This window comes from Mauremys mutica, chromosome 13 (genome assembly GCF_020497125.1).
Source record: "Mauremys mutica isolate MM-2020 ecotype Southern chromosome 13, ASM2049712v1, whole genome shotgun sequence".
Taxonomy (NCBI): domain Eukaryota; kingdom Metazoa; phylum Chordata; order Testudines; family Geoemydidae; genus Mauremys; species Mauremys mutica.
Window position 1 is genome coordinate 29,263,437 of NC_059084.1, and position 240,257 is coordinate 29,503,693.

Below are 240,257 nucleotides of genomic sequence, written 5' to 3' on the forward strand. Positions count from 1 at the left end.
AACAGCTCTTGGGACTTTTCATCGACGTGCATCTGTAAATATGCTTGACTCAGATCAATCTTACTGAACTTTTGTCCCCCAGCCAGGCCTGCGAAGAGGTCATCGATGCGGGGAAGCGGGTATTGCTCTGCACACAACACTGGGTTGACAGTGACTTTAAATCACCGCAAATCCGGAGAGAGCCATCTTTCTTCACTATTGGAACGATAGGAGTGGCCCATGAGCTATGGGTAACTGGTATTAGGACTCCATTGGTGACCAGGCGCTCCAGGTCTGCTTCAACTTTTGGCCTGATGGCATATGGCACAGTTCGGGCTTTCAGATATTTTGGTGGACTGCCAGGTTTAATGTTCAATGTCACAGTGATTCCCTTCATACTTCCCAAATCATCTCCAAAAACAGCAGCATGTTTCCTTAGTATAGGGGTTAGACTGGTTTCTTCTTTAGTCATCCGGTGCACTTCTGCCCAGTTCAGCTGAATCTTCCCAAGCCAAGACCTACCCATTAAGGCTGGGTAGTCACCTCTCACCACAAACAGTGGCAATTTAGCCGCCTGTCCATTGAGCTCCACCTTAACATCAATAGTGCCCAACATGGGCACAGCTTCACCTGTATACGTCTTCAGAACAGTTTTTGTTGCCTTAAGCGGAAGATGCTGTAGCTTTTCCTTATACACAGTCTCAGGAACCAGCGAGACAGCTGCACCGGTGTCTAGTTCCATGCGTATAGGTTTGCCCTCCAATAAGGGGGTTACCCAGTATTCATGTGAGCCCGCTGCCAAAGACAAAACATGCAGAGGCACTTCCTCTTGTGAGGAGGTGTCACCTTGATCATCCTGGGTCTGCTCTAGGGTATGCAAGGTTCCTCTTTTTGTCGGCCAGACCACAGGCCTCTTTTTCTTTTGTTTACAGGCATACTCAATGTGTCCCTTTTTGCCACAGTGTCGACACACCAGGTCCTTACACCAGCATTCTGATGCCTGGTGACCCAGCTTACCACAGCGGTAACATTCTTGACTCTGCACCGTTTTGTGGGTCAGTTCTTGTGACACTTTTTGCACCCTAGGGGATGCACCGATGTATTGTGCCTCCCTTGTAGCCAGTTCCATGGAGACAGCAATATCAACTGCCTTCTGTAATGTAAGCTGAGCCTCTGTCAGTAGGCGCTTCCGTATAGCTTCACTGCAGAGGCCACACACTAACCTGTCACGCAGGGCATCATTTAACATCTCTTTAAATTCACAGTGTTCTGCTAGCTTTTTTAAAATGGCTACAAATTGTACAACTGTTTCATCTTCCTTTTGGTCTCTTTTGTGGAACCTGTATCTTTCAACAATTACCAGTGGTTTTGGGGAGAAATGAGACCCCAGGATTTCCACAATGTCACTGTAAGATTTAGTCTCAGGTTTAACAGGGTGTAGTAAGCTGCGTAGCAGAGAGTAGGTTTTAGCCCCTACAACAGTTAAGAATATTGGCACCTTCTTCGCTTCTGTAATGTCATTTGCAATACCAAAAAGCTCAAAACGCTCAGTATACACATGCCACTGCTCTGTATTCTCATCAAAAGGCTCCAGGGGCCTGGTCAGAGTAGCCATGATTTTTAGTTTCACTTTCACAGTCAGTGCAAACAAGCAGCTTTTTTTCTTTGTTTGGTCTTTACCTTGACTTCTACTTCCTTCTGTTACCGGAGCAGCACCAGGATCCCATCCTCGTCGCCAGTGTTATGTCCTAGGGGCAGCCGGTGTAGGAAGCAATCACTTGAGGCCAGAGAGCAGACAGCTAACCAAAACCTCCATTTTATTTACAGAAACAGAGAGCTCACTCAGCCGGTTGAAACCGGCTGAGCTATCCCTTAATAGTCTAACTCAGTTGCCATAGTAACAAAACCCATGACAACCAAATACACAACACGCAGGGATCAGCTCTTCCTTCCCACAACACTGCACTGTGGGATACATACCCATGGTGCATTGCTTACCCTGTCGATGATGGTGTCCCCAGTGTGGACATGGTCTGTCGACAGAGGGAGCAAGTGCGAACACCCTTTGGCGATTTTTGTTTTGTCGACTTTTGGGTGTCAACATAAATTTTGTCAACAAAACTTGGTAGCGTAGACAAGCCCTCTGATATAGCTGTGCAGTGCATCTGCAGCTGCTCCTCTTTCACCAACCATAGGCTTCTTTGCCAGTGCACTTCCATCCTCACTTGCTACATCCTGGGCTAAATTCTGTCCCTGGGGGATGTGCATGCTAAGGTCCCCCCGAAGTCAAGAATGGCTGCACGCATATATGTATCTGAGGGCAAAATCTCTCTCTCACTCACTCACACGTCCCCAACACAAGTGCTGGCTTCCAATTGTCCATGGGGGTGCTCAACGCCCTGCTCAGCCCCAGGCCCCACCCCCACTCCACCCCTTTCCCCAAGCTCCCGCCCCGCCTCTTCCCACTCCCACTCTGCCCCACCCTCACTCCACCCCTCTCCCCAATGCCCCACCCCTGCCAGACCTTTTCCCAACCCCTCCTCCAAGTGCACTCTGTCTCTGCTCCTCCCCCTCTCTCCCAGCACCTCTTGCATGCTGCAGAACAGCTGATCTCGGCAGGCGGGAGGCACTGGGAGAGGGAGGAGTTGATCGACAGAGCCACTGGTGAGCAGGAAGTGCTGAGGAGAGGTGGGGAGCTTGGCTGCTAAACACAAAATTTTTTTCTGTGGGTGCTCGGGCCCTGGTGCACCGCTGGGCCACCCGGGGCGGGGGGCAAGTGGGGCAATTTGCCCCAGGCCCCGGGCCCCGCAGGGGCCCTGCGAGTCCTGGCCCAGCGGCGGTCCAGGTCTTCGGTGGCATTTCAGCGGCGGGAGGCCCTTCAGTGCTGCCGAAGACACGGAGCGACTGAAGGGCCCCCGCCACCGAAATGCCACTGAAGACACGGACCGCTGTTGGGTGAGTACAAGCACTGCAGCTCCCCCACTCTGCTTCAGGCCCCCTGAATCCTCTGGGCAGCCCTGGCACACCGATGGAGTCAGCGCCTTTGGTTCCCAAGCTCTTCCAGTCCTGGGCTGGGCCCCCACACTTTTCCTCAGTCCTGGCTTGCAGTCCTCCTGCTACCTCAAAGAGCTGTTCTGACAGAAGTTCTGTAAGTTTCTTTGCTTGATCAGGGCAGATGTCATTTGCTGCCGTCACACGGTTCACTCTGCTGGTGTGTTCTACCCCTTTCCCCACCCGGTGTCTGTCTTGACTGTTTACATTGTAATGGCTTCGGGGCAGGGACTCTGCATTTGGACATTGCCTGGCACAATGAGCCCCACTTTTGGTTGACCTTTAGGCACCGCTCTAATAAACAGGATTCAAAATAATGGTGGCAGAATGGGCTGAGAGCAGCTGTGTGCATTGTGTTGTGTTGTTATTTTGTAGTACTTGGGTGCTGTGGGGCGGCATGTCATAGAGTCTTAAGGGTTTAAGGCCAGAAGGGACCACTAGATAATCTAGTCTGGCCTGCTGTATGTCACTGACCATCAGCACCATCCAGCGCCCACCCACTAACCCCAACGGCTGAAATGAGACCAAAGTAAATGGCACCCACAAGAGACTAGACTGTGATGTGTGCCTCAAGCTGAGAACAGAAGGGGACGAAGTTCACCAGTGCCCGAGACCCCTACAGTGGGACACAGATGATTAAATGAGATCTACCCAGATAATCCTGGCAAGTGACCCACACTCACATGCTGCAAAGGAAGGCAACCCCCCCCAAGGTCACTGCCAATCTGCCCTGGGGAAAATTCATTCCTAACCCCACATATGGCGATCGGATAGACCCTGAGTGTGTGAACAAGAACCAGCCAAACACCTAAGAGAGAGAGACTGCTCGGTGCCACCTCAGAGCCCTGGCCCACCCCGCCCAGGATCGTGATGTGGGTTGCTGTGTTGTGTGGTGGTTTTGTGGTGTGCAAGAATGTGCTATGACACGTGCCCTGTGTTGCAGTTTTGTGCTGTACTGTAGTTTTATGTGCTGTGTTGCAGTGTGGTTATGCATGTCTGGCTGTGTTGTGTTGCAATGTATTTTACTGTTTTATAGTGTTTATGTTTTGCAATTATGCAGTGTTCTGTGCAGCAGTCTGAGTTGTGTGTTTTTGTGGCATTCCGTTGTATTGTGCACTATATTGCAGTATGGTTTGTGGGGTATTGTATTGCAGTGCTCTATAGCGAGTTGCAGTGTTGTGTGCTGTATTGCAGTGTGGTTTGGGTTGTGTTGCAGTGAGGGATGTGTTGTGCTGTTGGGTGTTGCAGTGAGGGTGGTGTTGTGGTGTTACAGTGAGGGCGGGGTTGCAGGAAGGGTTAAGTTGCAGTGTTGGGTGTTGCAGTGAGGGCAGGGTTGCAGTGAGGGTTGTGTTGCAGCGTTGGGTGTTGCAGTAAGGGTGGTGTTGTGGTGTTACAGTGAGGGCGGAGTTGCAGTGAGGGATGTGCTGTGCTGTTGGGTGTTGCAGTGAGGGTGCTGTTGCAGGGTTGAAGAGAGGGAGTGGTGTGTGTTCCAGTGAGGGTTGTGTTGCAGTGAGAGTGGTGTGTGTTCCAGTGAGGGTTGTGTTGCAGTGTTGGGTGTTGCAGTGAGAGTGGTGTGTGTTCCAGTGAGGGCGGTATTCAGTGTTGGGTGTTACTGTTGCAGTGAGGGTGGCATTCTGAGTTGCCCTGCACCGTACCCTCTACAGCCCTAGGCTGGAATCTGGAGAGAGACCCCGGCGCGTCCGAGCACACGTGAGTCCTAGACGGTGCTAGTGCGCATGCGCTCCATGTCCCAGGCTGGGTCGGGACTAGGTTTCCCAGCGGCCCCCGGGCGGGCCGGCGCTGCCCCTCGCTCCTCCCGGCCCTGCAGTGCGGCCGGGGCCCGGCGGGTGGCGCTGTGGGGAGGCCTCTGCGCCGCTCCGTACAAAGCGCTGGAGGAGGGGGGCGCTTCTTCCTGTTTGTCTCCGTCCGATCCGAGGCCGAGCGGCAGGAGCGGCCATGGCGGCGGCGGCGGGTCCGGGGCCCGGCGGGGGCGGCCGGCGCGGAGCCCGCAGGGGGGCGGCCAACATCCTGGCCCAGCTCCGGCACGGGCAGCTGAGCGGCCGGGGCCTGACCCGGGGGGCGCAGGTACCGCGGGCCGGGCCGGGCCGGGCGGGGCGGGGGCCTCGCTGGCGGGCAGAGGAGGCCGCGGGTCCCCGCACGGGCGGGCCCTGTCGGGCTGGGTGGCGCTGGAGGCCTGTCAGAGGGGCCTTGGGCTCCCCCAGCTCGTGGGGTCCAGGGCGGGGCCCAGCCGAGCCCTCCTGCCTCGAGCTTGCCCAGTTGCCTGCCCCTGGCCTGGCGCAAGGGCCAGCCTTGGAGGCCTGTTCCGGAGCAGCCGCTCGGCTCGGCTCGGCACGGCACCGACGCTTCCTTCTCCCGCTCCCAGCCCGGGGTCGTGGCTCTGGCCTTGGCTCTCTCCTCTGCTTGGCCTCGAGCCTTCGCACCGTCTGTGAAGGTGGAGATCGCAGAATCTAGCCCGGGCTGGGAGGGGGCTTGGCTTTGCCGCCCGGTTTTCTGTGCAGGTGAAGTGAAGGTCTCTGATTCCCCTGCTGGATGCAGGATTCAAATTCACCATTGCCAGGACTGGTTCTTAAATTCTCTCTTGGGTACTTTACATCTGCCCACTTGGAAGACTCTTGCCTGGTTGGGAGGCCTCTGGTTCCCTCCTTGCTGGACTCTTCAGCGTATAGGGAGACAAAGTGGGTAAAGAAGAGCTCTGTGGCAGCTTGAAAGCTTGTGTCTCACCAACAGAAGTTATCCAATAAAAGATATTACCTGCCCCACCTTCTCTCTCTAATATGCTGGGACCAGCATGGCTGCCACAACAGTGTATATCTTCAGCATGTAGGTTATCTTGAGGGCCTTACCACAGCTGTTCTAATGGTGGAAACTAGAGGAAAAGTCAAAAGTGCTGAGCAGCAAAACTGTAACTAGTATCAGAGGGGTAGCTGTGTTAGTCGTTATCAACAAAAACAACGACGAGTCCAGTGGCACCTTAAAGACTAACAGTTTTATTTGGGCATAAGCCTTTGTGGGTAAAAAAAACACATTTCTTTAGAGGCGTGGAGGGGGGAGAGGGATAGTTCAGTGGTTTGAGCATTGGCCTACTAAACCCAGGGTTGTAAATTCAATCCTTGAGGGGGCCATTTAGAGATTTGAGGATTGGTCCTGCTTTGAGCAGGGGGTTGGACTAGATGATCTCTTGAGGTCCTTTCCAATCCTTATGATCTATGATTCTATGAAATCTGTTAGTCTTTAAGGTGCCACCGGACTCCTCATTGTTTTCGTGAAAACTGTAGCTGAGTTCTTATTTGGTGGCAGCAACTGAAGAAGCAACCCTCAGTGTCCCCAAACTCTCAACCACTTTTCTGACTAGTTCTTTGGCCTTCCAGGGACTAGGTTTTCTCCCATGTCTGCTTTCTGGGTCCATCTAGCACTGCAAGTCAGCAGCACTACAAACCTCAGCATCACCTGTAAGTGAGGAGAATGAACTTATTTTTTGTGACTTGCTTTCCCTTTCCCTGCCACTAGGCTATTTGTGTAAAAGAACTGGAGGAGAAGGGCAAATTTTCCCACAACATAGAAATGCTGTTCTGCAGTAGCATTTTGGTTGGAAGTGGGTATGGGTAGCTCTCTGTTCTGAAGAGAAATGAAGCCCTGCATAGAATTATGATTTAATATGTTAAGCACATTATTGATTCAGTTGGCACACATGACCTGTTGACTTTAGTTCTGAGTAGAACTCTGGTTATGCACCTATTGAGTAGGAGGCCTGTTTGTGTGTTCTGTTAAAATAACACTGATCTTGACACTTTGAAATCACTTCACTGTTGGTCTCATGGACTATTGAGAGTGAAGTCTGTTTCTTGACTGGGACTTTGCTTACTCTGTGTGTTCTGTTTTGGAAAGCAGTGCATGGGTGCTGGGCTGTGAGCTGCTATTAATATAAAGAAAGTAGCATTTATTTTGGAGGAAAATATGAAGAATTGTATGGACTTTGCAGACTGAGAACTTATTTTTGCTATTCTGGCAAGCCCTTCCTCCTCCTCCTTTTCTCCCTGCCCCCTGAAGTAGAAATAACAGCAAAAAAGGTTCACTGTTTTGACTGAGCCCTGGTTAATGAGACATGGCCTCTACACTTAACTTTTTTGCTGTTGGGAGGGGATTGGGACAAGAGATAACTTCAGAGGAAACAAGTATTTGTGTTTAAGCACTTTTGGCCTGTCCAGGATATTGTCCAAACTGAGTAAAATGACTTTTCACCAGCTTTTGCTTTTCTTTAAATTAATATGCTAACAAAATATAACTTTGACATGGCTTCTTTAAAGTGAGTTTTTATTTCCACAGATCGTTTCATATCTGTAATACATTCACGGTCTGAGTCATGCCTTGTGCTGTGTTCACCACAACTAATCTCATGTTATACAGATCTAAATAAATGATCAGGTGTGCATGTAATAAAAGAATGCACAGCAAGGTGTTTTGTCACTTTAGATATCTGTACACCTTCACTTTAGCCCCTCTCTCTGCACATAGCTGAGAAGTGCAGATGACAACATTAGTGCATTTTTTGTTGTTAATGCTTGTATAAAATGTTTGATTAAATGTCTGTGTGTGTATGTGACTAGACCTGTGCAATTACCCGCAATATTTGGTCAGAACCTTTCTGCAAGCTACATCACTCCTTTTATAAAACTCACTTTCTAAAATGCTTTCAGCATGACTTGGCTGCATTGAGAGGCTTAAAGCTGAAGGCTGAGAGCTCCCACTGCTTAAGTGCCACAAGAACACTTCATTAAATTACTTGGATTGAGGGAGCAGTTTAATTGCTTGACAGGTTATGAACTGTATAACTGGCACAGGATTAGAACTTAACTATGACATTAAAAATAATTTTAGTGGTGCAATGTTAAATGCCTGTGTACACTTGCTTGGAGCTGAGAGATATTCAAGCAAGTGTCATAATCTCATAACCTGGCATGTATTTCTTTTGTGTCATGGCAAATGTTGTTGAGGCTCTTTTATACTCATGGGTTTTCACTCTATTATGTGAAAGACTTCACCAAAACAGTTGAGTTCACCAAACAGGGGCGGAGAGAGGCGGGAATCACTGTTCTAATATACTGTCTGAGTTTCTCCTCAGTCTCTGTGGGAAGTCCATGTGTAAAGCACTTGGGTGTCAGGGCCAACTCCAGACCCCAGCGCGCCAAGCGCGCGCTTGGGGCGGCATTTTGCCGGGAGGGCGGCAGGCGGCTCTGGTGGACCTTCCGCAGGCACGTCTGCAGGAGGTCCACCGGAGCCGCGGGACCAGCGGACCCTCTGCAGGCATGACTGTGGAAGGTCCGCTGGTCCCGCGGCTCTGGTGGACCTCCCGCAGGCACGTCTGCAGGAGGTCCCCCGGAGCCGCGGGACCGGCGACTGCCAGCGCGCCCCCCCGCGGTGTGCCGTGCTTGGAGCGGCCAAATTCCTAGAGCCGCCCCTGTTGGGTGTGACTCCTGTTCTGTTTGTTTGGACACTTATTTACTGCTTATAAAAACAATCTTTAGGTGCCTTTTAATCAGTTAAAATTCCACTTTATCAAAGTATTACAAATATTTCCCAATAGACTAATTCATTTAGTTCTTAAACCCTCATCTGAGCAGGCTTCTCAATTATCCTTCCCTCCCCTCCCCAGAGCCTCAACTCATCCACTCCTAGATGCCTGAGAGAGATAGTTGGCTTTGCAGGTATATGGAAGGCTAACTGAGCTGGGCTCTGGCAACTTGAGGGCGGAGATGAATTTTAAAGTAAAGGATAATGGCTCAGGGGACATTCTTTCCTGTTCATAGCAGAGAAGCTCCATGTCAGCTGCCTCCACTGACTGTGGGTAAGGCAGTACAGCAAGGGGACAGGACCTGGTTACCTAAACCATTTAGAGCTATATAGGCCAAAACCAACACCTCTGATTCCATCTAGACACTGAGAGGCAGTCAGTAACCTTCCTTGAGCATCTCGTATTTGCTCTCAACATGAAGCTCTAATTAGTAAATGGAGTCCTGTATTCAGCACTAGCTTCAGTTTCTGGGCAAGATCCAGCCCTGCATAAGAAACAATATAGAGGCCTAGTCTAAAAGTAACAAAGGCACAGATAAATGTCGCAAGATCTGAATGCGGAAGGTACAGTCGTTCTAGTCTTACCGGGAACAGATGGAAAAGCTTGTCCGGCTGCAGCTGGCACCTGAATATCTAGCAGCAGTTGGGGGTCTGGCAAGACCCCTGAACTATGGACATCCTATAACAAATGGTTGTCACATTTTCTCAGCAAGAGTGCTGATCTAATTGCTGCCAGTTCTTCCTGGCTACTTCTCAAATCTACTGACATTATCTCTATCTTATCTGGATTGAGGTTCAGCCAGTTAGCCCTCATGCGGGCAGGCACCAATCACCAGTAAGAGTCTAGGTCAGTCCGCTGTGCTGCATTAGTAAGGTCCTAGAATAGAGACATAGAGCAAAGTAGTGCCAGAAACTCAAACAGAATAGACCCTGTGTTTGTTTTCTCAAGTCTTGCCTCAGTTTGAAACAGATTTTCTTGCTGTGAGGAATTTTTTACTTGACGAAAAAGTGAGTGCTAATAAAGTAAAGGAACCCGGATAAATTATCAACCCATCAGAACAGTTCCACTGTATGCATCTTTTCCTCCACCCTAGCATCTGCCAATAGACCTTTATTTGCCTTCTGTACAGTCATGGCATAACACTGGGAACATTTTGTTGTAATTCATCAAACTTAAAACATGACTCCCCTATCAGTGTTCTAAAAGGCTCTCCTCTTCCTTCATCTGGTGCAAATAATCTGTAAACAGTGGTGTAATGTGTGGGTGAAACCAGGAGAGAGGTTGCCTAGGGGCCTCTCTCAATAATGATGGAAACAATGTCACGTAAAGTCCAGCCAGGTCATTCACAGTGGTCTGTTGGCAATACATTTATGTTCCCTCAGCAGTCTCTGAGAGCAGGCTATCAAATTGGTCTCAAACCCTACAGGACTGCCAAGATCTAGCTGAAACAGTTGGAATGAGGTTCAAAAGGAGTCTATCCTCTATCCATGCCATATGATCAGCTGCTACTGGGAATAAAGTCTCCAAACTGACAGTGCCATTCTTATCCACTTATCAAATCCCTCACTCCGAAAGAAAATGTTTAATTCCTTAAAAATATACATATGGATCTTGCCACTACATATTATCAACACTCTGTACAAATCTCTTCTCCCCTCTGCCCCAGCATCACCTAAGATTTTTTTCTTCTGAACAGTCTTTTCAATCCCATTCAAGTATTGGCCCTTTAAAAAAGGGAAGTTTCTTCACATCCACATCACTCACTCAAAAAGCACAATTACTGTTGCAAATCAACAGCCTCGCGCAAGTTCATGCAAAAGGGAGGGATCAGGCTACAGACAGAGGAGCAGCAGCGACTCCCTTGTAGTCTGTCTTGGCTGTAGCCTGAGGCCTCTGACAGCTTCTTCTTCAGGCTGCTCTTCCTGGTGGTTAAGGGACCTGGCTGGGCCCCAGTGCAGTTGCTGTTGGTAGATTGCTGCCTCTTCAGGATTGTGGGCATAGGAAGCCTGGGGATGTGCTTATGTATGGCAGAAGGGAGAGCATGCCTGATGGCTATACCATGCTCTAGAAGTGCTATGAAATAAGTGCTGGATGTTAGTACTCTTATACTACTACTTTATTTAGTATGCATAAAAGTGAGTAAAAAGGGAAAACTTTAGTCAGTTTCAAGGTGCTGGTAACAACCTCCTCCAAAAGTTGGTCACCTCAAAGTGAGGCACAAGTCCAGTTACTTTGTGAACCATTGCTGTTGCCTTATGCTAATCCATAGCAGAGTATGCATGTCCAGTGTGGGAATGATCCATCTATGCTAAGGAATTAGACCCTGTTCTGAATGACAGTTATGGAATAACAGGATGTCAAAAGCCAACACCAAAGGATAACTGGTACAGGCTGGCATTGCACTACCTGATATCAGGAGGAGGATAGCAAGCCAAAGGAAAAGATCATGGCAAATGGAAGATCCAAGGCATCCATTATATAATCACCCAGGAGCAATCAAATGCTTTAAATCACAAAAGAGTTTTATAGCCAGTGTAGTGCCTTTGGATATGCCAGCTGGCAAGGCATGACTGTGGTTATGGAATGAAAGCCTACGCGCAGTTGGATGCGCTGAAATAGATCTGGGAACCCTAGGAGGACATTCCCGGAGGGGCCGATACAGGCTTGTCAACGTGGCGATGCCTGAACTGCCTGTGCATGCAAGCAGGCAGATCAAAGACTAATATGATCAAATGGGGCTACTCTAATGACACGAATATATATGAGTGCAGTGAGATGCAGACTATGGAGTACCTGCTTGTTTGTTGACTCTTTGGGGAGCTCGTATGAAGGAGGACCTCGCTGCAGCGACGGAAAGAGCCATCGCTTGTGCACAGTTCTGGTCAAACATCTAGTTTGTGACAAAGGCACAAGAAGAAGTTTCAAGGCAGTAAACTTTCCAATTTCACTGTCTGTGAAAACAGTCAGGGACTGAAAGGTAAATTAACCAATGGGTGGGGTTGTTTTCTTTAGAGAAAACATACTAGCCTTGGTCTGAGCATTAGAATGTCTAAACATCAATGGCCTTTTCTGCAAACTATCGCAGTTGGCTCAACACTGAAAGCTACTGTAATTAAGGGCAATATTCTGTAGCTGCTGTGCACACAAAAACCCCATTGTCTTTAGTGGGTTTTCCACGTGAGGAGCAGCTGGAATATTGGATCCATTATTCATCTTGAAAGGCAGACTCAGACTTTTCAGTGATAGTCGGTTAGCATCAGCTCAGGGACAGCTGGGATTGGCAATCCAGCAGAAGAGAAATCTCCTAAAAGGTTCAGGCACTGAGCTGCTTGTAATAATGAAAACTGCTGCACAATATGACACTTTTGGTATAGGTAAATGTAAAAAGTACATTGCTAACATTTTAAAAGAATCTTTTGTATAATTAAAAGTAAGAAGCCACCATCTTGAATCTGACATGCAATAGTATAAGGCACGTAGGCAATTCTGCATACAAGAGCATGAGAGGCAGGTGTTTTTCAGTCTTTTCTAAAGTAAAGTAACTTTTGAAAGAAAAAATAGCATTGTGTTATGATAGTGCCTGTACAAACACATAGTAAAAGGCAGTCCCTTCCTTGAAGAGATTAGTTTAAATCGACATGGCAGACAAAGGGTGGATGGGGAAACAGGCCCAGAGAGGTGAAGTCACTTGCCAACAATCATTCAGTAGGTTAGTATCAGAGCTGGGAATAGAGCCCTGGTCTCCTGAATCCTAGTCCAGTGCCCTAGCCACTAGATTATGCTTGCTCTCAAGTAATAGTAAAAATTAAGACTGCTATAAACATGTAACTCTTTAAAAGACCGATGAGTCCGGTGGCAGCTTAAAGACTAAGGTGCCACCAGACTCCTCGCTGTTTTTGTGGATACAGACTAACACGGCTACCCCTCTGATATTTAAAAGACCGAAAGATGTATTACATGTAATCTTAACAGAATTTGGAAAGTCTCTTGCAGGTTTAATGCTCTCATACGTTGAGCTGCCCTACTGGAGTCCCAGTTATATTATTGTCAATAAAACAATCTCCGCTGTAATTGAGACATTTCACCATTATTTATGGACCAGCAGTTCATCCCTGTTCACTTAAAACTCCTCTGAAAATCACTGCGTAATCCTGATTTAGTATTTACCATCTCTGGTGGTAAATTGAAGTGGGCGGTCTTGTTCACCCTTTCAGTCGAATTATAGTTCTTTCCGCAGAGAACATTGTATTGAGAAAAAACAGCCAAGTTGACTTTGTCGTTGTTAGTGATTGGAAAAGTACAAGTAAATTAGTCATCTCAGTTGACTGGGCACTCCCTAAAATAATGAATAGCACTCCTCTGGCAGTTTTCCAGTGAGTGCTTGCTAAGGAACACTAGTCTACCCAGTGAGGGGATAGCTGTGTTAGTCTGTATCCGCAAAAACAACAAGGAGTCTGGTGGCACCTTAAAGACTAACAGATTTATTTGGGCATAAGCTTTTGTGGGGAAGAAGTGAGGTTTTTTTACCCATGAAAGCTTATGCCCAAATAAATCTGTAGGTCTCAGTAAAAGATTTAAACGGTTAGTTGCACAGACATCAACATTCCCTTTTTCCCCCAAATAAAATGCTTAGAACGTATCAAGTTTAAAAAAAAAAAAACCTTCAAAAAGTTTTTTTCCTTATTTTTAAATGTGGAATTTTTAAAGAATGGAAAAGCATATCTGAGATAATCAAACAACCTTAATTTTGTTGATTAGTATCATCAGCTCTACATTCTTCTACAAATTTAAGAGAAGACGCTGTTTGAAAAGCTGATAGGTGAAATACTGAAAAAGTGGGAGACTTGGCATTTCTAAAGGGCTTCGACTGTTTGATGCGTCATCACCACACTAACTTTTTTGTTTTGTTTATATATATATATATATATATACACACACACACACACACACACACACGCTATAGTTTCAGGATCGTGGCCTAAGGATTCTCTCTCCAATGCAAGTTGCAGTGGTTAAAGGATGCTTAGGTGCAGTGATGAGCTGCCAAAATATTAACAGGTTCCCTCCTCCTCACCTCATGAGGGGGTCATGCCCCCCCAGGGGGTCATGCCCCATCCAACCCCCCATGTTTCTTGACACCCCCCCCAGAACCCCTGCCCCATCCAACCACCCCTTCTCTCTGTCCCTGACTGCCCCCCACCACCTCATCCAACCCCTGCTCCTTCCTGACTGCCCCTCCAGGACCCTTGCCTCCATTCAATCCCCCTGTTCCCTGCCCTCTGACCGCCCCGACCCCTAGACACTCCCCCACAACCCACTGAACTCCCCTGCCCTCTTCCAACACCCCCTCCCTTCTCCCTGCCCCCTTACCACACTGCCTGGGGCCGGGCCTGACGCTCCCCCGCCCGGCACCGGGCCGGCGCCGCGGGGCCTGAGCTGGGCCAGGTCGGAATCGCTCGGCTGGGACCAGCCCGAGCCGGGGGTGCTCGGCCGGGGCCAGGTGGAGCCGGACTGGGCCCCGGGTGCCGTGCCTCTCTGGAGCCCTCCTCACGTCTGTCCACTCCGCCCAGCTTACCTGCCTGCTCCTTGTTTCAGGCTTCCTGCGAACATTTGATTCGCGGGAAGCAGGGGAGCGGGAGGAGAAGGAGGGCAGAACGTTCGGGGAGGAGGGGGCGTGAGCTGGGGCCGGGTGAACAGCTGCCCGAGCCTTTGTTAAATTTAAAAGCTTTTTTAGAACCGTTTGTCCTGGAACAACCGGTTCTAAAGAGGCTTCTAAATTTAACAACCGGTTCCTGCGAACCGGTGCGAACCAGCCCCAGCTCACCACTAGTTAGGTGCCCGTCTTTTGGGAACTAGAGATGATAAAGCAGGGATAGGAAATAATGAGATTCCGTATAGAGGGAATGCAAGTTAATGCACATGGGACGCTGGGGGATAATCTGAAAAGATTCGCTGAAAGGGAAGAACATGAGAAGCAGGAATGGCTGAAAGAGACTTCAGCGTGATATCAGACAGCCAATCAGATAAATGTATTAGCAAAGAAAGTACAATTTTGAGTGCAAACACAGTGGCCCCTGTCACAGAGCAGAGGACAGGATAATCCCTTCATATGACAGATTGCACCTGGAATACAGCATCCATTTCTGGGCACTTTAACAATGCATTAGCAAATTAGAGTGAGTGCTGAGAAGAGGAACAGAGCTGATCAAGGACTTGATTTTAAGTAAATATTTTAAGGTTGGCCTGTTTCAGATCATCTGAAAGCTGCAAGTACTAATGATAGTCTTTAGGGTATTATAAATAGGAAGAATGGGATGAAATTAAAAGGAAATATATAATTTTGTTCTTAAAATGCCAGTTTTCAAAGCACACAGGGTGCTGAACATAATTTAGAAATTAAAACATAGGAATAGATTTATTTAGACGGAGTAGTGGGGAAAAGCTTCGTGACTGAGTTATCAGATTTTGGAATGATCTAAAGGGAAATGACGATGAACAATCCTGGGTGGGATGGATGACTGAGCTATTTTATAGCTCTGTGTTTTAACTACAATCTTCTCTAAAAATATTCTGCTTGTTAGCTTTCAAATGAAGCTGTAATTCATGCTTTCAGTTTTACACCGTCTGGAAACACAGAGCTAATATTTGATTAGGCATGGTATATAGAACAATATACAGCTAGCTGGCAATAAAAGCTGACCATTTTGAATTTTTCAGCCTAGTATGTGCCAACCTGAGCCGCCTCATACACCCCACACCCCTCCTCTGCCCCAGTCCCTTGCCCTGAGCCCCTTCCTGCACACCGCACCCCCTCCCGCACTCCCTCCCGCACCCCAACCCACTGCCCTGGCCCTGCATACAATTTCCCCACCCAAATGTGGTCCTCGGCCCAAAAAGTTTGCCCACCCCTGCCTTAAAAACTAACAGATTTATTTGGGCATAAGCTTTTGTGGCATAAGCTTTTTGGGGTTCACAGGTCCAACCCCGTATAGGTTAACAACCAAAACAAAAACCCAGTCCTTAACAGAGATCAGTGGTGGATTGGACCTTCTGACAGTAACTGTGAAGGGAGATAAGAGTTTGGAGAAGGTAGTGTTCTCGCTTGTGTTCCTAACACCTGCTAGTTGTTGACTACTGTAGACTGTTGTCATAGAGAGGGCTTTACAATATCTTCCACACTTTACAATAACACCAAATATTCTCAGACATAAGTAGTTTGGGGCCTAACATCATTAGCCATACTGAGAAGTATACTCTGTCATACCGTATGTAAACTGAATTGTAATTACAAATATTTAATTATAATTGGCACTAACAGAGTTTATTGCCAGTGTCTATCACCATTTTATTAAAGCAAATAGCTTGTTTCATTGATGTCATGGAGTATCCAACCACTGTCACAAACTCTTAATTCCTGGCATAGCTGCCCTAGCAGTTAGCTCAGACATGCCAGTTACACTTGGAAGTGTTCTTCATTCATGGTGAAAATATTCCTCTTTCACGCTGCTGTGCTGAGCTTGACCGAGTATGTGATTCTCGGATGTAAACTGAACTGTCTGCTTCAGTTCCTCCTTCAGCAACAAATTCACAATCAGATTATAACTTTTAAAAATAGTATCAGAGGGGTGGCCTTGTTAGTTTGGATCTGTAAAAGCAGCAAAGAATCCTGTGGCACCTTATAGACTAACATTAGGCCTGTGGCACCTTATAGACTAACATTAGGCCTGTACACTGTGATTGCTAGGCAGAAGTCCAATGGACCTCATGGCACCTTATAGACGAATGCATGCATCTGACGAACTGGGTATTCACCCACGAATGCTCATGCTCTAATATGTCTGTTAGTCTATAAGGTGCCACAGGACTCTTTGCTGCTTTTAAAAATAGGTTACCATGAGGTCCATTGGACTTCTGCCAAGCAATCACAGTGTACAGGCCTAATGTATTTTTTAAGATAAAGTTTGTCCCTTCAAAGGAAAGTGAGCTCTTGTCATTGTTCAATGTGTAATGTTCCCTTTTAGGTTACTGTTTTCAAATTTCTCCCTCAGACATATTGAAACTCTTTTCTTCTTAGCTTACTTCTATGCTAGTATCCACTCATGTAAGGCTTCTTGGAAGTTGCTCTTACAAAGCTCTGAAATGCTAGTTAACTAAAGCTTGAAAGCCATGAAATGTAAGCCTCTTGAACAGGCTTCTTACCTTGGGTTAAGAACTTCAATGAGAAAGGAGCCCTACTCTGTGTATGTTGGGGGAGGGGAGGACACTACAGGAGCGAATGCCTATTGGATTTCTAATTAGAGATGGAATTTTTTTCTATCTCAGGGCTTGGCTACACTTACAAGTTGCAGCGCTGGGAGTTACAGCGCTGGTCATGCAGCTGTGTAGGGCCAGCGCTGCAGTGTGCCCACACTGACAGCTACCAGCGCTGCAGTGTGGCCACACTTGCAGCACTTTCCAGCGCTGTATTGAGAGGTGCATTGTGGGCAGCTATCCCACAGAGCACCTCGTCCCATTTTGGCGCTGAGTATTGTGGGAAGGGGAAGGAAGTGTGCGGGTCATTCCGCTTCCTGTTTGCCAGCGCCCCGTGGTGCATCGCTTCACATCCCAGCATTCACTCTTTCCAGCAGCGTTTGGCGCCATTGTGAGTGTCTTTCTGTTTTACTCTCTGTGTGAATCGCGATTTCTGTGGCAAATGGAGCCCGAGCTGCTGAGGACTGTGCTGATGAGTGTCGCCAGCACAACACGTTTGGCAGTCGAGCTATTCCTTCAGCTCCAAAGTGACAGTGAGGAGTCTGACGATGATATCGATATCGATTCTCCTGCCGCGTGTGACACCAAAGTGCTTGTGGCATTCACAGAAATGCTCAGCACCGTTGAACGCCGCTTTTGGGCTCGGGAAACAAGCACTGAGTGGTGGGATCACATCGTCATGGAAGTCTGGGATGACAAGCAGTGGCTGCAGAACTTTCGTATGAGAAAAGCCACTTTCATGGGACTGTGTGCTGAGCTCGCCCCCACTCTGCGGCACAAGGACACAAGATTGAGAGCTGCCCTGACGGTGGAAAAGCGGGTGGCTATTGCAATCTGGAAGCTGGCAACTCCAGACAGCTACCGGTCGGTCGGGAACCAGTTTGGTGTGGGAAAGTCGACCGTGGGAATCGTTTTGATGCAAGTTTGCAAGGCAATTAATCGCATCCTGCTAAGAAAGACCGTGACTCTGGGGAGCGTGCAGGACATTGTGGATGGCTTTGCACAAATGGGTTTCCCTAACTGTGGAGGGGCGATAGATGGGACGCATATTCCTATTCTGGCCCCCCCCCACCTGGCATCAGAGTACGTTAATCGTAAGGGGTATTTCTCTATGGTTCTCCAGGCGCTTGTGGATCACCGCGGGCGTTTCATTGACATTTACACAGGCTGGCCTGGAAAGGTGCATGATGCACGCATCTTTCGGAACAGTGGCCTGTTCAGGAAGATGCAGGCAGGGACTTTTTTCCCAGACAGGAAGATCACAGTAGGGGATGTCGAAATGCCCACTGTGATCCTTGGAGACCCCGCGTACCCGTTACTGCCTTGGCTCATGAAACCCTATACAGGGAAGCTTGACAGGAGCAAGGACCGGTTCAACTACAGGCTGAGCCGGTGCAGAATGACTGTGGAGTGTGCTTTTGGGCGTTTAAAAGCCCGCTGGAGATGTCTGTATGGGAAGCTAGACTTGGGGGAAAGCAGCATCCCCGCGGTTATATGCGCTTGCTGTACCCTCCATCATAATTGTGAAGGGAAGGGTGAAACATTCAGTGAGGCATGGACCACCGAGGTTCAAGTCCTGGAGGCTGAATATGCACAGCCAGAGAGCAGGGCTAATAGAGAGGCCCAGCACAGGGCTACAAGGATTAGGGATGCCTTGAGGGAAGAATTTGAGGCTGAAAGCCAACAGTAATGTTTGCTGCCTTGCATGGGAGTGAATTGCACTGCTTACACTGTTATTCTATTATCCATAATAATAATATGATTTGCAGTGCCTCTTTCTTTACTGGGCTAAGGTATCTTTCACTATCTGCTATAATAAAGACTGTTTTCAAAGCCAAGAATTGTTTTATTGAAAAGAAAAAAACTTCCTTGACAGACAGACAGACACACAACATTTCATGAACACAAGAGGGCAGGGGTGTGGGTTGGTGAACTGTACAGTCACAAGTTTGCATATGTCCTGTCTGGATTGCTGTTTAATGAATCCTGCACTTCAGGGTGCATATACTGCATGGTGATGGGGGTTGAATGCAGAGGGTAAGGGTGGTAGGTATCAGGGCTGGTTGGTGAACGTACAGGTGTTGGAGGCAGCTGGTGGTGCTAAGAACATGGATGCTGGGGAAAGGTGGTTTGAGCTGACATTGGGGCACAAGGCAAAAAGCTTTGGGACGGGGGGGGCTGTGGGGCAGCACGGGACTGCTCTGCCTGCATGGCTACGATAGCCTGGAGAGAGTCCGCTTGGCGCGACAGGATCTCTAGCAGCTGGTTTGTGCTTTTCCTCTTTGCCACAGCGTTTCTACGCCAATGTCTCTGGCGGATCATGCTTTCCTTCTCTCTCCACTCCTTCAATTCTTTTCTCTCTGTAGCAGAGTGATGAAGAACAGTTTTCAGCATGTCCTCTTTGCTCTTTCGGGGATTTTTTCTCAAATTTTGAAGCCTCTGTGATGTTGAACATCTGGGCAGTCCAGTAGTCAAGGTCACTGTAGAAACACAGAAATGACAACATTTAACACGGGCAGCATTGTATCCACTATCTCCAGACATGAATTGTTACACTGAGGGAGTTCTCACTTTAGCATTCTTTTACCACACGCATAACACAACAGAAGCCACGAAATGGTGAGTAAGGGGTGCTTATATAGGGAGAAGTGGGGCTTGATTGATAGAGGGGAGCTGGTTGCTTCGGGTAATCTGGAGTGCTAGAGGGGTTGAGTGAAGATGCAGCTGCAGGGGTGATCTTATCTCCCTATCTCTTCACTAAAGAGTCTCCCAACATTTTTCACAGGAGTTAATCCTGGAAGATGTCTCCCTACTGCGAGTCACTTGGGAACAGCGGGAGGCTCTTCTAGAGCAATGTGGATTCCGCCCGGGACCCTATGCGGCGTGTCTGTGTTCAGAAATGGTCCCCCCACCACTGGCAGCAGAGTGGCGCGGACGCATCACCGTCACTGGGACAAGGGACACAGTGGCTCTGCCTATAAACCTGCGCAGGCATATTGCCCACGCTCTGGATGAAACTTTTGCTGAGATAACTGAAGCAGATTACCGCGACGTGATAGACCACATCAACGGGCTATTCCACATCTAGAGGCTGGCATGCATGCAGCCATAACCCCCCTTCCTCTCCAGAAACATTTCCACCCAGAAAATAAAAGCCGCTTACCGATAACCCACTCCTCTGCTTGTCCTTCTGCAACTACTGGCTGCTGCGATTGGGTACTTTCCTCCTGGCTTGAGAAGAGCTCCTGGCTGCATGCCTCCAGGGACTCTGGGGTGTCTTCCCCCATCCCAGGAGCTTCACTCGCGGTTTCCTCTCCCCCCCCCCCCGCCGCCTCCTCCTCCTGTCCCCCAGCCTGCTCAGAAGTGTCCATCGTTATCCTGGGATTGGCAGTGTGGTCACCCACAAGTATCTCGTCCATCTCCCTGTAAAAACGGCAGGTCGTGGGGGCAGCTCCGGATCGTCGATTCCCCTCTCGGGCTTTGTAATAGGCACTCCGCAGCTCTTTAACTTTCACCCTGCATTGTAGTGCGTCCCGATCATGACCCCTATCCAGCATGGCCCTTGATATCTGCTCAAAGATATCGTAATTCCTACGGCCGGAGCGCAGCTGTGCCTGCACAGATTCCTCACCCCAAACACTGATGAGGTCCATCAGCTCGCCATTGCTCCATGCTGGGGCTCGTTTGCCACGTGGAGGCATGGTCACCTGGAAAGATTAACTGATTGCACTCCACACCTGGCTGCAGCAAACAGGAAGGAGATTTTTAAAATTCCCGGGGCATTTAAAGGGCGGGTCACCTGAGGCAAGAGCAGTAGAGTGCAAACTGATGAGCAGAGTGGCTGAACAGGAATTCTGGGATACCTCCTTATTCCCTGGAGGACAATTAAAGCGCTGGTGAGTGTCCACACCTGCTGAGCAGCGCTGGATCACCAGCACTGCACTCCTATACCCCTGTCGGGATGGGTTTTCAGCCAGCGCTGCAACCAGGGAGTTGCAGCGCTGGTTGTGCCCTGCAAGTGTGGACGGGGTGTAATTGCAGCGCTGGAAAGCCTCCACCAGCGCTGCAACTTGTAAGTGTAGCCAAGCCCTCAGGAGCTTCAGTTCAGCTTGATAAGATTTAGTTTTGTCTGAAGAGCATGCTGTGGAAGTGCTGTCAGTGTGCTTGGCACTGTACTGTGCATACAGATGGAGACAAGGTCTCTGCTCAAAGGAGCTCAAGCCTAAATCAGATGCTGACAACAGAGCAAGGTGGAAAGCAAAAGTTCTGATTTGTGAAACAAAGTGAAATGCTGGAACCTCGGTATTGTGCATCAGAATGAAACCAACACCTCTTGGAATTTTTGTGGAAAAACAAGGGACTCCCGCCCTTGAATAGCCATAGGCCAGTGGCCATAGGCCATAAGTCCCTAACCTGGGATGTGGGAGACCCAGGTTCAGGTCCCTGTTTTGCCTGATTCAGAGACTGGTCTTGTATCTGGGTCTCCCACATCTTAGGTGAATGCCTTAACCACAGGACTAGTGGCTATTCTGGGGTGGGTGTCTCAGATGGTGACCAAAATTCCATCTTGGAGCAAAGAAACAGGTATTTCACTTCTGGCAAATCAGCATTTTCTGATGGAAAAGGAGGTCCTCAAGGAATCAATTCTGAAGCACTTAGAGGAGAGGAAAGTGATCAGGAACAGTCAGCATGGATTCACCAAGGGCAAGTCATGCCTGACTAACCTAATTGCCTTCTATGAGAAGATAACTGGGTTTGTGGATGTGGATGAGGGGAAAGCAGTGGATGTGTTATTCCTTGACTTAGCAAAGCTTTTGATATGGTCTCCCACAGTATTCTTGACGGCAAGTTAAAGAAGTCTGGGCTGGATGAATGGACTGTAAGGTGGATAGAAAGCTGGCTAGATCGTTGGGCTCAGTGGGTAGTGATCAATGGCTCCATGTCTAGTTGGCAGCTGATATCAAGCGGAGTGCCTCAAGGGTCTGTCCTGGGGCCTGTTTTGTTCAGTATTCTCATTAATGATCTGGAGGATGGTGTGGACTGCACTCTCAGCAAGTTTGCAGATTACACTAAACTTGGAGGAGTGGTAGATACACTTGGAGGGTAGGGATAGGATACAGAGGGACCTAGACATATTAGAGGATTGGGCCAAAAGAAACCTGATGAGGTTCAATAAGGACAAGTGCAGAGTCCTGCACTTAGGACGGAAGAATCCCATGCACTGCTACAGACTAGGAACCGAATGGCCGCAGTTCTGCAGAAAAGGACCTAGGGGTTACAGTGGACGAGAAGCTGGATATGAGTCAACAGTGTGCCCTTGTTGCCAAGAAGGCTAACGGCATTTTGGGCTGTATAAGTAGGGGCATTGCCAGCAGATCGAGGGATGTGATCATTCCCCTCTATTCAACATTGGTGAGGCCTCATCTGGAGTACTGTGTCCAGTTTTGGGCCCCAAACTACAAGAAGGATATGGAAAAATTGGAAAGAGTCCAGCGGAGGGCAACAAAAATGATTAGGGTGCTGGAGCACATGACTTATGAGGAGAGGCTGAGGGAACTGGGATTGTTTAGTCTGCAGAAGAGAAGAATGAGGGGGAATTTGATAGCTGCTTTCAACTACCTGAAAGGCGGTTCCAAAGAGGATGGATCTAGACTTTTCTCAGTGGTACTAGATGAGAGTAATGGTTTCACGTTGCAGTGGGGGAGGTTTAGGTTAGATATGAGGAAAAACTTTTTCCCTTGAAAGGTGATGAAGCACTGGAATGGGTTACCTAGGGAGGTGGTGGAATCAGGGAGAAGGGATGGTTGGATGGGGCAGGGGTCCCCAGGGGGGGCAGTCAGGAAGGAGAAGGGGGTTGGATGGGGAGGCAGGGGGCAGTTAGGGGCAGGGGGTCCGGGGGTGGTCAGGGAGAAGGGAGGGTTGGATGGGGCAGGTGTCCTGGGGGGGCCATCAGGAGGTGAGAAGGGGGGGGATCGGATAGGGGTCCGGAGCCAGGCCATGCATGGCTGTTTGGGGAGGCACAGCCTCCCCTAACTGGCCCTCCATACAACTTCAGAAACCTGATGCGGCCCTCAGGCCAAAAAGTTTGCCCACTCCCATCTAGGGCAATGGTTCCCAAACTTTTTTGGTCATGCCCCCCCATTACCTGGTCCGCCCCCCCCCCTGCCGGGGGCCAGGAGCTGGCGGCCTTGGCTGGGAGCCGTGGGCTGCTGTCGGGGCTGGAGCTGGGGCTGCAGCCAGGAGCAGAACTAGGGCTGGGCACATGGAGCTGAGGGCAGAGTGGATCTGGGTGGCGCTCCCTCCCCTCCCCCTGTGGGGGCTGGCCCAGGCACCCTGCGTCCAGTCAGCTGCCGTACTCCCAACAGGGAACTGACTGGAGTCTTGATGCAGTCCGGGGAGGAAAGTAGGGTTCCAAGCCAGGAACCTGGAGGGGAGGGCAGGGCAGCAGGGCTCCAAGCCGGGACCCAGGTGGGAGGGAGGTGCAGCCCAAGCTGGGAGCCTGGGTGGCATCGGAGCGAAGACTTGGCAGCAGCCAAGCTGGGCAGCAGGGCTTTTTTGTCAATTTTGGCTTTCTTGCCAACAGCCAATGTAAGTAATGCAGTGTTTACGTTGACACTGTTTCACCCTAACTACACCAACATAAGCCCTATGCCTGCCAGTGTACTAGGGCACTTACATCGGTGGGAGCAAGGTTGTAGCGTGTACATTGACATAGGCCAACATAAGCTTCCTTATGTCAACTGTGTAGTGTAGATCAGGCCTTATACCCATATGCGGTGGCACAGCAGCAGTGTTGCACTGTAGACATGCATTACAACGATGGGAGAGGTTCTCCTGTCACCATAGCTAATCCGCCTCCCTGAGAGATGGTAGCTAGGTTGATGGAAAAGTTCTTCTGTCAACACAGCACTGTCTGTGCCAGGAGTTAGGTTGGTGTAATTACATTGCTCAGGGATGTGGCTGGGTTGACGTAATTCCTTAGCATAGACTTGGCCTTAGATTGTAGAGAGCCAGGAAGGGAGGTTCAGGAAGTATTTGAGTGACAATTACCTGGTTGTAATTACCTTACACAGGCTAAGCCTCTGCCCCACACCAGTGTTGTGAGATCAGCATACCTTTTGAGCTGAAACCTTTTTACTAACAAACTTGCTGGCGTGTAGCTTCCAACCCTCAAAGTTTCAGGAAGTCTCAGGAATTAGCTGCTTAGTTTTGTACTGTTCTTCCTATCTAATGTATTATGGGTCATGCTGGTAGCGACACCTCTAGTTAAGGTTGCCCAGCATTTTCCATTGTAAGACCATGTTTTCAGTTGCTTAAACTTAGCCAAACTTAATGTTTGGGCTGAAATTTTCTATGCCAGATATCTGCTTCAGGCTGAATTTTGTTGGAAAACTTCAGCAAAAACAGTTAAGCTTTTTTCTCATAATGAGGTTAGGGAAAAAATCTTACAACCATTTTGTTGAGAAGCTCTAGCTTTGTAACAGAGACTTGAAATTTGGCAAGGGTGTCAGTAGGAATATTCCTGTAGTGTCAAGGATGGGGCTGTTTAGGGCAGTGCTTCTCAAAGCTGGTCCACTGCTTGTTCAGGGAAAGCCCCTGGTGGTCTGGGCCGGTTTATTTACCTGCCGCATCTGCAGGTTTGGCCGATCATGGCTCCCACTGGCTGCGGTTTGCCGCTCCAGGCCAATGGGGGCTGCGGAAAGGGCGGCCAGCACATCCCTCGGCCCGTGCTGCTTCTTGCAGCCCCCATTGCGGTGGATGATACTGAGTCCTCCACTTCCAGGTTCTAGGAAGCTTTGCTTCCTACTGTCTTGTGACTAGTTCTTTTTTGGTAATGGCAAGAGGGCTCAGGAAACTCTCTTAAAAACAAACAGCTGGTGAGTATCGAGTTGAATAAAGATTCTTTCCATCCCAGACTCTCCAGCAAGTGCTCTCTGTTGTGGCGTATACTCCTCCTGGAACTGAGAGACTTAGAAATGAGAATCTGTAGAAGGTTTCGCACAGTGAGTGTAAATCTGTACCTTTGCTGCAGGAGTATTTGGTGCAGTTTATAGAGGCTTTTCAGCATCCATTTTTCCCCCACTCTTCAGGTCCTAGTTTGTGAGATACCTAAACACTTGAAATTCCTCCATCTCTGTAATTTAAATCGGGAGATCTTTGGTTTTTTCCCTGGTATGTCTAATTTTGGGGCACTGCCCCTGTTAAAAAACCCTCTCAGCCTGCCAAGAACTTCCCCTCCCCACTCCATCCACTCAGGAAGTTGTCCACCCTGGGGAAGACTTGTATTTTCTCTGCTGCTATGCATCCCTACTGGAATCTGCATCAAACTGCATTCAGAATCTTCATAACCATTTCTTTTAATATCTCCTTAATCTCAAAAGTCTATCTTCAATTCTCCCCCCAATCCCTTCCATTTCTGGTTCGCTGGGATTAAGATCTTTAAATAAACCTCAATTTTTGACAGCACTTTTCTATTTTGGACTAACTGTTAGACAATAGTGTAAATTGACTCAAGTGCAGCAGGTTACAACGCTCTTTAGGCTTTCCTACAATGGATAGTTGACAAGGTTGGTACCAATCAACACTATCCAGCCTTTTGTTATTGAGTGTGGTCCCTCCTGCCATAACCAGCAGAAAGGAACTACTAAGAAAAGACGCTTATATCCCTGAATGAATTTGATTTCATAAACAGGCCCTTTTTCTACTCCTTGATGTGCAGTTAATGCTCAGTCTTGCAGAATGTGGACAGGAGCATGTTGGTTCACTAAACAAAGCTGCATGTGGGTCGGGGTATAGGATATTATGTTCATTAAAACAGCAGCTTAGAATCTGGGACTCCACCACAGTGTTCAAATGGGTCCTGAAAAGCACTGTAACTTACTAGAGGATTGAATACATAATTGCTTATATAGGCCAAGTTTCAGAGTAGCAGCCGTGTTAGTCTGTATCCGCAAAAAGAACAGGAGTACTTGTGGCACCTTAAAGACTAACAAATTTATTGTAGCATGAGCTTTCGTGAGCTACAGATGCATCCGAAGAAGTGAGCTGTAGCTCACGAAAGCTCATGCTACAATAAATTTGTTAGTCTTTAAGGTGCCACAAGTACTCCTGTTCTTTATATAGGCCAAGTTGTACAGCCAGCTGGCCTCTCTCCCCCACTATAGCCAGGCCCCTCCCTCTCTGGTCAGAACCCTATTGTTATTGGTGTTAGTGAAAACCAGAACCCCTCGTTTTCATGGCAATAGGCTTTTCTGGTTTTGCCTTTTTTATCAAAATCAACAGTTCTGCCCTTTCATGCCTGAAACTTTTGAAAAGTACATCTGATTAATCCCAAAGTTATTGTATTGCATACAAACAGAAATGCCATTGAGTTGAACGTAGGGCATTGCTTTGATTGGCCTACCACTTTATGATGTGTGGACTGGTGACTTTGAAGGACTGCTGCCAGAGGGGCCTCTGGCTTTGAAATTCATTTTCCAATGGCCTTTCTGTCAGTAAACCAGTCCATAACAGCCAAACTGTATTAACCTGGGCTCGCTGCAAAGTCAATCTTTCTTCCTCACTTTTGGAGAGGCAGGGGTGTGCTGAGGGCCGTCTTTTGGCCATAGGGTGGTTGTGGGTATCTTGGCTCACTGGTTTTGGAAAGAATGCTGGGTTTACTGTTTTGGGTATTAGTTGGAGCATGTATGTTAAACATAGGCCAAAGGTGCCTAGAGCTTTTGATGTCTTTAAATGTATCAGTCTAAATACACCTCTACCCTGATATAACGCAACCCGATATAACGTGAATTCGGATATAATGTAAAGCGGTGCTCCGGGGGGGCGGGGCTGCGCACTCAGGTGGATCAAAGCAAGTTCGATATAATGCGGTTTCACCTATAACGTGGTAAGTTTTTTTTTTTTGGCTCCCGAGGACAGTGTTATATCGAGGTAGAAGTGGAGTCATAAACTAATGCCAGGAACTTACTGTAACAATGGTTTTAAGGCATTTTGAGCATCACCTGGGATAGAGGCCATGAGAGAAATTTAAACTAGATAGAAAACAATGACAGTTCTATCTCAGCGGACCATTTTTGCGGATAGTGGATCGAATGCGGATACAACCACGCAGGGCTCTACTTTCTGGCAGCGCCAGCATCCCCACCATGGCCTGGCCCAGCAGCACTGGCCATGCTCCCAGGCCCAGGCCCGGCCCACCAGCTCCTGAGCAGCAGGGCCCGCCCCCAGCCACAGATCTTGGAGAGGGCGGGGCCCCAATGTCCCACCCCTCTGCCCCACTGTGATGCAACACTGCGCTGCTGCTGCCGCTGCCGAGTGCCGTAACTCCCAAGCTCCCAGGAACAGCATGTGATGCGATGCCCTTTCCCTCCAGCGCCCCTCCGCGCGGTCCGTCTCCTCGAGACCCCGCCTCTGCGCAGCCACTTATTCCCAGTCCCCACCCTCGTGATGCCTCTTCTCTTCAAACCCCGCTCCCCCACCCCCCTCTGTCACTAACCCTTGAGACAGCATGCTGCTGTGGGCGCAGATGTGGATACAGGTAAAAGACTGTTGCGGATCCACATTTCTGTATCCGCGCAGGACTCTGTTTACCTGAATCCTCCCTCTCCCCCTCTTTGAATTTTAGCATAAATTTAGCTGCCTCTTCTTTATTTTGTGAAAGCAGCTTGAAATTTCAGCTCTAAGTGTTAATAGCTCTAAGTGTTAATGACTCTAGCATTGAGTAGCTCATGTTCTCTTGAAGTCTTCTGGGGAGAGGGTGAACCAAAGGCTGTATGGTAACTGACAATCTTTTAAGCATAGATGGCATTTAATTTAATTTTTGCATTGGGTTGTTTTTGTCACTTTTGTTACCTGATTACTAGAAAACGGCTCGTAGTTCCACAAAACTTCAGTAGTTTTTACATCTTCACTATGAATCTTAGCTTTGCAGATATCTGCAAAGCTATCTGTCCTGTGTTGCTTCTGACATTAGAAACAGTAGTTTGTATCCACAATCAAGGAGAGCCGTATGATACCAGATTTCACACAAGACCAAAGAAAACTTAGACAAACAGAAAGGACCTTCCAGCAGCAAGAATTTAGGCTTTGGCTACACTTACACTTCAAAGCGCTGCCGCGGCAGCGCTTTGAAGCGCTAAGTGTAGTCAATGCGCCAGCACTGGGAGAGAGCTCTCCCAGCGCTGTCCGTACTCCACCTCCCTGTGAGGAATAATGGACAGCGCTGGGAGCCGCGCTCCCAGCGCTGGGGCTTTGACCACACTGGCGCTTTGCAGCGCCGCAATTTGCAGCGCTGGAGAGGGTGTGTTTTCACACCCTGCTGCAGCGCTGCAAATTTGTAAGTGTAGCCAAGCCCTTAGCTTCACTGTTTCAGGCAGCCTCCCAAGTCACTAACCTTCTTTCTATTGATCTCCCTGGCTGTCAATCCTCCCACCTATTGAGCCAAGTCTATCAAGTACAATACTCAAAGCAGTGTTGGTACATCATTTTGGAGGGAACTTCCAAAGTTTGAGGGAGTGTGGATCACTTCAGCCAAAGAAGTGGTGAGGACTTTTGGGGAGTGTAGGTATACTTGCTGTTGGTAGAGCCTTTCTGTCTAATTTTATTTTAACTCCAACCTTCTCTCCACTGCACTGGGCCAGTGTAATTCCTGAAAGAGAAAACAGGAGCTGCTCATGATGCTGGCAGCAACAACATATGACTCAAAGCTTTACTAATGTCACAGGGAGAAATATGAACTTACTGAATTTAATGGAACTACTGAGATATTTTATAGACAATATCATAAGTGTGGAAAGAAATATTTAATATACTAAGGGACACCCATGCTCAAAGATCTCTCATCCTGTAATGCCTACAACACCTTGGCAAACCAGTACTAACCCTTTCAGGACCAGTAAGATTATTCAGATGCTGGTCCTGGACCAGTGGTTTGAGGTGAAATGCTATTCTCTGCTATTGGGTATTCTGATACAGATGTTCTCTCACTTTGTTTGTTCTGGACTAATCTTATTTGGTACCCAAATACAGATTCTTTTTTTCTCCTTTTTATGGTTCACGTATGTTAAAATTGGAGAACCCCTTCAATTATTCCTTTGTGTTGTATGGAAACGTTCAGTGGTTTAACATGGAGTAAAATAAACGAGAGCTCACCAAATTTGGGAGCATAGCAATGGTGAATCATAAGGTCACCTGATGGTGGCATGTAGTATGGGGAAAGGGTAAGCAAATGTTAGTCCGAAAGGCAATGGTGTTCTCCCTTGTCGTAGATCACAGAGGCCTTGTTAAAGGAAAGGGATAAACAAGCAAAATGGAATGGAATTCCCCTGCTGTTGCAGAAACTGTATGAGAACAGCCATCCGAACAGCGACTTCTCTCAGTGCCAAAGCATCCTCAAGGTAAATATATACTCACTGATGCTATTGAAATACCACCCTGTTTCTTGGAAGCCAATCTCTTTGACTGTTGCATGTTAAGAAACTTGACTTCATGCAGTCATAGCTTCAGTCCTTGAAATTGAGCATATGGAGTAATGCCCATCTGTGAAGTGGAGTAAGTAAAAATACATGTCATCACGATTAGGGATCAGTTGATCATCCAGTTATTTCTAGGGCAGTTACAGAAATTGTACATTGCTAACGTGTTGACTGAATGTGGTGATGTATTTTTGTTTTGTTTTGTTTTTTCTTTCCTCTCTTTTCAGGAAATTTCTCCACTTCTCTCAATGGAGGCCATGGCATTTGTCACAGAAGATAGAAAAGCTGCTCAAGAATCCACTTTCCCAAACACGTACACGTTTGATTTGTTTGGAGGAGTAGATGTAAGTGTTTAGGATTTTTGTTAAACATGGCTATAGTCAAGAAACCTCTGAGGCTTTTAGCGAGAGTAAACGGGAGAAGTGTCTTTAAATCAAACAGTTTAGAGGGACTATAAATGCAAATCACGTATGGTTAGATGCTTTGGTTGTACTGTCATAAGAGATTTCGTAAGAGAATCACCACAAGAGTACATCTGCTTTCAGTTTGGTTTGCAAGTACTTTCCAAGATACTACATGTTCAAAAGCAAGGGACTTTCTTTTCCATGTGGTATAAAAAGACTTGGTTAGTTTCTGTTCAGTCTCTTGGGCACATAACAAAGATGCTATTCTTTTACATTGCTGCCTGATATTTCCGTGGGGTTTAAGAAAATAACTAAATTCTTGGAAATGATAAACAGATATCAGACTAAGTTAAAGAAAGCAGCAAAGAATCCTGTGGCACCTTATAGATTAACAGACGTTTTGCAGCATGAGCTTTCGTGGGTGAATACCCACTTCTTCGGATGCAAGTAGTGGAAATTTCCAGGGACAGGTGTATATATAAGCAGGCAAGAAGCAAGCTAGAGATAACGAGGTTAGATCAATCAGGGAGGATGAGGCCCTGTTCTAGCAGCTGAGGTGTGAAAACCAAGGGAGGAGAAACTGGTTCTGTAGTTGGCAAGCCATTCACAGTCTTTATTTAATCCTGAGCTGATGGTGTCAAATTTTGCAGATGAACTGGAGCTCAGCAGTTTCTCTTTGAAGTCTGGTCCTAAAGTTTTTTTGCTGCAGGATGGCCACCTTAAGATCTGCTATTGTTAAAGAAATCAATTTTTGATTACATACATAACTTATGTAACATGAAAAGAAGCATTTAAAAAAGAAAATGCTAACAATACTCTGTATGCTTAAAGGTCTGCAAAACTTTTTTTCCCAAACTAATCAAATGATATTGGGCACTCCTTGAGTGTTTTCTGTCCAAGGATCTCAGTGCTATGTGATAGGGAAGTGGGTGCAGAATTGGGGATTGAGGCCAGAAGTTCTTTGAACAGTGTCTCTATGGATGCTCCACTGTAGATGTGCTTGTGTCCTGTGCAACTGATCGGACACTATTACTAAATTTCTCCCTTAGACCTGCATGTGCACTGTCCTCCTTGCGCCCCTCCACAAGGCTAACCAGCACATGGGAGCCAACCCCTTCAGTTCCTTCTCAGTTGCCCCTGGCTAGAGACAGAGCCATTAGCAGTTTGCTCATGATCGTTAACTTTAGCATTTTTAATCTCCTTCAGTCTTTGTTGTTTTTTCTCTTAATTTTCTCTTTAAAAACCAGAAAAACCCTTTATCCCCCCCCTGTTTTTTGGGGGACCCCTTTTTCTAACAGGGTTTGCCCAGCTCACCAGGCTTCAAGAAGTGCCTTTCTTGCAAGGAGGCCATCCCTGTGAGGGGAGGGGTAGCTCAGTGGTTTGAGCATTGGCCTGCTAAACCCAGGGTTGTGAGTTCAATCCTTGAGGGGGCCACTTAGGGATCTGGGGCAAAATCAGTACTTGGTCCTGCTAGTGAAGGCAGGGGGCTGGACTCAATGACCCTTCAGGGTCCCTTCCAGTTCTATGAGATAGGTATCTCTCTCTCGCTCTCATATATCTATATCTAACACTCTCGCTGCATATGCTGCCTCGTGGGAAGACCACATTCTGCACAAGTGTGGTCTCTGTCAACAGCTTAATAAACCCAGGTCTCAAAAGGATAAGGAGTTGAGACAGAAGATCATCATGGTGGAGGCAGCCCTCCAACCTTCCCTGGGTCCATGCCAGGAGTCACCCAGAAGGCATGAGTCTTCCCTGTAGGCCTCAACATCCAGGGACTATGGATCGAAGAAATCCCCTCTTGTAAGACATCTAAAAAAGAGAGCAGTGAGTCTCCAGAGTGAGCTAGCTGCAAAAGATCTCCAGCAAGCTTGGTACTGTTGGCACCAAGATAATCCAAGCCTGGTACCCATAGGTCATGAGGGTCTGGAGTGGGAGGTGCCACAGACGCACTCGGAGACCTGATGGACACAGGCACCAGGCCAACAGTACCAGTTGACAAAGACAGGAGCAGGGGGCACACCAGTAAGAAGAGACTGCCGGTATGCACTGTACCTTCAGCACCGTCATCAGTGAGCAAGCAAGCACTGGAGCGTTTGGTGCAGGCAAGATGCCCGACTCCCTCCATACCACCAACAGCACCGGATCAGTCCACGCTCAATTCCATTGGAATTCCAGCACTCAGGAGACGTCAGGGTATCTGATATACCAGAGTCTCCTCTTGTCAGCACTGGGACTTTGGTACCGAGTCTTCTCCAAGTGCAGGAATCCTGTCCGGCACCCTGCCATGCACCTGCCACTGTATAGTGGCAAATCAGACAGCCAGAGGAGGTCATCTCCCACCACTCCTCCCATGCTCTCTATGATGCCCATTATCAAGGGGCTTCTCAGGCATACCCTCAGCCTGCTGCATCTAAACAACCTTACAACACAAGGCAAATGGTCGTCTATGGAGATGTCCTGCTACATCAACTTCCTCGAGCTCAGGGCGGTCAGGAATTCCTCCCACTGATCAAGGGAACACACGAGTCTTAACAGACAACATAGTATGTATGTATTACACATATTGACAAGGAGGAGCCAGGTCACTCTCCCTTTGCGCAAAAGCACTAAGGTTATGAAACTGGTGCATTTCCCACATCACACTATCAGCAGCCTGCCTTCCAGGAATGGAGAACTCTATAGCGGACAGTCTCAATCGCAAGTTCCCACACGACCATGAACGGGAGATAAAGCCATGACCTATCCAGGAGGTGGGAGAGAGACAGACCACAAACCTGTTCACCACTTACCTGTAGAAGAAATGTCCATGACATTTCTCAAAGCAGGGATGGGACCACACTCCCTGCACAACACTTCTTCTGTGGGACAGGGATCTTCTGTATGCCTTTCCTCACTTCAGTCCACTCCATACCTCCTCTCGCCAAACAAAGAATGCACTCTACGTTCCAACCTGAGGATTCTCTGCCTCAAGGCTTGACTCTTCCAATGCATAGAAAGCTCCTGCTCAGATGAGGTACAAGAGGTATTACTATGCAGTAAAAAATCCACAACACTCCGTATTCTACCTGCAAAAGTGGTCCAGGTTTCAGACGTGGTGTAATTCCCAACAAATTTCTTTGACATCTGCTACTCTTCCGAAGTTCCTAGGCTATGTACTGACTTTAAAAAAAAAAAAAAAAAAAAAATTAGGACTCTCTCTGTTTACTCAGGGTCCACCTAGCGGCTATAGTAGCCTTTTACCAACAAGTAGAGAGATACTCATTGCCATCACACCCAACCACAAAGCAATTCCTCAGGGGTATAATAAATCTTTTCTCCCAACTCTGACATCCCACCCCAACATGGGACCTAAACCTAATATTGAAAAGCCTGACTAGACCTCCCTTCGAACCCATGGCTACTGTTTGCTTACGTACCCGTCAGTGAAAACGGCCTTGCTGGTGGTGGTCACCTCAGCTAGGAGTATAAGGGAAATAGTGGCTCTGATGGCACATTTCTCTTCCCCCGCCCCCCCTGTCCTCCCAAACAGTATTCTTTCAGGACCTGGAGTACTGATGTTTTGTGAAGCTGGTTGACTAGGGAACTACTCGGCTTTTCTGATTCTCAGTAACATCTCTACTTCCCACTCCAATCCAACAATTTTCTCCTCCAGCACAGCCACCATCTTGAACAGGATCATGCACAGAAAATCCCTCTTCAGGCAGGATAGAGAACATGGCACATGTGTAGCAGGTCACCACCACTGTTGCATCACTAAGCAGTTTGAAATCTCAAGTGCTGAATCTGGAAGGAAAGCCTTTCATGCTCCTTCTCTAAACTCCCTCCAAATCTCTCCTGTTAGTTACCTTTGTTCACTGTTGAGGAGGAGAATCAGCTTGCTCTAACTATCATAATCAGTCAGGGAAAACTTTTGTTTTTAATCTAAAATTCTTTTTGCTTCCAGTTGTAAGGGCAATGGCTGTGGGTGATTGCCTGTAGAATTGAAATGATGCTAAAATCTGGTGGGCTAGGCATTACTGCAATCTGTTACCTTGAATAGCTGTTAAAGGGATCTTGTTTGGGGGTGGAAAAGGGCACTTGGTTCAAAAAACACTTTGGTAAGTTTGAAATACTTCATTTAATATGTTTATAACTTCAGTTCCGAAGGGCCAACCAGTAGTGGGATCCCATAGTGCCATGTGATATCTCTGTTATTTTATTCTTGGGGAAAATTCAATGTGTATGAATGTGTGCAGCGCTACAAGTGCATTTGCAGTGCCTGACTTTCTCCAAAACAAGATCAATAGCTTAACAGCAGGCCACGTGATATTTCATGCAACCAGAAAGGAGGTACGGTACATTGAGGCGGCCATGTTTGTAGTGGTTCACTCTCGCTGTTATTTATAGCTCTTTAGGAAATCGGACTGATTTGGGGCTTGCTATTTAGAGATGATAAAAACCATCTTTTTGATTGAGTCTGTTAAAATGACTCTACACTTCAGTTCATTCTCTTATTTTCACAGCTTCTAGTGGAAATTCTTATGAGACCAACTCTTATTACACAGAAAAAGAAACAGAAAAGTAAGTAGACAAGGTTTAAGATTAAATAGCCATTTTTCAGTATCTTTCCTGGTTTCCTCCTCCATTTATTTATATCTTTCACCCTTTCTTTACTAAACAAATGATTCACTTTTCCTGAAATAGGAAAACTGTCAGTCATTCTCTGTGGTGCTAATTTGAGGGGGTGAATTATAGTCAGTATGTGTTTAAGGCATAGTTTGTTGGTGTCTATATTTTTTCCAATGCATAAATTTGGTTTCCAGGCATTGGCAGATCAACAAATGTTAGAAACTTCCACTGAAGTTACTGGTGGCTATATAGCTCCTATTCAATCACTCCAGAATGTTGTTCCTAGAGTACAGAGCTGTTGAGTGAGTCAGTGAAGAGAATCATATTTTTCCAGACATGTAATGAATAGTAATTTCCTAACTATATAATAAAGGGAGTGTGCCAAAGTGAACTAACTAGTTGCTTCAGAATAGCATTTTGTCTGCTGAAGCAGCTCAGTAGGCTCAATATTTGTATTTTTCATCTTCCATGTCTACCAGACACTATGTGGCCCTTGCAATATCTCTGAGAAGGAGTATTATTGTGATATCCTCCTCACTTCTCAAGTGAAGAAACTTATGGCTAGTCTACACTTACCGTCCGGGTCGACGCGGTGAGTTCGACTTCTCGGAGTTCGAACTATCACGTCTGATCTAGATGCGATAGTTCGAACTCCGGAAGCGCCACGGTCGACTCCGGTACTCCACCACTGCAAACGGCGGTGGTGGAGTCGACGGGGGAGCTGCGGAGTTCGACCCCGCCGCGTCTGGACGGGTGAGTAGTTCGAATTAGGGTACTTCGAATTCAGCTACGCTATTCACGTAGCTGAATTTGCGTACCCTAATTCGAACCCCCTTTTTAGTGTAGACCAGGCCTGAGATTCACAGGTGAAATATCAAGATAAAATCTGTCAAAGGTTTTGTTTACACTGGGAAAATGCGTTCTCTTTGAAACCATGTTAGTTGGTGGTGGTTTATTCAAGGAGGGAAAGACTAGAAGATTGATGTTTGTTGGACGTAGCTTAGAATTAGCATGTCCTCAGGCCATTAAATCTCTTGGACTATACTGGTCGGGTATCTCATTAATCATTTCTAACTGCTTGCTAATTGCAGCTTAATTTTTTTGCATATCCGTTTCAGGCTGTTTAATTGAATATATAAAATGTCATACACAATGTTCAGTGATAATAGCATAGAAATTAAGTGTTCTTGAAACTGTGTAATGAATTGGTGTCTTATTTTTGTTTTGTAGTAAGTGATGACCTGATCAAGGACTGCTTAAGCATATTGTACAACACTTGCATATGTGTAAGTATTACCTTTTTTAAAATATGTATGTTCCTCTTCTTGGCAAACAAACATGTTCCATGCTTCGGCATTGGCTGCACATACCCCAGGAATGAAAGCATATTTGCTTTAAAACATAATTTAAAGACATAATGCAACTCTAACATTTTCCAAAGTCTGGTTACGTATCTGGACCTACTATATTCAGCCACTCTCTGTGTTTGAGCGTTTGTCTAAGTAGTGTTTTATTTATAGGGCTTTCTATAATGCACCACTGCAGTAGCTGAGTGCCCAGTAATTCTGACACACTATTGTGGGCATTTGTCTACATATTCATGTTCCCATCTGAGAGCTATTTTCAGCTCTTGTACTTAGAAACAGAAACAGCAAAATTAGAAAAATGTATGCCCACCTCTTAATTTGAGCATCTCTGCCTGTGCGCCATTCAATGGCCTAGTCAACCAAGGGTGTTAGGGGCCTGATCCTGCAGACAATTCATATGCAGAACATCCTTTGTCAATCACTGGAGCCTGAGTGCCGAGGAAGGGCTGCAGGTTAGAAATCTATAGAGAACTTGGCTCAAAAATTGAGGCCTAAAGTGCATATCTAATGACTAAAACGCTGTCAATAAGTAACGTATTTTCAATATTGTATAGTTAGTCATAACCCTTTAGTGGATAAATGAGCACGTTTAAAATAGTCATTTTAATGAAATGCTGCATGTAATCACTGGGTTGGAACCATTTTAGGGAAACTGACTTTCTCTTAACATTACAAAAGTATTAGTACACAGTGTTCTTTAAACAATACAGAGACCCTGTAGAAGTGGCAAGGGCTGGTGTTTGAGTATTCATTATTTGATCTACTAAGGGGGGGAAATAGAGGTAGTTTGTGATCGTTTTTAGATCAAATGCAGCTATCACATTTGCAATCCATAGAATAGCTGCTGGCTGACAACTCATTTCAATTGTAGTGCCCTCTCTGGATTTTTGGGATGGATTTGAATGGAGGGGTGCTTCAGGATTGTAAGACTGTCTAATGTCTTGGTGCAGTTCTGGATTAATTCTCTTTATATCTAGGTATGATATCTATGCTGATATCTAATCCATTTGATCAATACCATATTAATAGAGGTTTTTTAAGAATAGTTTGTACAAATACCTGACAGCGATGGTCAAGGTTTACTTGGTCTTGCCTCAGCATAAGGGCCTGGACTTGATGACCTCTTGAGGTCTTGTTTCTATGCTATGGCCACTAGTACATGGTCAGTTTTGCTGAACTCTGAACAGACGACTTTTCGAGCATTTGGGGTAAGGTTTTCTGGAATAAAAAATACTGAATTAAACCAAAGAGCAACCTTACTCCAACCAGTGATCAGGGTGAAATCCTGGCCCCATTGAAGTCAGTGGAAACTTTGAGCAAACTCTGTTCAACTGAGAAGTATGTTAGCAGTTAGGCAAGAGACTGAGGGCCCCATCTAATTTCCCTAAAATAGAGATTAATGCAACTGTTATCAGGTCCCACAGGCAACACAGGGTCCAGCTGTGCAACATTTAATCTTGTTCCAAGCAGGCAAACAATTCAAGTCAAAATGGAGTTTTTCATGCTGGGACCTGTAGTTTCAGCAGGCCTCATGAGGATTAGCTGAATTGTTCATCTCCCTGGACAGCATGTCACCAACTTCTAGGACTTGCTGAATAGGTACCCAAGAGAGTGTTTGTGAAACTGGCTTGCTATGTATGATTATCACATCTGATTTGCCAGTGCAGCCACCTGCCATTGTTGGGTGTATTTTACCATTCCTCGCTTTCTTCTAGACTGAAGGAGTCACTAAACGATTGGCAGAAAGAAATGATTTTGTGTTGTTCCTGTTTACGTTGATGACAAACAAAAAAACATTTCTGCAAACAGCAACACTTATTGAAGATATCCTAGGAGTTAAAAAGGTCTGTGGATGTTTCCTATAATTGTGGTTGCATAACTGTTCAGGTAACTGTTCAGGGTTGTGTGCTAGAGGGGAAAAGTCAGTTATGTTAATAGTGTGTTGGGTTTTTTTGTGAACATGCAGTGAAGAAAATTTGCCATTTGTTACCATGTTATTTAGTATTACAAATAAAATGTTGTTGGAGACATATAACCATTGTAAAACCTTGGGCAGGAGTGCTATAATCAGGTCAGGGACCAATGTAAATTGATCTCTTGACACTGTTGCATTTGTAAAGTAGATGTACTTCTGTCTTAACCTTGGGAATTTCATTCTCATCACTAAGTACTGAAGAATGCATATGTCAGACTAAACTGTTTTCCAAATTGACCTAAAAGGCATCTTTTTGTTAGAAGTTGTCAGTCATGGTGGCTTTTAGTCTGTTCTAATTTAATGTTCTGGACTTTGTGCATGGTCACTGGGTATTAGGATAACAGTTCTGCCTTAAAGGGATGTAATATTTAAAATATTGGTAGCCAAGCTTCCTTGTGTTAAGAAAAAGTTGTATTAAAGTTGAAACAGCAAGATGACATGTTGAACAATGAAAATACAGTTTTGTCAATTTTACTCCCTGGTTCTCATGCAGTGAGTCCTGCTAATTCCAAAACCGCTCAGTTTTTAAAAATGTCTGTAGTACTTTTTAAATAAATTCTAAATGGTAGCCCTGAATAATATGGCAGTATCCCTTCTTAGAGGGTGTCACTGCTGCATACTAATTATTCCCTTTCCTCTGCTAATTTTTCTGCAGTGGTGAAATACAGTAATTGGACTTCAGTGTCCAGCTAATTTCTGCCTTCTAGATAGGGTTTTGGGGTTATAGGGTTAGTTTTTTCCTGACTAATTATTAAGATGTATATTTTGATGTTTACCTTTTCTGAAGGATGCTTAGACACTTGTCTGATCCTTCCTTCTGGTTACTTTTCAGAATCTTCCCTTATCACAGATTAAACTATAATTTAAAAATATCTGACAGTGCAGTCCATCTATAGATCCATTTAACTTCAATAAATTTGGGGATACAAACCAACAAAATATCGAAACTTCAGAATAGCTAAAATTGGCTTAATACTTATTTTTTCACAATTCTGTTTTTACTTTAAAAAAAAAAGATTTGAGAATGATGTTCTCTCATAAATTAGTAAACATGTGGGATCTTAGCGTTAGGTTGGGATTCATAGCCCCTTTCAAACTCTGAGGAACTTCTGCTACCCATCTACCCTTGTCTCTGACTAAATTTAAAACAATTTAATGCTGATGGGGAAGGCTCTTTAATTTTTATATGTTCCCTCTGTTAACGTTGATTTTGGTGAAAAGACTGTTGATTTATTACATCAAACAATCAATGCATTGTTTTGTCTTCTATAGGAAATGATACAATTAGAAGATATTCCCAATCTTGCAAGTCTAGTATCCAGTTTTGATCAACAGCAACTTGCCAATTTCTGTAGGATCCTTGCAGTCACAATTTCAGAGCTTGACACAGGGAGTGATGACAAACATACGCTTCTTGCTAAAAATGCACAGCAGAAAAAAAATTTGGGTCCTTCTCGAGCTGAAGTTAATCAAGGTAAAGTGTCCCAGTTACTAGAGTGTTGCATTCTAAACACAAGTCCAGAGGAATCAGAAAGGAAGTAATAAACCTTGTCTTCGTCTTGTCAAGAGTCTGAGGCTTCTGTATTGTGATGTTGTAAACCTTCTGCATTTATGGTGCTTATTCCTTTAATTCTGCATTCCATGGAGGTTCTTACCAAAACGATCATCAACAAAAAAGAACAGTTTAGTTTGATTATAATCTTCATAGATTCACATGCACCCAAGAAGTTAGTTGAGTAGATATTGATGGTTGCGGTGGAAGGAAGATGTTTTGATGCTGTGACAGGCTATAATGTCTCAGTACCATAAGTGTAGCCAGTGCTTGTCTATTATCCAGGGAAGCATTTACAGTGGTATCAGGTGGCTTTATCCAGTATCTTACTGTAGATCAATATGTCAGTCTTTTTCTCTCTCACTAAGGAAAAAAATGTTTAATACCAGTCTGGCCACAGTCACCTACCATTTGCTATGCCAGTGTGTGTGGGGGAAAATACAACTTCCCTGGGGAGGGAGACTCTCGATCTATTTCATACGTACTGATGAGGAGGTAGCATGGTGCATTAGAGCATTAGGCTCGGAAGCTGACTGAAGTTCTGTGTCTGTCCCTGAACTAACTTGGTTTGTGACTGTGAGCCAACTCATTGACCTCTGTCACAGTTTCCAAGTGAGCTGTGCTTATGAAGGGCTATGTAAGAGCTACATGTGGATTTATCACTATTTGTGGACTTAGGATTTCTAGCCTGCATGTAGTCATGTTTATGAAGACACTGGTGTGATCTAAATAGAATGCCTCTTTTTCCTTAGTTTCAGGGGTTAATTTTCCATGTTATGTGAAATACCCTTTTACATTAGATATCAGAAGGTGAGAACCATTGTAAGAGAACAGTCCAGACCAAAGTCTGAACTAGAAATTGTATTGGGCAAAACTTCAAAATCTGTCTAATCTTAAATTCTTGCTGGAAATCCTGAAGCAACACGTGTGCTGCTTTTCAGGTTGAGTTGGCATTTTTGGAATAAAACTGAATGTTGAGGATTAAATATTTTAAGGAGTTTCAAATCATAATAGGCTAAATCTTGGGTCACGTTTTGACCGCAGTTTTTTGGTATAATGACTCGTTTATTAAGTATACTCAATTAAACAAATAGCTGAGATTTGTATATAGAACTTGCTTACATTTAAAGTCCCTGATGGTTTGTAATTTTTTTTTCCAGAGGTGCTTGAACACCTGATCATGCCCTGTTGGGAGGCATTGGTAGCTGCAGGTGCTCAGCATTTTTGAACTTCAGGCCACTATGTGAGCTTTCTTATTGCCTTGAGTACTTCTGACTTGTATCTTGAATGTTATCTTAAGCTGCTACTTTGTTGTAAGCCTTCTAGGCTTTATCATGCAATGTAATCAGTTAAAATGCCAGCAAAGGGAAGTGAACTGGTTTCACTTTTTGCTGTGCTGAAACACTTTGAAATATGAGCAACCTGGGGCTTTGGTATATAGAGACTCCTGGAAGCTCTTGTAATTAGGATCCAGTCCATTTAGGGGTTTCAGTGTCAATATCTAAATGTTCAACTTAGCCCACATCTACAAGTAGCAAATTCAGAGTATGAAGCAATGGGCTGGCCAAAAAGATTCTCCTCACACCTCTCAACAATCATGCTGCTGCATTCTGCACTGGCTGTGGGCAACAGAGTGACCTTTTCAGAAGCTCTTTGTAAATGTATGTATGCATGAGAGTGGTGGCCACTGGATGGTGACAAATGGCTATTCTACGGCAAATAAGCCCTTATGGCTGAAGATCCAAGGACCTCTAATACATTAAAGCGAATGTGCAAATCTTCAGGCTGTTTAAGCAAACTAACTGAATATGTTCCTGATCCTGCAAATGCTTAAATCTGAGTATTTCAGTTGTCTCTCCACACATGCTTGAAGTGAGCCATTTGCATGTTTGCAGGGTCAGGATCTAAATGTATAAACCTAAAATATTGTTTTTCAAATAAAATTTTAACTTAGGTTTTCTTTTTCTAAGTTCAGAATTCCATGGCTGACATGAGCTGATGATGGAATTGCAGCCACTCAAAATGGTGGTACTTGAACTAAGGGCCTTGGCTTTTGAGTGTACAAGGATGAAGATTTAGTGTAGGATTATATCTAACAGCTCTATTTTATTTGATAATGAAGACCTGATATTATGTATCCTACACTGAGGGCAAAGTGCAGCTTTTATTCAAAGTTGACATATGAATCAACAAAAACAAATCCAATGTGTAATTCAGCAACATCAATCCACCCTGGATGGGAAAGGATGTAAATTACCAATTTTAATCATGATTTAAACCAGCAAGCAGGAAACCTTGATTTAAATAATTGATTTTGATCTTTCTTTTTTTTTCTGCTTTTTAGTTACTTTCCTTTAGTTGATTCTCCACTGGTTGGTAATCATTAAAACACATTGATTTTCAACTAAATATAGTCTCTATGCTAAATTTGGTACTTTTTTGCCAACCAGAAGGATACATTATATCTGTAGATTTATTTAGGCAGTTATATAGATTCTTAATTTTTACATTTCCTTGTTATGTTAGAAAATGTTGAATGATGCATTTCTTATTATGGTTTTTTTACTTGTTTCAAGCTCTATTTGGATGGAAATTGGAATTCAATTAAAAATATGCAACATTGTTTTATTGATTAAATAAAGCTACTTAAATGGCCTATACATATAGGGGGGAAAAAGTTGTTAAAACGTGCATTTAAAACTAATTGATTTATTAAACAAAGGAAGTATTATCTGTAGTTGTGAATTGTACTGATTGTTTGATCACCATGTCCTTCATGATTTTTGAAGTAGTAGATACCATGCTCTCTCATTCAGTTTCTTTTAATATATTGGAGAAAGAAAACAAGCTTTCCTGCTTTTTCAACTCCCAATCAGTTTCTTAATTTTGAATGAGCTGGTCATTGAACTGAATTGGTTGAATAAAGTGAAATGAAAATAAAATTAACTTTGCATCTGCAGAAGAGGCAACTACTGTTAAAGCCAATTTAACACTTTAACAAACTCTGGTTCCAGATCCTTATCCAATTACTTCCACCAGTTCAGTGGTCTACCTCTCTTTAAAACTTCAGTAGCGAATGTATTGATGTGGATGTTTTTGTTTTGTTTAAATTATTTTAATAGGTTATAGTAAGTTTAGGCCATAACATAGGCTGTCGTAATTTGAGTTTAATTTTAAACTAGTAGAAGAAAACCTGTGCTGTTGCACAGATGTAATTTGTAAAGGGGTGTGTGGGTGTGTTTTTGTTGTTTTAAAAAAAGGTGGAGAACTTAAAAATTGGACAGTAACACTGCAAATCCCAGTGATGATGGAATCTGGTGATATTTTAAACAGAGTTCTCAAGCATACAGGTAGCTGTTTCCATCACATCACACTGACTTAGCGGATGTTCAGAGTTATGGTTGGGTTATTCTACATGCTGATTGTGGTGGTGTGTGGGTGGTTGTATTTGTGTTGTCCTGGAAGAGTTGTGTAGATTTTGTGCAGGTGTCAAATGAGGACTGGGTGCTCCAGTGAGGCAAAGGGTGTTTGAGGCTATTGTATGTACTTGTTGTAGTCCTGTGGATGGTTTTGAAGAACTGTAGCAGTGGGCCAGGTAATTCATCATCTATGCAGTCTTCCTCATACAACCGGTGAAATTGTTGCCTGCTAATTAGCTGTTGAGTAAGGGTGGTGTTTGGTTGAGTTACTTCTGAGATCGGAGTGGACTAGGACTCTTGACATGGCAGACTTTATTTACTTATTAAAATCATTTAAGCAAGTAGTTTATAGTAAGTTTAGGCCTTAAACTCAAATTATAAGAGCCTCTGGTAATTTTGAAATTAGTAGCTGAAAGCCCTTGCTGTCGCATGGGTGTAATTCATAGTCAAAATGGCTGAGAACTTAAATGGGACAGTAACAGGCTGAACCTCAGTGATGAAGCAACTTGATGATATTCTGAACAAGAAGAGCTCTCAACCATGCTCGTAGCTGTTTCCATCGCTTCATGCTGATTTAGCAGACATTCTAGGCTTAAAAAAATCAATTTTTAAAAAATGATTTTTTTTTACCAACCTGTCGTGTCTAATTAGGATCCCTCTTGCTGCTGTTGAGTGCTGATAAAAAAATCCAATATTTGGATCCTTTCAGCTATATAGAATACCTTTTGAGTACACTGTTGTATACTTTGATAGGAGCATTTTGAAAAGTGAATTTGCCATCTGGCATGGAGTCTTTTGTTGGTTGTTGACTTGTTTTGTTTTCCTGTTGTAGCTACACTCCTGAATATTCCAGGCTTTGTTGAGCGATTATGCAAACTGGCAACGAGGAAAGTATCAGAAACAACGGGTACTTCAAATTTCCTCCAGGAGTTAGAGGAGTGGTACACATGGCTGGACAATGCACTTGTTCTTGATGCCCTGATGCGGGTAGCAAATGAGGAGGCAGAGCAGAGCAGCACAGGTATCTGTTGTTGTTTACTAATCTATAGTTTTGCTTTATGGCTTGTAGAATAGGTGGGTTTCGCTTCTCTCTCCTCCCCATTCCCCCTTCCAAAAAAACCCAAAAACCATGATGAGCACAGTATGCTTAGATCTGTCTCCTATTTTACTGCAAGGTGGTGAGTGGATTTTTGTACTAATCAATATATCCTGTTGCAGAGTTTACATTTCAGCTGTCCAAAGAGCTCCTTATATAGTGTTATGCTTACAGCCCTCATAATCCCTCTCACAAGAGGTAGGAGAGTTTTATTTCCATTTTATAGAGGGGGAGGGGGGAAACTGAGGCACAAGTTAAGCCATTTGCTCAAATCCACAGCAAATTGGCTGTAGCATTGGGATTAGAATCCAAGCATTCTTGCATCCATCTCCATGCTCAGGCAACTCAGTGATTCCTCTTCACACAATGGTAAGTAATTTTGTTAAACTGTTAATTGTTCCAACAAATTACTTAGCTGCTATCTCCAGCTGAATTAAGATGACTTAGAACCATACAAATGTCGGGCTGGAAGGGACCTGGAGAGGTCATCAAGTTCAGCCCCCTGTGCTGAGACAGGGCCAAGTAAACCTCAACCATCCCTGACAAGTTTGTCCAACCAGATCTCCAATGATGGAGATTCCGTCATTCTTTCCTTGGAAGCCTGTTCCAGAGCTTAACTACCCTTGTAGTTAGAAAGCTTTTCCTAATATCTCGCCTCAATCACCCTTGCTGCAGATTAAGGCCATTAATACTTGGCCTACATTCAGTGGACACAGAAAATAATTGGTCCCCATTCTCTTTGTAACAGCCCTTAACATATTTGAAGACTGTCATCTAGTGTCTTTTCTGAAGACTAAACATGCCCGGGTTTTGTAACCTTTTTTTACAGGTCAGGTTTTCTAGACCTTTTATTAGTTTTATTGCTTTCTTCTGGACTCGCTCTCCAATTTGTCTGCATCTTTCCTACAGTGTGGCACCCAGAATTTGGCACAGTACTCCAGCGGAGGCCTTACCAGTGCCATGTAGACAGGACAGTTACCTCCCATGTCTGTCTTACAATGCTCCTGTTAATACATCTCAGTATGATATTCTCATTTTGCAACTGCATCACTTTGTTGACTCTCATTCAATTTGTGATCCAGCAGTGCTACCACCCAGCTTGTTACTCCCTATTCTGTACATGTGCATTTGATCCCCCCCCCCCACTTCCTAAATGTAGTACTTTGCATTTACTATAGAATTTCATCTTGTTGATTTCAGACCAATCCTCCAATTTATCAAGGTTGTTTTGAATTGTAATCCTGTGCTCCAAAGTGCTTGTAACCTCTCCCAGTTTGGTGTAATCTGAAAATTTTCTAAGCATACTCTCCACTCCCTTATGCAAGTCATTAGTGAAAATACTGACTGTACCAGACCAAGGACTAACCCCCATGGAACTCCACTAGATACACCATCCCAGTTTTACAGCAAACCATTTATAATTATTCTGAGTACAGTCTTTCAACCATTTGTGCACCCAATGTACAGTCAGGGCCGGCTCCAGGCACCAGCTTATCAAGCAGGTGCTTGGGGCGGCCACTCCGGAGCGGGGCGGCACTTTCAGGTATTCGGCGGCAGGTCCCTCACTCCCGCTCGGAGCAAAGGACCTCCCGCTGAATTGCCGCAGATCGCGATCACGGCTTTTTTTTTGACTGCTTGGGGCGGCAAAACCCCTGGAGCCAGCCCTGTGTACAGTAATTTCATCTAGACCAACGTTTCACTAGTTTGCTTATGAGTGTCATGGGGTACTGTATCAAAAGCCTTTCTAAACTCAAGATATATCATGTCTCCTGCTTCCCACCATTTATTAGGCCAGTAACTCTGTCAAAGAGGAAATTAGAGTGGTCCGGCATGGTTTGTTTTTGACAAATCCATGATGGCTTTTCCTTGTAAGCACAGGATAATAGTTATAAATTGATTGTTCAATAAGCTGTTCCATTGTCTTTCCAGGTATCAGACTTAGGCTGAGTGGTCTGTAGTTCCCTAGGCCCTCCATTTCCCCCTTTTTAAAGATAGGTACTATGTTTGTCCTTCTGCAGCCCTCTGGAACCTCACCTGTCCTCCATGTGTTCTCTCAAAGATAATGGCTAATGGTTTCATGATTGCTTCAGCCAGTTCCTTAAGTATCCTAGGGTGAGTTTCATCAGGCCCTGCTGACTTGAATACATCTAATTTATTGAAATATTCTTTAACCCATTCTTTCTCTATTTTTGCTTGCATTCCTTCCCCCTTTTTATGTTTGTTTAACGATGTTATGTAAGCCCTGAAGTATTGCCATCAAAATGGCATACACTCCCTTCACTGTGGGAATACGTAGATTATAAGGTCAGAAGAAACCATTCTGATCTTCTTAGTTTGACCACTTGTATAACACAAGAGGTGAAATACTCTTCCCAAAACGTACTCTCCTTAGTGTAGTAGACCTTTATAAGTTTGTTTTCTAGATCCCCAAATTTTACGTAGCTTCTGAAGATACATAGTTGCAACTGTCTTCTTGATCCTACTTGATCAGAATTGTGGCAAAAACTCTTATTAAAAATCCTGCAAATATACTAAAACAAAATTAAGTAGCTGTCTCTGAGCAGTGTGCTATCTCGGTATGTGTGCACAATTTTGGTTTAGTGTAAAGTGGAGAAAGCTTGCTACTATAAAAGAGAACTCGCTCAGAAAAAGAGTACACACAGTTCGCAGAGCTCTCGATCTTGGATCCTCTGTGATCATCAGAATAAGGGCTGCAACTTCCTCTTCTGGGCAATGTGAGCGTCTCTCTGACTCTGGCTGCATGCCTCCCAGCATTCATGCATGTTTAACCGGTTCACAAAAATGAAGTATGGGGACAGCATGACTTGCACCTCCTTAAGTCACCATGATGGGTCTAACTTTAAATCCTAGCCTGTTTTATTTAAAGTTTGTCAGTTTTGTGATCTAAATAATTCCAAATCGTGGCTTCCATTGCATCCCAAACATGTTGCGTTCTTAGCGCTGTCCTTCAACATTATACGTACAGAATAGGTTTTCAGAAGCATTCAATATTTTCAGAAGCATTCAGCACTGACCTACCTGTAACCCTCACTGGAGATAGTTAGAGGAGAATTAGGCCAAAGCTGAGCATTTTTGAAAATCACACCCCTAATTCATGATTTCCTGTGTACAAAGAAGAGAGCAAGGGAGAAAAGTGACATTGTCATTAGGAGTTTCACATTTGTAATCCATTAGTTTCATGTATGAAATGCTGTTTGGCTCGTTATCAGAAGGTGAGCTATTTTAAAAAAAAATATTTGAGGTAAGGATCCTAACAGTGTCATAATATAAACCTCAATGGTGCATCTCCCATAGTGAGAAAAACATCTCTCAAATAACTTGGAATTGCTTATTTCAGTCTTATGACACATTTTCAGTTTTGCTAGGAAGATCTTCAAGCAAATGTGCTGGTCATACGTTTGCAGTACTGCAGTATTTGCTGTTACATAAAGCAGTAACCAATCCTTTCCACCTCAGGCTCATGTCTCTGATCTCTCATTTAGAATCTTCAGATGAAAGTGGATTAGCCAACACCTCAACAAGAACTCAGCTTCCACAGTCCATGAAGATCATGCATGAGATCATGTACAAGCTGGAGGTGTTGTATGTTCTCTGTGTATTGTTGATGGGGAGACAGAGGAATCAGGTGAGTGTCTACCTAAATGGTCATGTGTGCATGGAATAGCCATTGTCTCTTTAAATCCAAGCATTCAGTTTAGCCTACCTGAACCCACCACCGTGTGCTTCAAGTTTTTGTTGAGTGAAGCTCTATTGGAGTCAGTGGTTAGAAACTACTCGGTACTTTCCCATATAGAGTTCCTTTACTTCTAGTCCTCATGGTGAGGTTTGTAAACACTTCTTTTATTTAGAGAAAGTTCTACAAACAAATACACATTTTTAAGCACAATCCTATAATCACAAATAACCAGTACTTTATAAACCTACATATGGATACAAAAGAACATGAAAATGAACAGAAGAATTGTTCATGGTAATACCCGTTGTACGCTTAGCTGCTTTCTGGGCAAAGCACAGTCCCTATTGCATGGAGTTCATAGTTCAAGGATATACAGAGAGGGTGAAACTTTATCTATCCATCCATCATCCAGGCTGGGGCTATGGCATCAAGAAAATCATGGACTCTGTGAAAGACTCTTCAATTTTTGAAGGGGTATTGTGTAGTTCAAAGACGTCATTTCTGCCTTTTTCCATTGCAAGGATAATAGTATACATGAATGTGCTGCAAAAAGCTGCCTCCAATTTCTATCCCACCCCAACCCCTTTCGCTATCATAAGGTGCAAACTTTGCTGCATGCAGGTGTCCATTTGAATACTATTTTTGTTGAGCATGGCTGTCTGAGAAGCAAGCGTTCCCCTGAAATCAAGACACATTGTAAGGAAATACTACTTTATAATTCCTCTATGCTAAGAAATACCAGCAGGAAAACAATGTGTTCTCCCTCTGCTGTTTCTGCCATGGTAACCACCATGTAGATCAGCAGTTGCCAGGCTGCAGGGGTTAAAGGTCATAGGTTTGTGACCTCAGTCTTCCAATTTGGGCAACCAAAGATCTAGCTTCAGAAATTCCGTGCAGAATTACGCTGTTGTCAGGAGGTTACAAAACTCTTTTTGGATCGCTTATGAGAAAATGTAAACAGGCATTTAATTTTTCAGTAAGGGAACGTTCTAATAAACTAAATTCTCTGGTACTGAAGCTTCTCTCTAAATTCTCTTCCTGGTTATGTTGTACACTGTTCAATTCTTCTCTGTAGTGCTAGCAGTGACAGTCACCACACTTCACTGCTACCTTGGGATGATCACACCCTAGTAGAGAAGTGGCTCTTTACTGCATTTCTTGGCTTTAAATGCCCTGTAATTATAACCACACCCTCATGTAGTCACTTTGCATATTTCTTTAGGTTGTATTACAAGGTTCTACTTAAGTGGTGAAAGATACTCTGCTTTTCTACCTGCTCCTTTCTTGGGGAACCAAGCTGTACATGTTAAGAGGAAGTGTGATGGCATTTAGCATAATGAGCTCGAGAACTGGAAATGGGCATTAAACTGTCTTCACAATCTGAGCAGCAGTGGGAAGATGCCAAAGAGGATTTGAAGCATGTAGTGTAAAATAGGATTTGTTCTGGCATTAAACTGAACTATAAAGCTATGTGGGGCCTCTAGAAGGGACAGTGAAATTAGAAGTCTACTCTTATGGTTTATGGGTGTTTATAGCATGCAAAGGTTAGCTCCGCTAGGTCTTACAGTTCAGCAGGCTAACATTAAGAAGGCAGGAAAGTGTCTAGGGGTGTGTTGGTTGGCACAGGACACAAAGGCACTGAGTATGACAGAATCTGATTCCTGTTTAAACAATGAACACTGGTGGAGACAAAAGGGAGCTGCTCCTTTCACATGCATGGTCTGCATTTTATAGTTCACCCTGCTGCAGTGGTGCCATACTGGCCACTGTGAGGGGCTAGTGCATCCAAAGTACTTTCTGCTGGCAGGTATTGTCAACTTACATGAGTGTCTCTGGAAATGATTGGGAGAGTCCCTTGCTCTGTGCAGGAGGCTCTTGGTGTATGGGAGCATCTCAAAGCGGAGGTGGGAGTAGGTAAAAGACTGACTGAAATGTTGGACAGAGTGCAAATAAAATGTTGGGAGGATTCCACTTTCTGGGACTGCTGAGGTAGACTTCATGTGTGGTGCTAGAAAACTGATGCAAAAACAGGATCCCTCATTCCCTGTTAGGGAAATGTCCCAATTTACTGAGATCATGTCAAAATGTGACTGCAGCAGTCCGTGGATTTCAGTACTATGACTCATAAACAGAATGCCAGCTATGAAAATGATTGATCCAAATAAAATTAAGAAACATGGAATGGCCTGCTGCTTGGGTTAATCTAAACAGCTGAACTATTTGAGAAAAGATGGAGCAAATGAGATGGACTGACTTTAAGAAACAAAAATAAAATATTTCTACTTCCTGTAACTCATAACCTATGCTGTCTCAACTCTGCTGTATTTATAATACAGCCCTTGCCCTGTATACCTGTCAACCTCTTTTAATACTTTTGTAAGGTTATAATTTGCATCATCCACAATCTTTAATAAAACTGGTAACTAAAATACTGAACAGTCTACTAGAGTTGGTGATGAGAGTCCAGAGGGAGCCTGGCATTGGTAGGGGAGGGCACACAGGAACAAGACTGTCCTAGTCAGGCTTGTGAGTAGAACTCTGACTTTCATCTCATCTCCAGGGGCATTGCTCATTTTAGTCCCAAAGCTCCCAACATTCCATGCACACTTGGCCTTCTCTCTTCCTCCCCCCAAACCCCCCCCCCCAAAATCACTTACATCAGAAATGGAGAATCCTGAATCTGAGCTGCTAATTGAAGTCCTTTACTCAGAAGGAAGAAATCCCACAGCATAAGTTTCCTGCATGACTGACTGACTCCCTCATTCTGGGTTTGTCACATGGTGTCTCACATCTGGGCCTTGGCAGGCAGAGAGGTGTGCTTGAGAGATGGTGATCTGCATTTTTTTTTCTTTAAAAAGGAGGGTGGAGTGTGGAAAGCATTAGGAAAAACATGCTGGTTTGCTGACTAAAGCGTGTGCTGCTTGTGCATTACTGGTCAGTTCCCTGCTAGTGCTGCAGGACAGCATTCTCCACGGCACCTAGTATCACACGCTAGGACACTTGAAAATAGTGCCTGTGGCATTTTCCATTCCTGCCTGCAAAGAGCCACTCTAGAATCAGTGGCCTGACCTAGGATCAGCAGAAAAAGACACTAGGGAACTGGCACTAACATGTTACAGGAAGAACTTTTTAGAATAGAGATATAGTTGGGTGTCCCTTTACCTTCAGTGTGCTAAATTTCCTCTTCCAGAGTGTGCTGTTTCCCCTAGTTCATTCTTCTTCAGAGGAACCTCCATAAATTCAAGCATCAGTTTAGGCTGTCTCCAAAGAAACTGGATCAAATGTTTCTGTTCAGTGGAAGTGGACAACTAATTCTTGGAGGAGACTGAAGTCTTCCCCTTGGGATTCACCACTTCTTTTGTGTGGAGTAAAACCCGCGTTGTTCAGTAAAGCATTTCAGTGTCTCTGCTAACACGAGATGATGTAGCTATACCCATCTGTGTTCTAAATTGCCCTTTTCCCCTTTATGAAGGCACCAGAAACAACCAGACAAGTTTAATATTTTCCTTTTCTTTTCTTGTCCAGGTTCACAAAATGATAGCAGAATTCAAATTGATTCCTGGCCTTAATAACCTGTTTGACAAACTGATCTGGAGAAAACATTCGGCATCAGCCCTTGTTCTGCATGGGCATAACCAAAATTGTGACTGTAGTCCAGTGAGTACCCTAATTTCACATTTTGGCATGGTAATTTAGATACTACAGTTGTAGTAAACTTTTTTTCCCTTGGAGTTGCTGTAGAGCATTGATTTTGAGAGCCTTGATACCAGGTACGAAGCATTGCTTTATACTTGGAAACTTGAAGGTAAACTTAGCATGTATGTATGTATTTATTTATTTTAAATGTAGCTTTATTAAATTGCACACATCCCATCACCCTTTCCAGTCTCTTCTGTTTTGGGAAACTAATGATGAAGTTCGTTCCTTCCTTATTCCAACTGCCTGTCACACTCAGGATGTTCTAAATACTTTTTCAGTCTTGGAAAGATTTCCAACTCCAGCCTAGTCTGAGATACCTATTTCTTCTCTGCTTATCGTTAGTGATGATGCTGTAATATGTACAATACATATTTTAAAGTTTTTTTTCATCCTTTTTTTTTGTAGGACATTACTTTAAAGATACAGTTTTTGAGGCTTCTTCAGAGTTTTAGTGATCATCACGAGTAAGTATGGGAAAAATAAGCTTACGGTAAATTGTATTTAGTGGCGTCTGTTCCCTTTTAACTAAATTATTGAGCACCCTCAAATGTATTTAGATGCCTTGCCCTGATCTATTATATTTAAATGTCCCACTACTGATATAAAAAGACTTTTTTTGGTAAATGAGAAACTGTGTGAAAGTAGGTTTCATGAGTCAGTAGGTGGTTCTCCTCCCTCAGAGTGAGTACTGAGCCAGTGTAGTACTGTAGTACAGGGGTTTTGCTGCAGATCTTTTTAAATAGCAAAATCAAGGTCTAGGCAACTTGTGATCATTAAGGATTCCATGGAACCTTTCACAAGTGACAGTTCTGATAAAACTCAGGCTTGAGGAATTGTATTTAATCATACTAAATTTCTTTCAGTAGCTTAAATTGATAAAACTATTCATTATGTACCATCCTGTAAACGCTATCTCAGGTACTGTGTATGCAGTTTTTCCTTCCAAAAGGTAGGAAGGTGGTCTCAATATTCTAGTACACCTCTACCTCAATATAACACTGTCCTTGGGAGCCAAAAAATCGTACCGTGTTATAGGTGAAACCATGTTATATTGAACTTGCTTTGATCCACTGGAATGTGCCGCCCCCCCCCCCCCCCGAGCGCTGCTTTACTGCATTATATCCAAATTCATGTTGTATTGGGTGGTGTTATATCAAGGTAGTGATGTACTTGCTGATTGGATGTCAAAAATTGGGTATCTTTCTAAGAGTATGTCTACACTGCAGTTAGACACACACGGTTGGCCCGTGTCAGCTGACTCAGGCTCGTGGGCCTTGGGCTAAGTGGCTGTTTAATTGCTGTGTGGACATTCAGGCTCGGGTTGGACCCCGAGCTCCTGGACCCTCCCCCCTCAAAGGGTACTATAGCCCAGGCTGCAGCCAGAACCTGAACATCTACACTGCAATTAAACCAGCCCATGAACCCAAGTCAGCTGGCACAGGCCAGCCGTGGGTTATTAATTGCAGTGTAGATATATGCTAAAAGATCTGCTATAGCGTAACCAGGAGTTGTGGGCTCAATGCAGAAATTCACTGGGTGAGATTGTGTAGTCTCTGTTATGAAGAAGGTCATACTAGATTAAATTATCATAATGGTCCCTTTGGCCTTGAAATGTATGAATTTAGGACTATTAAAGCCTTTCCACACAAAGTACTAATAGAAATGTAAGGTGGTAACTCGCCTGTGAACACATACATTTCATGGCTTTGCTTTTTGCGAGAGATGATGCAAATATTTGCTAGTGGTACAGCTTGAGGAAACTGCACAGGTTTTGCTAGTGTGTATTTTGCTCTGGGTTATAACGTGCAGAATCCAGGCGTTCCGTTCTTTGAAGATTTTTTTGTATTCTTGTTTGATGGGGCCAGATCACTTTTCCCTATGTTATATCTTTTCACTTTTGGTGTCGTGACATTTATTTGTATCTAACTGTAGGCATTATCTTTGATGCCAGCACGTCAGTTCCAGCCATGAGGAATTAACGTAACCATCCTATCTGACTAGCTAAGTAGGATTAGCTGCACTTTATAAAATGCATAAGATTTTAGATTGGATGCTTAAGGGCTCCAACCCATGTAATTATGGGACAAATGGCATAGCTACATGAAATTACCAAACCCAACAAATATAGATTATTAGAATGTACAGGAAAGGCCAAACTACACCTACATGGAGAAAACTAATTTAAGTAGTGTTCTGTCACACATGCCTTTATCTGATAATTCCCTAATTACATTCTGACACCTTTTTCAACAAACATCCCACTGCATGAAAAATGTCAATCTGTAATTTGTAATGTAATTTTCTGTGGGCAACTTCATAATCTCCTGACAATAGGGACTGGGAAAGGAAGTGCTGCCTGGTGTAGAGCTCTAATAAGAACTAATGCGGAAGTGCTTTCTGACAATGATAAATAAAATGGTCACTTCTAGACACAGTGCAGGTAATTTCTATTTCAAAGAGCAATCTAAATTACACCTATAGCACTAGGTTCGGACTTGTTTGTAATGTTTCAGGGAAAAAAATGCAAGGATTAAAAAAATACCAAAACTATCCAAAGAGCATGCACACGTTGCTCAGAATGAGGAGGAACACTTCTCATCTCAAAAAGTAAAAATGGGGTAGGTGGAGGGAACCCGGATTCTGTTCTCTTGTACTCTGAGTCTTCTGGTCTAGACAGTAAATAATGCTCTTAGACTCATAGACTTTAAGGTCAGAAGGGACCATTATGATCATCTATTCAGACCTCCTGCACAGTGCAGGCCACACAATCTCACCCATCCACTTCTATAACAAACCCCTAACCTACGTCTGAGATATTGAAGTCCTCAAATTGTGGTTTGAAGACCTCAAGCTGCAGAGAATCCTCCAGCAAGTGATCCGTGCCCCATGCTGCAGAAGAAGGCGAAAAACCTCCAGGGCCTCTGCCAATCTGCCCTGGAGGAAAATTCTTTCCCAACCCCAAATATGGCAATCAGCTAAACTCTGAGCATGTGAGCAAGACTCACCAGCCAGCACCCAGGAAAGAATTCTCCGTAGTAACTCAGATCCCATCTAACATCCCATCACAGACCACTGGGCATACTTACCTGCTGATAATCAAAGGTCAGTTGCCAAAATTAGGCTATCCCATCATACCATCCCTTCCATAAACTTATCAAGCTTAGTCTTAAAGCCAGATAGGTCTTTTGCCCCCACTACTCTCTTGGAAGGCTGTTCCAGAACTTCACTCCTCTAATGGTTAGAAACCTTCGTCTAATTTCAAGTCTAAACTTCCTAGTGTCCAGTTTATATCCATTTGTTCTTGTGTCCACATTGGTACTAAGCTTAAATAATTCCTCTCCCTCCTTAATATTAATCCCTCTGATATATTTATAAAGAGCCATCATATCCCCCCTCAACCTTCTTTTGTTTAGGCTAAACAAGCCAAGCTCTTTGAGTCTCCTTTCATAAGACAGGTTTTCCATTCCTCGAATCATCCTAATAGCCCGTCTCTGAACCTTATACCTTTTATACCAGTTCTTATTCTATAAGTGTCACATTTACCTTGTTCTGCTATGGCCAGGTCAAAACTGAGAGATCTCATGCCATGAAAACTGGGACCTAGATCTGTATCTCAATCCATCAAAAACTTTCCCTCTGCAGCCACTATTAGCCCAGCAACAACTCCCACATGGTCTCCTCAGATGCTGTCCGTATTAAAGCAATCACTATAAAAACCTCAAGTGTGGTTGAAACAAAAATAATAAAGTTAAACATCTAGAAGTTGAACATCTTTATATCATGAAAATTGGAATCCACTGAAACTGAATGGAAAGTGTGGAATCTAAAACAGAAATGCTTAAGAAAATGGATTATTAAAATTAAGTAATAGTAAAGTAAAATCTGTGTTAAGGCATGTAAAATGGCTGGTAAACTTGAGTTACCTGAAAACGCAATGAAAGCAAGAGACTAAAGAGTGCTTGAACTCAGCTGGTACAGGGAGAGAGGATTCAGCTAAACCCCTGAGTTGCTGGCGAAGGATTCAGAGAATTCCCCTTTTAATAGCGAGAGGTGTTAGAATTCATAGAATCATAGAATCTCAGGGTTGGAAGGGACCTCAGGAGGTCATCTAGTCCAACCCCCTGCTCAAAGCAGGACCAAACCCAACTAAATCATCCCAGCCAGGGCTTTGTCAAGCCTGACCTTAAAAACCTCTAATGAAGGAGATTCCACTACCTCCCTAGGTAACCCATTCCAGTTCTTCACCACCCTACTAGTGAAAAAGTTTTTCCTAATATCCAACCTAAACCTCCCCCTCTGCAACTTGAGACCATTACTCCTTGTTCTGTCATCTTCTACCACTGAGAACAGTCTAGATCCATCCTCTTTGGAACCCCCTTTCAGGTAGTTGAAAGCAGCTATCAAATCCCCCCTCATTCTTCTCTTCTGCAGACTAAACAATCCCAGTTCCCTCAGCCTCTCCTCATAAGTCATGTGCTCCAGCCCCCTAATCATTTTTGTTGCCCTCCGCTGGACTCTCTCCAATTTATCCACATCCTTCTTGTAGTGTGGGGCCCAAAACTGGACACAGTACTCCAAATGAGGCTTCACCAGTGCTGAGTAGAGGGGGATGATCACATCCCTTGATCTGCTGGAAATGCCCCTACTTATACAACCCAAAATGCCATTAGCCTTCTTGGCAACAAGGGCACACTGTTGACTCATATTCAGCTTTTCGTCCACCGTAACCCCTAGGTCCTTTTCTGCAGAACTGCTACCCAGCCATTCGGTCCCTAGTCTGTAGCAGTGCATGGGATTCTTCCGTCCTAAGTGCAGGACTCTGCACTTGTCCTTGTTGAACCTCATCATATTTCTTTTGGCCCAATCCTCTAATTTGTCTAGGTCCCTCTGTATCCTATCCCTACCCTCCAGCGTATCAACAACTCCTCCCAGTTTAGTGTCATCTGCAAACTTGCTAAGGGTGCAGTCCACACCATCCTCCAGATCGTTAATGAAGATATTGAACAAAACCGGCCCCAGCACCGACCCTTGGGGCACTCCACTTGATACCGGCTGCCATCTAGACATGGAACCATTGATCACTACCCGTTGAGCCCGACCATCTAGCTAGTTTTCTATCCACCTTACCGTCCATTCATCCAGCCCAGACTTCCTTAACTTGCTGGCAAGAATACTGTGGGAGACTGTATCAAAAGCTTTGCTAAAATCCAGAAATAGTACATCCACTGCTTTCCCCTCATCCACAGAGCCGGTTATCTCGTCATAGAAGGCAATTAGGTTAGTCAGGCATGACTTGCCCTTGGTGAATCCATGCTGACTGTTCCTGATCACTTTCCCCTCCTTTAAGTGGTTCAGGATTGATTCCTTGAGGACCTGTTCCATGATTTTTCCAGGGACTGAGGTGAGACTGACTGGCCTGTAGTTCCCTGGATCTTCCTTCTTCCCTTTTTTAAAGATGGGCACTACATTAGCTTTTTTTCAGTCATCCGGGACCTCCCCCGATCACCATGATTTTTCAAAGATAATGGCCAATGGCTCTGCAATCTCATCGGCCAATTCCATTGCAGAAATCTATTGACCTGGAAGGAAACAGATACCATGTGGCAACTCCAGCTGATGCTAATCAGCAGAGTACGGTGTTAAAAGTAATAAGGCATCTGAGGAATAATTTGTATTTTGTCTTGCTCCAGCATCTTAAAGTAGGGGAGAAGTGCTGGCAGATGCTAAACAATACTTTTAGAGAGATCATCAACGACTTAGATATTGGTATAGAAAGCATGCTTATTAAGTTTGCAGATGATACCAAACTGGGAGGGATTGCAACTGCTTTGGAAGATAGGGTCAAAATTCAAAATGATCTGGACAAATTGGAGATATGGTCTGAGGTAAACAGAATGAAGTTTAATAAAGACAAATGCAAAGTGCTCCACTTAGGAAGGAACAATCAGTTTCACATATACAGAATGGGAAGAGACTGTCTAGGAAGGATACGGCAGAAAGGGATCTAGGGGTTATAGTGGACCACTAGCTAAATATGAGTCAACAGTGTGATGCTGTTGCAAAAAAAGCAAACATGATTCTGGGATGCATTAACAGGTGTGTTGTGAGCAAGACATGAGAAGTCGTTCTTCCGCTCTACTCTGCGCTGGTCACGCCTCAGCTGGAGTATTGTGTCCAGTTCTGGGCACCGCATTTCAAGAAAGATGTGGAGAAATTGGAGAGGGTCCAGAGAAGAGCAACAAGAATGATTAAAGGTCTAGAGAACATGACCTATGAAGGAAGGCTGAAAGAATTGGGTTTTAGTTTGGAAAAGAGAAGACTGAGAGGGGGCATGATAGCAGTTTTCAGGTATCTAAAAGGGTGTCATAAGGAGGAGGGAGAAAACTTGTTCATCTTAGCCTCTAAGGATAGAACAAGAAGCAATGGGCTTAAACTGCAGCAAGGGAGGTTTAGGTTGGACATTAGGAAAAAGTTCCTAACTGTCAGGGTGGTTAAACACTGGAATAAATTGCCTAGGGAGGTTGTGGAATCTCCATCTCTGGAGATATTTAAGAGTAGGTTATATAAATGTCTATCAGGGATGGTCTAGACAGTATTTGGTCCTGCCATGAGGGCAGGGGACTGGACTCAATGACCTCTCGAGGTCCCTTCCAGACCTAGAGTCTATGAATCTGAGTCTATTACTATAGCCAGTGAAAGGGAAAGCCTTTTGTAGTCTTGGAAGTCACCTTGACTGACTGGTGACTGGAATTGGTGTGGCCTAGAAAATAGCTAGACATTTCTGATAATGAAGGTCAGGAGGCTGTTTGTAGTTTAAAAAAAATAAAAATCAATAAACCATTTTGTTGGCCACTTGCAACCAAACCAGACCAAAGTTATGATTTACAGAAAAAATGAGTGTGTTGAAAGAATAGTTCTTGTAGTGCATTTCTGTTAGACCAAAAACAAAATTTTCTTTCATAATGAATATTGTAGAGTAAAGTATATATGATTTTTGCTGTCTTGAAAATGGTTAATGGGCAATTCAGGTTTATTTGAATGACACTGGAAAACACTTTCTCTTTTATGTAGTTACTTGGCTAAATATTTTATTATGTGAGTTCTTTACTTTGCTATACCCATCCCTGTTTCCTAGTTTGTTTGCTGATGTCTTTTGGCACTTTCCAGGAATAGAATAATAGCATAGTCAAGTAAATTGTAACCAAGTACTGGAAAATTTGAGTGCCTTATATGATTTAATGTTACTAGTTAATCTTCATATTATTGGGCAACTATTGATAGGTAGCATAGAGACTCTTTTTGAGGGATTCTTGGAAGGCTGTGCTATCTGAATTTGCTGAAATCTGTTCAGCTGCCATTTTGTATTTTTGAAAGTTAATGTCATAGCTTCCAACCGATTAAACAGCAATTATTGTAGGTGAAATACCTATATTTTGTAAGTGCTGAAAGGCTATCCTTGTTGTGTTGTATCTTTCTCTAATCTGCTTTTGGATGGTTATGGTATAATAAAAAAGACAAGCGTAAGAAGCCTGGCACTGCTTTTTTAATGATTAGTGACAGGGATTGAATTTCGGGAGGACTGGCAATGTGGTAGCATGCACTCTTAGGCAGGGCAACATCCTGTTAGTGGGCTGCATCAATAAATGTCTGTTCCCATCTTTTCGGTTTCACAAATAACTTAGCCACACTGTCTTGTTTGGCTTGGAGTCGTGGATTGCAGATGCAGTACGTATAACTGGCAACATTATATAAATCATGAATGAAGGAAACAAATGGATGTGCTCAGCCTCATTTTTCCTTTTTTCTCTCAATGATTTTTTTTTCAGGAACAAATATCTTCTGTTAAACAGCCAAGAACTTAATGAACTGAGTGCAATCTCCCTCAAAGCCAACATCCCTGAAGTAGACGCAGTTGTCAACACAGACAGGTAGGGAGGAAGCTATAGGTTTTGTAGCCTGTTATTTCAAGCTCTCTTAAACTCTGAACATTCAGTAAGTACTTACGCTAGAGGTTTTATTTTATCCGCTCTGTTTGAAATCCTCCATGAAATCTCGTTCCCGTAACTTCAGCAATAAGTTGCACTAGCAGAACCACTAGGAAATTATGGAAATGTAAAGAAATGCATTTTCCATATATCACATGTGAAAGAAGCTAGGTGAAATTGCCACATCAGTATCAAATAGTGTTGCTCTATAAGGCCATTGCATTGCCAGGTGGAGAACCAGATCCTTCAAAGGAAGAAATAGCTACCCCTATTTTCATAGTAATGACTAGCTGACATCTTATAGAGTACAAAGCGCATTTTAAAGAGGCTGTGACAATGGCATTATGGAGTTTGACGTTTGTGTCCATGATCTCCATGTTATATGCTTAGCCTCACAAACTGGGTGTTGTGAAGCAAGCTGGAATCTTTCTAGCTCATGAATAGCCACCGGTGGTAATTTGCAATTGGGATTTAGGCCTGGCCTACGCACACATTACGCCAATTTCACTAAACTGATTTAGAAGATATGAGTACCTGCCAAAGAGGTTTGATTTAGAAGTGGCTAATAACCAAATTAAGCTAAATTGACATAACATATGTAAACCCATTTGAGTGGCCCCACTAAGGTGTTCTGTGGTACTGATCTAGTTAAATCAGTATGACTTCTGAAGACAAGCTCTTGATAAACAGTTCTCTTTGTGTGCTAGACAAAAGAATCCAGCTCACTCCCTCTGCAGGGCTCGGAAGACAAAGCCAACAAACGTACTTGGGTCATACCAGGTTGCCAGTGTGAGTGGAAAGGTGCCATTGGCTTTGAAAAGGAATCTCTGGCACACAATGGGATTTCCCAGTTCTTAAGTGTTGCCAACTTCCTCGTTATCTGCCTTGTTGGTGAGAAACCACCACCGGTGTTGACCAAACCCTCTCTTCCTGAGCACTGCTGCTGTTCTGGCCCTGCTTCAACCATTCAGAGGGAAATGCTGCCCTGTGTTGTACGTGTGCTAGAAGGAGGAGGGGCAAGGCCACAGATAACCTCTTCCATCCTGTGTAATTTGCAGAGCAACCTTCCCTATTTTCTGATAGCATTAGTAAGGGGAGCCAGCTATCCCGCAGCCAGTGCCCTCCTTTGTGAAAAGCTCTGTTCTGCAGGCTTCAGGCTGCATCCAGCACCTCAGCTGGCCGGTACACAGGCAGTGACCAGCATGGATCAACTGAGCAGCCATGCTGCCTATCTTTCTGAACAGTAGAAAAGTGAATCCCCACCCTAAACTATCTTGCCCTACACCTGCAGGTTGGCTCATGGTCTAAGCATGTGGACAGAACCATTCCATTTCCTGCCCTTATTGTTTTCAGGTGCCACGCCTTTTCTGAATAAACACCATTTTTCTGGCAGCATGTCTGCATATACCTCCTGCGTAAATACATCTCCCAGTTGTGTCAAGGTGCTGTTAATGTTTGTGGGCTTCAGTTTGATGGGTTTTTCCTGTGGAGACTATTAACTTATTTAGGCCACTGCCTCGGTCTGAATTCTGATACAAAAATGTTGTGCTTGCTGAACCAAACTCTCCTTTCTGTAAATGTGTAGTGAGACCCAGCCCCCTCTGTTCTCACTCAAAACTATCAGGCCTGCTGCTCCTTCTGATCACAGTGCTCATATTTCTTTTGCATTTGGTAAGGTTTCAACAAAAATGCTTTGTTTGAAACTTCCTTGAAAGCCAGTTATGCTGCAGCTCTTGCAGATTGCAGCATCAGAGCTATGTGGGAGCTGTTGTCATCAGTTCTTGTGGGCAATGTGAAATGCCCATGGATGACAATGCTGTGTAATACTGGACTCTTCATATTAAGCTTTGTGAGTAGAATCTAGCTTAATCTCCAGAAGTACATTCTATAGTGACCTGCTTTTGCCATCCTTCCACTCATATTTGTAATATTCCCCCCACATTCTTTAGAAGTCTAGTCTGTGATGGAAAAAGAGGTTTGTTAACCAGGCTACTACAGGTCATGAAGAAGGAACCAGCTGAGTCCTCTTTCAGGTGGGTTCCATTTACATTGATGTATGTGGTTTTTTGGTGGGGTGGGAAGACTTGCTAGTCTTCAGAGTTCATGACAGCTGAAGTATTTTATTATCCATTGTGAGAAGACTTAAAATGTTCTGATTTGGTTTCTCTGGTAGTGTGAGTGGAATAGTGACTATTCTATGGAATTGCTTTACACAGCTTCGCTTTCATGTTGAAACTAAATGGACAGGGAAACTTAGTTTAGCCTGAGACATGTAAGTGATAAAGTAACTTTCCCCAATGAGTTACAGCCTTGTTGAATTAGTAAAACTTCATATATTTATCTCAGGTTCTGGCAAGCAAGGGCAGTTGAGAGTTTTCTACGAGGTGCCACTTCCTATGCAGACCAGATGTTCCTGCTAAAGAGAGGACTCTTAGAGGTAACAACCTAGATATCTGCTCTGGCACACATACACTGTAACAAACTTAGCATGTATCTCCATGGGAATTGGTGGCTTTAATTTTTAAGAAAATCCAGGAAGCTTAAAAAATGAGTGCTAGAATTCACTGCAGCAATAGGCAGATCTTATACCTAATGCAACACCTTTGAGAAGTTTAGCTCTGGTTTCAACAAAAACTTTTAAGGGAGTGATCACATTTGGTAAATCTATGATTTATAGGAACCTGAAATGTTGTACGTGATCATAGTTGTTAGGTTTGGTTTAAATCTAACTCTGGGAACTGGTACAGGTACTTACAGTATCCAGATTCTAAGTGATTTATATCTACCTTAGATTCAGATCTTAGATACTCCATTTTTGAGTGCTATGGAAAAAAATCACCTGATTTACCGATCCACATTTCATTCTTTTTAAACTTTTTTAAGCAGTAATTGGATCACAAGCATTTGAATCTGAGTTTACTGGTGATTTAGGCTAAAATGTGGTGGTAACACACTTTCCTTTCTTGCCAGCATATTCTCTACTGCATTGTTGACAGTGAGTGCAAATCACGGGATGTGCTTCAGAGTTACTTTGATCTGCTGGGAGAACTGATGAAATTCAACATTGATGCTTTCAAGAGGTTCAACAAATATATCAACACAGATGAGAAGGTAAATCTCTTTTGGAGAAAGGGAAAAAAAAAAAAAACAACAAAAAACACCCTTCTCTGTGCCAAATACTAGGTGCAGTCCTGTGATGTACATGGGTTAATTTGCCCATTCCTTTTTCTGGGCAGAAGCAACTTATGATTTGGGGATTGGGGGCTCATGGTTATCTCTGAAATGAACGGGGCATTTGTACTTCTGAGGTACTGTTTGAGGTAGTGTACAGACTTGGATGCACATTTGTTCAGAACGTGACATGGCATCACTGCAAGCAATGTGGGTAGAGATTTAGTCCTTTAAAACAAACAAAAAGCTCAAATTCATGAGCACAGTTATGCAGTAACTTTTCCAAAGACCATTTGTGTGGTCACATAATTGTACTCACCACAGGGCCTTGTCTGCAGACCTACCTGCAATGGGCAGCTAATTCTAATTACTGTTCACGCCATGGGTAATATCCAGCTTATTAGCCACATACAATGCTCTCAGTGTATGAAACTCTGCTCCACAAGTGCCTACCACTATAGAGTATATCGCTTTTGCAAACATAGCACTAAAATGTCTGTCTTTAGTTTCAGATCTTTTTGAATCAGATCAACAGTTCACTGGTTGACTCAAACATGTTGGTTCGCTGCATTACATTGTCTCTGGACCGATTTGAGAACCAGTCTGATATTAAAGGTAAAGGAAGATTGGCAGCTCTTTGAGAGATTGCAATGTGTGTCTCAGATGCATGACTTAGCACATGTGTTTACTGGGTGTGAGCACCAGTTCTTATTGCTGTGCTGCCCACGTTGTCAGCTGGGATTGCCTTCAACTGCAGATCAGCCAGCAGTAAAAGAACTCTGTGACTGAAGACAATCTGTCCTCGGGACAACCCCATCTTTTTCAACCAGAAGTCTCTCTTGTCTCTGTTCAGAGAGAAGCACAACTTGTCGGCAGCTCTGGATACAATGCCTAGTCTTGCATTAGGTTCAGGAATTACTGTCTTCCCCTTACATCCAGATTTTAAGAATGACGGTTTCATTCTTTGTCTGTCTAAACTCTGCAAATCTAATAATCTGGTTGTCTTCCCTATAGTTGCAGAAGTCTTGTCCGAGTGCCGCCTGTTATCATACATGTCTCAGATGTCCATGAGAATGTCCTTCCTTTTCCGCCTCATTAATATTATTCATGTACAGACACTCACACAGGTAAAGAGCTGACATTAAAATATGATCACTGTAATCATTCATGATGTGTATTAATGGGTTTGGGGGGTCTGACTTCTTTTCAAGACGTGCTTGTCTTCACTGTGCACTAGGAGTTAGAAGCATTTATCTTGTATAGATTTGGACCCTAAACGAATTCTGTGTGGAATTTCATGGAATACTTGATCTCTGCATTTTTCTGTAACTTGATTTCCCATGTCTCCTTTATTTTAGGAAAATGTCAGTTGTTTGAACACAAGCTTAGTTATCTTAATGCTGGCCCGAAGGAAAGACAAGCTACCCTTCTACCTGCACACGCTGCAAGAGATGGAATATATGGAAAAATACCCAGGGTTCATCCTGAACAATTTTCATAGTCTCCTGCGATTCTGGCAACAGCATTACCTCAACAAGGACAAAGACAGCACCTGCTTAGAAAATGTATGTGTTTGATCTCCTGCTGCCCTAGGGGAGAACCATGGTAGTCTTAGTGGGCCAGCTTGCACAAATGGAGAAATGAGAAGTTTTGAGGGAAGTAAGGAAATGAAACTTCCTAAAGTGCTTTTATAGTGTCTTAGCAATTCAGTGCCAGGGTGCACATGATCAGAAGAGTACTGTAGGGCTTGGATCTGTTCTAGCCTCTGATCAGATCAGAGATGGCAAAGACCTCTTAGGCACTCTGGCCAGGTTCCTGAGGAGTCAGTGCAGAATCAGTCTCTAGAAAGTGTACTGTTCTAGAGCTCTGCCATAAATGTCGGAAGCAATGGGCTTCTGCCACTTTCCCTGGGGTGGGGAGGGTAGGAAGGGGTGTGTGTATGTGAGGAGCCATTATGCAGTTTTCATAGATTTCAGTATCAGGAAGCTTTTCATACTATTCAGCCCAGCTTTTCCCTAACTTATGCTAATGCACCTCTCTGTCCCACATGGTCATGCTTGCCCCACGGATAGCCAAGTGATTCAGATACAGCTCTCTTAAGCTTTCACTCTAACACAGCCCTTCCTGCTCATTAATCTGTTGGTGGTGCTCTTCTCTTAACTCCCTCTAACTTGTCAATATCTCAGTGTTAGAATGTTAACCCATATAATCCTAACACTAAAAGTAATTGATGCTCCTTTTTGGTGGCTTGTAAGTCCTGATCTGTTAATAGTCTAAATGGAACTCTTCCTTGCCCCTTTGTATCTGTACCAGCTAATGTGCCCTGGCTGGAGAAACAGCTGAATTGTCCTGTGCACCTTGGTGGCAGTAGTCATTGGTAGCTTGGACAGTCCTGAAAGGACTAGCCCCATCTCAGTAGCTTTACTTACAGAATATCCTGTCTTAATTGGATCAAATGCCGGGCAGGTTCAACCACTTTAGGTGTCCAAAGTCTTCCTGATATTTAGTCCAATATTAAATTAAGCCTTAGTTTTCCTTGTGCTCAATTCCTTTTCGTAGTCTGTTAGCTTCCCTGCCCCTTTGTATGACAGCTCACTTCTCAACCTCCATGCCATCGATGTCATTTATATTCTTCCTAAGCACTATGTGTAAATGATTCTTTTAAAGCATGTACACAAGCTAAACTCCTCTATAATAGAGAGGTTGGAGGAGTGTTCAAAACAAATCTAAAATTCAGCATTTGTCTATCAACTTTGACCCAACCCAAGACCCACAGATATCTCCGTTAGGGCTCTCAAACTATTAAAAAAAATAATTGCACTGTTAATAACAGAATACCATTTATTTTAATATTTTTGGATGTTTTCTACATTTTCCAGTATATTGATTTCAATTACAACACAGAATACAAAGTGTACAGTGCTCACTTTATATTTATTTTTGATTACAAGTATTTGCTCTGTAAAAAAAGAGATAGAATTTTTCAATTCACCTAATATAAGTAATGTATTGCCATCTCTTTATCATGAAAGTTGAACTTACAAATGTAGAACTATGTACAAAAAAAGGCATTCGAAAATAAAACAGTCTAAAATTTTTAGAGCCTAACAAGTCCACTCAGACCTACTTCTTGTTCAGCCAATCACTCAGAAAAACAAGTTTGTTTACATTTGCAGGAGATAATGCTGTCCGCTTCTTGTTCACAATATCACCTGAAAGTGAGAACAGGCGTTCTCGTGGTACTGTTGTAGCCGGCCTCACAAGATATTCATGTGACAGATGTGCTAAAGATTCATATGTCTTTTCATGCTTCAACCACCATTCCACGGGATATGCGTCCATGCTGATGATGGGTTCCGCTCGATAACAGTCCAAAGCAATGCTGACTGATGTATGTTCTTTTTCATTATCTGAGTCAGATGCCACCAGCAGAAGGTTGATTTTTCATTTTTTGGTGGTTCAGGTTCTGTAGTTTCCGCATTGGAGTGTTGCTTTTTTAAGATTTCTGAAAGCATGCTCCACACCCCGTCCCTCTTAGATTTTGGAAGGCATTCAGCTATCTTTAGAAATCTCACATTTGTATCTTCTTTGTGTTTTGTCAAATCTGCTGTGAAAGTGTTCTTAAAATGAACAACATGTGCTGGGTCATCATCCGAGACTGCTATTAACATGAAATATATGGCAGGTAAAACAGAGCAGGGGACAATACAGTTCTCCCTCAAGTAATTCAGTCACAAATTTAATTAACACATTTATTTTTTTTAACGAGCATCATCAGCATGGAAGAACCACCTCTGGAATGGTGGTCGAAGCATGAAGGGGCATATGAATGTTTAGCATATCTGGCATGTAAATACCTTGCAATGCCAGCTACAAAAGTGCCATGCAAACGCCTGTTCTCACTTTCTGGTGACATTGTAAATAAGAAGCGGGAGCATTATCTCCTGTAAATATAAACAAACTTGTTTGTCTTGGTGATTGGCTGAACAAGAAGTAGGACTGAGTGGACTTGTAGGCTCTGAAGTTTTGTTTTGTTTTTCAGTGCAGTTATGTAACAAAAAAATCCACATTTGTAAGTTGCACTTTCATGACAGAGATTGCACTACAGTACTTGTATGAAGTAAACTGAAAAATACTATTTTGTTTATCATTTTTACAGTGCAAATATTTGTAATAAAAATACACATTTTGATTTAAATTACAACACAGAATACATTATATATGAAAATGTAGACAAACATCCAAAATATTTAATAAATTTCAATTGGTATTGTTTAACAGTGCAATTAAAACTGATTAATAGCGATTAATTTTTTAAATCATGTTTTTGGTTTTTTTGTTAATCACATGAGTTAACTGCAATTAATCAACAGCACTAATCTCCATGAAAAGGAAGTAAAATATCCAATGGGAAACTTAACAAGCAAACATTTTCTGTAGTATCTAACCCAGCGTCCACGCTTCCTTCAGGTTAATGAGAGAGAGATTAGGAATGGCAGGCTATAAATAGATCAAGCCCTGACCATCTGGGTTACTTGCTCGGATGAGATACAAATGTAAACAGCATATATCATGGAGGTAAATTAGTGTTATTGGCAGCATGGTGGCAAGTTGCTCAACACTTCCTATTATAAGACCCTTATTTCTGGTGACTCGTAACTTTTTTGCCAGACTTTTAACTGTTTGGGCTGTAATTTTCCATGCCAGGTGTCTGTCTCAGGCTGATTTCTTTGGAAGAACTTTAGCCATTTCTGAGAATAAGCCTAGTGGAATTTTTTTTCCTCGTGTTAAAGTCCCAGTGACCCTTTTCCTCTCAAAAGCTTAGGGCACCCATGCTTTAGAGCAGGGACTTGAAGTTTGGCAGTAGGCTGGTCTTTGTGTCAGGGATGTGCCTTTTGCCATTTCTGTGAAAATGCACCAAAATCTGGCTATATATTTTTGGAAGAAAAAAATCAGTTCACACTTGCTCAATAGAGACTGTAGATTATAGCAGCAAGACTTCCCCTGCATTTGCAGTTCCTGGCTGCTGTGCCAGGCATCTGAACTGAAAGCAGGGAGGAAACCTTTCCTCTCTGGTTCTCTAAGTGACCCCACTCCTGTGCCCAGGCAATTAGAGGGAGGAGGCTGCCTGATGAGAATGCAGAGGACCTAGCTGGACAGGGTGGGAGTGGGTGGAAATAGATGATGGCAAGGAGTCTAGTGGTGAGGGGGAATCTTAGAATATCTGGGTTGGAAGGGACCTCAGGAGGTCATTTAGTCCAACCTCCTACTCAAAGCAGGACCAACCCCAACTGGGAAATTGCGATTGGCAGCTGGTTGGGATGGGGGGAGCTGGGAGCGGAGCTCGGAGGGAGTCTGGGTCACTGAGCCTGGGGGCGGAGACTGATCAGATGCGAAGCCACGTGTATGAGTGGGGGAAAGAGACCCAGACGAGATGGGCAGAGACTGGAACAAGGAAGGTGTGTGAGAGAAGAATGAAATTGGATGAGGGAAGTGGGGATGGGGAAACGTGGGTGGGGGCACAACTGGAAGCCAGGGTGTGTGGGGGGAGGGAGACAGATTGGATGGGGAGTCAGGGGACAGAGGAAACTGGGACTGGCTGGGGACAAGGGGGTGGGGACACTGGGATGGAGGAGAACAGAGGGTTGAAGCTAGGACTGGCTCAGCAAGGAGACTGGGAACAGGTCTGAGAAGCCTCAGGAGTTGAGACTGGAACTGGCTTGGGACAAGGAGCCGGGGTGGAGGAAGAGACGGGACTAGGACAGCTTGAAGAGGCCTGGGCAAGAAGGGATATTCTAGAACGGGTTCTCAAACTGGGGGTCAGGACCCCTCGGGGGTTGCAAGGTTATTACATGGGATGGTTGTGAGCTGTCAGCCTCTACCCCAAACTCCACTTTGCCTCCAACATTTATAATGGTGTTAAATATATAAAAAGGTGTGTTTAATCTATGGGGTGAGGGGGGTGGTGTCACGCTCAGAGGCTTGGTATGTGAAAGGGGTCTCCAGTACAAAAGTCTGAGAACCTCTGTTCTAGAGCACACTCCCTTCCACTGCCTAGATTGGAACCCAAGGTTCCCAAGTCTCTCCATCCCTCTGCTGTCAGCAAATGTCTATGAACCCACTGGCCAAGTGTCCCATCCACCAAGTGCTGGTCCACAAACCACTGCTCCCAGTTACTCTGTCCTCCAGCAGCAGAGCTCTGGGCGGGATCTAAAGGCTCCAGCCCTGCTGATGAACTCTGGGGATGTCAGTATGATGACACATGAAGAAATTTGGTGTTTGGTTTTCTTTTTAAAAAAAAATATAGGAAATTATCCAATAAAAGCCTAAAAATGAAGTTGCGAAGTCAAGCACTCAAAAGATAGGAGAAGCCAGGGTGAAGGTTGTTGGTCCAACCTTTACATGGCCCTCTTGTGCATATGCATTGATACTCTTTCAGTACATGATCACATACTATTTTTTTCCCCACTGGACCCCTGCCTCATTCAGCACAGAGGCAGGACCTCCTCTGGGGATGAGTCAGGGTTGTGTAGTGAAAGAGGCTGTTGTCTGTGGGATCCTGCTTCATTTGTGGGAAGGTGTGATGCATCCTGGGGGTGCCCAGGGCTGCAAGGCACCTTGCTGCCACTTGCCTTTAGCCTGAGGAAGTGTTATCTGTGCCTGCCAACAGTCAGCCCCCGTCTCCACCAGCAACAGGCAACACAAGCACTCCCCTTTCAGCCTAAGCAGGCTCTGCTGTCCTTGTGCAGGTAAGCAACAGGCGCACTCCCCCTCCTGAGTATTCCAAGCATCCCCACGCGATGTCCAGCCCCTGCTCCACTGGACGCTCACAGAATTACCAGACCCGCTGTTCCCAAAGGAACAGTACAGCCCGGCTTACTAGTTGCACCTTAGGACACCACACCACTATACATGCAGCACTGACACTTGCTTTCTTTATAAACAAATCTGTTTGTTTAATAAACAGTGAGTCAAAGTACAACAAACAGAAACGCTGGGATCAGAGTTACATATACAGTAAAATAACAACACACCTTCTAGAGCCTAAAACTGACCGAAAAGATGCCCTCTTGTCTAACAAGGTCCTGCTTAGCTAAAGTCCTTCTCACAGCTTTTTCAACCTGGAAGGCTGAGACCCTCCTTTCATAAATCCAACCTGCTGGCAGCTTGCCTCCCCTGAGAAAGGGTGCCAGGGCATCTTCCTGCACCTCTAGGTACACTGGGCCACCTGTAAACAGCATCGTCATTCCCAACCCTGTTAATTTCTTCTCCTCACATGCAAATAGACTCCCATTGGAAGACGTGCAATGGTCAGCCAGGGAGATAAGTGTCTCCCACCTCCTGTGTGGTGGAACCTGTCTTAAGGCGTGTTACCTCTGGATGAGCTGCCATTAACTGCCCAGTTTTAAGAGCATAATTTTCTATATAATACATACACACACACTTTGCAATGATTTAAGATGATCGCTGTGACAGGCTTTCAGCACAAACCATACATGGCCCTTTTTGTTAAACTTGTATGTAAATACCAGACCCCAGAGGATCCCTGTAAGCCTTGTGCACTGCTGTGCCCCATGCCACTTGGCACCGAGAGGCCCTTGAGTCACAGAAGGTGTGTAGTGAATGAGGCTGGGCATTGCAGAAAGAGCAAGGCCAATCTCATGGTAAAAGTGGTGGGAATTGTATTCTCTCTGCCTCTGCCATTGAGTTCCTGTGTGGTGCTGGGCAAGTCACTTAAATCAAACCTGTCACAGGGGTGTCACTAACTGTGATCCTCATTTTCTGGGTGCCCAACTTGAAACGCTGGTGCCTGATTTGCAGAAGTGCTGGGCACTTGCAGCTGCAGTCGCTGGGAGCTGTTTGACTATGTTAAGTGCTATACAGTGCTGAGCACTCTGAAAAATCAGGTCCTCCATGTCTCAAATTGGGCATCCACAATTAGTGGAGAATTTTGACCTTAATCTGTCTCTCTCTTCCCCATCTGTAAAATGGGATATTTATCATCTGTATTACAATAGCACCCTCTCAGATGACTGTTTTATGAAAATAAATTGAGACACTCAGTTCTATAGTGATGAGTGCCATAAGAAAGCCCACGAGGAAATTAATAATTCTGTCTTCAGAGCTGGGCTTGAATAGTGTCCAGTAAGGCCTGGGCCCCACCTTGAACAATGAGAAATCAAAAGATAGAATCACTTCATTCAGCGTGCACCGTCCCTCCTGTGCACTGAATGGGATCCTGTGAGTCAAACTGCAATTAATCTGTATCACCTTGAATGGTCCCTTAGAATATATGCTAAATGACTTCTTCTAAACGTATCAGAGGGGTAGCCGTGTTAGTCTGGTTCTGTAAAAGCAGCAAAGAATCCTGTGGCACCTTATAGACTAACAGACGTTTTGCAGCATGAGCTTTCGTGGGTGAATACCCACTTCTTCGGATGCAAGTGGTGGAAATTTCCTGGGGCAGGTAAAGATAAGCAAGCAAGCTAGAGATAACGAGGTTAGATCAATCAGGGAGGATGAGGCCCTGTTCTAGCAGTTGAAGTGTGAAAACCAAGGGAGGAGAAACTGGTTCTGTAATTGGCAAGCCATTCACAGTCTTTGTTTAGTCCTGAGCTGATGGTGTCAAATTTGCAGATGAACTGGAGCTCAGCAGTTTCTCTTTGAAGTCTGGTCCTAAAGTTTTTTTGCTGTAGGATGGCCACCTTAAGATCTGCTATTGTGTGGCCAGGGAGGTTGAAGTGTTCTCCTACAGGTTTTTGTATATTGCCATTCCTAATGTCTGATTTGTGTCCATTTATTCTTTTCCTTAGAGACTGTCCAGTTTGGCCGATGTACATAGCAGAGGGGCATTGCTGGCATATGATGGCATATATTACATTGGTGGAAGTGCAGGTGAATGAACCGGTGATGTTGTGGCTGATCTGGTTTGGTCCTGTGATGGTGTTGCTGGTGTAGATATGTGGGCAGAGTTGGCATCGAGGTTTGTTGCATGGATTGGTTCCTGAGCTAGAGTTACTATGGTGCGGTGTGCAGTTGCTGGTGAGAATATGCTTCAGGTTGGCAGGTTGTCTGCCAAACATTCTCAAGAATGTCACCAAACATTCTCAAGACTACAGTACCCACACGAGGAAATAAGGAAACAGATCAACAGAGCCAGACGTGTACCCAGAAGCCTCCTACTGGAAGACAAACCCAAGAAAGAAACCAACAGGACTCCACTGGCCATCACATACAGTCCCCAGCTAAAACCCCTACAACGCATCATCAGGGATCTACAACCCATCCTGGACAATGATCCCACACTTTCACAGGCCTTGGGTGGCAGACCAGTCCTCGCCCACAGACAACCTGCCAACCTGAAGCATATTCTCACCAGCAACTGCACACCGCACCATAGTAACTCTAGCTCAGGAACCAATCCATGCAACAAACCTCGATGCCAACTCTGCCCACATATCTACACCAGCAACACCATCACAGGACCAAACCAGATCAGCCACAACATCACCGGTTCATTCACCTGCACTTCCACCAATGTAATATATGCCATCATATGCCAGCAATGCCCCTCTGCTATGTACATCGGCCAAACTGGACAGTCTCTAAGGAAAAGGATAAATGGACACAAATCAGACATTAGGAATGGCAATATACAAAAACCTGTAGGAGAACACTTCAACCTCCCTGGCCACACAATAGCAGATCTTAAGGTGGCCATCCTACAGCAAAAAAACTTTAGGACCAGACTTCAAAGAGAAACTGCTGAGCTCCAGTTCATCTGCAAATTTGACACCATCAGCTCAGGACTAAACAAAGACTGTGAATGGCTTGCCAATTACAGAACCAGTTTCTCCTCCCTTGGTTTTCACACTTCAACTGCTAGAACAGGGCCTCATCCTCCCTGATTGATCTAACCTCGTTATCTCTAGCTTGCTTCTTGCTTGCTTATATTTACCTGCCCCAGGAAATTTCCACCACTTGCATCCGAAGAAGTGGGTATTCACCCACGAAAGCTCATGCTGCAAAACGTCTGTTAGTCTATAAGGTGCCACAGGATTCTTTGCTGCTGCTTCTAAACGATCCATTTAATCTTGTATTTAGCTGTGACCTTGTCTACCCTAGAACTTCCTTCAGTATGAGTTGCATCACACAGGGGTGTGAATAATCCACACCCTGAGCAACATAAGTTACACTGACCTAAGTGCCAGTGTAGGCGCTGTGTGGGCAGGAGAGCTTCTCTCGCCAACATGGCTACCGCCACTCGCCGGAGGTGGAGTCGTGAAGCTGACGACTTAGTGTCTGCACCAGAAGTGCAGCGCTTCTAGTGTAGATGTACCCTGAGTGCTTTCCCCAGCCCTGAGGAAGAGCTCTGCATAGCTTGAAGGTTTGTCTCTCTCATCACCAGAACCTGGTCCAATAAGTTACCCCCTCCCCCACCCATCTGTATCCTAACACACATGCAGGAGAGGGCTGAATTCGGGTTATCCAGGGAACCTTTCCTAACCTGAGTTTGACCTAGCAGCCTTTATGTTCTTTTCCCCTGGTTTGTGTAAAATATATAATACTAATTCACTTCCAGTATTGATGGTATAGTATTTACATATAATCCTTCTTAATGGATGTTTAAGAAATAAGTGTCCTTACCTATGCAATTATTTATATAGTAGTATGTTGGCTGTTGCATCTAGCCACTGAAGTGCCTGGTATGGGTGTGAGGCGCCAGAAAGAATCTGAGTCAGCAGCCTGCAACATGCTACTGAGTTGGTTTCCCTACAGAATCCATGAGTGTAGGTTTCTGTACATTAACCCGGGTAAGCAGAGCCCCACTCCCGAGTCCCCTCTCAAACAGCTGTTATCCTAGGAGCAGGCTAGCAAGCTTGCATAATAGCCCGTGTTCCTTAGGTGAGACAACTAAAGCCATGTGCCTGGGCTGGGAGGGGACATAGCTAGAAGGGCCTGGGACAGTATGGTGAGGCACTTGGACTCCACAAAGTGGAAGAGGGAGAGACAGTGGAAGGATGCAGTTATGGGCAGGAGCTGAGTTTCTCCTGCATGCAAGGTGCAGACTTGTGATTTCTTTGAGAAGTTTCTGATCTTTACTTCTGCTTGGCATTCCTCATTGGAGTTAATTACAGGCTAAAACCAGTCTTCTAGCCTATAGATCACTCAGTGCACAATGGAGCTTGTAGCCTGATTCAGGGTATGTTAATGTTGATTTAATTTATCCACTTAATTTAATGTTTGTTTAATTTTAATTAATTTATTAATATGGGTATTAATAGTCAATTTGATCAGAAGATAGTTTATCCTGAATCAGGCTTCAGAGTTTATAAAAGGACCTTCGAGGGTATGACAGGAAGCTTACACTGAGACAGATATAGTCATAAAGACCTTTTATTAAAATCTATGAAATAGTAAACAAATGGTCAAACAGTTAGAATTACAGAGTTATATATGAGATATATATGATAATACAATATTATGTGCTCCAAACTTTGGTTAATACTCACACTTTGTTTTAATAACCCTGTGTTGGAAGATAAGGGACCACGCCTCTGGCGGTTCCGTTTTCACACCTCTTAGCAGAGGAAGCTAATGCAGAGCTGTTAAAGCTGTTTACTCTTTAACTTAACTCAATGAACCTTAAACTGAAATAAAGCTTGGGGAAACCAAGCTTAGCCTAGTTCCCTTAAAACTTTTAAAAGAAACAAAGTACGGCCTGTTAATAGCTGTCGTAGATGGGTAGCATCGATACGTTGTTGAAGGAGGAGACAATGAAGAGTAGATGGGTGGGTAGATTCATCTCGCCATTTGGGAGGCAATCGCCTTTTTATAGGGCATTGGTCGGAAATCCTTCCTCTTGTGCCCAAATTTCATCCTCTCCTCCCCCCCCTCCGAAATGTTAGGGTACACTTACCTCATAGGCTAATATGTATGTGCATATGGATGACAAGCATGTACGCACTGTGTACTTGTTAGGTCTGTGGGTACCACTTTGAAAAATCCCCTTTGCCATCTTTCATTGTCTATTGGTTTAGGCAAAAGGTCTCTAGACACCTGTGTGGGTGTTTTTATCTATTTTTACTTTTCTGGGTAAGGGTCCCAAAATGTACTAACTTTGCCTTAGCTTAACATACAGGGTTTGGGCCTGTAGGTCTCTTGCATTACAGCCAAACTTATTTTTAATATAAATCTATAAGCGTATTACATCAAATACTCAAATTTATAAGAAAAGATACTTTATACAAACAAGCAGATTAATCCTTAGGGCTACAGGCGTTGCATTGTCTTATCTGCTTGTGCAGTTAATACACGATGACTGCTTCTCATTGTGTGCTTTAGTGTCTTGCTAGAGATGCTGGCACATCTCTGAAACTGCCACAGCATATCACTCTGCCATTGTTGTGTTCCACTTCAGCTTGGCACATGGCTGTCCGCCCATCCTGTCTCTTGACACTGACATACTGCCATGCCTGGTCCTTCTCATGTAGGCACCAGCTGAGAGAGGTCTATGTGAGAGTACAGTATTGTCTGCCATAACCATTGCGTTGCTCTCTCGGTGCCTTGTCTGCCATATGAAGGAACTGATAGTTCCATTAAGTTAATGAAAATGTGCACTTAATCCAGTGCCTGTGCTGTGCATACGCAGCTGTTCAGGTAGAGGAAGACGGTGTCTCAGCTCCAGTTGGGCCTGGGGTTGAACCATATAACTGATTATCACCAGTGCAGACCGCCTCAAGCTGCCTGACTCGGATACCACAGGAGAGCGTGCTCATTGCGGTAGACCAGGCAAAAATCTGGCATGTGAACTGAAACCAAGTTCTCCAGATTGGTCCCGTTCACTGTGTAAGGGAAGCCATGTGCTCCACTGTGTGCATGGCAGCATAACTTGCCTTTCCTCACAGCTGTCATGTCCTTGGCTGAAGCCCCACCCTGTGCCCTCCCCCGCCCCCTGGCTTGCTCTCTGCATAAGGGGACTGTGCCATCACCTCAGTCCTACGTGGCTTTCCTGAGTGGCTGTTGAGTACCCTCTAACACCTCTGCCTCATGCCCACCTACCCTGCTGCAGACCTGCCAGGGAGTGGAGCTGTGCCCCAGCAGGGGTAGGTGCCTGCTACCTCGTGAGCAAACAGGCCCTAGGAGACGAGACCGTGCTTCGGACCTGAGAGTACTGGGGCCGCATGTTGGCTGCTCCTGCAGCCTGGGAGAGTCCTGTTGCCTTGTTCTGTGCATTGCATGCAGCTCTACGGCCTGTCGCATGGAGACCTCTTCCTTATGGGGTAACCCCTCTGTCCTGTCAAATTAATCTTCGCCCCGTGAAGCTCACTGCCAGTCATGCATCACACCCTGAGCTAGCTGCCATGCTCGGGCTTGTTCATCTCACTCTGGCCTTGTGGTTTTCCCCTTCCCGCCTACACCTGGACTAGAAGGTGCACTGCTGGCCTGCTAAAGCCTAGGAGGGTAGGTTCATCTTAATGGGTGTCTCCATTGACAGCACGCTCTGCAGGGATCCCTACTCCGTACCTTAGCGCCTCCTCCTGCAGTAGGTCTGTGGCAGTGGAGTTGGCTCCCCTTGCCATCCATCTCACAAGGCAGATGTAGAGGGACTGTTGCACCTTCTCCGCTTTTCTTGGCTGGATCCCCTCTACCATTGTCTGGTTGGAGGAGGAGGAGTTAGTTCTGTTTATAAATATTGTCACCGCTATGGAACAGGAAAGGAAGAGCCTTGTGGTTTGGGGTTCTACTGTTTCCAATATTAATCTTTTATCCAGATATTTATTGGTGCAGGCTGTCTTCTGTACAGACAAGAACAGGAGTACTTGTGGCACTTTAGAGACTCAAATAAACAAATGTATTTGAGTCTCTAAGGTGCCACAAGTACTCCTGTTCTTTTTGCGGATACAGAATAACACGGCTGCTACTCTGAAACCTGTACAGACAAGCATCATCTGGTTTGTGCTGGATACGTTTCCATTGTGTGGGATAGCTTTCCTAAAGCCGAGTAGGAGTAATGGTAAACTGATGGTTATGATGTTGGCCTGATGAGAAAATCAGACCTGAATGTAAGATGACTTTTTCAGGTTTCCCTCTGCTTGGTGCACAGGAGGAGGGAGATCTGATTCATGTTCCTAGCTCATATTTTGGGGGCAACTCAGGTTCACGCTAATGAACTTCATGGTTATTTGCAGCCTGTCACCTAATTAAACTTTCTCTCTCTCTCTCTCTCTCTCTCTCCACACAGAGTTCATGTATTAGTTTTACCTACTGGAAAGAGACTGTATCTATACTGCTTAGTCCCGACCGGACATCACCCTGTGCCATAGTTAGCTATATTGATGAGGCGTATATGGACATTGACAGAGATTTTACTGAGGAGTGATTCTTCAGACTGGCTTCAAATGGACAGCGCTTGGAGGGTATCTGGCAGATGGTGGATTTTCAGGGATACGCTGCGTAGTGTGTGCGTGTGTGCGTGTGCAGGCTTGGAACCATGGATGTTACTGCTTTGTTAAAGACTCTTCCCCCCCCACCTCTGATCTCTGATGGATGGGACTTCGTAAGCTATCTGAGCGACACATTCAGGGATGGAGCTTCCAGTTGTTTTGGGATAAAAATAGTCACCTGCAAAAACTAACCTTTTTTCTGGCACCCGCAGTGTAGCGTGGCTAGACAAGGATACTCCACATTAGTTGTAGCTTCTCCTTGTGGCCACCCGAATTAGCAGGTTAAAAAGCACAGGAAAGGCCCCAGGCCGTCCAAACCAAGGCCTGACAGGCCAAACGCATGCAGATACCCCCCCCCGCCCCCCACATCTACTAGGAGCAGTCTTTTCAGGGTTGGGTGTGTCGGGGTGTGGGGATCAGGGTGGGTTAGATTGTGTGTGGTTTTGAATTCCTGGATGCTGTTGCTCCGTTCACCTTTTTACCATCCACTTTTGGATTGTTTGGTGATAAATCTGTTTAGCCCACATCTGTCTCTGTGCTGTTCCATTAGGAGGTAACCTCTGCTCCTGCTCTCCTCCAGCAGCTCCTTCCTGTCGGAAGGGGTTATACAGTGCTGCAGAAAGCAGCAACGTTTCAGTGATGGGAAATTGCAGTCTGGGGACTAGCTTTGACCAGGCATTAACAGATTAAAATTTACTGATTTTTAAACTTGTGGCTTGTCCCTTCTTGGGTTACTAATCTGGTTTTAAAATTGCCTTCAGGAGCACTGCTTTTGCTGCAAGGTTCTCTATTCTTGAACACGGCTAGTGCTAACCAGCTGTGCCTGGAAACCTAACACCGGAGTCTAAGCTTGCAGTCTTCAGTACCTTGAATCCACCTACCAACATTAATTTTGAAGTGCAATATTTACTTGGAGATGTCAGGTTTTTCCTAGAGTTGTTGTTTTAATCACAGTAACACTGCTAGATGTTGGGAATAAAAGACCTTTGGTCAAAATAACTTTGTAAAGTACGTTTTAAAAAAACAGGTTTGGCAAAAATCTGACTGCTTTGCCTGAGCTTGCGATTCCTAATCAACAGCATCAGACCAGGTTGTTCAAAGGCCAGGTGCGGGATGTGGCCCAAGATTTCTTGGAATGAAATAAGTCAGTGCAGTGCCGAAGTGGTGCTGAGCCACTGCATTTAAAGCAGATCTCATGCCTCTGTGGCTTACGTTGAGACTCATTTTCCTATCCTTCCCCCAAACTGTACATGTGAATTTTAATTATTTAGATGTTAAGTTTACACTAATATTTGGTAGCTCAGACAGCTACTGGGAAACATCCTTCAAACATATTGCAGTGAGTGCGAGGGAGGGTATCTCTGACTTGCAGTGTCCTCCCTTTCTGTGACCAGTACCTCCTTCCCCAAGCCTTGATCTGCAGCCAGAAGGAAAGGAGAGCAACTACAGCGTAGCCAGTCTGGGGACAGACACACAGTGGTTGTTTTAATGTGTAGGACCTTTGCCAGCAAAGGGAATACAAATCTTTGGATCCCTGAAGCAGGGTTTGAACGTGCAGGGCAGATGGTCAGCCTCTGACATTGGATTGACCCGTCTGAAAAACTTGATTCTGAAGAATGACCTGTTTGTAATTGGAGTCGTCTTTGAAATGGCTACACTGTTAGACCTGAGTGAATGCTGCAGTGCCCAGGCTAGTCTTAATCCACACTTTGGTGTCCGCCCCGTGCGGGTCACATTCAGACTGACCGATAAAACAGAGTCAGGAGCAAGGGGCCAACAAGTTCCAGAACTGCTGAGCCAGTGCATCCAACTGGAGCTTTAACTGAGTTTATAAGGAGCAATTAATGTCTTACCTCTGAGGGATTTCCTTCCCCTAGGGAGATTGTACTTAAACACACCGCTCCAGCAGATGCCATTCCTCCAAAACGAGTAGACACAGTGGGAGAACCTTTTGCCATGGCAGCTGCAACTCCCTTCACGAGCTTTCCGTCGGGAGCAAATGTCTTTTCCATCTGTCCTTTTGTTTGTTTGGTTTTTTTTGGGATATTTGTGGGTTTGGTGAATCTTTGCTTATTCTTAACTGTAACAGATGTACATTTAAAAATAAATGCTTCAGATGAAAAGGCTTTTTAAGTTACAAGAATGCCTTTTCCCTAATCCAGCTAATTGTTGCATCCAAAGATTGATGCTATAAATCTGCAGAGAATATATTTTGCTCTTAACTTAATCTGTGTATTTCTGGAACTTGCAGGTAGGGGCCAAGCTGTTTGCCTTTGTTTTAGACATCCCCGTCTTCATGTATTTTAGCAGCTCCAGGGACTGATCTTGGAGCCAGGGCTCTTTCATCACCTGGTTCTGATTGAACTGGCTTGGTTCGGACAGGTGCGCAGGAAGCAGTCTCTCCTCCCATGAAGGAGCTGAGCTGAGCTGGTCTGGTCTCCCTGGAGGGAAGTCTCTGTCTGATTTATGTGAAAGGACAGAGGATCCTTCGTAAACTGAGCATTACTAACAATTTTTTAGCTTTGTTTTAAGGCACTAAATAGGCTGGGGTTAAAACTCGCACTCACGCTCTCTTGGCTTCCATGGAACTCTACATTCACATTCGCCACTCGTATAAATCTACCCTGCAAGTGGCCAGAGGTGGCTCGGTCCTTCATTCCTACTGTGGTAGCAACCTGTTACTCAATGAAAATGTCTCGGGGGAATGGTGCGAGGGCAGGAGTGTTAACGTGATGGACCAGAGAGCTCGCTGATGTTGCTGCTGTCATTAGTGTGGTTTTCAGCGGGACCGTTGGCGGTGGAGGTGGGATCCCAGCTGGTTAATGTTCCTGGAATTCTGCACTATCCCAAATGCATTGCTGAGGTTTTTGCTGCCTGGATTATTGCCAATTTACTAACTGCAAACAAGCGTATTAAATGGAAACTATTAAAGAACTCTATTTTAAAAGAAATGGGTGGAGAGATGTCTTCCTTGCCCACTGTGCTGACAGGATCAGTGCCCCATCCCTGCTTGAGTGCCGCACTCCCTTGTAGGTTGGGGTCCTCTCCAAATGCCTATGGGCTCGCTGGCATTCTACTCGCTCTGGTGTTCGTCCCTGCCTTGGGTGCTCTCTCGGCTGAAATCTAAACTCCCTGCTGGATGGTGGGTGAGTGCTTGAGATTTGAACACTTGTTTTGACCGGATCCTAACCTTACTTTGGCTTGTCCCCTGCACAGTTTGGCTGTGCACAAGTTACCCAGACCAGGTCCAGGCAGTCTGCAGGCAGTTCAATGTACCCCATTTCTGAACCACTGGGGGGTAGGGCCTTATGCAGTGACCTCACTTGTATACAGCACCATAAGCCTGCCCACTGCAAGGCCCAGGCTGGTGCCCCCAAAAAGCTCACTGTTTAAACAACTGCCAACGGCTGTGGACAGGAGAAAGCGTTTCTGAGCCATGGCTGTCTTGGAAAGTTGTCCCCACAGCCACCTGTCCGCTGCAGCAGAGAGGCTGAGCAAAGATTTGGGGGGGGGAGTGAGACCAGCTGCTAGGTGAGCCCTGAGGGGAAGGCTGTTCCAGGCACAGGGGAATATGAAAACTGGCTGAGCCTAGCAGCACTCTTCTGTCGCCCTCTGTTTCGCCAGGGTTTTAAATGCCCTTGAGTGCTGCCTCCTTGGGAACTGCCCTGCAGAGCAGAGAAAGGGAGACCAAAGCCATGCCCTCTTAGGGCCTGTCTACACTGCAACATCGCGCCCATGGCTGGCCTGTATCAGATCTTCTGGCTCAGGCTAGAGCCCAGGCTCTGAGTCCGAGCGGCAGCAGGATCCCTGAGCCCGAATGTCTCCACTGCAGTTTAATAGCAATGTGAGCCTGCATCAGCTGCCGCAGGCCAGTTATGGGTATTTTATTGCAGCGTAGCCGCACCCTTACTCTGTGGATTTGTCCATGCAGCCCTAGAAAAAGGACCTGTTCAGTAGTGTCTCCCCAAGTCCTTGCAGCTGGAGAACGGGAGCACGGTCTGCAGTAGGTTCCCCTTCAATATCTGATCTGACTCTGGAATTGCACCCTGGGGACCTCAGCAGCCCTGTGTTCCCCTCTCGCTCCAGTGCCACTCGGGATTGTTCCCTCGCCCTGAGGACAGTGAGTCAGGCTATGCTTGCTGCAAAAAGCAGTCTTGGGATGTGAACCTGGGTCACACATTTAAGATATTAGAATGTTGCCCCAGTCGCTGCCTTGCTGTGTCCTGATGAAGGCAGCCTTGGGGCGGGGGTAACAGGAGCTCTTCCAACAATGGACCTGGCTCTGCACTGAAATAGCCGCTTCTTTGGCTCCTCCTGGGCCCTGCTCCAATAACTGATCTCCCCTCCCTGGCTCGTGTCCCCCTCGAGCAGGAGCAGGGCTGAAGCACCGTGCTGGGGAGCCAGCGTAGTTTGCTGAGCTGCTGCCAAAGCTGGGCCTGTTCTGCTGAGGGTTGGGACTTCCCAGCCAGTGCTGCTCATAGGGGCTAAATGACAGCTGGGGCTTGTTCGCCACCTGGGTACTGGAGCTGGCCTGGCCTGTAGGATTCTAAACCAGAGTTAATGGTAAATACCAAACTCTGTGGTCCTGTCCCTTTGCTCCCACATCCTCCATCGGGCTGCTCCCTTCACAGCCATGTGTGCTCTCAGGTAGCCTCCCACTGCCTCCTCTGGGGCTGATCCCAAGGGTAACTAGGTCCTAGCTGGCAGCAAACTCCCTGCCTCAGTTTACCTTGCTGCTTGGCTCTTGGCACATTCCTCTTGCAGGCCTGGTGCCAACTGTTCTTGGGCTGATGCAAGCCCCTGTGCATGGAGCTGCACTGGGGCTGCCCTCCCACCCCACAGACGGCAAGGAGCCTGTGTTCTTTGGAAGCTGTTTATTCACTCAGCACAGAGATGCAATGACTGTTGCAGCCAGTTGCACCTAACACACAACAGCTGGGTGTGATGGCAGCAGGGCGGGTGCTGCGGCTCCTACTCCTCGTGCTGGCAACAGAAAAGAAACACGGACTCAGGGATATTTTACTGGGGTGGCGCAGGGCACAACTGTCCTGCCAGCGGCAGCGCCCTTTGCAGGGGCCTGTGCCAGGCACCTGGCTGAGTCGCAGTCCATGGCTCACTCCCTGGAGTGGCTGCTGTTCCCATGCATGGACCTGGTCTGATGCAGCCGCTCCTCCTGGCTGGTCTCGGCCTGGCCCCAGGGGCCCTGGCAATTGAGGGGAGCGGGGGTCTGTGGGCCCATTTGATAAGCCTGCAGCCATGGGACTCGCTGCCCATGGGGCTGGTGCAAACATGGAGCTGGCTGTAGCCCCGGGCAGCTCCTCTGTGCTCTCTCCCTGGCCCCCTCAGGACCCATGTCCAGGTTAGTTCAGGCCTTGCTGAGCCCCCCATTCCCCAGCAGAGCCAGGCCCTGCAGCTGGCACCTTACCTTGGAGGTGATGACGTCCCTGGTGCGGGAGCGCAGCTTGTTTGCCTGCGTCTCGGCGATGTCAGCCCGCTCCTCGGCGTCGTCCAGCTCGTGCTGCACCTTGCGGTACTTCACCAGATTGGAGTTGGCCTGCTGCTCCTGCGCACAGCAGTGCAAAGGGGGTCAGGGCTCTCCAAGGATGAGCCACGGCCTGGACTGAGGTGCCAGCAGCGCCCTCTGCTTTGAGGGGGGGTCCTGGCCTGAATTCCCAGCCCCTCAATTCCTGGGCAGCTTTGTACATCTCGTCCCCCAGCAAGGGGCGGTGCTGAGATCCCAGCCCTGGAGCCCAGGCCCCAGCCACAGGCTGGGCAGGGCTGGTACAATTGTCCCCTCCTGCCCTGCCAGCATGTTCACATCTCTGCTGCAAGGAGGGCTCCCCGGCAGAGTGGCAAGGACCCCGGCTGGCTTGGGCCTGGGCTTGCTCTAGTGGTCCCAGTGCTGGGCTATGGGGAAGCCCAGGCTATTCAGGAGCAGGCTGAGCCCTGGCAGGAGGGGGCCCAGGTGTATAGGAGGGCAGGGGTGTGGGATCTCAGCCTGGCACTTACCGCCTCCTCGAACTGGCGCTTGTAGCTCTTGACCTTGCTCTGGAGTTTGTCAATCAGGTCCTGCATCCGTGCCAGGTTCTTCCTGTCCTCCTCAGTCTGAAAGAGCCCAGCCAGGCTCACTAGTGAGTCGTCAGCCCCTGCCACCCGGCCTCCTGGCCCTTCCCCTGGCCAGGCCACAGCTTCCCCTCCCCCACTTTCCCTTGGTGGTTGATCTCCCCTTCCCATGGACCCACAGTGAAGATCCACTGCTACAGCCCCACCCCCTCCCCACATAGCCCAGGCTCAGTCATGGCTGCTCAGCCACTGCTTCCTACCCTGGGGCAGTGAGGAGGCCACCTCAGGGCAGCAGAAGTCAGGAGGGATTGGGGGGAGGGGACTGGGCCACGAGCCCCGTGTTGCCCAGGGAGGGCTGGGAGAGGCTAGGGGTTTTCCTGCAGGTGATGTGTGCTGTGCCCAGGGGACTGAGGGGCTGAGGCTTGGCACCTGGTGGGGGTGGGCAGGTGGGGCTGGGAGCCTGGACCAGGGGCGGGGGGACATCAGGAGCCTGGTGTGGGAGTAGGGGTAGGCAGGGAACTGGCTTTGGGGGTTGCGGGGAGCCCTGCAGGGCTGTACCTGGTATGTCAGCTCTTTGACCCTCCTCTCGTACTTGCGAATGCCTTTCTGGGTCTCGGCGGTCTTCTTCTGCTCGATGTCCAGCTCCCCCTCCAGCTCGCGCACCTGTGGGCAGAAGCAGGGCGGTCGGCTCTGGGCTCCTAGCTGCCCAGAGCAGGCTGAGCTGGGAGGGCCAGGCCCTGGCCTGGCAGCTGGGGGAGGAGACCCCACCTGAGCCCAGTCTGCACTTGGGGCCCCTGCCAGCACTTACCCTGGCCTCCAGCTTCTGGATCTGCTTCTTGCCCCCTTTCAGGGCGATCTGCTCAGCCTCATCCAGGCGCATCTGCAGGTCCTTGATGGTCTGCTCCATGTTCTTCTTCATCCGCTCCAGGTGCGCGCTGGTGTCCTGCTCTTTCTTCAGCTCCTCCGCCATCATGGCTGCCTGAGGGGACCAAAGGGAGGGGGGTCTGTCAGTGCCTGGGCCAGGCCTCGTGCAATCAGTCAGTGCTGCTGGCAGGAGCATGGGAGAGGGATGCAGGTTCGTTGTCCATCCCACACCGGCTGCTGATCCATGACACCCCTTCCACCAGGTTCTACACAGAGGGCAGCAGTGAGCCCCCAACACCGTGAGCTGTTGTCTTATTGTGACAGCCTCGTGGGGCTCAATCAACTTAGCTTAACAAAGAGACGGTTCAGGGGTGACTTGATCACAGTCTGCACGTACCTGAATAGGGAACTAGTATTTAATACTGGGCTCTTCAGTCTAGCAGAGGAAGGTCTAACAGGCTCCAGTGGCTGGGAGTTGAAGCGAGACCCATTCAGACTGGAAATATGGTGTAAGTGTTTACCAGGGAGGGGAATTACCCACTGGAACAACTTACCAAGGGCCCTGGGGGAGGCTCCAGCACAGGCAGCTTTTGAATCAGTACTGGGTGTTTTTCTACATGTTCTGCTCTAGGGATTGTTGTGGGGCCGGTTCCTGGCCTGTTCTACAGGAGCTCAGACCAGGGGATCACAGTGGTCCCTTCTGGCCATGGACTCTATGAATACTGGCCTGCTTCCCCTGGAGTGGCAGCACCAGCGTGCATGACCATGCAGGCCCAGGCCCAGTCCCTGAGGGCCCCGCCTGCTTGCTGAGCCTGTGGCTAGCACCCCCCTGCTCCCTTACGTCGGTGATGGCTTTCTTGGCCTTCTCCTCAGCGTTGCGACACTCCTGCACGGCCTCCTCCACCTCCGAGCTCAGCTGGGCGAGATCCGCCTCCATCTTCTTCTTGTGGTTAATCAGGCCTGTGTTCTGGAGCAGCAACAGGGCCGGGTTATTCACGTGGGATGGAACCAGGCCGGGGCCAGGGCTGTTTGCACAGAGGCAGGGTGGGCTGTTCATGTGGGGGTGGGTGGCACAGGGCTATTACCACAGGGCAGGCCCAGACGGGGCCAGGCAGTGGCAGGGCCCTGGCTGGTTCCAGTCATCTCTGAAGTCTCTGTCCTCGCAATGTGAAGGGCCTGGAGCTTGGCGCTCGCAGCTCAGTGGCCCAGAGTGCCGTGCTGTGTGGGGTGAAGGGGCCCAGCAAACCGCCCCGTGTGTGGCCCGCTGCCCCATGGGCTGGGCCTGTGCAGGCTCCCGCTCACCTGGGAGTGCAGCAGGTTGACTCTCTCGGTGGCCTCCAGCAGTTCCTGCTCAGCCAGCTTCCTGCCCCGCTCAGCCTGCTCCAGCGCTGCCCGCAGCTCCTCCACCTCGGCCAGCAGCAGGTTGTTGCGCCTTTCCAGGGCTGCCGCTTGCTCCTTCAGGTCATCGTTGTGGCGCAGGGTGTCGTCCAGCTCGATCTGCAAGTCCTGCCCGCGGCAGCCACACACAGTCAAGGGGGGAGGGAGATGGACGGGGCCTAATCCACCCAGAGGGTGGCTGGATGCAGGTCCGGGGCCATCAGCTTCTGGCTGGCAGTGGGCAGGGCAGGGCCAGCTGGTGCACCAGCTGGCCCTGCCCCTGCCTTCAGCTGGGGGCTAGGACAGCTCCAGAGTGCTGTAATCACCCCCACCCAGCACAGCAGCTGGAGCTCTGCCCCCCGTGTGGGGCCGCACTCACCTTGATTTGGGCCTGGAGCTGCCGGACGAGTTTCTGGGACTCGGCAGCCTGCCGGTTGGCATGGCTCAGCTGGATCTCCATCTCGTTCAGGTCGCCCTCCATCTTCTTCCTCAGCCGGATGGCCTCGTTCCTGGCCTTGGCCTCTGCGTCCAGTGTGGCCTGCATGGAGTCCATGGCTCGCTGGTGGTTACGCCTGCGCGAGGAGAGGGGTTAATCCACCACCAGTGCTGAGAGCTTACTGTTGGGGGTCACCCCCAGAGGTGGCCTGGGCCCTTTGCCTTTTCCCTGGGGTTATGCCAGCTCTGCAGAGAGCTCTGCCAAGCCACGCCCATGGGTGAGATAGCAATGGGAGGTGAGCACAGGCAGCCGCTGCCAGGGCTCCTGCCCCCAGCCCCAGGGCCCCCCCTACCTGAGGTTCTCAAATTCCTCGTCCTTCTCGGCCAGTTTCCTCTCCACATCAGCCTTGATCTGGGACAGCTCGAGCTGGATGCGCAGGGTCTTGCTCTCCTCATGCTCCAGTGCCCCCTACAGGCAGCAGCAGATGGGCATTAGTGTCATGCACGGTGGGGTCCCTCTCCTGACTGGCGTTGGCCCTGCCTCCCCTTTGAAAACGTGGCTGTACCGAGAGGCCGGGCACTAGAGCCGGCCTGTGCTGGGCACAGCGGGGTGAAGAGACCGAGGGGCAGAGTTGCTGGGTCAGAGGGGGTAACCCTCGCCCAGCCCTGACACTGGCCAGCTGAGCTGGCCGGCCGCACACTCGGCCACAGAGAACAGCGGCTGTCGGCTGCGCTGCGAGTGACGGGCTCACTGGGACCCTCACAACCCACCACTGGCAAATGGGGAACCCAAGGGACAAATGCGGTGACTTGCCCAAGGTCACAGAACACGTTAGTGCCGGAACAGGGACAGAGCCCAAGAGTCCTGCCCCATAGCCCCTGCGAGCCTAGAGACCTCTGGGCAGGTGGCAGCCATCGCCCTGGACAGGGGTGGTGGTTTGGGGAGTGTCTGATGACTACCCAAAAGCAACGTGGGTGAAGGGGTGCCAGGCCAGCAGTGGCTCGGAGAGCGTTTCTGACAGGCTGACGGCACCCAGAAGAGAGCAATGTGTTCAGAGCCCCGGCCCTGGGGCACCAGAGGGAGGGGGCTGCACAGGGCATTGCAATGTGCAAGGCCATGGAATGGGGCATTCGTTAGCGTGAGCCTCACCCCTGCCCTCAGGGCGGCCCAGACCCACCTCAGCCTCCTCCAGCGCTGCCTGGATGTCGCTCTTCTCGCTCTCCAGGGCCTTCTTCACCTTCTCCAGCTCGTGGATGGTCTTGCCGCTCAGGCTGATCTGGTCCGTCAGGTCGGCGATCTCCTCTGGGCAGGAGGACAGAGCGTGAGCGTGCAGGGCCCACATTCCCCTAACCTCCGGCTTTGTCAAGCAAAGCCCCTGGCTTCAACCCCACTCCCTCCATCCTGGGCCTGCCTGGCAAACGGCAACCGCCCAGACTCGCAGCTGTGGGATGTGGATTTGGACCCCTCCCAGCCCTACCTGCAGCTCCAGGCCCTCAAGTGGGCTTTTTGGACACTTGCAGCTGGGCAGGGGCTCTGCCAGCCCCCCAGCCCCCCCAAGCCCCACACTGGCTAGGCCCAGAGACAGGGCTGTGCTCCGCAGACAGGGGCACAGTGCTGGCCTGGGGGCGCCCCCATGCTGCCTTGGACACAATGCAGCTTCGCGGAACAACTGCCAACTTCAGACTAGCAGCCGGCGGGACAGGGTCCAAGTCCCCCCAAGTCCAGCAGCCCAGCCTGGGGTGGTGCAAACTGCCACACAGGGCCAAACTCGCACCCCGGCCGAGGTCCAGGCGGGGCCAAACTCGCACCCCTGCTGAGGGCCACGCGGGGTCAAATCCCTGCCCGGAAGGCAAATCTAGCCCGCAACACAAGTGACTATCCCAGGGGTTCATAGCACAAGCTTCCTGTCTTGCAGTGCTGCTAGTGCAGTGCTCTACGCTGAGCCACAAACATTGCCCAGCCCCAGGGACAGGCAGAGTGGTAGAGCTGAGGGCTGGAGCCCAGCTGCGCCCAGCCCCAGGGACGCGGAGCTGAGGGCCAGAGCCTGGCTGTGCCCAGCCCCAGGGACAGGCAGAGTGGTAGAGCTGAGGGCCGGAGCCCGGTTGCAGCCAGCCCCAGGGACGCGGAGCTGGGGGACGGAGCCCGGCTGCACCCGGCCCCAGGGACGCGGAGCTGGGGGACGGAGCCCGGCTGCACCCGGCCCCAGGGACGCGGAGCTGGGGGACGGAGCCCGGCTGCGCCTGGCCCCAGGGACGCGGAGCTGAGGGCCGGAGCCCGGCTGCACCCGGCCCCAGGGACGCGGAGCTGGGGGCCAGAGCCCGGCTGCACCCGGCCCCAGGGACGCGGAGCTGGGGGACGGAGCCCGGCTGCACCCGGCCCCAGGGACGCGGAGCTGGGGGACGGAGCCCGGCTGCACCCGGCCCCAGGGACGCGGAGCTGGGGGACGGAGCCCGGCTGCGCCTGGCCCCAGGGACGCGGAGCTGAGGGCCGGAGCCCGGCTGCACCCGGCCCCAGGGATGCGGAGCTGGGGGACGCAGCCTGGCTGTGCCCGGCCCCAGGGACGCGGAGCTGGGGGACGGAGCCCGGCTGCGCCCGGCCCCAGGGACGCGGAGCTGGGGGACGGAGCCCGGCTGTACCTTGGAGGTTCTTGTTCTCGCGTTTGAGGGTTTCCAGGTTGTCCAGGGACTCCTCGTAGGCATTCTTGAGTTTGAAGAGCTCCGTGCTCAGGCTGCGCGACTCTTTCTGCGAGGCCTCCAGCTCTGCCTGGGTCTCCTCATACTTCTGCTTCCATTCGGCCAGGATCCGGTCGAAGTTGCGCTGCTTCTTGTCCAGCGCGGCGGCCGCAGAGTTGGCTCTCTCCAGGTCAATGGACAGGTCCTCGATCTCTGTCTGCAGCCGGTGCTTGGTCTTCTCCAGGGAGGAGCATTTGGCATGCGCTGCCTCCATGGCCTCTTCCGCCTCCTGCAGCCGGATGGCCAGCTTCTTCCTGCCAACCAGCGTTAGAGGGTGAGCTAGAGGCTGGGCACAGCAGCTCCCACGCGTGGACACAGAGCCCAGCAGGCGTGCGCCTCAAGCCAATTCAATCAACAGGGGCCTGATTCCAAGTCCAGGGAATCTTGCCGTTGACCTCAATGAACTTGGGCTCAAGCCCATCCTGTGGATTCTCCTGTCCTGACCCAGAGAGGAAGGAAGGAAGGAGTTCTGGGCCCAGATGTAAGGGGGCTGCTGGCCTCTCATTAAACTCAGTAGGGGTTGGGTTGGCCCTCTCCCAGTACCAAAAGAAGGGAGAAGGGCGGATGAGAAATCAGGTCCCTGAGACTGTCAGTCCCCAGGGCCAATGGGGAGAGGCCAATGCTCCAGGTCAGCCTGATTGACAGGGCAGGCAGGCCAATGAGGGAGTCAGGAGGCTGGGGCGGGGGGCTGTCCTCCATGTGAGCTGGAGTTGCCTGGGGCAGAGCTAAGGAGAGAGCAGGAGCCCAAGCTAAGCTGGGGAGCAGGGACACACCAGCCGGGGCCGGAGGAGCAGCCCAGGCAGCTGGAGGCAGAGCAGCAGCAGCAGCGCCGAGGCAGAGTGGAGCTGGAGCTGTCCAGAGCCAAGTGCAGTGAGTGGCTGGAGAGAGAGGGGGGGAGCCTGGGCAGCGGGCCCAGCGCAGGGAGACACCCCCCCCAGCCAGGAGGCCTTGCAGGATGCACTGGGAGGGGGATCATAACCCCAACACGGGGAGGAGGGAGGGTGCGACACTGGGAAGAAGGGTCCTGCCACCTACAGGGCATGTGGCCACCACCAGAGCAAGTGTCTGACCTGCGGCATCCCTGCAGCACAGCCAGGGCCTGGGACATGCGAGGGAGAGACTGTGAACTTCCCTTCCTTTCCAGAGATGGCTGTTTGTGATGTCCCTATGCTCCAGAGCGAGGACTCTGCCACACAGGAGAGGGGAAGTGGAGTCCTCCCTCTCTGGGTAAAGGGAGTGGGAGCAAGGACTCAGATCCTTTCACTAGCCAATTCCACCAGGGTAGCGTATAAGCCAGAAAAGTTCCCCACACTAGTGGGACCATTCCCCCACTTACACACAAGAACTAGGGGTCACCCAATGAATTTAATAGATAGGAGGTTTAAAACAAACAAAAGGAAGTATTTCTTCACATAACGCGCAGTCGACCTGTGGAACTCCTTGCCAGAGGATGTTGTGAAGGCCAAAACTATAACAGGGTTCAAAAAAGAACTAGATAAATTCATGGAGGATAGGTCCATCAATGGCTATTAGCAGAATGGACAGGGATGCTGTCCCTAGCCTCTGTTTGCCAGAGCTGTGAATGGGCACCAGGGGGTGAATCACTTGATGATTACCTGTTCTGTTCATTCCCTCTGGGGCACTTGGCATTGTCAGAAGACAAGATACTGCGCTAGATGGACCTTTGGTCTGACCCCATATGGCCACTCTTATGTTCTTCCATAAACGTCACTCCATCCCTTGGACAGCTGCCGGCCCCCATGCAAATCCATTTGGCACATGGCTTTGTGTGCACCCATAGACATGTTGGCTGAAGCATAGATCCCCATGCAAGCCCCCACTGAGCAACATGCTGGATGTTCAGGGCAGTCCCTGAACATGTCCCTGGCAGCTTGGGGCAGAGAGAACCCTGCTCTCACGCTCAGTGCAAACAGGCAACGTATCCCTTGGCCGCGTCTAGCATGCGGGCGTTCGCTGAGCCAGGCTGCGTCTCTGTGTGAATGCAGAGATGTCTCTGCAGCTTTGTTGGGTGTGTCAGCTCAGGAGGTGCCCTATCCCTTTGCAGAGACCTGCTGCCACCCTGGAGATGTGCCACCAAGCGGCCCCAGCAAGAGGATGGAGCAGCCAGTGCCCAGTGCATGAACCTTGCTCGAACTTACTTGGCTTCCTCCAGCTCCTCTGTCCTCTGAATGGCATCTGTCTCGTACTTGGTTCTCCACTGGGCCACCTCAGCATTGGCCTTCGACAGGGTCCTCTGGAGCTCCCCCTTGGCCTCCACCTCCTCCTCGTACTGCTCCCGCAGCAAGTCGCAGTCATGGCGTGAGGCTTGCAGAGCATGAGCCAAGGCGTTTTTGGACTGCAAAGGGGAAGGCAGGAGAGCCGAGATGGGCAGTGGGCTCCCCCAGGCCTGGGGTGGGAGTCAACCTTCACACTTAGCCAGTGCTGCCCAAGGCCAGGACCCGGCTGGGGCAGTGCCTCCTTTAGCAGGGGGAGTCTAGCTCCGGTGAAGGATGCTGGATTGCTGGCCTGGGAACTGGTGCTTCCTGTGCAGGGCACGTCCCGCACCGGCAGCAGCAGTGCTGGTCTCCCTCCTGTGTGCCACAAACTGGCCCTCAGCGGCAGCCTAGCAGAAGGGAATTCAGCCTCCCTGGCCACTTTGCTGAGACTGACCTCAAGTTGTGCAGTGGCAGGGGTGCATGTGGGGGTGTGCTAGATCATTGGGCTCAATGAGTAGTGATCAACAGCTCGATGTCTAGTTGGTGGCTGGTATCAAGCGGAGTGCCCTAGGGGTCGGTCCTGGGGACGGCTTTGTTCAACATGTTCATTAATGATCTGGATGATGGGATGGATTGCACTCTCAGCAAGTTCATGGATGACACTAAGATGCAGGGAGAGGTAGATATGTTGGAGGGTAGGGATAGGGTCCAGAGTGACCTAGACAAATTAGAGGATTGGGCCAAAAGAAATCTGATGAGGTTCAACAAGGACAAGTGCAGAGTCCTGCACTTAGGACGGAAGAATCCCAGGCACTGCTACAGGCTGGAGACTGACTGGCTAAGGGGCAGTTCTGCAGAAAAGGACGTGGGGATTACAGTGGACGAGAAGCTGGATATGAGTCAACAGTGTGCCCTTGTTGCCAAGAAGGTTAATGGCATATTGGGCTGCATTAGTAGGAGCATTGCCAGCAGATCGAGATAAGTGATTATTCCCCTCTATTCAGCACTGGTGAGGCCACCTCTGGAGTATTGCATCCAGTTTGGGTAATCACCCCCGCCCACACACACACACACACACTACAGAAAGGATGTGGACAAATTGGAGAGAGTCCAGTGAAGAGCAATGAAAATGATTAGGGGGCTGGGGCACATGACTTATGAGGAGAGGCTGAGGAAACTGGGCTTATTTAGTCTGCAGAAGAGAAGAGTGAGGGGGGATTTGATAGCATCCTTCAACTACCAGAAGGGGGTTCCAAAGAGGATGGAGCTCGGCTGTTCTCAGTGGTGGCAGATGACAGAACAAGGAGCCATGGTCTCAAGTTGCAGTGCGGGAGGTCTAGGTTGGCTATTATGAAAAACTTTTTCACTAGGAGGGTGGTGAAGCACTGGAATGGGTTACCTCAGGAGGTGGTGGAATCTCCATCCTTAGAGGTTTTTAAGGTCAGGCTTGACAAAGCCCTGGCTGGGATGATTTAATTGGGGTTGGTCCTGCTTTGAGCAGGGGGCTAGACTAGATGACCTCCTGAGGTCTCTTCCAACCCTAATCTGCTACGATTCTGTGATTTTCCATCCCTTTCTAGGGACTCAGGTGCAAATCCACATTGCTGGGCTCCCCAGCTCCCTTCCTGGCTGGCCAGCAAACCTCCCTCCCGCAGGAGAGAGGCCCCAGAGAGCCAGTCGTTTCCCTCACACAGCCTTACCTTGGTCTCTTCTTCCAGCTGCCTCTTGAGTTCCTCAATAGTCTGGGTAAATGAAGTCTTGCCACGGCTCAGCTGGTTTATAAAAGACTCCTTTTCCTCCAGCAGCCGGCTTAGCTCCCCTAGTGCAGACAAAGCCAAACAACCGGAATGGAGCTGGGCAAATGGAAGCCGTGCAAAGCCATGTGCTCGTGTCTTTCAGCTCCCTGGGGCCCCTGACCGATGTGGCACAGAACTGACCCCCAACTGCCTACGGTTCCAGGGGGCCCAAGGTGATGCGCTCGCTCACAACAATAGGCCTGGGCCCATCTCCGAGCTCCCACAGAGCTAGAGGAGTCTGGAGCCGGCCTTGCAGTTATGGCCCAGCACTAGTTATGGCCCAGTCAAAATAGCACTTCCCATCCAGGGGCAGCTTTAGGTATTTTGCCGCCCCAAGCACAGCAGGCAGGCTGCCTTCGGCGGCTTGCCTGTGGGAGGTCCCCGGTCCCGCGGATTCGGCGGCAGCCTGCAGGAGGTCCTCTGAAGCCACGGGACCAGCGGACCCTCCGCAGGCATGCCGCAGAAAGCAACCTGCCTGCCACCCTCACAGCGACCAGCAGAGCGCCCCCCGTGGCTTGCCGCCCCAGGCACGGGCTTGGAGTGCTGGTGCCTGGAGCTGCCCCTGTTCCCATCCCCCGAGCAATGAGTTGGATCTCAGCCAGGCTGAGAGGAGCCAGCAGCTAGTCTGGGCCCTGCATGGTCCCCACAGGGTCTAAGGTAGCAGAACCTGGCTTGCTGGTGTGGCGGGTGTTGGCCTGGGCAATGGGCCTATTATCCCTTGTGCCAGGGGCTCTTTACCTCTCACCTGGGCAGCAGGGACCTCAGCTTAATGTAATAGCTCCCTGATGCACTCAGCCCTTTCACCACAGATCCCAGGAGAATCTGGGCAGAACCCAGCCTTGCTGGGTCTCCTGCCTGGACCCAAAGGCAGCAGCTGCACTGCTGGGGCAGAGGGGGAACTCTGCCAGCAGGTAGCTTCCTGCTGTTAACACTTGAGGGCATAGCACATTCCATAGCCACACTGATGCTGACGCTACTCCTCTCCTGTCACTGCCTCCGCGGTTCTGCCATGCTTCCCGCCCTGAGTGGGGCCGGCGGGTACATTCTGCAGCTGCTCATCTCCTCAGGGGCACTGCTTTGCCAAAAGAGCACATTGACTTCTCCGAGAGGCAGGACAAACTGCAAGTGGCTGATCCCAGTCCCCCGGTTTAGCAAGCCCAGCCTCGGGGCCCCTCTCAGCTAGTCCCGAACCTACCGTTCTCAGTCTGCAGCCGGCCGCGCTGGGTGCTCACTTCGGCCAGCTGGCGCTGCAGCTCATCCACTTTGGACTTGGCCTCACTCAGCTGGTCCTCATACGTTCGGCACAGCTTCTCTGCATTTGCCTGCAGCAAGCAGCCAGGGCAGCGTCAGATCGGCAGCCCTGACCTAGACAACTTTGTTCTTCCAAACAGGCTCAGCTGCTGAACACACCACCCCGGGAACTGTCCTGCCTCCTAGGCTATGGTTTGAGACTGGGGAATCCCCCCTTCTCTGACCCAGCTGAGTGATGCTAACAGGATTCCCATTAGCCTCTCACACAGAGACCTGCCAGTAGGGGACCCTCGCATGTCCCCCTCGGTAGGAACAGGACCTGCAGCTGCCTTCAATACAGACAGCTCAGCTGTTGTTCTGCAGACATGCAGCATCTTGGGCTTTCAACGCCAACGGCTCCAGCCTTTGCTCTGATCTTAGCAGGTTCAGAGCCCCCCCGCCACCCCAGCAAGGAGCAGGTATGCGTCGTTATCCCCACTTGTAGCTGGAGGCAGGGAAGTTAGTGACTTGGCCAAGCGAACATCAGAGCTGAGCAAACCACCTGCACTTGCTGTGTTAGAACTTAGAGCCTGCCTCAGGCTCCAGCCGCTCTCGGGCACCCTAATCCCCCACCCCTAAGCAGGTCTGGTTCCACCTAGCGGGGGGCAGCCCTGCTCACAGCTCCCCAACCCCTCACCTTGTTCTTGGTGAGATACTCAATGTTGGACGACAGGTCGTCCACCTCCATCTTCATCTCGCTCTTCTCCTTCTCCAGCTTCTGCTTGACCCTCTGCAGGTTGTCGATCTGCTCGCCCAGCTCGGCCACGGTGTCGGCGTGCTTCTTGCGCAGGGCCGCAGCCGTCGATTCGTGTTGCAGCGTCGCCTCCTCCAGGTCCCTGCGCAGCTTCAGGAACTCTGCCTCCCGTTTCTTGTTCATCTCCAGCTGGACAGCCGTCACGCCGCCCGCCTCCTCCAGCCGCTCGCTCAGCTCCTCCAGCTCTCGCGCCACTTCCGCGCGCTGCTTCTCCACCTTGGCCCTCGCCGCTCGCTCTGCCTCCAGCTCCTCCTCCAGCTCCTCAATGCGGGCCTGGCGGGGGGGCAAAGCATGGCAGGTGCTATGGGGCCAGGCAAAACGCAGGCAGCACCAGCGTCTTCGCCATCCCAGCTGGAGCGAGAGCCTCACTGCAGCACCAAGCCTCCCCACTGGGACAGGCGGCCAGCGCCCCAGGCTTCCAGGCTGGGCTAACGTCCCCGCTGCAATCTCAACACTGACTCAGCTAACACAATCACCCCTAAAGCCTTTGGAGAGTTGGGTCTGGGCCACCCAATCTGTGTCCAGCTGTGAACCAGGATTCCAAGCCCAGCCCCACCCCCATAGTAGGGCGATCCGGCCCTAGGGTTCTGGTTTGGCCCTTCATGAGAGGGGCCCAAACTGTGATATCAGGGCTTGGAGGGCTGGATTTGAGGTTCTGGTGTGCAGGCAAAGGGCTAGCTCCCTCCCGGCGGAAAGGCCAGGAGCTTGTCTTTGAGTTTTTAATTAAAAACCCCGTAAATCCAACACCATTTAACCTGCCTCCCCTACAGATCCTGCCTGGGATTGGTTCAGAGTGCACCAGCCCCACTGCGCTGGCTTGGCTTTCCCAGGCAGCTCAGTGAGGTCAGTGCTCAGAGCACTGCTAACAAGAATACCTCTCTCATGTCGGGGGTAACAAGGCCCCCCACAGGGTCGGCATGTAAGGAGCTTCTGGGGAAGCCAGCTGGCTCCATTCGATCTGAAACGTGCCCAGCTGAACTGGGATCGAGCCCCCAGGGCTGGAGAGAGGGGTGGGGGAGACACACTAGCATGGACGGCCCGGCAGGAAGGGATGGTGGAAAGCAGAGCCCTCTCTTCACAGCTCCCCAGAGGAGGTGGCAGGCCCAGGGAGGCAGGCAGTGCTCTGCCCACTCAGGGACAAGATTCTCTGTCAGCCCTGGGGCACTCTCCTCCCCAGCCCCGGGGCTGTTCGCTGTAGTCCTGTGCGGTCTGCACAACACTCCTTTACCTGCAGCTCTTTGATCTTCTTCTGCAGCTGGGCCCCAAGCACTTGCTCATCTTCAATCCTTGAATTCAGCTGGCTTGTCTCAAACTCTTTCCTGCACAGAACCAGGACACAGGCCTGAGCTTAGGCAGAGAACAGCTGCCGGGCCCCTCCTAGCCTATCCCCCAGGGGCCAGTGCAGGAGACTTCCCTGCAAGCTAATGACTCGTGCTTTGTCCTGTACCAAAGGAGGAATGTCCTGTACTTGCAACCTATACTGTTCGGAAACTCCAGCAGAGCACCTAAGCCAACCCCTCTACGTCGGGTTCCCCTGGGGGCACACAGCCCATCCCTGGGGTCAGGGCAGTTCCGCTGAGGGCACACGGCCCATCCCTGCCTCAGGGCGGTTCCCCTGGGGGCACACGTCCCATCTTTGCCTCGGGGCGGTTCCCCTGGGGGCACATGGCCCATCCCTGCCTCGGGGCGGTTCCCCTGGGAGCACACGTCCCATCCCTGCCTCGGGGCAGTTCCCCCGGGGGCACACGGCCCATCCCTGCCTCGGGGCAGTTCCCCTGGGAGCACACGTCCCATCCCTGCCTCGGGGTGGTTCCCCCGGGGGCACACGGCCCATCCCTGCCTCGGGGCGGTTCCCCTGGGGGCACACGGCCCATCCATGAATTGGGATGCGGCAGGTGATATCAACCCTGCCGACTTGCCGGTTACATTTGCAGCCCCTGGGGGCTGCAGGTGACAGCTCAGCACAGCAGCTTCTCTTAAAGCTTTGGGTGCTTTTCTCCCCAAAGCCTGGCGTGCAGGGAGGCAGTTTGATCAGGCGGGTAGAGTTCTGGACCACAAGACGGGAGATCTGCCTCTGTTCCTGCCTCTGCCACAGGCTCCTCTGGGTAAGTTACTGCATCCTCTGAGCCTCAGGCCCCACGGCAACATGGGGATGAGAATCCCTCCTGCGCTGGGCTGGTTAGACCCTCTCCTTGGGTCTCTGGGCAGTGCCCAGCGCAGTGGGTTCTGAGCTTGGCTAGGGACACTAGATGCTACATAGGATAACAGCAATTTCCAGTCTGGAAAGAGCCCCAAGAAGTGAGAACTCCAGCCCAATGCACCCACAGGCCTGCTCAGTGCAGGAGGAAGCAGGTGGAGGGAGCGGCGCCTGCTGGGGTTGGCTGCAGGGTATCTCCCTGGGCGCTGTTGGCACTCACTTTTTGAGTTTCTCCTCCAGTTGCTGCTTGTCGTTCTCCAGATCCATCACAGACTCCTGGGTCAGCTTCAGATCCCCTTCCAGCTTGCGCTTCGCTCGCTCCAGGTCCATTCGGATCTTCTTCTCCTGCTCCAGGGAACTTTCCAGCTGGAGAGAAGGAAGAAATGTAAATTCAGAAGGGAAATACTCCCTCCAGTGTCCCTGACATCTCCTGCTTCTCCACTTCCTCCTGCCTCTGATGAAAGGTCCCTTCTCCATTGCTGGCAGAAACTTAGCATGGCATCTAACATATCTCCTCTGTATCGGGGTGGTTCCACTGGGGGCACACGGTCCATCCCTGGGTCGGGACAGATCCCCTGGGGGCATACGGACCATCTCTGTGTCAGGGCAGTTCCCCTGGGGGCACATGGCCCATCCCAGTGTCGGGGCGCTGGGGGCACACAGCCCATCCCTGGGTCAGGGCGGTTCCCCTGGGGGCACACAGCCCATCCATACAATGGGATTGCTGTCACTGGTCTTTGCATTCATGTTTTACTCACATCATCCACTTGCTGTTCCAGTTTGACTTTGGCCTTGGTGAGTGTGTTGACTTTGTCCTCTTCAGCCTGCAGGTCATCTAGGGCCTGCTGATGCGCCTCCTGCAGCGCTTTCTTCTCCTTAGTCAGCTTGGCGATGATCTCATCCAGAGCTGCCATTTCTTCAATCAGGTTTTTAACCTAGGCCGGCAGAGTAAGAAGAAAGCTTAACTCCTCAGGAGTTAGGGGGTGGAGGCAGAGAGGAGAGCTAAACCACCACGTCACCACCACTGCCTTCATCTCTATCACCATCACTGCCATCTTCACCATCCTCACCATCATCACCATCACTGCCCTCATCACCACCAGCCCCACCACCACTACCTTGTGTGATGCCGTATGGAATATGGGAGGCACTTAATGATATTATGGATACCAGTATCGTAAAATTGCAATGAATCATGCTAGATATGCCATGTAAGGTAACTACAAAAATGTTACAATTTGCCAAACACGATCATCTTGTTTATATGTTTGAAGCACCTTTGTATTGTGAGTTATAGATATGTAGGGTATATCTGTATTTCCAATCTTGTGCTGTGTTTCTGGCAGACACCCCCAGACAGATTGGCATCAGCACTAAGCCAGCTTGATGGCCCATCAAGGGACATCAGCTGTACAATAAACCAATTGAAAATGCCAGGGAATAACCTGATAAGTCAGCAAGCCATGTAAGGGCAGGCTTATGGACAAGAACTCTAAGGCTTTTCCATGTGCTGTGAAGCTTGTGTATGGGCCACAGAAAATACAAGCCTCATGTCAAAAGAATATAAAAGGCAACTGCAACATCTCCATTTTGTCTTCAGGCCTGCTTCCTACTGGGGTAACTTTTCTACAAACTGAAGCCAGAATAACCTATCCAAGCTGTGGATGTTCCAGGGGGACTTTTAAGTCAGCAAACTTACCAATACTGCTAAGAACCTGATATATGGACTCTGAAGTCTCTGTATGTATGTCACTGCTTTACATTTAATAAATCTCTTCTTTTTCTTTCTTTTTTCCTTATAATAAACCCTTAGTTTTAGATACTAAAGGATTGGCAGGCAACATGGTATTTTGGGTAAGAGCTAAACTAATATTGACTTGGCAATGTGGCTGGCCCTTTGGGGTTCAGAAGAACGTTTTGTATAGCGAGCAGAGTTTTTAAATAACTTCTCACTGTACTGGACCTAGGTGCCGATTGGGAGCCAGAGAACTGGAATGCAATACAGGAGGCTGGGTGATTTCCCTTTTTTTAGCTTCTTGATAACCAGTGTGGGGAATCAGAAGCACAGTTTGTGACTGGTGAATGTACTTCAGTGTTACCCACCAGTCTTTGGTAGTATCTGCTCTCCCTTTTGCAGCCTGCCCTGACCTTGGCATTTCCAGTGAGGGCTGCCCTAGGCACCACCAACATCTCCACCACCATCACAACCACTGCCATCCCCACCATCCCCACCACTGCCCTCATCACCTCTATCACCATCAGCATCCTCACCGTCACTGTCACCATTACTGCCTTTAGCCCCATTGCTCTTGCAGGTCTGTCATGGGCTTGCTTCTTATTCCAAGGCTTTCACCAGCTACACCAGGCAAAACTGAAGGCAGTTTTTGCAGGTGGAAAATCGTGGCATTACCTCCAGCTTTGCTTATTGCTGCACAGACTATGCAATGCTCTGGAGCCAGAGAGGTTTTTGTTCTTTCAGATACTACCTTCTACAGAGCCCGGCTGCATTTTGCCCAGTCCTATCAGAGACTCAGCCCTTCCTCTCACATCCTAACAGCAACCTCCTCTCCCTGAGCAGATCCCTGGGCTCCTACAGCAGTCATGACGCTCAAGGAAGCTATTGGGAGTGTGGCCACAGAGCTCTGTGGAGCCCCCAGTAACTGTGCACAGTGATCCCTCTCACATGCAGTGCTGGTTACCTTGTTCTCTGTGGCATGCTTCTCCTTCTCCACCTTGGCCAGTGTGATCTCTAAGTCATCAATGTCCTTCTTCAGCTCAGCACATTCGTCCTCCAGCTTGCGTTTCTTGGAGGTCAAGTCCGCGTTCATCTCCTCCTCGTCCTCCAGACGCTCCGTCAGCTCTTTCACTTTGGCCTCCAGCTGGATCTTGGCCTTGATCAGCAGGTCACAGCGCTCTTCTGCATCAGCTAGGTTGTCTTGTTCCTGGGAGAGTGCACAAGGAAACACATGCTCATCCACTTCCCCCAGGAAATATTACCAGCCAGGCAGGGGTCCTAGCCCCTGGAAGAGACCACTACACCCTCATTCTCCTGGACATTAGCTGCTGATGCTCTTCACTTAATGTAGAGAGCAAGCACAAGCCATTCAGGCAGATGGAAGGAAGCTTTTGTTTCTTTCTGGCACATTCCCATCCTTTCTGTTCCCATCCCTTAGAGCCAAAGGGGAATGGGAGAGCTGCTGAAGCTGATACTGGTCCTTCTGCTTCAGGTGTTTCAGATGGTGGGAGGTGCTGGACTGACAGTGCCTGGAGACCGCACTCCAGGGAGCAGGTTCAGCTTGGCCAGCAGACACTCACGCTTCCCACCCATGTGCTGCAGCCTGTTCTGGTGGGATCACCTTCGCAGAGCGGCCCATTCATTCCTGTCTCTGCCCTGACTCAAGGGTTCCCCTTATGAAGGGACTTCTTGTGAGACAGGCATTTGCTCAGCACTGGACTAAGGCCTTCCATCTCATTTCATGCTGGCCACTGAATGGTCAGCAGATGACACTGGACCATCACTGCCTAGACCAGACTGAGCAGTGACCTAGAAATTCTCCATTCCTGAGCTTCACTCCTTTGAATCATCCTGTCCACAATGTCAGGCCCTTTTCTGAGCCCTCTGGGATGCAAGGGGCCAGAAGGCTAGTGGTCCCCATCTAAAGGACAGTTCTGGCTTGTGGTATTACATTTGACCTGTATGGCAGGGTATGCCCATGCCTACCCCACTCTCACCACCCGCACCCACATCTCCCCTGCCAAGGAGCTGTACACGGGGCTTACAGCTTGAAGGTGGAGAGACAGGTCATTCTTCTCCTGGATCATGGTAATTTGTTTCTCTTCTAACTCCTTCCTCTTAGCCTCTGACTTCTCCAGAGCTTCCTTCAGCTTCTGGAACTCCTCCTTCAAGGTGGCCATCTCCTTCTCAGTCTGCGCCGACCGGAGCAGAGGCTTGATCTTGAAGAAAAGCTTCATCCAGGACCAGTTCTTGACAGCATTGAAAGCGCGGATGTTCCACTGGATGGTGTAGAGCGCTTCCCTGAGGCACGAGAAGGGCAGATTCAGTCAAACTATGCTGCTCAGGGACTCCCTGCTGGCTCTCACCCCACAAACCCCTTCTCCTTAGCTGGCACGTGTGGGGATAGGTTTTCACAACAGCTCAGCATGTCAGGTGCATGTCAGGGGTTGAGCTCCTTGGGGAATCTGGCCCTGGCAGCAGCAATTGCCGTGACTGCCCAGCCATTCCATGGTGCTTATGTACAGCACCAGAAGGGTCCACAATGGCCTCAGGTCTGGTCCATGGCCTGGAATGCATTGACCCTCCCAGGGGTTTCTATCCCAGTGCATCCCTTGTGAGCCCTCCACACTGACTGTAGGAGACTTCCCAAATATGGGGACATGGCTTTTTGTCTCCTGCTGCTAGGCCCCTCTCAGCCCCACTTTGCAAGCCATGGAAAAACACTCCTTTGGCAATACAGCTGACATGAATGTGCTTCTCCTGAGTTGCTGGGATGCTTTCCTTGCCTGCCACCTGGAGAATCCACCCCCGCTCAGCCTGAGCGGCCCGGAAAGGAAACTGATCTGCCTTGTACAGTCTCCATTCCCTCACCAGGAGTAATAACGCTCATGGATGGCACTGCTGCCTGTACAGCAATGGGAGAAGCAATCCCCTGGGTGGAGCAGGGCAGAGGGAAAAGGGCATTCCGTCCCATGGAAGAATGTGATATTTCAGAATTTGGTTTCATTCTGATTTGGAATGAAATTCTCCTTAAAAGGGAACGGAGCTGCAGGCAGGCTGATGGGCGGAGCTGCCCCAGAGCCATGAGCTTGGGAGCCAGGACTTCTAGGCTCTTGGCTCCCCATCCGCCCTCCAGGCAGGCTGCCCAGAAGCTGGGCGGGCAAGCTGCACCGAAACCAAGCAGGGCTCTGCTGGAACTTCAGCAACATCAAACCATCACCACAAAACGGTTCCATTTTGATTGATTGGCAAAGGTTTCATTGGCATTCCGTCTAGCTCCGCCCCTGGGCTTGTCTGACCAACCGGGCGTGGTGGGAGGTACATCCCTGCCTGCTCTGATTGGACGGCAAAGGGTGAGCGGTGCTAGCAGGGCGGGCCGGCCCTTCAGCTGCTCTACCTCCGGCTGATGATCTTCTGATACTCAATGCGCATCAGCCGCCCACGGATTCTGGCCTGCAGCATCGTCAGGATCTTGGCCAGGCGCTCGTCTCGCATCTCCTCCAAATGGCCCAGCAAACCAGCTTTGAAAAACACCTGCAAGCAGGGGAATAGGAGTGGAGCTTATGGGACTAACGGGCACCCGAACTCTCTGAGCAGCCATCAGCTGCATGTGATTCAGTGCCACCACAGAGGGGCTCAGGGCAGCTGTTGCCTGCTCAGGAGAGATACCTGAAGCAGCCACTGCATTCTCTTTGCCCTGCGGAGGGCACCATGTTTCTCTGTGGCCACGGTACATGCTCAGGTGCTGCAGCGATTTGGAGGGCAGACCCCTAGATGCCATTTCTTCAGCGCCTGAGTGTGTGTCATTAGCGCTGTCTGGTGTGGACTCACAGCGCTAGTGCACCACAGCCCGCTCGTGACTTGTGCCCCGATTGCTAGGACAGGGTCTAGGGGAGCTCTGAGCCAGCGACTCAAATACACAACATGCGCTGGAGTGATGGGAGCCTGGGGAAAGGGAGTCCTTGCTGGACCCTCCTCCCCACCTGCCTCTCTGCCCTTCCCTAGCTACCCATCTCCAGCTGCCACACTGAGCCACCCCACCCCTGCCTCTGCCTCCTCCCTGGGGTGGAAGAGCAGGCAGGCAGGGCAGGGGCCTGCAGCAGGAGGGCCTAGTCCAGACAGCGCTGGGGGTGGTTTGGCGCAAGAGCTCTGGAGGCAATGAGCCCTGGGGAGAGCAGAGTGAGCTGGAGCTGGAGGCGAGCACTGGGAGCTCTCACCCCTCCCCTCCCTGCAAGTCCCTAAGGAGGAGTCCCAGCCTCAGGGAAGACCACCCAGCCCCAGCTCCCTCCCTGCCTGCCCAAGCCCAGCTGCCCTCCCCTCTCACCTTGGTGTGACCAAACTTGTACTGAGAGTGGTCAAGCTCCAGGGAATTCAGCAGCTTCTCCGTGGCCTTTCTGCTGTCCACAAACTTGTCGTCAGGAATGGCAGCAGGATTCAGGATCCGATAGCTGTAGAGACACAGCAGAGAGGCCATAGCACTGAGCCGGTAGCTCCCTCTTACTCCACGCATGGAGGGACCCAGCCAGGAACACGTCTGTGCGACACGTGCTTTGGCCACGCTGGACACCAGCAGCACCATGGCACAGGTTGTGTGCTAGCTTGTGCACCAGTACCCAGCATGCCTGGCCAGCTCAGAGCTGCCTCCTCTGTGCTGGTATCTGCATGATACAAGCACCATGGGGCTGAACTGCCAGGATCAGAGCTAGGCCAGCAGGCGGACGATTGTGCCTGGGCCAACACTTCCACCCAGCTCCGAGCTGGGCTCACAGAGGCAGGGAAGGAATTGACTGGGCTCTGTGCATCTGATGGGGCGAGCCTCATTCACCCCTGACTGACACTGAGCGTCTGCCTTGGGCTCTGGCCTCTCAGTCCAATCACCATCATTTGGGGGACGGCTGCACAAGACCCTGCTGTATCCACATTAGCCCAGGTGCATCAAGGAATCTCGGACGGCTTTGCCCTGGGAAGCAGGATGAAGGCACCATGCGCAGCAGAGCCTAGTGGCAGCGGGCGAGCGATGTATGGGCTGGGTTCAGATGAACCCCCCACACCTGGGGAGTGGAGCGGAGCCTGGGGCAATCTGCCCCTGTCTGAGCTAGTCCCCAGCAGCCAGGGGGGAGAGAGGGGAGGCATTACCGCTGCTTGAAATCAGCATAGAGGATCCTGTTGGGGAAGCCTTTGCGGCAGATGCGAATGCCCTCCAGCACGCCATTGCAGCGCAGCTGGTGCAGCACCAGGAAGGCGTCCATGGCTCCTGCAGAGGAGAGAAAGCAGCCGGGGTTGTGTCAGCAGGGCCCACGTCGGCCAGGCTGGGGCCTGAACCAAACCCCATGGCCAGCGGGGCCCACATCGGCCAGGCTGGGGCCTGAACCAAACCCCATGGCCAGCGGGGCCCACGTCGGCCAGGCTGGGGTCTGAACCAAATCTCATGGCCAGCGGGGCCTATGTCAGCCAGGCTGGGGCCTGAACCAAACCCCATGGCCAGCGGGGCCCACGTCGGCCAGGCTGGGGTCTGAACCAAATCACATGGCCAGCGGGGCTGGGGAGCTGAAAGTGGAGCCTCCAGCTGGACCTGGATTTTGCACATGGCCCCTGTTTTAATAACAGGTTTACCCTACTCGCTGGCCTGGACTGAAACCCAGTGCTGTGGCCTGGGCCCCCTCTGCTCTCTGAGGGTGGCCCGTGCTATGTGTGTCTCCTGTGTGATGGCAGAACACAGGCTCGCAGCGTAGCTGGGGAAGGATTTGCCTTCCATCTCTGCTGCTCCTGCCAGGAGACTCTAGGAGGTGTCGGAGCAGCATCCACAATGCGTAGGTGTTTTACCCACAGCTGCTGAGGAGCAACCCGCTTGCTTCTGGGTTTAGACCCTTGTAAAGGTCCTTGTCACTTTTGCATCCAAGGGGCCCATGTGGACAGGGAGCTCTCCTGTGGCCCCTCTGGGCAGCCCTAGGGCACATGGTGCAGCTGGAGGGGAGTGCTTCCCCTGACCCTTCCTGACAGGAACTGGAATTCGTAGGCCCAGGAGAGACCTGTCAGGCCTCCTTAGCTGGGAATCAGTGACTAGAGGTGGGGGATGGGATCCTCAGAGATCTGGTGGGAACAGGGGGGATCCCTGCACACGCAGCCCAGAGGACATAATGATGGGCTGCCATTAATCCGAGTGCTGTCCTATCAGCCCTGTTCCCCAGCCAGCCCAGCCCCAGCCCTGCAGCTGCATACCTGGCGTCTTGGTCTCATTGGGGATGATGCAGCGGACGAAGTGAGGCTGGGTGGCACGCAGGTTGGTCATCAGCTTGTTGAGGTTCTCCTGTAGGGCAGATACGATGGTGAGGCAGGACACGCTGCCTCTGCCCTGCCGGGTGTCGCCACTCACCTCGCGTCCCCCTGCCCCCTCATCAGTTCCCAGCAGAAAAGTCCCCACCCTGCTGTCCCACTGCTTGGGCCAAGCCCCCGGCTAGATGCCAGCACCAGGGCAGGGCCTGCCCCCCGCTCAGACAGGGGCCGGGGCTGGCAGTGGTGCTGGGTGTCAAGTGCCAGCTCTGTAGAGTGGGGCAAGGAACCAGATGCTCTTGTTCTTAGGAGTGAATTTAGGGTTGGTGACAGTGAGGAGCTGAGCCAGGCCCAGTGTGCGCAGAGGCTGGGCAAGCTCCCGCTCATGCCCCTCAATGCCACCAACAGTGCCCTGCTAGCCCAGCCCTGGGCTCCTGTAGCCCTCTTCTGCCAATGCCCCTTCGCCCTGGCCTGCCTCATTTCCTGAGAACGTCTCCTCAGGGGTCTTTGTACCTTCCCAAGGCTGTGGGAACAACACCCTAAGCCCAGCCTCTATAGAGAGGTCTCTGGGCACTGGGGGCCTGCAGCCTGCAGGGGGGCTCAGCACTGGGTGGTCCCATTCTCCACAGGGGTTTGCCATGCATGGTAGGGGCTCCCAAGCACGTCTTCATTTGCAGCTTGGGGATGGATTTGACCCCGGGAGTCTGGAGACGAGAGCCAGCCACACCGGCATCCCCCACCCCAGCCACGCTCCTTGTAAAAAGTGCTAGGACAGGGCACAGCCTTGTGGGGAAGGCATTCCCCCAGCCCCTGTCTCGCTCAGGGCATGGGTGATGCATGATGTTTGTTTCTGGGACTTCCTTTCCCTTTGAGCAATGGCTCAAGCCACCCTGAAGCCCTGTCCGTCCTTGTGCCATGCCAAGCTACCCCCTCTCCTAGGCCACGGGCTCAGGCAGCCCCCTGCTCTCGGTAGCAGACCCCCTGCAGCAGCTAGACTGACCCACTCACAGCAGCATGACTCTAAGGCAGAGAGGCCTTCCCAGTGCACAAGGAAAGAGGCCAGTGGGTTGAACCCGGACCCTCAGCTTTGAAACCCCCCCCCCCCCCCGGCCCCATCTGATGCTGGAGCCAGTGGACACTGGCACAGCTGGTGCTCCCCTGTCATTGTAGGACAAGACTCTTCCTGCAGGATCTAGCTTTTGGCTTATGAACCCCAGTCTGGTCTGGTTCTCAGCTATCCCCCTGGCTGCCTCAGCCCCCGCCTGGACAGAGACACCCTGGGAGTGAGTGCTGTGAACGGGGTTCAGAGCCCTGTGGTGCACTGAGCTAGCAATCGGCTCTAGCCAGCTCCCAAGGCAGGAGAGCTGTAGGGCGGCTCCATAATCCGCCCCTGTTCAGAGCCCCGTAAGATCCACCTTCATTGTCTTCTGCCAAGGGCTGTCCTTCCCGCAGTCCAGAGTGAGGAGAGAGGTAGCACAGACTTAAAGTGATGTTCATGTAATACATTATCTAAACATCACTGCAAGTCTTAACTGCCGCTCTCCCAAAGGCGGAGATGCTGCCGGGCGCCGGGCAGCACAGCCATCGTGGGCTCAGCAGTGGCACAAGCCCCACCTCAAAGGGGGGTATTTTCTCTCCGTCTGGGACCACGGGTCCTTAGCTGAGCGAGTGCAGCGCAGAGAGGACCTAGCAGCCGGGGGCTGAGACTATTCCTCACCGGGCATAGCTAGCACTTGACTAGGGCTGAGGACCTGTCGCGCCCATGCAGCAAGGAACACCAACCCTGTAGGGTCGTTGTGTCTCTTACAGCATCAGAGGCTTGTGAGGGAGATGCCCCTGGGCTGTGTGAGGGTCTGGGATGGATTCTTGGAGGGGAGTCTTCACCCTCCAGTCCTGGGTGTGAGTCTCGCTCTTACCTTATGCACCTGGGACACCGTTTGGAAGGAAGCCGCCTTCTTACGCTTCTCCTTGACCCCTGCCTTCGGTGGCTCATCTGTTGGAGGGAAACAGGGTAAATTCATGACGCCAGCGAAGTATTGCTTTGTGGTCTGTTGTGTCGGCTGCACTTGGAAGACTCTGGGTCCCATGTTGGTGCTGCTAGATGAGCCACAGGCCAGCTTTGGGCTTGGGAGTGTGTAAGGCGGGTGTGTGTGTGTGAGGAAGGGGTGTGCAAGGGGTAAGAATGGGTGTATGAGGAGGGCAGAATGGGTGTGTGAGGTGGGTGTCCAAGGGGGGAAGAATGGGTGTGCCAGGAGGAAGGACTCGATGTGTGAGGACGGCAGAATGGGTGTGTGAGGCAGGAGGTGGCTGTGTGAGGCGGGAGCAAGGGGTGTGCAAGGGCGGAAGAATGGGTGTGCAAGGAGGAAGGACTTGGTGGGTGAGAGGAAGGGGTATGCAAGGAGGAAGAATGAGTGTGTGAGGCAGGAGGAATGGGTGTGTGAGGTGGGAGGTGGGTGTGAGGCGGGAGGAAGAGGTGTGCAAGGGGGGAAGAAGGGGTGTGCAAGGAGGAAGGACTTGATATGTGGGAGGAAGGGGTTTGCAAGGCGGAAGAATGGGTGTGTGAGGCGGAAGGCGAAGGGGGTCTGTGTTGGCTGAGACACGATGGCAGAAGGCCTACGAGCATGTGAGCAGGGACGTTGGAGGGAGAGTGGAAGTGTGTGTAGGCTCGGTGAGTACATTAACAGAGCAGCAGGGCTGTGTGTGAGTCCCCCCGTCTCTCTCCTCATTGGGGAGTGGAAGGTGAGTGAGTCCTGGCATGGGCAGAATTCCCCGTCATGCCGATCTTAGCAACCCCACGAGCACAGAGCACCAGGTCTCTGTAAAGGGGGAAATGGCAACACCTACCCTGGACCACACCTGCAGACCAGGGTAAACTGCTGCTCTCCTCTGGCTTTGCCCAGCTTTCCCTGTTGGGATTCCCCTTCACTCCCATGACACCATCCCCCGCTGGGCTCCCCAGGACTAAGCTGCAGCACCCCATTGCCCAGGGAGCGAGAGACTGTGCATGGGAGTTGAATCCAGGCCTCCCAGAAATCCATGCAGCGCGGCACCCCAGGTCTCTTGGTGAGCAGGGGGTGGCCAGTGGCAGATTAGTCACTGGGCCAACAAGGCCTGTGCCCAGGGGCTCTGACCAATTGGAGGCCCCAGAAAAATGGGTGCCCCTGTGCCCCAATCCTATTTCCCTGGCAGGAGCACGGGGTGGGGAGACTGCAGGTAGAAGGGGAGGGGAGGGGCCCCCACTTGCTCTGGCCCAGGGCCCCACAAAACCATACTCCACCCTTGGTGATGGCCTTCTGTCAGAGCCGCCGCACGCTGCAGGCCTGCTGGTGCCAGCAGAGAGCAGTTCTGGGCAGCTCGGGAGGGGTGTTCCCAGGTGAGGTCACGGTGTGTGTGAGGGGGGAAGTGGGGCAGGACCACGGCTCACCTGAGGAGGAGCTCACGTAATTCTCATATAAGCTGCCCAAGAGCTTGTTCTGCGATTTCTGGAAGACGCCCACCACTGTCTCATTCAGGGGGTCTTTATTCTTATCCAGCCAGCCAACGATGTTGTAGGGCACCTGTCGCCACAGGACAAAGAGAAGCAGGTCAGGTCAGCAGCCCAGCACGGAGACCCCAAGAGGCCTGGGAATGAGAAGGACTTGGCGGGAGACGTACCACTCCTGCGTAGTGCACCAGCTCAAAGTGGGCCTCATATTTGCGCTTCTTGTCTGGCCGTGGCTTCTGGAAGTTAGGTGACTTCCCGATGTGGTTGTCGTACAGCTTGGCCTTGAAGGACATGTCGGAGGCTTTCGGGAACATGCACTCCTCCTCCAGGATGGAGAGGATTCCCAACGGCTGCAGAAAAGGATACCCATGAGCCGCTCAGAGTTCGGCACAGCGGGGAAAGGACAGGGCAGGCCCCCACCCTATTCCAGCCCCCGACCAATCCCTGGCACAAATGCAGCCATCCTAGCACCTGAATTGCACGGGGGACTTGCTCTGCGCTACTGGCTGGAGACGTGCTGAGGGAGAGTCGTCATTCAGGCCTCTGCAGAGAGATGCTGGGAGAATGTGCCACGGGGCAAACTATCACCACCTTGTGATGGCATTTCCCCATCATTCCCGTCCTACGTCTCAGCTGGCAGGGTAAACTCTATTGTGGAAAGCCCCCCCAGCGTTACCTCCAGCCCACTGCCTTCTGCAGTTCCCCTAATCGGTAAAAGTTGAGGGGGATTTTCCAAGGCACAAGCTGGATTTTCCCCTGCTCCCAGGGGCGGCTCTAGGTTTTTGGCCGCCCCAAGCAGTCATGCCCGGGAGGCGCCCCCGAGCCGCGGGAGCAGCGGACCTCCCGCGGGCATGACTGCAGAGGGTCCACTGGTCGCGCGGCTCGGCTGGACCTCCCGCAGCTGCGGGCGGTTCGCAGGTCCGGCGGCTCCGGTTGAGCTGCCGCAGTCATGCCTGCGGGAGGTCCAGCCGAGCCGCGGGACCAGCGAACCGTCCGCAGTCATGCCTGCGGGAGGTCCACTGGAGCCGCCGGCCGAGCGTCCCCTCCGCAGTCATGCCTGCGGCAGGTCCGCTGCTCCCGGGGCTCCGGTGGACCTCCCGCAGGCATGACTGCGGCAGGTCCGCCGGCCCAGCCTGCCGCCCCCCCGGGAAAGGGCCGCCCCAGGCAGGGGCTTGCCCCGCTGGGCTCTGGAGCCGGCCCTGCCTGCTCCCATAGGCCGTCCCGCTCCCCTGGACTTGTTTTTCATTTCCCTCTCAAGCAGTCAGGGCCAGGGTGAAATCCAGAACTCGCTGAGGGCTCAGCAAGCTGTTTAGAACGCTCACCCTACAGCTCAGCCTGGTGGCAGCCATCTATCCTACCCCTGTAATAAAAGCAGCCACCAAATGGGATTGCTCAGCTGGATGCTTGGTTACAAACAGGGATTATCAGAGCCCTGTGCAGCCACACCGTATGCTCAGCACACTCCAGTCTCACACAGCCACCCAAGCGGGCTGGCAGAGTCACTGACCCCCATCTTCATGCTTCATGCTTTACCTTCTCAATCAGGTCAATGCAGGCCTGCAGGTCCAGGCCAAAGTCGATGAAGACCCATTCGATGCCTTCTTTCTTGTATTCTTCTTGCTCCAGGACAAACATGTGGTGGTTGAAAAACTGTTGCAGTTTCTCATTGGTGAAGTTGATGCACAGCTGCTCAAAGCTGTTAAACTGCAGGCACAAACCAAACCTCTGTGTCAGCAAAGGGGAGTATCCACTGGTCCCAGTCCGCCACTGATTCCGCCCAGCCCATGTGGACAGGCCCAGCTGGGATCCCATTCCAGAACAGGTGGAAAGGAACTCAGCTGGGACTGAACTGGCACTCTGGTCCTCAGCAACAGCAGAGCCATTCCCAGGGGCTGTGGTGGGTGTATTCTGGGTTAATGAATTGACGCATGAGCTCCATTCTCCATAGACACCCATATCTTCATGGCAGAACTGCCAGAAGCCATGGGAAAGCTGCGTGTGTTTCTATGGCACTGAGTCTGTTTAATACACACCACCCCTGCAACCCACCTCAAAGATCTCAAAGCCTGCGATGTCCAGTACTCCGATGAAGAACTGCCTGGCCAGCCTGGTGTCCAGGGTTTTGTTGATACGAGTCACCAACCACTTGAACATGCGATCGTAGGTGGCTTTGGCCAAGGCCCCGACTGCATACACCACCTGCCAATGCAATCCGGAGAGAGATCGTCACATCGAGACTTGCTCCCTGTTGGTTTCGTTCTGTCTACACCCAGCCTGAGGCGGTGAAGACCCGTTACTCTCAGAGCAGGAAGGGGAATAGCCAGCCAGAGCCAAGGGAATTGCTGCTCCCACCAAGGGGTGTTCACATTTCAGCCACTGAATTAGTCTGTGTGTTTGTGTTCATGCAGCCATTTACCTTGTGCCCTCCTCTCCTGACTAAGTGTGCCTGCAGCTCCAGGCTGGGGCAGCCTGTCAGAGATGTGCTGGAGTCACATTTTCAAAAGTGCCCCAGTGACTTAGGAGCCTTTGTCCCATGGACTTTCTGACCCCAGCCTCCCAAGTGCCTAAGTCAGTTCTGAAGATGGAACATAGGCTCACGACTCAGCTAGGAATGATCAGAAATGTGACTCCCAGGCTGGTGTGCAAGGTGGGTGCGCAATCCAGGCCGAGTTTTGGGTGTGCGGCAGAGGGTGCTGAAACCCCATGAGCTGCGCTTGCAATCTTCCCGCCCTCAACAGTTGGAATCTCACAAGAGCTGCTGTCCTGGGGAGGTTTCCACCATCTAGAGCCAACATCTCATGAGATTGGGGCTACAGCTGAAGCAAGAACCACAGAAATTAGGCCCCTCTTGAGTTTGGATCCAACCCAGGCCAAACCACAGTGTCCAGGGATTTGAACCCAAACCCTCCACAAATCAAAGGAGTTTGAATTGAAATTCCAGCCTTGGCCCATCACTGTAAAATGCAACGGCCAAAAATATCCAGCCATCAACTCAGCGCACTCCCTGCTTCCACGTCACACTGGCAATGAATAACCGAGACAGCTGCTAAAAGACAGCAACAGCAGGCTCAGCTTACACCATGCCCTTGGGGCACCCAAACTCAGACTTTGTGGGGCCACCAGAGGGGTGAACTCCAGAGCTAAAGGCCCTGCACTGGGAATGCCACCCAAAGCCATCGCTTTCCTGTAGGGCACAAAGCCAAGGGATTCCAGGTAAGAATGCAGGCAGGAGACTACAGTCCCAGCACACTCACCTGTTCCACGTTCTGACCTTTTGTCACATACTCATTTCCTACTTTCACTCTGGGGTGGAGCAGCCCTTTGATAAGGTCAGCTGAGCTGATTCCCATGAGGTAAGAGGCCTTGTCAGCACCTGCAACACATCATCAAACCATGAGGAAGCAGCCAGGTGATGGGCATACTCAAGACAAAAATATAGGCTTCTCGGGCTGAGATGATGCTGTCCTAATTCTGCTGGCTTTCACTAACCCGAAAATGCTCTGTAGTCTGCCCACCTCCCCGGTGGGCAGTGTCTGTATTGTGTTCTTCAGAGTGTGGTGTGTAAGGTGGAGTTGTAGGGGGCTTTTGGCATCTGGAGATTTTTGCACCTGTGCTTCTCTGAGGTTTTACCAACCCAGAGAACCTCTGTCTAGGAAGATTTGCTCCATCTTAATGACGCAGGGGAATCATTTCCTGTTAGATCAACATTCTCTTTGCCAGTGCAGCAGCACCAGCATGTATCCTGAACTGTGTAGCACTCACTGAGTGCTGTGCTCAAATATTGGGAACTGCCTGAGCTAAGGCACAGCCTTTTCTCTTCCCTCTTGTGCAGAGAGAGGACAATGCAATAAAGGAGAACAATAAACCTTTGCACAGTGCAGCTGATTTGACAGAAGCAGACCCAGTGTCCTGCACCAAACGGATGCTCAGAGAGGCAGGGCTACTGCGGGGAGTTCTGAGCACTGTGGAGGCATGGCCCCTAGTCAATAGGCATCACCACATGAGAGGAATGTGGGAAAGGGAAGGGATGGCAGGTGGATGAATGGGAAACTTGACGGGGATTGTTTCAATGCTCCAGCCCTGTGATTTTCTGTCCAGCAGTGGAAGGAGTTCATGCACCGTGCTGGGCTCAGCAAAGCTTTTCCCAGCCCTATTCGGCTGTGTGGCAAACTCACTTTCAGTGTTTTCTGCCTCCGCCTGCTCCTCCCGCTGCTTCTGCTTGAACTTCATGTTGCCGAAGTGCATGATGGCGCCCACTATTTTATAGCAGCCATACTTTTCTTCGTTGCTGAAGCCCAGGATGTCCATGGCATGCTGAGGGGTGACAGGCAGCAAGGGTAAGCCTAGCCATTGTCACAGCACTATGCACATGCCATTGCTTTGAACTTCTAGGGTACAATGGCACAAATTGCCTTTTACCAGTTATCTCATTGTCCATCTATGTTATTTAGCAAACCTGAGCCACAGCAATTTAATTTAGAACATCAGACCAGTGGTCCATCTAGCCAAGGGCGGCTCTACAAATTTGGCCGCCCCAAGCAGTCATGCCCGGGAGGCGTCCCCGAGCCGCGGGAGCAGCGGACCTCCCGCGGGCATGACTGCGGAGGGTCCGCTGGTCGCGTGGCTCGGCTGGACCTCCCGCAGCTGCAGGCGGTTCACTGGTCCGGCGGCTCTGGTTGAGCTGCCGCAGGCGTGCCTACGGGAGGTCCAGCCGAGCCGCGGGACCAGCGAACTGTCCGCAGTCATGCCTGCGGGAGGTCCACTGGAGCCGCCGGCCGAGCGTCCCCTCCGCAGTCATGCCTGCGGCAGGTCCGCTGCTCCCGGGGCTCCGGTGGACCTCCCGCAGGCATGACTGCGGCAGGTCCGCCGGCCCAGCCTGCCGCCCCCCCGGGAAAGGGCCGCCCCATGCGGGTGCTTGCCCCGCTGGGCTCTGGAGCCGGCCCTGCATCTAGCTCAGTATCTTGTCTCCAATAGTGGCCAGTACCAGAGATTCAGGTGAGTGTACAGAACAGGGCAATTGGAGTGATCTGCCCCTGTCTCCCCTTCCTGGCTTCAGGCAGTCAGAAGTTGAGGGTTGCCCCGAGCATAGGGCTGCATCCCTGAGCATCTTGGCTAATAGCCATTGATGGACCTACCTCCCTGAACTTTTTTAGTTCTTTTTTGAACCCACTTATACTTTTGCCATCACAATATTCTGTGGCAATGAGTTCCACCAGTATTTCCTCGTTTGTATTAAACCTGCTTCCTGTTAATTTCATTGGGTGACCCCTGGTTTTTGTATTGTGTAAAAGGGTAAATAATACTTCTCTATTCACTTTTTCCACACCATTCACAATTTTGTAGACCTCTATCACATCCCCCCTTAGTCATCTCTTTCTTAAGCTAAACAGCCATAATCCTTTTAGTCTGTCCTTGTACGAAAGCCGTTCCATAGTTGGCCTTCTCTGAACCTTTTCCAGTTCCACTGTATCCTTTTTGCGATGGGACGACAAGAACTGGACACAGCATTCAAGGTGTGAGCATACCATGGGTTTATATAATGCCATCATGATATTCTCTGTCTTATTTTCTATACCTTTCCTAATAGTTCCTAACATTCTGTTAAGTTTCAGAGTGGTAGCCATGTTAGTCTGTATCAGCAAAAAGAACAGGAGTTCTTGTGGCACCTTAGAGACTAACACATTTATTTGGGCATAAGCTTTCGTGGGCTACAGCCCACTTCATCGGATGCATGCAGTGGAAAAGACAGTCGGAAGATATATATACACAGAGAACATGAAAAAATGGGTGTTGCCATACCAACTCTAATGAGACTAATCAATTAAGGTGGGCTGTTATCAGCAGGAGGGAAAAAAAATTGTAGTGATAATCAGGATGGCCTATTTCAAACAGTTGACAAGGTGTGAGTAACAGAAGGGGGGAAGTTAGCATGGGGAAATAGTATTTACTTTGTGTAATGACCCATCCAGTCCCAGTCTTCATTCAAGCCTAATTTAATGGTGTCCAGTTTGCAAATTAATTCCAGTTCTGCAGACTGGACACCATTAAATTAAGCTTGAATAAAGACTGGGAGTGGATGGCTCTGTCATTCCTATATACAGTAACTCCTCACTTAACGTCCTCCCACTTAATGTTGTTTCGAAGTTACATCACTGCTCCATTAGGGAACATGCTCGTTTGAAGTTGTGCAATGCTCCCTTATAACGTCGTTTGGCTGACTTTACAAGGGAGCATTGCACAAGTTCCTCTTCTCTGCCTCCTCCCCCTCAGGGCCGCCCGGGGGAGGGGGGCAAGTGGGGTAATTTGTCCCAGGCCCCGGGCCCCACAGGGGCCCCCACGAGTGTTTTTTGGGCCCCTGGAGCGGGGTCCTTCACTCACTCCGGGGGCCCCGGAAAACTCTCGCGGGGCCCGGGCCCCCGGAGCTTCTTCCGCTCCGGGTCTTCGGCAACAGGGGGGTCCTTCCGCCCCAGGGCAGAAGGACCCCGCGCCGCCGAATTACCGCCGAAGCAGGACCCGCCGCTGAAGTGCCGGGTCTTCAGCAGTAATTCGGCGGCGGGTCCCAGAGCGGAAGGACCCCCCCGCTGCCGAATTACCGCCGAAGCGGGGGCCCCCCACCGCCGAAGACCCCAGGCCCCCTGAATCCTCTTGGCGGCCCTGCTCCCCCTCCCTCTCTCCCTCCCTCCCAGAAAGTCCTAAGTGCCGCCAAACAAACAGCCGGAGAGAAGCGGCGCTTTGAAGGGGAAAGGGCTGTTTCTTTCCCGCCGCTGGCTGTGCGGCTGCCCCTGCTCCTCCTGAGTCCTCCGGCCCGTGCTCGCGGGGCCGCATTCCGAAAGGGGCTTTAGAGCTGCAGGCCAGGGCCCCGGGGCCCCCTTAGCCCAGGGCCCTGCAGCCCCTAAATCCCCTGCGTTCCGGGTGGCCCTGCCTGTGGGGTGGGAGGGGAGCTCCCAGAATCGTGGCTCCCAGAATCGCAGCCATGGGGGTGGTGCCACGCTGCACAGATCCACCTGCACACCCCCTGCACCTAACAGGAGCTGCCCCAGGTAAGTGCTCTGCACCTCCTGCCTGCCCCAGCTCTAAGCCTCCTCCCGTACCCCCACCCCGAGCACCCTCCCGCATCCTAACTCCCTCCCAGACCCTGCACCCCCACCCTGAGCCCCAGGGGTAAGCTGGGGCACCTCCCCTCCACAGTAAAGTACAGTACTGTACAGTATATAATGCCTTTTGTCTGCCCCCAAAAAATTTCCTTGGAACCTAACCCCCCGCATTTACATTAAATCTTTTGGGAAACTTGGATTAGTTTAACATCGTTTCACTTAAAGATGCATTTTTCAGGAACAGAACTATAACGTTAAGTGGCATTACTGTATTTTAAACCATGGTATTACTGTGTCCCATTGATTATCCTCCTACCACCAAATCTCCGTGAGGTCTGTTATATCAATATGCTCACTCCATACCAGGCGCTCTGTTCACCCAGCTTAGAATTTAGACTCCTAGCAGCTGTAGATAAGCACTAGGGCATTTTGTCAATATTCAGTTGCTTGCCTTCGGGAGCTAAATATAAATGTGACTCTTTTACACTTGACTGTTCCTCACTGGCTCCTACCTGTACTTTACCAACTTCTTTCCTATCCGCTTTACTAGGACGTAGAGTTCCCCATTTCATTCCTAAGAGACGTCCCCACCCAAACCGTGTGCTCTCCACACCTGCCAGCTTTCCCCCAGCCCTTAGTTCAAAACATCCTCTACAACCTTTTTAATTTTACATGCTAAGAGTCTGGTTCAGTTTTGGTTTGGGTGGAGCCCCGTCCCTCCTGTATAAACTAGTCCTTCCCCAAAAGGTTCCCCGGTTCCTAATTAACTTAAATCCCTCCTCCCCACGCCACTGTCTCATCCACGCATTGAGACCCTGTGTGCCTTACGGGCCTTGTGCGTAGAATGGAAACATTTTAGAGAATGCTACCATGAAGTCCTTGTCTTTAATCTCTTACTTAGCAGCCTACATTTGGCCTTCAGGATCTCTCTCCTATATTTCCCTAAGTCACTGGTACCTACATGTACCATGACCACTGGCTCCTCCCCAGCACTACCTATAAGTCTGTCTAGCTGTCTCGGGAGATTCATTACCTTCGCACCAGGCAGGCAATTCACTAGGCATTTTTCCTGGTCAAACCCAACTATCTATATTTCTAATAACTGAATCCACCATTACTAGTACCTGTCTCATCCTAAAACTGGGGTTCCTTCCGGTATCCTCAGCCATAGGTTCCGACTCCGTGGGTGCTCCGGGGCTAGAGCACCTACAGGGGGAAAATCGTGGGTGCTGAGCACCCACCGGCAGCCCCCCTATCAGGAGCCAGGACTCCGGGTTCTATTCCTGGTTTTGTCACTGAGTCGCTCTGTGGTTTTCAGAATGAGACGCTCACACCTACGTGTCTAGGGCTGCGTGCATCAGTGGTGGCCATGCATTTCACTGGCCATTTGCATGGGACTGACCCCCTCTGGGTGCACAGCGATAGGAACGACACACACTGCTGTGCATGGCCCTTACCCATGCTGTGCCTTGCTTTCCAGTCTATACGTGGGGCTGAGAATGAGCCCTCCCTCACTGCAGGGGAGTGCCGGGGAGTGAATGTCTGCAAACCTCAGGGGCCCTTGCGGGACAGGGGCTGGAGATGTGCACAGGGTGATTATTAATAAAACATCAGCAGAGCTCAGCGATATCTGAGCAAAGTTGGGCCATAGCCCCATTTCTCTCCAGGAGCATGTAAAGCCATTCTCCCCTCTGCCCAGGCCTCCCCCGTGCTCTGTCTCGCAGGTCCCGTACGTACGTCTGTAGCCATGAGCTCCTCGCCATCGTCCAGGTTGTCCACCGTTGTTACGCCTTGCGAGCAGAAGTGGTAGTCGTAGGGGTTGAGAGAGAGTAGCAGCATATCTGGGAGCAGGAGGGAGAGCAAAGACATGAGGTACACTCGGCTGCCCCCGCATGCTGACCTACATTCCAGAGCAGACTCCCCTGGAAAGGCTGGCGCAGGACCGGAGGGGCCTAATGCTCTGCACAGCTCCAGGACTGAGCCCTAGGGCCCAGTGTAGCCAGGGCTCTGCCGTGGGACATGCCCTCCCTTGGCTGAGCTCTGGCCTGCAAACCTGGCAGAGGGCTGGGCTCCCAGGTGGACACCCCAGGCATCAGAAGGTAGCTGGAGGTGGGCTGGAGCCCTGCCCCTTGGAGCGTGCCGTGAAAATCAGCAGGGAAGGCAGAGGGCAGTGCTCTGGGCACAGGCTAAGTGCAGTGGGATGTTTGGTATCTCCCAGGCTCCCTTGATCCTCGCCCACAGTGCGACATGCGCCATGAAGCTGGCCCTGGCGCATGCCACAAAACCCACTGCTCCTGGGGAGGCTCAGCTGGGCCGTGCGCTGCCATCTCAGGCAGCTTGCTGAGCAGCAGCTGCCAAAGAGCAATGGAAAGCTACCCTGCTCTGCCTTTGCTCCATGTGTCCTGGTAATGCCCCAGTGCTCTGCCACTCCCCCTACCCTGGTCTCATTGCGCAGGCCCTCGTTACCACCACAGTGTGCCCATCGCATGGCTGTGGATACAGCCCCCTCGCTGCAGCAATGGCCCCTGGTGCTGTGGCATGTACTGCTGGACTGCCCAGTTCCCACTGCTAAGCAGTGCGCTCGCTGTGTCTCTGTGGGCAGGGCAGGGGGAGGCTGAGGTGAAAGGCTCTGATGGGAACTGCCCAGGGTAGAAGAGGGAAGCATGGCTGGGTGTGACTCCCAGCCCATTCTAGTCTGTTGCCTCAGCTCTAGCTCCTTTGATGGGACTGGCTTGTGGGTCTGACTCCGGAAGGCCTGGTAACTTCTCACAAGGCCCATCTCTTCTGCAGCTCCAGCTCCCTTCTGCTATCTTCGCAACACTGCTGGGCTGGAGACTGATTTAGAAGCACCAGTGCCTGCCCTCATGACCCCCAGATAAGATTACTGCTCCATGGCTCTCCAGACCTGCCTAATAAGGTGCTGCTCACGATCCAGCAGCAGGCTCAACAGGCGGCAGCCAAGAAGCTTATCATGCCGAGCCTCTGCCAAGCATCTCTCCAGTGCGGAAAGGTCTCCTGTCACCCGGCACCTGGATCCCAACCCCGCTCAGTGCCTGAGAGGTGGCTAAACGGCAGAGCCTGGCAGGTCAGTTTGGATCATTTCTGGGCCCTCCACGAGATCCCAGAGGGCAGTGCTGAGTAATGACTCCTCTGCCCCCAGCACCCTCCCTCCAAGGGATCTAGTTGGGCTCCCTCCCCCTGGGGGGCAGTGACTTCACCGGGGACTATGGTTGCCCAGGCCAGAGGTGCTTACACTGTCGTTTCCTTTGGTCCGATTGCTTTGAAGCTGCTTACCTTGGAGCTCGGGTTTCTTCCCAGACAGGATCTGGTAGTAGATGTGGTAGCTTCTCTCACCAGGTTGCTGGAAAATCACTCTGGATTTTTCCAGCAAGTCTAGAAACAAACAGGAAAAAAACCAGATTGGGTTTTTTCTGGAGCTGATCCAGTGTCAGGGCAGAAAAAGAGCATGTTGAATTGGCAGGTGTGCAAGGCTGTTTACTCACAGATATCAATGTCAGCAGAGGCCAGTTTCCCTGAGGGGCCAAAATGGATTCGGATGAACTTGCCCTAAGGGAAGGAGGTAAATACTTAGGCTGGACAGAGGAACTGAGGCAGGTACAGCTGCTGTCCCGGGTGGGCAGCTATTACAAATCAGATGGCTGGGGAGGGCTAAGGGTCTGTCTCTTCTCTGCCCTATGTTAATGTCACACAACTTTGGGGCTCAATACAAGGTGTCTGGGTGAAATTCTCGGGCCTGTGCTGGTCCCTTTTGGCTCAGCGGAGGGATCATCCCCCTGCGCTTTGCTTCCTGTGGCTGTGCTCTCATGCAGCACTCAGAGGATGGTTGCAGATGGCCCCTGACAGCCCCTGCCCCCTGGGCAGAGCTGCGTGATGCTGGGTCTGCAGCACAACTACCTGCAGAGTCATGGCCTGCTACTGCTGATCAAGCTCAGGAGACCCCATGACACTCCCAGGCCCCTGGTGCACTGGGGAATCCAGAGAGGACCAAGAATGCCACTGTGGCCTCCACTACCTCCAGCGCATTGTTATGGAGATAAATGGGAACCAGGAGTTTGGTTGAGCCAAACACAGGGCCAGGGTTTGATGAACGGGAAACTGCACCACCGGTGCACTGAGGCACCTCCCAGCATTGGCACTTCCAGCTCTCCCTGCTCTCCCTTTGTGCTAGGCTCCTTCCTGGCACTGCCAGTCATCACCCACAGCCTGATCCAAGCCGAGATGGACCTTGGGCGGCCCCTAACTCCAGCCTCACCTTTTAGGGCCAGATCCTCAGCTGGTGTAAATTAAATGGCACAAGTCAGTGAGCTAGCCTGGTCAGGTAACATCAGGGAGTGGCATTGCTTTACAGCAGCAAAGGGTTTGGCCCTACAGCCAACCCACCTAAAGAGAGAGTTGCTAGTTCTGACAAGGATTTGCTCCCTATGTAAAAGCTAGCTCTGGCTATCTGTGGCCACCTCACTCAGGCATGGGTATGGATAACTTGAGTGTTGTGAGCTCTGTAAATATAAATCCTGCTAGCATACTTACAAAGCGCGAGGAGTTATCGTTTCGCAAGGTTTTGGCATTGCCAAAGGCTTCCATAGCAGGGTTGGCCTCAATGATTTGATCCTCGAGGGTACCCTAGAAAATGCAGCCAAAGGATGAGTCAGCTTGTGCCTGTGGCATTAGTAACAGTGGCTCTGTTGCTACAGCTGCAGCTAAGGGGCAGCAGGACACAGGGCAGGGGAAAGTGCTGTGCACCTCGACCCTCTGCTACTCTCACTAGCTTCCCTTAAGGCCTTAGTCTCTAGGGTGGTGCCTTCCTATCTGGCACGTCTTATTTTTTTAATTAACGTTGGGGAGCAGAGCTGGGCTTTGAGGCCATGAATTCTGTGACCATCTAGTCTGCTGTGAGTGGTGCCTATAAAGGTCCGGGCTAATAGCTCAACTGTACATGGGAGTCCTCTGTGACGGGGCCATAGCCATCAAGGCCTGGAAAGGAGGGCTCATGGCACTGAGAAAACCTGCCTTTGGAAGCAAAGGGGTCCAGGAAATAGCCCAGGAAGAGACAGTAACAACCCTCTGTAATATTCCTAGGTGAGTTTTCCTTTAAACATGTGTCAGAGCCATTCTCCCCAGAGCTGTGGTGCAGTGTGCAGTGTTATAGACACTGGCTGGGGGGAGCTTCAGAACTCCCGGATGGCCTCTTCACAGCAATGCCTTAGCCCCAGACTTATGTTCTTGTTATTACATTTGTATGACAGTAGCATCTAGGAGCCCAGTGTGCCGAACACTATACAAACACACAGAAGAGACTGTGCCTGCCCCAAGAGCTTAAAGCCAAACTAGGCAAGACCGACAGAGGGGTGTGAGGGGAAACTGAGGCACAGAGCAGTGATGTCATTGAAAAAGCAGAGCTGGGACTAGCACTCATGTTTCCTGACTCAGAGCCCAGTGCCCTAGCAATTAGACCATGGCATTATAACTTTGTACCACACCACACCATCGTGCCTTAGTCACTGTCTCTATAGGGTACGGTGTGCTTTCCAAATGGTTCCATAAAGCTACAGTCCATTTACACTAGTCATCATCTGACTGCTGCCAACTGCTCCAGATACAGCCAAGCAGAACACTGACTATCGCAGGTGTACCTAGGCAGAACCCCCCAAACGCTCAGGCTGTCCCAATACCCTAGTCATGCCAAAGGGATGCAGGGCCTTGCCTACACCAGGAAACCAAGACGTGTAATTCTCCACGGGTGCCGCTCCACCAGAGCCACTGGCAATGGAAGCCACAGTGGAGACAGAGTGCTGGCGTTTTTCATCACTGTGTCTTTAAACGTCTGAGTCCTAACTACATTAAGCTACTACTGCAGCTTCCCCAGGTGGCGGCGTGGGTCGAGAACTACAGTGCTGAGTTTTGTCCATAAGAGCATGTCACAGAGGCAGCCGGTTCTCCAGAGTCAAAGCTGTCCCTAGCTTTCAGTTCATTCTCTAATATCCTCCAGCCTCAGCAGATCCACCTGACAGAGGTCATGGCAGCACCTGCTCCGACCTTTCAAACAAGTGCATCTCAGTGTTTGAATGTTCGTCTGATCCTATCGCCTGGAAACTCCAAAGCTCGGCGCTGGGTTTTGTATTTGGGGTTGCACCAAAGACTCTTTTTTCAAAGGCTCTCATTAGAGTAAGTCTCTCTGGCTTGTCTGACCCTGAAATCAACTTGCACTAAGCCATAAACACTGGGGGCAGAGCCCAAGCATGTGGCCTGCTCTAGTGGACTGATGAGAGGGCTGGGAGCTAGGCACTTGGGTATCCTGTTCCCAGCTCTCCCACACTATGTGGCCTTATATTGTACGTGAGGCTGTGTATCCCTTGTTAATTCTTATTAATTAGCACCTCTGCTCTCAAAGAACATCAGTTGTAGGGATATTAAAGAAGGTTTATATTAGACATGGTTTATATGAAAAATGACTTATTGTTAATTGATGCCTCATAACTAAAGGTTTATGTTAAAAGTAAATTTGTGATTCTAACCTGCAAGCCACCAGCTGTGTCTGTGTGAAGCCTGCTCAAAGAAATACTTTGTATAAAACTTGTTAAACATTAATTAACTCTAAGTAAGCCAAAACAGTAGCTGTTATAGTGTATAAATAGAGACCCCCACCCTCTGTAAGTTTTCATCTCACTTTATCTTTGATTGTTAAAAGACAGGGAGTCTCACATAAATTGGTAACACCCCAAAAAGTAAAGAAACAGTGAAATAGATGTGATTAAGATAGAGAATGTATGTGACTGAATGGTTAGGGAGTTACCAGTCTGAAGAATTCAGTGTTGGCTGAAGAAGGTGTCAAGTGGGATCAACCAGATGACCCACCACACCTCAAAGGAAGGAAAAACAAGCATCTGACAGAATGGAGCCAGCCATCTGCTGATTGATTTAGCAACAGCAGAATGAGGCAACTCCTATGAACTAACATAGGGAAAAATCCCTATAAAACTGGACTCTAAAGACTGAGGACTTTGAGTCTATGGTTCTGATACCAACCTCCAGGAGCATCAGATGCATCTGACACAGACTCGGCTCCATCCTCATGACCAAGATACCTGGCCAGTAACTTGGCATGAGCAACATCTAGGCTGGTAACTATAACATCTATACAGAACCTGAATGAATGATTGTGTGGATGAATATGTGTGTGTGTGTGTATAAGGAATAAGTAGTAATGGAAACAAGTAGGAAAACATTGTCTTTTGTTTTGTTATGGTATTTACAATAAATGTGGCATCTTTGCCTTATCCCTCTTAATAAGATCCTGCTGGTTTTTATTATATTGGTACAACACAGTGAATTGGGTCTCCCAATCCTCACGTGTGGTAGCTAAGTACTGCAACACTCACTTATAGAACACGGGGGACTTATTAGGACACTGCACTAGTCAGGACCCACTGGTCCAGGATAACAGACTGGCTCATGGCTTAGTTCCTGCTTTGCCAGGAGCTCAGGAAATGGTCGGTGGCGACCCCTGCAGGAGGAGAGAGCAGCACTGCTCAGGGGGTGCTAACCTCTCCCCCTGCATCCTCGCTGTGCCACCTGCCCCTGAGCAGAGAGGCTGCAGCGCACACGCCCTGGATGGCTTTGTTTGATGGGGGGCTTAGGGGAAGGGAGGCTAGCAGTGAGCTGATATCGCGTGTCATCCCAGGACCAGCCAGCCTGTCGCTTCCAAGCCAATAATAATGTACATCATGGGTTAAAAACGGCCCCCATAGGAAACACCCAGAGAAACGCTTTGCTAACTAGAAGGTGAAATTCAAGTTTTAAATCTCTATCGATAATTTAAAGTCAGCAAACTGGGAAATTTGCTTAAACTCCACCCCACTCTTGTAAAATACCCCAAATACCCTAAACTCTGCACATGTCCCCCTGGCTATCCTTTGCCCCCACTCCTGAGACAATGGTACGCCAGTGCTGCATGCTTCCAATGCACTGCAATTCTAGGCACACAGCTGTGGCTCCCATTGACCCACTACACATGGGACACCTCCCTGCCTGGCACCCTCTGCAATATCCCTCCCCTTTCCCTTTATACACATGCCCAAGACTGACCAGCTCCTGCTTGGCCAGCCCAGCACACTCCCCTCACACCACACACTGGACTTTGGACAGACATTTGCACCTTTTACTAGCCACAGGGCTCAGCTCCCTGAGCAAGCAGAAGTGCTGAAGCCTTATCTCACTGCAACTGGGCTACGTATCCTCCGATGTCTCAGCCGCACTGGCCATGGTTTCAGGTGTTTGCATCCACAGATGAAACACCAAGGTACAGGGTTTAAAGTATCTCAGCTATTAGGGTCCCTAGGCAAATCATTGTGATTTCCAGGGTTGAGTGTCAACTAGCAGCGATCCTGGCCATAGACACGCCTCTGCCTAACATACAGGATGCACGGCATGTGCTCTCACGGTTGTTTGGGGTTGGAATGGAACCTTAACTCTGAAGGTTCTCGTCACTGCAGTGTGCTCTGAAGGTTATTTTCCTGAGGTCACTGATCCAGATTAGCTTGCTTAACTCCAGCTAGCACAGTTTCTTACCTGGGAATATGATCTAACCCCCTCCCATCCTCTTTCTGTTGCTCTGAGATCACATTGAATCCAAGATAGCTGGCTGATAATATTGGAGCAGATGCAACAAAGATTGTCTTTGAAGGGATAGGTTAGAGAAAACAGCTGTCTAGTTCACATATAACCTTGAGAGGGGAGGGGCAGATGTGGGCACGGGCTCCAGGCAGCTCCTACTGGACAGATTCATCCAGCCTTACTGACTGTACGGCCTGCAGCCCACCATGGGCTTGCAGCCCTTTGATTACATGGCTCTTTACATAATGCTGTTATTCAGAAGCACTTTACCCTCCGATGCAGAGCTGGACTGGGGGACCCTGGAGCTCAGCACACAGGTCCGTTGGGCAGGTGTAACATGGGAGCAGGAGTTAGACATTGCATAACGGAGCCACTGGGCTTTGGACGATGATATTTTCTATGTACTGCTACCATTGTAAATGTAACCCTTGTGCAGCACCCTAGGTCCTCACTCTCCTCCCCAACACCACCAACAAACTGTTACCCCCTGGGTTTAGGGACATGTTGCTGCTAAAACTCAGAGTCAAACTATCCAGATGTAAAGCAGGGTGAATAACAGAATGCATAACAGAGTGAAACTAGGTTCCCGGGGTTGGGGTGAATCCGCTCAGTGCTCTGGCCCCAACGTTTAACAGTCACTCTCATTTAAATGAGGTACCCCCCCAAAGCAAGCAGCCACTGCCATCTGGCCCCCAAGGGCTGGTACTGAAGGCCATACTCAGGTCAATGCCTGAGGAAGTCAGCGAGAGCTCGGCCTGACCAGACACTGAGTAACTGCTTCAGGACTGGCCCTTTTTAGACATTTCTGGTTTGCAATGCAGCCTCTCACAGAGCCACAGCCTGGCAATAACTTCCAGCCCCCCTTCCGCTGAGGCAGTGGGACAGGCTTGCAGTGAACTGGGTGCTAAAGAAACTCCATCCCCAGGGCAGTGGATAGAAAATCCCAGCCTGATTCAATGCCCTGCAATGTGCAGATCCCAATCCTAGTGTAGCAGGGTGGACCCCCCCCGCTCCTGCCTGGGAGGGCTTGAAAGCTGCAGCTCTAAAAGCTGGGCTGACTGGGGAAGTGGCTGCAGCTGGGCCACACCCTAATCAGGCCACAGCTGGCCTGTATAAAAAGGCCAGGGAAGCCAGGTACACTCTCCTTGCCTGTAGAGAGAGAAGGGCCTGGCTGCAGGGAGCTAGAGACAGGGTACCTGAGTGAAGCAGGGCTGGGGAAAGGCAGAGGAGCTGGGGAGCTCCAGCCTGGAAAGCCCCAGGCTGTGGCCTAGCACAAAGCAACAGGTACTGGGGCTTGCAGAGGGCAGCCCAGGGGTAGGCCAAGGCAGCAGGTCCAAACCCAACCTTGCCAGTGACGAGTAGGCTAATACTGCAGTCTGCCCCAGGGCATGGGGCTAGATGATGACTGGTGGTAGCCTGATACTGAGGTGAGGTGGGGATAGTGGGTGGGGGTTTCCTGGGGAGGGGAGACCCTGAGAGAAAGGGGTTACTGCTCAGGGGCAGCACCCCAGTTAACAGAGCACTGGGGTCCTGGGAGGGACATGGGGCCAGAGGACAGGTGGATCACCTGCCTGCAGAGGGTGCTCTGGGCTGGAAAATGAGCTAATTGCCTGAGAGACCAGCAGGAGGTGCCACAGGGGTGAGTCTGCATGTCCACATCTGGTAATAGTGATCCCTCCACTGAGAGAGAAGCTGTTCTATGAAGAGACATGCAGTCTCCCTGGATCCTCTCAGCAACCACAAGAGCATTTCCCAACTGCATTACTGCCTTGTCACCTCAGCAAAATGCAGTGCTGTACACAGGGGCCTGATTCTGATCTCGTGTCAGTTTCACAATGATACCATTCCATTGACATCATCGCAGTTACTCCTAACTTGCACTGGCACAAGGGTGCTCAGAAAGGGGCCCACCACCAGTGGGCGTTAACAAGGTGCTGCTTAGTAAGCCTGGCCTCTCACTTGAGGAGTGACCCCTATTCCCTGTAGCACTTACCCCAGTTTTAGTGGCAGGAGCTTGCTAGAAAAAAGGAAAGAAAACTGTCTTTAGAATTCCAGAAGGGAAAGATCAGAATCACAGAAAGCATCAATCAAAATAGCAGGGCGTTAAAATTTAGTTACTAAAACGGTTCAAAAAAATCGAAGGATTAAATTTCAAAAAATACACCAAAAATGTGTTAAATAGATTAGCTCAAGAAAAAGAAGAAAAGCACCAAAAAGCAGGAACAGTTAAATCCAAACCCAGGGAAGAGGGAAGGAAAACAATGCTGGAGAATTGCTTACTCACTACCTGAAACAACCAGTCTGCTTCTGCAAGGGAAAGCAGGCTGGAGCATCAAGTACCCAGAAGAAATAAGCAATTGCAAGGGAATCTCAAAAATAACCAACACCAAAGAAATGCGAGAAAGAATCAAAACAAGAGCAAGAAAAAGCAGAAGATGGAAAAGGACCAAAATGAACAAAAGAACAAAAAAGAGAAAAGGGGGAAAAAGGCAAAAAGCAAGGCTTAAAAGAGACAGGGGTGGAAATGGGGAGTGGGGGGGTCTGTCCCCTTTACAGTGTCTGAAAAAGAAAATATGTTGGGGTGAAGGAAGAGGTGGGCCCAAAAGACCCCGGTGTGGCTGATCAGTTTGGTGAGCCACTAAAAAACTCCATTTCCCCAAGATCAGTTGTTTCAAGCCTTGCTTGTTCAAAAGTCAAAGGAAAAGCAAAGCCCGTGAGGGGCCAGATCCAAACACGCTTCCAAATGCAAAAAGTTACCAAAAAAAAAAAATAAGGAAAAAAAAAAGAAAAGAAAAAGAAAACAGCCAAAGTGTGTTTCAAATGAGGGTCTTACTCCTTTCTTGCCCGGCGTGTCGCCCAGGGCTGCGACAATGGCAAAGTACTGAATGACTCGCTTGGTGTTTACAGTCTTACCAGCACCAGATTCTCCGCTTAGGGTAACAGAAATACACAGATCAAGAAAACAAGGCAGAGTCAGGCAAAACCTTTACACAGAGACTCAGAAAACCAAGGCCACAGCCCAGCCCCCCACAACGGTGTCATGTAAAAGAAGTAAAACACCAAGGGAGGAGTTCAGCCCTGTCTGGCCCTGGGCAGCCTGTGATCCCTTCCCATTGGCTAATGCTCTGCACGGGGGCAATGTGGGGGTTTCAGTCACCAGGCTCAGCCCCTGTGGTGCTGCACTGGCACAATCCCCTAGAACAGATGGGCAAAGCTGCTGGACTTTGCAGCGGAGTGAGTGACCTCCCCTGGTGTGAGCCCGTCTGGGCTTTGCTCGGCTGCATCATGGGGCTGTAATAGGGCAGCTCCACCAGGGGCAGCCCCCCGGAGGCTGACACTGGGGCAAATCACCACTGCAGACATGGCCAGTGACTCCACACAGTGCCAGGTGGGGAAGTCACCTCCTCCCCAGGCTCCTCCTGGTCTGTTGCACGCTTGGTATGAACTTCAGTGCTCCGGGGGCTCAGCAAGGAGCCAGCCCCCTCCTGCTCCAGCTCAGGCTAGACACTTTCACTCGCAGTTCCCTGGGGAGTGAGGGGTTCCTACAGTCTGTGGAACATAGTGGGCTCCTCCCCCACCCCCCCAGAGGGAGCCCACTCCGGTTTACAGAGAAGGGCCAGGAGTCCAGGTGAGACCTGGAGGCTGGGCAATTCCTGCTGCCCTGGTCTGAGCTGCCCGCTGGCATTGGCTCACAAGGCCTTGCAGTGATTTCATGCCTAGAGTTAGCTGCTCTTCTATTGTAATCCCAGATCACAAAGAGCAGGGATGGGTGTAGGGGGGGAGCTGCCACAGGACATGAGCCAAGCATCTCCCGCCTCAGCCCTGTGTTACCTAATTAGGCCATGGCTGAGGCTAAAAATGTCAGTGGCTCCTGGCAGCAGGGTAGGGCCCTTCAGAGAACTTTATATAGCCCTCATCTATATGTCACTTGAACTTAACCTTGCCTGCCCCCTCCCCCATCACCCTCCTGGGCCTGGCTGCCTCCTCTGCCCACCAGTCCTGCTCAGGAGCATCAAGCATGTTCCTCCCGGACACAAGACCTCAGCTCCCCCAGCTGTGGGCTAGCACCACGGTGCATGTGGCCAGCCACGGGGCTGGGAAACACATTGCTCCAGGGGACCTGCTTGGGAGAGTTATACCCCGTGATGCCAGCACCAACAAGTGCAGGGTGAACTCGGGGGGAGGGATAGCTCAGTGGTTTGAGCATTAGCCTCCTAAACCCAGGGTTGTGAGCTCAATCCTTGAGGGGGCCATTTAGGGATCTGGGGCAAAAATCTGTCTGGGGATTGGTCCTGCTTTGAGCAGGGGGTTGGACTAGATGACCTCCTAAGGTCCCTTCCAACTCTTATATTCTGTGAACAGCAGCCCTTGCCACTGTCACCAGACAGGCTGCCCTGGAGGGGCTCTGGCAGCCGATGGGTGGGGGTGTGAAGGAAACTTGTTTGGGGAGGGGGTGGCAGCCAGCGAGGCCTGACTGGGGGCCTCATGAGGGGCAGGTGGTCTGATGGCAGGTGAGGAGGTGCAGCTGGGGCATCAGATCTCACAGGAGGAAGGCTGCCAGTCAGCAAGTCAGTCCAAATGACAGGGGAGAGTAAACCACTGCTGGGACCCTAAAGACAACTTGTATCCTGCAGGCGGGGCAGGAGAATGGGGCCCAGGAGCCTAACCCAGAGACACGTACAAGGCAGGCAGGGAACAATGGCCCATGAAGGGAAGCAGGGGTCACTTACGTGATGAGCATGGACTGGTTCTCACGATCTGGAAAAGAAAGAGCCAGCGTTAAGACTGAAATGTACTGAGATTGCATGGAGCTCTGAGAACGCTCCAGGGCTGCCGTGGGTCTGGGTTTTCCCTGTTCATCCACAGCCCCACCTGGCTGGGCCAGTGACTATGTTCACCTGACTTATTAACACTGACCTTTCCCAGTCCGAAAGATCCAAAATGAGGCTGTGGGTGTGGGCGTTCCCTCAGGCTCCAGGGGACTGGCACCCCTGGGAAGAAGTATCCTGGTGTCTTGACATTTCTAGAGTGTTTCTTTTTATCCTTCTGCATCTTCCTCTCCTTCTCTACACCTGGCCCCACAGTACAAGCCTGAGCCAGCCCACCGTGCTGCCAAGGCCCTGGCCGCGGCACTGCTAGAGCAGCCCAGGGTCCATGCAGGTAGGTGCCCTTTCTCCTCATCACCTTGACCGTCCAGCCAAGGTAATTTATGGGTCATATCCCCTTTTAGGGGATTGTTACATGGCACTATGGGGGCTGGGTAGCCTGGTTCAGGCCAGCTAAATGCCAGGGCTGCGTGTGGTGATCCCTCAAGATACAGGCTCTGATGCCCACCCAGAGTCTGTTTTGCTGAAGGAAAGGTGCTATTGGTTACTGGTCAGTATTGCTTGTAATCAGTGTTTTTAACAGTGGTCCAGAACTCCCGCTCTGAGCCCAGACCAGACACAGATAGTCGGGTTTCTCCAGGCCCATCTCTGCTATTGTGCATCAGTTTCTTCTTGTGAGGTGATGCCACAATGCCCTCCCTGCGTTCCCCCTCCCACTGAACAAGGTCTGGCCTCCGCTGCGGGGTGAGCACAGGGAGGAGAGAGAGGAAAGATAGAAGCTTACTGCGCAACATGTCGTTGTAGGCGTTGTCTGCAATGGAGTAGATGTGGGGCGGGACCTCTGACCTCCGCTTGCCCTTATAGACTGCCACCACGGGGGAGGTGTAGACTGGCAGCCACTTGTAGGGGTTTATGGTGACACAGAACAAACCTGAATAGGTCTGAGAGCAGAGAGGAGGCAAGTGAGTGCAGAGGGACACAGCTGCCTCAACGTAGCAGAACAAAGACTCTTCAAAGCCACTGGGCTCAGAGCTAGAGATGCCGCAATGGATCTGGCCTGTCTGCACCATGCTGCTTCCTTAGCCTATTACAGAACAGGGATGCAACTGGCCTTAACAGGGACATCCCCTTGTGCTGCCAACCTACCTCATCTTAATGGTGATATTCTTCCCCCACCCCTTGCTACTCCCTCCACCCAGGCAGCTGGCCTTTCTCCATATCCCTCCTGGAAAGCCACCATTAGCGTCTCCTCTGGACGTCCTCAGGGCAGCCAGCTTTAGCCTTACCTAGAAATCCTTCCAGGGCTGGGAATTTCGGGAAGCATCTTGAATTGTGTTTTGTTTTGCAGACTCCCTGGTGAGTGAGTCTCTTCACCTGGCAGCCCAAGATCAGCTTATTTCTCTTTATATGTTTTCCAAGTGAGTCTAATCAGTACACATAAATCTACCCCTCTATCTATCTAAGTCTGCCTGGGGATTTCTAATGCATCCATATGATTCCCATGTCACGAGGAATACTGAATGGGAGGGGTTCCTGAGGCATGAGAAATCCAGGGCGTAGCTGTCCTGATTCAACATGACCCTGGCTGGGATAGCCAGTAATCTGGGACAATCAAGGGGAGAAATCTGTGGTAGTTTTGAGTTGGTGCCATTTGAATCAGCATTGACCTCTGACTGTGCTGGTCAGGGCTCTGTGTCACCCTCACGCCCTGTACCAGCGTCACTTACATAGATCATCCAGTGAGCGTAGCGGCGCTTCAGGTTGTGCAGCACCGAGGCCTCGTTGAGATGCGTTAGCATGGCCATGTCCTCAATCATATCGAACTTGGGAGGGTTCATCTGCTGGATGTCGTCCTCCTTGACAACCCGGGTCTGCAGGGAGGAAGCAAATCAGGGGAGCCTGAGTTTGTCCTTGGTTCCTTCCAGCCGGGACCAGGCCCCGCAGTCGCCATTAGCACTGACAGGGCACCGCGCTGTTTGCTCCCATCTGTCGTGCAAAGGGCTTGATTCTGATCTCATTTACACTAGGGTAAATCCTGCTGGTGGAAGCACTCCAGATTCACTCCAGTGTAAAGGGACGCAGCATCTGGCCCAGTTTCATGTCTGCGCCTCATACCTTCCTGTGACTCTCCAAGACCAGATTCTAGCTGCCCCGGCAGTGTCTAAGGAGAATGCAGATCTCTGATGCCATCCCCTCACCCCCAGGCCGGTCTCCATCCCTGCTTTTCTCCCGAGGGCAGGCAGTGAGATACCTTTGCTCAGCTGGGCACAGGTGCCCCCAAGCTGGAGAGGAGGCGCAGTGCCTGAATACATAGGTGGTGACTGTTTGGAAAAGCAGGGCTTGGCCTTTGCCAAGGGGAGAATGACACAAATGACCTAATCTGGATATGGAACGCAAGAAGGCGAGGAGTATTTGCTGGGCACCTGAGCTCATGCTACAAGAGGGCACCAGCAGGAGACAATTGTGCTGGAGACCGAGGGCAGGTCTGCGCTAGAAGTGCTACATTGGCGTGGCTGGGTCACTGCAGCGCATCTGGTGAAAACGCTCTATACTGACAGGAGAGCGCTCTCCCGTCGATGTAATTACTGCACCTCCGCGAGACGCAGATGCTTTGTTGGAGGGAGAGCATCTCCCATTGATGTAGTGCCGGGGTGAACAGCACTTAGGTCACTGGAACATGCGTCCCTCGTGGGGTGTGTGTGTGTCTTTTCCACACCCCTCAGCGACGTAAGTGGTAGTGGAGACCTGCTCTGAGGGGCGAGCTCGTTCCACTCCAGAGGAGTCCCCAGCACTGCACTGAGAATGCGCCATGTGACTGTGGCCCCATCTGGCTCTGCAGACCTTCTCCCCCTGCATCAGAGCCAAAGCACAGGGGAGCCTACATGACAAAACAGGGTTGTCGCTGCTGTCTGCTCCCTTCGTCCTGCACAGCCAGCCCTGCTCAGCTGCAGGCTGTTCCTACTGGGCAGCAGCCACAGAGCTGCTTGCACCATGTGGGTCAGGGACGGCCGTGCAAAGCCAGCAAAGCTAACAGTGTCACTGGGGTGGAATTGGCCTCCGTCTTTGGGGATGATGGGTGGGAAAGAAAGGGTGATTTTACAGGGCTGGCACATCGAAAAAACGGGGGAGGGATTTTCAGCAGCACCTAGCGCCTCAGGAGACCAAGCCCCAATCCCACCTGGAGCCGTGTAACTAGCTCCCATGACACACACTCCCCCAGAGCACAGACAGGGGCTGCCCTGTACTGTCCTTTCACAGGGCTATGTTTCAGAGCAGGACTCCCTTCCCAGTCCCCCTAGCTGCCAGGGCCCATTCCCTCACCTCGTCTCCAGCAGCCCAGCTGTAAGAAAGTGGCCATGATAGTGTCAGTGGGTACCTATGGGTACTCAGTGGGTTAGCTATACCCCACCCTTGCCGTACCTCCTATTTAGCCAATGGGAGTTTCCCCCGCTCTGCAGTTAAATAAAGCATCAGGTTCCCAGCCTGCAGTGCTGAGACAAGGCTTGTTTGTTGTTACACTGAGCAGTAAAACATGCCGCCCCACCTTTTCGCGTTGTCCCCCCCAAGGGTTCTTCTAGAGGAGCACGCAGCTAATGGAGGACAAGCCAGGGCACTATGTGCAGCTCCTGCTGGGGCAGAGCAATGTGAGGGTGGAGGAGGGACACTGGGCACAGGACAGAGGAGGGCCATGGAGTGATCAGCATTTCATCCTCCCCCACCAGCCGTTGCCAGCTCTCATGCCACTCCACTTCCCCCATGAAAAGCAGCCTTGCAGTCCACACCCTAGCTGCCAACCCCTTCCCCTGTGCCATCTGCCTCTGGCCAGACCTCCCAGCTGCCAACCATGCCACTCTGGTGATGAGCATCTGGCCAGACCCCCCTACTACCTGCCAAAATTGCCATATTCCTCCCCTCAGGTACAGACACCTTCTTGCCTCTCAAGGAAGCTTATCGCACTGTCTGAGCAACCCACTGTGAGAGATCAGAAATAGGAGAAGAGAAGGCGTGCTCTAGGGCATGGGCCTGCTGCTTCATCCAGTGCTACAGGTCAGTGCTCAGTGCTCACTCCTAGGGTGACCAGACAGCAAGTGTGAAAAATCGGGACGGTGGTGGGGGATAAGAGGTGCCTATATAAGAAAAGACCACAAAAATCGAGACTGTCCCTATAAAATCTGGACATCTGGTCACCCTCCATACTCCTTTCATGGGCAGTAGGGCCATGGCATGGGGCAGTCCAGTTATGTGTCGTCTCAAAGAATATGGTGCAGGGAGCCTTAAACAGCCGACATGTACAGACCATCCGTTGTCACTGTCTTGATTTAAGCCTATACATCTAAGTACTGGAATTACAGTACTCTCACATTCCACCTCTGTGCCTGATTGGGAGAAGGTGAATTTAACACAGGCCACTGTTATTCAGGCTTGAAGAAAAGAGAGTTTCATTGCCACTCTTAGGTGAATTGGGGCGGGTCTAGTAGTTAAAGCAGAGAACCGGGTCTCAAGACTCCTGTGTTCTAATCCAGGCTCTGCCCCAGATTCTGTGGCCCTTTGTCAGTAATTTTTACCCTCCCTGTGCCTCAGTCTTTGTCTGCACCAGCACTTTTGTTGGCAAAATGTTTGTCGCTCAGGGGTGTAGATGGTGCTATGCCTTTGGGAGACGCTCTTCCGCCGACATAGCTACCGTCACTCATTGGGGTGGGGGTTAATTATGCTGATGGGAGAGCGGCTACACAGGAGAGCTTACAGCTGTGCCTCTAACGTAGCCACAGCCTAAGTCTCACTAGCTATAAAATGGAGATAATAATATCTCCTGATTTCACAGCCTGGTAGTGTGACACAGTTTAGTTTGTAAGAAGACCATGGGGCTAATTCGCCTCTGATTTATTCTGGTGTAAATCAGGATTAACTCCATCAGAGTCAGTGTAATGACCCTAATGTAAACCCAGTGTACTCAAGATCAGAATTGGACCCTTCATAGTCCTACTCTTGCATATACTGGTGCAACCCCACTGTATTCAATGGTCTAACCCTGTTTTAACCGGAAGCAGAATTTAGGCAGGCTTAGACTAGATATGATTTAGCTAGACCTGCTTGGAGAAATTTTGTCACAACAGTTTTCTGTTGGAAAATGCCATTGCAATTAAATGGATTTTTGTTTGTTTGTTTGTTTAAATTGTATCAATTTTGATTAAGTTTCTGTTAGAAAAAAATGGAAACAAAAGTTTTGAAAACACCAAAACATCCCATTTCGATTTTTCATTTTGAAATGACTTTTTGTTCCGAAATTTACTTTATTTTATACATTTTTTTAAATTAAAAAGAGTTGAAATTGAATGAAACTTATTGAAACAAAATGTTTCAGTTGACCTGAGGTTTTTGAGGGCATTTCATTTTGTGAAATACTTCGGAGTTTTGACTTTTTGTTCCAATTCAGAATTAAAGTTGTTTTGAAATCTCGAAATTTTTCCTGGGACTGAAAATCTGTTTTCCAACCAGTTCAAGATTTTGACAGATGTAAGCTATTGCTCATTACATTGACTAGCACCATAGCAACGCAAACAAAGAAATACATAGTTCACTGTGTACATAGGACGTGACTCTCTATTCAGTTACTCCAGTTGTACACTGGTGTTACTCTGTTGAGAAGTGGTGTTACACTGGCCTGAAACTGTTCTAATGGAGTGGAGAATCCAGCCCAGAAATTATTTTTACCATATATTATTTTGGTAAATAGAAATTGACTGAAGCAGATTGTGATCTTACACCAGTGTAGAACTGAAGTATCTCCATTGAGTTCCATGGGTCTCATTCTGATCTCCCAGCTACCCTATATGGGTGTAATGGAATTGATTTCTGAGGACTCAGTCCTGGTGTAAATGAGATCAGGCCCAATGGATTGATGTGGGTGGAGCAAAGTTCAGAATCTGGCTCTATGTGTATAACAATTTAACAACCTCTTAGTCATATGTATCTAAACTCTATAATGAAACTGAGGTACCCAGATACTGTGACACTGAGTGCTATGGTGATCCCTCTAAGCCAGTGGTTCCCAAAGTGGGGTTCGTGAACCCCTGGGGGTTCACAGAACATGACAGGGGGTTTGCCAGAAAAATTTCACTAATGGCGGCCAGAGGACCCCGGGCACTGGAGGCAGCAGGTGGGACCCGGTTGCAGGGCAGACACCCCGAGCCCCAGGAAGAGCGGGGCCAGGCAGTTGGGGCAAGCAGCCTGAGCCCTTCCCCCATCAGCGGGGGAGCCGGCAGCCTGAACCCCAGCGCTCCATGTGGGGCTGGCAGCCCGAGCCCCAGGAAAAGCGGGGTTGGGTGGTTGGGGCTGGCAGTCCAAGGCCTGACCCCATCAGCGGGGGAGCCAGCAGCCCGAACCCCAGTGCCCCACGCGGGGCTGGCAGCCCGAGCCCCAGGAAGATCGGGGCCGGGCAGTTGGGGTGAGCAGCCCGAGCCCTGCCCCCATCAGCGGAGGAGCCGGCAGTGGTTCCGGACTTCCAAGACCTATGCAGAGCAAAGCAAGCGCATCCATCACACTGAGGAAATTTAAACTTCAGTCCCTGGAAATACTGATTTTTAGGAGGGGATTCACGAGATTTCACAATTTAGTGAAAGGCATTTGCAGGCTGTTAAAGTTTAGGAACCACTGCTCTAAGCAATGTAGTTAGTTCATTAAAATGTTGATCTTTGGACAAAGTCTGCTCTCTATAGTACTGGTGTAAATTCAGAATAACTCCAGATTTACACCAGTTTCCCTTATTTCCTGCTTTGAATGGTTTTCTCTCAAGATTAGCTGAATAATTTCGTCCAAGGGAGCAACTGGCTGTTTGCAAACTGAGCAGACTTCTCCTGCTGGCTATTGTTACAGCTGTTAAGATGCCAGCTGATTACTCGGGCTGGGAAAGCCCTACTGTCATTCTTGCAGTCTGTTGTTTAGAAAGGACTTTTTTGAAACTGACCATTTGATGTTGGTTTATTGAAGCCCTGGCATGTTTGGCAAGTGAGATAGCACATTGTACATTACGGGGTAACAAAAGCCATTTACACTACTGAGCTGACTGATCGCAGGTTGAGCACTTAAGTGCTATAAGTGAGAACTTGTCTAGTTTCAGAGATAAGCTGTCCCCCATGCATTCCTTTCCTCTGTGCTTCTTTCCCCCATTCCTATGGCCATCCTTCAAAAAGCAAACTTTAAAAATCAGGATTGTTTTGCTTACTTCTTTATTTTTGGTTTCCACGATGACTTTGCCACCAGAGATTTCTTTGATTTCAACCTCAACATAGGCTTCCTTGTCATCTGGGATCCAAGTTCGTTTTTTTCCTTCAGGTCCAAAAGAAAAGAGAAGAAAACTCAGTCTGAAGCGAAGGGAACTGTTTGTTCTTGTCAATAGCTTCAGAGAGCAGTAAGAACATAATCTAGCAATATTAAGGGACATTTGTTTTTTCCTTCCAGTGTTTGTGGTCATTTGACAGGGATTTCCTGGGAGTTTTCATGCTGGATGCTTGTTTAATTTTCCCCAATTAATGCTAAGATTGATTTTGGTCTGTTGTTTGCTGCATTTTTGGGGAGACGTGGAAAACACAGTTTAGGGAATACAAAATTTGCCCCTCCCCCCGATTTATTTATTAGCCCTCCAAAATGTATCCTGGCACAAACCCAGGGCTTTTTTATCCCAGGCACACTCTAGCTGTGCAGCAATGGCGATGGAATATGATAATGGAACGAGTGGAAGGATAATGTGAAGAATCTGTCACCCAAATCTACGATGATCCCTGTTCATCACCAAAGTGAAACGGGAGGAGGGTTTTGGTGAGATCTGTTTCTGTGGAACAAGCACTGCTGGCTCCCTCAGTCCTTCTGGGCACTTTACCTAGGCGCACATAAACAGCCACCTTGTTACCCTCCACACTGAGAGCCACAGTGACTGCCAAAAGCAGCTGCCGCCTTTCACTAACGCTGAGTTATTCTGGTCCTCTGACTTCTTACCAGTGAGCACAAGAGCAGGGCTTCAGGTGGGGGGATTCCACTGCTGCAGGAGTGTATGAGACACATGGGAAAAAATGATGCTACAAAACCCTACCAGGGTCCACAACACTGGGAAGGGAGCTGGGAATACTCTGCAAACCAGGCCATGGACATGAGAGCCCGTGTGACCAGCATGTGCCAGGCTCAAAGGTGCTGCTGATCTTACCATCAAAGGGGATTGTTTGAAGCTTGAGTTGCTCTGTGTAGCTCTTCCGGAGGAAGTCAGCAGCCTCCCCGAACTCGCTCATGTCCAGCATAGCCATCTTGCCTGCCGGGAGGGAGAAGACTGGGCAGCCGCAAAGAAAGAAGAAGCCAAAGACTTGTGAGCCCTTAAAAGGAGGGAAAGTAGAGAAAAGGAGTCAGTCCAGAGAGACGATGCCAGTCCACAGGCTGCTTACAAAGGGCAGATACAATTTTCAAACACGCCATGAACTTAAGAGGGCCCAGGAGAATAAGAGCAGTAATAAACAGCCCCAGATCTGCCAGTGTAATTACTAACCACACTGTACGCCTGCCATCTATATTGCAATGCACATCTCGGCTGTCTCTCTTAGTGGGTGGAAACTGAGCTTTGATCCTGAGTCTGCTGAAATCTACCCACTGCACATTTGGATTTCCATCAGCAGCCAAGGCAGCAGAGAGAAGCCCACTTTTCACGATCACCTCTGGCAGTGCAGTTCCTGTTCTGTAGCCCCACTGAGGCAGGTGCCACTTTTGCAAACCCCATAAGAATACAAGGGTCCCTGCTCCAAAGTAAATATTGAAGTGGAGAACTGGAAAAAGAAGGGTGAGAGCGTTAACCCCTGAAAGCTCTCGAGTGCCTTCTCGATGGCTGCCATAGCAGCTGCGCTGACAAGCGATATTGTGGCATTATTTCCTGTCCTCTATACAATACAATACCATGCAACAGAACTGAGAAACGCCGCATCGATACAAACGTTGTAACAAGCGCTGGTACCAGGAACTTCCCAGATTTCCCAGACTTCATTAAATACACTCTTTCCTACTCCCCATCTGTCTCAGAGTCAGGCTGCTCCAACCCACCCTCCCTGCACCCCCCAGTTAGTACCCGGTCCTGTCCCTCTGGAGCGCCTGTCCTGCTGGCGGGGAAGCGGGTTAGCAGCACAGAGAAGCATGCACACAGACATGCTCTTTATTACCAACCTTGGATATAGGACTGAATGGCTGTGGGTGTGCAGTGAAGCCCCTTTTTATTGTGTCTGTCAAGGTCAGAGTGGGAAGAGATATGTCAGAAATTCCCATGTGTCACATCCACGCAGCTCCATTGGTGCTGCTGTCCTCCTGCCCAGAGAGACACAAAAGGCAAACCTCGCTTTTATCTCACTGCGAATGTGGGCTGGTTATTTTTACTCCTGTATTGTCAGGCGAGTACAAAGGCAGAGGGAGGCTCCAGGCTTGGGAGTCAGCACCGCTCTCCAAGCCAGCCTGTGCCTTGCTGATCTGCAGGGGAGCAGCATGGAGCAGAGGTACAAGGGCTCTATCTCTCTCCACTGCCTTCACCTGACATTGTCTGTGTCTCGCCACACCCCTCAGTGCCAGGAGAAGCACTGCCTGGATGGGCACAACCGCTCCCACACTGATCTCGAAGCCACACTCGCCCCGAGCTTTTGCCTTGGCTTTTCCTCTGCCTTTCCCTGGGCCCAGCTCCCACTGATTTCAATGGGCATAGAACTGAGGAAGGAGTACACTTTTGGAGCAGTAGGTTTAGCTCCTTCCTTCTTCTCACAGGGCTCAGGTTGGTTCCTGGGAAGGTAATTGACTCTGGAACATTTGACACCCAGTGTTAGACACCCGAGAGCCTTTTCTCCTACTGGAGCAGAATGGCCTTCAGTGATATTTTAAAGAAAAAGGGACCAAATCTCCCATCGCACCATGGCGACCCCACTGAATTCAGTGAGGCCAGTTGAATGAAAGCACCATGCGCCCAGATACTATCTGCAGTACAGATGGGCTGTAGCCTTGAAATCTGCACCCAGATATGAACCGTCGATAGTGATGGGCTCCAGTGAGTTGGCTCAGCCCTTTGGAGATACGCCGGCCAGCTGTGAAATCCAACTGGACTTCTGGAGCCAAACTGCCCCAGATTTCAGAGGGATCTTGGGATCTGGATTGTCCTGTGTGGCCAGGTCTAGCTGATAACACTGAAGCTCTCCCAACCCTGACGCTGCCTGGGTGGTCGTATAACAAACAAAGATTTGACATTTAACATGCAACAGGGTAGCTGCATAAATGAGTGCAGCTCAGTCACTGTACTTCCTGAAAAACATATCAAACGGAGCTAAAAGGGCTGGTCCTGACCAGTAGCTGAGGTCTGGGATCCCCCTGGGCTATGGGGCATTGGGATCCACTACCCCAGTTTGGGGATCCCCTTTTACGAGGAAGAGCTGGGTAATAGTAATGGGGAATTTGGTTATTAGAAATAAAGAGAATTGGGAGTTGTGATGACTGGGAGAACAGCCTGCCTGGTGAGAAGTTTGCAGATCTCACAAGACATCTAGACAGACTTATGTGGAGTGCTCGGGTGGAGCCAGCGGTTGTGGTATGTGTAGGTACCAGTGACACAGGGAAATGAAGGAGAGAGATCCTGGAGGTGAAATTTAGGCTGCTAGGTTCTTACCTTTCCTGGACTGAAGTCCAGGATCTCCCTGGTAGCAGTCTCTGAAATGTTTCCAGTTCCACACTCAGGGCCAGTTAGACAGGCAGAACTGCAGGGTGTCACTCCGTGGATGAGACAACGGTATAGGGAGGAGGAGTTTAGATTTATTAAGAACTGGGAAACCTTTTGGGAAAGGGGCAGCCTATACAGGAACGATGGTCTCCATCTAAACCAAAATGGAACCAGATTGCTGGCATGTAAAATTAAAAAGTTTGTAGACATGGGCAGCAAGTATCAAAGGCCAGGGTGCAGGAGGGCTGTGCCTCCCCAAACAGCCCTATATGGTCCCGCCCATGCTCTGCTCCCAGGCCTCCTCCTGCTTGCCAGCACTCTGCGCCTCTTCCCCCATGGTCAGAGTCCTGGACTGGGGCCGGGGCCGGCCTGTGGCCAGGGACTCCAGGCAGCTGGACTCAGTGCTCGCGCTGCCCACCCGCCCAGCGCTCTGCAGCCAGAGGCCACACTGCCTGCCCAGCACTCTGGGGCTGGGGAGGGGGGACCATGCCACCCACCTGCCCGGCACTCTGGGCCTGGGGCCGTGCCACCAACCCAGCGCTCCACAGCTGGAGCGGGGGGCCACACCACCTGCCTGCCCAGCACTCCAGGACTTGTGAGGGGGCAGCGCCACCCGCCTGCCTGGAGCTCCAGGGCTTGGGAGCGGGTGCTCCGGGGCCGGGGGCGCTAGAGCAGCCAGGGATGGCGGGGGCTTTGGGCTCCAGCGGCGGAAGGGAAGTGGGGCCTCGGGCAGAAGGGGTGGGCCGTGCCGGGGGCTAGCCTCCCCGAGCCCAGGGTTCACCTTCCGCTCATGGTTGTAGAGGATTTTTTAAACTAAGGGCTGGGGGAAAGCCAACAGGTATGGAGAGCACATGGTCTGCGTGCAGATGTCCCTTAGGGATTAATTTATTAAAAGAAGAAGTCTATATCCTAGTAAAGAGGATAGGAAAGAAACTGGTAAAGTACAGGTAGGAGCCAGTGAGGAACAGTCAAACATAAAAGCGTCCCATTTAAATATAACACATGAAGGAAGCAACTGAATATTGACAAAATGTACAAGTGCTTATATACAAATGCTAGAAATCGAAATACTAAGATGGGTGAACTAGAGTGCCTAGTATGAAATGAGGATATTGATATAACAGGCATCACGGAAACTTGGTGGAATGAGGATAATCATTCAGACACACTTAAAACCAGGGTACAAAATATACAGGAAGGACAGAGTAGTTTGTACTAGTGGAGGAGTGGCACCATGTGCTAAAATGGTACAGAGTCAAATAAGGCAAAAATCTTAGATAGAACAAACCATACCGTAGAATCTCTAGGGATAGAAATTCCGTGCTTGAATAATAAGAGGACAGCAGTAGGAATATCACCAACCACTCCTACGCTGGTAACAGTGACATACTAAAGGAGATTAGAGCAGCTATAGTGAGGCCCCTACAGGTCTAGAGCCCCAGACTTGTAAAGCTACTAGGCAGCTAATAGCCATATGCTGTCACTGTAACCAACTTGTATTTTACAGCCCACAACCCACAGTGGACACAGACCATGGGAAGCCCCGCCTCAAGGGGTCTGACAGGCAGCAGCCTCGTGGCCCCTGATTGGCCCCCTGCCCTATATAAACCCAAGGGGCATTCCAGGAAGTGTCCAGTGTGGCTCTCGTGTAGCTGCTATAACCATTCCTGCCCCTGGCTTTGACCTTGTCTTGAGTTGGACTTTGCCTCCAGACCCTGACTCAGACCCTTGGTATGGACCCTGGCCTGGAACCTGACTACAAACTTCACTGCTACTTCTAGCCTCAGGTCTGATCCTGCTCTGACGCTTGGTCCCAAGAACTGTCCTTGTTAGGATCCTGACAGCTACAAAAGCAGAACCTCAGTAATAATGGGTGACTTTAACTATCCTCATATTGACTGGGTACATGTCAGCTCAGGGTGTGATGCAGAGGTAAAATTTCTAGACACCGTAAACAACTGCTTCTTGGAGCAGCTAGTCCTGGAACCCACCAGGGGAGAGGAAATTCTGGATTTGGTTCTAAGTGGCGCACAGGAGGTCCAAGAGGATACTAGAGCTGAACTGCTTGGCAATAGTAACCATAATGTAATTAAATTTAACATCCTTTTAGGGGGAAAAATACTAAAGAAACCCACCATGGTAGTGTTTAACTTCAAAAAGGGGAACTACACAAAAATGAGGAAGCTAGTTAAATGGAAATTAAAAGGAACAGTCACAAGAGTGAAATGCCTGCAAGCTGCATGGGGACTATTTAAAAACACCATAACAGAGGCTCAAACTAAATGTATACCCTAAATAAAAAGAAAGACAGTAAGAGGATCAAAAAAATGCCACCTTGGCTAAACAGCAGAGGCAAAAAGGAATCCTTTAACAATTAGAAGTCAAATCCTAGTAAGGAAAATAGAAAGGAGCATGAACGCTGGTAAATCAAGTGTAAAAGTATAATCAAGCAGGCTGAGAAAGAATTTGAAGAGCAGCTCGCTAAGGGCACACAAATTAACAGAAAAAAAAGTAAGTACATCAGAAGCAGGAAGCCGCCCAAACAATTCAGTGGGATCACTGAATGAGCAAGGTGCTAAAAATAGGAAGCCGAGGCCATTGCAGAGAAGATGCATGAATTCTTTGCATCAGTCTTCACTGCAGATGTGGAGGGAAATCCCCACACCTGGGCCATTCTTGTTAGATAACAAATCTGAGGAACTGTCCCAGACTGAGGTATCAGTTAGAAGAGGTTTTGGAATAAACAGATCAAATTAGACCATAATAAGGCACCAGGACCAGATGGCATCACCCAAGAGTTCTTGAAGGAGCTCAAATATGAAATTGCAGAACTACTAACTTTAGTATGTAACCTATATCTTAAATCAGCCTCTGTACCAGCTCCAGAGGTGATCCTGGCAATTACAGGCCGGTAAGCATAATCCGAACTATAGCAAAAGAACAAAATCATCAGACACATAGGTAAACATGATATGTTGGAGAAGAGTCGACATGCCTTTTGTAAAGGGAAATCATGCCTCACCAATCTATTAGGATTCTTTCAGGGAGTTAAGCATCTGAACAAGGGTGATCCTGTGGATATAGTGTACTTGGATTTTCAGAAGGCTTTTGACTAGGTCCCTCACTAAGCACTCATGGAATAAGAGGGAAGGTCCTCTCATGGATCAGTAACTGGTTAAAAAACAGGAAACAAAGGGTAGAAATACATGGTCCATTTTTCAGAGTGGAGAGAGGTACATAGTGGGATACATAATAGTGTACAGAGACCTGTGATGATCAACATATTCATAAATGATCTAGAAAAGGGGGTGAACCGTAGGGTGGCACAATTTGCAGACCACACAAAATTACTCAAAATAGTTGAGTCCAAAGCTGATTGAAAAGTTACAAAGTGATGTCACAAAACTGGGTGACAAAATGGCAGGTGAAATTCAATGTTGTTAAGTTCAAAGTAATGCATATTGGAAAAAATAATCCTAACAATACATACAAAATGATGGGGTCTAAATTAGCTGTTACCACTCAAGAAAGAGATTTTGGAGTCATTTTGGATAGTTCTTTGAAAGCATCCATTCAATGTGCATTGGCAGCCAAAAAAGCAAACAGAATGTTAGGAAAGGGATAGATAAGACAGAAAATATCATAATACCTCTGTATAAATTCATGCAGTTCTAGTCACCCCATCTCAAAAAAGATATATTAGAATTGGAAAAGGTGCAAAGAAGGGCAATAAAAATGATTAGGGGTATAGAACAACTTCCATACTAGGAGAGATCAAAAAGACTGGGGCTGTTCAGCTTAGAAAAGAGAGGACTAAAGAGGGATATGATAGAGGGCTATAAAATCATGAATGGTGTGGAGAAGGTGAACAAGGAAGTGTTATTTAGCCCTTCACACAACACAAGAACCAGGGGTCACCCGATGTAATTAATAGGCAGCAGGTTTAAATCAAACATAAGGAAGTATTTCTTCACACAACACACAGTCAACCTGTGGAACTCATTGCCAGGGGATGCTGTGAAAGCCAAAGGTATAATGGGTTAAAAAAAGAATTAGATAAATTCATGGAGGACAGGTCCATCAGTGGCTATAAGCCAAGAGGGTCATGGATGCAATCCCATGCTCCGAACATCTCTAAACCTCCAACAGCATCTGGCACTGACCACTGTCAGAGACAAGATACTGGACTAGACGGACCATAGGTCTGACCCATATGGCCTTTCTTATGATCCAGCTCCCCAGGTCTGGCATCCCCTGAGCCATGGGGCATAGGGATACAGTCCGTCAGGTCTGCTTCTCCCTGCACCATGGGGATTCTTGACCCACAGTGCTGGAGCTACATCTGTCTGCTAGATTTGATCCCAATCTCAGAACAGGCCAGAGTCTGTTTCTGGACCTTGGCAGTGAAACATGGCCCCTGCTGGGCTGCCCACACATTTGGATGTCTGCTGGCAGGCTGGCCCACAGCCTTCCCCGACACTGCACTGCCGGGGGTGGGGGGCACACAGACACTGATGGGCTGGCATCAGGGCAGCCTTTAGCATTTCAGGGGGCTGGGCTGGTTAAGAAGGAAGCCAAAACAGGCGTGTTTCCACCAGTGTATACTAGCACATGAGAAACGTACCTGCTCCTCGAAAGCCAGGCCCTTCTGCAATAGCCATGGTGGCCCATGGACACTGTCATGTGTCAAAGAGCAGCAGGGCTGGCTTTAGGCTGATTCTCCCGATTCCCCGGAATCGGGCCCCATGCCTTAGGCGCCTTTTTAATTTTTTAATTTTTTTTTACTCACCCGGCGGCGGTCTGGATCTTTGTGGCATTTCGGCGGCAAGGAGTCCTTCAGTGCTGCGGAGCAAGTGAAGGACCCCCCACCGCTGAAGCAGGGCCGCCCAGAGGGGGGGGCAAGAGGGGCAATTTGCCCCAGGCCCCGAGCCCCACAGGGGCCCCCACCAGAATTTTTCGGGGCCCCTGGAGCGGGGTCCTTCACTCGCTCTGGGGGTCCCGGAAAACTCTTGTGGGGCCGGGCGCAGGAGCTTCTTCCGCTCCCGGTCTTCGCAGGCGGAGGGTCCTTCCGCTCCGGGGCGGAAGGACCCCCCACTGGCGAATTACCGCCGAAGACGGAGCGGGACCCGCCGCCGAATTTCAGCTCGGTCTTCGGCGGTAATTCAGCGGCAGGGGGCCCTTCTGTTCCGGGACCCGCCGCCAAAGTGCCCCAAAGACCCACGGCTGGGGGCCCCCCGCCGCCGAATTACCGCCGAAGACCGGGCTGCGCTTCGGCGGCAGGTCCCGCTTCGGCGGTAATTCGGCGGCGGGGGGGGCCCCGCCCCGGGTCTTCGGGGCACTTCGGCGGCAGGTCCCGGAACGGAAGGGCCCCCCGCCGCCGAAGACCCCGGGCCCCCGGAATCCTCTGGGCGGCCCTGCGCTGAAGTGCCGCCGAAGACCCAGACCGCTGCCGGGTATTCAAATTAGGCCCTGCACTTCCTAAAGCCAGCCCTGAAGAGCAGCACCCTTTGTAATCCAGCTCCAGTCACAAAAACTCAGGGGTGCGAATCCAGCTGCTGCAGTGGCTGCTGTTCACCATCTGTCACTCAGACACATCTCCTGGCAAATCAGAGGATGGGCATTGTTTGCAAAGCAGCTTCACTTCATGCCTGATACCAAGATATTTTTACCCACGTGTGTCCATGAGCACATGGGTCCTGACCCAGATACATGCACAACAAACAGCAGCAGCCTCCAAAGCAGCAAACGCCAGCACAGCTGCCCACTCAGACCTCTTTTAACCCAGAGTTTATGGCTACGAGTGTGCGTGGCAGAGGCCGTGCCCAGACTTTGCCCAACCCAAGGCCAGGACTCACTGGAGTAAGGCTGAATTGCCACAGAATGCACTGCAGAACTCACTGCGGCCACCCAGTGGACCCCCTGAGGGCAGGTCTACACTATGGGGGAAAATCGATATAAGATACGCAACTTCAGCTACGTGAATAACGTAGCTGAAGTCGAAGTATCTGATATCGAATTACTGACCGTCCTCACGGTGCGGGATCGATGTCCGTGGCTCCCCATGTCGACTCCGCTACCACCGTTCGCATTGGTGGAGTTACGGAGTCGACATGAGCGCGTTCGGGGATCGATATATCGCGTCTAGATGAGACGCGATATATCGATCCCCGAGAAATCGATTGCTACCCGCCGATACGGCAGGTAGTGAAGATGTACCCTCAGAGAGCTACTCAGGGGAGTACATCTGGTGGCAGCAGGCCCATAACTTGCCTGGATATGATGGGGTGTTTGATCCCAGAGGTGACCTGTTCCTCTTGGTTTCCCTCCATTGTAGTCTTTGCTAAGGGGCACACTGAAACTGACTTTTTTTTTAAATTAATCTATAGACCACACATTTATCAGCTCTCTCCCCCGTCTCCGAACACTCCTGTCTAAGACTCCAGAAGGCACTCTAATAATCGGACACAAAGAAAATGCAACTCAGACCCTTCAGTGTGAGATTCTTTTCTTATCACTTTTTCTTATGCTGTCGCTCTCATTCCCCACATAGTGCCTCCAGCCCCTGTCTTTCTGTCTCTCTCTCACACACACATCCTGCAGCTCTTCCATGCTATTTTCCTCCTGTGCCGGCTTTGGTTGTACTCCCAATGTCCCCGTGGCACAGGCAGCATTACCACTGAACCTTTGGGAAATACTTGCTTCCTCGTTTACACCTTCTGTTATGACTGGGGCTTTGAGTCGAGTATTGCCAAGCCTTCAGGTTCTGCACCCTGGGATCTCAGCCCCGCTGGAAAGCAGGACAGACTGGGGGCATGGGCAGGTCTAGTAATGATAACCATTTCCACTTGCTGGACTTTACCACTAGTGGCTTTTCTAATACATATATGGCCTCTGCTGGTACCAGAATATACCCAGTAGGGGTGGAAAAAAAGTCATGGCCTTAGTTTCCTGGGTATTTTTACCTTCCAGGTGTCTGCGATGGAACTTAAAATAATCTGTTCACTTGAGAGTTTGCTCACACCAAGAAGAATCTACCTTCCCTAGCCAAGAGTGGCTTCAGCGTTCTGGGTTTGGCTGGGAGAGCCCTCTTTCTAGGTAGGCAGTGTGGCCAACTGGCTAGTGTTTGGCGCTAGGCGTCAGGAGTCCTGAGGTCTGTTCCTGACTCTGCCACTAGTGTGTTGAGTGACCTTGGCAAGTTACTTTGTTTTTCCGTGCCTCATTTCCCCTGCTTGAAGTCTATGAAAAGAGCGAGAGATTAATTATTAGTCACTTTGCATGGTCTGAAGCACAGAAGCTTTGCTTTAGCCAATCATCAGTTAATGTTCTTCCCTCTCCAGGGTGAAACTCAATTTGTTAAAAAATCAAGGGCCTGACCCGCAGCTCACGGAAGGTGAGGGCTTGTAGGGGTCTGCCACCAAGGCTGTGTGTGGGGAGGGCTGAAGCAGGAGTCAGAAGGGAAAGAAGCAGCTGACGTTGCAGCATTCTCATTTCATGCTGGTGCGATGTCACTGAAAGCAGCGGAGTGACACTGGGGCAATGCAGAGGGGAATCTGGCCCATCGCTTCCAGGTCTGGAGGGAGAGGAACTTGTGATTTTGTGGCTTGTCCCTGGGATGAGCAGCCTGTCCAGAGACAGTAGTTGCTTCTCACTCATCTCTCCTGGCTCTCCTCAAAGGGTCTGGTGTCCCTACATCTTGGCTGACAGGCCCTCCCTCCCCCAGGAGCTGCTTGGCACCTGGCTTAAGCCTGTGGTTCATGATGATGGAAGTAGAGTGACTGGGATGGTACAGGGCTATTTCTCCCCGTCCCCCTCCCCGAGGAGCAAACAGGCCTCTCCTTCCAGAACATGACCAGGCCCACAATCCTCTCCTCCCACAAGAGGCCAGCCTCAGTTAGCGCTTCACTGGGCAGTGGCCAGGAGACCAGACAGGCCCCTGCTCAACAAGATGTTTTCCCATCAGCTCAGTTGCCACATGCCCCGAAATAGGTTTCGATCCCTCTGGGAGAGTTAGTGTCTGAGGGACTTTGACATTTGATGGGAATAAGAATGACCTCTCCTGTGAAATCCCCAGGGCATCCTTGAGCCAGTGCTAGCTCCCCGAATCCCTGCTGGAGAAATAGTTCCTATTAGACATCTCTGATTAGCGGCAGGAAGGAGAATGACTGTAAGCGTCCGGCAGTTCTCTGAAGAGCGCCACACTTAACATGTCGCTGCTATCAGCTGCCATGAAATGTGCTGCGAGCAAGTGCTAAGGCTGCTGATTAGATAGACCCAATCTGCAGCGGGGCTATTTCAGGCATATTTCCATTTAGTAAGAGTGCCTACTTCAAGGGAGACAAGGCTGGGGTGACATATTCCTGCACTACCTCCCCAACACTGCGACAGGCTGACAACAAGCCGGCTGAATCATGACCCAGCTAATGTGCAGCTGTGATGGTGGAGGTGGGATTCTTGCAAAAAACAAAACAAAACCCAAATGCCCCCCAAAACCTTGGCCAGTGGTTTCTAGGAAACCCATGTGCACCTAAACACAATCCCACCTTCCAGGAACGCAGCATGACAAGTGCCAGTGTCTGGAATGCAGCCAGTTCCAGGGGCTGCTCCGTTCATAGTCCCTGCCCCTTCTGACCATGGGAACTGGGGCAGAGGGAAAGTAAGAGATAAGGGGCTTGGATCTTCTCAGCTGGTGTCACTCCATGGACATCAACAGAGTTACGCCTGATTTACGACAGAGTGAGAGAAGAATCGGCCCCAAGCTCTTGATTATAAGAGAATGAAAAGTGGATTTTTGTGCAGGACGGTCAGGCCCACCAGCATGGACTCTGAGACCATCAGTGCTCCCAAACCAAGCAAGATTAGGTAGGGACAGTCCTTTAATGCCAACCAGCTGGTGCTGTAGGAAACAGTGCTGAGAACTTGGAAAGTGGTCCTGGCCCTCTGAGATTTGGGGTTCAATACCCCAGCATGGGGCCAAAGAGACATGTCCTGTCAGAGGTGAAATGTAAAATTGAAGACCACCTGTGGTCATTACAAATCTTATGGCACTTCCCAGAGAAGTGTTGTGGGGGTGCTACCCTTGGAGTCCTGCCCAGGTCAAACTCTGGCAGAATGCAATTGCCTTTCTTTCTTATCCTAGCTGGTGTGAGGTGGTGGTGGTGTGTGCTGTTAATCAGCTGCCACTTCTCACCCCAGAGGTGGCTGCATTTCGGTCACAAGAGAAGAGATCCATATATTGTATGTATATTCATGGGTTAACTTTCTAAAGCTTCATGATGGCTGGGCGGGGTGCAGGGATGGGAGAAGTGCTACATCAATTAAAGTGTAAGCTCTTGAGGACAGGAACTGTCTTGCTGTATAGCTTGGGTATCATGCTTGAATAAGAGCCAGGACAATGGGGCCCAGAGCCTAAGTGGGGCCCCTAGGCGCTACGAACGGAATAAACCCAAGTTGTTCTTGCCCTTGGTGTTCCCATGACAACAGCACTGAGTGCATGAGCAGCACCCTCACCTCCAGACCCTGGCTAAATAGAATGAGGGGTTGTTTCATTAAATAGTTAATTTTACTGTCAGGCACGAAGCAGTTCAAGCATGAAGTCCAGAAACATGTCCGGCGCTAATCCCTATAGGCCCAGAGGGCCTCGCAGTAGGGGCTGGGTTTTTAAAAGAAGAGAAGCCCAAGGTCCGTGTGCATTTTTTGTATACTCACGTGCATGCCTTCATTTACACATGCAGTCCTTGTGATTGCACATGCACAAAGTTTGCACACATCAACATGCTAATTGCACATATAAATGTAGGTGCACAAATGAGCCTCCACTGTAAAACCGAGGCCCTTGAAAATGTCCTAGTTTTAACAGGCAGAAAAAACACATGGAAGAGAAATTTTGTGAGACATTAAACACAGCTAAGCTACACATCCCAGAAAGTGACTATTAGGCAGGGGAAGCCAGGCATGTTTGGGGTTTGTGAAATCTTTGGGGGGAGGGGGAGTCTGCCAAATGTTGGTTTCATGAGACATTTTCCCAAGGTAATGACATTGTGAAGTTAAACTGAATTTAAAAATCACATTTGTCTGAAATGTTTGTTACAAGATGACTGAAATGGAGCTGCTTTGAATCACACCTGCGGAGGATCTGGTGCTATATCTCGGAGAGATGAGGGAAGACACTATATTACTCTGTTTTTTCCAGCTACTCTGTGCTTTGGTCAGCACTGGGTGTATGGTCAGTGTCACTGCTTCCCCTACAGCCAGGCAGATTCTCCTGGGGTGAGTTTTGGGCGTGGCAGTCACACAGCACAGGGGGCAGGAAACATTTTAAAAATACAGGACTGTGCTTGTGAAACCCCAAAGCTCAGCAGGGGGATCCGAAGGCAGGTGCGAGTCAGTTTCTAAATAACTGATGATATTCCAAGCTGATGGTGTCTATTTACTAAAGAGATTCTGGGCCATGCAAACAAGTCTCTTGTTTGAAGAGACTCTTGTCCTGCTTCTAGGACAGCTACCGCACAGTGCAGCAGGTCTAATCTCAGTCTTTAGCCAGAACCAGTGATGCTCAGGTTCTGGTCCAGCTCTAGCCCGTGTGATTTTCTCAGTGGACTCTAAACTGAGCTAAAGGAATTCTCCTTTCCACACAGTGTTTAATTCAAGTAGACTAGATGGGGAGAAAAGCCTTGCATCTGGGCTAGACACCAGGGATCAGGGGGAGATTGGGAAGTTCAGGCTAGGGGTCAATCAACTTTATTTTAGGAACCTGATACAGAATGAAAGCGAGCTGCTAACGCGCCTCGCTCGCTCATTGGGGAACAGCAGCTAAGCACCTTAAACTCCTGTCTGGACAGTATAATTAAGGCCTGTGCTGCAGACACTTGCGGCTGGGGCTACTGTTGTTCTGAAGACCCGCAGTTATTCTAAGGTCTCCATTCTCCAGAGTTATTTTGAATAGCAGCCCGTGTCAGATTCCAGGAGTGCAGCCGGGTGTCATCCATGTAAAACATACAGTTGTTGTAGATTATCATGCATGCAATGCCAACGCGGGGCTGCCGAGCAGGGCACAGAGGTAGTCTTTGTTCAGCCACAGCCCCTGCTCTAGTTAAACAGCCCCCTGGTTGAGCCAGTTGTGACATCACCCCCAAAAAGCTACTTCAATGGGGCTCTTGGGATCGGCTGACCCTACCCCCACGGTTGATCCTGCTTATTGGCCCTTGGTTTCCTGACTCAGTATCCTGCCTTTGTGTTTGCCTGCAGCACCAGTGCCCCAGGAAGTGCCCAGACCCGGGTGGGAGTGGGCAGGTAAGAATACAAAGAGATGGGGGCTTGTGCTGAATGAGGAGGCAGGAGGTGGGGTGCATCCAAGGGCCATGCCTAGAGCTGCAGCCACCTGGCCTAGGCCATGTCACGTGTGTTATTTGATGAGTGTCCGGGCAAGACACGGGCTCCAGAGCAGGGAGTCCTCCCAGCTGCATCTGGCCATTCCAGAGTGTCAGCAGCCTCAAGCCAGCTCTGGAATAAGGGCTCAGAGATGCTCCCATGCAGCATATGCGATCAGGCTGAGCCCAAGCCCTTGGATCCAGTTTGCCTGTCTGTGGGAGACACAGTCGGTTCCCCCAGGAGTGGGCCTGGGGGCTGCTACGTGGACTTGATAATATGACCTGGTGTTGGTGCTTCAGGATCTTGGGGCAAATTAATCTCACCTAGTAATAGCTTCTTAAACAGTGCTATCCCCATAATACAGATGGAGACGCTGAGGCATGTCACACACAGAGGCAGTGGCAGAGCTCAGATTAGCACCCAGGTCTCCACAGATGCCCGAGGCCTAGACCACGGCTGCCTCCAGTCCGTAGTTAGGACTTCATCACAGTTGTGGCTTGCTGCCTTTTTCTGCTCTTGCATCAGTTGTGTTCCAAAGAGATTGCATTGTCTCCTCTGCACCGTGGGGACCTGTGAGGGAACTGGCGCTCCCCTCCTCACGGCCAGGCCTTCCCCCTCTGACTGCACACAGCCATGTGGGCAGCATTCCTTTTCTGTTCTTTCTTGTATCTCATCTTCTTCTCTGCTCGGGCCACTCAAACACACCAGCCCCAGTGACCCAGCACCCTGCAGCTCCCCAAAATACAGATGGCGCTCACTGGTTCTCACACACTTCCCCACTGGATACCGTTCCTTCAGGGACATCCACCCTGGTGCCCTCCCAACTTGAACTCCCCTGCGGCGGTTCTTGGACTTAGCTCCATGGAGAAGTCAGAAAGAGACACAATCCAGGTCAAGGCTGGGCTGGGCTGGGCTGGGCACAGCTGCTTGGCTTTGTGCTTTATTTCCTCTGCCTGGCGCAGGGCTTTACATTTCTTGGCCCTGAGTCTCCACTCCCAACCTGCATGCCCCAGCGCTCTGGTAGGACCTGTGAGAAAGAGAACTGTGCTCCTGTGTTCACTGACAGCAGGACAGGAAGTAACGGGCGTAATCTGCAGCAAGGGAGATTGAGGTGAGATATTAGGAAAAACTTTCTAACTCTCGGGGTAGTTAAACTCTGGAACAGGCTCCCAAGGGGGGCTGTGGAATGCCCACACCTGAGGTCTTTAAGAACATTGACAAATACCTGCCAGGGATGGTCTGGGTCTATTTGGTCCTGCCTCAGTGCAGGGGCTGGCCTTGATGACTTGTCAAGGTCCCTTCCAGCCCTGCTTCTCTGCCATTCTGTGACACTCAGAAAATGGCAATAGCTCACACCAGGCAAGGGAGCAGAACCTGCTGCATTGAAGGGGGTGCTGGCTAGTTCCTAGGGATCCCTAACTCACATCAGCACAGCCAGCCAGAGACAGGGAGCAAAGGTCTAGGGTTAGCTCTCCCCGCACTGGGGCCATGCTAGGCACAAGCCCAGTCCTGGCTGAGAGGGAGGAAAGCCGGTCCTGACACAGGCGCTGCAGTCAATATGTCGTGGTGCCCAGGCACATCTGTCTGGTATCTCATGGCTCCATTTGGTGTCTGGGGCACCTTTGCGAACCCTGAGTTATTTCATTGTTCCTGTTCTCACTCTGGGGAATGTCTCCAGCAGTGAAGGCTGAGAAGAATCCTTGGCATTTCCCACACTGCAGATAGCCTGCAGGTAATGCCTGACTCCCGCCTTCTCGAGCATAGTGGTCCTGCCCCTTGTGGGAGATCACCCATTCTAGGACATGCCCCCGCACTGGACACGTTTGCATAGTGTGGCCTCTCTGGGCCGCTTTGCATGTGTAGTCTCATATGGGCACAAATGACACAGCTGCTGCCCTCCCCGCCCGCTCATGCCAGGCTTGGCTGAGCGCTTGGGATCGGTGTACATGAAATAGTGACGCACGCGGGATTGCATTTAGGCAATGGTGGCCTGGCCTTTTGCTTGCCCTTTCCCTTCTGCTCAGATGGGATCAGGTCCTGGCATGGCACTGGGTTTCACCAGTCCACTGGCTTGTGGGACGGGGGGCCGTGGTCCCCGCTATCCAGATGCCGTTGTTAATGAGAACACCTGAAGCCACTGTTCTGTGGGTCAAGACTGCAGTCACTGTGACTCAGAGATAACGCCCCCGGCCCTCAGCTGCTGGGTGAAACCTGCAGGTCGGAATCACGGAGGTGAACAGCTGGGATGAGGGTTTCATTGCTCTTCCTTGACTACATCATTGCAGCCAGGAGAGCTGGTGTCAGTCAGGAGTAACTCTCTGAAGTTTCACTGGTGTAAATGCCAGGAGAATCGGTGCCCAGGACTGTGGGCAGCCACGCTCCATTGACAGCACAGCACACTCTGCATTGTCACTCCTTAGGGACCACACTTCTTTGAGAGTCTGGCAGTTTATTTGTTCTCTTTCTGACCTTTGATTAGAACCTCACTTGACCACTGTGTGACCGCACCCCCGTGCTCATGATCATGCTGCATGGGAGAGACTAGGGGAGACTCCTGAGATCCCACATTTCCGATGGCCAGCTACATCCTGCAGTGGGAATACAGGTAGCCAGGAGCTTCCTTGGACTGTATCGAGAAGTGACAAGGCAGTGAACAAGAGTGTGGTTTGCAAAGACGCTTTCTGTGTTTGGTCAGAATCCCATTTTCTCTCTCTCCCTCTCCATTCTATTTATACTTTGCCACAGTGCTCACTGCCTCTTAATGTCACAGAAGAGGCCTGATGGAAAAGGCTAAGGAAATAAAATTACTTTGGGGAAGAAATGACCTGACCCGTTTATAAATAACTCAGGTTTCATTGATCTTTTAGCTGCTCCATTGGCAGAGTTTCCAATGTCATTGCTCCAGTAATGCAGACAATACTTGGGCATTGTTTTATTCTCAGTTACTGGGAAATGGACAGCACCAGCTGCCATTCTATCTTTAGCTCATTAGAGCACCCTCCAATTGTTGTCCTGCACTTCAAACAATAGGCACATGCATTGGGGGTTTAAGATTGCTGGCCTTACAAGAACATTTCACATTGAAATGCAGCTTAGAGACAATAGGTTTCTTTTCATGCCCTCGATCAAGCTGGTATTTACACAAAGGAGAGTTCAGAATGGCAGGAGCTTTTGTTTGTCTTTTGCATTACTGGCCACTCAAAGATCCGGCTCCCTGTGGATTGATATGAAACCTCTCCTGCAAAAATAGCACAATTGTTTTGGCTTTATTTAGCTGGAGTCAAACATGATGTCATCAGTTATGTGATCAGTCTAATGAATTTATTACCAAATCCATAGAGGCCCAAATATCTTCTGCTTTAATATACAATAATATAACAGTGTTAGCTGAATCCTCAGAGAAATGGCTGTTGCCAGGATCTATCCCCTGCAGCAGGGTGAATAAGCAGGGGTTGTTTCTTTTTGCCCCTATACGCATTTTCCTTTATTGGGTGTTTTGGCTGGGGAATGCATCCTCTGCCATGTGCATGTCACTGTTTGAAAGAAGGAATCAGGAGCGTAGCCCAGCAAGAGACACCTGTCAGCTCCCGCGTCAGATGCCTTTGCAGAGCTTGGCAGTGTCTTTGGGGAACTATTTGCTCATATTGTTGTGCTGTGTGTGTGTGATCATTTCTGGGGGGGGGTGGTGTTGTCAGTGGGGTTATCTATATGTGCTGCGGGGTAGACGTTTGTGTGCGGCAGGTGAACGCGGCAAAGCTCACACGAACACATCAGGCTGTGGTGTTTAAGACAAGCAGGGTCGTGTGACAGCTACTCATTCCTTCCCCATTGTTGCCGACACTGTATTGAACTTCCATTGTTTGAGCACTTGGCGGCCCTTGAAAGGGGACGCTGCATCCTAGTGCCACGCAGCCTGGCTTTGAAGGCTCTTTAACAGACAGGGGAGAGGTTAACCAGCACAATGTGCTTTTTTTAACACTTTGCCGGACGCTATTTTTAGTGAATAAAGATAATGTCACAGTTGCTGTTGTTCATCTTTTGTTGCAGATACATGCCAAATACTTACCATGTCTGCCATATTTGTTTATCATTTAACCTTCCCTGAGCTATTCTGCAGCCCGCTGCGGGTGTAATGGAGATTAGGGGCTGGGTTCATTAGCAGATCCCTCCCAGCAGTCCAGGATTACAGTGCAAATAGTTTCAGTCCCAGGGGTAGGGGGACAAAAAGGGAAAGCAGGAGTTTTCGGTACAAAAGCTGCCTTTCCATTTCGATAAAACATGGGCCGGAGGCAGTTCAGATGGGCTTTGCATGTGTTAAAGGTGCTAACTGCAGGGGAGAATGGATGGGGCCCTCTCTTACTACATTGGGTGGAGAGAGAAGGCTGGAAGGGAGGGGTTTTAAGATACAAAGTTGGGTGGAGGGCTCTGCCTTGTCCTTACAATACATTCAGGGCTGAGCACCCCTGTTTTTCTGGCAGAGTCTCGGGGGAATGGAAATCTGATGGAACTGTGACATCACAAGCAGCAAGGAGGTGAAAGTGATGAATTGGGAGGAGACATAAGTGATGGCCTGGGTTACACAGTTTAAAACTTGCTACTTGTTCCTTAATTCTAATTCCTGACAAACGCCGGGGAGAAAAGCGCTTTGTGAAAGACTCAGTCATGCCCCCCTCCCCCTTCAATGGAGGGCGAGGAACGCTCCTTCCAAAGACTCCTTCAGCAAAGCCATGGGAGGGTGTCAGGAGAGTCCTGATAGTTCTAACATAAAAAATAACAGGAACAGATCCCTTAACCCCCGCCTCTCTTCTCTGCCAAGCCACAGCAAACCAGGGCCCTGCGCCAGTGCTTTGTACCCTTTGCAGGTCACCATTACATTGGAGGCCTGATTCTCACTGACGCTGAGGGCCCTTTACATCATTCTGGGAGTGGAAAGGGGATGTCGAGAGGGCACTTGCCCTGCCAAAGGGGTGCAAAGAGGCCCGATTCTGGGATCTTTAGCAGCCCTGCGAGCAGAGGACGTTAGTGGTGAAAGTGGAGGCGGGGGCTCTCCACGAGCAGCTTTACGCTCCTGCTAGCAAACCTAAGCGTAATAAGTGTCCTAGCGAGGAGCCTGATGTGCGAGGCCAGCACGCTGGAGGGGCTGCAGCCACAAAAAGGCATCACATCTCAGAGCCCCTCAGTAGGAACCAGGGTGGGATATTGCTGGCAGTTCTGGCCTCCTCAGCCCAGCAAGTTGTCAGCAAGCCCCTGGAGTTTAATGAAAAGCTGCACTCGTTCAGGGGGTGGGGAGAGAGGGAGAGTGCTCAGTGCGTCTCTGCTGGGCGAGTGCCTGGGGCGGGTTACCGGTTCCATAGGTGAACCCAAGGAGGAGCATGGGGCACAGAACTAAGGAAATAAGGAGGGAGACATGGAAGGGCCCAGCTGAGAACCCAAAGGGGGAGCAAATAACTCCTTGATCCTGGGACTTCTGCCAACCCCCAAGAGGCCGTTACCCCATCCGGAGGTTGCCGGCGTAGGCAGCGCTCCAGCCAACAAAGCCTCTCTGGCTCCAGAGTCCTAGCTGGCAGGTCAAGCCAGAAAGCCAGTTTTGCAAAGAATTATTTTTCTGTCTGACAATCTCTCCAGAGAGACGAGGTGGGGGAGGTGGTGTCTTTTACTGGACCAACTTCTGTTGAGGAGAGAGACCAGCTCTCGAGCCACATACAGCTTTTCTGCAGGTCTGAAGAAGCTGGTCCAATAAAAGATATGATCTCCCCATCTTCTCTCTCCAATATTCTGGGACCAGAATGGCTACACCGCCACTGCAACTGTCCCTGTGGCTCAGACAGGGGCATATCTGTCTGGGCGAGGGCGTGATGGGACTGGGAGCAGCTCATCGCAGACAATCTAACAGGCAAACCCAGGAGGTTCACTTCCCATGAGCCCCACAACCTCCATTACTGCCTCTCTGCATCATTGAACCAGGGGTCAGGCTGGAGGCCCAGCAAGAGCTGGCTCCCCCCATGAGCAATGCTGCACCAGCTCCCCTCATGCAGCAGCTGCTGCCCGCTCTCACTTTCCTTCAGGGAAGTTGCAGCAGCTCACAGATTCAAGAAGACCTCATTGCCAGCAGGGGCGGCTCTAGCCATTTCGCCGCCCCAAGCACAGCGGCATGCCGCAGGGAGCGCTCTGCCGGTCGCCGGTCCCGCAGCTTCGGTGGACCTCCCGCAGGCGTGCCTGCGGAGGGTCCGCTGGTCCCGTGGCTTCACCGAAGCAGCGCAGGACCAGCAGACCATCCGCAGGCACGCCTGCGGGAGGTCCACCGGAGCCGCCTGCCGCCCTCCCGGCGACCGGCAAAGCGCCCCCCACGGCATGCCACCCCAAGCACCCGCTTGGCGTGCTGGGGTCTGGAGCTGCCCCTGATTGCCAGGGAGCATCGCACCTCCCTGTTAGGTGAATTGCCCCAATGGTGGCTACTGTCATCAGGAAACAATGGGTCGCCCCTGGGGACAGAGTGTAAATCACTCATTCTTCCTTGAGGAGGCTGCCGAGCTGTGACTGTACAATTACTTGGCTCCCATGGGACCTTCAGAGACTCCCGCAGCCCCCAGCTCACGCCCTGCCCATCCGGGAGCCAATAGAGATGTTGCACCCATGGGTGAATCTTTACACACACCTCCATGCAGGGTGCTGCCCTATATTTATATATCTGTCCCCATCGATACACTCTAGCTCTGGCACTCAGCCCAAGCCTTAGCGACGTTCATTAAGACAAGGCGTGATGTGGGGACCACTGGTTCTTTTTCATTCACACACTCAGCAGCTCTGGGACTGGGTAAAAATTCAGGCCCAGAGACCAAGAACTGACAAACTGCACACACGCAAGGCAAACTGCAGGTGGGTAGCAGGGGCATTGGGCACTGCACGGACAGAGAAGCTGGAGGGAGCTGGAGCCTGGCCCTAGGAAGGAGACTGTGCTAAGTGTGCAGGCTGGATGCTGTTTTTCGGGGGGGCAAGGAGGGGCAGCTACAGGTCCTGTGGCTACAACACCAGACTAGGGATGAGGCCAGCTGGGTTCAATGCCAGAGGTTCTCAAACTGTGGTCCACGAGCTTCATTCAGGTGGTCCACGGATAGTTCCCTCTAAGGTACACGACAGGGTGGCCGCACACGAGAGAATGAAGGGCCACCCACCTAATTAGGTGCCTGGACCCTGGAGGAGACGCTCATGTAAGATGAGGTGGTGGCTTTGGGGGGAGTAGGGGGTAGGTGGGAGAGAGCAGTGGGGTGAGAAGAGGGCGTGGAGGGAATTTGAGACGTGCAGGGCTGCGGTGGCCAGAGAAAGAGGCGACTTTCCCCAGCTCCAGGGCTGCAGCTGCTGGGGAGAGACGGCCTTGCTCCCCAGCCCTAGCTCAGGGCCTGCCATGGCAGGAGACAGAGGGAGAGACGTCCCTCCTTCCCAGCCCCAGCTCAGGGGCTGCTGCGTCGTGGGAGAGAGGGCACATCCATCGCATTAGAAAGGTAAGACTCCTGATATTAAAATATGAATTGTGCTTTTATTTGTAGAACAAAAAAAGTTAATTATTATTATTAAGGTTATTTTTATATTGTGCTTTTATCCAAAGCACTTTTCAATAGTTAGCTAATGGTACAAACATCATTTGGAAAGATTATTAAGTGGATTGTCTCTTCCTACTCGTCTGTATGGAGCTTAGCTCAATGGGGCCCTGATCTCACTACGGGTCGCTAGGCGTCACTGGCATGCAGATCACTAATAACAATAATGCACCGATGTGGTGTGAGTGCTAAACGTGGAAGATCATAAGCTGCTACACATTGGGACCAATCGGGCTGTGCCACAGCCTGTGGGGGGCAGAGGGGTGTGAAATCTAGGCAATGTCCAACTATGAGCTGAGTTGTTTCAGGTGCTCCACCCTCCCCAGAGCCTCCTGACAATTTGTGCTTTCCCGGCCGCGTGTTCCTGTCTGTTAAAGCTCATTGGGTGGCCTCTGTTGCTGTGTGCACATTGACTGTTCACAGCAGAAGGGACTGACTGAGCCCAGCCCCCTCACGTGTATGCACATGAGGAGCCTCAGGCCCTGGCTGATTCTACAGGGGGACAGGGAGACTGACTGTGCACCTAGGGTTACCAGGTGTCCGGTTTTCAACCAGAACGTCCAGTCAAAAAGGGAGCCTGGTAGCGTCCAGTCAGCACAACTGACCGGAGACTAAAGTAACCGGCTTCCACCACTGAGCAGCTGCGGCTGGAGTCGCAGGATGGAGCTTCTCTCTGCTGAGCGGCTGATGCTTGACAGAGAGCAGTGCCTGGCTTCCGGACCAGTTCCAAGAGTAGGTGCCCATGCTGTGCCCCGATTGCCCCAGCCCCTCACTACAAGGACCGACCCCCACCGTGCCCCAATTGCCTCGGCCCTGGCCCATCACTATGCGGATCGACTCACCTTGCTGGGCCCTGATTGGGCAGGCTCCATGTCAGCTCCTCCCAGCCCGGCTCTGCAGGTAGCAGGTGAGTCACGGGAGAGGGGGTAGTGAGTGACGGAGGGCGGGGAAGAGGAGTGAGCAGGGGTAGGGCCTTGGAGGGAACAGGATGGTTGCCCTGGATGCAAACTCCCAGGGGTGCCATACTGCTGACTGGCCAGCTGGCTTTTTGGTTGTTGGTTTGGGATTTTTCTTTTTCTTTTTGCTCGGCCACCAGGGGAGGGAGAAGGCTGGGGGGATTTTTTCCACCCTGGCCAGAAAGGCCTAGCACCACAGTGGCCACCCCCCACCCCCTGTCAGAACGCCCCTGCCTTACCCAGCAATGCCGCCGTGCAAGGGCTCATGCAGGGAGTCAGTGGGTGCAGAGCCGGCTAGAAGCGCAGGGCGCTGCTGGCACAAGGGGAACCATGAACTGATCCCAGAGGGCAGAGGAAGCAAAGGGGAAGAAAGAGTGTGGGCTGTGCCTGTAATCATGTTACGAGGATCTAGGGATCACTTGTAACCAGAGCAGGGAAAGCGTTTTCAGCAGGAGAGGGGGTTGAAGTTGACTCGTTAGCACATGGGACATCTGCCCTGGCAGGCAGCAGGGCCCTGTGTGCTGCCCATTCCAGCTGGCCATCACAAAGCTGATTGTGGGATGATTTTATTTCTAACTCCATTTGGAATCTCGCCTGCAGCGGCCTTTGGATGCTGGGCTGGAACCAATCCGTGGTGAGTGTGGCTGGGTTTTAGAGCTCCTGCTGGAGCAAACTTCAGGGGAAAGAAGGGAAACAAGATCAGCATTATCAACCCCCCTTCAAATAGAGATTGACTCCTTCCCTCCAAGCCTACCGCTGGGCCAGGCTGTACAACTGAACACGGGAGCCACAGGGTGCAGAGAAGGGGACCCAGGGCTCAGTTAATGGTTACCCGGTTAGATGGGTGGGCATCTGGCATCCAGCACTGCTGGTAACCCATGGGCTGTGTCCTGCCTACTATAACTGTTACTCAAAACCCAGCTACTGGTAACAGACTTGCTGACCTCACAGGCCAATGACAAATGCTTTGGAAATCCCACTTTATGAGCCTGGGGGCCCAATCCTGCCAGGTGCTCAGTGTCCTTCATTCCCATTGATACCAGTGGGAGTAAAGGCTGCTCAGCACCATGCACACAGGAATTTTAGCTTCAGCCACTTCTCTGCCCTTGTGGAGTAATATGCAGCATAACTGTGTAAATAAAAGAAAGTCACAGCTCCTCGCAGGAGTAAACCCTCCCTAAGCCAGGCTCCTATGGTGGCTTTGCTGTGCACTGGCTCAGGTTGTTGGAGTTGCTTTAGACACCAGCCAAGTGGTGTCCAACTCCTCCCTGCTGGGAGAAGTGTGCAGGTCATATTGCGCCATTGAGAAATGTGACTGGTAAGTCACTAGCAGTTTCATTCAGCCTCAGCGCTGGTGCAGCCCACACGAGTCTCTTAGATAAAGGCTCATTAGTGGAATGGTAAAAGCAAAGATAAGAGGTGACCTGAGCGGCTCAGGAGAATGGTTACAGGATAAAGGACCTTTCCTGTCTGGTCCTGGTGCACGTGGAGGGCACAAAATGAATGGGGAACCAAGGGGCTGTCTGAGTATAGCAGTGAGGGGAAGGGTCCCGCTTTCAGACCAGCCCGTGTGCAGAGGGGGAGCAGCATTCTGCACGCCATGGAGCCTGGTGAGCTGGGATTAGGGGAGGCCATAGGAAGGCAGTGACCATAGTCAGTGTGAGAGGAGAGGCGACTCTGGGGGAGGGCTACTGCAGAGGGGGATCACAGAAGTGTGGAGTGGAGGGAAATGGGATATCCGGGTCAAGGAGAGTGATGGAGGAGATGGAATGGAGTGGCACAGGGCACAGGTGGAGCATAGGGTTTTACAGGGATCGCTTAGGTTGGGTAGATGCATAACAGTTCACCGAAGGATGGCATATGAGGTCTCTACCGAGAGCCAGTGTCCCCCGCTTGGCATCATCACTGTGGGATGTCTGTTTTGATCATACTGCAGGAGTTATGGATCTACACTGAAAATTATGTTCTTAAAGCCTTGGAGTCAAGGCAGGTCACCAGGAGGTGACACACCTCGGAGCTGTACTTTTGGGTAGGCAGTAACAGACACCTATCTTCTTGGCTGGCCACTTGTGTATTGGATACTGTCTGCCTCACACTGTGTGCCTGTTTGCACACTGAGAGACTGCTTAATCTACAAGCGAGGAAAGTTACAGAACTAAACAAGCAGCATGGGGATGGCCTGTGTCTGAATAAAGGCAAAGGATTGGTCCGGTATATCTTGAAGTACAGAGATACACTGATTCCTTACCCAGGAGGCAAACTGACAGTGGGCTTGTCTCATGAAAGGTGGGTCACAGCCAGCCTGGCTCAAAAGCACTGCAAAGACTTTAGGTGAGCAATACTCTAGAAGACATGAGAGTATCTTGTTAATCAAGTCTAGGCTCTAGAATGCCTGGTATGGCTTTATTTCATATGTAGCCATTCGTTTCCAATATTTCAACTTGCTCTCACTTGAATCTCTGGCCTTTGTTGAACACACTTCTATTTTGTCTGACTATAAACGTATCTCAGTGCTGTGAGTTAAGTGGAGCGGTGACCTGAGGTGGAACTGGCAAGCTGGGGTGGATCTGCTTCTTTGGAAGCAGCGAATCTGTGAATGCTGTGTGTCCAGTGACCTAGGAGCTGGGCACTGCAGGGAGAAGTTTGGAGGGGTTGAGGGTTGGGGTGTGCCAGTTACTGACCCACAGAGTGACAGCGAGACCTGCAGGGTCTTGGGGGCAGCCCTTGTGTTGCTGTGGCTGATGGAGTTGGGGAGTTGACCCCTGGCAGGCACAGACAAGACTTCCTCATGCTAGGGTGGGAGGTAGCGAGGTGCCTCTCAGCCCTGGGTACCCCGGGAAGCGTCACACCAGTCACAGCTCAGACAACTGTACCTATATTCCCCCTCTGTGGTACACAAGGGCCCCCACTTCTAGGTTCCCGGCTCACAGCTGTCACCTCTCCTGGGTGGAGAGCCACGTCTCTCTCCCTCCTGAGCGGGATGGTCCCAGGCTGCGCAGTTCCCTGCCTGCACTGTGATATCCTCAGCAAGCCAGATGGCTTAAAAGCCAGCATCTGCACTTTGCTCACTCTTCAGAGGCTGTGAACAGAGAAACTGCCCAGTTACAAGTCATCACATAGGCCTTCCTAAGCTAGCAGAGTTATTCTTAAGGTGACAGCATCACAGAGAAACCACATTAAAACAATACAAGAACCTACATGCATGCTAGAAAGCTTTCCAGCGGTCACCCCCCATCTGCAACTTTGGGTTCTGGCTGGTGATCAGTCCTGCACACCCCACTCAATGACCTTTCGAGGTCCCTTCCAGTTCTAGGAGATTGGTATATCTCCAATTATTATTTAGATAGGGGAAGGAATAGCTCAGTGGTTTGAGCATTGGCCTGCTTAAACCCAGGGTTGTGAGGTCAATCCTTGAGGGGGCCACTTAGAGATCTGGGGCAAAAAAAAAAAAATTGGTCCTGCTAGTGTAGGCAGGGGGCTGGACTTAATGACCTTTCAAGGTCCCTTCCAGATCTAAGAGATTAGTATATCTCCAATTATTACTATTACACACAGATGGTTGTTGGTGGTTACTAGTCAATCACAGCTTTAGCTCAGAACAAGAACAATCAGGAACAGTTCATTTTTCCCCTCTACATTGCTTGAGCCTTTCATCTTGTCCTCATGGACAGGTTCCAGGAACAGGCAATCAGCAGACAATGGCTCTCTCCTCAGGGCGCAACTCCCAAAGGGTCCGAGGGTGGAGTTATGCATTCACCTTCCCCAGCTATTTCCTAGGAAACTTACCTAACTTTATTTATCCCAAAAGTTCCCTCTTGTCTGGCACATAATTTAAAATAGTTCTTTGAAGCTCACACATTCCCTGGGTTTACAGTGGCCAAGTCCTCTCTAGGGAAGTTACAGCCAATCCCACAATAGTATGTGAACTTTGCATTTAATACAGTGGGTCCAGACATCCTTACACGTCAGTCAGTCAGGTTTGTCAAGAGTCCTGCAGGGAATTGCCCTGTTGTTACAATGACCTTTGCCCAAGAGCAGCCTCCTGCATTGGAAATGTTTGTCTGAACGTGATGGGTATTGGTTGCCCAGGATTGGTGGGTACAAAGAATCATTTGTATCACATGACGGTGCCCACTAAAATCCTCCCTGGGGCCACACACTGACCTGCCTCCAAGAGACCGGCTAGGCCCCCAGAGCAGCCCTGCACCTCATGCTGCTCCCTACTAGTGACCTCTGTGCAGTGGTTGGGATCTTCCACACCGTGGAGGTTTTTGATCCTTTGTCAGCTTTGGCCATCTGGAAGGGGCCCGGACCCCTGCGTGGAGACTGGAGGGCAGAGAGACAGCGGGAGACCTAACCACTGCTGCTCTCCTCCCCCCACACATCAAGGGTGGATTGGATCCTCGCTGCTTTCCATGAGGAGTACAAGGGCAGGGACTGTGCCTGGGTTTATAAGTCCCTCCACTTCCCGGGACACAGCACCAGAGTTGCAAAGCCAGGGCAAGGACATAAGAATATAAGAATGGCCGTACCAGGTCAGACCAAAGGTCCATCTAGCCCAGTATCTGTCTACCGACAGTGGCCAATGCCAGGTGCCCCTGAGGGAGTGAACCTAACAGGCAATGATCAAGTGATCTCTCTCCTGCCATCCATCTCCATCCTCTGACTAACAGAGGCTAGGGACACCATTCTTACCCATCCTAGCTAATAGCCATTTAAGGACTTAGCCACCATGACTTTATCCAGTCCCCTTTTAAACATTGTTATAGTCCTAGCCTTCACAACCTCCTCAGGTAAGGAGTTCCACAAGTTGACTGTGCGCTGCGTGAAGAACTTCCTTTTATTTGTTTTAAACCTGCTTCCTATTAATTTCATTTGGTGACCCCTAGTTCTTGTATTATGGGAATAAGTAAATAACTTTTCCTTATCCACTTTCTCAACATCACTCATGATTTTATATACCTCTGTCATGTCCCCCCTTAGTCTTCTCTTTTCCAAGCTGAAGAGTCCTAGCCTCTTTAATCTTTCCTCGTATGGGACCCTCTCCAAACCACTAATCATTTTAGTTGCCCTTTTCTGAACCTTTTCTAGTGCTAGAATATCTTTTTTGAGGTGAGGAGACCACATCTGTACACAGTATTCGAGATGTGGGCGTACCATGGATTTATATAAGGGCAATAATATATTCTCAGTCTTATTCTCTATCCCCTTTTTAATGATTCCTAACATCCTGTTTGCTTTTTTGACCGCCTCTGCACACTGCGTGGACATCTTCAGAGAACTATCCACGATGACTCCAAGATATTTTCCTGACTCGTTGTAGCTAAATTAGCCCCCATCATGTTGTATGTATAGTTGGGGTTATTTTTTCCAATGTGCATTACTTTACATTTATCCACATTAAATTTCATTTGCCATTTTGTTGCCCAATCACTTAGTTTTGTGAGATCTTTTTGAAGTTCTTCACAATCTGCTTTGGTCTTAACTATCTTGAGTACTTTAATATCATCTGCAAACTTTGCCACCTCACTGTTTATCCCTTTCTCCAGATCATTTATGAATAAATTGAATAGGATTGGTCCTAGGACTGACCCTTGGGGAACACCACTAGTTACCCCTCTCCATTCTGAGAATTTACTATTAATTCCTACCCTTTGTTCCCTGTCCTTTAACCAATTCTCAATCCATGAAAGGACCTTCCCTTTTATCCCATGACAGCTTAATTTACGTAAGAGCCTTTGGTGAGGGACCTTGTCAAAGGCTTTCTGGAAATCTAAGTACACTATGTCCACCGGATCCCCCTTGTCCACATGTTTGTTGACCCCTTCAAAGAACTCTAATAGATTAGTAAGACATGATTTCCCTTTACAGAAACCATGTTGACTATTGCTCAACAGTTTATGTTTTTCTATGTGTGTGACAATTTTATTCTTAACTATTGTTTTGACTAATTTGCCCGGTACCGACGTTAGACTTACTGGTCTGTAATTGCCAGGATCACCCCAGAGCCCTTTTTAAATATTGGCGTTACATTAGCTAACTTCCAGTCATTGGGTACCGAAGCCGATTTAAAGGACAGGTTACAAACCTTAGTTAATAGTTCCGCAACTTCACATTTGAGTTCTTTCAGAACTCTTGGGTGAATGCCATCTGGTCCCGGTGACTTGTTAATGTTGAGTTTATCAATTAATTCCAAAACCTCCTCTAGTGACACTTCAATCTGTGACAGTTTCTCAGTTTTGTCACCTACAAAAGCCAGCTCAGGTTTGGGAATCTCCCTAACATCCTCAGCCGTGAAGACTGAAGCAAAGAATCCATTTAGTTTCTCCGCAATGACTTTATCGTCTTTAAGCGCTCCTTTTGTATTTCGATCGTCAAGGGGCCCCACTGGTTGTTTAGCAGGCTTCCTGCTTCTGATGTACTTAAAAAACATTTTGTTATTACCTTTGGAGTTTTTGGCTAGCCGTTCTTCAAACTCCTCTTTGGCTTTTCTTATTACACTCTTGCACTTAAGTTGGCAGTGTTTGTGCTCCTTTCTATTTGCCTCACTAGGATTTGACTTCCACTTTTTAAAGGAAGTCTTTTTATCTCTCACTGCTTCTTTTACATGGTTGTTAAGCCAAGTCGCTCTTTTTTAGTTCTTTTACTGTTTTTCTTAATTTGGGGTATACATTGAAGTTGGGCCTCTATTATGGTGTCTTTAAAAAGGGCCCATGCAACTTGCAGGGATTTCACTTTAGTCCCTGTACCTTTTAACTTTTGTCTAACTAACCCCCTCATTTTTCTATAGTTCCCCCTTTTGAAATTAAATGCCACAGTGTTGGGCAGTTGAGGTGTTCTTCCCACCACAGGGATGTTGAATGCTATTGTATTATGGTCACTATTTCCAAGCGGTCCTGCTATAGTTACCTCTTGGACCAGCTCCTGCGCTCCACTCAGGATTAAATCTAGAGTTGCCTCTCCCCTTGTGGGTTCCCGTACCAGCTGCTCCATGAAGCAGTCATTTAAAGTATCGAGAAATGTTATCTCTGCATTTCGTCCTGAAGTGAAATGTTCCCAGTCAATATGGGGATAATTGAAATCCCCCACTATTATTGGATTAAAAAGGACGTGCCATTGCTGTAGGCTTGGTGTGTCTGGCCAGGATTCTCTTCACCCTGGACGAGGGCTCCCAATCAGAGAGCATTGGGGGCTTTAGTTTCTTATTTAAGAAAACACCTAAGCAAGCTGGACGGTTCTGTCCACTCCAGCAAGTGTCCCCTGCTGTATGCAAGGCCTGTCCCTGCCCAAACTCAGGGAAACATGCCAGGCAATGCTGGGCACCAAACCTGGGGGGGTCAAGCTGCTTGTTAGCTTTCTATACCACGTGGGATCTCTGTCTGCTCTGCTCACTCCTGGGGCCTTTGACATGGCCGGGGTCACCATATCACTGTAGTGAGGATAGAGCCATAACTATATAGAGCCTCTCCGTCTAGCCAGCCTCCATGGAGATTACACAGATTAGGTGCTTTCTCCACAGAGAGGAGCTGCTTGGGGCCAATATCCCCCTTTAGTGAACTGTCTTCCAACCAGCCAGCTAGGCTCCGGGCTCCGAGGGCAGGTGGAAAGGCCCCCACTTGGGGAGGAAAGGCTTGGTGTTGCCGACAGCTGACCTTGTACTCAGATTTATCATTGCCTAGCTTTGAGCAGCATTTCTGCAGCCCCTGGAGAGAGCCACTGGAACTGCCTCTATGGACTCCGGTGTGGGTCTTACCTGCCCGCTGGAACGGACACGTCTGGCTGGAGTGACAGCACTTGGCTGCTTCCCCTGCTCAACCTCCCCTGCCTCCCCCAGCACTAGTACAGGATGAGTTACAAGCCCACTGAAAGTCAAGAACAAAGATACCGAGAGGGCCTCACAGCCGGACTCCACGCTCAGCATGAGAGAGGGCAGGCTGAGACATGTGGAACCCCTCGCTGCACTGCACAGCATCCATGCTGGCCGACAAGGCCCATCAGGAAGCCAGCAGCAGGCAGGATGCTGGACTGAGGCTGCAGGGCGCATTGGTTACAGAGAAAGAAGCAAACATGATGGGGGAGGCCGGGTCCACGTGGGGAAGTGGAAGGAGGTCTGTGGCCCTTGCTCTGCAGCGCTCCTCTCAGGGGAATGGTCACTTGCACTGAGGGGGCGTGGCAGATCCCGGCTCTGAGTGGCCCAGCGCCCTGCCGGAGCATGGGGGTGAATGCTGTCATTCCCCATCACAGGAGGTGGAAAGCAGAGAGGCTCGTTTCATCAGGCAAGGCTGCTTCCTGGGTGGTAGCTGCCTCCGCTTGTGCCAGGGGCTACACTGGTTGATCAGCAGAGGTGCCAGCTCAGCTGCTGGCAGTCAAGGGAGCTTAAAGCCACCCCTGGCAGCACCTCCCCTTCCCACACCAAGTGGTGAGAGGCCCGTGCACTGCACTAAGCATACCGTTCACACGGTTCAGCTCAGACAGCTGCTTTCTCTGCCCTCACGGACTCATGAGAAGCAGCACCTCTGCTTGCTGTCTTTGCACGTTGCTGCGTCTCCCCTCAGCCCTCCTGCCTCACCCTCCAAGTTCCTCCTTGCAACCATGGCATTACTAGTAAAGCACAGATGACATTCAAAATGATGGGACTCCTCTGGCCCTTCCTTTGCACTAAGACCCAGAATGATGGTGAGGACGAAAACACAGCCCTGGACCCTCAGCTGGATCTCTCCATCAGTCCCTGCTAGCCTTTCTCCAAGGTGCCCCATCTTCCATTTCTAGCACCCTGATCCTCCCTGCTCTGCGCTTGTTGAAGGATCCCATGCCTAGAGCATGCGCCAGATGCTATGTTAGTACCCAGTGCTCATACAGCGCACATCACTGAAGGCCAGTACACCCATGTGTTGTTCTACCCCCGCCAGGCTCTCCTCCCTTTCCTAAAGGAGGTAACAACTCGGGTGTTTTTGTCATCCCTGACTTCCCTGCTGGGCCCTGCCCTGCTCCCCAGCCAGTTATCACCAGCCCCAAGGGGAAGTGATGCATCCAATAGCTGTAAACCACAAGTTCCTCAAAAATGCCAGCACGTGGCTGAACCAGCCAGAGAGGAGAGTGTGTTTAGTCCCTCTCAAGGAGCACTTGCTTCAGCACAGCCAGCCAAACTGCTCTGAACAAGATTACAGCAGTGGCTCTCAACCTTTCCAGACTACAGTACCCCTTTCTGGAGTCTGATTTGTCTTGTGTACCCCCAAGTTTCACATCACTTAGAAACAACTTGCTTACAAAATCAGACCTAAAAATAAAAAAATGTCCCAGCGCACTATTACTGAAACATCGCTCACTTCCTCATTTACATCATATATAAATATTGCACTTACATTTCAGTGTATAGTACATAGAACAATATAAACAAGTCATTGTCTGTATGAAATTTTAGTTTGTACTGACTTCGCTGGTGTTTTTTCTGTAGCCTGTTCTGTTGTAAAACTAGGCAAATATCTGGATGAGTGGATGTATCCCCTGGAACACCTCTGCGTACCCCCAGGAGTGCACGTACCCCTGGTTGAGAACTACTGGATTACAGTATACAAACCAAATCTAGCAGAAGATTTCCCCTGGTGAGTTATACTGGACTCTGTATCTGAGCCGGAGAGCAGGGCTTTGCCTGGCTGCCCACCGTGGGAAACACCATCACTGCTCTAGGCTTTGGCAGAGAATAAAAACATCTCTCAGGCTCCAGCATGATCACCACAGCAGGCTGTGGCCATCAAGCCCTGTGTCTACCTGCTAGTGGAACGGCTGCCACCTGCGCTTCCTTCCCTTGCTAACCGCTTTGTTTGCAGGTCACCAGGGCACTAAGGCGAGGATAGGGTGAGGGGAGACACACGTGCTCCCAGACAGACAAACGTAATGACAGGGGCTGCGTGAGCCAGCAGGAGAGCATTCTCCTGCTGAGAGCTCTGGGGCGTGGTGGCATGTCAGCCTCTAAGGATGGGTCAATGAAAAACGCCTGCCCTGACTTCAGGCTGCAGGAGGCAGTGATCAGCATGTGATCATCACCTCCACTGCTTCCAGCCTCAGCCTGGAAATAACATCCTGATGAGTGCCCCACAAGGACAGGCGGACTATCCCAGGCTGACTCACGGGAGCCATTTTCAGCATGGATGGCGACGGTGCCCAGGATTATGAGCCCAGGGAGTTCCAGAGCAGCCCAGATTAGTACTCAACTCAGACAGGGGTCTGGGGCCAGGGAATCGGCCTGTACAGCAGTATGATGCCTAACTCACCCCGTCCCCAGACACACACCCAGGGGACATGCACACGTGAATTGTGTGTTGGGGATGGGCACTGCTTGTCCCCAAGGACAGACATAAAAAGCACATGTTCACACCAGACCTAAGAGCTGGAGACAGCGATGCCAGACCCAGACCCCAGCTCTCCAAAACATAAGTCTAGATAGGAGCCTCACTTGTAATTAAATCACAGACCTGGAGGTACTGAATACTTTGCACCGAGCTGCATGAAGACCAGTGGGACAGTGGCCCACCATACACTCATGCTAGTAACATAAGAGCGGTCATATTGGGTCAGACCAGAAGTCCGTTTAGCCCAGTATCCTGACTTCCGACAGTGGCCAATGCCAGGTGTCCCAGAGGGAATGAACAGAACAGGAAATCATCAAGTGATCCATCCTGTCGCCCATTCCCAGCTTCTGGCAAACAGAGGCTAGGGACACCATCCCTGCCCATCCTGGCTATTAGCCACTGATGGACCTATCCTCCATGAACTTATCTAGTTATTTTGAACCCTGTTATAGTCTTGGCCTTCACAACATCCTCTGGCAAGGAGTTCCACAGGTTGACTGTGTGATGTGTGAAGAAATACATACTTTTGTTTGTTTTAAACCTGCTACCTATTAATTTCATTTGGTGACCCCTAGTTCTTGTGTTAGAAAGAGTAAATAACACTTCCTTATTTACTTTCTCCACACCAGTCATGATTTTATAGACCTCTGTCAGATCCCCCCCAGTCTCTTTTCCAAGCTGAAAAGTCCCAGTCTTATTAATCTCTCCTCATATGGAAGCCATTCCATACCCCTAATAAGTTTTGTTTGTCCTTTTCTGAACTTTTCCAATTCTAATATATCTTTTTTTGAGATGGGGCGACCACATCTGCATGCAGTATTCAAGATGTGGGCGTACCATGGATTTATATAGAGGCAATATGATATTTTCTGTCTTATTATCTATCCCTTTCTTAATGATTCCCAACATTCTGTTCACTTTTTTGACTGCCTCTGCACATTGAATGGATGTTTTCAGAGAACTATCCACAATGATGCCAAGATCTCTTTCTTGAGTGGTAACAGCTAATTTAGACCCCATCATTTTATATGTATAGTTGGGATTATGTTTTCCAATGTACATTACTTTGCATTTATCAACACTGAATTTAATCTGCCATTTTGTTGCCAAGTCACGCAGTTTTGTGAGAGCCTTTTGTAGCTCTTCACAGTCTGCTTGGGACTTAATTATCCTGAGTAGTTTTGTATCATCTGCAAATTTTGCCACCTCACTGTTTACCCCTTTTCCCAGATCATTTATGAATATGTTGAATAGGATTGGTCCCAGTACAGACCCCTGGGGGACACCGCTATTTACCTCTCTCTATTCTGAAAACTGACCATTTATTCCTACCTTTTGTTTCCTATCTTTTAACCAGTTACCAGTCCATGAAAGGGCCTTCCCTCTCATCTTAACAAACTGTGGTTACTGCTGACATGGGCAGCATTGAACCAGTAATTCAGCAATGAAGTCTCCAGGTCACATTTCCAGTCCAGTCAGCCGGTTCCCCTGGACTAGTGTATTGCTAATGAAATACTGGCATCGTGCGCTGCCATCTAGTGGGAGCAGAGTTCATGGCCACGTAATGAGCTTACCCTACCGCTTCTCCGGGGTTGACAGGCTAACACAGGGGTCGGCAACCTTTCAGAAGTGGTGTGCCAAGTCTTCATTTATTCGCTCTAATTTAAGGTTTGGCGTGCCGGTAATACATTTTAACGTTTTTAGAAGACCTCTTTCTATAAGTCTATAATATATAACTAAACTATTGTTGTATGTAAAGTAAATAAGGTTTTTAAAATGTTTAAGAAGCTTCATTTAAAATTAAATTAAAATGCAGAGCCCCCCGGACTGGTGGCCAGGACCCAGGCAGTGTGAGTGCCACTGAAAATCAGCTTGCGTGCCGCCTTCCGCACGCATGCCATAGGTTGCCTATCCCTGGGCTAACAGATGCTTCACCTGATGATCGGAACATACAGGCCAGAAGATAACAGAAATGATCATCAGATTTCAAAACATGCCTCCCTCTGCATGCCCCAGATACCAGTCGGTGCCTACAACAGGACTGGACACTCTTGTGTGTTAATAACAGTGACTTTAACTAGGGATGTAAATACCGTTTAAAAAGTTAACTGTTTGAACGATTTAAAATATTTCATTTAAACGGTTAACTGGCCAGCATGGCTGCGGCAGCGGCTGCTCCGGTCGGCGTGGCTGGGGCCACTCCAGCTGGAGCGCGGCCGCTGGGGTCGGTGGGCTGGCCGGCATGGGGCTGCTGGGGCCGGCCAGCTGGCCGGCCTGGGGGTTAACGGTTAAGGTGGGTTAACCAGTAAGACTAATGCTTACTGGGTAACACTTTACATCCCTAACTTTAACATTGAATTCTTCCTGCCCCCAGGTCCAAAAGGACTCTGGGGGCCTCGACGAAAATCAAACAGTCTTGTCGCCAAAAGCCACATCTCCCCAGTGCCCGCTCAGAGAGTGATGGAGCTGGCAAGGTGCTCCCCACCATGCCAGGCGCTGAGCCTGCTGCCGCTGCGCACTCCCAATCCTGCTGGCCATGGAGCTGAGCAAGGACCTCCTTGCCATACCAAATGCCCTGCCACTGCACTGGCCTGGGCCCCTGTGCCTAGGGGGAGTGAGGGGCTGACTGAGGGGCTTCCCCTCCATTCTGCTGTCAGAGGTGGGCACTTAGCTAACCAGCCGTTACCCAGGGAGTGGGACTACATCTGAATGGGTGCTCACTTGACTATGCAGATGTGAAAAATGGTGTGCCACTTCCTGGCCAGCAGGAGCTGGGAGTGCTGCAGCAGCTGAGCCATGCGTGGGCTGAGAGCCCCTTGCTCCCCAGATGGTGCAGCCTGGTGTCCACAGCCTGGGAGGCAGGAGCCCCTCACTCCTCAGGCAGCAGTACGAGCACTGCAGAAGCTGGATGCTCAGCTTCTCCTGGGCTGGGAACATCTTATTTCCCAGGCCAGTGAGGTTCTAGCTCAATTTTATGGGTAAGGAAACTGAGGCACAGAAAGATACCTGAGGTGCCCTGCTGCCCTTGCTGGCCAATGCTCCGTGGCCTTGTCCCCTCCCCACTTTACAGGAAGGAGAGTGCTATCGTGCTTGGCCCTTGTACAGTCAGTACAAAGGGGGCTGAGGTGGGCCTTTCCCTCTCTGCACATCCACACAGGGGCTAGACACCACCTGGCCCCTAGCGTCATTCCTGAGGCACACAGGGAACCTGAGCTCAGATCAGAACCCTGCAGTTCCCAGCCCCTTTGCTCTGTGTACAGCTGTAGCACCCCACATCCCACTGTGTGAGCTGCTGTTCAACCACAGTCGCTGCCCCAGGGAGTTTACAATCTAATTAAAACAAGCCCCGATGAGTGAGCATAGCAAAGGGAAGGGAGAACGAGGGGACCCGTAGTGGGATAGGATTTTACATAGGCTAATAATGCACATCTGATTTGGAGGCTGGGAACCGTTGTTTTTCATGTATCAGTATCGATGGGCTTCGTCCTCTCATGTTCGGTCCATCACACTTCACTGCCTCACCTCAGAATAATCAGCTTTGCTGTGCGCTTTATTGGAGAGTATCTATTTAACAGGCCCAGGTTCTTAGGCATAAATGATCACTTCCGCCATTTTGAGCTCTTGCTTCTTGTTTTCACTCAGCGCCCCTCCCACCGGCAGGCCACAATGAGCTTTGCCTTCCCAGGCAGCCTGCTCGTTCCTCTGGTCTTTTCCAGCCACAATGGTTTTGTGAAAAATCCTAAAGCAAAGAAACAGAGTTAGCGGGAATAGAAAAACTCTGCCTCGCTACTCTCGGCAAGGGGCCTGCCCTGTCAGGGGAAGGCAGAGGATCGCTGTGCTGTTCATACTCGGGTCTGGTTTGTCAGTGAATTACACTTTAAGCTTTACATTTTGAACAGTCCTTTTGCTTGTTTGCTGAGTATCACTAGTGAACAGAGAGGGGAGGGAAAGGGCCAGGAGGGAAAATCTTTCAGCAGATAAGTGTCCAGCTCCCAAACGCTGCTAAATGGAAGAAGACACTGTTGTTGAGGTTGGGTGAAACCTCGTTGCAGTTGGTGGGTAGAACTGCTGCCTTTTACTCAGGGCTTGTCTTCACGTACAGCACTACAGCACCAGTGCAGCTGCATCTGTAGCACTTTCAGTGAAGACGCTATTATGCCAATGGGAGAGCTTCTCCCGTCAGCGCAGTCAATCCATCTCCCTGAGAGGTGGTAGCTACGTTGATGGGAGAAGCTCTGCTGTTGGCATAGTGCTATTTACATGGGGGGATTAGGTCAGTATAACTATGTCACTCGGGGCATGGATTTCACATCCCTGAGCGACACAGTTATACTGATATAGGTCTGTAGTGTAGACCCGGCCTCAGAATCAGCATAAAAGCCACAGAGCCAGACAACACTAGGTGAGATGCGGGAATGTGCTAGAGACGAGTATCTCACAAGTATCAATGTAGCATTTTGGATCAGATTGCCACTGAAAATATAAATCTACACCGTGGCCGTAGCACCACCTTAACTCTTCCCCTTGTGCGTATGTGTTATGAAAAAAATCTTTAATTACATGACCCTGGCTAGTTTGTCCACAGGACTCTGGCTTCATTCAGTGCACAAGTTGGATATTGTGCAGAGGATGACGCAGGGATATGTAGTGAGTCTGGGTGGAGGTGGGGTGAAGTGGGGAGGGCAGATTCTCTTTTATCCTGCCTTGTGCCATGTGTAGCTACTAACTCCAGTGCAAAGTGGGTGTAAAGTACTCCCAGATCAGAATGAAGTATTTTACTCCCACTTTATGCTGGTGTAGGTGACTCCACAGGCACAGGGCAATGGAGAACTAGGCCCAAATTCTGTTTGTAATTGGCTAGTTCTTGGTTAGACAGAGTAGAAGTCACCGAACGCATTATGAGCCTCCATGGTGCTCTGTCCAGAGCCAAATCTGGCACGTTACAGGTAGAACGCCTGCAAGGGATAGGAGTCTTGATGCCGTCCAGTCGTTGTGTTTTAAATCTCTTACTGGCTCAAAGTCAAAGATGATTCTCCCAGGGAAGTAGGTAGGCACTGGAGCAGATGATCATACCACCTTAGAGAGCACTGGGTGCCCATTTCAGGGAAAGGGACCTATTTAGTTAGGAAGCAGAGCTCTTTGTTTGACTTGAATTTGTACCATTTGATGGTTTTGATCATGCTGAGATGTTTCATCTCAATGGTATCCAACTTCTTTTCAATCTTGACAACGAAAGGCCAGGTTTCAGTCTCCTAGCGCAGAACACTGACCACTGAGCAGTATATATACTCAGCTTCATCTCTCTACCAATCTAGGTGTTCGGTTTGAGAAAGACATTTTTGACGAGACTCCCCCATTACTGATTTCGCTTGTGCAATGAGGACTTCATGTTTTTTCTCGATGCCCCTCATGTTATCGACAACAGAGCTGAGGTAGGTGAAATCACTGGCAATATCGACTGGGTGGTTGCCCACTAAGATGCTAGAGGCCACAACCCAGAGTGTTCCACATCAGTGACCAGAAGAATTTTGGGTTTACCCGAATTAGTTTTCAGGCCAATTTTTGCAATTTGCAATTCCCATGATGTAAATATGGCCTACGTGCAAAATTGCACCACTGAAACTGAAAGAACATCTGAGCCCTTAATGGACACAGTGGGCAGCATGTACAGTGGATGAGACAGGCAATGTAGTGTAACATTATCAAAAGTACCAAAGTTCTACTGAAAGTCATTTGGCCATAGCCTAGGAGTCATGTCAGGGAATGGTTAAAGCTTGCTGTGCTCCTGCTATCCCAGCTAGCATACAGTCTCTTGGGAACTATTGCCAGCTGGTAAGATCAAAGCAGCCCCAGAACTGCCCTGAGAATCAGAGTGCCATAGCTGACTGCACCTTCCCTCCACATCAGAACTTGGCACACCGGATAATCTGAGTCTGTGCTGTGAAGCATAAGCATGAGGGGGCAGAGTTAAGGGTATGCATGCAAGACTAACTTTCCCTGATTCTTTCTTGAGTGCTGCATTTTGCAGCCTCACAATTCTTTTAACATAGCTTTTTGAATGGAATATAGTTTAATTGATGGTATCTCTGTACACACATTTCATATATTATACATATATTCAGTGCAAAAATATGTATTGTTAATTCAAGGTTAAGATTGCAAAATCAAGCACTCAGATCAGGAAATTCCAGGAGTTAACTCCTGGGGTAGATGCTACAGAAAAACTTAATATCAGGTTGATAGTTTACTGTATTTAATGCAATAATAATTTATATTTGTACTGTTTCCATGGGATCTGAGGCTCAAGTAAGCTTTATAAGTTCCATTCAAAGAACTACATTAAGGGGACAGAAGAAATGCACAGTAGCTCTGCCCCATGAGCATGTGCTTTACAAACCCATCTTTATTTACAATCCCCTTCTCAAGTTTTTCCCGAATATTAGACACATACATTGCAGGTTGTTAACCACAGTCGTGTTCAAGTGTTCTAACAGTTACATTCATTTCAGTCAGATGTTGCGATGGGTTCAGTGAGTCTCACTTTTTCGTCTCAGAAATGCCCTATGAGAAGTGCATCGTAAGTACTGTAACGAGTTGGTTCCATTTAGCACCTATCACAGTGTATGGAGGTGGGTGAGGTTGGGAAATAAATGCTCAGAGGGAAGCCCTAGTGATGATGAAATCTTTGCTCTATTTCTGTTGCTGCTGGGCTGAGGTTATCTGCAGGTGATTTCTGGAGTCTAGTTATTTTATTCAAGGTATTTCTAAGGATTTGCCCAGGGTGTTCAGAGCTTGGCACGCAGGCTTTTTTGTGTGGTGTAAATATAAATCTGAACAAATAAAAGAGGAAGAAGCAATTTTTTCTTTACACACAATCACGAGGTTAACGCTGCAATAGCTCAGAAACTGCTTTCTACAAAAGTATGCCTACAGCTTGTAATTTAGTTTTCACTTCCCAATATTTCCTTTTAGAAGAAGTTCTTTTTGAGGCAACTTTTTAGTTATGTTCCATTCTCAATACAGATTGTTACGAAATTGTATTAATGCAGTTCAAACATTATTTTCACACTGCAGCAAACGTTCTTCGCTGCAAATGTTTAACATTATGAGAGAGACAAGGTTGGTCCAATAAAAGATACTCCCTCACCTACTTGTCTCTCTCAGATACTGGGATCAATATGGCTACAACACTGCATTTAACAGTATGTCATTTTGAGAATTATTGACTGAACTGAAATTGAATCATTTCCAGATTTGCATCTTTTACTGAAATACCATGTGACAGAGCAAAGGAAAATTTTAATGAAATGGATAGATAAATGTTATGTCTAAGGTTGTACAAACAAGTGTTATCTTGTATTACTTGAGAACCTGCATGTAATCAAAGAATGTATTATAAATGCATGCGCATAATGGGAGAGAGTTTAAGAGTACTTATTATTATTTATGTTATGGTGGAGCTTAAACACTCCAACCAAGATGCCATGGGGATGGGGATGGACACCATCCAGACCCACAGTGAGAGACATTCCCTGCTCAAAGCTAGGAAATGCAAGCTATGGCTGCATTAATCAGGATTCACTCCTGCTAGCACACAGAAGTGTAAACTGCACCTCCCTGCCCAAGGGAGCTCACTATATGCTAGAGGGCATTCACCCCACGGGAAGGCAGAGTTCACACAGAGCTTTAGTCTCCAATAGGAACTTTACAGGCTCCCTGGCAATGGAGGCTGCTGGGGGGCTGTCAGGGGGGCAGGGCGCGTCGGGGGGAGGAGGGAAGCTGAATCATTGTACCCCCTTCCCCGCCTCGCCAGAACTGCCCACTCTTTGAGCTGTGCTACCTGATGCAGCCACCTGCCCCAGCAGACAGGAGGTGACAGACACTTCCCACTGCATTCAGTTCACCTCAGGCCCAGAAACAATGCAGGGAATTTGAAGAACACCAAGCAGAAGGAGCTGGGGTCTCAAGGATTGACTTACAAAGAGTGTAGGCTAAGTAGCAATGAAGGAAGGAACATGACAAGTATCTGAAGGATATAAACACCAAAGAGACAGACTGCAAAGATAAATTGAATCTGACGAGCAAGAGAAATGAGACCTTTTATACCGGCGAATGCAGTTTTGATGGAAGCCTCACTAGTTGGGACCTTTAAAATTAGCTTGGACAATGCACTTGAAAATGCATTATAAGAATAACACTACCCTGCTGGGGCTGGAGCAGAATAAGGCTTTTCCATTTCTAACATCTATAGTTCTTCAGACATACTGCAGGATGCATGTATTGGGGGAATGCTATGACTTTTGGGGGCACTGAACAAAATCTTTAATGTAATCCCACTGAACGTTTGCATGTGTTAACATAACTATTTTGAGTTGGTACAAACCTGAATTAGGTCTGGGTCATTTCTCTTTAGAAGTGTAGCTCTATTTTCCTCATACATGATACTTTGTTCCAGGTAGGGAAGAGGGATTTCTTGAGAACATTTGCATTGGCTCCTATTCCCCAGGCAAGGATCAACTGTAAACCCTCTCTGTATGCTCAAGTAACTCTCAGGTTCTTTCTGCTTTGACTTGAAGCAGTTATAATAGTCACTTGATCTGCCAAGTTTTTGGGTAGCAGTAGGCTGGCAGGATGGGCAATAGTTGGGGTGATATATGGAATACTCCGGTAGTGTTTTCTCTCTCCCACCATCCTCAGAAGGTGTTGCAGCATAGATACCATGTGCACAAATTTGCTGCATGGCGGCAGCTTCCATATCGCTTCTAATATTCCCGCTTTCACCCATTTCCATTCGCTTCCCTTCTTTTAGGAGTTCATTTGTCACCGTCTTTGCTGGAACACTGTTCTCAAAGTAAGACTGTGTGTTAGTGAACTGCCCTCTTGTGGCTTCTTGCTTGCGTATGTTTTCCAAAGATGAATGAGTTGGAAATACAGATTGGTTACTGTACCAGTATGTTTCATTCGTGTTATCTCTATGGCAGTACTCCCTTGCTGGCTCTGGTTTGCAGGGTCCCATACCAATAGCAGAGCTGCTTATGCTTTTCTTAGTAACTGACTGGAAAATATCTCCAGTAGGGAAGAGTCCATGTTGTGGCATCTGTCCACATCTGCAAAACATGAGCTTCTTCAGGATGGAGTCTCCAGAAGGAACTGGGGCAGACTCAGAGTCCAATTTCTCCAATGGTATATTATTATTGACCTGAAACATACTCCTCTGCTCTGGTGGCTGTACTAAATTACTGATATTCCCAGTATAAGGAGAATCCAAGGTGTTCAAATTGTCTTCAGGATGAAATGTCCCATCTGCGAGACTCTGACTCTCTCTTTCATCTTGGAGAAATGGGGCAGTCAGACTTCTCCTCTCAGCTGGTAAAGGTGGGCTCAAAAGACCTTCCTCTTTTGTTTCTGGATCATCTGCAGTGGACAAGATCTCCCCTTTACATGGTGACCTCTTTTGTGCCCCTGGCCACCCAAAACAAAAGTTCAGAATGCTCTGCATCTTCAAATCCTTTTTTCTTTTGGCAGGAGAGATGTACTGGGTCTCCTCAGTACTGTCTCTATCACTTAGCAGAGACTGTGCAGAAAGTCTACGTGTTACCCCACCTTTTTTGGATGGTTTTCTGTTAATGCTTAGGGATTTCTCAGTGCCAGAATATCTCCGCTTTGGATGTAGGTTGACACTCAAGTTAGACAGAGGACCGCAGTGACACTTAAGAGATTCTGAAAAAGGCACGTTATTCAATTTACCTGTTTCTGTTTCTTTCACAGTTTTGTAGTGACCAGATTTTTGCTTAAAAGGCTCAATATCCAAAGTCTTTGTGTTGTCAAGGTTGGAAGAGATGTAGGGTTTGTTTATAAATCTTAGATCTCTTTGAGCTTCTTTGGGTTTGGTAGACACAATAGGATGTCTTATGGATCTGCAGACTTTTAATTGATGTTTCTGCTCTTCAACGGGTTCTTTAATGGATATCCCTTTTCTGTAGGGAAATTTTTGAACCCTGTAAGAGGTAGAAGGCCAAACTGTATCCTGTGTATCTTCAGAGGACACAAAGAACTGCTTGGCAGAGGGGGGGTTAAATATAGAAGATGCTTGTTCTATCTGAGCTCCAGGAATGTCAGAATCAGAAGAATCGGTCTGTGTTTCCAGAGGCTGATTGGCTTCAGGATCTGAGACTTGTTGGAGTCCTACCTGCCCAGTAAACGGAATAGCTTGCTTTCGAGTGTCAGTATCTAAGTGCGCAGGATTTGGAACTATAGAAATACGCAACTTGTTAAAATATTGGTTAAGCTCAGGTTCTCTAAGTTTGAAAGCTAAGACAGGTCTACTTGCATCGCCTCTAACTTTCCTAACCTTTGAAGAACTACTATATTTTGTTTCGGCTCCTGCTAATGAAACAGATGGAACTGAGTAAGCTGCTTCCAATGCTAGAGATATAACAAGAGTTGATGAACTAATGGGCAAACACCAATGCTTGGAGGTCTGTGGTTTGACAGGTATATCAGTCACTGCTTCCAAAGGACAATGTAAATGTCCATTCACCAGTTCACCAGAAGATAAATCTTGATTGGCAATACTTTCAGTGTTATGAAACACAGCAACTTTCTTCTTGTCCAGTTTTCTGTTTCTCTGTTCCTTTAACAGTGATCGTTTTGAACATTCACAAACAATACATTCACCAGGGTCTTCCCCTCTACAAGCAAAAGAAGCCTGCACAGCTTTATTGCACTTTGAGATTGGAGGAGAATCAGCTGACGGGTGCTTTTGATGTAGCTTATTAACTATGTAGGCTTTCTTAATTGTGAAAACAGCTGGCTCCTGTATTGGTTGCTCAGTACTGAAGAGCTGGGGGGGTTCACTTTTGGAAAATAAATCCTTTCGAGATAATAAGGCAGACCTTGATTGAAGCACTCGCGCTGAACAACTTGCAGATGGGTGATCAATTGTTTGACTTCTGTTAAATGTAGAAGGTGGTATGGATTTTGGTGCCTTTTCTTTTTGGTTACTCCTAGAATGTTGTGATTTTTTTCCTTGTAGTAAAAGATAGTCTCTGCCGTTATTTTTTCTGTTGGTTTGATTGTTTCCTGAGACCAGAAGACCTTCTGTCAAGTCATTGGTTGTTTTGCTTCTTTCCCTCTCTTCTCCCAGTGAATGGTACTGATCCTTTGTATCAGTGTAAAGATGAAGATCACTTTCACTGTCAGAGCCAGTTAAATCTAGAGCGGAAACACTTAGAAGTTATTTTCAACTAAAAATAATTCTTTACAATAGAACACTTACAAAATATATCACAAGGAATCATTATCACTCACACTATTAACGAATGAGAAGATATATTACTATAAAGCAACGGTTCTCAAACTGTGGGTCGGGACCCCAAAGTGGGTCATGACCCCGTTTTAATGGGGTCACGAGAGCTGGATTAGACTTGCTGGGGTCCAGGACCGAAGCCCAAGCCTCAGTGCTCAGGCCAAAGCCCAAGGACTTCAGCCCTGGGTGGCGGGGCTCAGGTTACCCCTGCCTGGGGCTGAAGCCCTTGGGCTTCGGCTTTGCCGACCCCCTCCGCCCTCCACCGGGGCACAGTTTTTGGCCCCTTCTCCTGGGGCGGCAGGGCTCAGGCTTCGGTCCCCCCTCTAGGGGTCACACAGTCATTTTTGTTGTCAGAAGGGGGTTGTGGTGCAATGAAGTTTGAGAATCCTTGCTATAAAGTATCAGCAACAAACTCACCAGAGAGAATTAATTTCATATTAATTTCTTTAATAATTCACTATTTATTCTTCAACCCAAAACACTGCTGAAAGGTTAGACAAGGTTTTGTAGCCTGACTTTCATTTTACCTTTGCAGCTACAATGGCTGTGTGAAAAGCTTGCTTCCCAGGAACAAGAATAAAAATCAGATTCATTTGCAACATCACACCACGCTGAGTTCTCGTTGGACATAGCACCTAAAATATAAACATATAAGAAGAGGCTTTGAAAAAATAACTCCTTGGAACAGGGAAGTCGATGCCACTGATAAAAAAAAATCTGACCTTTGTAGAGATTTAAAAAATAATTATATAAGATTCCTGACTAATTCATCCACTCCTCACAATGTATTCAATAGGGTTTCTACGATTATTTGGAAAGATAAAGAGAGATGGAACCCTCAGGGCACCTCTTTCATAAAGAGTATGGCTCTGTGTCTTTTTATAGTAGGTTTTCAGAGCCCTAGTGATATTATTGTGATTGTTAATTTGTATTTTGGTAGTGGTAGTGGACCAGGACCCCACTGCGCTGTACAAACACAACCCAAGATGTCTGCCCTAAAGAGCCAGGGTCCTTTTATTGTTGGCAAAAGAAGAAAAATAACACCACTATCACCACCAGGTTGCGAGAAATGCAGAAATCTGGCAGAGGATTCACAGGCTACTACATAACTATATAGTTTTACATAGAGATGGAAACATAAAAGATCTGGTCATCTAGTTCTTCTGCCATCTAGTGAAGCACCAGCAGTTCCCATTTCAAGCTAAGTGAAAGAATAAGACTCAAATGAGAGAATTAATCTATATTCATTCTGAAAAAAGGGAGGGGTCTATTCTAATCTGGGAGCAGCAGCTTTGGTAAACCAGTGCTTAAAATGTGTGCCTCAGCAACCTGGCACAATTAAAAAGTATTTTTTTTGCCTGGCCTGCAACTAGGCAGGCCACTCATCCACTTTTAAACCAGACAGTCCTGCTTTTGTACTGCCTGTCCCCCATCCAATACTGAGGCAAATCCAGATGTGGTTTTGTCCAGTATCAGACAGGCAACACCATAGTTGAGAGCGTGCCACTCTGCCCCAAACAACATGACCTTGCACACACACATGCGGAGGCAGGGCAGCATGCTCTTCAAAATGCCCCCCCTCCCTGCCCCCAACATGGCATGACCTCCCATGCACCATGCATGCAAGGTTATGCCAGCAAGGTGGGGTCACAAAGGTGGAGACAGGCCCACTGGAAGTACCAGAATGTCTGGCATTTTGGGAATATGCGAAAGGCCACCCTGCCTGCAACCCCTTGTGGGTTATCCCCCCCACACACATTTTAAGCATTGTCTCTATCCTCATTCAACTGCTTAATGTCATTTGTGTTTGTCAAGGGGATACCATCCCCCACTTTCAAGGAGTGGCAATGAAAACTTTCAGGAGGGCTCATTTATCTGTTTCTTTCTTTCTGCTACTGACATTTTCTTCCAACTTTTTAACTATAACTTTTTCCCCTCTAAGAACTAAGCAGATTGAAATGAATTAGCTCTTGGAAATAAAAAGGGTGGGTTTTTTATTATTTTGTACAGAAATGAGTTTCACAGAGGCCCTATCTAAACTAGAGAAATTTTCCAAAAATATCCCTCCAGTGCTATGTGTTCTGTTCCACCAGTGGTAGCAACGTTGGAAGTCCTCATGTAGACAGCACCAGTGGCATATTAACACCATCACACATAACCCTGCTTACAGTAGATCCAGCTGACAGGTGTTAAAAATGCTGGTGGCCCATCTGCACTAAAGCTCCTGACATTGCTGCCACAGTTAAAATGATGTTAGCAGTGGCATAAAAAGAAACAAAGTCAGTGGAAGCCAAGTGCCATGAATGACCGACCCAAGAGAGAAAGCATTGAACTTGCAACCTGCAGATAAGAAAGAAAATTCCCTTAATGTCTGGGCCCTCTTGAGCCTTGTCTACACTATAACAAGTTTATGGATACGAAACACAGCTTAACTGTGCACGTAGCCATGAACAAATTGCATTCAGCACCATTTCAGTAACTGAGGCTAAAGCCAGGTTAGCCTTTCTAAAGTGGTGCTGAACATGGTTGGTCTTTGTTTAAGCTGAAGAATCTTCAGCTCCCATTCAGCTGCACCCATCACTGACAAAGGTCAGCTGTGGTCAAAGTGGAGCTCCATCAGCAGAGAATTTGGCCTTTGGTCTTTAGACTTCCCAGGAACCATGGAGAGCTTTGCCTAGGATGCATTTTCTTGTGTATATGGTATAAACAGATCAACAATTTCACATAAATGGAAATATGTCAGAGTATGATGCCTGTTTCAGTGAATCTATCGCGATAGCCAAAAGGGGGTTTGAATAGCCTTAACTTCACTCTTCCAGAGAAAGAGGTGGGCCGGGACCTGAGAAGTTGAAAAGAACAAATGAGATACATGGTCCCTCTCACAACACTGTGGGGATGTCTGCAAGTTCCTAGGCAACAGGGATCAGGGTAGACTCTTGAGGACAAGGGGTTTGTAAGGTCTGTTATGTGAATTTTACTGAAAAACAAGGAGCAGGTTCTGAACTGGTGACACAACAAAGCGCGATTGCAGCTGCCCTATTTGGCCATGGGCACATAACCATTAGCCCAGCCCTCTGAGGTCAAATCCTGCTGAGGTCAATGGAAATCGAGGGCAGTCAGCACCTTGCAGGAACAGGCTCTGTATCACTGGTGACAACTCAAATAACTATAAAAGGCTCCTCACTGCCCCCTAAGGAAGCGGGAGCAGTTTCCTCCCACTCTGATATTTACACCTCTGCAGCATTTTGAACAAGCAGGCAGGGACAGAAGAGAGATTCCCAGCGTGACCTGTAATTAGGAGCAGTTTTCTAGAAGGAAACCGAATGGTCCAAATTCAGGGCTGGCATAACTCCTTTGATTTCACGCAGGAGCTCTCCCCACTGCTTAGGGACTCCCAACCTAAACTAAACCGTTAAGAACAGAGTAATCAAAAATACAAATGCTGTCCTCCCCACCCCCGCTTGTCTCAGGCATTGCACCCCCACCCCAATCGAACACCATGGCAGCAAGCTGCTGCTCCCGTTGCTCTCTGGCTCCACCCAGCCCATGGGAAGGAGGCTGACCCCATGTACTTGCCTTCCCTGTGGGAGAGGAGCTGCCCACTCTCACCCCTGCCATACCCTGCCCATCTCATGTAGGAGAGGCAACATCACCCAGGGCTCCTCCTGCCCCATGGGGAAAGCTGCCCCCTATGCATCCCCAACCCCACCAGCCCCACTGGGAGAGCTGCCCCCTGTGCCCCCCAAATCCTGCCAGCTCCATAGGAAGAGCTGCCCCCTGTGCACCCCAAACCCTGCCAGCCCCACGGGGAGAGCTGCCCCCTGTGTTCCCCAAACCCTGCCAGCCCCATGGGGAGAGCTGCCCCTGTGCACCCCAAACCCTGCCAGCCCCATGGGGGGAGCTGCCCCCTGTGTACCCCAAACCCTGCCAGCCCCATGGGGAGAGCTGTCCCCTGTGCACCCGAACCCCCACCAGCCCTAAGGGGAGCGCTGCTTCCAAGCCCTGCCTGCCCCCCGGGGTCGGTCTCCGCCCCTCTCACCCGCAGGCTCCGCCCCTCCTGCGGCTCATGGCCTCTGCTGCCCATGCGCCCGCCGCTTCCGGGTCCCCGAGGGGATTTGCGTGACGTAAGCATGCCTCATAGCGCAGCGGGGTGACGTCACACGGCACTGTGATGGAGTTCCGACGTCAGCCCCCCACCCCCCGGTACTGACTCTGCCCGTGCAGCGCCCGGGGACTCTCCGTATCAGGTAGTGGTACCGCGCCCCCCGGTTCCAACCCCTCCGCCCGGGACCTCTCCTCTCTCTTGGGTGCTCATCCCCCAGCGGGGCCCCTCCACGGGTACCAGCCTCCCAAGTCAGCGCCTTGCCCAAGAGGCCTCCCCGCAAGCGGCACCCCCATCCCCATGTGCGATGTGCCCAGGGACCGCGCCAGCTCTCAGACAGGGCCAAACCGCCTGAGGTGGGCAGTTAGCAAAGGGCCGAATGAGCAACTCAGAAGAGAGAGCTGATAGCATCAGACTGAGCTTCCCTCCTCCTCCGTGGGGGTGTCTGCAGTTTAACTGCCCGGGAAGGTGAAGGAGGGGAGTGCGAAGCCCTGCGGAGTGCCTTCCCGCCCCCACTGGCACTTAGGGACTAGCAAGGTGCAGGACTTGTCTACCTGGGAAATTATTCTAGCCAGAGTGAGGTAGGGTGTGAATTTAAAGCACTCCAGCTATTCTGGAATAACTCCTTGTGTGGACATGCTTATTGTGGAGTAAGAGAGCCTTTTTCTGGTTTTTGGTCCTGGAGTAAATGGGTAAACCTCCCATTAACTTCACTGACTGCTACTGGACTTCACTGGGAGTTGTGAGCACATGCACCAGACCTGAATTTGATGCAGAATATGGCTAGTGACTTCACAATAGGCATCTTAGTGCTCCAGGTTTGACTCGCTGATTCCATTTCCAAAGTGCTGAATCCGCAAATTAAAAACTGATCTACCCCTCATGCCAATGACACAAGTTCCCCCTGGAACACTTCTGGTCCTACGTCACCAACCACTAAAATGCTGCAAGCAGAACTTAATTCTGTTGATGTCTGAGGCAAAATAGACTCCAGCTTTCTCATGTGATGTAAAGGAGCAACAAACATTGCTGATTTGGTCAGCTTAATGTAACCTCTCTACATACACACTCATCATACATAATTCTAGAGCTTATTGCGTATACTTGAAGATGAGGTATGATGTGGAGCTGTCAAGTGGTGCCCTTACCATAAAAAACAGGGATAAATAATGGTAATTGGCTGAGCCTTAATCAGTGGGCGGGGCATTCACTCAGGCCAGGGCTTTATAAAGCCGCGCACAAGCGACCAGGGAGCTTTGCGACCAGGGGCTGCTAACAGGGAGTTTCGCAAGGGAGTTGGGAAGGGAGTGGGAGCCCCTCGCCAGCCCTAACCCCTTCCCCGGGCCCCCCCCCCCCCCCAAACCTATAAACCGAACCACATTCCAAAACTACTTCCGTAAACCACCCTTTCACTAACTAGGAGACAATGCAGGCAGAAGCACAGCAGCAGAGTGGGGGCTATCCAGTTTATTGCACTGACTGTCGCATGTATGATTACCTGCCCTGTGGGCGGGTGGCGTATGTGTGCAGTCGGTGCAAGGAGCTCCTGGCCCTCAGAGACCATGTACGGACTTTGGAGGCCAGGGTGGCGGAACTGGAGGAGCTGAGAGAGGCAGAGAGGTATGTTGATGAGGCTTTCCGGGACACTGTAGAATTGTCCCACCTCCGCTTAGACAGCTCCTGTGCTGTTGAGGAGGAAGAAGGGCCCAGGGAAGTAGAGCAGTCGATGGGAGCAGAGGGAAACCTTCCCGTAGTTGGGACCCTCCTTCTAGATGGTGCTGGGGTTGCCTCTCGCACTGAGGTTGCCTCTCCGGGGGAGGGAACTCGAGTTTCTAGGAAAAGGCAGGTGTTAGTAATGGGAGATTCGATTATTAGAAATGTAGATAGCTGGGTCTGTGATGACCGGGAGAACCGTATGGTGACTTGCCTGCCTGGTGCGAAGGTTGCGGATCTCTCGAGGCATCTAGATAGACTTATGTGTAGTGCTGGGGAGGAGCCGGTGGTCGTGGTACATGTAGGTACCAATGACATAGGGAAGGGTAGGAGAGATGTCCTGGAAGCCAAATTTAGGCTGCTAGGGAAGAGACTGAAATCCAGGACCTCTATGGTGGCATTTTCAGAAATGCTCCCAGTTCCACGCGCAGAGCCAGGTAGGCAGGCGGAGCTTCAGAGTCTCAATGCGTGGATGAGACGATGGTGTAGAGAGGAGGGGTTCACGTTCATTAGGAACTGGGGAAACTTCTGGGATGGGAGGAGCCTATACAGGAGAGATGGGCTCCACCTAAACCAAAGTGGAACCAGACTGCTGGCACTAAACATTAAAAAGGTTGTAGAGCAGTTTTTAAACTAGGAGAGGGGGGAAAGCCGACTGCTGCAGAGGAGCGTGTGGATCGGACACAGACTTCTCTTAGGGGAGAGTCTGATGATGGAGAATCTCCAGGTTATAGTCAGGAGCAGAGGAATGAGAAGTATAATGTAAGGGCCGGATCAGATGATAAACAGTCACATAAAAAAGAATATGGCACATCAGAAAAAGGCAGGCTAATAAACAGGGACAAGTTTTTAAAGTGCTTGTACACAAATGCCAGAAGTCTAAATAATGAGATGGGTGAACTAGAGTGCCTTGTGATAAAGGAGGATATAGATATAATAGGCATCACAGAAACCTGGTGGACTGAGAGCAACCAATGGGACACAATCATTCCGGGGTACAAAATATATCGGAAGGACAGAACAGGCCGTGCAGGGGGAGGAGTGGCACTATATGTGAAAGAAAGTGTAGATTCAAATGAAGTAAAAATCTTAAGCGAATCCACAGGTTCCATAGAGTCTCTATGGATAGAAATTTCATGCTCTAGTAAAAATATAACAGTAGGGATCTATTATCGACCACCTGACCAGGGCAGTAATAGTGATGATGAAATGCTAAGGGAAATTAGAGAGGCTATCAAAATTAAGAACCCAATAATAGTGGGGGATTTCAATTATCCCCATATTGACTGGGAACATTTCACTTCGGGACGAAATGCAGAGATAAAATTTCTCGATACTTTAAATGACTGCTTCATGGAGCAGCTGGTACGGGAACCCACAAGGGGAGAGGCGACTCTAGATTTAATCCTGAGTGGCACGCAGGAGCTGGTCCAAGAGGTAACTATAGCAGGACCGCTTGGAAATAGTGACCATAATACAATAGCATTCAACATCCCTGTGGTGGGAAGAACATCTCAACTGCCCAACACTGTGGCCTTTAATTTCAAAAGGGGGAACTATACAAAAATGAGGGGGTTAGTTAGACAAAAGTTAAAAGGTACAGTGACTAAAGTGAAATCCCTGCAAGTTGCGTGGGCCCTTTTTAAAGACAACATAATAGAGGCACAACTTCAATGTATACCCCAAATTAAGAAAAACAGTAAAAGAACTAAAAAAGAGCCACCGTGGCTTAACAACCATGTAAAAGAAGCAGTGAGAGATAAAAAGACTTCCTTTAAAAAGTGGAAGTCAAATCCTAGTGAGGCAAATAGAAAGGAGCACAAACACTGCCAACTTAAGTGCAAGCGTGTAATAAGAAAAGCCAAAGAGGAGTTTGAAGAACGGCTAGCCAAAAACTCCAAAGGTAATAACAACATGTTTTTTAAGTACATCAGAAGCAGGAAGCCTGCTAAACAACCAGTGGGGCCCCTTGATGATCAAAATTCAAAAGGAGCGCTTAAAGATGATAAAGTAATTGCGGAGAAACTAAATGGATTCTTTGCTTCAGTCTTCACGGCTGAGGATGTTAGGGAGATTCCCAAACCTGAGCTGGCTTTTGTAGGTGACAAATCTGAGAAACTGTCACAGATTGAAATGTCACTAGAGGAGGTTTTGGAATTAATTGATAAACTCAACATTAACAAGTCACCGGGACCAGATGGCATTCACCCAAGAGTTCTGAAAGAACTCAAATGTGAAGTTGCGGAACTATTAACTAAGGTTTGTAACCTGTCCTTTAAATCAGCTTCGGTACCCAATGACTGGAAGTTAGCTAATGTAACGCCAATATTTAAAAAGGGCTCTAGGGGTGATCCCGGCAATTACAGACCGGTAAGTCTAACGTCGGTACCGGGCAAATTAGTTGAAACAATAGTAAAGAATAAAATTGTCAGACACATAGAAAAACATAAACTGTTGAGCAATAGTCAACATGGTTTCTGTAAAGGGAAATCGTGTCTTACTAATCTATTAGAGTTCTTTGAAGGGGTCAACAAACATGTGGACAAGGGGGATCCGGTGGACATAGTGTACTTAGATTTCCAGAAAGCCTTTGACAAGGTCCCTCACCAAAGGCTCTTGCGTAAATTAAGCTGTCATGGGATAAAAGGAAAGGTCCTTTCATGGATTGAGAGCTGGTTGAAGGACAGGGAACAAAGGGTAGGAATTAATGGTAAATTCTCAGAATGGAGAGGGGTAACTAGTGGTGTTCCCCAAGGGTCAGTCCTAGGACCAATCCTATTCAATTTATTCATAAATGATCTGGAGAAAGGGGTAAACAGTGAGGTGGCAAAGTTTGCAGATGATACTAAAGTACTCAAGATAGTTAAGACCAAAGCAGATTGTGAAGAACTTCAAAAAGATCTCACAAAACTAAGTGATTGGGCAACAAAATGGCAAATGAAATTTAATGTGGATAAATGTAAAGTAATGCACATTGGAAAAAATAACTCCAACTATACATACAACATGATGGGGGCTAATTTAGCTACAACGAGTCAGGAAAAAGATCTTGGAGTTATCGTGGATAGTTCTCTGAAGATGTCCACGCAGTGTGCAGAGGCGGTCAAAAAAGCAAACAGGATGTTAGGAATCATTAAAAAGGGGATAGAGAATAAGACTGAGAATATATTATTGCCCTTATATAAATCCATGGTACGCCCACATCTCGAATACTGTGTACAGATGTGGTCTCCGCACCTCAAAAAAGATATTCTAGCACTAGAAAAGGTTCAGAAAAGAGCAACTAAAATGATTAGGGGTTTAGAGAGGGTCCCATATGAGGAAAGATTAAAGAGGCTAGGACTCTTCAGTTTGGAAAAGAGAAGACTAAGGGGGGACATGATAGAGGTATATAAAATCATGAGTGATGTTGAGAAAGTGGATAAGGAAAAGTTATTTACTTATTCCCATAATACAAGAACTAGGGGTCACCAAATGAAATTAATAGGCAGCAGGTTTAAAACAAATAAAAGGAAGTTCTTCACGCAGCGCAGAGTCAACTTGTGGAACTCCTTACCTGAGGAGGTTGTGAAGGCTAGGACTATAACAATGTTTAAAAGGGGACTGGATAAATTCATGGTGGCTAAGTCCATAAATGGCTATTAGCCAGGATGGGTAAGAATGGTGTCCCTAGCCTCTGTTCGTCAGAGGATGGAGATGGATGGCAGGAGAGAGATCACTTGATCATTGCCTGTTAGGTTCACTCCCTCAGGGGCACCTGGCATTGGCCACTGTCGGTAGACAGATACTGGGCTAGATGGACCTTTGGTCTGACCCGGTACGGCCTTTCTTATGTTCTTATGTTCTTATGACACTATCAACACATTAAAATGACCACTTTGAAATATTTGCATTAGTTTCTGTTAGTTTAATGACTATGTATTATTTCAAGACATAAATTTGGATTTCTTTTGACCTCAAAGCATCACAACAACAATCTAAAGCAGGGGTAGGCAACCTATGGTGTGCATGCTGAAGGCGGCACGCGAGCTGATTTTCAGTGGCACTAACACTGCCTGGGTCCTGGCCACGGATCCGGGGGGCTCTGCATTTTAATTTAAATTTAAGTGAAGCTTCTTAAACATTTTAAAAACCTTATTTATGTTACATACAACAATAGTTTAGTTATATATTATAGGTTTATAGAAAGACACCTTCTAAAAATGTTAAAATGTATTACTGGCACATGAAACCTTAAATTAGAGTGAATAAATGAAGACTTGGCACACCACTTCTGAAAGGCTGCCGACCCCTGATCTAAAGGGTAAAAATAAAATCTAATAAAAAATGCATACAGACATCACTGAAATGTAATAGCACTGGTGACATTTCAAGTCATCATCATCATGGGTTGCCACATTCTTTATTCTCTTGGTATATACACAGTTCTGTGCAGGGAAGATTGTTTTGACTACAGTTGATTTTCTCAAGTATTTTTCATGGTGAATTGGCACTGGACTTTCTTTGTTTTTTCGAAAACTGCAAAAGAGAATCTGCCTGGGTAGAGTGACATTTTTTCCCCACACTTTAGTGATATTTCTTGTGATGCTGGACTACACCTCTACCGTGATATAACGCAACCCGATATAACACAAATTCGGATATAACGCGGTAAAGCAGTGCCCTGGGGGGGCGGGGCTGCGCACTCCGGTGGATCAAAGCAAGTTCAATATAACGCAGTTTCACCTATAACGTGGTAAGATTTTTTGGCTCCCGAGGACAGTGTTATATCGAGGTAGAGGTGTATCTGGAGACTGTTCTTGAAATACCACTCTATCCATTGAATGAAATATATTATTTCAATCAAGGTCTCTATGTTGATTATATTATCTCCTTCATGGATGAGATTTCCATCTGCATGTAGTGGTATAATTCCATTCGGAATGAACACATCTCCCTGGAGTCTTTCTACTTCAGTTTTTGAAGCACTAGTGATGAATTGCCTCAGTTCAACATAATTGATAAAATCAGTGAAGGTGTAGCCCCAGTCTCATGGTGTAGCTGTGCAGCAAGGTTTATGTGCAGTGGTGTGTTAATTTTGGAACTGTTAAACCCTATGTTCTCAGCAATTGAGAGCATCTTATTTGAATGTCTTCTGAAAGATTGCTGGCTGAATTATATGCATTTTTATCCATTAGCAAATGGACAAAGAAACTTGTGCACCAACTGGGACACAAAAGTAGATGACTTCTCTGAACTACAATCACCAGGCTTTTGATAATATTCTGGGGCTTTCATTTTGACTATTTCAAACTAAAGGATTGAAGTGGCATTATACAAAACCACAAAGCTGTTCATCAGGCTTGCTCACCAGAAGAACATTGACCAAACATTTAGATGACTTAAGTTCCTGCTTCAGATTACTAATAGCTTGGATAGCATCAGCTAATGTTATTGCACTTTATAGAACAAAGGTAGATTTGCCTAGTTTGTGCTGTGCATGGAATGAAATTGCAGAACCGGAATGTTTTTTTCTAATCTTGCTGTTGGAATTGCTTGCAGTTTCTACATCTGAGGGATAAGTAGAGCTTTATATCTTTGTAGCAGCTTGGCTAGGAGAAGAGCCTTCTTGCTGGTTAATGATCTTATATACATTTATTCAATCAATTGATTGAAATGCAGTGTCATAAGATGACTGTATTGTTGAAGTGTAACTAGATGGTTTTGCTTTAAGATTCGTTTTAATCAAGTAGGAAGAAAGGCATGTTGAGTGATAAATTGCATCCTTAGCAATCAAGTCTTCCACAGGTATTCTGCACAACATATCATCATCTCCTCTTTGAAGTGCTGCCTCCCCGAGATTGGTTGCTCTCTCCAGTGTTTCTATTTTATTAAGGTTCTTGTGTTGTGTGTTTTATCAAGCAAACAATGCAACCAGGGGCGGCTCTAGACCCCAGCGTGCCAAGCAGGCGCGTGGGGCGGCCCTTTCCCGGGGGGGGCGGCATTTGGCTCCGGTGGACCTGCCGCAGGCATGCCTGCGGGAGGTCCACCGGAGCCCGGGACGAGCGGACCTGCCGCAGGCATGACTGCGGCGGGTCCCCTCTTCCCGCGGCTCCGGTTGAGCTCCCGCAGTCATGCCTGCGGCAGGTCCGCTCGTCCCGGGCTCCGGTTGACCTGCCGCAGGCATGCCGGCGGGAGCTCAACCGGAGCCGCGGGAAGAGGGGACCCGCCGCGGGACCGGGGAAGGGCGGCGCAGCGCACCGCGCTGCTTGGGGCAGCCTGATTTCTAGAGCCGCCCCTGAATGCAACAGGACCAATTACACTGCTCTACAGCCAAAATGCTTCTGAAATAAATGTAGTCAAACTTTACTAATTCTGGGTCACTGAGAACGAAAATGATGCTTAAAATTGTTGATTGGCTCTAGTTTTCAAGTTATGCTATTGGGTCAGTATATATGACCCTTGACTTGGGAATAGCGGAGGATAAGTGAGTTATAAAGGGAAGGGATCTCAATTTAAACCAGAAATGACTAAAATACATCTTTGACTGGATCTATGAATAAATCTATGACTGGGTTTGGACAGTACTTGCTTTTTAGGCAAAACAATGAATGATGCAATCTGAAGCTGGTATTGCGTCATACTTGATATGAATTGCATCATGTTATTCCTAGAAGTCATGGATGATGCAATCATAACGAAGCTTACATCACTCTGCTGAACAAATTGCCCTATATCAGCTCTAGAAATCATAAAGTGTCGTGCTCTCTTATTTGTCAGTGTTTGATTTTGCAAAGGGACACATTTCTGTTTAGCCAAAGTGAGCAGAGATGCCTTGTACTTGTGTGAACAGTGCAGATAACTTCTGCTATGTTTGTGGTGAAGTGACTTTTGCATCACAAAAGCGCAGTATAACCACTATGGTTAAGAAAGCCTATCACCTTTATTTTGGCTGCAAAATTGGAGATCAGGACAAGAGGTGGGCGCCACGCATATGCTGCAACACTTGTGCAACAAATCTTCGCCAGTGATTGAACAGGAAAAGGAAATCTGTGCCTTTTGCAGTGCCAATGATTTGGAGAGAGCCAACAGATTATACCAGCAATTGTTACTTCTGCATGGTGCCTCCAGTTGGGAAAGGTGTGTCAAAGAAGAAAAAGTGGACTGTGCATTATCCAAACATTCCATCAGCTATACGCCCAGTACCCCACGGAGAAGGACTGCCGCTTCCTGATGCACCAGAATCATTCTCACTTGAGTCAGACGAGGAAGAAGAAGAGGATGAAACTTCTGGTCCTGAACCATCAATGTCACAGGACCCACATTTTCTCACATCCTCCTCCTCTGAACCACACCTCATAACACAAGGTGAACTGAATGACCTTGTCAGGGATTTGGAACTACCCAAGAGTAAGGCAGAGCTATTGGGCTCCAGACTACAGCAGTGGAATCTCCTGGCAGGTGATGTTAGGGTTTCCATGTTCCGTGACCGTCAAAAGGATCTTGTCCCATTCTTCTTCATGGAAGGTGATCTTGTAGCCTGCAACAACATCGATGGTGTGATGGCAGCCCTCAACTTCATTCACGATCCAGATGAGTGGAGACTGTTCATTGATTCATTGAAGACGAGTCTTAAAACTGCCATTATGCAGTAAAACAATGTTTTGCCATCAATTCCAGTTGGTCATGCAGTCCATATGAAGGAAACCTATGACAACATGAAACAACTTTTGAGGTGCATAAACTATGACCAACATCAGTGGCAGCTTTGTGGCGATTTGAAGGTTGTTGCTCTCTTGCTTGGTCTGCAGACTGGATACACAAAGTACTGCTGTTTTCTCTGCGAATGGCATAGTCGTGCAAGAGATTCCCATTACATCAAGAAAGATTGGCCACTCCAACAGTCATTGGAGCCTGGGAGGAAAAGTGTTCAGCATCCACCACTTGTTGAATCAAGGAAGATTTTGTTACCACCCTTACACATCAAGCTGGGTCTGATGAAGAACTTTGTCAAGGCCATTGACAAAACACAAGCAGCTTTCAAGTACCTCCGTGGAAAATTTCCAAGGTTAAGTGAAGCTAAGATAAAGGAAGGTGTCTTTGTTGGTCCTCAGATTCGTGAACTTCTTCGAGATGATGCATTTGACCCTGCACTGCATGGCAAGGAAAAGACGGCATGGAAAGCCTTCCAGTTAGTGGCAATAAATTTTCTCGGAAACAACAAGGCAGACAACTACAGGTTGTTGGTGGCATACAAAAGCCTTGGTTGCAACATGTCACTAAAGATACATTTTTTGCACTCTCATCTAGATTTTTTTCCACCGAACTGCGGAGCAGTGAGCGACGAGCACGGCGAGCGATTTCACCAGGACATTGCAACAATGGAGAAACGCTATCAGGGCAAATGGAGCCCATCAATGCTTGCAGACTATTGCTGGACAGTGACAAGAGATGCTCCATTTAATTAATACAAGAGACAAGCCAAGAAGCGCTGAGTAGACACTGAATAGGACTAAACTATGTACGTAATAAGAACAGGAGTACTTGTGGCACCTTAAAGACTAACAAATTTATTTTAGCATGAGCTTTCGTGAGCTGCAGCTCACTTCTTCGGATGCATAGAATGGAACACACAGACAGGAGATATTTATACATACAGAGAACATGAAAAGGTGGAAGTATGCATACCAACAGGAAGAGTCTAATCAATTGAGATGAGCTATCGTCAGCAGGAGGAAAAAAAACTTTTTGAAGTGATAATTAAGATGGTCCATAGAAGGTGTGAGGAGAACTTAACATAGGGAAATAGATTCAATTAGTGTAATGACCCAACCATTCCCAGTCTCTGTTTAGGCCACAGTTAATTGTATCTAGTTTGCATATTAATTCAAGTTCAGCAGTTTCTCTTTGGAGTCTGTTTTTGAAGTTTTTTTGTTGCAAAATTGCCACCTTAAAGTCTGTCACTGAGTGGTTAGAGAGGTTGAAGTGTTCTCCCACTGGTTTTTGAATGTTATGATTCCTGATGTCAGATTTGTGTCCATTTATTCCTTTGCATAGAGACTGTCCGGTTTGGCCAATGTACATGGCAGAGGGGCATTGCTGGCACATGATGGCATATATCACGTTGGTAGATGTGCAGGTGTACGAGCCCCTGATGGCGTGTCTGATGTGATTAGGTCCTATGATGGTGTCACTTGAATGGATATGTGGACAGAGCTGGCATGTACGTAATAGTTTTTTGCCTTTTGTTTCATAATAAATTTTATTTATATAACCCTTTTGCTGATTTTTAAAGTGTTACATAAACAGGACAGGTGAAATATTATCATGTAAAGCAACCATAAACACATGAAAAGACCTAGGTTTACAATTTATGATTAAAACTCTACTATCTACACAATATACATAGACATAAAATGTAAAAACTTAAATATCATAGAAACAGTAGCCAATCAGTTGTTTTAATTGTCATATTTGAATTCAGCACATCAAAATACATAATAAATAGCACATTTTATCTCTGAAGCAGACTTCTCAAAAATTGTAGACTAGTGTTACTGGAGGACATGCGTACTCTGGAAGCAGGTGAATATGATGCTGTCTAATCAGATTTTCTGTTTTCTTTCCTGGGTTCACAACTCTGACATGTGTCAAAGTCGACTTTCTTGTGTATTTCTGAAAGCAGGCCCTGTCATAGAGTATTGGTGGCACATCATCTAAACTAGAAAAGGCATCCAATAGGTGCCAAAACAATTAATATCTCCTGGCTTTTGCTGCCAGCATCACAGAATTCTGTCCAGCATTTGTGGCTTTTGGGAATTTTATATTGTTTTGATTTCCTTGACAAACAACAAAGTTTGTGGAGAATCTTTTTCTCTTTGATGTAAGCTTTAAGGGGTTTGTGTACTGCATATCTTCATATATTGTAACTTCCCTGTAGAGTTAAAATTCCCACCACTACCACCATTGCTCACTTTGTACAAGTAAACAGGCTTGGAGTGGCTCTGCTCCCAAGGTGCCCTCCAGCAACTCGCATAGGGCCGGGCATTGGGGGCGACGCTGCCTCGGCAGGCACCGGTCGGGGTGTTTAACGATGTGCCTCGCCAGGGCCCGAGCACCCAGCGGGGCTGGCGAGGCCCCCAGCGAGGCCGGCGCCCACCGGCTGGGGGCTGCAGCCTGGCGCGAGCGGATCAGCGCACGAGGCCACCCCGCCTCCGCGCCCTGCTACTCGGCCGATGTGTTGGGAGCCCGGCGCAGGCGCACTGAGCGGCTGAGTACGCAGGGGAGGGAGGCGGGACATTCCGCTTACGATTGATTCCTTCTGTAGCTGTTCCAGAGTCCAGCCCTCACTGGGGAGCTCGCCCCTCCTCGTTACCTCACGGTGATAGGCCCACTCTCCTGCCAATCATGGGAGAAGGCTGGCGCTCGGGGCCGTTCTGGGCGCTGAGACAGGCGTGGCCTATCAAAGGTTGAGCGGAGCGCAGCGTGTTTCCCTTCGCACGCGCAGCCGGCAGGTGCCGCGAGCCAGGTACTGGGGCTTGTCGCTTCCGGGGAGGGGCAGCTCTCCTTCCCCCGCTCCCGGGTGCCCGCCCCAGGTGAGGGTTCCCGCACGGCTGGGCCGCGTCCCGAACTCTGCCCCCCCCCCGCCCCCGGTCCGTTCGCTCCTCGGGCCCTCACAGCGGCCGGGCTCGGGGGTCTGGCAGGCGGGGGAGCGCGCAGCGTGACCCGGGGTAATCACAGCCCGCCCAGAGCCTCGCTGGCGCGGCCATGCTGCGGACCGGGCGGGTGGCCCCACCACGCCCGGGGGCCGGCAGGAGCGAAAGCGGGTCCCACGCTCCCTTGGCCGTGGAGCTCCCCGGGCCCCGCTCAGCGCCAGGCGTTGCCGTGCGGGCCTGGAGGCCGGAACGGCTGCGACCCGCTTAGGGCGGGAGAGCTGAGGAAGCCTGGCGCTGGTGCTGGCTTTGAGCTTTGTGGGTAAGGTGGGCTCCGGTTGGGCTGCTACGTCCATGTAGCTGCCCTGGGGGGCTTTTCCTTTGTCCCAGGAGGACTGGCTTACTTGGCTTAATAGGTCATGAACTTAACTGGTATATTTTAAATAGCTTATTGTTTATCAACTACTTTATAAACAAAATGGCACACGTCCAGGGTGTGGTGTCCTTTGGCCAAGGGGAAGCACTTCATTGGGCTTCATGTGCCTTGCTGAGAAGCTCATACCATAAATCCTGACGTCTGTTTCAACTTGCCCAGTTAAGTGACTGACTCCTTTCTAAAGCAGGTGTCTGTATAGCTATTGTAGCCTTGTGCAGTCCTAAGGGCTAGTCTACACTGGCAACGTTAAAGCGCTGTGGCTTGTGTAGTCGTGGCAGAACTCCGGGAGAGCTCTCGCCCAGCACTCTTCCAAAAAAAAAAAAAAAAAACCCACCACCTCCACAGAGGCATTGCTCCCAGCACTGGTGCACTGTCTACACTGGCGCTTTACAGCGCTGAAACTTGCTGCGCTCAGGGGTGTGTTTTTTCACAGCCCTGAGTGAGAAAGTTGCAGTGCTGTAAAGTGCCAGTGTAGACAAGCACTAACATGACATGTCTCCAGGTGACATTGTGCCTTGAAAGGCTCCATTGACACTTCTGTTACATGTATAGAGTGCTGTAATAAATGTGAACAATGCTTTGTAAGGCACATAAAGAAGTCACGATCTGTGCCATGGGGAAGTCTGTTTATCTGAAGAGAGAGTACAACCTGAGCGGTGATGATGCAAGTTTCCTACATACATGCTGCCTCATCAGTAGGCCTCAACCCTGCCCTGGAGGGACCACTTCTGTACAGTGTGTAGGACCATATTAAGCATAATTAGAAATGGTGTCACACTCATTTGACATAGTTACAGCACTAACATATTTCAGTGCATCAACACTGCATGATATTTCCTTGCTCAACCATACCTCTGTGGTGCAAAAAACGTGGTTCTTGGTGCATTCTCGTACCTCTCCCAGACTGTTCTGGCTGCTGAGAGCAAGTTACACTGATGTAGCTTGGCAGTCATGATAGGCTCTCACGAATTTGTAATGTCTGATACTTGTGTTACAGCCCTGTTCATAAGCAGGGTAAAAAGGGGATAGCCATGTGGTTAGTAACTTTGTCCTAACCATGTTCTGGATGGTCACAAACAAGGTACTAATCAATAGTGCAGATAGGAGAGTTGGGTCAGTCCTTGACCTCTCTGCTGCATCTGTTTTCTAAGGGTCATGAAAACACGAGTATCTGCTTTACTACTTCTCCCCACAAAAACAGTTTTCTATTTCTGGCAATACCTTTCCATCAAAATATGCATCTATTATGTTTAATAGGTGATGATAGGGCAATTAGTTGGGTCAAAAGCGCCAGGAATATAGTTACAGTGCCTGGTCTGAGGACCTGTTTGGCATTTCGACACATCTCCCAGGGAAGTTAGTGTGAGGAATGCTGAGTAAGGCCCATATCATGCTAAGAGCCTGTTCAGCAACCCTGTGTATATCACCTCTGATTTCCAGACCAGAATTCAGTACAGAAGGTAACTTGCTAAAGCTAGAAGAGAACTACAGTTCCATCTGGTCTAATTTAAAATGAAACAACCACCTTCGCACCCCACCACCGTCACCTACTAAGCAAGAAAGATTAGGCCATGTACAAGTAAAGAGCACTGGACTCTGGTCCCTTGCCCTGTCTTGTGAGTGACTTTTTTTCTGTCTTTAGCATTTGAAATGACTGCCCACCTGACCATATGGGAAGATGTTTTGCACAATGAGCAGCTCATTCCAGAGGTAGCTGCAATCGCTGTGGATGCAGCATTGCTTGAAGGAGTTCTGATGAGGACCAAAGAGGAACCCAGTTCATCGAATGTAAGCTCAGCTTATTTAACTACTCCATGTTCTCACATAGAAATAATGCATTCTTGGAAAAGGATCAAATGACTCAGCAAGATTTCTGCCCCATAGGACAAGGTCTTGGGAAGGAGATGGTTGCAGGTGATGTGGCTTGTTTGTTGAGTCATCATGAAACATGCAATATTTTGCAATAACTGCACAGCTCCACAGGAGACTAAGCAGAGTTGAGACAATAGCAGAGTAAGCTTCCACCACATTCCATAATACCAACTGTGGTCAGACTAAGATATTCTACTGGGAGAATATGGATAAAATCTGTTTTATTTGTACATGAGAAAACATGAAGTTTGGATATGGTGGCTGAGCACTGGATGTCCATGCTGTGTGTTCACTCTCCCCAGGGACAGTCCTGGTGTGATGGACATGCTCCCAATATCTGAGCAGAGTTCATCTCTGGTGAATCCCAGGAAGTTTGTCAGTGGGAGGTTCTGCTTTTGAAGAACCTTCAGCTACCACCATACCTGAACAAGGAGACGAGGATGGTGTCACCTGAAATGGCCTGGACTTCGCAGGGATACCAGCTCTGCTTGAGAGGAAACTTCTCCCTTTGGTGAACCTCCTGTAACTTGCCAGAGGGGAACTCTTGTGTTATAAGCAAGGTCTATCAGACCAGGATGCTGCTGGTGGACCTAATCAGGTCCACCAGCAGCATGTGAGAGAGAGAGGGACTGTGTATTGGCTGAAGACTGGCTAGTTGTCTGGCATCTCCATGGGCAGGCTGCAGGAAGACAGAAGATATGACTGACAGTGATGCTGTGGAGTATGTCTCTGCCATGTATCTTTGTGTTCTGATGCTGGCTCTGCTGTCCAGTCAGTATCTCTAAGATCAGCATCCGCCTAGGGCAGAAGTGGGCAAACTTTTTGGAGTGAGGGCCGCATCTGGGTATAAAAATTGTATGGCAGGCTATGGGTGCTCACGAAATTGGGGTTGGGGCTTAGCGTGCAGGCTCTGGTTGGCGCTTACCTCAAGTGGCTCCTGGAAGCATCAACATGTCCCCACTCTGGCTCCTATGCAGCTGGGCTGCTCTGCTGTGTGCTGCCCCATCTGCAGGCACCACCCTGGAAGCTCCCTTTGGCTGTGTTTCCCGGCCAGTGGGAGCTGTGGGGACGGCGCTTGGGGTGGTGGCAGCATGTGGAGCAGAGCCCCCTGGCTTCCCCTACACATTGGAGCCAGAGGGGGGCCATGCTGCTGCTTCTGGGAGCTGCGTGGAGCAGCCCCCGACCCTGCTCCTCGGCTGGAGCGCCGGAGCGGGGCAGGCCCCAGACCCTGCTCCTCAGCAGGAGCTTGAGGGCCCGATGCGGCCTGTGGGCTGTAATTTGCTCACACCTGTCCTAGGGATTTGATGCTGAGGAGTAGGGAGGCAGTGTTGCAGAGCAGACATACACATTGGCTTCTGAGAGAGGCCTTGGCTTCTCTTGGCATGCACAAAAGGTTATGAAAAACAAGGAGAATAACTTTTGTATAAAATTGCTGTTTTCAAAGTGGCTTATGCCCAAAGTGGCTTATGCCTGAGATGTGGTCCTAGTGAAGAGGTGTACGGAGTTTGGAATTTGCAGTGACCGGAGTTGAGTAGCTAAAGTGAGTAAAAAATAATGATACCCTCAGGGATAAATTTCAGAACTGGATATACTATAAAATTAATTCGTTCTCTGAACAGTACTTGTAAATCTGGAGACTACATTCTATCATTAAAGTGGAAACTGAGATTATACTCCTTTAAATGAAAAGTTCAACACAATTGTAACTATGGAGTTGCTCCTGAGGTCTCCCAACCCAAATTCCATTATTAAATTTTGTAAAGTGAAACGCTCAAAACTAGACATGCTAGAGTTCAGGCCATGCAACCTGTGAGGGAAAGTCTGTTCAAGGACAAATGAAGTAAGGATCTAGTCTAGAATATGTCTGTTTTAAATTGGGACTAACTTAATTTAAATTGGGACTGTCTGGGCCACGCTTTCAGAGGGCTTCAGCCCAGTCCGTTAAGGAAAGGAAGTGTGAGGGAAATGACTGACTTTTTCCATTGTTGGACCCTTATCTGCAGGTGGTGAATTATGCTCCCTTTACATTGCTCCCATCTGTAGTACCAAGCACCATCTTTGAACAAGCCTATGCTGTTCAGCAAGATTTTAACCTACTTGTGGATACTATTAGCCAGAACGCGGAATTCCTGGAACGCACTCTTGCTAGGTATTTATTGTACTGTATATGTTAACTAAACACATTTTAAATGTAAAGCTTCTATTGCTCTTACTCTTAGTCCATTTTTGCTGTTACTTCTTGAGTTGCGGCCCTCAGTCTCTCTCCTGATAGTTTATGGATGACCCTCAAGTTCTTCAGGTTACAGACAAAGGGTATAAATACACCACTTCTGCTACAGGTTGCTCTCTTTGTCTGCCAGACTGATCACAGAACTAATCTCTCATTTTCCTCACCACATTAGTTTTCATAAAATGGTTGCCAGTAGTCCATAAGTAGTTAGGTGCATTAGACTCTACATTCTTCTTCAAATTTAGTGGTTTTTTTAGCTGTTTTCATTAAGGTTTTGGGGTCTCTGTGGGCCTTCCAAAAAATGACCGATCTATATGGGAAAATGGGGTATGGGAAGGGCTTCTCTTGCCTCACTGTGTGCCTGTGTTATGTAAACAACTTACCGGTATTGCTAGTAACAGGTTTCAGAGTGGTAGCCATGTTAGTCTGTATCAGCAAAAAGGAGGAGGTTTTTTTCTCCTGCTTATAATAGCCCTCCTTAATTGATGAGTCGTGTTTATAGTTGGCAAGGCAACACCCATTTTTTCATGTTCTCTGTGTATATATATCTTCCGACTGTATTTTCCACTGCAAGTATCCAATGAAGTGGGTTTTAGCCCATGAAAGCTTATGCCCAAATAAAATTTGTTAGTCTCTAAGGTGCCACAAGTACTCCTCGTTCTTTTTATTGCTAGTAAATAATCCTGTTGTTTGGAGTAGAACATATATGGGTTATATGTTATATGTTTCTAGAAGGGTTATACAGCGGTGAGTACAGTGATGTGCAGCATGTCCAGCCAGTAAACTACCGAAAGGTGAATTTGGTGGTGGCCCCTGTAATTTGCACTGTGAATTATTATACCAGACCCCCATGGGAGTGGGGAGACTTTTGGTCTATATCTTTGCTGCTTTTCTCTATCTTCTGTTTGTCTTCTCTCTTCCTTCACAGAGATTCACAAAGGCAGCTGCAGAGGGAGAGTGAGCCTCTGCAGCATGGGGTCTGGGTCACTTGCAGGTTTAAAGTAGTGTAAATGATGGATTCTCTGTTACTAGACATCTTTAAATCATGATTTGAGGACTTCAGTAACTCAGCCAGAGGTTAGGGGTCTATTACTAGAGTGGGTGGATGAGGTTCTGTGGCTTGCGATGTGCAGGAGGTCCAACTAGATGATCATGATGGTCCCTTCTGACCTTTAACTTTGAGTCTCTGAACCTTCTTCACAGAGAAGCTTTTTCCTAGGGTCCCTACTGCTGTGTGTGGCGGGTTAAGGGTTATCTGACCACTTGAAACTCTTGCCTTATGCTCAAGGGTACATTGTAAATGCCCTAGGTGAGGCTTTAGCTTGTGCAGCTCTTACTAATGCTCAAGAGCATGGTCAGACCACACCCCTGTGCATTGTGCTGGGGAGTGTATCCTGTAGCTTCCACCATGTAAATTGATTGGTATACTCTTTCTTTTTCTCTAGCACCATCAAAGTGGATGATTTCACAGCTCATCTCTTTAAAATCTACAAGCAAGTTCTGAAAGAAGGGTTTGCTCAGGTATTCCACAGGAAGTCCTCTCCCCCCATTAGCTGCCACCCTCCTTTCTTTCATAATGGAAGTTTGGGTTTTTTTTGGTTATTTGAAAGATCTCTCCCACAGGTTGGTTTCGAATTGTTCAGTCAGGAGGAGGATATATAGGATTACTCTCTAGATTATGGTGTAACTGGCCAAGATATCATAAAGAGTAACTTGTCCCATTTTATGAGACCATTCAGCAATCATGCCGCTAAGTATTCTTGGAGGGTATTGCTGGAAACTGTCTAACCTTGTGTGAAAGAGGACCATGATTATACACACTTGTAATGTTGTTTTCTGAAAGTCTGAAAAGAGCATTTTGGTGGGTTCCAGTTCAGTGTAGCTGTGTCAGAAGTAGCACTTAAGGGCTTTCCTGTGATGTTAAGTTTCTTTTATACCATATATCAGGGATAGTTGTGTTAGTCTGTATCCACAAAAACAACAAGGAATCCGGTGGCACCTTAAAGACTAACAGATTTATTTGGGCATAAGCTTTCGTGGGTAAAAAAACCACTTCTTCAGATGCATGGAGTGAACATTACAGATGCAGGCATTATTATACTGACCCATGAAGAGAAGGGAGTTACCTCACAAGTGGAGAACCAGTATTGACAGGGCCAATTCAATCAGGGTGAATATAGTCCACTCCCAATAATTGAGGAGGAGGTGTCGATTCCAGGAGAAGGAAAGTTGCTTTTGTAGTGAGCCAGCCACTCCCACTCCCTTTGGATCCAACCAGGGGTGGGCTTTGGATCCCTGTTGGGCCTGTCCTGTAGTAGGTGATTTCTGGGTAGAATGTGGTGTTGGAGAGTTGCCTGGCAGCCTCCTGTTCATAATCTGACCTGTTCATTGTAATCAAGGGGGTTGACGAAGGAGGTGCTGTAGTCATAACAAACAGGTCGGATTATGAACAGCAGGCTGCCAGGCAACTCTTCAACACCACATTCTACAGGGCACTGTCCTCCTATCCCACAGAGGAGTACCAAAAGAAACTACACCATCTGCTCAAGAAACTCCCTGCTATAGCACAGGAACAAATCTACATGGACACACCCCCAGAGCCCCGACCAGGGGTATTCTGTCTGCTACCCAAGATCCATAAACCTGGAAACCCTGGATGCTTGATTATCTCAGGCATTGGCACTCTTACAGCAGGATTATCTGGCTATTTGGACTCTCTCCTTAGACCCTATGCTACCAGCACTTCTAGCTATCTTTGAGAAACCACCAACTTCCTGAGGAAACGACAATGCATTGGTGATCTTCCTGAAAACACCATCCTGGCCACCATGGCTGTAAAAGCTCTTTACACCAATATTCCACATGAGGATGGACTACAAGCTGTCAAGAACTGTATCCCTGATGAGGCCACGGCACACCTGGTGGCTGAGCTTTGTGACTTTGTCCTCACCCACAACCATTTCAGATTTGGGGACAACTTATACCTTCAAGTCAGCGGCACTGCTATGGGTACCCGCATGGCCCCACAGTATGCCAACATTTTTATGGCTGACTTAGAACAACCCCTCCTCAGCTTTCATCTCATAGCGCCCCTCCTCTACTTGCACTACATTGATGACATCTTCATCATATGAACCCATGGGAAGGAGGCCCCTGAAGAATTCCACCTGGATTTCAACAATTTCCACCCACCATCAACCTCAGCCTAGACCAGTCCACACAAGAGATCCACTTCCTGGACACTACAGTGCAAATAAGTGATAGTCACATAAACACCACCCTATACCGGAAACCTACTGACCGCTATACTTAACTACATGCCTCCAGCTTCCATCCAGAACACATCACACAATCCATTGTCCACAGCCAAGCTCTAAGATGCAACCAGATTTGCTCCAATCCTTCAGACCGACACAAACATCTACAAGATCTTTATCAAGCATTATTAAAACTACAATACTCACCTGGGGAAGTGAGGAAACAGATTGACAGAGTGAGACGGGTACCCAGAAGTCACCTACTACAGGACAGGCCCAACAAGGAAAACAACAGAACACCACTGGCCATCACATACAGCCCCCAGCTAAAACCTCTCCAGAATATCATCAGTGATCTACAACTTATCCTCGAAAACAATCCCTCACTCTCACAGACCTTGGGAGGCAGGCCAGTCCTCGCATACAGACAGCCCCCCAACCTGAAGCAAATACTCACCAGCAACTACACACCATACCACAGAAACACTAACCCAGGAACCAATCCCTGTAACCAGGGGTGAGCTGGAGCCGGTTCGCACCGGTTCACATGAACCGGTTGTTAAATTTAGTAGCGGTTTTAGAACCGCTTGTTAACTGGCTTCCCTGCAAGGGAAGCTTTGATGGGCTCTGGCCGGGAAGCCTGTAATTCCTCCTCCCGGCCGCCGGGGGGCGCTGCGGGAGCCATGTGGGCTGCCTCCTGGCCCTGTTGCTGCTGCTCCTTGGACCTCTAGCCCTGGGGCTCCTGCTGCTGCCTGGTGAGTCCCTAGCTGCGTCCTGCTGCTCGGGCTGCTCCCAGCCACTCTCCCCGTGTGAGTACCGCCCCCCCCCCTGCCTTCCCTGCCCGCAGCCAGCCCCTGCCCGCAGCCAGCCCCTGCCCGCAGTCGCCCGCAGCCAGCCCCTGTCTTCACCACCTGCCCACAGCCAGCCCCTGTTGCAGTCATCCCGTGTCACACTCCCTGCCTCCAGCTTGCCCTGCCCCACGCCCCTGTCTGCAGCCAGCCCCATGTCCACTGGTGCCCTGCAGTTCTCAGGGCAGTAACCCTGCACACCTGTTTCAATGAGGGGGGGCAGGGAGCAGCTGGGACCCACACGTGCACACCCTAGGGTGACCAGACAGCAAGTGTGAAAAATCGGGACGGGGGTGAGGGGTAATAGGAGCCTATATAAGAAAAAGACCCCAAAATTGAGACTGTCCCTATAAAATTGGGACATCTGGTCACCCTAGCACACCCCAAGGGAGTGGCGGGGACCCACACATGTGAAAAGGAGCTCATTTCTAGTTCAGCCCCATCTTTTTAAAAAAACTTTAGGTAGGGTTAACATACATCTGTATTTTCCTGGACATGTCAGGCTTTTCAGTTCTTAAAAATTCCTCCCAGGAAAATACGGACGTATGGTAACCCTATTGGTACAAAAAATACATGCTGTGGCACATCCCTTAAATCAGAACTTTTTATAGGGAACCGGTTGTTAAGATTTTAGCAGCTCATCACTGCCTGTAACAAACCACGTTGCCTACTCTGTCCCCCTATCTAGTCTAGCAACACCATCAGAGGACCCAACCATATCAACCGCACCATCAGGAACTCATTCACCTGCACATCTACTAGTGTGATATATGCCATCATGTGCCAGCAATGCCCCTCTGCCATGTACATTGGCCAAACCAAACAGTCTCTACGTAAAAAAATAAATGGACACAAATTGGACATCAGGAATGGTAACATACAAAAGCCAGAAGGAGAACACTTCAGTCTTCCTGGACGTTCTATAACAGATTTAAAAGTCGCCATACTTGAACAAAAAAAACTTCAGAAATAGATTTCAAAGAGAAACTGCAGAACTAAAATTCATTTGCAAATTTAACACCATTAATTTGGGCTTGAATAGGAACTGGGAGTGGCTGGCTCACTACAAAAGCAACTTTCCCTCCTGGAATTGACACCTCCTCCTCAATTATTGGGAGCGGACTACATTCACCCTGATTGAATTGGCCCTGTCAGCACTGGCTCTCCACTTGTGAGGTAACTCCCTTCTCTTCATGGGTCAGTATAATAATGCCTGCATCTGTAATGTTCACTCCGTGCATCTGAAGAAGTGGGTTTTTATGCCCAAATAAATCTGTTAGTCTTTAAGGTGCCACCGGACTCGTTTTTGTAACACAGTTATATCAGTTACCTTTTCTTGCCCTGAGATGTATATGGAAGAGGGAAATATGGGCTTCTGATGATGTCTGTCCAAATAAATGTAGGAAATAGGCTAAGGACCCAACATACAGTCTTTACTCTGCCAAAACTCCACTTGACACTGGTGGTTATTTTACCAGAGTGAAGATTGCTGGATCCAGCCCTAAAAAAGGAGGGTTTTTAAGTGAACTTGTCAAAGTGGCCTGTGGTAAGTGAAGGGCCTCACTATGCTGGTCAGAGGTGTGGAGGAATGACAGTGTGCTATATTTTGCATTTTATTTTCCCTCTCATTCAGTCAGTATTCTTAGGAATAAATCGCTCTGATTATATGATTGACCATGGCGCAGATGGCACTCCAGCACTGAAGCAAATCGAAATAAACACCATTGCTGCCAGCTTCGGAGGCCTTACTTCAAGAACCACCGCTGTGCATCGGTAAGGGAACCCCTTTGAAACAAAGGCCAGACCAGGATACTTCATTGCTTAGCTAGTGAGGAGGTTTCAGCAAACCATCAGTCTGCATGCTCTGTCTCTCTTGTACTGTATACACCCTGTCGTAACCTCTTAATATCAACAAACTCTCTGATCATCTTTTTTTTTTTTTTTTTTTTACAAATCCTAAGGTCAGCTGGGATTACCATGTGATTTTGTGATTTCTCTTATGTCACAGGCACATATTGAATGTTTTGGGGAAGTCCAAGGAAGCCTTGAAGTTACTGGACAATAATCCATGCAAAGGGATTGCCTTGGGCATTGCGAAAGCTTGGGAACTCTATGGTTCAGCCAGGTAAGGGAGGAGTAGCCTGTGGGAAGATGTCAGGATGAGTACACGTTTATTTCTCAAACGGCACCTTTTAAAAGGGGTCTATTTAATGCATACAGCACTTCTTTTAACTCTGTAGAGCTCACATTCCCCTACCATCCCAGGAAAGGAGGATCTCTCTTCTTCAGAGCACAAAGTTACTGGATTGGCCAAACACTGTTTTCTGTAAAATTACAGCAAAGAATCCTGTGGCACCTTATAGACTTAAGGCTTGGCTACACTTACAAGTTGCAGCGCTGGGAGTTACAGCGCTGGTCATGCAGCTGTGTAGGGCCAGCGCTGGAGTGTGGCCACACTGACAGCTACCAGCGCTGCAGTGTGGCCACACTTGCAGCACTTTCCAGCGCTGTATTGAGAGGTGCATTGTGGGCAGCTATCCCACAGAGCACCTCGTCCCGTTTTGGCGCCGTTTTGGCGCTGAGTATTGTGGGAAGGGGAAGGAAGTGTGTGGGTCATTCCGCTTCCTGTTCCAACGCCCCGTGGTGCATCGCTTCACATCCCAGCATTCTGTCTTTCCGGCAACGTTTGGCGCCATTGTGAGTGTCTTTCTGCTCTGTGTGTGAATCGCGATTTCTGTGGGAAATGGAGCCCGAGCTGCTGAGGACTGTGCTGATGAGTGTCGCCAGCACAACACGTTTGGCAGTCGAGCTATTCCTTCAGCTCCAAAGTGACAGTGAGGAGTCCGACGATGATATCGATATGGATTTGCCTGCCGCGTGTGACACTACAGTGCTTATGGCATTCACGGAAATGCTCAGCACTGTTGAACGCCGCTTTTGGGCTCGGGAAACAAGCACTGACTGGTGGGATCACATCGTCATGGAAGTCTGGGATGACGAGCAGTGGCTGCAGAACTTTCGTATGAGAAAAGCCACTTTCATGGGACTGTGTGCTGAGCTCGCCCCCACTCTGCGGCGCAAGGACACAAGATTGAGAGCTGCCCTGACGGTGGAAAAGCGGGTGGCTATTGCAATCTGGAAGCTGGCAACTCCAGACAGCTACCGGTCGGTCGGGAACCAGTTTGGAGTGGGAAAGTCGACCGTTGGAATCGTGTTGATGCAAGTTTGCAAGGCAATTAATCGCATCCTGCTAAGAAAGACCGTGACTCTGGGGAACGTGCAGGACATTGTGGATGGCTTTGCACAAATGGGTTTCCCTAACTGTGGAGGGGCGATAGATGGCATGCATATTCCTATTCCGGCCCCCCCCCCCCCCACCTGGCATCAGAGTACGTTAATCGTAAGGGGTATTTTTCTGTGGTTCTCTAGGCGCTTGTGGATCACCGTGGGCGTTTCATTGACATTTACACAGGCTGGCCTGGAAAGGTGCATGATGCACGCATCTTTCGGAACAGTGGCCTGTTCAGGAAGATGCAGGCAGGGACTTTTTTCCCAGACAGGAAGATCACAGTAGGGGACGTCGAAATGCCCATTGTGATCCTTGGAGACCCCGCTTACCCGTTACTGCCTTGGCTCATGAAACCCTATACAGGGAAGCTTGACAGGAGCAAGGACCGGTTCAACTACAGGCTGAGCCGGTGCCGAATGACTGTGGAGTGTGCTTTTGGGCATTTAAAAGCCCGCTGGAGATCCTTGTATGGGAAGCTAGACTTGGGGGAAAGCAGCATCCCCGCGGTTATATGCGCTTGCTGTACCCTCCATAATATTTGTGAAGGGAAGGGTGAAACATTCAGTCAGGCATGGACCACCGAGGTTCAAGTCCTGGAGGCTGAATATGCACAGCCAGAGAGCAGGGCTAATAGAGAGGCCCAGCACAGGGCTTCAAGGATTAGGGATGCCTTGAGGGAAGAATTTGAGGCTGAAAGCCAACAGTAATGTTGGCTGCCTTGCATGGGAGTGAAGTGCACTGTTTACACTGTTATTCTATTATCCCTAAAATGATTTGCAGTGCCTGTTTCTTTACTGGGCTAAGGTATCTTTCACTATCTGCTATAATAAAGACTGTTTTCAAAGCCAAGAATTGTTTTATTGAAAAGAAAAAAACTTCCTTGACAGACAGACAGACACACACAACATTTCATGAACACAAGAGGGCAGGGGTGTGGGTTGGTGAACTGCACAGTCACAAGTTTGCATACGTCCTGTCTGGAGTGCTGTGCAATGAATCCTGCACTTCAGGGTGCATAAACTGCATGGTGATGGGGGTTGAGTGCAGAGGGTAAGGGTTGTAGTTAGCAGGGCTGGTTGGTGAACGTACAGGTGTTGGAGGCAGCTGGTGGTGGTAAGAACCTGGATGCTGGGGAAGGGGGGTTTGAACTGACATTGGTGCACAAGGCAAAAAGCTTTGGGACGGGGGTGGTGGGGGAGTAGCATGGTAGTGCTCTGCTTGCATGGCAACGAGTGACTCAATAGAGTCCGCTTGGTGCGACAGGATGCTTAGCAGCTTCTCTGTGCTTTTCCTCTTGGCTACTGCATTTCTCTTGCGGATCCTGCTTTCCTTGTCTCTCCACTCCTGCAAGTTTTTACTCTCTCTAGCAGAGTGAGCAATAACAGTTCTCAGCATGTCTTCCTTGCTCTTTCGGGGATTTTTTCTCAAATTCTGCAGCTTCTGTGCTGTGGTACATCTGGTCAGTCCAGCAGTCAAGGTCACTTTAGAAAAAAAGAATTGACAACATTTAACAGGGAAGCATTGTGTTCATTATCTCAAGACTGAAATTCCCACACACTGAAGGAGTTCTTAGTCCTCACTTTAGCATTCTTTTACCACACACATAACACAGCAGAAGCCACAAAATGGTGAGTGAGGGGTGCTTATAGAGGGAGAAGTGGGGCTTGAGTGATAGAGGGGTGCTGGTTGCTTTGGGTAAGCTTCAGTGATAGAGGGTTTGAGTGAAGATGCAGCTGCAGGGGTGATCTTCACTATCTCCCTATCTCTATCACTAGCTTCACTAAAGAGTCTCCCAACATTTTTCACAGGAGTTAATCCTGGAAGATATCTCCTTGCTGCGAGTCACTAGGGAACAGCGGGAGGCTCTTCTGCAGCAATGTGGATTCCGCCCTGGACCCTATGCGGGTTGCCTGTGTTCAGCAATGGTCCCCCCACCCCTCGCGGCACAGTGGCGCGGACGCGTTAGCCTGACTGGGACAAGGACAACAGTGGCTCTCCCTATAAACCTGCGCAGGCATATTGCCCACGCTCTGGCTGAAACTTTTGCTGAGATAACTGCAGACGATTACCGCGACGTGATAGACCACATCAATGGGCTATTCCACATCTAGGCTGGCATGCATACAGCCCGAACCCCCCTTCCTCTCCAGAAACATTTCCACCCAGAAAATAAAAGCCGCTTACCGGTAACCCGCTGCTCTGCTTGTCCTTCTGCAACTGCTGGCTGCTGCGATTGGGTACTTTCCTCCTGGCTTGAGAAGAGCTCCTGGCTGCATGCCTCAAGGGACTCTGGAGTGTCTTCTGGGGTGTCACTCGCGTTTTCCTCCCTCCGCCCCCCCCGCCGCCGCCGCCTCCTCCTCCTGTCCCCCACCCGGCTCAGAAGTGTCCATCGTGGTCCTGGGATTGGCAGTGGGGTCACCCCCAAGTATCGCGTCCATCTCCCTGTAAAAACGGCAGCTCGTGGGGGCAGCTCCGGATCGGCGATTACCCTCGCGGGCTTTGTAATAGGCACTCCGCAGCTCTTTAACTTTCACCCTGCATTGTAGTGCGTCCCGATCATGGCCCCTATCCAGCATGGACCTTGATACCTGCTCAAAGATATCATAATTCCTACAGCTGGAGCGCAGCTGGGACTGCACAGCTTCCTCCCCCCAAACACTAATGAGGTCCTGCAATTCGCCAGTGCTCCATGCTGGGGCTTGTTTGCCACGTGGAGGCATGGTCACCTGTAAAGATTAACTGATTGCACTCCACACACACCTGGCTGCAGCAAACAGGAAGGAGATTTTTAAAATTCCCGGGGCATTTAAAGGGCGGGTCACCTGAGGCAAGAGCAGTAGAGTGCAAACTGATGAGCAGAGTGGCTGAACAGGAATTCTGGGATAACTCCTTATTCCCTGGAGGACAATTAAAGCGCTGGTGAGTGTCCACACCTGCTGTGCAGCGCTGGATCACCAGCGCTGCACTCCTTATACCCCAACCCTGACGGGTTTTCAGCCAGCGCTGCAACCAGGGAGTTGCAGCGCTGGTTGTGCCCTGCAAGTGTGGACGGGGTGTAATTGCAGCGCTGGAAAGCCTCCACCAGCGCTGCAACTTGTAAGTGTAGCCAAGCCCTAACAGACGTTTTGGAGCATGAGCTTTCAGTGTATCCAGCTGCCCACAGGTGCTCCCTAAAAGGCATGGAAGACTTGTACTGCTAGAAGACTTTTTGTAACCATTCTTGAATCCTCCTACTTCTTCCCCTTGTGCTCCTGCCCAGAGCTGCTTTTTAGTGACATGGCACCTGGCACTGCCCTTTGGAAGTGGACTAGGAACTAGCAAAGAACATCAGTTGGAAAGCCTTGCAAGCAACACACCACCAAAGTGAATGTAAAAGATGAAATCTTTAGCTAGCGGTCCATAGTTCTATGTGGGGTGTGTTTCAGGCTCTGATGCAGTTTTTGGGGTGTATGTTTCAGGGCTGTGGTGATGGTCCTGGTTGCAGACACCCAAAGGAATATTTTTGACCAACGCTGCGTAGAAAATGAGCTGTGGACCAGGTAACTGTTTATCGTTTTAGGATGAAATAATTTGTTTAATTCCACTTTACAAGGACCCAGATCACATAACTCATTTAAAAAAAAAAACAAAAAAACCTTTCATGTCTTCCTAGTATTACCTTAGATTATTAAAACTGAGCATTTAAAATTCCAATATGCTTTTAATCACTTGTGTTAGGGTTACTTAGCATTTCAGTTTGGACAGTAGACATGCTCTTAGACCAGGGGTGGGCTTTGGATCTAGCCCACGAGATTTTCTCTCCTGTGGCGTCATGGGCCCTGCGCCGCTCCCAGAAGCAGCTGGCACCACATCCCTGTGCCCCCTGGGGAAGGGGGGTGCAAAGGACTCCATACACTGCCCTTGCCTGTGGGTACCTCCCTGAAGCTCCCATTGGCCGGGAACGGGGAACCGTGGCCAGTGGGAGCTTTGGGGGAGGTACCCACAAGCGAGGGCAATGCATAGAGCCCTCTACTCTCCCCCGTGCCCCCACCCCCCAGGGGCTGCAGGGATGTGGTGCCGGCCGCTTCCCGGAGCGGGGACAGGGCAGGTAGGTAGGGCGCCTGCACTGGCCACAGTGCATGCTGCTGCCACCCAAGAGCTGCTCCAGGTAAGCGGTGCCGGGCTGCACCCCGTACCCCAACCCCTTGCTGCACCCCGTACCCCAATCCCTTGCTGCACCCTGCACCCCAACCCCCTGCCTTGAGCCCCTTGCTGCACTTGCACCCCCCCTGCCCTGAGCCCCTTCCTGCACACTGCACCCCCTCCCACACCCTGCATTCCCTCCCGCAACCCAACCCCCTGCCCCAGGCCTACATTCATGTCCCTGCATTTAATTTCCCCATCCAGATGCGGCCCTCGGGCCAAAAAGTTTGCCCATCACGGTCTTACCTTGCCTCCTCACCAGTATTTAAGACCTCTGGGTGCTGAGGAAAATCTGTTAAGAGTTAAATTACCTTGGAAAGAAGGAAAGAGAAGCCAGCAAACCTTACCCTTTGCATCCCCAATGGCTTTAGAGTCCTAGAGGAAAATTCCACTCATGATTTCACTTGCAGATATCTGTCTCTTTGCCAAGTTCAGTGACTCACTCCTCTCTTAAAGGAATATCCGGGTGATCCGGAGGCAGTTTGAAGATGTGTTTGAAAAGGCATCTTTAGATAATGACAGGAGACTGTACATGTAAGTACGTGCCAAGGCCCTGCCACAACATTCTGCTGTGTTCTTAAACAGGCATTAGGCACAGATGTGACCCCAGAGTGGCAGAGGTGGGTCTGAGACATTCTTTTTACATCACGCTCAGTAAATGGCAACTTTCAATCCAAATTGGTGGCATATCCCTCTCTTTTGAGAGTTAGTAGGTTTTACATTTTTATCCTCTTCAATAAGAAATCCAGAGCTTGCTATTTCTGGATTCACCGGAACTGAAATAGTTTTAGAAATGTTTCTGCGGTTTTTTTTGCGTATATAAAATTAACCCAATATCACATGGAGGCATAAATTCCCTCTTCTGAACCACAGCCCTGAGGACCCAGCAGGATGGCCTGTTTCGTGTGTGTGTATGTACAAAAACAGCGTAGCTGTTATAGAGCAGTGTTTCTCAAGCTTTTTGGTACCAGGGACTGGCTTACTGCCTTCTTAAAGTGTGTCAGGGAGATCTTAGGGACCGGCGCCGGTCCACAGACCAGTCATTGAGAAACACTGTTCTAGAGGGTGCCTCAAAGAAGACTCTTCTGCTGACCGGCAGTGAGACACGTTTCTCATGGGAACATATGTTTACTGGGAGAACTTTATTTCATAGTTATTTGTGCCACCATAGGAAGCACTGTTTCCTTACTGTACTCAGTTTTTGTAACCTCCAACTTGTTCATTAGTTGGAGAAAGTCTCACTATTTCTGCTCTTCAGTCTCCTGGAGTCCTGACACAGGTCAGTTTGATGTTTCTATGGTTATGTTCTCCCCACCCCGACTTTTTAATCAGAGGTATATCAAACAATGTGTACACTTCCTCCAGGAATTCCTCCTTTCTTACTGACTGAATCCCTTTAAATCATTCCTGGTAATAACTAGTTTCTCCGGCTGTTACTCACTGATCACGTACAGAATTGGTGAAGCCAGAGCTTGGTCTTGTGGTAGCTGCTGAACTGGAGAGTGGATATACCAAGATCACCTGCATTATCAGGATATCAAAGTTGTTCATATCTGAGACTTAATGCAAATCTAGGGCAAACTGCTCTTCCAGTGATTTGTGAAGAACAACTCCCAGTATTTTAAGACAGTAGTTCTCAAACTGTGGTCTATGGAGTGTTAGCTAGTCCTCTGCAGAGAGAAGGCAGGTCACATAGTGCTGCCTCATTCTTCCAGCTGGTGGTGTCGCATCCAGGCTCTTCATTGCAAAGAAAAATCTGGGTGTCCATAGAAACAAAGAGGACAGTCTTGATGCATCTACCCTGGACCACTTCTGCAGAGCAGCAGATGGAGCCAGAGCTATCAACCAGAGCCACTGGTGGGAGAGGATTGTCCTGGAGAGAAGAAAACCAAACCGTATATCCAGGGGTAGTGGAGGGAGAGGAGGACAAGGCAGTTGGTGTGGCGTTTGGGCTTGACGCAAAGTTTGCGGGGTGAGGTTCTTTGGCCTGAATTACACAGGAGGTCAGTATAATGGTCACTTCTGGTTTTAAAATATATGAATTTTCACTAGAGAAGGGAAGCAGCCAGCAGAGAAGTATGTGCAGGAGAGCTGAGAAGGGGGACTAGTAGCAGAAGAGCACTGGCAAGGGTGTGAGGGGATGTCAAGGAGACAGTGGATGAAATCTTGGCCCCATTGACTTCAATGGGAGCTTGCCATTAATTTCAACATAGCCAAGATTTCACCCAAAGTGCAATTAGCTTTTACTGTGATCAAGAGTAGAAGGCTGGTGGTATTAAATGCAGTTAAAAATACATCAGAACTTTCCTACCATCACTTCTCCATAGAAGCAGTTTTTTTTAGTTGCCACAGGGATGTTATGCAACAACAAATAGGAGGGGATATGATCTGTGCACTGGGACAGGAGGTGCTTTTAAAAAACTGAATAACTGTTGCTCTAGAAGGAGATTGTCTGATTGTATGTTCTGAATGCTCCATTTCTCAAATTGTTGCTATTCTGATGCATAACCAGAGGCTTCTAGCTACTCTTCTGTGAAAAGCCTTGCATGCGTGCTGTACACAGCTGGCTCCATAATCCGTTGCTTGTCCCACTAGCTAATCATTACCCGCAGAGCTGTCTATATGTGTATTGTTCTTCCCAGATGTTAGCTTTGAGACATGGGGGGAGAGCCATCCCTGTTACAGCCTGAGGGCTAGAGGAGGATGGATTGATATGATGGTTTTTATTCTAGGGAAGGCCAAGAGATTGCAGTGGTGTATTACAGAGAAGGTTACATGCCAGAGAACTATAACAAACAGGTGGGTACTGACTGCTTTTATTTAAAAAGCAAACACCAAGTGCAGTTACTCTGAACGGGGTCATTTGTCCCTCAGGTCTGTAAATTAAATCCCTTAATTATCTGAGCTTCTTCAGTGTACGCCTGGCATTCAGATAGTGCTGAGTTGGAGAATATCTGGGGCGTGTGAACAGATTTCTTCTCAAAAGAATTTTCTACTGCACATTGTTGTCATGTTTTATAGAAGCAGTTCAGTGCTTTTACAAAGCTGAAGGGGAAACATTCACTAGTAATGAATAGGGCTAACCCTCTGACTAGAGATAATGTCTGACCTGGAGTATTGCATTAGGACCATGTTGGAAAAGTACATGGTCTGAAATGGATTTTTATCCTTATTTAAGAGGCTTTAGGCAATAAGGTACTTTCAGACTAGCACCAGAGCGTAGAACTTAATCATCACCACCAGTGCTGAGCTGTCTGTCTGTGCCAATCCAGTGGAGAATATCCAGGCTGACCTATGGCTCATTTGCTAGTGCTTCTTCCAGCAGTAGCAAGGGACCCCCACGGATTTGGGTCTGCATGCCTTCCGTGTGCCCCTTTCCTCCCCGCTGGGGCTGCATGAGAATGTTTAACTATAGGAAGTGGAATACATGTGGTGGATCAGGGAACCTAGATTAATTCAAGTGACTTTTGCTATATCTCCCTCTTAGAACTGGGAGGCACGGTTGTTGATTGAAAGGTCCAAAGCAGTCAAGTGTCCTGACATTGCTACCCAGCTTGCTGGGACCAAAAAAGTTCAGCAGGAGCTGAGCCAGCCAGGAGTCGTGGAGAGATTACTGCCCAGCCAGGCTGAGGCGGTTGCTCGGATAAGAGCGACATTTACTGGCCTCTATTCCCTGGATATGGTAAGTAGTCTCATCTGTGTGGTGCATAAGTCAACACTTCTGTCTCCTACTTAGTTCACACCTGCTTTCATTTGATTGTGTGACCTTTCAGTTAAAAACTACAGTACACTAGGAGAGTAGTGAAAAACGCATTTAACAAACCCTCTCTTAAACACAGTGCCAAATTTAAGACTTCAAGTCTTTTTTTTTTTTTTTCTGGCCTCTCCAGTGAATTTCGTGGAGTGTGGTATTTCTGCTCAATTTTGGAGTACAGAATGAACTGGCTGCTTTTTGGAGATAGAAACAAGGACAGGAATATTGCAGGGATTTTGTTATTGCTATTTCTGTCTCCCACTAGGACGAAGAAGGTGCTAAGGTGGTTGCAATGGCCATTGCTGATCCAGAACGATATGTCCTAAAGCCTCAGCGGGAAGGCGGAGGTATTCAACTTCCTTGCTATGTGATTTGTAAGCTACAGAGCCCAGCAGCCTGTCTGGAGGATCAGGCCTTTGCACTTCTCTAGGATATTTGTTTTGTATTTTCATTGCAGTGCTTGTAAGATACATGGAACAGGCAAGGTGCCTTATAACGCCATATTTGGTGTATGTAATACTTCGGCTTTCCTCTTACCAGCTGTGGCATTAGGACACAAAAGTGGCTTAAAGCCATTTTAGCCCCCTTCTGTTGGCTGTGAGTTGTGTTGCATCTCTTGGAGGCATAGCACAAAATCTCACCCAGCAAGTTTACTTTATCTTACGCCCTCTCCCATCTATTCTTGCCCACGTAGTACAAGCATCCAACATCCTATGTTGACTGGTCAGCTTTGGTTTTCCTTCTCTTTCCTGTCCCTTGAACATGGAGAGATGTCTTTTTAACCTGTCTTTCAAACCTGCAGGCTGTTCTGCAGCCATGAGCCAGCCCCTGTGCGACCCCCTTATTGCTAGTGCTGCTGATTGCAGTTGTTGGGGTGGGCGATCACTGAGGAATCTCAGGACCTAGACTAGTGGAAACCAGGCTCATAGAATTGAATCTAGAATTCCATGGAGAGCCAGTGCAGTCTCCAGGGGTTGGTGATTGCATCCATCCGTGTTGCTTAATGGGTGGGTGTTCACATTTGCACCATTTGGGGTTTCTTCAGGGCCACCTAATGTAACTGGATCTAATGGCTTCTGCTGTGGGGAATTGTTGAAATGTATGATTGTATGTTACCAGGGAACAATCTCTATGGGGAAGAGCTCAAGCAACTTCTGGAGAAGATTAAAGACAGCCCTGAGAGGGCCTCCTATATCCTAATGGATAAGATCACACCTCAGACATCGATGAATTACTTGCTCAGGGCTCACAGTCCCCTGAAAATATCAGAATGTGTCTCTGAGTTGGGGGTCTTTGGCATCTACGTCAGGTGAGAAGTTGGCTTTCTTTGCAATATTGCCGTGTCCCGTCTCTGCCATCCCCTCAGCTTTGGTAAATTAAAACAGTTCTGAGCAGCAGGCATTACAATGGAGCCGCACCAGCCAGACAAGTGGGTGGACGTGAGTTCATAACAGAAATACAAGTCTTCCAACATCACCTCTGTCAGTAGCTTTCTGTGCATGTCACACAGACACCAACCGTTGGCACACTTGCACTCCCAGCTAGTGCCAGACCATACCAGAATACAACTAGAATTCATGCCAGCAGACTGGAACATAAACAGCCTGAAGTAAAAAAAAAAAAAAAAAATTAGAAACTTGATTTCCAAGGGTGTCATCTTCAGGATCTTAGGCCCTGCAGGAATTTCATGAGCCTGGGGCCACAGAGAAAAAGATTAATATTGCAAGGTCTCTGTGTGCCCTGTGGTGCTGAGTTGTGCAGCAGCCTCAAATACATTCCAGGCCAGAGGTTTTCACTGAATGGACTATGATACTGAGCAATACTGCTTACAGTACAGTTTTCCCTGTACTATGTATTTTGATACTACGTCAGCTGATGCTTTGACTTTCCTCTTCTTTTTGTGTAAAGACAAAAACAACCCCTCCAGGGTCCCTAGAAATGTTGCCATGATTTCAAAATAGAAACCCATTATATACAGCTGTAAAGACAAACATTCTCCCCAGCAATACTTACAGCCAAATACTGCGGCATATGCTAGTCAGGAAGAACTAAAGTGCAATTGATGAGAAATTGACTAGCCTTTGTACAAGCCCAATGCAAACAGTAGTCAACATACCTGGGGCAAGAGAAACTGCTTTTAAAATTGAAAAATGGAGCTAGTGCCATAGGAAACTTCTTAGTTTTAAAACTATTTTAACTTAACAATGTTTTTCTTTCCCCTCTCGCAGCCAGCCTGCCCTAATCTCAGGCAGGTAGGCAGGCCTGGTTGCCTCTTATTTCCCTGCCATGCGTTGAAGGCACAAAGTCTAATGAATTTCCTGAATTTAATTTGCCAGTATAGCTCTTTCTTGGGCTGTGACCAGGGATAATGGATATGACAGTGCTATTATTACATTGTTCCTTAGGTAGATTACTCCTCCTGAAACAGGCGCACGTCTAATCTTTTGGGGGCAGGGTCTATCTTTTTTGTTTGTGCATTGCCTACCACTGTGGAATTCTGGCCCAGGACTACAGCTCCTAGGTGCTACAGTAATACAAACCTGTCAACAGAAGAGAAGCCCAAAGTGTTTTACACATGTCCTATTGCCCAGGGCTGTGGCAGAGGGGGACCAGGCTAGAATTCTCCAGATCTAGGATCAGTAGAAATGCCACACATTGCATAAAGCTTTAAATTTTGCAGCTGCTCACTTTAACCTTTCATTGCAGGCAGGGGAAGGACATTGTGGTGAATAAGCACGTTGGTCACCTCTTGCGAACCAAGGCAATTGAGCATGCAGATGGCGGGGTGGCAGCTGGGGTGGCTGTACTGGATACTCCCTATGTGATATGAAGAGGATACCTCCCACATCTGTTGCCCTAACTGCTGCCAGAAGAGCTGTGATTTCCTTTAGGGTTTGATTACTTCAGTGTCTTGATAAATGTCTGTAATCAGGACCGCAGGGACATGCCCTCCTTGTGATCAGTGGGCCAGGAGGGGGAATGTGCAATCACACTTGTACCAAATACTTTTGTGCTACTCACCCCCCCCCCCTTTCTTGTCTTTCCTTTTTAATTCTTCCCTCAGTCTTGAGTTCTCATCTCATCTTTTTGCCTTATTGATAAGGAGTTGGGATTTCCCTATGTACCCTCTTCAAGACACTACAGCTGCTCAGTCGCTCCTTAAGTGCCTGATCCCAGAGGGTTAAATGTGCCTTCCACATTTCCTGCTTCTCAGTTAGTTGCTACCTATGAGGGCATTTGCTTTCTGGCCAAAGGAAAGGAAGATGGAGAACAAAAATGAGGGTAGATGGATTTAGTTAAGGGCTCCCTCCCCCAATGCTGCTAGCCTTTGTATCAGAGAGAGAGCCTGGAGCACAGGGCCTGGTGTGAGGCCTAAACCAAAGTCAACAAAAAAAAGCTATGAGCGAAATTCATTCTCTTAAAAAGCAGATGCTTGCTTACACGTTCACTGTCTGGTAAATGAACGAGGCAAAGCAGAGCTAGCATTGCTAAAACACAGGCATTCCGAAGAAGTTTTAGGTACAGGGTATTAATGTAAACACATTCCAGAAGGCTAGTACAGGTACACCACAACATAGTTATGGAATAAACACAATCCTAGGAGATTGTACAGAGAAACACTAACCCCAAGTAGGACAAAGAGAGGAGGCTAAAATGATGGATGGAGATGTCTTGTTCAAACCAGCACGAACAAGGTGTAGGGTTGGTAACTAACCATGACGGGATTGTAATACATAACTTGATTGTATCAGTGTATAAAAGGAGAAATTATAGGGGGGGCAATAGAAAATCCTGCTGCTGACTGAGCTGAGCCCATGTCACTGGGCACTCATAGCATACATGTAACCATAGAGCCAGGGTGCTAATGCTGTGTCTTAAGGGAAATAAACCTGGCCGAGGGCCTTTGCCACCAAACAGAGTCTGGTCTTTCTGGGTAATATTATGGAGGTCTGCTGTACTAGCTCTCTGCACAGAGCTGGGACAGTGCACACACAAACTGAGCACTGGCTGTCCCTGACTGCTGATTTGGTCAGGGTGAGTTGTCCACTGTAGGACTTGCCATCTAACATGACAAACTCTGAGTTAGGGAACCTGCTTACCTTTCCCTTCAAATCCCCACAGCGTTTGATGAGGAATAGACCTGCTGGGTAACAAGTGAAGACAGGCCCTAGGAGTTTAAAAAAGAAAGTGGGGAAAGGCGGACTGGAATACATAAGGCTATGGTAGGGACAGTAGCCTAAAAAGTGTAGAATATTGAAAACTATTGCCATGGCTGTGAGATGGCTAAGACAACATGCCACAAAATTGATGCGACAAGTAACAGAACCAAAATGAGAAGAAGTAACCCAAGCTGTCAGGGACTGGAACGCCAGGGCATCAGGCAGTTCAGATGCATGATATTTTCCTGTTTCATTTGCTCAAGCATAAGAATCTGGGAACCGCAATAGAAAATCTGCAAAAAAGTGCCATCTCCCAGCATAAATATAGGAGGGCAAGAACAAACTGCAGGTACTTTCATAGCACCTGGTATGTGGGCACAGAAATGGGAGAAGGTGGCTTTAGCAAAATTAAAAATTGGAACATGGGACTGATGGAGTGGGTGGTGCAATGGGGACATGTGGAATGATCTAGACCAACCCCGTCTAACAATCCTGGGCAGGGGCTACTGCACCATCACCTTATGATAAGAACCAGGTCTTGGCAAAACCTAAACCGAGACAGTGGTACCTCTTAGAATGGGAGAAGCAAATGGAGAGGGGGCGGAAGAACACTCAGATGGGTCTTTCCAAAGACTGGAGATTGAATAGGTAAAGAAACACAATGGTTAACAGGTTTCATTAGACAACATGGGCTGTGAACTGATCACAGGTAAGGCTACGATTAAGTGATGGAATCCGTGACTTCCAGCGACCTCTGACTTCAGTCTGTGGTTGGGAGCTGCAGGGTCCCCTGTCGCCTGTGGGGGCAGGGAGCTGCTGTAGCCCTGCCACCTCTAGTGGGCCCCGGAGCTCCAAGCTGCCGCGGGTGGCAGGAACCCCACAGGTTCTGGCCGCCATGGGTGCTAGGGTAACCCTGAGCTCCTGGCTGCCGCAGGCTGTGGAGAATCCCCAGAGCTCCCAGCCCCCGTGAGGGAACCCTTGAGCTCACAGGCCCCCAGAGCTGTGAGCAGCAGGGGTACCCTGCGGCTCCTAGCCCCCACAAGTGGCAGGGGCACTCCACAGCTCCTGGCTGTGGGGGAAAAGACGGTTACTCACCGTTGTAACTGTTGTTCTTCGAGATGTGTTGCTCCTATCCATTCCAGTTAGGTGTGCGCGCCATGCGTGCACGGCTCTTCGGAAGATTTTTACCCTAGCAACTCCGGCGGGCCGGCTGGGCGCCCCCTGGAGTGGCGCCGCTATAGCACAGGATATATACCCCAGCCGGCCCGTCCGCTCCTCAGTTCCTTCTTGCCGGCTACTCCAACAGTGGGGAAGGAGGGCGGGTCTGGAATGGATAGGAGCAACACATCTCGAAGAACAACAGTTACAACGGTGAGTAACCGTCTTTTCTTCTTCGAGTGATTGCTCCTATGCATTCCAGTTAGGGAGAAACCTTGCGCGTTTCGGAGCAGCATGAGAAAAGCTTCCACTTGGCCAGATACTTCAACCGAATGGACGATTTTATACCACCCCTGAGAATCCCGTAGAACCGAGGTCGAACAACGTAACTCTGATCGGTTTAGCCACGCAGGAGTCCTGCTGTGAGGTGCAGGGATTACAAGAGCGGGTGGTGAAGGTTGCCGTGATCCCGCGTCATGGGGTCTGCGCCAAGAGGGTTGCTATCGACAGGTGTAGCAACATGGTGTGCCAATGCTGCCCAGGTTACACTGGAGCGATCCCGATCAGGGGCGCTCTGTCCCTGCAGAGTTTGAGTAGGACCTTGTGGACCGGCGGGGACAGTGGAAAGCGTACGGTAGATGGCTGATCCACGGCCTCAGGAAAACCCTCCAAGACCGAGCCTGGGGAGAGGCCTTGGAACGAGGAGAATTTCTCTCTCTCTGCCCATTCTCACAAGAGCGAGGAGGGCTATGCGGGGAAAGACCCACTTCTGGAAAACAGAATAGATAAAGACGGGAGGAAACCACCACTTGTGAGACAGGAAGGATCTGCTGAAGCGATCCGCCAGCTGAATCGCCTGGTACACAAGGCAGACAGCTCTCGGACATTGATGTGTAAGGCCAGCTCTTGCGCTGACCGAAGGCCGTGAGTGCGAAACTACGCCAGGTGCACACCCAGCTGAGAGATGGGCTGTCTGTCATGAGGGACCCCGAGGGGTGAAAGAAACAGCATCCCCGGATGCACCGGGGAGGATGCCGACTCCCGGTGGAGGGAGCCTAGGCTGCTCGGGGGGAACGAGCCGAGCACGAGTATGCCATCTCTGCCCGGGTGGCACACCCAGGTGAGCCATGATTGAAGTGAACAGAGGCGAAGCCTGGCATGTTTGGTTGCAAACGTGTAGACAGCCATGTGACTCAGGAAACCTAGGCAAGTGCGAGTCTGGAGTCCAGGACAGTCCCAATGAATTCCCTTCCCTGTATGGGAATCAGAGTGGATTTTACTATTGATCATCAGGCCTGGACACAGGAATAGGTTCGTGTCGATGCCCACATGACTGGTACTTTGGGCCCGGTGGTTCTACGAAGGAGCCACTCGTCTAGATACGGAGAACGTGTATGCGACGGTGGCGAAGAAAGGCGGCGACTACAGCCATGCACTTTGAATACCCCTGGGCTGTATAGAGGCCAACCGGGAGGGCCGTATACTGGGAATAACGATGGTAGGCCCCAAACCGAGGGTACCTTCTGTGTGGAAGAGAAATGGCGACGTGAAAATACGCGCCCTTCATATCGGGGGCGGCGTACCAGTCTCCGGGATCCCAGGATGGGATGACGGTCGCCCTGGGTACCATGCGGAACTCTGCATCATGACTTGTTGAGTTCCCACAGGTCTAGGGTAGGTCTGAGACCTCCCTTCACCTAGGGGATTAGGTTTCGCCCTTAGATACCTCCTGTATAGCTCCGATGAAGAGGAGCGTCCGCACCTCTTGCCAGAGGAATAGCTCGTGAGAGGGGTCCCCAGGAGGGGCGAGGATGGGTAGGCTTTTGCCCCATTGGTGGTTAGAAGGACCCTAATTTCGGCTCCTTTGGGGCCGGATTGATGGCCACGACCGTGTAAGCCACGCCCGCTGGCCAAGTCCTGACTTTGTCAAGGCGCAGGGTAAGAGCGGAGGCTGGGGACGGAAACGTCGGCGCTGAATCACCGGCGTGTGCATGCTAAGAGAGAGAGAGCAAAGTGACCCTGCTGCCCTTTAGGTTCTGCAGCCTAGGGCCAGTGTTTTCAGAGAACAGGCCTGTGCCATTGAAGGGCAAGACCTGTATCGCGTGCCGCAGCTGCGAAGGAAGGCTCGACAACTGGAGCCATGAAACGCGCCTCGTGGCAACACCCGAGGCCAGAGTCATGGCAGCGGAGTCAGCTGCGCCCAACGAGGCCTGGAGGGAAGCTCTCTCCAGCTCCGTCCTTTGCTGCAGGAGGGCATCGAACTCTTGACGGAAGTTCCGAAGAAGCGACTCTGTAAATTTGCCCACTGCTACCCACAGTAGCGGATAAGCAGGGCTTGCTGGTTCGCTACACGAAGTTGCAGGGCCCCCTCTGGGTACATCTTACGGCCCAGTAAGACCACACGCCCAGCCTCCTTGGATTTAGGGGCTGGTCGCATTTTGATTAGAGGAGGGCCGGAGGGGCATGTTCCTGCCCCCGCGTCATCTGGGGAGGAGGAAGAAGAAAGGCCAGGGACAAGCGGGTCCTGTATGGGCTCGAGCTCCTGGACGACCTCCTGATCCTGTGGGATCTGGGAGCCCGGTGCCGAACCAGGGGTTGCTCTGTACCAGTCGGACGGGGACGACTAATTGTCACCCCTGGCACCCAGAGCTCCGAGGGAAGGGAGCGAGATGGGATCACCGGTACGCCTCTGGCGTGGTAGTACACTCAAGGCGTCCAGAATGACCACTGATAGGTCTCCTGGAAGACTCTGGAGGGCACATCGGAAACAGAGTGCTACGCATATGAAGTGTCCGCACGGGACGACACTGATGCGTGGCTGGATGGCCCTGGAGGAGCTGAAAGCTCTTGGTAGAGTCTCCGTCTGTAACTGACGTCGCTCGATGCGGCACCGGGGATCGGTACCGGTAGACAGACCGGTACAGAGAACGGGACCCGCCACCGAAGCTGTGCCGGGCGGTCGACCGAGGGTGCGAGGCTCGATGATCAGGAGTGGCTACGAGCGTCCCGGTGCCTGGGGCTTGATCGGTGCTGAGTGTCCCGGACCAGGGATCAGAATGCTGACCGGTGCCGCGAACACTACTGGTACCAACATGGAGAACGGTGCCGAGACCTAGATCGGTGACGGGACCGAGAACATCTGCAGGACCGCGACCCTGAACGGTGCCGCTCTGCGGTGCCGAGGTAGGGTGGTTTGATCAAGGCAGGCTTGCCCATCGACTATGTAACCCCCACCGCCGGTGCCGGGGGTTGAGGCAGCGCAGATGCTGTCGTTGCAATCAGCCCCCTCGCCATGGACACTGTCTCCGGCGTGGAGGGAATAGTGAGCTCGACCTTAACTGGCACCACGGATGCAGCTTCATAGTGAGCTCGACCACGGCCCGTACCGGGGAGCGTTCCAGCACCGGACTCAACGGCTTTTGCCTGGCCAGAGTTAATGGTGCGGGCATTGTCGGTGCCGCGGCAGACATCGGTGCCGGGCGGTCCCACTGAACATAGCGCTCGGCTGCGGAGCAGGCGGCTCGGACGCAGCATCCTAGCGAGCTCGACCACGGTCCGTACCGGGGAGCTTACCAGCACCGGACTCTACGGCTCTTACCTGGCCGGAGCTAACGGTGTGGATACTGTCGGTGCCGCGGCAGACATCAGTGCCAGGCGATCCGACTGAGCATCGCGCTCGGCTGCGGAGCAGGCAGCCCGGACGCAGCTTCCGGGCGAGCTCGACCACGGTGCGTACCGGGGAGCTTTCTAGCACCTGACTCGACGGCTCTTGCCTAGCCGGAGTTAACAGGGCGGATATTGTCGGTGCCGCGGCAGACATCGGTGCCAGGCGATCCGATGGATCATAGCGCTCTGCTGCGGAGCAGGCGGCTCAGACGCAGCTTCAGAGCGAGCTCGACCACGGTCCGTACCGGGGAGCTTTCCAGCACCGGACTCGACGGCTCTTGCCTGGCCGGAGTGAAAGGTGCGGATCGTGTCGGTGCCGCGGCAGACATCGGTGCCGGGCGATCCGACGGAGCATAGCGCTCGGCTGCGGAGCAGGCGGCTCGGACGCAGCATCCTAGCGAGCTCGACCACGGTCCGTACCGGGGAGCTTTCCAGCACCGGACTCGACGGCTCTTGCCTGGCCGGAGTGAAAGGTGCGGATATTGTCGGTGCCGCGGCAGATATCGGTGCCGGGCGATCCGACTGAGCATAGCACTCGGCTGCAGAGCAGGCGGCTCGAACGCAGCTTCCGGGCGAGCTCAACCACGGTGCGTATCGGGGAGCTTTCCAGCACCGGACTCGACGGCTCTTGCCTGGCCGGAGTAACTCTTCATCCTCCAGGAGAGGGGTCCATGCCGAGGGTACGTCGGTAGCGACGGTGGTGCCAGGAGGCCTTGGCGGTACCGGCGATCCGGTGCCGAGGGAGCGCGCCGTGAAAACTAACTAGCGCTCGGCGCCGAGAGCGGAGGAGCAAGAGCTGCCTCCCCCAGGAGCTGTTTAAAATGAAAGCCCCGCTCCCCTTTGATCACTGATTAAGGGCCTCACAAATGCGGCACTTAACTGGGAGGTAAGATCCCTCGAGGCACTTAGGAGAAGATCTCTTGTCGGCAGCGGCTTGTGGCCGGCCGAGCATTAGAACACGCTGTGGACCGGGCATCGGACCCGGCACCGAGTGAGGGGAAGGGGATAAACCCCGACCCCTGTAAAATAAATACACTATACTATTCTACAAGCAAACAGAGTTAACTACAACTATAAACAGAACGAGAGAAAACTACGAGTAGCTAGGGAAGTGGAGGTCAGCTAAGCTGTGCTCCACTGTTCCAACGGCCGTCACGGGCGGAAAGAAGGAACTGAGGAGCGGACGGGCCGGCTGGGGTATATATCCTGCGCTATAGCAGCACCACTCCAGGGGGCGCCCAGCCGGCCCGCCGGAGTTGCTAGGGTAAAAATCTTCCGAAGAGCCATGCACGCGCGGCGCGAACACCTAACTGGAATGCATAGGAGCAATCACTCGAAGAAGAACCACCAAGCTCCTAGCCACTGTGGGCCCTTGGAGCTGCAGGCAGTGGGGATACCCCACAGCTCCCGGCTGACACCACAGGTGAGGGCACCCCACAGCCCCCATGGGCAGTGGGGGGGCCCCCAGAGCTGCTTGCAGCAAGGGTACCTGGCAGCTCCTGCTGATACTGGAGGTGGGGGTACCTGATAGCTCCTGGCCCCCAGAGGCAGCAGGGGGACCCCCAGAGCTTCAGGCAGCAGGGATACCTTGCAGTTCCTAGCCTCTGCTCAGCTGCCCCATTTCAGGTGGTGTGGGGACCCATAGATCCCATTTTGTCCTGGATATTTTTAGTTAATGTCATGGACAGGTCATGAGCAAAAAAGAAAAATTCACAGAAGCTGTGACCTGTCTGTGATGTTTACTAAAAATATCTGGGACAAAATCTCAGCCTTAATCATGGGAGAAGCCTCAAACTAACAATTCTAGAGTCAGTGCATTAACACCTAGAATTGATACATTACAAAGTAATGGGCTAACTGCTCTGGTGGGAGCTGTAGGTCCCCCACCCACCAGGAAATTTTAATGAGGTTTTTGGTGTGGCTACATCAATGTTCACAATTCTGCAAGCAGTAGGTATTTCTATAGCAGAGAAGCCATTACTTTGGACATTACTGGATCCAGAAGCACCCACACTGTTAGATTTGATGATAATGTTGCTCAGATGATTAGATGGGTGACAATAGCACTTTACATTATCTTCAAGCATGGCTGCAAAAATTGCAAGGCGGCCTGGGGAGGCTTCCGCACAATTAGCTGAGAGAATTCAAATATACATTGAGGGAAGGGAAATTAGAACAAGAAACTTTAAAAGATGCTGTGTTACAGACATTGCTCTCAGTGGAATGGATGAAAGCAAGGTATGAGCATGAAGGCAGACATGCCTTTGTGTGGGGAAAATAGAAGCAGCTGGGAGGCAGCAAGGGGGAACTCTAGTAAATGAGCTGCGAACACAGCTAAAGCAGTGGAAAACATGGATCCTCTCCCCAAAGCTGGGGTTAGAGGTTGGGGAATGAGTAGAGGCAGAGGAGTAGGAAGAAATGGTGAATGGACGCCAATGGGGCAGTTGACACAGGAGAGTAGAGCTCTGAAAGGCTAGATTGATAATTTACAGGCACAGCTGCAAGCATGTAGGATTAGCAGGGACAGTGGAAATAAAGATAAGAAAACAGAGCCTCAGAGGGTGGTATTAAATGACCCCAGCACCAACAAACAAATGCCATAGGACAGCCCTCCCCAGGACTTGGAGTGAGTTTTCCAACAACCCATGACTGTAGATGTTTGGGGATGGCCCAAACAAACCGGAGTCGGAGATCAGCTTGTCAATTTTTTATTAGCTACGGGGGCAGGGATTCCCATAGTAAAAGATGTGTAATGCATACCAGTTACAGTCAGTACAAATGCAGGGAATATCGGGATAAACAGAAAGATAATGTTAAAATATTACCTCCCTAGTTTTGTGCACATGCAGTTCAGGAAAAGTGTGCCATTGAAGGGAGAGAACATTTGATTGGAGCAGAAACAATAAAGCAATTGGGAATAACCACTGATTTCCCAAATATGTGTCTCAGACAAGCTCTTACTATGAAGCGTGGGGAAAAGAGGTTAATCTGAACCCTCTAGGGCAGGGGTTGGCAACCTTTCAGAAGTGCTGTGCCGAGTCTTCATTTATTCACTCTAATTTAAGGTTTCACGTGCCAGTAACACATTTTAACGTTTTTAGCAGCTCTCTTTCTATAAGTCTATAACATATAACAACTATTGTTGTATGTAAAGTAAATAAGGTTTTTAAAATATTTAAGAAGCTTTGTTTAAAATTAAATTAAAATGCAGAGCCCCCTGAACCGGTGGCCAGGACCGGGGCAGCGTGAGTGCCACTGAAAATAAGCTCTTTGGCACCCATGCCGTAGGTTGCCTACCCCTGCTCTAGGGCTAGATGATAAAACCAAAGAACCATGCAGGAGGGCTGGGAAACTTGGCCTGAAATACAAAATGTGTGGGCTAAAAATTCCCTGGACAAAGAAAAAGTATAGACCTTAGTTACCTTGGAGGGAGATATTCCCCCATCGGTTAAACAATATCCAATACTCCAGGAAGCAAAGGAATCATTATGACAGGGCCTGACTTTTGCTCATAGCCTGGTTTTTGCTGACTTTGGTTCAGACCTTGCACCAGGCCCCAGGCTCTCTATTTACTACAGCCTCCTGATTCTACGCCAAGGAATTAGCAATTCCTGCCTGGGGGAGGCAGCAGTGCTGTTTGCACTGGAGTGTAATTATGCCTTTTGGCACACAGGACACGCCTGGTCTGTTCTGGTGCTGCCTAGTTCTTGTGTGCGGTTTAGTACAGATTGGTTCCTCTTCACTCAAAGTAATCAACTCACTAGCTTCAGACTGAGCAGGAAAAAAGTAGCTAAGCAGAACTGCAGCCTCCGTTCAATGTGATTTTCACAGAGCTTCTCTGCTATGGCAGTGCTTTATCTGTTCATCTTACTGCTTGCAACCCCCAGTAATTTCACCCTACCCAGCCAGCTGATGGCTTTACTGTTACGGGCAAAACCAACTCTATCTTGGAACGAGGGGTTATTGATAATAGCAGAATAAAGTGCCCAGGGCTAAAAAAGTGTATCTGATCCCTCTGTGATGTTAAGTAGAGAAGAAGAGTGGCTAGATGAGTCTGGTCCCTTCCCGCATGTCACTGTTACGTGATTACATTGCACACACAAAAACTACCTAAAGCTGCTGATGTTGCAGAGTTAAGTGCATCAATGTTAGGAAATTCCAGGACTAAGGTTGCCTGTGAAATCTTAATTCAGCCCCCTGGTCCACATGCATTTGGGTACAGTCTTTCATTAATTTAGTCTTTAATTTAGTTACATGGTCACATGGTACATTTTCAACAGGCCTTTCCTCATTCCGTGCACAGGATGGCCAGCACTCACAGCGTGAGCAGCTGTTTGGTTTGTTGTTGTTGTTTAGTCAGTGGCCCCAGACCTTATTTACTGCACACGTTTCACACCCTGGTCTCATACAGAATTGAGTTCCTCTCGGGGTTGGTACTCATCTCTATGGTATCCACACAGGGCCAGATTAACTTTTTGTGGGCCTGGCTCCAAACATGTTTGTGGCCCCCATGGGGGCAATGGAGCATGGCGCAGGGAGGTCAGTCCCCAGAGCGAGGGGCCAGCCAGAGGCAATGGAGCATGGCACTGCTGGGGCAGCCCTGCTCCCAGCCCAGTGCGAGGGCACTAGTTACAAACCAGTAGTTGCCAAATGCACAGTGGCCCACCTGGCCCTGTGCAGCCAGTGTGCCCCTTCCCCTCGGGGGTGGGCCCATGCTGTGCCACACAGCCCCCCTTGCCCAACACGAACACCACCACCCCCAACTCCCTGTCACCAGAGGCCCCCCCCTTTCCCGGAACTGCTATGCCCAGCACCCCTTCCACAAATGTACAGCACCCCACACATCACCACCCAGGCCCACAACCCCAACACAACTGCCCAGGACCCCACACAGAACCCCCATTCCCTAGTGCCCCAACACACACATCTTCCCCGCCCCAGAGACCCACTCCCCCAAGCCCTGCCTCCTAGCCGCACTCACCCGCCCTGCAGGGAAGTGTCTGTATCTGCTGGGCTGAGCCAGCAACGCAGCCTGGGCTGTCCTGAGGCGCGGAATTGCTCCTGCCCCTTGGGAATTTTGCAGTCAGCCAGGCTAGTGCCTACCCCGGCCAGGCTCCCTCAGGACCTACTTGCCTGGATGGGCCCAGCCAAGCCCCCCACACTGTTCCCTCCCCGCTAAAATGACTGAGACTGGCCAGGCTTCTGCACCAGTCCCAGGTGGCTCAGCTTCAGGGAGACAGGCAGGGCCCCACAGGGAAGCAGGGACTAGCTGGAGGTACGCTGGGGTCCAGCCAGGGGGCAGAGAGGAGCTGGTGGGTGGGATCAGGGGGTGGAGAGGAGCCCTAGGCTGACCAGTGAGATTTGGGGGGGAGGGGGGTTCCCCAGCTCATTTTGAGATGCCTATGACCTGGTTTTTAAGAGTACTTAGCCTTTTATAGCACTTTATGTATTCAAAAGACGCAGCAAAGAATCTTGTGGCACCTTATAGACTAACAGACGTTTTGCAGCATGAGCTTTCGTGGGTGAATACCCACTTCTTCTGATGCATCCGAAGAAGTGGGTATTCACCCACGAAAGCTCATGCTGCAAAACGTCTGTTAGTCTATAAGGTGCCACAGGATTCTTTGCTGCTTCTACAGAACCAGACTAACACGGCTACCCCTCTGATATGTATTCAAACACTCCCAGTGACTGTATCGCGTTCAAACACTCCCAGTGACTGTAGTTGCAACAGAGTGCTCAGAACTACTGCAAATCAGGTGCCAGGTCTCAAGGTGGGCACCCGGAAAATGAGGCACACACCATTAGTGACCACCTGTGAAGTGCTTGATAATGACTTGCCTAGCATCACGTGGGAACTCTGCCAGAGGTAGGGCTAGACTCCAGGTCAGTAATCAAGTGCTATAAGGAGATCCACCTTTCCCTCATGCTCCTCCACCTCATGTGCAGCCTTAATCCTGGAATCTCCTACCTTTTGTGCGCTTGCCTGTGCCACCTTAATGTTCTTTTTAACATAGTTTCTGTGTGTATAATTTCCTAGAAATGCCACCATGTTGACACCCCCATGGTGCATCAGCAGGGCTGGCACCTTAGCTCCACCATACAGACCCCTGGCAGCTGATAGCAAGAGTAGCTTGTCATCCTGTGTGTGGACAGCGCTGTGGGGGAGGGGACACTTTTGCCAGTGGGTTCGACAGGTATTGGCTGAGAGCACAGGAATGGTGAGATCTACGAATTTTAGGGTCTAGTGTTGGCTCTGGAAGGGAGTGTTCTCTACTTGGACAGACTTTTCTCCTTGATTGTCTCCCCCTTTGGCCTGTCCTCTCCACACTGTCCCAGTCCTGCTCCTCTCCCGTCAGCCGCCCCATGGCTCTTTGTCCCAGGGAAAAGCCTTCTGTGCCCCCAGCAAGCACTCTATGCAAATAGGTTTAATTTTATGCAAATCAATCTACTTTTTTTGGTCAGCAAATGTTGGTAGGTGCAGCGTACACATCCATTATTTAGGGTGACTGACATTACAGGGCTGGTGTCATTATAAATCCCTAGGTTATACCCACCCTGGAAATTCAGTTAAAATGAAACATAAGCAATGTAGGCCTGGTAGGATCTAGAGATGCCCTGGGAAGGCACCAGACAGCCTGAGCGCTGCCCTAGAGTGAGAGCCACCATGGAGGGAGACTATTCAATAAAGCCAACGGTTTGTTAAGAAGCCGTTTGAGCTGTGCCTACAAACACCATAGGGCATGAATCATACTTGCATAGTTACTGCATGGGCTTACTACAGAGCAGAGTTACAACACGTGTGGGTGGCTTAACTGTGTTTTTAACGGTTTGGGTTTATTTAAGTATAACTTTAACTCTGAATTTCTTGAGTTTATAATGCTCAGTTTGGGGATAATTACAGCACTCCTATCATGCCGATTGCCCTGACTTACTAATGTCCTCTCACCCTTCGCTGAATTTTAATGTCATTTTTGTCTGGGCATATTAAGTTGTACTGCTGCATTTGCTATTCCTGTTGTACATTTGTACCTGAGGACAGGGGTGCCTGGAGCATTTGCTAGCGGAGGCCTGTTCCCCACTTCGCTTGCCCCACCTGCATCCTGTTCCATGTCAGACCCCTCCAAGCACCCCTAGAAAAGGCCTCTCTCCACCCCCAGCCGGCTCAAGCCCTCCCCTGAACAACTTTCCTCCCTTTCTGTCCCCCTCCCCACCCATTGCTGTGACAACACTCAGTGCTGGGGGCAGGTGAGAGTATCACTGACGCAGCACTGTTCTGTGGGTGCTGTGCCTGGAACCGCCCTGCTGCAGCCGGGAACAGTTACAGACTCCTAGACATGAAGGGCAGAAGAGCCCCGCGTGATAATTTCGCAGCACTTTCCTGAGCGATTGGTCTGACCCTCGTGTTGCAATAAAGTCTGGTGTTGCCTCCTCATAACCAAGGCTCTCTCCTGCCGCAGGGCTGCTGCTGTAGTACAGACCAGTATCACGCACTGCACATTCACGGGGACTTCCCTAGTTCTTACCCTGCTGAGAAACTGGCGCTAGGGAACACTAAACGCCAAGGCTGGGCTATGAAGAGCTGCTAGATCACTGGCTCTTAGGGTGGCCACCCACCCTCAGCAGGTGGCACATCTCAAGAAAAGGCCTGAGCTGGAGGCAGCAGCTCATTCCCATGAGTCCCCTGCATGGAACTGTTGGCAATTGAGACCCCACACCCCAGTTACTGTTACACGGAGAGGCAGAGGCCTCTGGAAAAGATCCCTGCTTCCCCCTCTCTGATACCCTCCATGAGAGGGGAGCAGACCAGCCTGGCCCCTGGCTGCAGGAGTTAATATGGGGGGGGGGAGCAGGAGATAATATGGGGGAGTCAGAGAGCGGCTTGTGCCACACCCTGGGTCTGAGCAGCCCCAAAGGCCATGGGAGTGTGGATTGGGCACTGAACTTCATTGCTTGGGGCCCACTCTAGGCTGAGGCAGGAGCCATTGAGACCAACGTGAGTGGGGTGAGGCCAGCAGGTCATAACGATGGGGTGGGGAACCCGGATAGTTTAATAACATGCAATTGTTTAGCTGGGCCCATCTGAAAGGACATGGGTGTTGTGGGAGAGTTGAAGCACAGAGGTGAGCCTGGGCCGATGACACTTGAGCCTGTTCCCCCCCCCCCCCCCCGTTGTGATGCAGGGAAAAGAGGGCTAGTAAAGTCATTTCTTCTGCACTGTTCTTTAGCGCCCTGGCAGGCCTCACGGGGAGGTGGGAATGGGGCATCCCAGCTCCCCGCGACATCATGGAGAACAGGTGTTGGTACTGCCCACATGAAGTCAGTTCATCACAACTTCCCCTGGTGCCTCAGTTCCCAAGGGTGATGGTCTCTCCCTGCAGGTGCAGAGGTTCCAGTAGCTCCTAGTCCCTCCTGCTGGGCCCTGGCCTGGCGCAGAGGCCGTGGCGATGAGCTCAGGCTGCAGTGCTGGGGGTCACCTGGGCCAGTACAGGTGCCTGGGGGAGCCGACCCTGTCCCGATGCCTTGGTGGGGCTGTGAAAGCCCTGCCTCTGCCCTGCTAACGGGGAGCCCCATACCACACAAGGGAGGCTCATGGGGCTAGGGGCCACCTGGCTTCCTGGGGCCTTCTCAGGAAGGAGGTGACAGGGAGACATTAGGCACCAACATCTCCTCCCTGATCCAGACCACCAGGCCCCATTGTGGCCAATCCCCATCTGTTAGGATATAGATAGTCAGGCCTGTCTGTAAAGGCCTGTACATTAAGAATTTAGGTATGTTTATCATTTAGCTAGTTATAGAGGTATAAAAGAGAATCAGAATCACCGTCTGCCTGTGCAAGGGCCTTCTCTCACTGACACAGCCTGAGGCCCTGTTCTTAAGCTAAGGACTTTGGCTAAGCAGTGGACGCAGCCATAAACTGGAAAGCGAATAGTCATGTCCTCACATTTCAAACCAGTCTCATTGAAATAAGGCAATTGGGGGCTCTTAGAAAGGTGACCCGATCTATCACCTCCAGAGAAAGGGAAGCGCTTAGAAGACGTAAAAGGAAATTTAGTTTGATAGTTTTCTTTTTGGCAAGAACTCACTTATCAATAGACTGGGGCTGTGGCTACACTTAGCACTTCAAAGCGCTGCCGCGGCAGCGCTTTGAAGCGCTAAGTGGAGTCAAAGCACCAGCGCTGGGAGAAAGCTCTCCCAGTGCTGTCCGTACTCCACCTCCCTGTGGGGAATAATGGACAGCGCTGGGAGCCGCGCTCCCAGCGCTGGGGCTTTGACCACACTGGCGCTTTGCAGCACCGCAATTTGCAGCGCTGGAGAGGGTGTGTTTTCACACCCTGCTGCAGTGCTGCAAATTTGTAAGTGTAGCCAAGCCCATAGTTGGGAAACCCTTATGTCTTTACAGATGTAGTTGTGAAATCCTCACTTCTGTATTGTTTTGTCATTATCGTTCTCACTTTGCTATTGTTTATTTGCATGGTCTCTGTCTGGTTCTGTGATTGTTTCTGGCTGCTGTATAATTCATTTGGCTGGGTGTAAGCTAATTAAGGTGGTGGGATATAATTGGTTAGCTAATCATGTTACAATATGTTAGGCCTGGTTACGTAAATTTCAGTAAAATGATTGGTTAAGGTATAGCTGAGAATATTATTATATAAATTAGGGGCAAGCAGGAAGTAAGTTGGGATTCAAAAATAAAGAAAAAGGAACTTGGATTTAAGCTTGCTGGAAGTTCACCCCAATAAATTGTTTGCACCTTCGGACTTCGGGTATTGTTGCTCTCTATTCACGTGCGACGGACCAGGGAAGTGGGAGAGTGAAGGAATAAGTCCTTTAACATCTTGGTGCCGTGACTCGGATACATCGCATCAGATAGGTGAATGGCAGCCTGTAAGTCCCCCTCCCCAACAGTCCATTTGGAGGGGGTATGGCAAACTCTCGTGGTGGTTGTTGCAGGTTCTGGCAAGCTGGGGACGGGGTAATGGATTTTTGAACAAATGGATAAGGAAGAATCAGGGCCCATACCAGGTGCAGGGGTCCACCTGGGATGAGATTAAGAAGGAGATGGGGGAGGTTTTGGGAGACCCCAAGGGAAAGGCATGTAGGGAAAAGGGACTGGTATTACAAGGTTTGTGTGCTGGGATGGCATACTGGCTAAAAAGGGAAGCCGATCTTCTCCAACACATTAAGGATTTGGAGGGGAAAGTGGATCATCAATGGATTTTAACAGAAAAATCTGTGTTAGCGGTAGAGGTTTTGAAGGCATAGGATGCTGCACGGACAGAGGAGTTTTGTGAGGCAATCCAGCAAGAGAGGAATGAACTGCTGGGGAGAGTAGGAGACTTAGAGGAGGAATTGTATTAATGGAAACATGGGGGCAATGGACTTGGGGACCCCAAACCATCCACCCCCACTAATGGAACTGAAGGAGACAAGTCCAACACCCTACCCTGAAAATACACTGTACCCACCACTGTCGGTGGACATTGTAAGCTGTCAACCCACAAGAGAGGCTACCCGGAAGGAACTGCAGGAGGCAGGAACAGTGGCTTTGGTTGCGGGGTGGGGGGACCATGCCCCACAAGTAGTAGAACAGGCAGTAATCCGCCCCTTGTCCCTGGGCCATTTGGGAAAGGTACCCTGGGATGATTGGGATCAGTTTGTGCTGTGGCTAGTGGAGGTGGGCAGGGAGATGGAGGGTCTAACTCATGAGGACCAGGTGACCATATGGTGTAGTCGTTTGGGACAGGGAATCGATGTGGCAGGACTTGCGCACCCATTTCTAATCCCCGGACAGGTGGCAAAACAGTTGTTTGGGGTGTACTCTTGTACTCTCATGCTGCGGGGACAAATAAGATAAAGCAAATCCCTGGGGAAACAGGGTGGGATGCACTTAATCGCATACAGGCATGGGCACGGTGCTGGGTGGATCCCCTGGACGGTGCATGGGTGATACCCCAGACAGGGGCACCAGGACCTGGTGAGGGTGTGGAGCATGGTAGGGGTGCGGAATTGCTGGAGAAATGGTTGGAGCTGAGCGATGCGCAGTTCATGGGGCACTTAAGGTTGCAGCACCCTGAACTTGCTCCCAATCAGCTACCCCAGTTTCTGGAACAGGCAGATGTGTGGAGGCAGATGCCTCGAGGGGGAGAGCCAGTCCATGTTATTACTGCGGGGGATCAGTACTGGGTCAGCCCAGAGGGGAGGATGTAGAGGGAGAGGTCGTGGTTTTGGGCGGGGGGAGTCAGGGACGAGTGGGCAGCACAACAGATCCTGAGACTGCAGGCTGAACTGACTACCCAAGATCTTACCAGATCAGGGGGAAAGTGGCCCTGGAGGCCAGGAGACTGGGACTCCCTGAAATGCCAGAAATGCAATTTTGCATGGAGACAGGAATGTGTTCAGTGCCAGGACCCCCGGTTCCCCTGCGAACCAATGGGAGGGACAGAGGTGGGTGCTGCGACTTAGGGGCACCCTGGGAGGCATCCTGTCCATGTTCTCAGTTTAGGACGGGATGCATCTGGTCGCTCCACACTCCAGGGGGCGATCGAAGGGAGTCCCATGAGAAAATTTTTGATAGACACTGGAGCAGCCATCAGTTTAACCACATGGGGGCAGGGGAGGCCCTCAGAAGGAACTGTGACAATTGTAGGGGCAACGGGAGGGGGGAGCCAGTTAACCCTGAGGTGGGGACAGATCAAAGGAATCTGGGGGAAAGGGGAGATTATGTGGGGTTGTAATGATGTGCTTAATCTGTTGGGGGCAGGAGATTTACACAAACTGGGACTTGTACTGGACTTAGCCAATCAGGTGTGTTTACTGGGGCAGACGCAGGACGGTCAGGGCTATACCATTCCTATGGGGACAGCCTCTATGACCATTAAAGCGGCACATGCCCTCCCACCACCCCTGGCAGGGTGGGAACACATCCCTGTGTGGGCTACGGATAACCTGGATTGTGGTAGGGGCAGCATGGAGGTACTGCTAGAACAGGGGTAGGCAACCTATGGCACGTGTGCCGAAGGCGGCACACGAGCTGATTTTCAGTGGCACTCACACTGCCTGGGTCCTGGCCACTGGTCCAGGGGGCTCTGCATTTTAATTTAATTTTAAATGAAGCTTCTTAAACATTTACAAAACCTTATTTACTTTACATACAACAATAGTTTAGTTATATATTATAGACAGAGAAAGAGACCTTCTAAAAACGTTAAAATGAAGACTCGGCACAGCACTTCTGAAAGGTTGCCGACCCCTGTGCTAGAGGGAGGGGACCCTCCCCCACAGAACCAATATCCTATTCCTTGTGAGGCATTGGCAGAGGTGGGGGCAACTCTTGGGGAACTGGAACAACAATTCAATTGATGGGTGAGGGGACACACCTGGAATTGTCATCGGAAAAGGGGATTGTGGGCAGCAGGGAACACTATGCTGGGTACGTGGAATCTAGGGGACGAGTGGGTAACCAAACAATTAGTAAGCCAAAATGAGAGGTTTCAACAACAAATTAATGAATTAATGGCACAGCAATTATCGGCAGTTGCCACAGGGTGGAGGACAGCAACAGAGGTAAACTTGTAGTTAACTCACTGGGCAGGGGACCTGGTGACGTGGGTGGGGGATGGCTTCAGAAGATTAACATGGGGAGAAGTGTGTGCAAGTATTCAAAATGCTCAGTTAATAATGTTAATGGATATTATGAGAGATGCTTGGTCAGAACAATGGCCTTCAGTATTGAACTGGGAGGCTAGCCCATATTTATCCACAATTGCAAAAACATCTACCTGGAAAATAACATCCCCAACCTGCGGGGACAGTTCTTGTGAAATTGTTACTATTATACCATGGGAAGTAAATGCAAATAAGGTGGTCCCCTTGGACCCTATGGAAGGGGGAGCACGTTGGGAGCCACGTAGAAATAGGCCGGGGGCGGGGGTGGAATGGGGTAAATTGAACTGTCATCACATTAAGCAGTTGTATATCCAGAGGAGGAATATGGATGTGCAGACTATGGAGGAGCAGAATCAGTGGCCTATTGCAAAGGGGGAGCATCTATGTCTATGGGGTACGGTGTATTCTGTTGGGAATGTATGCAATCCTGCAATATAACACTAGGAGGCAAAATCCTTCCAATATATGACCAAATTATGAACGTCTATACTCTGCCACCTGGACTATGGTGCACCAATGGCTCAGTGGACTTAATCATTGTAAATAATCGAACCAGCACCTACTACCCTATGCCGTACCAAGTAGTTGAATTGGTTTGGACAATACCAAATTTCACGGTGGCTATTCAATGGACACACAATATGGACAAAAGTACACAAACATTACAAGAGCAACTTGCTGCAAGTGCCAATAGTTGGACACACTTACAGTACACACTACAGGATAGTGCTGACAAAATTTTAACCCTATCAAAGGAGGAGAAGCAGTGGTTTTGGTGGTGGCCAGGAAGTTGGACCATACTGCAGTGGTCAAGACTCTTGGTGTTGCTGTGGATTATCATAGCAGCTGGTGTACTGTTAACTGTATTTCTGTTACGTTGTATATGGAAATGATCAAGGGGGGCACAACCCCCTAGAAAACAGCCACTAATTATAACCTATAAGTAATGTAGTAAGCCTTCCTTCCCCAGTGTACTAGACAATCTGGACCGAACCTTCTCGGGCCCACTCTAACGGGAAAGCTGGAACACTAATTGGAATAGGTGTGGTCTGCCCATACAAAAAGTGCAAGGCACAGTACTACACAAGGGGCAGTGGGACAGATAGAATAGTGACACCTTCCACCTTGATGCCTGCCCCTATCAGGATGTGTGTCACCATATGTCCTGTGCTTTTCCAGGAATACCTGGGCAGGAGAATCCCAAAAGAAAAACGGGGGGCGGGTTGGAGTTTTAGGATATAGATAGTCAGGCCTGTCTGTAAAGGCCTATATGTTAAGAATTTAGGTACACCTCTACCTCGATATAATGCTGTCCTTGGGAGCCAAAAAATCTTACCGCATTATAGGTGAAACCATGTTATATTGAACTTGCTTTGATCCACCGGAGTGTGCAGTGGAACAACTCATTGAGGGTGTTGGTGTATTCTCCACCACTGACAATTTTTAATATCAAGATTTGATGTT

The 240,257-nt window shown here is 49.1% G+C and overlaps 4 protein-coding genes across 8 annotated transcripts; 2 read left to right on the forward strand and 2 right to left on the reverse strand.

Moving 5' to 3' along the window:
• The first annotated feature begins 4,935 nt into the window (after positions 1–4,935).
• On the forward strand, positions 4,936–79,713 carry LOC123347176 (transient receptor potential cation channel subfamily C member 4 associated protein). Its single transcript, XM_044984552.1, has 19 exons — positions 4,936–5,115; positions 29,137–29,265; positions 29,571–29,687; positions 34,253–34,310; positions 35,589–35,644; positions 37,441–37,569; positions 38,973–39,174; positions 43,504–43,692; positions 47,271–47,413; positions 50,990–51,121; positions 51,569–51,627; positions 58,990–59,091; positions 61,098–61,181; positions 61,495–61,585; positions 62,119–62,259; positions 62,826–62,934; positions 63,334–63,446; positions 63,678–63,884; positions 76,565–79,713. The coding sequence occupies exons 1-19, from the start codon at positions 4,987–4,989 to the stop codon at positions 76,700–76,702; spliced, it is 2,328 nt and encodes a 775-aa protein (XP_044840487.1). The 5' UTR covers positions 4,936–4,986; the 3' UTR covers positions 76,703–79,713.
• A 1,933-nt stretch (positions 79,714–81,646) lies between these two features.
• Positions 81,647–139,259, reverse strand: MYH7B (myosin heavy chain 7B). Of its 2 annotated transcripts, XM_044984550.1 has the most exons (43): positions 139,201–139,259; positions 136,729–136,891; positions 135,754–135,857; positions 130,259–130,402; positions 129,316–129,472; positions 128,436–128,463; positions 126,539–126,635; positions 125,699–125,722; positions 119,623–119,715; positions 118,578–118,641; positions 118,369–118,467; positions 116,812–116,915; positions 112,156–112,294; positions 111,235–111,353; positions 110,030–110,179; positions 109,514–109,684; positions 108,151–108,330; positions 107,921–108,053; positions 106,413–106,489; positions 104,446–104,533; positions 103,363–103,480; positions 102,551–102,674; positions 101,624–101,760; positions 100,272–100,527; positions 99,191–99,433; positions 97,250–97,426; positions 96,712–96,857; positions 95,523–95,613; positions 94,178–94,567; positions 93,446–93,572; positions 92,155–92,273; positions 90,398–90,594; positions 88,143–88,492; positions 86,684–86,808; positions 85,859–85,974; positions 85,450–85,642; positions 84,996–85,199; positions 84,535–84,660; positions 83,638–83,808; positions 83,388–83,492; positions 82,776–82,871; positions 82,192–82,329; positions 81,647–81,749 (listed from the first exon to the last, which is right to left on the reverse strand). In XM_044984550.1, the coding sequence occupies exons 2-43, from the start codon at positions 136,823–136,825 to the stop codon at positions 81,738–81,740; spliced, it is 5,829 nt and encodes a 1,942-aa protein (XP_044840485.1). In that variant the 5' UTR covers positions 136,826–136,891; positions 139,201–139,259; the 3' UTR covers positions 81,647–81,737. The 2 variants fall into 2 exon arrangements, with proteins under 2 accessions (XP_044840485.1, XP_044840486.1); XM_044984551.1 differs by lacking the exons at positions 126,539–126,635; positions 130,259–130,402; positions 135,754–135,857; positions 136,729–136,891; positions 139,201–139,259 and having other exon boundaries at positions 129,316–129,388.
• Positions 139,260–172,134: 32,875 nt separating this feature from the next.
• Positions 172,135–184,948, reverse strand: LOC123348096. Its single transcript, XM_044985438.1, has 4 exons — positions 184,866–184,948; positions 181,354–181,461; positions 177,902–180,732; positions 172,135–173,257 (listed from the first exon to the last, which is right to left on the reverse strand). The coding sequence occupies exons 2-4, from the start codon at positions 181,454–181,456 to the stop codon at positions 173,153–173,155; spliced, it is 3,039 nt and encodes a 1,012-aa protein (XP_044841373.1). The 5' UTR covers positions 181,457–181,461; positions 184,866–184,948; the 3' UTR covers positions 172,135–173,152.
• GSS (glutathione synthetase) lies at positions 184,921–221,055 on the forward strand. Of its 4 annotated transcripts, none has more exons than XM_044985441.1 (14): positions 184,982–185,073; positions 196,948–197,215; positions 199,351–199,496; positions 201,584–201,729; positions 203,256–203,331; positions 207,549–207,688; positions 207,924–208,040; positions 212,663–212,743; positions 213,843–213,920; positions 216,119–216,185; positions 216,874–217,068; positions 217,406–217,487; positions 218,260–218,449; positions 219,847–221,055. In XM_044985441.1, exons 3-14 carry the CDS (start codon positions 199,359–199,361, stop codon positions 219,968–219,970), a joined length of 1,434 nt encoding a protein of 477 aa, XP_044841376.1. In that variant the 5' UTR covers positions 184,982–185,073; positions 196,948–197,215; positions 199,351–199,358; the 3' UTR covers positions 219,971–221,055. The 4 variants fall into 4 exon arrangements, with proteins under 4 accessions (XP_044841375.1, XP_044841377.1, XP_044841376.1 ...); XM_044985439.1 differs by having other exon boundaries at positions 196,948–197,148; XM_044985440.1 differs by lacking the exon at positions 196,948–197,215 and having other exon boundaries at positions 184,921–185,073.
• The last annotated feature ends 19,202 nt before the right edge of the window (positions 221,056–240,257 follow it).

Bases quoted from the DNA above. Each gene is read 5' to 3' on its own strand.
- LOC123347176 (XM_044984552.1), top strand. From the start codon at position 4,987: ATGGCGGCGGCGGCGGGTCCGGGGCCCGGCGGGGGCGGCCGGCGCGGA. The intron at 43,693-47,270 runs GTATCTGTTGTT...TCTCTCATTTAG, and splicing joins GGCAGAGCAGAGCAGCACAG to AATCTTCAGATGAAAGTGGA. The intron at 59,092-61,097 runs GTAGGGAGGAAG...CACATTCTTTAG, and splicing joins GCAGTTGTCAACACAGACAG to AAGTCTAGTCTGTGATGGAA.
- MYH7B (XM_044984550.1), bottom strand. From the start codon at position 136,825: ATGGCTATGCTGGACATGAGCGAGTTCGGGGAGGCTGCTGACTTCCTC. The intron at 104,534-106,412 runs GTAAGAGCGAGA...TCTGCCCTACAG, and splicing joins CGGTGTCCCAGGTGCATAAG to GAGAACCTCAACAAGCTGAT. The intron at 103,481-104,445 runs GTATGCAGCTGC...TCTCCTCTGCAG, and splicing joins CAATGAGACCAAGACGCCAG to GAGCCATGGACGCCTTCCTG.
- LOC123348096 (XM_044985438.1), bottom strand. From the start codon at position 181,456: ATGTCCAACGAGAACTCAGCGTGGTGTGATGTTGCAAATGAATCTGAT. The intron at 180,733-181,353 runs GTAAAATGAAAG...TTTCCGCTCTAG, and splicing joins CAGCCATTGTAGCTGCAAAG to ATTTAACTGGCTCTGACAGT. The intron at 173,258-177,901 runs GTTTGTACCAAC...TCTTTGCTTTAG, and splicing joins ATGACCCAGACCTAATTCAG to GATTTTTCACAAAACCATTG.
- GSS (XM_044985440.1), top strand. From the start codon at position 199,359: ATGACTGCCCACCTGACCATATGGGAAGATGTTTTGCACAATGAGCAG. The intron at 207,689-207,923 runs GTAAGGGAACCC...CTTATGTCACAG, and splicing joins AGAACCACCGCTGTGCATCG to GCACATATTGAATGTTTTGG. The intron at 217,069-217,405 runs GTAAGTAGTCTC...GTCTCCCACTAG, and splicing joins GCCTCTATTCCCTGGATATG to GACGAAGAAGGTGCTAAGGT.